Source organism: Cetorhinus maximus, chromosome 24, assembly GCF_964194155.1.
Source record: "Cetorhinus maximus chromosome 24, sCetMax3.hap1.1, whole genome shotgun sequence".
Taxonomy (NCBI): Eukaryota; Metazoa; Chordata; class Chondrichthyes; order Lamniformes; family Cetorhinidae; genus Cetorhinus; species Cetorhinus maximus.
The window spans coordinates 34,123,231-34,411,588 of record NC_135902.1 but is presented as its reverse complement, the minus strand read 5'-3'; the positions used below and the strand labels follow the sequence as shown (position 1 = coordinate 34,411,588).

At 42.4% G+C, this 288,358-nt stretch overlaps 2 protein-coding genes across 3 annotated transcripts in view; both read left to right on the top strand.

The window, feature by feature from the left end:
* The window catches only part of dnai2b (dynein, axonemal, intermediate chain 2b), a 64,626-nt gene extending 18,249 nt beyond the window's left edge, over positions 1-46,377 (top strand). The window contains exons 5-13 of the mRNA XM_078570995.1: positions 2,380-2,493; positions 3,517-3,656; positions 5,422-5,544; positions 7,286-7,509; positions 23,169-23,304; positions 32,779-32,925; positions 37,388-37,612; positions 40,601-40,630; positions 46,162-46,377. Of these exons, the coding sequence (XP_078427121.1) occupies positions 2,380-2,493; positions 3,517-3,656; positions 5,422-5,544; positions 7,286-7,509; positions 23,169-23,304; positions 32,779-32,925; positions 37,388-37,612; positions 40,601-40,630; positions 46,162-46,176 (1,154 nt within the window). The 3' untranslated portion in view covers positions 46,177-46,377. The remainder of the gene's footprint in view (positions 1-2,379; positions 2,494-3,516; positions 3,657-5,421; positions 5,545-7,285; positions 7,510-23,168; positions 23,305-32,778; positions 32,926-37,387; positions 37,613-40,600; positions 40,631-46,161) is intronic.
* A 15,115-nt stretch (positions 46,378-61,492) lies between these two features.
* kif19 (kinesin family member 19) lies at positions 61,493-280,849 on the top strand. Of its 2 annotated transcripts, none has more exons than XM_078570994.1 (21): positions 61,493-61,965; positions 66,827-66,907; positions 178,798-178,908; positions 188,176-188,263; positions 197,951-198,087; positions 211,593-211,718; positions 233,252-233,446; positions 243,502-243,648; positions 243,986-244,108; positions 246,645-246,801; positions 248,249-248,423; positions 249,709-249,907; positions 251,333-251,603; positions 251,943-252,064; positions 257,546-257,709; positions 268,660-268,765; positions 270,073-270,199; positions 271,116-271,522; positions 272,498-272,651; positions 276,699-276,803; positions 280,004-280,849. In XM_078570994.1, the coding sequence occupies exons 1-21, from the start codon at positions 61,927-61,929 to the stop codon at positions 280,153-280,155; spliced, it is 3,186 nt and encodes a 1,061-aa protein (XP_078427120.1). In that variant the 5' UTR covers positions 61,493-61,926; the 3' UTR covers positions 280,156-280,849. The 2 variants fall into 2 exon arrangements, with proteins under 2 accessions (XP_078427120.1, XP_078427119.1); XM_078570993.1 differs by having other exon boundaries at positions 271,116-271,537.
* The last annotated feature ends 7,509 nt before the right edge of the window (positions 280,850-288,358 follow it).

The window sequence follows — 288,358 nt, the reverse complement described above, 5'->3', positions numbered from 1 at the left end:
CATTTTCCCCCCATTTGCCAGATCTTCGCCCACTCACTTAAGCTATCTATATCTTTTTGTAGCTTCCTTATGTACGCTTCATAAATTACTTTCCTACTTATCTTTGTGTCATCAGCAAATGTGGCAACCATTCCATCCATCCCTTGAAATAAGTCATTTATATAAATTGTAAACAGTTGAGGTCTCAGCACTGAACACTGTGGCACACCACTTGTTATATCTTGCCAACCTGAAAAAGACCCATTTATGCCTCTTCTCTGCTACCTGTTATACCTGCCAAAATGTAAGCCCCCCAAACCATGAGCTTTTATTTTCCACAATAACCTTTGATGTGGCACTTTATCAAATGCCTTCTGGAAATCTATGTACAGTGCATCCACTGGTTCCCCTTTATCCACAGCACATGTTACTTCCTCAAAAGAACTCCAATAAGTTGGTTAAACATGATTTCCCTTCCACAAAACCATGTTGACTCTGCCTGATTGCCTTGAACTTATCCAAGTGCCCTGCTATAACTTCTTTAATAATAGCTTCCAACATTTTCCCTATGACATGTTAAGCTAACTGGCCTGTAGTTACCCGCTTTCTGTCTCCTTCCCTTTTTGAATAATGGAGTTACATTTGCTATCTTCCAATCTAATGGGACTTTTCCTGAAGTTAGGGAGTTTTGGAAAATTAAAACCAATGCACCAACTATCTCACTAGCCACTTCTTTTAAGAGCCTAGGATGAAATCCATCAGGGCCCCACAACTTGTCAGCCCGCAGCTCCAACAATTTACTCAGTACCACTTCTGTGGTGATTGTAATTTTCGTGAGTTCCTCCCTCCTTTCCATTTCCTGATTTATAGCTGCTTCTGGGATGTTACTTGTATCCTCTATAGTAAAGACTGGTGCAAATTACCTGTTCAATTCATCTGCCATTTCCTTGTTTTCTATTATCAATTCTCCAGACTCACTTTCTATAGGACCAACACTCGCTTTGTTAACTTGTTTCTTTGTTAAATATTTTAAAAAACTTCTTACTCCCTGTTTTTATATTTCTGGCTAGCTTTCTCTCATACTCTAATTTTCCCCTCATTAATCTTTTAGTCATCTTTTGCTATTCCTTGTATTCTGTCCAATCTTCTGCCTTCCATCTATTTTTCCACAATTATATACTTTTTCTTTAAGTTTGATACTATCTTTAACCTTTCTAGGTAACCTTCCACACCAATAACTCACCCCTTAATTATACAATCTCTTATGGGAGGGGGAGAAAAACCTGTGAACAGTTAGGAAAAACTTCCACCAGTGGAGCAATCTGACGATAAAGTGGGTTGCATTTCCATTCTAAAACTTAGACACCAATGCGGAAGGGCTGGGAACAGAAGGAATTCTTGAAAGGCATTGATTAATGGGCCATGCAAAATGAAGTTTTAGTGACTTGTGTCAGCTGTACTGCCATATAATATTGGAATGCAATAAGCATTTGGTTCCCAAACCTGCAGAAAACCAGCCTCTATTTACCCATGTACTTAGTAGCTTTTCTTCCTTCAGAAATGCATAGGGTAATTTAACTGAAGAACTATTGGTGTATATTTACAGAACTTTCTACTGATTGTTGACAAGAAACCAGACCCCATATTCTGAATAATCTTATTGCTGATAACTTAATTCTTGCCTGTAAAGCCAAATGGTATTAGTTTGCATACTTGCCTTTTGTTACTCACTTTAAGTTATGTTGCTTTCTTTTGTCTTTTGTCTCTTGTCTCAGTTTCTGGGCTGTCCTCTCGATTGATTAACTTCAGACTGAAAATTATATACTTATAACAGTGAGAGGTCACTGCCACAAAACCAGTGTGTAGGTTGCCCTGGTGTAAAAGTCGCATCTACAACTCCTAGAATGAACAGCAAATTATCAAAAATTGGACCATAACTTGTCACCCCAGGAACATAGATCACAAAACCTGTGTGACGGTGACACTCCTGTTATTGGGTTTCAAGTTATTTTAAGCCAGCTGTGGGTGTTTTTGGGATCTTTATTTCTTTTTGCTTTGTTTGTTTTAGTCGCATGTCATCCCCTGATAAACAAGGGACCTTCTCCTAGAATTCTGTCTTTGCCACTCTGTAATTTGCCTCTAGTAGGTACGCAACTATGGCCTGCAATGAGACAGCCTTCTGTTTTTTTCCCTTCCTGGGTGCAAGTACCATGCCATTTATACCCAAAATATAACACTGAATGAAAGTTATCATTCTTAAATAATTCTGTAGCTTATCTAAGAAATGGGTGGCATATGACCTTTTTGTTGCTGCTAAACAGAGATGATTCCAAATTATAATTCTGTGATCCAGTTCTTATGTAAGAAGAATCTATATCTAATCCCATTTTGTTTCTATAGATAATCCAAATAAGCATGAAATGGTGATAAAGCCAGTATCTCCTCTTTTGTGTCTTGAGTACAACCCCAAAGATTCACACATTCTGGCTGGAGGCTGTTACAATGGACAGATGGGTCAGTAAGTGATGCTACAATACAAATGTAGCAAACTTTACAATATTCAACAATGTTAAAATTTTAATTAGCTCATAATGAATAGAAATTATGTCACTCAAAGATTGACACAGAAATTCCGGTTCCCAGCTAGGAAAGTCAGCAAAGTTTTTTCAGCATTTCGTACTTGCTGTGTTTGGAAACTGAATGGGCCAACTGTCATTGAGTATGATGTCATCTGTAATATAATTCTGTGCAGCATTTCAAGCATTCCAAAAACTGACAGTAGCTTGTATTTTAAAAACAAATTCCCTTTCCTTAAATAAAATTGAACAACAAACATGGGAAAGATACCACGAAAAAATATGGTCAAACTAACAACGATAACAATCAAATAGTATGGTTCCTGCAAGTAGTGAAGGATTAGACAAAGTAACCATAAACACAGATGCTGAAAACTTGGCGGAAAAACTAGGCCAAGATATAGTAGGAATCCTTAACGTTTAAGATTATAATCTCTGAAGTTCAGAAAAATGAGAAACGATCAAATTGAAAGGTATAAAATTCTTAGTGGACTTGACAGGGAGAAATGAACAGGAACACATTCATTGCAGAACTTAATAGTAACTCTGTTGGATGGTAACTTCACTTATGGAACAACAATCTGAAGTAAGCATAGTTTTCTTCCTAAATTTTTTATTTTTCTAGAAATACTGTCAATTATCAGAAATGCTGAGCTATGAGTCATTCGGAGCTGTCATATGGAATTGAAATTGTATTAAATGGCTTGCTAAACCTATTTTCAAATTTGGGTTTTAAAATATAAGTTGTGTGTGCATTGCTGTATCAGGAAAGACTCCAAATCATTTTCACTGAGGGCAGAATAGGTTAGAATAAAATATTGAGAACTTTATGATTTAGAAAAAAACACAGCAATAATTGATTACATGGAAAGCTTCTTCATGCTGCCGTTACAAAATGGAGTTCTCCAGCATTAAAAATTAGCAGCATTACTAAAGACCCACATTTTTTTCTGCTATGTAGGATACTGGGATACACGGAAAGGAAGTCAGGCAGTCGAAATGCCAGCGATTGAACTTGGGCATCGGGATCCTGTATATAAGATCATTTGGTTACAATCTAAAACAGGAACAGAATGTTTTTCTGCTTCTACTGATGGACAGGTAACTCCAGAACGTAAAAAAATGTACTTCAAATATTTCATTGTTCGTAATGGCAGCCAATTTCCTGCCACAAAGAGGTACCATTTACGCCCCAATTATGCACTGGAAATATGTAGAAAACTGCAAAGAAATGCACTCTTTTTAATCTCAAGCTTTCCAATGTGTTTCATCCTTGAGATAATTACAAATGGCTTGACATACATTGTGTTCTTATACTACACATAGAACATTTGCTGGGAGAAAAAAAAAGGCCAATATATGCAACAAAATAATTGTGGAGGAAAAGCAGAAGCATTAATAACAAATATAGAACTTTGGGTGTTCTAAATCACAATCTTGAAAGAAGGCATAATGGCAGACTTGTCACTGTACAGTAAAATTCAATAGCTATAAATAATAGATACTATAGAAAGAAATTTGAAAATGATTAACTTTCAAAAACTATTCAGCATAAAGTTTATCTTTCTACATTTTAAGCAGCTTAGAAAACCTTGCCAAAATTAGAATGATGACCACCTGTGAGAGATTTAAAAATATTGTAATTAACACATGTAATTCACTAAAAGCTTCCTACTTAATTCAACATTAACACTCGTTGAAGGGATAAGATTGGTTACAAGGTACAAACTCTGCTTCCTGCACAAGCAATCAGTATAAAAATAGAAAGGTTCCAATGTTTCACAAAGATGAAACCCAATTTTTGAATTTCATTAATGTATTGTTGTTATTATTGCACAAACATGAGCAATATGGGTTAAAAACTATTGTTGATAAAAACAAATGCTTAACACATTTATATTACTTTCTCAGACCATTATATTAACAGAAATAGTAACCTCTTTATTAACACCAACAGTAATTTCTAGCCTTCTATTTAAAATAGCGAGGTTAAGTAGATCAGAATGGAAGGAAGCATGAAGTTTTGTTCTTCTGTCAGTCTGTCAAAATACAACCAAATTGGAATGTCAGGGCAGTTAAAACATTCAAAGAGTTGCAGATCAGCAGGAAAAGAGCACCATCCAGCATGTGAACCAATTTCTGGTTGCTCTGGAGTAGAGAGATTTCTTCAGCATGCGACCTAAACTGTGTCTGACCTGGAAGTGCTTAATGCAGAACGCTGACATGCTTCATGTTGTTGAATGCACACAGGTCTGTAGCATGTTTCTATCACTAAGATATCTTAGGTGCAGCATTGAGCAGCTTCGATGAACTGACAGCCTCGAAACACATTCACAACTAGAATGCACTTTGTCTCATGAGATTGTATTCATTGTAAATATACATTTACCATAAAACTCTCAATTTTCATCTCATGTTAACCACTTCAATAATGAATTCTCTCGGTTAGCTATAAAAGGACCCATGACACTATTTGACAAAGAGCAAGGGAGATCTCCTAGAGTCGTGCCAACATTTAACCAACACCATCAAAAAATAATTATCAAGTCATTATCTCATTGCTGTTTGTGGGGCATTGCTGTGCATAAACTGGCTGCCTGGTTTTCCTTCACTACAACAGTGAGTACCCTCGAATAGTACTTTATTGGCTATGGAGAACTTTGAGATGACCTGAGATGGTGAGAAGTGACACGAGTCCAAGTTCGTTCTTTCATTCCATCAAAATCTTTGTTCTTGATATATTTGTTCTATGAGTACATTTTCTCACTTTAAGTTAATTTTGGGGGCAAAATATTGCTAAAAATCAAAAGCATAGTTTATTCATGATGGCAAGAACAAGGACGTTACAATGTGGTCTAATGTATAGGTGCTGTGGTGGGATATCCGGAAACTTAGTGAACCCGTGGAGAGACTCGTTCTGGACGTTACAAAGAAAGACAATCCGGACATCGCATATGGCGCTGTTTCACTGGAGTTTGAATCCACCATGGTAACTATGATAAGTACTTTGTCTCAAAACCATGTATCAGTGTCACAAATTTCACCAGCAATGAAGGAAATGTGGTTGCTTAAGGTAGCATTTCTCATTTTGGGGGAAAATTGAGATATTGAAGCAGACATGAAAGCTTTGTGAAGAGAGTGGAGGAAGGGGAGCAGTTGGACTACCTGGGCCTTTTTTTTAAAAAAAAAACATGCCTCACATGAAATGCTTTCATGCAGCATTAGCAGAAGCCTGGCAGCAGATTGTTTTGCCTACCTGGGGACTAATGTAGAGCATAGGAGAGCTGAGAAGAGAAGATAGCTGTCAAAAATAAGTTGGGATAACATTAACCCTGTTCCAGTGCATTCCAAATAGACAAATCAAATTTTAATCTTTTTCTTATTTGTTAATATGTTCATTCTTTCCGTGTGTGAGTCACGTAGGAATCTCTAGTTCAATTACCCTGTTTTCATGAATACATGCAGAGGAGTGTCTGCATGGAAGAAATAAACAGAAAATCGGGAAGATCAAAGGCACCAAATTTTTGCACATAGGAGATGGGCAGCAATGGAATGCACACTTAGTTACTGCAAACAGTGACTTATTCATATGCAGAATTTATCAGCTGTGAGAAAGGAATGTCAGAAGTGTATGGATTAATCCATAATGGTAGTGGAATTCTACTACCATTAAGTCATAGGCTTAAACAGGTATGAATTCTTCAAACATGACTTCTAGAATTAGAAAGCTTTCTTTGTATATTTGAAAGCAGTTAGTTTTACTGCCTTATCACATTATTCAGTCTGGTAGTAAGGGCAGAAATTTTAGCTCAGCAGGTGGGCGTGCGCCCGACCTGCTCAAGCATGAAATGATGCGCGTTGACGTCGGGCAAACATGCCGACATCAACGTGCAGTCGTGTGGTAATTCGCTAATTAGCATGCCCACCGACAATTAAAAGGCCTGTTAAGGCCATTAAATAATCAATTAATCTAAAGTTAATTTTCAATTAACCTAAATTTTTTGCTGCCCGCCCAGCCTAATGGTTGGCGGGCGAACAGGGCAAGCGGCCTTTGCATTTCCAAAAGCAAATAAAATATAAGTTTTACAATCTAATTAATTAACGTGTCCCTGCTCATGTGACAGAGCCACATGAGGGGACATGTTTTAGTACATTTTATTTTCTTTATTTTTATTTTTTAAAAAACAATGCGTCAGGTGCCGATCACAGGCGGTGGTCGACTTCCTGACCGCTCCCACCGAGCTCGCACGTCAAGCGTAAAATTCTGCCCTAAGAATGAATTTCCCCCCATCTTCTGGTTTAGAATTGGTTTGATAATTAGGAGTCCTTTTACCCTCTAACTCTAAGTAGAGTTTACATTTGGAAAGCCATTTACATATTTTAGTGCTATAAATTTACAGCATGAACTGCAATAGAGTGCAAAAAGTCAACTAAAGAAGACATCACTAAGCTGTTAATTAAAAGTTGCCTAACTCAGATTATTTGATGACACTAGATTTCCATTTTGCTGTGCTAAGTAAGGTGCTTAACTTTTTTCATACATAAAGGACAGTTTCACATGATCTGGAGAAAGCTGTAAAGAATAATGGCCAATATTCATAAATTCATTCTTCTGTTGTTATTTTATCACCGGATTTTATTGGTTATTTTTGACAATCAGAAAACTTAATTTGAGTTTGATGAAATTGAAGTCTTAATCAATTGCTATTGAGTTTGTTTTGCCTCTATAGCCAACCAAGTTTATGGTAGGGACAGAACAAGGTGCCATAATATTGGGGAATCGAAAAGGAAAATTGCCAGCTGAGAAGATTGTGACCACCTTCACTGGCCATCATGGTCCAGTCTATGCTGTGCAAAGGAACCCTTTTTACCCAAAGAACTTTCTAACAGTTGGAGACTGGACAGTCAGAATTTGGTCTGAGGACATCAGGGACTCATCCATTATATGGACTAAGTGAGTAAAATACACATTATGTAATAAATAGAAAAAAGGAAAATAAAAGTTTTGATAATTGCATTTGTACTTAAAATATTACAAATACACTGATGCATTTGGAATATGATAATAACTCATACTTAGACTGAAATTCCATGAGAGGTTCCACCAATTTCCAATGTAAACTTGGTGGGAGATCAGCAGAGGTATGGTCGCTTCAGGTAACCATTGTCTATAGGTGGAATTTTACTTCCCCTCCCATGGCAGGATTTTCCGGTCCCACCTAAGTCAATGGACTTTCAAACAGCTTGCTGCATTTTACAGTCCCACCTCTGCTGCAACGTAAAATTCTGCCATATGAGTTTATTGATTGATATGTACAGGACAGAACCTCCATTTGTCTCTTAAAAGGCAATTGATGGCCAGGGGACTGAGCTAGGGCCAGGAACTTCATTAGCAAGAAATTCTCACTCTTGAGCCTTCAAGAAAACCTGGCATGTTAGTGTAGATATAAAGCCCTTGGCAAGGGTGTACCACCAGTGTGTTCCAGACCAGGCTGATGGTCTGGGCCAACAAATTGTTTAAATGTAAATTCAAAACATTCCTTGCTGAACGGTAGGATCATGGCCAGGATCGTGAAGGAGTTGGGTACCTGGGTAACTCCATCTCCATGGACAGAAAGTGTGCGCGCTAGACATTATACTAATTACTAATGGCAGTTCCTCGGAACGAGAAGGACACTTGCCATGGAATCCTAGAGTAAAAGGGAGGGAAAGAGAGAGAAAAAGAAAGGGATAATCAAAAGGGAGAGGGGCTGTAGGGGTGAAATCAGTGCAAGGTAAAGGGAAATTAAAAGGCTGAAGGAGAAACAGCATTAAACAAAAAAATCAAAATCCACATCTCACCTTGGCAGCTAGTCATCAGCTAGTCAGTTGTTCAGTCCATGGTCGATGAGGGGCTGCCTGCTTTCTTGAGTTTTCTTCTTGCTCTTGCATTTTCTGCCTTCATCATCCACCCTGCTTCAAAACCAGCTATACATTGGTGAAGCAGGGCTCGCTATTGTAGGTGGTCCAGTGCACTCTCTTCCCAGCTGTTGAGCACAAAGTCAATCTTCAAGTAGGCTTTAAGGATATCTTTAAAACGTTTCAAAGATATTCCAGCAACCGATCACAGACCAAAGTTACACCCAAATTGGTGCTTGCACTCAAGGCCACTAGATGGTGCTAGTGAACCACATAACCACTAGCTGTCTCTTGGAGTAAGAATCTCTGCCTTCAGCATTGTAGTTCTCTACTGCACAGAGGTAGATTGTCAGCATTTATATTCAAACAGGAAGACTTAGAAACCCCAAATAACTTCAATTCAAGTAAACTTCTGCATAAGCTAATTTAATTAAATGGGTTGTATTTTACCTGCCCCTGCTGGGTGTGCTTTGGGCCAGTGGGGGCATGTAAAATAGGGCAGGTGCCCACCCCACCACCTTCCCGCTCACCCCAGAGCTTACCCCGAAAATATGAGGGGTGGGCGGGTGCCAAAATCGGCAACCTGCTCACCATATTTAAATAAATAATCAAGGGTCAATTGGGCTGGTTAACAAGCCAACTGACCTTAATAAAATGCTGCCCATGCCATAAAACAGTTAGCATGGGCAAAACAAAAACAGAAATACCTGGAAAAACTCAGGTCTGGCAGCATCGGCGGAGAAGAGCAAAGTTGATGTTTCGAGTCCTCATGACCCTTCAACAGAACTAAGATAGCATGGGCAGTCGGGCAGGAGTGGGCAGGCCACTTTTTGAAAGGAATTTTCAAAGGGACGGAAGGAAGGGGTTACCATTTTTGCAGATCAAGGACAGCCTCCCTAAGATAGAATCCCCCCTTTCTTTCTACCTGCACCATGAAACACATTACTCCCATCCCTCTCCCTAACCTGCCCAAACCCTCCCTGCCCAAGACCCCGTACTTACCCGGCTCCTGGAGTCATACAGACTCGAAATGTTAACTGTCTTTCTCTCCACAGATGCTGTCAGACCTGCTGAGTTTTTCCAGCATTTTTTTGTTTTTGTTTCAGATTTACAGCCTCCACAGTATTTTACCTTTATCCGGGGTCCATTGGACCTTCTTCTTGTTCCTGTTTACAGTCCCAGCAGTGCCTATGGAATGCCCTGTTAGTGCTGCTGGGACAGATGGAGCTGCCAGCCATTCAGATTGGCCAGCAGCTCCCAAGGGCATGGCTTCCTCCCCAGTGAGGGGCAGAAGTCCCACACTGCCCCTATTTAGCCCACCCGCAGCTCGATATGGCTGCAGGGTGAGCTGGCATGGAGCTGGTCGGCTCCACACTGACTTCGCTTCAAGGGGGTCTAGACATCGACACCTCTCCCCCCCCCCCCCCGGATAATATTTCTCCAATGTCTGAACCTCAACATTAATACACTATTGTATTATTTGGTTTGGATATGGCTGAATTTCATAAACTTGTGACCAAGGGATGTTTTACTTGTTTGCACCAACTGTGTTTTAGTGCTCGACTTATTTTTACTCTTTTAGTATTGCAGATAGATTTTTATTTGCTATATATAATCAAAAGTCACTAAAGCATAAGCCACTGGGAATGTTGTGAATCACAGCGACGCCACTTCATACCAAGGATTGTCGCATCACAATTCTTGATCTGAGATTTATAATTTTGGAGGTGTCAAGCTGGAGCAATGAATTACTGGTGGGCAAGACATCCTAATCTCATCACATTCTCTTTCTCAGAGCTGGCTCAGCATACCATTTGTAGGAAAGATGGAAAAATAAATCAGCAAATACATTACCTGATTTTATCTTGGCTTTATCAGAATTCTGACAGCATATTGATTTTCTACCAGAGATCAGTAATGGCTAAACAATGAAATAAAGTAGTCTTGAAGAGGAGATTGTGAAACAACAAAAATATATTCAGGGGACTACTTGTAAATATTTTACATTTCACCCATCTGTTGACTAATCTATTTTTCATCAAACTAATGTTGTTATTTCTTGTCTAAACATTTTATCGTTTATTTCTTTTAGATTTTCATCTACATTCTGGTCTTTAGACAAATGATAATGTAGATTTTAATGGTGATTGTTTGGAATTTCAATTGTAAGTTTTAGCTGCAATTATTCATCTATCTTAAATGCATTTGGGGGAACTTCACTGCATGTTATACATAGGCAATTGGGCTTAATTACTTGTTCTTCATATTTTCTCGTTTTGTACTTCACATGACTTAAGTCAAAATATTTATCTTGCATGTTAAATAAGATAAATGATGGGCACCCATTATATTTGGGGGTGGGGTGGGGATTCAGTTTTTGCAGGAGCACAAAATCAGATGCCTTTTAAACACCCAACCCAATTGTCCTTTGCATTGGCTTCAGTAGCATAGCTGTGGGTTAGGTGATGTTTACAAGAGGCAGCTGATCTGCTGTTGCCTATTTTGTACCATTACTGAAGTTGAATTTTAGTGCATGATACTTATCTAATGGGTACACCAAACTGCCTGGCTAGTACACCAACACTGGGGTATATTTTTCTCCATTTATCAATTTTAGCAAGAAGAATCTCTCTAACTTTCACTATCATTAGCCTATAAGGGGACAATATATTCTATGGTTTCTACATGCTATTTTGGTACTCCTATGGACAGAATATTGCGCTCGTTGGGCGGGCACGCGCCCGACCTGAATGAACGTAACATGACGTGCGATGATGTTGGGTGAGCGTCCCGAAGTTATTGCACGCTTGCGCGATATTTCGGTCGGCGGGCGCACGCAGGAGCCGGAGCCACACCCATCATTGATTAAGCAGCTTATAAGAACCCAATTGACTCGAATTTTTTGCTGCCCGTCCAACCGTTCGGTTGGCAGGTGGGCAAAGAGGCCAAACGCCCTTTACATTTTTGGCAAAACCTCATCCCGCCTGTGAATTAAAAAAATTTTAAAAACTTTTAACACTCCTATTTAACATGTCCCTGCTCATGTGACAAAGTCATATGAGGGGATATGCCATCATTATTTTTAAAATCTTTGTTTTTATTGTTAAAAATCTTCAGCTCCATGAAGCAGTTCCTCCCACCCCACCCTGGTAGCACTGAGCGCTGCAGCGTGTGTTTCATGCTAGCTGGCCGTTAATTGGCCAGCCAGCGTGAAATCCACGTCGGGGCCCGATCACGGGCGGCAGTCGGCTTCCTGACCGCTCCCGGGCCCGCCCACCAAGCTAGCCCAACCACCGGAAAATCCTGGCCTATCAGAGGACAGCCAAGTGACCTGTTTCAAGGACATCACGTACCACTGCAAATCATTAGCATTCTTGGGATCCTTGTACATTCTTCCTCACTCTGGGGAAAATGTCTGGCCTCCACTAGGTCCTTCCTCATGACTACACTTAACCTTGACAACCAGCTGATTGAGTAATTATAGGCAGCAATCCATACCCCAACACTTTGACATAGCCTGTAGGACCTGATGATATTTAACTTTCATCCAGTAGCCTCGGAGCAAAAACAGGTAAATCGAATGGGAAGTCAGCTGTCCAATTTACCTTCTTTAAAGTTAAATAATGGAAAATTGGCCTGGGTCCAATATGGATTTGCAGCACCAGGAAAGTCTACCCAATAGTATTAACTTACTTAACAGGCAAGTGCAGGTGATATCAAATTCAATGGGTTTTTAGCGCATTTTTTTCTTTCCATCCAGGTAGAAACATTTTTTTTTTTAAAAACACAAAATAGAAAGTTAGCAAAGAAACAGAAAGAAGAGATTTTTGGCTAAATTTTATGTCAGTGCCAATTGTTATCTTCACTGGATTGGGGAAGTGATATCTTTAAAATTTGTTTTGGGGGAATGATTCCATGATCACCACACTTTCTTCAAGTGGCAATATCATTAAAATTCAACAGAATTCAGCATTGCCTTTAAGTACATAAACATGATAGTTCTCATTGGAAACATTTGTGCAGTAGTGTGTATGTTCTCTGCAGCTCAAAGTGAATTATAAATAGTTTTAAATTCTAACAATTAAAGTTTGCTAAAGTGTCCTTTCCTCTAATGGAGCAGCTGCATCACATCTGATGGGCACTGTAATGTCACAAAATTCACATCACTTCATATTATAGAAGAGAGAAGGTAGACATTTAGAAGGTTACAGAATGCATTCATTTCTCGAAGGGTTAATAAATTGCTACCATTCCCATGGTTCAAACCCTACCATTTGTAGAACAATGTAGCTGGTCTCTCCAAATAAAAGTTACCATAGTTTTGAATTGCATGTTCAGGTTACTCACTGTGCTGTAAATACAGAGATTGTGGAATTATGTAATATATTCCAGGAGTAAAGAGAAACTACCACTTTGAACAATGAAAATAAATCTGGAGGACAATTTTGAATCCAGCAGGTAGAAATAGGGTACATAGGGAGCAGCTGATTCGCAATGGCCAGTTTTCTGCCTGCACTTAAACGGAAAATGACCCCCCCCCCCCACCACCACCTAAGCAACCCCAATGAAACTCATGAACAACATTCTCCATGACTGAGACCAAGGGGCATTGTGCCTCCTCATCCACCTTTCTCCCACCTTCAGTGTTGTTGACCATATCATCCTTCTCCATTTCCTCCGCTACATTATCCAACTCTGAAACACCGCTTGCTTGGTTACACGCTTACCGATCAAATTGTCTTCAACATCAGTTTCTCTTTTCACTCTTGCACTATTAGCTGGAGACTGTGTGAAGGATGTATCTTTGCTCCCTTTTTCTAATCTACATAGGCAATATCACCTGCAGTCAATAAGGAATGAAACCAGACAGACCACCTGACATCAACCTGGGCACCAGAAACAACCTCAGCCCTGCTGACCCTGCAAAAGTCCTCCTTCCTAGTATCTGGGGGCTTGTGCCAGAATTAGAAGAGCTGTCTCACAGATTAGTCAAGCAACAGCCTGACATAGTCATACTCACGGAATCATACCTAACAGACAATGTCCCAGACACCACCATCACCATTCCCGAGTATGTCCTGTCCCACCGGCACAGTGGTATTCAGTCGGGAGGGAGTTGCCCTGGGAGTCCTCAACATCGACTGTGGACCCCATGGAGTCTCATGGCATCAGGTCCAACATGGGCAAGGAAATCGCCTGCTGATTACCGCGTACTGTCCCCCTCAGCTGATGAAGCAGTACTCCTCCATGTTGAACACCACTTGGGGGAAGCACTGGGGGTGGCAAGGGCACAGAATATACTCTGGGTGGGGGACTTCAATGTCCACCACCAAGAATGGCTTGGTAGCACCACTCCAGACCAAGATGACCAAGTCCTAAAGGACATAGCTGCTAGACTGGGTCTGCGGCAGGTGGTGAGGGGACAACATACTTGACTTCATCCTCACCAGCCTGCCGCAGATGCATCTGTCTATGACAGTATCAGCAGGAGTGAACACCATGCAATCCTTGTGGAGACGAAGTCCTGTCTTCACATTGAGGTTACTACCATTGTGTTGTGTAGCACTACCACTGTGCTAAGTGGGATAGATTTTGAACAGATCTAGCAACTCAAAACTGGGCAACCATGAGGCTCTGTGGGCCATCAGCAGCAGAAGTGTATTTAACCAAAATCTGTAATCTCATGGCCTGGCATATCCCCCACTCTACCATTACCACCAAGCTAGGGGATCAACCCTGGTTCAATCAAGAGTGCAGGAGGGCATGCAGGAGCAGCACCAGGCATACCTAAAAAATGAGGTGTCAACCTGGTGAAGCTACAACACAGGACTACTTGCATGCCAAACAGCATAAGCAGCAAGCGTTAAACAGAGCTCAGCGATTCCACAACCAACGGATCAGATCTAAGCTCTGCAGCCCTGCCACATCCAGTCGTGAGTGGTGGATGACAATTAAACAACTCACTGGAGGAGGGGGCTCCACAAATATCCCCATTCTCAGTGATGGAGGAGCCCAGCACATCAGTGCAGGAGATAAGGCTAAACCATTTGCCAGAAGTGCCAAGTGGATGATCCATCTCAGCCTCCTCCAGAAGGCCCTAGCATCACAGATACCAGCCTTCAGCCAATTCTATTCACTCCACGTGATATCAAGAAACGGCAGAAGGCTCTGGATACTGCTAAGCCTTTGGTCCCTGACAATATTCCAGCAATAGTACTGAAGACTTGTGCTCCAGGGCTTGCCGCATCCCAGCCAAGCTGTTCCAGTACAACTACAGCACTGGCAAATACCTGGCAGTGTGGAAAATTGCCCAGGTATGTCCTGTACACAAAAAGCAGGACAAATCCAACCCAGTCAATTACCACCCCATCAATCCACTCTCAATCATCAGTAAAGTAATGGAAGGGGTCATCAACAATGCTATCAAGTGGCATTTGCTTAGCAATAACCTGCTCATGGACGCTCAGTTTGGGTTCCCCCAGGGTCACTCAGCTCCTGACTTTATTTACAACCTTGGTTCAAACATGGACAAAAGAACTGAACTTCCAGAGGTAAGGTGGGAGTGGCTGGCCTTGACCTCAAGACAACATTTGTTCGAGTGTGGCATCAAGGAGCTCTAGCAAAACGAGTCCATGGGAACAGGGGGAAAACTCTCCGCTGGTTGCAGTCATACCTAGCACAAAGGAAGATGGTTGTGGCTGCTGGAGGTCAATCATCTCAATTCCGCTGCAGAAATTCCTCAGGGTAGTGTCCTAGGCCCAAACATTTTCAGCTGTTTCATCAAGGAACTTCCTTCCATTATAAAAGGTCCAAAGTGGAGATGTTCGCTGACAATTGCACAATGTTCAGCACCATTCACGACTCCTCAGATACTGAAGCAGTCCATATCCAAATGTAGCAAGACCTGGACAATATCCAGGCTTGGGCTGACAAGTGCCAGGCAATGACCATCTCCAACAAAAGAGAATCTAACCATTGCCCTTTAACATTCAATGGCATTACCATCACTGAATCCCCCACTATCAATATCCTGGGGATTACCATTGACCAGAAACTGAACTGGAATGGCTATATAAATACTATGGCTACAAGAGCAGGTCAGAGGCTCGGAACCCTGTGGCGAGTAACTCACCTCCTGACTCCCCAAAGCCTGTCCACCATCTACAAGGCACATGTCAGGAGTGTGATGGAATACTCTCCACCTGCCTGAATGAGTACAGCTCCAACAACACAAGAAGCTTGACACCATCCAGAAAAAAGCAGCCTGCTTGATTGACACCCCATCCACAACCATTCACTCCCTCCACTAGCAACACACAGTGGCAGCAGTGCGTACCATATATAAGATGCACTGCAGGAACTCACCAAGGCTCCTTAAACAGCATCTTCCAAACCCACAACACCTACCATCTAGAAGGACAAGGGTAGCAGTCACATGGGAACACCACCACCTGGAAGTTTCCCTCCAAGCCACTCACCACCCCGACTTGGAAACATAATCACCATTCCTTCACTGTCGCTGGGTCAAAATTCTGGAACGCCCTCCCTAACAGCACTGTGGGTATACCTATACCACATGGACTGCAGCAGCTCAAGAAGGCAGCTCATCACCACCACCACAAGGACAATTAGGGATTGGCAATAAATGCTGGCCTAGCCAGCAATGCCCGCATTCCACAAATGAATAAAAAATACATATCCACTTGTATGCCAATATCAGTTAGCTCTACCTTTCCATTTCTATTGATTTCACCACTGTCATTGTGCTATCTGAATGCTTGTCCATCATTAGTTTTGAATAACCCACCGTTTCTACTTGCTAAACATTGGGAAGAGCAAAGTCACCCCCTTTGGCTCCTACTGCAAACTTTTCAGTAACACCAGCCTCCTTGCTGGCCACTGTCACAAGTTGAACTGGCTGTTCACATTCACAGCATCCTGCTTGACCTGGAGCTGAGTTTCTGATCCCTGTATCTTCTTCATCAAAAACAAACTGCTTACTTCCATCTCTGTAACATTGTTATCCTCTTCTCCACTTCAACCCAATTCCCATTAAAACCCTTTCCCATGACTTTGTCACTTCTAGATTTGATTACTCCATTAATCTCCCAGCCCAGTTTCTGATTCCTCCCCCTCCAATGTTAATTGTATCTATTGAAGCTAAGCACATACAGGTGGAGGACATTGATTGGATGAGCACACATAAGGGGACATTTACTGACACAAGAATTGAGAGGAGTCAGGAGACTAATGTTTCACTTTGAATAAATCTATCCAAGTAAAGACTGGTTTTGGATTCGTCCTTCACCAAGTGGCTATCAGGGAAATAATATCTGTTAGCTTCAGCACATCCAAAGCTCTATTGCCTGTATTCTATACCATACCTAATCCCATTCACCCAATATGCCTGTCCTTGCTGACTTACATTGACTCAGATCGCACTGTCTCAAATTTAAAATTCTCATTATTGCGTTTAAATCCCTCCACAGCCTTGTTCCTCTCTTTCTCTGTAACCCTCTGCTGTCCTACAACCCTATCCCAATGTCCCAAGCCCTATGACACACCACTCTCCAATCCCATTCCCACCTAGTAAAACTGCCCCCTCACCTTATGCAACCACCTAAATCTGTACAAGAAGTTCACCCCCACCCCCACATACACTTTTGGGGGAGTCTAAAACTTGTGGTCGTAAATATAAGATAGTCACTAATAAATCCAATAATAAATTCAGACGAAACTTCTATCCTCGGAGAGTGGTTAGAATGTGGAACGTGATACCACATGGAAGAGTTGAGGTGAAAAGCATTTAAATGGAAGCAAGATATATACATGAGGGCCGATAGTGTTAGATGAAGGGGAGTGGAAGGGACTCATGTGGAACATAAATACTGGCATTGACCATTTGGAAGAAATGGCCTGTGTCTGTGCAGTAAATTTTATATAATTCTATGTTATTGCTTTTCCCAGTTTGCATAGCAGATTTATAATATTACCTGGGTTTACAAAAAATACCTTTCAGATGCCCCAACTGTCCATTTACACTGAAATTGGCAGACCTTTGCCCACTTCAGGGGTCCCTCTGAAAGGAGTCGAATTATTATGGAATCTTAAAACCATGTAGTGAAGGTTAGGGAAAATTCAATTCAAATTAAAGATCAAAATGTGAGTCATTTAATTTGTATCTAATAAGTGCATATTTTGAATGAATCCCACATTAGCTGTTAATTAAACACTAGTAATCAACCTTCAGTTCAATTATTTCTGCTGAGCAGAGGAGCTATGTGAAATGGCAGTATGTGCACATTATAATTGAACTGCAATGATACATAGGACTGAAGTTTAAAATCCACATGGAAAAGTAGATACTGGCTGGGATTTTCTGTGCCTGCCGGCATCGGGCGTGTTCGGTGGCATAAGTGGACAATATGACGTGATCAGTTTCACAACAGTGTGAAACCAGTTTGCGATCTTCCGCTTAGCCCGCCAATGGCGGGTCGCGTTTCCCGCTATTGGATGTCGGGAACCTCATTGTAATACATCAACCTATCATTATAAGGCCAGCCCACCAGACTCATTCCTCCCCACTGGATTGCCCGCCCTTCCCGCCGACATGTTTCACAACAGCACATAAGCAACATGCACCCGGCAGGCTGCACTTCACTCAAGACTTCAAGGTTTGTTTGCCTACCTTGCTTCGGTCAGCACTTGCAGTCATCAGTGCCAGGCTTCACCAACAGCACCACATCACTTTTAGGCGGTCTCATGGGTAGGTCTCTACCTACCAGATCAGCCATATGTGGGTGGCTTTTCAATGGCTGCAGGGCAAGGTCTTGCTTGGGTAAGGGGGAGAAGTGGCCTCAGGCAACGGAAGAGGCTGCAGGATGTACTGTACTGTACTGGGGAAGGAGGGTATCGCAGGGTGTGTGTGGGGCACATATTGATGTGTGCAGGCGACCTCAAGATGATAAGGGCTGAGGAGGCAGTCTTCAGAGGAGGTGAAGCCAGATGGAGATGTGACGGTATGTGTGTGAGAATGGGTGGTGATGTCCCTTGAGTTGGCAGTGAGTGATATGCCAGTGAATGTATGATGGGCTTGAGTGTGTGAGTTTAGAGCAATGAGATAGTTGCCATACCCTGGCTGCATGGATTAGGTGATTCATCCTCTATCTGCATTGGATGGCGAACCTCTTCTGTGCGGCATTGGCTCTGACCACCGCTGCCACCACCTGCCATGCTGGATTGGCGATACCGCTGCCCATCCTGCAGCCAGAGCAGGGGTAGAGGACAACACGACGGGCCTCCATGGCGTCCAAATGGCATTCCAGTGACACGTTATTAAACCTGGGGCCTGCAGTCTTTTCACCTTTCGTGGACATCTTCCCTGCAGTAGTCATGGGCTGGAAGTGCTGAAATGTGTGCGCATGGCTGGACTTTAAATATAACGCCCGGCATGATGAAGTGGCCAGGTGATGTTGTGGCGGGCGAATGAGAGCCCACCCATCATGGAAATGGCGTGTTTCCCAGGAATGCATAAGTAATGCGGGTTTGGGATGATACGGAGTGAAACCCATCATTGCGGCCAGCGGGTAAAACATCATTTTACCCACCCGCTACCGCACTTTGTTCAATTCTGGGATGATTCCGCCAACTGGATCTGAACCTGTGATTACCTGCATAATACCTAGATGGCTGTCATATGAGGCTTTGTGAATCATTGCATTTTACAGTATAATCTTTCATTTCATTAATTTTTCTTTGCCAATTTCCATCTGTCTGCACTTGAAATCTTTGATTTGTTGGCCTTAGCAGTAGTGGTGCAGCCAAATAACCTGCTAACAGACACTGTCTAAGACTCAGATTTTATAAAATGGAAAGAGTCGGTCTATTCTTGATGATAGTAACTCTAGAAAGAACTTGAAGTTATAGTATCATAGAATGGTTATAGCATGAAAAGAGGCCATTCGGCCATCATGACTGTGCTGGCTTTCTGCAAGGGGAATTCAGCTAACCCCACTGCCCCCCCAACTCCCCCTTATGTCCAGTAGCCCTGCAATTTTTTTCTCTTCAGGTGCTTATACAATTCTCTTTTGAAAGCCGTGATTGTATGTGCCTTCACCACACTCTCAGGCAGTGCATTCCAGATCCTAACCACTTGCTGCATATAAAAGTTTTGCCACATATTACTATTGGTTCTTTTGCTAATCACCATAAAACAGTGTCCTCTGATTCTCGACTCTTCCATCCCCCTCTGTACTGTAACCATTCTATGATTCTATGGTAACAGTAACTACACTTCAAAATGCTTTGAGACATCATGAGGTTGTGAAAAGCACTATATAAATACAAGTTTTCTCTTTCTTTACTGTTGTCGCTGAGTCACCTCCTGCTGTGTTTTGTGATCTAAAACTGCTGCTCAGATTTTGCTATGAACTATCATTTTGCATAAGATTCCCCTGATGTTACTTGCTTAAATTCCATTCAAGAATCATTACAAATGGTGCTGCACTGAATTCCAAATGGCATTACTATGTTTCTTCCAATTATTATCAAATATGGCCTAACCATCTATGTTCAAATGGACTTTGGGAGCACAATTTGCACAATTACTATCAGATAACTGGAGTCACCTTTAAGTATCCTTTAGCCAAACCTCAGTTAAACGCTCAGGACAGAATTGTCCCAGAATTGCACTAACTGCGGTAGTGGGCGTGAAAACTGACGGTTTACCCATCGGCCACAATGGTAGGTTTTCGCACCATATTGTCCACTTCCTGTCTCATTAATTATGCAGCCACAGGAAATACATCGTCTCGCTGGCGGGCAGCCTCTGAATCGCCTGCCACACCGCTACCTCACTGTTGCATCACTCCAGGTGCCATATCTAAACTGCAGCCACGCACACAATTCTCAATGCTTGCAGCCCAGAACTGTTCCATTGAAGACATGGCCCTGAAAGCCAAGAAGAGTTCAGTGACCCTTCACTGGAATGCCTTGGGAGGTCCGCTGTGATGTCCTCTACCCCTGCTCTGGCCGCAGGAGGTCCAGCAATCTCACCACTCCAGTTTGGGAGGAGGTGGCAGTGCTGGTCAGTGCCAATGCTGCACAGAAGAAGTTGGCCATCCAGTGCAGAAAAAGGATGAATGATCTCCTCTGTGCCGCAGGGTAAGGCAACCATCTCATCACTCTAAACTCACACACTCACAAGGCCATCACACATTCACTGGCATCTCACTCACTGCCAGCTCAAGGGGCATCATCACTTCTCTCTCACACATACCCTCACATGTCCATCTGGCCTCATCTCCTCAAGAGACTGCCTCCTCAGCCCTCATCATCTTGAGGCCACTTGCGCAGATCAACATGTGCCCCCTCACACATCCTGGGATACCTCCTTCCCCAGAGCCCTCACCCTGCGGCCTCTTCCCTTGCCTGAGGCCACTTCTCTCCCTTTCCCAAGCAAGCCCTAGCCCTGCAGCCATTGAAAAGCCACCCCCGCCTTACGGCTGGTCTGGTAGTTAGAGACCTGCCCGTGAGCCCCCCTAAAAGTGATGTGGTGTTGCCTGCAAAGCCTGGCTCTGAGTGCTGCCTGAAGCAAGATAGGCAAACAAACCTTGAAGTCTGAGTGAAGTACAGCTCACCAGGTGCACGCCGCTTATATACAGTTGTGAAACACGTCGGTGTGCTGCCCGGATGATCCAGTGTGGGGGATGATTCCGGTGAGCAGGTCTTATAATGAGATGCTAAAGTATTGAAATTAGGTTCCCGACCTGTGGCAGCGGGTGACATGGCCCGCCATTGATGGATGGAGCAATCGCAAACTGGTTTTACGACGACGTGAAATCGATTTTTCGCCTTCTTGCCAGATTGTCCACTCACGCAGCCAAACAAACCTGCTGCCAACAGGAGCAGAAAATTCAGTCTCAGCCCTGCATGAAATTTGGAATAAATGTTCTCTGTGGCACCCTGAAAATAACATGCATGTGAAATGGCAACCCAACAAACTTAAAGTTGTGAGAAACTCATGCAACACTAAGGGTTTTATGACAACTCATGGCATGGCAGTAAAGGGATTGAATCAGGCTTCAGTAATTGTACATTCAAATTTGTCGTTGCTTTGATTACATTTAACTTTCTCCGCATTGAAAAAATATGTTGACAATTGTTTTGTGGCACAGTGAATGTCTCTCTCCATTGAATGAAAATTAGTTGGCCCTGTCAGGTCTAAATTACGCTTTTTTTTTGTACAGCTGGCATCATTATGTTCTGTATAAATTTTCAGAAAATGAGAGCACAGATAATAAGAAGAAAAGGACTTGGTAATGTTACATGGAGCTACTATTGATGCGTGTTTGGTCATTTTGAACTGTATCCCACTGATACTTTGTTACAGCAACAGCGGAGACTATCATGTTGCTTTTACACAACAGATAGAATAGCTTTGAGGGTACTTTTTGGCTGTTTGAGGTGAGAACAGGATTAAAGTATAGAGAGGATAATTAACAGTTGTTACTGTAAATTATGGTTTAACTATAGTCATTTTTTTTCTAACAATAACCGCATATAGATTTTGTGTTGATTGAGTGAGTGTGGTCAAGTTGGGGAGTGGAACAGTTTATTTTTTACAATCATTGATAGCACAAAAGCTCAGAAGGAGCTGGACGTAATTTTAAAATATTTCTATGCTGAATCAGCAGCCTCAGGAGAGAAGTCAGTACTTGTCTGGTGTGATGTTTATTTCCCGTATTAGTTTGCTAAGCAAGAAATTGATTGAAACAGCCCAGCTTAATTTAGCTGAGCACAGAAAAATATCCTATCTGTTAGAGATGGGATAACAATGTTATAACTCATTGAACTAGTGTGTTTTATTTATCCCCACCTTAATTTTAAATAGATTATTTCAGTCTTGTAGGAATTTTGTTATAACAGTAATATTTTTATTTCAATCTTGTAAAGTTCAATTTATGTGCAGATGGTATCGAAGAGTTGCAAACTGTTCATTCCCTCTCTTGAAAGGAGAATCAGTATAAGGTGTTACTCAGCAACTTTGTACAGTATCAGAAGTTATTCTGTAATCTCATCCGAAGTTATTTGAACCTGGTTGTCAGTGATCTGCTTCTACAGGGGAGCCTTAGTTTTTAGCTGTCAGCAACCCTGCTACATGATGCTCTTTCCTATACTAAATCAGTACCTTCTAAACTTTACTGAAGTTAACAGTGTTTTGTTTTAAAGATTCTTTGTGCAGCTATGCCACTGAAGGATATGTAAAGAACAGCAAAAGTTTGAAGTTGAAAACCAAGATTGTTCTGCTGTGAAGAAGATATTATCACCCCTTACTACCAATCCTTCTTCCAATCATGACTTGAGCCTAGACCCAGAAAAGGGGCCCCACTTTTACTGAATGACAGGCCAGTACACCTCACCGTCCTTACCATACCAACATGCTGCTCTTCCGCCAGGCTGGAAATGAGAAAACTATAATTCCCAATTGCATCACTTCTTAGGTGGGCAGAAGGTCCATCTCAGACAAGGCCATGTAGAAGCTATCAGAGCAGGCCAAGACTCAAGAGTATTTGGATCCTGGTCTAATTTTCAGCTATTCAGGAAGAGCTATGGCGGTAGTTCAGGAGAAGGGTTACACATATTTTGCTTCAATGAAGAAAAGAATATTCTTTAAAATTAATCAGTCAAACTTCCTCTGATGTTTTTTTGTTGTAGATACCACATGTCCAAACTGACAGATGGTTGTTGGAGCCCTATAAGGCCATCTGTTTTCTTCACAACCAAATTAGATGGAACTGTGGATACATGGGACTTGTTATTTAAACATAGTGAACCAGCGCTCAGCATTAAGGTACTGTGATTGATTGTTGTAATAGTTTGCATATCTGCAAATTAAAATAAAAATTGGGAAAGATATGAAATGGGCTGCTGACTTGCTTATCACCTTTTTTATACAATTGCACAAAATCAAGATCTATCCCATATAGGTTCCAGCAGGGAACTCTGGATACCAATTAAGATCGAGAACCTTGGTTAATATTTCTCTTTGGCTTCCCTTCCTAGCCTGGAAATATTGAGGCAATCATGTTGGTGATTTTCACATTTTCCTTTTTCACAAAACCTACCCCATACCTTTTAATTTTCTCTAAGATAAAAGCAAAAAACTGCGGATGCTGGAAATCCAAAACAAAAATAAGAATACCTGGAAAAACTCAGCAGGTCTGACAGCATCTGCGGAGAGGAACACCGTTAACGTTTTGGAAGAGTCATATGGACTCGAAACGTTAACTGTGTTCCTCTCCACAGATGCTGTCAGACCTGCTGAGTTTTTCCAGGCATTTTTATTTTTGCTTTTAATTTTCTCCTCTTCTCTTCTGAAACGCACTCTTATATAGTTTCATAGGCAGTCTTCTGGTACCTCCATTACTCATTTGTGACCATTGATCTTGAGGTTTTTCCAGTCAGGACTTGATCAGGAGCAGGGACTATGGCCAATAATAAGGTTATTATTATTACTTTAATAATAATATTAAGGTATTATTAATACCTTAATAAGGAAGGTATTAACCTTCCTTAGTTAATACTCCCATTTGTAGTATCCCGACAGCTACTTAAGCTAAGATTTAAGACTATGATATGAATTACTGGGACCTCAAACTGGTGTTTGGGAAGGTTTCCTCAGCAATGATGTGACTGTTACAGCATAAGTGACTCAGAAGAAATGTTGTTACCAAAACAATAAAATAATTTTTACGCTTTAGAACTTTTGAGATAGGTTTAAAAACATTCTGAGAAGCCACCTGGCCATTTAAACAGTGGAGTTCTCATCTTGTAGCTACATTGTGGATTTGAGTGCTATGTCTGCTTAACTCAAATTGAGTTGAAGCATTCTAAATTAGACCGGAGAACGGTTTTGTTCTGAGATACAGTGCTCCCTCTCGGAACTTAATCATTCATATATATTCACATTCACTTGCTGTCAAACCTGCCTACCTGTCTATGCAGGCATTACTCGTAGTTTAGTTGTTACTGCAGTATGATTCATTACAATGTTTTATGTAATCAGTCAACTGTTAAATATTTGGAAACCCTAACAATGCATTCATAGCTGTTTTCAACAGAAAGATTGAAAACACCAACTACTCAGACAACTTCTGTACACTCATAGTTTGTTGGGTTTTGCAATCAGATTTAAAACATGAGGTACTTGTAGGGACTATGGCCTTAATTTTCAGTCCCAAGTTGGAAGCACGAAGTCAGGGACAATTCACGGCTCCACAAACCAAATCCAGGAAAAAGTGCCCAGATGTTCAAATTTTCATTCTAGGGTGAGAGGGTTGGGGGGTGAAATTGGAGTCCTGCCTGCCAACCCTGGAAACAGCTCAGAGGCATCAAACAGCCGGGTGCAGAAGTGGGTTGGGCAAAAAGGCCCGCCTTGGTGCTCTGGCACTGTGAAAAAAGTAATAAAACCAAAAACAGCATTCCAGCCCTCACACCTCTCACGCACTCTCCATCCCACCTCATGCCTCACCCAATTCATGCCACCTCATGCCTCCAGCTGCCCCCATGGTCTCTCATACCCTCCATGCCAAGCTGCGCCCCTCCACTCAGCCCATAGCCCGTTATAGCCCCTATGCCAAACCTATGCCCCTCTGCCCTTTCCCATCACCCCTCATACCCCATGCCAACTTATACATCTCTACCCACCCCCATAGCCCCTCATACCACCCATGCCAATCTATGCCACTCCATTCATCCCCATTGCCCTTTATAATCCCTATGCCAATTTAGCGCCAGCTCATGCCAACCCCTGCCCTCCATCCACCACACTCTCCTTGCCAACTCACTCACATGGGCAGACCTCAGGACCCATGCTGAGAATAAATAAATCCTTAAGTGTCTATTGATGAATTCGCTATTTAAAAAAAAATTATCATTGATAGCAAAACCCATTCACTACATTTAATTTCCTTTAATCCCTTAAAAGAAGAAGAATTTGTATTCATAGTTCCATTCCAAAGACTTCATAAGCATTGGAGCTGTCAAACAAACTGTGAAACCACAGGCAGCCAACATGATAATGATAAATTGTGAAATCATTCCTGCTGCACTAGTCCTGTAATGGTAGAAGCTCATACGTACAAATAAATATATGAGCAATTAACAGCAGGAGTATGCCATTCGACCCCTCAAGCCTGCTGCACCATTTGATAAAATCATGGCTAATCTGATTGTGGCCTCAACTGTCCTTTCCTGGATACCCACTATACCCTTTGACTCCCTTGTCAATCAAGAATCTATCTAATTCAGCCTTAAAAATCTTCAATGACCCTGCCTCCACTGCTGTCTGGGAAAGAGAACTCCACAGCCTAAGAATCCTCTGGCCAGAATCTTCTGTTCGGCGTATGGGGGCGGGCCCTGCACGCCGACGCGTAAAATGACGCGCAGTGACATCGGGCGTGTATCACAGGAGTCAGCTACTTTTTCTTTCAATTTGATATTATCTTTAATTCCTTAGTTAGCCATGCATAGTGCGTTGTTTCCCTAGAGTTTTTCTTTCTCACTGGAATGTATCTTTGATGAGTGTTATGAAATATCTCCTTTTATCTCCTTTTATGTCTGTCACTGCATCTCTAGTGACCTATCCTTCAACCTAATTTTCCAGTTCACTTTCATACCTGCCTTCATACCCTTATAATTACTTTTATTTGAGTTTAAAACACTAGTCTTAGAAACACGCTACTCTCCCTCATATCGAATGTGAAATTCAATCATTTTATGATCACTGCTTTCTAAGGGCATCTTTACTATGAGGTCGTTAATTAATCCAGTGTCGTTGCACATTACCAGGGCAAAAATATCCTGTTCTCTCAATGTCTCTAGAATGTAGGATGGGGTATGTCCATGCCCACGCAGAAGATGCAACACCTGCCCCTTCACTTCCTCTCTCCTCACCGTCCAAGGGCCCAAACACTCCTTTCAAGTGAAGCAGCATTTCACTTGCATTTCCCCTAACTTAGTCTACTGCATTCGTTGCTCCCAATGCGGTCTCCTCTACATTGGAGAGACCAAACGCAAACTGGGCGACCGTTTTGCGGAACACCTGCGGTCTGTCCGCAAGAAAGACCCAAACCTCCCTGTCGCTTGCCATTTTAACACTCCACCCTGTTCTCTTGCCCACATGTCTGTCCTTGGCTTGCTGCATTGTTCCAGTGAAGCCCAACGCAAACTGGAGAAACAGCACCTCATCTTCCGACTAGGCACTTTACAGCCTTCCGGGCTGAATATTGAATTCAACAACTTTAGATCTTAAACTCCCCCTCCCCCCATCCCCACCCCGTTTCTCCTCCCCCCCCCCTTTTTTTCAATAATTTATATAGATTCTTCTTTCCCCACCTATTTCCATTATTTTTAAATCTAAAACTAAAACCTTGTTAGTCTGTCCACCCCACCCCCACTAGAGCTGTACTTTGAGTATCCTGTCTTCCATTCTTAATTAGCACTTTTCTTAGACAAATATCACCACCTTCAACACCTCTTTGACCCTTTTGTCTGCGACATCTTTTGATTATCTGCTCCTATCACTGCTTATCTCCACAATCACCACACCCTCAACGTCTCTCTTCACCCCCCCCCTCCCCACCTTAAACCAGTTTATATTTCTCCCTTCTCCTAACTATGCTTCAGTTCTGCCGAAGGGCCATGAAGGCTCGAAATGTTAACTGATTTCTTCTCCACCGATGCTGCCAGACCTGCTGAGTTTTTCCAGGTAATTCTGTTTTTGTTTTGGATTTCCAGCATCCGCAGTAGCTTTTAGCTTTTTGTTTTTGTCTCTAGAATATGTTGCTCTATGAAACTGTCCTGAAAGCACTCTATGAACTCATCTTCCAGGCTACCTTTGCCAATCTGATTCGTCCAGTCTGTTTGCAGATTAAAATCACCCATGATTATCAATGTACTTTTCTCACAAGTCCCTATTATTTCTTCCTGTATACCCCATCCTACAGTGCTTATAACCTATAACACAAATTACTTCCTACCGTTACTATTTCTTATCTCTACCCAAATTGATTGTATATCTTGATTCTTAAAACTAAACTTATCTCTCACTGTTGTAATAATGTCATAATTAATTAACATAACTACCCCACCTCTTTTTCAAGCATCCTGTCCTTTCAATATGTCACGTACCCTTGAATATTCAGGTCCCAGCCTTTGTCATCTTGCAGCCAAGTCTCTGTAATAGCTATAAGACAATACAGATTTATTTCTATTTGAGCTGACAATTCATCCATTTTTTACAAATGGTACATGCATTCAGATACAGAGCCTTTAGTTTGTCTTTTTACTATTTTTGCAACCTCTAGCCTTATCTGCTGGCTTAATGTATTGGTTTGTATCCTGTGACCCTTCCTGCCACGCTCTGATTATTATTACCCTTATTGCTACCTTGCTCTCATGCCTTGTCCTCCTCCTTTAATTTATCACCTCTTCCATCACTTGATCCCTTGCACCCACTATTTAGTTTTAAGCCCTGTCTACCACCCTAGTTATACAATTTGCCAGAACACTGGTCCCAGCACGGTTCAGGTGGTGACCGTCCCAATGGTACAGTTCCCACTTTCCCCAGAAATGGTGCCAGTGCCCCATGAATCAGAACCCATTTCTCCCACACCAATCTTTGAGTCAGACATTCAACTCTCTAATCTTACTTTCCCTACACCAAATTTCTCGTAGCTCAGATAATAATCCAGAGATTATTACCCTTGAGTAATAATCTTGAGTACCTGCTTTGTAAATTAGCCCGTAGCTGCTCATACTCCTTAAGCAGAACTTCTTTTCTAGCATTGCCTATGTTGTTAGTACTTACATGGACCACGATGACTGGATCTTTTCCCTTCCACTGCATGTTCTTCTCGCTCCCAAGGTAGATGCCCTGAACCTTGGCACTGGGCAGGCAATGCAGCCTTCTGGACTCTCACTCTGGGCTGCATTGAACTGTGTCTCATCCCTGACTATATTGTCCCTTACTATCACTAATTCTTGTTAACTCCCCCTGCTAGAATGGTTTCCTGTACTATGATGCCATGGTCAGTTTCCTCATCCACCCTGCAGCCCCTGTTTTTGTCCATACAAGCAGCAAGAACCTTGAACCTGTTGGAGAACTGCAAAAGCTGAGGCTCCTCCACTTCTCCCTCCTGGGTCCTCATTCCTACCTCACTCATAATCACACCCTCCTGTCGCTGAACCAGGGACCAAATAAGAAGACCCTATAAAATCCCAAAACGATAACATACAAGTTCGACAGGTAATAGGGAAGGCAAATGGGATGTTTGCCTTTATTTCAAGGGGAATGGAGTATAAAAATAGGGAAGTATTGGTAAAATTATACAAAGCACTAATTAGACCACACCTAGAATACTGTGAACAATTTTGATCCCTTTATCTAAGGAAAGATACACTGGCATTGGAGGCAGACCAGAGAAGGTTCACTAGGTTGATCTCAGGAATGGAGCGATTTTCTTATGAGGAGAGGTTAAGTAGGTTGGGCCAGTACTCATTGGAGTTTAGAAGAATGAGAGACAACCTTCTTGAAACATATAAGATTCTTAGGGGGCTTGACAGGGTAGATGCTGAGAAGTTGTTTCCCCTTGTGGGAGAGTCTAGGACCAGAGGGCATAATTTCAGAGTAAAGGGTTACCCATTTAAGACAGAGATGAGGAGGAATTTCTTTTCTCAGAGGGTAATCAATTTGTGGAATTCTTTACCACAGAGGGCTGTAGAGGCTGGGTCGTTAAGTATATTCAAGGCTGAGATAGACAGCTTTTTAATCAGTAATGTAATCAAGGGTTATGGGGAAAAGGCAGGAAAGTGGGGTTGAGGATTATCAGATCAGCCATGATCTCATTGAGTGGCAGAGCAGACTTGATGAGCCGAATGGCCTACTTCTGCTCCTATGCCTAATGGTCTTTTGGTTATCCCAAGGGGTTTGACTGCCTCCTGGAACAAAGTGCTAGTAACTTTCCCCTTCCCTGATGTATCACAGTGTCTGTAGCTTGGCCTCCAGCTCAGTTACTCTGAGCCAAAGTGCTCAGTCAAGCTGCAGACGTGTTTGCCTTGGATCATACTTGTGTCCATCAACCCCCACATTCTGCAGCTGCAACATATCACCTGCCCTGCCATCTTTATAGTGTTTTAATTAATTAATTATTTTACTAATTAAATTTTAATTAAAGCCTCTAGTCCTGCCTGTGCTTAGATTCTTATGATTTCATTAAATTTCTACTTGCCCTGATTGAAAATTCCCTAGTTTCAATCGGGTAAATAGAAAATACTCACCAATCACCAATCTGCTTCCCTGAGATGTCACACCTTGATTATTTTTCTTTTAGAACATGTGTTCTGACTGGCACTTGTTTACAGGTGGTGGCAGATAGCCCTACTGCTTTATCTGCAGGCCTCACTCTTTCAGTCCTTATAAGCACTGCTGCTCTCACTGTTTTCCAAAATCAAATCTCACTCTCTCTGCCTTTTTCTAAGCCCCACTGCTCTTGCTGTTTCCAGAAGTGCAAGTCTCACTCTCTCTATCTTTTTTTAAGCCCTGCTGCTCTCGCTGTTTCCCAAAGTGTAAGTCTCACTCTCTCTGCCTTTTTTAAAAACCCTGCTGCTCTTGCTGTTTCTGGAGGTGTAAGTCTCACTCTCCCTTCCATTTTTTAAGCCCTGCTGCTCTCGCTGTTCCCCGGAGTGCAAGTCTCACTTTCCCGGCCTTTTTTTATGTCAACAGACTGAGTGAAATATCAAGCACTAATTCTTTTCAATGCTGCAGACAGTTTAAAAAATATTTGAAGATTTAAATGCCTTGGCGGCTTGACAAGTCTCTTTGACACCTCCCTTTGACAGTTCCCTCGACAACTCACCATCACCTCCTCAAGGGCAATTAGGGATGGGCAATAAATGCTGACCTTGCCAGCAACGCCCACACCCCATGAAAAGAACACATTAAAATAAAGAAATAAAACTTTGAAAGCCAACAAACGTGAAAAAGACACAGAAATCGGTGCATATCCTCAAAGGGGGAGGATATTTTTAGACTTGTCCCATAACTCTGTAAGACATGAAGGGAAATATCTTCACACCCACCAATGTCTATGCCAGTCTCCCTGGCTGCCATCTTCAATGCTACAGAACCACTTGACTTAGCCAAGATTTGTTTGTGAATCCTAAAAACGCATGTTTAGCATACATTTCTGATGAAAGGTCATCAACATGAAACGTTAACTCTGTTTTTCTCTCCACAGGTGCTGCCTGACCTGCTGAGTATTTCCAGCATTTTCTGTTTTAAATTCAGATTTCCAGCATCCACAGTATTTTGCTTTTGTTTGGCATAATCTCGTTTAGATTATCACCCTGATAACCTGTTTATCAGTTTGAAATTCCTAATAATTGTTGAGCATCAGAGTTAATATAATTTTCTTTCAATTAACCACAGCAAGAGTCATTGTGATGGGTTTGTGCAAAATACAGTTTTATAACTCATTGTAAGGATGATCTCATGATGTGTGTATCAATAGTGCAAGTGCATTGTCTTGATTATCACTAGATAATCACAACAACTCTTTTCTAACACTTCCATTACATATTTAGCTTACACATTTTAGGTACTTTTTATTTTTTTTAAATGGTAGTTTTGTTCCCTAAATTTGGTTACAAGAACGCTCTGATTTTTTTTACCGTCTAGTCTAAGTAAAATCCCATGCCAATCTATTGTTACAATGAACTCACAAGGGTTGTTTTGTTTTGGAGTTTGCAACTAATGGTGCAGCAATTCTGGGCCCCAAGTACAAGTTATCATCTTTTAATGAGATTTTAATGAGGATTCTTTCCATAAGCAAAGCATTAGGTGACATCACTGGTTTTTTTTAAGGTGTTTTCTTTTAGACTGTATGTCACTCTGCATTTTGACCATTTTCTTGTTGGGAAGGTGAGATAATAGCCTGCTCTCATAGATTCTGCAAATGCCTCTTAATAATGCAGTTCTTCAAGCTACAAAATATGACCCGGTATGGCTCACTCTTACATTTTTCCCCCTGTTCCTGTAGGAAAGTGGCTTGTCACAGTTCTGCACCCTCTTGATACACGGTCTAGCCAAGAGTTTTCATTATATGGGGCATAGCACACGCAGACTGGTTCCTGTCACTGTGTATACAGTGAGATGGAGCACCTGTACATTATTTCGCTGAACCATCTCTCACTCACCACCTATGTCACAGTTAAGAAATTTTGCCAACAAATTTAACAGGAAGTTTGCTCCTCAGTTAAATATAACAATTTTTGTTTGCTAACAATGGGATTTTTATATATATATTTTCTGCATCTCAAGACATAAGACTCCTATAAACCATTTTCTGGAACTGCATATTTGGAGTGTCAGAGCATCCTGACTTGTCATCTGTTATTTTGTTCCCTGTGGGGAAGCACCTGGCATCAACTTCGTGCTCATCATAGTGATAGAATTAAGATCAGGATCTCAGCATGTGGAAAATAGAAACATGAACCTGAGTCCTACCCCACAATTACCTTTGCAGGATTAAAGGATCAGATCTAAATTTTCTTATTAGAATTACAATCTACGAAAATGTCAATATGAGGGAGGGACCTTCAGCTGTTTGTGTATGTCTTTCTAGTACTTCAGCTTTCTAACCTTATTATCTAACATTTATAGTTCCCCTCATATCTTTGATTCCACATCCTTACCGGCAGATTGTTGAAAGAATAATAAACCTATTGAGTGAAGACGTTATCTTCAATTGATATTTTCTTGTTCTAATGCCATGAAGCAATATTCTGATTGACGTTACCTAATAATTTCTCAACCTAAACGATCATTTTTCATGAAACTCTTAGTGTATTAACATTTTAACAACTCTGTTGCTGACCACTAGTTAGCTGTTTATTCGATTTAATTGTTTTAGTTGAACATATTTACTATGAGAATGCATTCGGCTGTCATGATGGCAATCTTGAAAGTTGTGACTCAAGGCTCTTGTTTCCTTTGGTGTTAGGCAGCGGAACTTTTTTATTTCTAAAGTGACATGATGGGAATGAAAAATTCTGAATAAAGCACTCTTATCTTTCTGCACTGCATAGATTGGAATGTCATACTGATATTGAAGGGTAGTTGGGTTTAGACACATTGTTAGGTTAAAAAGGTAGAAATCAATTCCCCCCCATTTTATTGTCATATGTTTCATTGTCAAATTGCTAAATCCTGACTGTTTTCCTAAATACATTCTCTTTCCTTCCTCTCCCCATCCTACCCAACTAGGTGTGTGACGAACCTCTGTACAGTTTGCGTATCCAAGACAATGGACGATTACTTGCCTGTGGTTCCTTCCTGGGCACAACAACCCTGCTCGAGTTCTCATCAGGTTTATGTACTTACCAGAAAAATGAAAAATCACTTGCGAATGCCGTAAGTATTCTGAATTAGAGAGTTTAATCACTATAATTGCAGTAAACTTGTTTCTACTGAGCTACAGGTTTATGTGTAAAATTGACAGAATCCATTGCATTAAAAATGATTTTAAGTAAAACTACAACTCTAAGGAGTGCACTTCAGATCTAAAAATGAGTGTAATTGCAGGTAATATTGCCAAATAATTTTGACAAAATCTACAGTATACTTGATGATGAAATAATCCTGATTAGATAAATATGAGATACCCCCATGGCAAAATTCTCATATGGCCTACTTTGGAAGTTTGCTGCTTAGGCAGTCCCTAGGGATCGAGAATGACTTGCTTCCACTCCAGTTCAATGGGTTCTAAGATGGCTAAGTTAAGACCAATGCACAATCTGCAGATTTTCCCACATGCGGGGCAGGTGGTGCTCAAAGGATCAGGCAGATGAGGTGTTTGGAGATTTGTATACTCTTTCCAATGCCTCAGTTTCATCTCTGCACGTTTCTGACAAAGTATTTTGATATGTTCGGCGCCTTCCCAAATAAACCTTCTTCATTTTGGTCAGTCACAAGCCAGGAATTCCCATAAGTCGGCAGGGATGTTTGATCTCTTCAGGTATGCTTTGAGGACATTTCTAAAGCTTTTCCACAGCCCTCCTCAGAGTCTCCTGCTGTGACCAAGCTCCGACCAAGCTAGAACAGTTGCTTTGGGAGTCTGGTGTCAGGCATACAAATAACATGTCCTGTCTGTGGAGCTGATTTTGAGTGATTAGTGCCTCCATGTTTGGCATGTTGGTTTGGGAGAGTATGCTGCTGTTGGACCATCTTTCTTGCCACCGGATTTGGAGGATCTTGTGAAGGTATTGCTGATGGTACTTCTCCAGTGCTTTGAGGTGCCTGGTGATTATTCAAGCCTTCGAAGTATATAGGAGTGCAGGGATCGCTGCTGCAGGGTAAACCATGACCTTTAGTCTCGGGTATGAGATCCTGGTCCTCAAATACTCAGATAGGGCAAATTCAAAGAAAATGGAAGGAACAGCACCAGCTGCTATACATGGCCCTTTTTGACCTCACGAAAGTCTTTGACTCTGTCAACCGTGAAGCCTCGAATTGGTCTGCCCTCAGAAATTTGTCACCATCCTCCACCTATTCCATAATGTCCCGAAAGCCATGATCCTCACCAATGGAACTATCGCAGACCCTGTCTCAGTGAAGATGGGTCAAACAAGCTTATATCATTGCACCAACCTTCTTCATTTTCCACACTGCAATACTGCACCTCAACTGCAGCAAATTACGCTGCTTTCAATCCAAAACCAAAACCACTCCAACCTCAACCATTAAGCTTCAGTATGGAGATGATGCTTGTATGCCTGCTTACTCAGAAACTGAGCTTCAGGTCATTGTTGACTCCTTCTCCAAAGTATATGAGAAAATAGGCCTTTCACTAAACACCCTAAAAACTAAGGTCCTCTTCCAACCAGCTCCCACAGCAAAACAACTTCCCACATCGACTAAGATCAATGGTGAGATCCTGGAAAAAGTGGCCCATTTTCTGTATCTTCGGAGCTTCCTCTCAACAAAGGCAGACATAGACAACAAAATTCAGCATTGCCTCCTTAGTACCAGTTCAGCTTTCGGCCGACTGAGGATAAAAATATTTGAGGACTTGGCAAGTGACTTATTATTGGAATCTACTATTTCTTTGTAGCTTTTCACGATCTGTTTTGGCTTGTCTGAATGTTCTAATTGAACTGAAATTAAGCAGTTCATAGTCATTTGAATATGGTAATTCATATTGATGGCTGATTCCATATTACCATCTGTCTTTACTTCCAGCAATATTCTTACTACAGTAAGAATTTTGTGAGAGTGAGGTTTGTCCCAACCTACCTCAGAAGTTCACAATATGTTCATTTCAGTGAACAAAAATGTAAGTTCCTCGTGTATTTGTCATAAACAATAGGATATTACATCATGCAGAGGGAAAACATTGAATCCCGTTCTCAAGGATTCACATCTTTCAAGATCCACATGGTTTCTTTTCAGTCCTGTAGAAATTGCATTGTTGGGAAACATTTAATAGCCTCAAGGTTCCTGCAAAGCATGTGAAAACTTAGACCAGTCATCCACCCCCTTTTGCCGTACCAATTATATATGCCACGTGAGGATTCCCCCTCTGTCCACATCCAATATCACCAAGTACTACTCAGTGGGCTTTACTGGTGCATCTTTTGAAGGCAGTTTACTGCTGGAAGGTACATTGACCAGGACTCTGTGGTCAAAATAATGGTAAGGCTATCAGCACCTACTGTTAGTAAAATGAAAATCAAGCCGCAACTTCCAAAGATAGCAGAGGCAAGGTTAAACACAGAAATCAGGAAGTTACTGACAAGTTGTCCTGTTCTTCTGGAAGCTTTGTTACACTGGTAATCTAGCTGAGAAATTCAGCATTGAAACACATAGAGCAGCATTAAGTTGTGGTACTTAAATGATAGATACCCACTAAACTCATCAAAAAAAGTTTGGGTTTGCCCATTCTTGTGTTAGTAGACTCTTATCGGTGTGATAAGTTCTAATTACTACCAAAAAACCTCTCTAGCACTGAAATTTAACTTTTACCAGTCATATGGAGTCACATTCCTTCAGATTTTAATTATTGGTGAGGATTTTAATTTTTTTTTAACATTTCCAATTATCTCTCTTAACTCCATCTTTCTTTCCCCCTCAATCTAATTTTCTGTAACTGATCTGGCATTGATTTAACTATTCTAACTTATCATTCCTGGTTGTGGAGATACACAGGTCCATCTCAGACCTATAAAGTTACAGTACAAAACCACATTAAAAAACCTGTGGGCACATGTAAATACAATGAATGGCCCTCACTGACTGCAAAATCCAGCCCAAATTTGTCTTTAAAGCTAACATATATGAGTTATATACCTCTCTCGTTCATGTAGCTTTTTTGTTAGTGCAGTTAGTGACTATAAGCATGCAAGAGGCTGGCTCCACCATGACACAGGTCATCACGAAGTGCTTAGAGCCTATCCTTTACACCCTTGAAGTGGTGGGCACCTCCATGGCAGTGCTGCCAGATGGACCCATGATGGAGCAGCTACTGGCTGCAGTATTTGCTTCCACTGCTGCAAAGGCAGAGGCCTGCCTATGTATCAGTGTTGGGAGGACTTCTTGCCCACACTGGAAACATGGCCTCCTTTCTGCTTTCAACCTCTTGGCAGAGTGAGAACAGGTCAGCATCACTAAATCTGATAGCTCTTTTCTTCCCTTGCAGTGATGTGGCTTCTTTGCCAGAGGATAGTGAGCATTGCAATGACTTTCCTTTTATAAAGGGAAGGATGTCTGGAGCATGTGGTTTTTAAAGAATGCTACTCAGCCCCCTGGAGAGTGTAGAGGATGCCTACACTGAAGTGAGCACTGACACTGTGTGAGGATCACACATTGCCAGGCCACAACCATGGAAAGAAGGTGTTAGATGAATTTTGCGTCTTACCCACCCTGTTTCCAGTGGGCATGGACACACTGTCAACTGCAGCCCTAAGCCCAACAATTGGGGCAAATGAATTTCATGCCCTTTGAATAAAAATTCATTCTAACCCAAAGTTGCAAACTGCTTTGGGATGTGATAAATGATTTTGGATTATCTCAAAATTATTGTGACACATTAAGTACGCGGTTTTAATGGGAATCTCACTTCCCCACAGGATAACAGGTTACTATTTCCATGGACCCTATTTCCAAAAGCTACAGGTTTTTAATGTTAAATAAAAAAGAATGGATGCTGTAATTCTGTTATTTTATCCTTTGTAAACTGAGTGTAATCTTGTATCAATAACTGATTTCTCTTTTCATGAGGTGTTATTTTATCAGTCTCATTTTGACATTGCATGAATGCAGCTTCATATACAAATTTATATCTTTTGATTGGAATTTTACAAAAACTCCAAATTTTACATAAGAGATTTTTTGGTTTGTTGTAGGTTATGTGAAAATTAAGTTAGTCCATGACAGTGTTAGCCAGTAAATTAAACATTCACTCCCCCCATCACTGTGCACAGTGGCAGCAATGTGTACCATCTACAAGATGCACTGCAGCAACTCACCAAGGCTCCTTTGTCAGCTCCTTCCCGCAACCTCTACCACCTAGAAGGGCAAGCGCAGCAGACGCATGGGAACACCTTCACCTGGAAGTTCCCCTCCAAGCCACACCATCCCGATTTGGAACTGTATCGTTGTTCCTTCACTGTCATTGGGTTAAAATCCTGGAACTCCCTTCCTAACAGCACTGTGGGCATATCTACACCACGTGGACTGCAGCGGTTCAAGAATGTGGTTCAGCACCACCTTCTCAAAGGCAATTAGGGATAGGCAACAAATATTGGCCTAGCCAGCGACGCCCACTGAATTTTTAAAAAATCATATATAAATATGGAATTATTTTGTTTCTTTTTAGATGTTTGAGAGGGAGACAAAACGAGAGAGGATTCTGGAAGCACGGCAACGTGAAATGCGGGTAAAAGAGCGTGTTAAATCTGAACAAGAAAAAGTGGTGGAACGCAAAGAAGATGAGGAGGAAACAATTGAATACAAAATTGAGCAAGCTGAGAAAACGTTCTTTGAAACTATTGAACAAGAAAGAGAGAGATTTGAGATAGAGGCAGAAAAAGTGGATGACAGGGTAAGTAGAAGGAGTTTATGGGGTTTTTTAACTTTTGTAAATGATAGTGCTAATCTGTTTTTAATCTTAATGCCATTAAATTAAACTTTGAATGCTGCTGAGATCCATTTTCTGCCTCCTGTACAATTTTGTGATTCCGAGAATTAAAAAGCTGGCTAATGAGGGTCACCTATAATAGTTCTCTTTTTGCACCTCTTAAGTGGCCAAACAGTACTTAATTTGCCAAGTAGTGGACAACTGTGGAGATACGGAATTAGAGGAATCAGGGTTTGTTTGAACAGTTGTTGGTGCATCTACATTTGAACTTTCATCAGCTAACAGATGAGCATAGCTAGATCTTCTCATCCCAGGCTTATGTCCATAGAATGTACCTGTTTCATGCATTACTGTTATCTACACTTTAAGCTCACTGTTAAGTCTGAAAGGCATTATTATATGGAGCATTTCTTCAATGATAATGAAAAACTTGAAATTTCTGTCCCAACATTAGTCATCGGTATTAAATTTCTGCATTTGGTTAAGCTGCAGTTAGAAAAGAATCAAACTTGAGAAGCAGGCTTTCTATTTAAATATCACGTGCAGGAGGAACAGAGCACTTTCCTACCAGTTGTTGCTCTGCTTCATTCCTCCAATTCTGTAAGTAAAGTGGATAATAAAAAGTTAGCATTCATGGGCTCATCTCTAGTAGAAGGAATTTTGTGAGTTAAGACTCAGTAAGTCAATTAAAAATTTTAGGCTTCACTCCCACCACATTTCACGAATCTTGTTGGTATATTTTAAATTTGATTCCCAGCTTCACATTCAGTTTGAGTTTGCAAATGTTAAGGAATCTCAGTTATGTGTCTTAAATCTATACCAATATCTCAACTGTAGACCAATAGAGCACACATGTAATGTTGTACCTTGGAGTTATGTCCTCTAGACACCCCCTATGTTCTCCAGACACCCTCTAATCAGACAGGCTGTGACCAGGAAGCAACTGAGGACAAGACTTTACTACTACAACAATAATTTGCATTTATATAGCATCTTCAATATAAAAATGCCACAAGGCAGATAGGTGTAATGATATAGGCACAGAGCCAGAAGTGAAAAAATGAGGAGAGGTGACTGAAATCTCAATGGCCGAGATGTATTTTAAGTATGTCTTTAAAGATGGACCCAGAGGTGGGAATTTTAACGCCCAAAAATGGGTGGGTTTGGGCTGGGTTAAAATGTTAAAACTCTCAAACCTGACCCCAACCCCAACCCTAAGTTCAACACACCAACCTCCAGGTTCAGCAGAGACAGAATGGGAAGTGCGTGACCAAACCTCCCAGGAGGCTGGTTGACTCTTTAAATATTATAATGAGGCTAAGTGCCTCAGATTTAATTTCCCCTTTAAACTTCAACCTTGAGGACGATGTTTCTCCAGTGCCCCCACCTCACCCCCCCCCAAATCAGCCACCTGATTGGTGCATTGCCCCTGACCTGGATTTCTCCTCCCTCCTCTCCATTCCCAGCTGCGGTCTGGTTCTGCAGACTTTCCTACTTTACAGCCAGACACCCTCTAATCAGACAGGCTGTGGCCAGGAAACAAAGGCAAAACACGTTAATCAGACTCTTTAGCTAAATCTGACAGTGCCTGAAGGAAACCCTTTCTTCTGGGTTACCTGACCGTAAAACAGTGCCTCTCCCAGACTCCAAGATAATATCAGGATCTAATTTTCGAGAGATTTAGGAAAAGGGTTCCAAAGGGTAGGATTATAGTGGCTGAAGGCATTGATGGTGTGTTAAAAGAGGATGCTCATAAAGATGGAGCATGGAGAATGGTAAGTTATGTTAGATTGTACAATATTGCAAAACCAGGATGAGCAAGGCCATCAAGGGATTTATAGACAAAAGCAAAAATTTTGAATGGAATGCACTGAGAAATTAAGAAAACAACTCGGATCTCCAAGAATGGCACTAATGGGTGAGCAGGATATAGTAATGGGCAAGATATGTGTAGCACAGTTTTGGATACTTTGGGTTTTATGGAGGGTGAAGGATGGGACACCACCATAAGTCAAGACTGAAAATGACAGTGGAACATTGAAAGAATCAGCATCACAGGAGTTGAGGCAGGTGCAGAAACTGATAATGTTAAAGAGATGAAAGCGAGTGTTCTAGGTGATGAAGAAGATGTAGGGTTTAAAGCTCAATTCTGGGTCAAACATGACAGCATAGTTACAAATGATCTGATCTGCTTGACAGAGTGGCCAGAGAGGTGAAGTTATTGGTAAGGAAGAAAGTTTGTGTTGGGGGCCCTATAGAATAGCTTTGATCTTCCTGATATGAGCTTGTTATTGATACAGTCCGACATATGACAGGGAGGAGATACACACACAGTTATTCAGGATCTGATGTTGGAGAGTCTGATAACACACTGGCAGTTGAGAAGTAGAAAGCTTTCAAGCAGGGCATAATCATTAACCACTTATGGCTGGTAAGGCAGGGAAAATTTGTTGTAAGTTGTTTGAAGAAAATGCTGGACCAGTCTTGCAAACATTTATGATTTAATATTGCTCCTTGTTCTAGTTCACAGAATGGTGTGGCAGGCTTTTTCAGTCTGATCTATTCAAAATGCCTGTAGGAACAGTGAGCTATTATGGTATCTGTGGGCACATGTCTGAAAATTGTTTACTCTGACTAGGCCAGATGATAGATATCTATAATTAGAATAGTAAGAAATTGCTCAAGCAAAAATAACCCCTCCATCCCTTTATACTCCACAACAAATAATTTGTATTTTGATGTACTTTTTGCAGAAACCTTAGGCGGGGATTTTCTGGTCCTGCCCAAAGTCAATGGACGTCTGGCTGCCTCTCCGCCTGTTCCATCCCACCTTTGACAGGTCCCACCATTTTGGCCTTAGAATTAAATTAGACTGTCTGTGCACAGGAAAGACCATCAAGTATATTTGTTTTTAAATCAAATTGTTTACAAAATTGTATTTTTTTTCTCTAGGAAAAGACACTATCAGAGGAGGAAGAGGAGGTGAGTAAAGCTTTTTGATTTGATGAGTATCCTAAGGATTTGGTTACATTCTAAGTTGGTTCAGTTACTTAATGTCAAAATTGAACAATTTCTCAAGATGCTGAATTCTTTCTAGCATAGTTAGAATCCAATTGCTCAACTCAAAGTTTAAATTCCGTTTCAGACCAACTGTGAGACTAAAACTAAATTCTCAACTCCTTCCACACCTCTACCTGTACTCCCAATCATTATTCTTTGTTTTTTAACTATTAGAAGAATAAGGCCAGAATTTTCCGGCTGACGTGCGGATGGCGTAGCCTACACGTCAGCACATAAAATGGCGCGCGCTGAAGTCAACGCGCGCCATCGTGATATTTCAGTGGGCGGGCGCGATCAGTTTGCCCGCCATTAATTGAAGGCCTCGTTAAGCCCCTTAACTTGCCAATTGTGTATGATTTTGAGGGGCCCGTGTGAACTACGGGTCGGCGCATGGGCCCAACGGGAAGGTGGGTAGGAGATTATTTAAGAAAATTTTTGCAATGTTGGGATATGTGGACTCAGAGGGGTTGTTCATGTTTTTTCACGAAGTTAGAATTGATGAAAGTGTTTAAAACATAACTGTGTGATTGTTAGTAGTTCTCATCGATGTCCAAGAGGCTTTTGTGTAAAGTGAAAACATTCTGCAGACAGCATTCTTTTTCGGCCTTGCAGCTTTCCGGAGGCCTCCATTTAGCCTGGGGCTATGGGTTCTGACCTCTCCAGTGGAGGCAGCTCCCCTGAGGAGGAAGGGATGGATAGAATCAGGAGGAGGCCAGGACTGGACAATCAGCCTCCAATGGAGGCACCTTTGGGTGTCCAGGTGCAGCACAAGGGGCGCAGGGCCAAGAGGTTGTCCAAGGCGCAAGGGGCCGCAGAAGACGCCACTATCCTGCTGCCAGGGTATACAGGCGGTGAAGCACTGAGGTGCAGTGCCGAAGGAGGCTCCGACTCTCAAGGGAAACAGTCAACTATATCTGTCAGATGATTGGCCCTGAGATCTCCCCTAACTGTGTGGGTGGACACCCCATGCCAGTGGCTCTGAAGCTCACAGTTGCCCTCCACTTCTATGCCTCTGGCTCCTTCGAGGGCTCGGTGGGTGATCTTTGCAGTGTCTCCCAATCAGCTGTCCACACTTGTGCCAAGCAGGTTATAGACGCTCTGTTCAGACGGGTATCCACCTTTATCCACTTCCGCTGCGACCAGGCAAGTCAGGCACAGCGAACCAGAGGCTTTGCAGCCATTGCTGGATTCCCCCGCATCCAGGGTGCTATAGACTGTACACATGTGGCCATCAAGGCGCCTGCAGGTGAGCCCGGTGCCTTTGTCAATAGGAAGGGCTTCCACTCCATGAACGCACAGATAGTGTGCGATCACAGGATGCAGATTTTACAAGTCTGTGCAAGGTTCCCAGGCAGCTCCCATGTCACCTTCATCCTCAGACACTCTCAGGTGCCGGGGCTCTTCAGTGCTTCGGCTCAGCTAGATGGTTGGCTGCTGGGTGACAAGGGCTATCCCCTGTGAAGTTGGCTCATGACGCCTCTCCGCCATCCAAGAACAGAAGCTGAGCATCGGTACAAACGGAGCCAGGGCACCACAAGGGCTGTGGTGGAGAGAGCCATCGGTCTTCTCAAGATGCACTTCTGTTGCCTGGACCGCTCAGGGGGCGCACTGCAGTACCCCCCAGATCGCGTCTCTCTGATTGTGGTAGTCTGCTGCGCCCTGCACAATCCTGCGCTGGAAAGGGGGGATAGAATTGACGATGAAGACCTTGATGCCCTGGTTGAGGCTGTACATAATGAATCCAGCAGTGCCTCAGAGGATGAGGAAGCACAGGGCGATGATGAGGGGCAGAACGATGACCCGCGTTTACACCAAGGAGGCAGGGACACCCGGGACAATTTAATCCAAAAAACCTTCAGCTCGCTTCACACACATGGATCAGCAGGAACAGCATTGCCTGGAACTTCCACACGTGGCACTTAGGTGCTACCTCTTCCACTTGTTCAGCTGCAAATAAGGCCTTGGTACAGAAACATCAATCTCCACTCTACCACTCATGATAATTATGTGAAAATGAAAAAAGCATCACAATGAAAAAACGCTCAGCCATGGTAACAAAGGTGGACTTTATTCTGTCCACAATTAAAGCCCACATGATTATTCGACAATGTTACAAAAAGGGGTCCCTATTCTAAGGCCAACACAAAATCACCAGTGACATACCCGGAGAGTGCTTAAGGTGCCTTATGTTTTCGTTTCCAGGTGCTACGTCTAGGTGACGCCCCATTGCTCGGAGTGGCTTGAGAGACAGCCTGCTGACTCTGCTGTCCTGTTGGCCTAGATGACCTTGGCAGGCGTCCTCTGGCCCGTGGAGCCTGTGATGGCCCCGCCTGGGAGGGAGTGGCCATCTCCTGAACTGGCACCTCCCCAGTTGTCTTAGCCTCAACGGAAGCAATGTTGACTGGCAGAGGGGCAGAGGAGCTGCTGCCCTCATCTGGAGCGCCCTGAGAGGAGCTCGCAGCGATGGCAGGCAGCTGCTGCGCCGATGTGAGGTTCAAATCTACCTCCCTACTTACTGCAGATGCATGGGCACCGAGTGCCGTGCTTGGTGTCCACATCTCCCACAATGGAAAACACCACCTGTGGCCAGAACCGCTGTGAGGGCTTGCAGGTCAAAGCGTAACCCAATCATATTTTGATCCATTTGGTGGAAGCCCCTCTCTATGAGAGTCGCCAATCTCTCATTGAAGGAATCCTGATGCTCTGCTCTTAGGGCGGATTCTTCACATGCACTCTGCCTAGACTCCTCCGTTGCAGAGAGCAACTGAACCATTCCCTCATGCAACCCTGCCAGATGCAAACGCACTTCCTGCCGCCTCTCCTCCAGCTGCTGCAACGGGGACAATTCCAGAGGCAAGTCATCGGTGCCGGACTCAGCATGTGCCTCATCCCCTGCAGCCCTCCGGCTGCTGGAGCCATCAGCACTCTCTGCCCCTACCATCTCCTCCAGCGATCGTGATGTGCCCTCTCCACTATGACCCAGGACACTAGCCGACGGTTAAGTCCTCACCGAGGTGTGTGTGTCTGCGCTGGTGCCTGGCTGGCCAAAATGATGTGCCGCAAGTTACACATGTTGCCCCTCAGGTGTGGAGGGGGGGGCTGCGGGGTTGACGTGTGGGTCGCTCTGGTGGTGATGCTGAAATTAACAACAATGACAGTGCATCAGTTAGCGTACATTCATTTCAACCTTTCATCCCTTTCCCCCCCAGCCTCATAAGTGGCTCACCCTTAAAGACCCTTAAAAAAAGAATATTGGTGAGGTCCAAATGAGTCAAGACGGGCCCCAAGCATTAAACCCACGTGCAAACAGGCTGGTTAGATGGCCTCATGAATGACACATGGCTTGAAGAACCAGAGGAGTGGGGAGAGTGCAGAGGTATCTGATGTGGATACATTGTTGCCTGGATAGATGTGCGGCTGAGGAAATATTTCAATTAGTTGTGTCATTTTCCGCCGAACTCAGGAGATTGAGAGGTCACATTATTGCCCTTCATTCTGTAAGGAGGGGCATAGACCGGGTGGCCAGAAGGCAACATTTCCCCTTGGCACAGGGATGAGTAATATGGTGGCATTCATCTAAGTTGAGTGCCATGAGGTTCACAGCTGAGGTGCTGAGGACCTTCTGGACAAAGTAATGTGGGGCGCACTGGCTGAAAGGGTGCAGGAGGTCCCAAACCCCCGAAAATAGAATAAGTCTTTGGATGTGCAGCGGCAATCCAATGGCATGTGAGACCATGGTGATAGTGGTCACAAATGCGATAAGGTGACTTTGGAAGATGGTGGAGAGGCTATTCCTCAAGGGGACGAGGGTTCCCTCCTGTATGACGCAGACGTCAGAATGCCTCAGTCAGTGAAAGAGCTGTGTTGCAGCATTAACGATTGCAGCAACCATCAGTGGTTTGGATGGTGGGCACACAGAGTGGATGGGACTGTGGACCTCAAATACCTGCCCGCTGGACCCCAGCCTCGCCGCCCCCAGCCGCCTTGGCCTCCTGCCTCCTGCCCAGCTCCATGGCCTGCTCCTCGAATGGGCTGAGGTGCCGGAGGAGGGCGTGCCCACCTCCAGTCCTCAGGCGCTCCCAAAATTGTGGTTACTTTTTGCCTGCAAAACACATAAGAGGATTTATTGGGGCAGGTCGCTCATGTACTCTGCATGCACATGCTGCACCCCAACCACAGTGGCCCATCTGAGGCCTCCAGCGGCTCCTGTCCGCACTACTGGTGATCAGTCCCCAGAAGATAGTACGGCTGGTCCCAAACCCCTCCCCCAACAGTCCCCTTGGACACATTCAGTGTCCATCACTTTGAATAGCACACGGGTCCTAGCGCCCATGGAAAGGAGGATCAAATAGGTGCAGCGCTGATGACTGCAGATGGGACTTGCCCAAAAGACCTTGAGGCACCCCTTGGACCATGTCATTACCATCAATATGACATGTGTTGGAGTTCTGAGTATGTGTCTACTGGCCTCCCCTGCAGCTTGCCCCCAAACTACTCAAATGCCACAGAAACCAACATATGCTGCGCAGAAAGCCCTTCTCCTCCTCAACCATTAAGGCTGATGTAAGCATTGTCAGTGCCCATTTTCCCACCCAGTGTGTGACAGATGCCCTATGCAGTAACAGCAGCCATACATGGTGGGGGGGCAAAGGCTAAGGCTGCCTTCTGCCTCAAATAGCCCAGACAGACATGGCACTCACCTGTCCGGAGCGCAGCAAATCATTGAACCGTTTCCTGCACTGTGTGCCAGTGCGTCTAACATCATCATGGGTACTTACAGCCTCGCCCACCTCCTCCCACGCCTGCCTGGTAACATGGGGGGGCCCTCCTCCTCCCATCCTCAGGATACAGAACATCACGTCACTGGCCCACCTCTTCCAGGAGGACAGCAAGGCATGCATCCAAGAATCTGGGTGCACAGTGGCCCCCCGCTGGCCTCTCCTGCAGCCTGCCCCCCTCCTCCTCCTCCACCTCCTCCTCTGCCGCCCTCCTTGGAGCATTTCTACCTCTCCCCGAGTAGCCATGGTGCACTGCTTCAAGCAGGCTGCCTGGCCAGACTGCTGGCTCCCCATTGGAACCAGCAGTCTGAGGCCGCCCGCCCTCGCGACTATTTTCCCGTTCTCCACGGGAGTCGCAAAGCCGCGGTGTGGGCCTTAATTGGCCCGCCCGCGGAAAATGGCGGCACAGCCCGTTTTGCCAGCGGCAATCGGCCACCCGCCCGCCACCAAGTCGGTCGGGCCCGCCCGACTGACAAATGTAAAATTCTGCCCTAAGTGTTTACAACAGACAAATGCTGAATATAAAAAATTAATTCCAAAAATGAGGCAAATTTATAAAGCACTTCTTCAGCCGGTATTTCTAAATATAATTTTATTTCAGTCCAGAGATGACACTGCAGATCTTGTTCTCAGATTACTGTATATTTCTAATGAAAGCCTTTGTCTTTTTTTTAGATGGATGACTATTAATCAAAAAATGCAACTGCAGTGTCAGCTGAGTGAATTAATTCAATTTGCTTCATTACTGAAAGAACAGCCAGCATCCAGAAGATTAATATCTTGAAACTGGGTATTGACATCTGGACATTAAATGCACCTATTTTCATACTACATTGAATTTATTCAAAACATGGTTTTCTTTGAATTTTTAAATAAAAGTTCTACATTGTCCTTGTAGTGACTTTCTTCTATATATGTTGCATTGTAAAGATTTATTGAACAGCAACAAAGTCAATTTGTTGCAAAAACAAGCTTCCCTGAGTTGAAGAAGAAGAAACTGTCAAGACAAGAGAAGCTACTACGATTTTTTTTTTCTGCGCTTTTGCCCCCAGATGAACCATTCGCAGTCAACGTGGACAGTTGTTTCATGACTATAAACCTCAGCTGAGAGAACAACTTTTCAAGGCCACATTTAAGCAAGGCTGGCAGCTGATAGCAGTCGTAATGGTCTTGAATTTTCATCGCATTTAACCTGGTCAGCTCTACAACTAGCGCTAACAGCATAGTGAGACTAAGAGCGGGATTTTCTAGCACTGCCCGCCGCCGTAGTGGTCCAGTCCTGCCGAAAGTCGATGGACTTTTGGCTGGGACGACGAATCTCCTACTGTGGGTCCCGCCACGTCAGGGCCGGAAAATCCCAGCCTAAGACTGGGTGATGCGGCGGCCCAGCCAGAAGTCCATTGACTTTTGGTGGGACTGGACAGTCCGTGTGGCGGGTGGGGCTGGAAAGGCCGACCCTAAGTTTCTAATTCAATTAACTAAATAGTTGGTGGTTCCAGATCATGCTTCCAAAGTTACAGTGGAGGGAGCAGTTCTGGACCTAATATTCGGAAATGAGCCCGGGCAGGTGGAAGGCGTATCAGTAGGGGAGCATTTTGGAGATAGTGACCATGACTCATTCAGATTTAGGATAATTATGGAAAAGGATAAGGTTGGGCTGGGAATAAAAGTTCTAAACTGGGGAAAGGCTAATTTTACTAAGATGAGATACAATTTGGCCCAAGTGGACTGAGAGCAGCTACTTACAGATAAAACTGTGTCAAAGCAGTGGGAGGCATTCAAGGAGGTAATAGCGTGAGTACATGGCAAGTATGTTCCGTAAAGACAAAGGGGGGGACCAAGTCCGGAGAACCCTGGATGTCAAGGGACATAAAGGTTAGGATTAAGAAAAAAGCAAAGTTTATGGCAGATACCGAGGGCTTAATTCGGCAGAGTCCCTAGAGGAGTATAAAAAGTGCAGAGGGGAATTAAAAAAGGAAATTAGGAAAGGTAAGAGAGCGCATGAGAAAGAATTGGTGGGTAAAATAAAGGAAAACCCAAAGGGGTTTTTTAAATATATGAAGTGCAAGAGAATAACTAGGGAAAGAGTAGGGCCAATTAGGGACCACAGAGGTAATCTGTGAGTGGACCTGGAAGATGTGGGCACAGTCCTCAATGAATACTTTGCATCAGTCTTCACAATGGAAAAGGACGACGCAGGTATAGGCATCAGGGTGGAGGACTGTGAAATATTAGAGGAAATTAACAATGAGAGAGAGGATTTTCTAGCATGTTTAGTGGCCTTAAAAGTGGATAAATCTGCAGGTCCGGATGAGATGTATCTCAGGCTGTTGAGAGGGGCAAGGGGAGAGATATCAGGGGCCCTGGCAGTAATTTTCAAATCCTCCCTGGCCACAGGTGAAGTACCAGAGGACTGGAGGACTGTTAACGCTGTCCCATTAAGGGTTAGACCAGGAAATTACAGGCCAGTCAGCCTAACCTCGGTGGTGGGGAAGTTACTAGAAAGAATTCAGAGGGACAGACACAGACACATATCTGCACTTGGAGAGACACAGATTAATCAGGGACAGTCAGCATGGATTTGTTAAGGGAAGGTCGTGTTTGACAAATTTGATCGAATTTTTTGAGGAGGTAACCAGGAGTAATACATTTGATGTGGTCTACATGGACTTTAGCAAGGCTTTTGATAAGGTCCCTCATGGCAGACTGGTCAAGAAAGTAACAGCCCATGGGATCCAAGGCAAAGTGGCACGTTGGATCCAAAATTGGCTGAGAGGCAGGAAACAGAGGGTGATGGTAGGGGGATGTTTCTGTGACTGGAAATCTGTTTCCAGTGGGGTTCCGCAGGGCTCGGTGCTGGTGCCCTTGCTGTTTGCGGTGTACATAAATGATTTGGACTTAAATATAGGGGGTATGATCAAGAAGTTCGCAGATGACACGAAAATTGGTAGGGTGGTAAATAGTGAGGAGGATAGCCGTAAACTGCAGGAGGATATCAATGGATTGGTCAGGTGGGCAGAGCAGTGGCAAATGGAATTCAACCCGGAAAGGTGTGAGGTAATGCACTTGGGGAGGGCTAACAAGACAAGGGATTACACTATGAATGGCAGGACCCTGGAAAGTACTGAAGATCAGAGGGACCTTGGTGTGCATATCCACAGATCCCTGAGGGTAGCAGGGCAGGTAGATAAGGTGGTTAAGAAGGCATATGGGATACTTGCCTTTATTAGCCAAGGCATAGAATACAAGAGCAGGGAGGTTATGCTGGAAATGTATAAAACGCTGGTTAGGCCACAACTGGAGTACTGCGTGCAGCTCTGGTCACCGCATTATAGGAAGGATGTGATTGCGCTGGAGAGGGTGGAGAGGAGATTTACCAGGATGCTGCCTGGGCTGGAGGGCTTGAGCTATGAGGAAAGATGGATAGGCTGGGGTTGATTTCCTTGGAGCAGCGAAGGTTGAGAGGGGATCTGATGGAGGTGTATAAGATTATGAGGGGCATAGATAGGGTGGATTGGAAGGCACTTTTTCCCATTAGTAGAGGGGTCAATAACCAGGGGACATGGATTTAGGGTAACAGGTAGAAGGCTAAGAGGGGAGTTGAGGAACCGTTTTTTCACCCAGAGCATGGTGGGAGTCCGGAACTCACTGCCTGAAAGGGTGGTTGAGTCAGAAACTCTCGTAACATTTAAGAAGTATTTAGATATTCACTTGCATTGCCAAAGCCTCCAGGGCTATGGGCCAAGCGCTGGAAAATGGGATTAGTGTAATCAGATCTTTGTTGACCGGCATGGACACGATGGGCCACATGGTCTCCTTCTGTACTGTAAACATCTATGAGTCTAGATGGTCAGCATTCTGTGTCCCAGTGCAATCCATCCTGTAAGTCTGCCTAGCATGTTACATTACTTCTTTGCCAGATGCTTCACCTTTAGAAAGTGTTATAAATACACTATGAAGTTTGTAAGATAGTTTATTTTGGACTGTCTCTTTAACTTAGGGTAAAATGGAGGAATTAAGGGGGGTCATATGAACCTGTGCTGAATTCTGCCTGACAACAAGCTTGGGTGGCTTGGCTGTTAAAGGTTAAAGGGGAGGCCCCCTTTGTCTTGCTGGGAAGAAGGTGTGAGTTATTCACACCTATAAACAATGACTAGAGCAGTTGGGCTGACAGTGGATAGACTGTTAGTCTCCAAGTCACAGGGAGATGTTAGCAATGTCAGGTTTTGTACATGGTTATACTTTAAACTGTCTATTTAATTCCAAGATAGAATGGAGTTGGGGGTTTAGAAGATAATGAATCAGCATTTCTGCCGGTTGTTACAATTGTACAGTTAATAACATTATTATGTTTTAGGATTGCATCTTTGGTTTATAAGATTACTATACTTTGGGACTGTCGCTTTAAAGATAGGGTAGAGGAAAGGGGGGTCATATGACCTATACTGGAATCTGCCTGACAGTAAGCCCGAGTGGTTTAATTGTTAGAGATCATAAGAGACTCAGATTGTTTTATTGCAAGGGAGGTACAAGTTACTTACACTTGGGAACAAATGACAGCCATTCCTAAATCCACAATGGGTAGACCCTTTGTCTCCCAAAGTCCCATAAAGGTGGTATCAAGATCAAGTTGTAAACAGTTGTGCTGTAAATTACCCATTCACCTCTAAGATGAAAGGAGAGTGGGGATCAGAGATAACTGATTAGCATTTCTACTTAGATACAAAGCCAATGTTTTTCCTATTGCCATGGCGAAAAGGATAAAGGAAGCCATTTTGAGATGAGGTTACAGGCTTCCTTATAAACCCAGGGATATCACAGACAGACAGGTGTTGCAATTTGGTCTTGTATGGTTTGCAGCCAACTGAGAGATAGAGAGCAAAAGGTAGGATTAGTCAGGCCTGCACCTTAAGCAGAGAAATGCTGACTATTGTTCACCATGCAGAAGATGGGTGGGGGCTCATACATGTGACTTCTTTATTGGGCAGGAAGATATTGAAAAGATATATGTTATAGCTACCATAATGTTGAGTAGTCTAATACTGATTAGTTATTGACCATGTTCTATGTCCACAATTCAATAGTTCTTTTGTAACAACATTAAGCAATCTTCATCACTATTCTACATTTATAACTTAGGTGAGTACATTCAAACAAAATGAATTATGATCTACTGATCTTGCGTATTTCCAATTTTAATCACTCCATCATTGGCAGCATTGCGATTAGTCCTAAGCTCTGGAATTCCCTCCTCAATTTTATCTGCATCTCTACCTTTAAGACACCCCTTAAAATCACCTCTTTCCTGTCCAGATATCCCTTCCTGTGGCTCAGTGTCAAATTTTGCTCAGTAAAGTGCTTGTGAAGTGTGTCAGGACTTTTGTTGTGCATAAAGGAGAATAAAGCAGAGAGAACAGACCCAGGAGTGTAAAATGAAGAGCGCCATGCTGGTCAGCTTTGCTTTCCCCTCTGTCTAATTCCTGCTTTTTCTGATCTATTATTTATTCTGTTGCTGTGAGTCCCTCCCAGTTTGCAATTCAAGTTTTCTAACATGTCCGTTCAGCCCCTTTCCCTGGATTGCTCTTACTGAGACTACTGAACTAATCCTAAATTTGTCTGTGTTCAGCCCTACTCTCAGGATTGCTTGTACTGGGAGTACAAATGAAATAAGCATACAGAAATGGACGGAGAACATTTTACTTGTTAAGGCCCAGGTATCAGCTAATATTGAAAATGTCCTGCAGAATCATTCAGGCTGGCTCAAAGTCAGAGTATTTATCTCCTGGGTGTAAATAAAGGCAGGTTATTGGCTGTTTCTACAGTTGGTGATCATAATGAACAGAAACACAGGAAACATTTTATATCAATAGCAATCAGGCATATAAAGCGACATCAGGGAAGAGGAAGCCTTAAACTTGCTTCCAAGGGATATTCAAATGCTCCTCCTAAACACCCTGGGCATGTAAAGCCCAACACAACTGGCTTTCGGTTTGTAAATGTGATAACACATGTCATTTCAGGGAAAATTACTTATAAAAGAACACAACATTTTTCATTTATTTCACTGAATTCTTCGAAATTTTGTGCTTTGATTAATGAATAACTCCATTAATTGTCATATTGTTGGTGCTGTCTTCCACAAAAGACAACTTATACTAGTTCAATTAATTAATTGAGCAGCAAGCAGAGTCGAGGGACTAAATGGCCTACTCCTATTCCTATGTTCCTATATAAATGCAAATTGTTGTTATTGATAATCTAAAGTCACATAACTTGAATGTACAATTTTTTAAAAATTGAGTTTCTGTTTTATTCAAACTGCTTGATTGGAAATTTCAAAACAGTTTAATGCAAAAAAAACCTCAACTACCAACAGTTGACACTTAAGACACTTCTTGAAGCCTACCTCTTTGACCAAGCTTTTGGACAACTGACCTAATATCGCCTTATGTGGTTCAGTGTAATACTTTTTCTTAATTCATTCATGGGATGTGGGGGTCACTGGCTAAGCCAGCATTTATTGTTCATCCCTAATTGCTCTTGAAAAGGTGGCAGTGATCTGCCTTCGTGAACTGGTGCAGTCCATGTGGTGTAGGTACACCCGCAGTGCTGTTAGGGAGGGAGTCCAATTTTCTGTAGCAGTTCTGATACAACTGAGTGGCTTGCTAGGCCATTTCAGAAGGCATTTAAGAGTCAACCACATTGCTGTGGATCTAGAGTCATATGTAGGTCAAACCAGGTAAGGATGACAGATTTCCATGGTCATCATTAAACTTTCAATTCCAGATTTTTATTGAATTCAAGTTCCACCATGTGCTGTGGTGGTATTTGGACCTGGGTCCCCAGAGCATTACCCTGGGCTTCTAGATAACTAGTCCAGTGACCATACCACTACACCACCACCTCCTCTTTGTTTAATAATGCTGCTGTGAAACGCCTTGAGACATTTCATTACATTAAAGGTGCTATATAAATATAAGCTGTTGTTGTTCATGAACTCACCTAACAGGCACTCATCTGAAGATCTATGTTTCTCTAGATGCTCCATTATTCTGTTCACTCTGTAGGTTTTAATATTTTTCTGTCAGCAAAATTGCCATTTCCCCAAGGAGTGATAATTCAACAAAAGGGAAATTGAAATACTCGCTCGTGCAAATTGTCACTTTATAGTGAACTGCCTACAGCATTCTTAAATTCATTGAAAGGTCATTGTGACATTTGATATGCTCATGCCAACTGAATAAACAATATCTGGGAAAGTGAGGTGCAGACATTACATCAGTATTATTAAAGGACTCTAGTGATTACCAGTTTATACCCATGAACTTCATTCTTTTCTCTAGTAGTTTTCAATGGACTTTGTTCAAGGCAACTTGGTGCAAAGTTGTCTTTTTAGTATCAGCAGCTAAGTTACTCAGATTCAAATCAGCTTTATTTTTTGTGAATCAAACACGTTGAATGCAAATTAATCTGCTAAATTCTGAATGATATAAAACTCAGAATACAAATGATTTACATCACTGAAAAACAATAAGAATCTCAGAAATAAATAAAATCAGATAGAAGATCAATACAAACTTGATTAGATTCCTGCTGCAGTATTCAAAGGATTCACTCTTAAGTTTGATTTTGTTACAATCCCCATGGGGGAACCATAAACCAAAATAACCAAAGTTACTGAATGGCCCCCAAATGAAGAAATTATTAACAAGATTCCATTTTTTGTAGCTTTTATTTTAACATGAATCAAAACCAATGCAAATTACACATGAATATACGGGCAAGTAATATTGCAAGTAATAAGGTAAATTTCACTTAGGTGACACAACAAAGAAACATCTTACTCAACCACAAGTATTCACATCACTCCCCGCACAAATGTGGCACTACGTAATTATACAGTTCCAAAATATGCTGTTCTTTATTCAAGCAGGGTAGATCAGGGGTCCTATCTGACAATAGCTTTCACTTTCGAGTTTCAGGGGTGTGATTATCACCTGCAAGGCAGGTCAGTGACCAGGGGCACAGATTTAAGGTGATTGGTAGAAGGATTAGATGAGACATGAGGAAAAACATCTTCAACCAGAGGGTGGTGGGTGTTTGGAATTCACTGCCTGGTTTGATGGTGGAGGCAGAAACCCTCAACTCATTTAAAAGGCAGCTGGATATGCACCCAATATGCTGTAGCCTGTAAGGCTACGGACCAGGTGCCGGAAGGTGGGATTAAAATGGTCAGCTAGTTTTTTTTATTTTATTTTTCAGCTGGCGCAGTGATATATGAGCGAAAAGAGCAGAAATTCAATAAATAATGGAATCTTTGGTAAATCATTACCACTCAATGAGCACTCTAGAATAGTGTTTGCACAGAAGTAGCTGCAGGTTACCTGCCCACCTTCCTAGTGAGTGAGTAGTATCTGTCATTGAGAAATCTGTATAAATGGAACCTTCATCTGCACAAGTTAATGATGAAACTAACTGTGATACATGTTTTATGCAGATTCTATTTATTATAGAAACTTAATGGTAATACCACAGTGTTGAACAATATTCTTATTCGCAGGACAACTATTAAAGGAAACCATACATCTTGCATTTAGGAACTTGTTTTAGAACTTGTACTCCCATTTGCCAATGAATACCTGGACTAATTTCTGGTCCCCTTCAAAATTAGCATTTGTTAGTTCTGGGAACTGAGTTGGCTGTTATTCATCTCTTTAATTGAATATGCTTTGCATATTGAATTCAATTAGCTGTCCATCAAGATTTTGTTTTAATATCAGGTGATACTCAAATGTTATCACCAGCACATTGTAGTAACAGTGGTACTGCTACTGGGTCTCAGTACGGCAATGGTGACAGATTTCAGGAATGATGAGGATGAGACACCATCAGTTTATATGCAAAGTAGCAATGCTGATATGTTGTCATAAGATTATTTTTAATTATCAAAATTTATGTATTTTAATTTGTCTGGTAATCTTAACAATGGTGATTTAATCACCAACAATTCAAAATTATGACTGTTAACTTCTTTAATATTTCCAATGATTGCAATAAACAAAACCTCTAATTTATTACAACATGTTATAATGCAAGTAAACTTATAATTGGCTTCATATGTAGTACTGTACCATACGACCTGCAATGTCTCAGATAGAAGCATAGAAACATAGAAAATAGGAGCAGGAGTAGGTTATTCGGCCTTTCGTGCCTGTTCCACCATTCAGTATGATCATGGTTAGTCCTGTATCTCAACATCATACTCCCGCTCTCTCCCCAGACCCCTTTTGAGTCTAGAAATCTTCTATTTCCTTCTTAAATATGTTCAGTGACTTGGCCTCCACAGCCTACTGTGGTAGAGAGTTCCACAGGTTCACCACCCTCTGAGTGAAGAAATTTCTCCTCATCTCAGTCCTAAATGGCCTACCCCATATCCTGAGACTGTGACCCCTTGTTCCAGAACCCCCAGCCAGTGGAAACATCATCTCTGCATCCAGTCTGCCCAGCCCTGTCAGAAATTTATACATCTCAATGAGAACCCTTCTCAATCTAAACTCCAGTGAATACAGGCCTAGTCGACCCAATCTCTCCTAATGTGACAATCCTGCCATCACAGGAATCAGTTTGGTGAACCTTCACTGCACTCCCTCTATAGCAAGTATATCCTTTCTTAGGTAAGGAGACCAAAACTGCACGCAACACCCCAGGTGTAGTCTCACCAAGGCCCTGTACTGCCACAATAAGACATCCTCGCTCCTATACTGAAATCCTCTTTACAATGAAAGCCATCCATTTGCCTTCCTAACTGCTTGCTGCACCTACATGCTTGCTTTCAGTGATTGGTATACAAGGACACCAGGTCCCTTTGTACATCAACGTTTCCCAATCTATCACAATTTAAATAATACTCTGCCATTCTGCTTTTCCTACCATTCACTCAACTTGTCTAAATCGTCTTGAAGCCTCTTAACATTCTCCTCGCCACTCACATTCCCACCTAGCTTTGTGTCATCAGCAAACTTGAAAATATTCCATTTGGTTCCCTCATCCAAATCATTGACACATGTTGTGAATAGCTGGGGCCCAAGCACTGATCCTTGCAGTACCCCACTAGTCATCACCTGCCACTCCGAAAAAGACCCATTTATTCCTACTCTCTGTTTCCGTACCGTTAACCAATTCTCAATCCATGCCAATATATTACCCCCAATCCCATGTGCTTTAACTTTGCACACTAGCCATAACAATTCACTGCTACATCTTCAGTATAACTTCAAAATTTCACAAATAAACAAATGATATCTCGAAGCAGATTCATAGTTTTGTTTTAGTTCCTGCAGCTCCCACAAGATGTAGAGTTGATCATTTTCTCAAACATGACTTTATATGTTAAAATAATTGATTTCCACTCACTTTTGTTTTTCACCCATATAACACATGCAGTTAGAGTGGGTTCTACCACTAACCTTATTCCAAACACTAGAAGTTGTGCAAAATAATCTAAAGTGACTCGCATGTTGTTTTTTTTTCTCATCCATCTGGTGGGAAAGAACAAGTCTCTATCTTCTCCAAGCAGAATAGATTAGAACTTTAAGCATAAATCCACATTTTACCACATCAGAGGCATGATATATTGATAAAGCCACACATGAGTCTGTGCCATTTCTAAAACGTTTCTAAAAGTATAACCTAATATAACATATGTTGCACCAAGTCCGGAGGGGTGAACAAATTCCTCTCTTTTCCACCCCTGAGGCTGGCTACAACAGAGTTTGAATTTTTTAAGAAGTTGGTGATTTTTTAATTCAGTGTCTAATTGACTGTATGTAGAGCTATATGAAGAAAAAGCCAATTAACAAGTATTGTTATTGTTAAAAACTCACTCAGATAAAAATATAAGACTTATTAAAAAGGTAAAAAAGGCATCCCGAACCCTGCGACATACACACACACACTAGCGTGCAAAACAGAACAGGTTGCAAGGTGAAGGAGGTGGAATTGATAAGAGTTAAATTCCATAAGAAAGAAAAAATATATGTTCCGATGTTCCTTTGGGTGATCATGAAATTCCAGACATTGTGGCTGATGTAAGTTCGTTATTTTTCTGGGGACAGTCTTTTTTTTGAAACTGTAATTGATCTTTTCCATAATGGATGTTATGGCACTTGAAGTTCCTATCAGTTGAAATTCCCTATCTGTGTGATGTATTCCAAAATGTCACAGAGATAGGGCACCAAATTTGAAAATAGCTAGAAGAGAGATGATGTTACGGGTCCACATTGTAGACTCCTCCTTTAGACCATAAGATGTAGAAGCAGAAGTAGGCCATTCAGCCCATCGAATCTGCTCTGCCATTCTATGAGATCATGGCTGATCTAATAATCCTCTACTGCAGAATGTGGGGGTTGATGGACACAAGTATGATCCAAGGCAAACATGTCTGCAGCTTGACTGAACACTTCGGCTCAGAGTAACTGAGCTGGAGGCCAAGCTACAGACACTGTGATACATCAGGGAAGGGGAAAGTTACTAGCACTTTATTCCAGGAGGCAGTCAAACCCCTTAGGTTAACCAAAAGACCATAAAATGTAGGAGCAGAAGTAGGCCATTCGGCCCATCAAGTCTGCTCTGCCATTCAATGAGATCATGGCGATCTGATAATCCTCAACTCCACTTTCCTGCCTTTTCCCCATAACTCTTGATTCCCTTACTGATTAAAAATCTGTCTATCTCAGCCTTGAATATGCTTAACGACCCAGCCTCTACAGCCCTCTGCAGTAAAGAATTCCACAGATTGACTACCCTCTGAGAGAAGAAATTCCTCCTCATCTCTGTTTTAAATGGGTGCCTCCTTACTCTGAGATTATGCTCCCTGGTCCTAGACTCTCCCACAAGGGGAAACGACTTCTCAGCATCTACCCTGACAAGCCCCCTAAGAATCTTATATGTTTCAATAAGGTCTCCTCTCACTCTTCTGAGCTCCAATGAGTACAGGCCCAACCTACTCAACCTCTCCGCTCACCCCCGCCAAGCCCGCCCGACGAGGGTAAAATTCTGCCCAGTGTCTTTGCTTGGCAAAAGTTCTTTTAAAGAAGTTGAATGTATATCTGACCAGCTGATGAAATTAAAGATTAATATTCCACATTGCACATGACGCATCGTTGTGACACATCTTAGCAATTCTGTCCTTACCAACTTCCAATGACTCACTGACCCACAATGTACTGAATTTAAAAACCTTTATGACCTCGCATCCCTTATTTCAGCAACTTCCTCAGACCCTGATGTGTCAGTGCACCCTTTTGACTGTAAGATACCCTCTTCCTCCAATAATGACAGAATCTTTAGCTAACTGGGCCCGATAGCCTCTCTTCTGATACTCTTTCCGTCTTGTTACTTGTCTCTTCCATTTCAACATCCTTCTTGAACCATACTGTCAGCCACCTCCCCTAATTATTTTTCTCATATTTCAGGCTGATGCTTCATTGCGGTATTGAGTGAGTAATGGACTTGTCAGAGGTGGCAAGCTTCTGATGAGAGATTAAATTAACATCCTGTTTGCCCTCTCAGCTGGACATAAAAGAAGGGAGAGTTTCAAGGTAATGGTCTATCTGTGAATAAGGTCTATGCAAAGAAAAATAGTTAAAAAAATTAGAGGCTCTTTATCTGAATGCGAGAAACATTAATAATATGATAGATGAACTAGAGTTACAGATCGACATAAACGATTTAGATCTAATCACCGTTACAGAGACATGGGCCGGAATTTTCCAGCCCCTCATGCGAGTGGGATCTTCCAGTCCTGCGGATCTGAATGGAGATTTCAATGGCTCGCCGGGCCTGCCACAGGGGCGGGGCTGGAGTGGGGGAGGGTGGGTGGGGGGCCTGGAAAATTCCAACCATGGTTACAAGGCGACCAAGGCCAGGGAAATAACTATTCCAGGGTACAGCACGTCTTGAAAAGACAAACGGAGTGAAAAAGGGGGAACAGTAACCCTGATAATAAAGGATGACATAAGCACAGTAGTGACAAAGGATCCTGGCTCAAAAGATCAGGAAGTAAAATCAGTGTGGGTGGAGATTAGAAATAACGAGCAGAATTAAAAGCTGGCGGGAGCAGTTTATTAGCCCCCTAACAATAACTATGCCGCCGGACAGAGAATAAAATGAGAAATAACTGGAAATAAAAACAGAAAAAAACTGAAAATTCTTCGGAGGTCAGGCAACATCTGTGGAGACTGAAACAGAGATAACATTTCAGCTTGATAGTGTTTTATTAGGATTGGAAGAGGTTGGAGATGTCACAGATTTTAAGCCAGGGAAAGAGGGGAGTGGAAAAAGAACAAAAGGAAGGTCTGTGATAAGGTGGAAGACAAGAGAAGTTAAATGGCAAAAGTTGGTAGTGCAGGGACAAAGGGAGTGGTAATGGGACAAATAAAGAAACAAAAAATGTGCCTAGAGGAGGTGTGAATAGCAGAATAATGAATAGCTGTTAACTGAAAGCAACAGAAAAGGAAAGACAAAACTCAAACCCAAAACCTCCAAACATAAAGGAGACAAGATGGGGGCAGAGATTGCAGACTGAAATTGTTGAACTCAGCATTGAATTCAGAAGTCTATAGGGTGTCTTATTGAAAGACAAGGTGCTGTTCCTTGAGCTTACATTGAGTTTCATTGGAATACTGCAGGAGGCCAAGGACAGAAAGGCCAGCATGAGAGCAAGGTGGAGAATTAAAATGACAGGCGACCGGAAGTTTGTGGACATGCCTGCAGACTGAATGGAGGTTTTCCGCAAAGCAGTCACCCAATCTGTGTTTGCTCTCCCCAATATAAAGCAGACCACATTGTCAGCAGTGAATACAGGAGACTAAATTAAAAGAAGAACAGTAAATCACTGTTTCACCTGGAAGGAGTGTTTGGGACCTTGAACAGAGAAGAGGGAGGAGGCAAAACAGCAGATGATGCATCTCCTGCGCTTGCCATGGGAAGGTGAGGGGTTATCGGGGTGACTGAAGAGTGGACAAAGGTGTCTTGGAAGGAACAGTCCCTTCAGAATACTGAACCAGGAGATGAAAATGTGTTTGGTGGTGACATCACACTGGAGTTGGAGGAAATGGTTGAGGATGAATAGTTGAATGCAGAGACTGCTGGGGTGTAAGGTGGTGAGAAGGGGAATCCTATTATCATGCTGGGATGGATGGAAGGGTTGAGAGCAGATGTGCAGGAAATGAGACAGTCATGGTCAAGGGTCCTGTCAACCATGGCAGGGGGAGGGGAGGGTGATGAGAAATCCTTTATTTAGGGAAAAAGGAAGACATATCAGAAGTGTTGGTTTGGAAGGTTGCATCATCAGAACAGATGCGACAAAGACAAAAACTAGTGTCCTTACAGGAATCAAGGTGTGAGCAAGTTAGTCAAGGTAGCTGTGGGAATGAGTGAGCTTGTAGTGAATATTTTATTGATAGCCTATCCCCAGAACTTAAGATGGAGGAGTCAAGAAAGGGAAGAGTCAGAGATAGACCATGTGAAGGTGAGAGAAGGATGAAAATTGGAAGTAAAATTGATGAAATTTCCAGTTCAGGCCGGGAGCAGGAAATGACACTGATACAGTCATCAATGTACCAGAAAAAGAGGTGACAAAGTGGGGCTTGAGTAGGACAGGAAGAAACATTTCACATGCCCCACAAAAAATCAGGCATCGCTCAGCCCCATGTGGCAACCCATAAGTAGTAAGTAATTAGCCATAGTCCACAAAGGACCAGAGGCATCTCTCTCCTTTAGAGAGAGATAATTGGTTATATATAGAGAGGCACCACTCGTTTTTATAAATAAGAATAAATAAGTGGACTTGCATCCATTAGCAAAATGAAGACTGTCCAGAATCTTTTCACTTATTATCTTAACAGACATCAGAGGAAGGAAACATTCTCAGGACTCGGAGTTAGAATTGGTCATAAGTACAAAATCAATTTCTATTATAGCTAAAATTAGTTTGTTCCAGCCTTCAATATGTTTAACTGCATGATGCAAGAGATAAGGTATATTCTGACGAAACTGATGACTACTAAAGCTTTCATCTTGATGCATATGGCATTCTTAGAGCAACTTAATTGAATTACAGCCTTGCAACAGCCTCCTGGGTATTTATTGTTGCAAACATCAGCTAATTGGGTGAATACTGTACTTGAAAACACAGCTTTCTATTTATAAGAGGCTTCCTATTAAGTAAGCATGAATTATGTATTGTCTACGTTCACTAATCCCAATCGGTTTTGTCTGACCCAAACCTAAAGTACAAGCCCACCCCTAGCAACAGGTTGTTACAGGTGGAGGAAGATTCAATGCTGGCTTTCAAAAGGGAATTCGATAATTATCTGAAGAGAACAACATTTCAGGCCTGTGGGGAAAAGAGTGGGATTAGCTGAGTTGCTCTCGCAGAGAGCTGGTGCGACTACAAAGGGCCAAATTATTGTTAATTTAGTTAATTGTTTTACAAGAGTTACAAAGGGCCAAATGGCCTCCTGTGTTGTAACCATTCTATGACTCTAGATTGGAAGGCGCAGAATCGTTCCAGGTGCTTTAGTGGGACTGTTAACAAAACCTAAATACAAAATTGACCAAAACGACCGTGCTTAATTCATGATTTGCAAATCCAGATAATCGGTGGCAGCTTTGCAGTTTTTAACAACCTCAATCTTAAAATGTTCCTGGGAAGCAGACTGCCAGTCTGAATGTACAGCGGAGCCTGGGGCTGAAGTTTCTTGATCATGTTTTCTTTAATTGAGAATTTTCACGAGCCAAAGACTTGACTGAATCTCGCTCATTTTTATTCTAAAATTCAGTACAAAAAAAAAACCAATGACCTTGTGTTGACAACTGAGGGGATGAAGCTCAGGACTGTGCTTGGGATCTGGGTGCTCAGGCTGTGTGTGACCGACAGGCGGCCTCTGTGAGCTCGGACCCAGCCGATTGTGTGTCAGCTCGGATTTCCTGAGCACAGACTCCAGGCGTGAAAGTCTTTCGGGCTGCAGGATAGCGATCAGATTCACACACAGCCAAAGGGTCGACAGAATAGAACGCACCTTGCCGGTCCAGCGACTGGGATTAGGATCGCTTCCATTTAGGAAGCTTAAAAATCAAAACAGGGCAAAATAACACAGTCTCCAAAGGAAGATAAACAATTATTTTCATTGTTTAAAAAAAAAGCTGCAAGATTGCGCACTGGTCCGAATCAGAAAAATCTGCATTTGGGTAGTTTGTGATAAAAGTTGTGGATCTGTATTCTCTGGTGTGTTGAGGGGCTGGGAGAGAGGAAGGTGAAAGCATTGAGCCCACCCGAGGATGTGAGGTGTTTTAAAAGGACAGCTTGTGATCTTGACTCTTTCTGGGACCTAGCGCCATGCAGCAGGTACTGTACAATCCGACCCACTGCCAAGAATCATGAAGGACGGAGGAGAATCCAAAGACCAACAACTGACTGTAAGTTCCTTTCTAACCCCCCGCCCCCCAAAATGACATATTTTTGGAAAGTGAATAGCCTCCTTGAACATAAACCCTAATTCCTCAATAGAATTGACGTTTAAACATACGTGCTAGAAGGAAATAAATTGTAAACTGTGTACATCTCCTTATTGCACAATTTAATGAATTTTACTGCATTTACGTTAAAAAACATTGACCATGCACAACAGTTCTACAGGGTAGAAAGCAGAAAGTGACTGGAACCTGGGAAGTACAATTGGATATCTGCCTGCATCTTGTCCTCCAGTTTGCTGAATGCTGTATAAACACTTTAGTTTAATGGGATTTAGGTGCAGGTACTTTTGAAAATGCTAGCTGGTTGATTTAATTTTGATTCTGCTCATGTTAACACCACAAAAAGGCAAATCTGTCAAACCTGTTTATCTAGAGTTGTGAATTAGGCTTCCTGTTGGTATCAGGTTATATAAAATATTCAAATACTTTAGTTTATATTCCGAAGCCATCCGAAGGTCAAGTTAGAAAAACTGCAGCTGCTCCTGTGTACCTGATATAATTTCAAATATATTTAGCCCATACTGACATTGGGAGTCTTTGGATTGCAAACTAGAAATTCTTGCATCTAAATTCAGGGCCATTGAAAATAGAGCCAAATCTGGTGTATTTTCCTAATGGCAATTAACTTGCACATCTCAAGTGTAATCATGGTCTGAACCATTGCTTAAAGTTCAGCAAAACAATAACCCTTAACTTACTCTCATTTTTCTCTTTTTGCTCGATTTCTGTTCTAAAGATGCTGATCTTGATCCATGGTTCATTCTTCTTGCATGAGCCCAGCCGAATCCAATTGCAGCCTTATCCAATCTTGTCCTCACCGAACATACACATTTGTCACTGGACAGTAAACAAGAACACTGGGAAACATTTTACCCTTCACTTAAAGGGTTCAATTATAAGGGCATGTTGCTTGGCGCGTACTTCATTTAAGTTTAGAAGATTGAGGGCTGATCTAATTGATTTTGTTTAAAATGATTAAAGGGATTTGACAGGATATTTTCATTGATGGGGCCAGTGCAGAACAGAAGGGCAGAATCCTAAAATTAGGGCTAGGTCATTTGGCAGTGAAATCAGGAACATTTTTTCACTCAAATTGTAATGGAAATCTGGAACTCTCTCCCAGAAAAGGTTGTGGATGTTGGGTCAATTACAATTTTCACGATGTAGATTGATATGCTTTTATTGGGTAAGAGTATCAAGGAATATGGAATAAAGGTGGGTAAATGGAATTAATCTATGATCAAATGAAATGGGATAACAGGCTCGAGGGGATGAATATCATTTTCCTGTACCTATGTAACCCTTGAGTGCTGAAACCATAATACTGCTTGACTGATGCCCTGGCTGAATTAAACTGAGAGAGAGCCTTTGTTTACCTAACATCTTATCATGTCCACAAGATGTCTAAAAGCACTTCATATGCAATCAATTACTTTTTGGAATATAGTCACTATTATGTAGGCAAGCCTAGTAGCCAGTTTGCACACAGTTAAGTCCCTCAAGCAGAAACTGAAATAAACAACCAATTAATATGTTTGTGATGCATTAGTTGAGAGATAAATCATGGAGTGGAAGATATTCCTGTTCTTCTCAAGTCATACCATGGGATTTTTTATATCCATCTGAACAAGTGAATTCATCCAAAAGAAGTTCTATTTTGCAACTCCTCAGATATGAAAGTAGTCTGTGCCAACATATGGAATAACATTCAGGCTTGAGTTAATAAGTAGCAAGTAACATTTCCTGACACTTGTGTGGCAAAAATGACCATCTCCAACAAGAGAGAATCTAACCATCTCCACTTGACATTCAATGGCATTACCATCGCTGAATCCTCCACCATCAACATCCTGGGGGTTACCATTGACCAGAAACTGAACTGGACTAGTCATATAAATACTGTGGCTACAAGAACAGGTCAGAGGTGGGGAATTCTACAATTCACCTCCTAACTCCTCAAAGCCTGTCCAGCATCTACAAGTCAGGATGTGATGGAATACTCTCCACTTGCCTGGATGAGTGCAGCTCGAACAACACTCAAGCTCCACACAAACCCAGGACAAAGTAGCCCACTTTACTGGCATCCCATCTGCCAGCTTAAACATTTACTCCCACCACCACCAGCACACCATATGGCAGCAATGTGTACTATCTACAAGATGCAGTGCAGCAACTAGCCAAGGCTCCTTCCATAGTACTTTCCGAGCCACAACCTAGAATAACAAAGGCAGCAGACACATGGGAACACCACCACTGGCGCATTCCCCTCCAAGTCACACACCATCATTATTTGGAAACATATCAACGTTACTTCACTGTCGCTGGGTCAAAATCCTGGAACTCCCTTTCTAATAGCACTGTGGGTGTACCTACACCAAAACAACTGCAGCAGCTGTAGAAGTTCAAGTGGGATTTTTGCTTACGCCACCTGTCCCTGGTCCAGTCTGGCACCTATGTCATTCAGGACTTGACCAGCTCGGTTGGCGCTACCAAGCCACTCTTGGACTCTTGGCCATGGACATTGAAGTTTCCCACCCAGAGTGCATTCTGTGTCCTTGCTACACAAAATACTTCTTCCAAATGCTGTTCCCCATGGAGAAGTACTGATTTATCAGTACCAAGGTAGGTTGGTAGTCAACAGGAGGTTTTCTTGCTCATGCTTGACCTGATGTCATGAGACTTCATGGAGTCCGGAGTTAATGTTGAAGACTCTTAGGGCCATTCCCTTCCGACTGTATGCCACTGTGCCACCATCTCTGGTGGGTTTGTCCTGCCAACGGCATAGGACATACCTAGGGATAGTAATTGCGGAGTCTGGGATATTTGCTAAAGTGTATGACTTATGAGCCTGACTTCTGTTGCTGTTGCTTGACTCGTCTATGGGTCAATTCTTCCAATTTTGGCACAAGCCTGCGGATGGATTTTGCATCGCTGACTGAACTATCATGTCCAAATCTGATGCCTCAGTTGATGCTGGGTGGTCCATCTGGTTTTATTCTTGTTATACATTTTGTAGCAATTTGAATGGTTTGCTGGGCTAGTTCACATGGCAGTTAAGAGTTAACCACATTGTTGTGGGTCTAGAATGCACAGAGGCCAGACCAGGTAAGGACTGCAGGCTTTCTTTTCTAAAGGACATTAGTGAACCATCCGGTATTTTCGTGATCGGCATTATCGATACTAGCTTTTTTTATTCCAGATTTACGTCATTGACTGCATTTAAATTCCCCAACTGCCAGTGGTTGGATTTGAACTCGTGTGTGAATAATTTCCAAAATTATTTTTGTAATTAGCACTGTGGGAGCTTTAGACCCATGGACCCACTCCAGTTATTGCACTCAACCTGACAGGCAAATCAGAGACTGAGCATCTTGAGGAACTGCTGGACTAACATTGTGAGGCTCTGCTACTGGTAGGGAGCCTTGCTGGCAGCAAGCGTAGTTCAAAGAACCAGAACTGTAATGCTATCGTGCCATCTCCGGCCTGTACTGGCATCCTACAAACCTCTGCACCAGCAGCAGATCCTGCCAGAATTATCCCTATGATGTTGGCGTTCTATGAAGTGGAGTTTTTTTTATGCTGTTGGCTTTCTGTGAGGTGGGGACAGGCTTCTTTTGAAGAACAATCAGGTTCTTTCTCAACAGACTGGTAATCACAGCATTAATTATTTTTACTTTTCATCTAGATAAGTCAAGAACAGCAGTCCCTTGATGGACTGAGTCATTTATCTAGCCAGTGCTTGAAAAGAAACCTATTAGAATTTTTTGGCTTGAAACTCATTTGATGGTTCCAATAATCATAATTATATTATCATTTCAAAAACTAAAGGTAATACCTAAGCAAACTTAATCTGACTGTCTCGCTAACAAAGATGGGTCATCTCCCCTTCAAGCTATAGCTATTCATTTATTTGTTCCATTTAAAAATATATAATACGGAAAGTTTATATAATATATAACGTTGGAGTACTGTTGTACTGACATTTGTGTTTCTCTGGTAGTGTAGCTGTACAAGGGACCTATTTTAAATTCACACAGTTTGGTCAAATACACAAGAAATTCTTGACTCTCGATCTAGCCTGAGAGATGTAAAGTGCTACCTGAGTCAAGGAGTTGGTACAGAGCTAGGTTTATGTTTGGTTTCCCATGTAAAAGCATTGGGATACCTTCCAAAAAGAAATGGGTTGCCATGATAGCATTCATTCATTGAGGGGAAAATGTCACACTGTGAGTTCTGTGGGAGCTAGCATGCAATCTTGTTGGAGAGGATTATGGATGCTATTCACCTGCAGCGGAAGCTATTTCAGAACATATTAGAGTCACTCCTGTGTTGTCCGGAGAGTGGCACAAACTGGGGTTAAGGAACGGATGGGGCTGGCAAGACTCCAGCCAAAAATATTAGGACTGATCTATCTACTCATTAATATACACAATTCCTGTTCTTGGTAGGACCCAAAGAAAATGCCCATTTTAGTGGGTACAGTAGATTTAAAAAGAATTGTTACGATAAAACCTAGACTGGTGGTAAAGGGGTGATAAAAATACAGCAGCAGACTAATTGCTAGGATGACTGTTGGTTAAATGCACTACTACTGATCCTGGGGAATAAATTGAGCAGAGTTACTTATACTACTGACAAATTGGACAGTTCTAGTTGCAGCCAATGTGCCTTCATCAGAAGCTCCATAATAATACTCTCTGGCTATTAGTCAGTCTCTTCCTCATCAAATTATACTCCATGTAGAGAGTAGTGGAGCCTCTTTGTTCTGCACCTTCACAATGGTCTTCACTTTTACTTTGCACAGGTGGCCCTAAGGATTCGGCCCATCAATGAGACAGAGGTGGAGGAAGGAGCCACAATCATTGCTCACAAAGTCGATGAGCAGGTCAGATGTTCCTGAATATTTTTATATCAACCTGATTTGAATGGACTTTATACAGCAAATTACAACTGGTGTCAAGAGGTAGATTCCGTTATTCTGCAATGCCCTCAAAGCAGATCAAACCACAGAGTGCTTTTTCAAAGTTTCAGAATAACTGTACAGAACTTTCACAATCTAGAAGATGCTCATCCACGATTTATGATCACAAGGAGATCTTTAGATTGCAAACCAGTTAAATAATAGGGCTGTGTTTATTTTTCCAGCATGTAATGAATCAAATTATAGAAAGAGAAAGTTACATGCTCAGATGGGTTTGAATGAACTGGGATCAAATGAGAAACTTGGAAATATAAATTGTCGCTGGTGTTAAAGGAAATAAAACGTTTTGTGGGTATATTTGAAGCAGATAAAATAGTAAAGAGGAAGTGGGATTTTTAAAATTCAGAGGTGAGATAGAGGGATGGGAGGCAGGAGGAATTTCAGTAATATTATCACTGTACACAACGTTGGTATATTTTTGGAGCTGAGTGTGGGAAATGGGAACAACTGAAATACTGGAGAAAAAAGGAGATTTAAAAATAATGATTGAACTTCACACCCCACAAGATGACTGGATGAAATGCACGAAAAATACCTAGGAGAATACAGATTGAGATGGAGAGAATCTGGCTGAAATTATGGAGAAAATCACAAGCAGCATAAATAACTGAGCATGAAAAACCCTTACCTCATGTGCAATTAATAATAGTCTCATTAATCTCTAAGTCACACAAAGCAAAAGGACTCTGGGTACAATTAATTATAGGAAAGCAGTTCTGCAATCATTCTTCATTGAACATTTCTCTATTAGATTTTCCCCATGTACCATATGATTTATTTTAACTACAATAAGGAGCATAATATAACTTTCTGAATAAACCACAGGAGGTTATTTCTGTTTTTACAAGGATCAATGCTGGGGCCTTAGCTATTTACAATCTATATTAATAACTTCAATGAAGGGATTGAGAGTAATATATGTCCATTTGCTGATGATACAAATCTAGGGGGGAATGTAAGCTGTAAAGAGGACACAAAGATCTAGACAGGTTAAGCGAGTAGGCATCAAGGTAGCGGATGGAATATAATGTGGGGATTTGTGAGATCATTCATTTTGGAATAGAAAAGCAGAATATTTTTTTAAAAGGTGTGAAACTTGTAAATGTCGATGTTCAGAGAGACTTAGATGGACACGTCCAAAGAACACTGAAAGTTGACATGCAGGTACAGCAAAAAATTAGGAAGGCAGATGGCATGGGTACAGGACACCATTTTGAAGTTTGCAGATGATACAAAACTTGAAAGCATAGTAAACAAGAAGATGGTAATAGACTTGGCAGAGGAGAGTTACCAGGATGTTGCCTGGGCTGGAGAGTTTTAGTTATGAGGAGAGATTGGATGGGGTTATTTTTCCTGGAGCAGAGGAGATTGAGGGGGGGCATGATTGAGGTGTATAAAGTTATGAGGGGCATAGATAGGGTAGACAGGAAGGAACTTTCCCCCTTGGTGGAGGGATCAATAACCAGGGGGCATAGATTTAAGGTAAGGGGCAGGAGGTTTAGAGAGGATGTGAGGAAGAATTTTTTCACCCAGAGGGTGGTGGGAATCTGGAACTCACTGCCTGAACGGGTGGTAGAGGCAGAAACCCTCATAACATTTAAGAAGTACTTGGATGTGTACTTCCCATGCAAGGCTATGGGCCTAGTGCTGGAAAATGGGATTAGAATAGTTAGGTACTTGTTTGACCGGTGCAGACTCGATGGGCTGAAGGGCCTTTTTCTGTGCTGTAGACCTCTATGACTCTATGACTTCAAGAGGACATAAAGATACTGATGGAATGGATGGATACATGGCAGATGAAAGTCAACACAGAAAAGTGAGGTAATTTTGCTGGGAAGAATGAGGAGAGACAATAGAGGCTAAATGGTACAATTCTAAAATGGGTGCAAGAAGGGCGAGACCTGGGAGTGTTTGTGCATAAAGTTTTGAAGGTGACAGAGCAGATTAACAAAACAAGTTAATAAAGCATATGGGATCTTGGGTTTTGTAGAGACATAGAATACAAAAGCCAGGAAGTTATTCTAAACCTATATAAAATATTAGTTCTGAAGTATTGGGCAGAATTTTGCCCTTGACGGGCGGGCGGGCCCCACCGGCTCGGCAGCGGGCGGGCAGCCAATCACTGCCGCCGAAATGGGCCCCACCATTATTTTAAGGCCCCTCAGCGAGCCGCCCAATGGGAAGCCTGTCGAAAGAGCGCACATCTCCCTGAGACTAAGTGCTGTCTCAGGGGGAGCGCTGACAGTGTTTGAAACTTTAAAAATAGAAAAATAAAAAAATTATTAGCATGTCCCCCTCATGTGACAATGTCACACGAGATGGGACATGTTAATAAATATAACAAAAACTTTATTAAAGTTTTTAAAAACAGACATGAAACCTCATCCCGCTGGTGGATGAGGCTTCATGTTTTTTCAGAAGCCCGCTGGGGCTCTTGGCCTGCCCGCCAGTCTTAAGGTTGGATGGGCAGGGCCTTTAATTGGTTTAACTACCCAGTCAATGGCCTCAATTGGCCATTGACAGGTTGGCGGGTGGACAGCTGATCACGCTGTCCGCCCGCCTTCCTGAATATTTAAATGGGGCGGGATGATGTCGGGGGTTCCCCCGACGTTATCCCGCATCATTTTCACGTCGGCGAGTGGGCCCCATCCCCAACTCGCCGACGGAATAATTCTGCCCATTGTGTCCAATTCTCGGCACCACACTATAGGAAGGAAGTTGAAGGCTTTGGAGAGGTCACGGAAGAGATTTATTAGAATGTAATCCTTCTTCCTTTGAACCAAAAACATGGATAGACTGGAAAAACTGGAATTATTTTCCTTAGAGCAGAGGAGGCTATGATTTGATAGGAGTGTTTAAAGTCATGAAAGATTTAGATACAGTAGATGAAGAGAAACTGTTTCCAAAGGCTAAAAGGTCAATAAACAAAGAGCACATATTTAAGATGATTTTCAGAAGGACGAGAGGCAACATGAGGGGAAACTTTTTCATGCAGTGAGCTGTTAGGATTTGGAATGCACTGTTTGATAGGTTGGTGAATACAGATTCAATGGTAGCCTTCAAAAAGGAATTGGATAAATACTTGAAGGAGAAAAATTACACTGATATGAGGAAAGAGTGGGGGAGTGTGACTAACTGGATTGCTGTCCGAAAGGGCTGACGGAGTTTCAATAGATTGAATGGCCTCCTGTATTGGACTAGTCTATGATTTGCTATGTTTAAACATTGTTATCATTATACTGAAGTTCCTGTCTGAAGATGACACCTTTTGAACATTTAGAGTGAAAGCTTTATGAAGAATTCTATAGCCATAGTCACTGTGGGCCAGGCTTTGGCTATAAACCCTTTCTGCATTTGCTCAGCTTCACAATCTATTCAGATAGAAATAACAATCCCCTATTCAAAAGGTTTCTCTAATCATTATGTAATGTAGTTGTATGCAAGTGAATTACCGAAGCACATCTAGTTAAGAGGGTCAAACTCACAAAGACAAATCTCAAAAGTCTTGGGTGAGATTTTAACTCATTCAAAACCCATCTACATACACAGAGTTTAAAATTGATCCCCAGCTTGTGTTCACCGCCTGAACCAGAAGAAAAATTGTTTTCAATTTCAAGTTGTTGCTGAGAGTGGCCTCCTCCCTCTCTTCTAGATTTTGGTATTGTATTTTAACAGTGTGAGAGGAGACTTACTCCAAGGCGTCTTCAGTTAATACTTTGAGATGTAAGAAACTATAACGTGAAGAATCATCAGAATAAACTCACTTCCCACTGTATTGTAGCAAAATTTGTTTGAGCACTAACTCACCACACTGCTCGATCAGTTAGCAGCTGGCATACATTAGATAGTATTCAGTCAGGTTTTTACCATTGCTTTAGTCCCTTTACGTGCTGTGGAGATTCTATTTTGAATTTTGAATTTTTCTGTGGTGCTGTGCGATTCAGAGCAAAGGATATTACTGTGCTGGTTTTAAAATGCAGTGCCTGAAGATGTATTGGATTGCATGGCAGGACCAGGGATTTATTTCAGCAAATGTTAGAATTGCAAATGGTCCAATACATGTTTTGCTATGTTATTTATCATGGCTGTTAGATCAGAACACCTGAGCACAGAGCCGCAAGTGGGATTAGTCTGATGCACTCCATAGATGGAAGAGGTGAGATAAATCTCTCGAAGCACAGATGGCAAAAATCCATCATCTATGGGTTATGATTGTGTTCACTGATCAGATTATGTTGCACAAGGGAACAATTCCAACAATAAATGTTTGCTGCTTGCAGTGTCAGCAATGTTTTAATCAGATTGTTAATAAGGAAGTAAAAGATCAGCAATTTATTGTATTTGCCTGTGTATGTACTTAACCGGTTTTATTTTTTTTCTCGGCAAATATCTCTCCTCCCATCTGGAAAATGTGCTTGGCTATGGTTTTACAAGTGACAGGCACACTCTGATACTTCACTCAAACAGCCGTTAAGTGCAATAAAAACAGTAAACACTCATCAAGTCAGGCAGCATTGGTGGAGAGGGAAACAGTTAATGTTTTAGGCTGATGACCTTACACCAGAACTGGGAAAAGTGAGAGATGTAAATAGGTTTTGAGCAAGGGGTGGGTCAGATGTTAACTCTGTTTCCTGCTCCACAGATGCTGCCAGACCTACTGAGTTTTTCCAGCATTTTCTGCTTTTTAATAAGGACAAAAGGAAGGTCTGTAATAGGGTGGAAAACAGGAGAGATTGAATGACAGAAGAGTTGGTCCTACGGGGCCAAAGGGAATGGTGATGGGGCAAAAAGAAACAAAAGATGTGCCCGGAACATTTGTGCTGCTGTCTGAAAGTAAAAATATGAGAAAAACCGAAACACGACGAAAAAAAATCCAACAAATAGGGGTACAGAGCTTATGTTCTGAAATTGTTGAACTCAGTGTTGGGTCCAGAAGGTTGGAAAGTGCCAGATTGAAAGATGAAGTGCTATTCCTCAAGCTTATGTTGAGCTTCACTGAAACAGTGCTGCAGACTAAGGACATTGTTATGTACTGCACTAAGACTAACACATGCTCAACTTAGGCAGCCATTATTGAACTAACAGCATCCCTCCAACAGAGAGGGCAATATAACAAAATGCTCAGACCTTGCAATACACTACACTCCCCCCTACTTAAAAAACAACTGATTCATTAAAATGTGAAATGGTACATATACATTTCCCAGAATACAATATTACTTATAAAGACTAATCAATGACAGGACCAATAATACCTGAAAATTTAAGAGGTTCAGTTGCTTATTTATTTCTAATGTAATCGCAACCAAAACATGGGTCGGCAAGGCGTTGTCAACTAAGCCTTGGTGAGTTGCTGCAATGCATCTTGTGGATAGTACACACTGCAGCCACAGTGTGTTGGTGGTGGAGGGAGTGAGCGTTGAAGGTGGTGGATGGGGTGCCACTCAAGAGGACTGCTTTATTTTGGATGGTGTTGAACTTCTTGAATGTTGTTGGATCTGCAATCATCCAGGTAAATGGTGAGTATTCCATCACACTCCTGACTTGTGCCATGTAGATGGTGGACAGGCTTTGGGGAGTCAGGAGGTGAGTTACTCTCTGCAGAATACCCAACCTCTGATCTACTCTTGTAGCCACAGTATTTATATGGCTGTCCAGTTACGTTCCTTAATCCCAGGATATTGATGCATCCTTATTTATATCACTATATCACAACACTGATAATTATTAAAAGCAAAAGTTCTGGTGGTATTTTCCCCCTCCCCAACCAGATTGGAACCTTCTTGCCCACCACACTACTGGGGACTATAGTTCTAGGTAAAATGGTTGGATGGTACAATGCTCTGATCCAAGCTGAATCTGAGATCTCACATGAAAATATCTTCTGCCTGGGGTTTGTGGAAATGTGGAGTTCTTTCTGATCTATTTGCTTTGATATATCTTCAAATAATTTTTGTGCTCCCGAAGGGAAGGAATGTTAATGTTGGGGAAATGATATTTAAACTTGTTCCATTTCAGGCACCCATTTATAGCATCATGCATTTCTGATTCCGGTATTTAGCAGCATGAAGTACAGAATAAAGATCCTTCAACTTTGCACTGAAAGTGTTCCTCAAAATAGGACTCCCTAATACATGGGTAGCATTGTTTCTATTCTCACAACAGGTGCCCTGGGGTCTGTCTGTGGATTCTCAGTCGATGACTATATTCAAGACTCTGGGTTGATCTTTGGGCAGTAAGGGGTATGGGGGTAAGGTGGGAAAATGGCCCTGCTGCCGCTCTTTGTTATGTTCTTGCATTAAATTGGCTACTTTGTGCAATTTTTATTTTTTGGCTTTTTTTGTTTATCATTCTTATCATCACTCTTTTGTCTCTATTGTTTTCCCATTATGCAATTAAAATTTTTAAAGGATGGAAGTGCCATAATGTTGCATATTAAGAGAACACAGAACTAGTTTAAAACTTAAGCAAAATGGCATCTTCAAAAGACACAAAAATCAAATGAGATGACTTGATTTTTAAAGGCACAGGTCAAACATAGACTTTTTAAAAATTCTATTGAAATCACTTGCAAATGTAATTGCTAAATGAGGCTTTAGAGACACGTTAGGGCTAAATCATGGTTATGAAGACTATCCATAAACAATAAGCTGGCTGAGCCTAGCACCAGTGACCTGCGTGGTTTTCAGGTTCTGCTCGTATGGTTAATGTAATCTAAATGAACTTGGTCTCAACTCCATGGCATTTTGTATTGTTGTACCAATGTAAGCTGAGACAGGGCAACAGATGTGATTGGCACCTGCATTCAACATCCAATGCATCTTATTGACTCATACATTACTAAAGCAGTGCAATCAAATGTAGGTCTACAAGGGACACTCAATGCTATTGAATAAATTTGAAAAGCTCTGGCTCATACAGGGCACTATATGAAGTAAGGTCTTCATTCAACAAAACTAAATACTACAAGCCAGCCATCAGTAATTCACACTAACGTCAGTCTCCCCGAGGTAGTGTCTACTTATACAATTGCTGATAGAAATCAGTATAGGATTTGAATTTTCTGCTTTTCTCAAGGGTATTGTAGGATAAGTTTGTCCTATGCATGCGCGAACCTTGTGCACATGTGTGGCCATGCAATAAGGTGGTTCCTCTTCTTGTGAATAAATGGTATGTGATGGGGAGGCAGGTGCATCTATTCATCAGAGAGGGGGCTTGCAGTGACCAAAGTGTTATCTTTATTTTAAGTCCTTTTAATTTCTTAGCTGTCAAGTCATAAACCCAATTGAAGATTCTTAAGGTAGGATAAAATACTAAAGCTTTAACTGTTCAGCTAATGACTAACTGTATGTGCCACATGAGTAAACAGATCAACTATTCAATCTTGTGTATGTGTAACCTTTCCCTGTAGTGTGTTTGTAACATTAAACATTGAATTAGCATGCAATATGCATAGGCTAAGAAAAACCAAAAATCTTTCTTCAAAATCCTGTGCCATTTTAGAAAAAAATTCTTCAATGGAATAAGGATAAATTCAGTGAGTATATATCTTAGTAAACAAAAGAATTTCCGTGCCAGTGTGACGCCAGCTATGTTACCTGTACACCTCAATGACTGGCGGGTCGTACCAAACAGCATGTCCCTTAGGCTGTTCGCAACAGGCAAACTACTGACTGTACCTAACCAGCCTATGCTTGCAAAACTCAAAATATAATGCCTAGCATTAGATGTAATTTTGCAATTGGACAACACTTGTTAAACAATCTTGGTTATACTAAGAAGTACACTTACAACCAACTTAATATTATCAGTCAGCCTCGCAGTGGGGCTCACATATGTACCTTAGAAGCTACGTAAATTCACACACATGGCCTGTCCTTTGCAGACAGAAGGTGCACGTCCATGCATTGTGCATTTTTCAACTAAACAAAAGCTTGGGGTACAGCCATTCCCTGGGTTCATTCTCCATGGTAATACCTTGACTAAACAGAGTTGACCTGCCTGATTTGAATTTAAACAAAAGCTTGGCGGTTAACTGCTCCCTGGTGCATTCTCCATGGCAATGCCTTTACCAATCAGAGTCCACTTTCCAATCAATCAGCACGCTCTTCCCATGAAGTATAAATTGTTGTTCCCTTTACAATTGGTATTCTTGCTAATTCTGTCCTGATGAGTGCAAGACAAAAAGCTTCAACAGGATGCTTTTTTTCTCAGCAATACTCAAGTTCTGCACTACCAAATGACGAAAAGTAACCTACTTACACAGAATTAATGCCTTTGCCTATCATCTTAACTTTCTAGTTGACAGACAGGGACCACTTGGTGGCTTGCATGCATTCCCCCCTGAGGTTATTACTTTTTAGTGGCACATAGAGGCCATTTTATAAGGATATCTTTTACTCTAGTTTTGTCAAAATACCTGCAGTTTCTTCAAAATTTGGGTAACTCTATAAATAAAGGGCTTTAAAAAAGTCTCTAGTTCAATAATGTGGGTGCTTTCTTTTTCTTTGGTAATTAATGTTAATTAATGTAAATCAAATGCAGTTGGAACAGACACAATGAAATGTGAATGCCCAATGATGAATTCAGTTCTTTATATTTATAAAAAAAATCTTTGAGCAAATTATAAGAACTTGAAGATTAGTTAGTGTCAGCTTCAAAGTTTTTTAATGAATGGAACATGGATCTAAACTTTACCTGTAGCAACTGGACTGCTGTGACCCATGAAGACACAAGTTTCAATATCTCTGGCTTTCAACATAGCAACTAAGGGCCACTTTTAGGGGAAACATTGTAGTTGTAGTGTTAATGTGGGACTGAGTACAGTACCATCCACACAGTGATGTAAGAAGGCACGTCACCCAGAGTCAGGGTCAGTCTAGAGATGGACAGAGATGTGTAAAGACCTAGGATGGAGTCAGCTCCATACCTGTACCTCTACTGAATACAGTTATGAGTTGTTAATAAAGACTTTCTGTTAATATACTCAAGGCTACGAAGCCTGCTTCATGGTGTCCGAAGCAGAATTCTTCAAATATGAATCAGTTAAACTTGCTCATGTTGCCAGTGTTTGTTTGAATTGAGCTGTCTCCTTTTGGATAGGTTTCAGGCAGTGAAGGACTCTCACCTGCCATGCAGGAACCTCTAATGGCTTGGTGACTTTTTCTGGGTCTTGTTGCCAGTTTAAAAATTCTGCTACCTCTTGAGATTTGATCAGCTTCTGGAGTCCTGCCTTTAAACAGTGAAAAAAACAAGCACTGACTATAATTTTATTGTAAACGTGCTGTTGAACAGACCCTTTTATAGAGTTTTGTCAGGATTTTATTTTTGACGTCCTTCAATGTGCATTGTAAAATTTGAGGCAGTCGTATTCCTTTTCTTATTCTTCGTAACATTTTGAAACTGGAGTTTAAGATGAAAGCTGATTTGAATCGTCATTGAATCTGAAGAGTTAGTTGCAAAGGTTGTAACTGCCAACAGTGCCCAGCTGGCAGAAGCTAAATCATGTAATAAAATGTAAATCACATTCTGGCATGAATGTTATGTTGGCTGCAACCTATGGCTGCATACGTTTCACCGTGTAGCCTAAGACCAAAGGAAGAGGTAAGACAGGGTTAAATGAAAATAAGATCAGTTTTTCCCTATATTTAATACTTTAGTAATAGCACAGAAAATAATGTGTCGTTTGCCCATTATTTGCATAATCTTACCTGCTGATCATCTTGTGGTGAGACAGAGTAAGGCGATTAGTTCAGTATCCTGGTCTGATTGTTTGCCTTGAGTAGGAGAAGATCCTTTTCTGGTCATTATGTCTTTACTGGCTCAGGTCCAATCAAGAAATAATCTTAAAATGTACAGTGTTGCATCTACTGTAGCATGAAATCCACTCAGTTTTGAAGAAATACAGACTAGAATATATTCACCAAGCACTGGCACAGGTCACACCAATGCAGAATGCGTGTATTTTAGGCTGGCCTGAAATGCTTTTGAACAAAATGTGCAAGAGCTTAATTTTCAAAAATGCTAAAACGTATTAAGATGCTTTTTAAGTTAAGCAGAGTGTGAATTCCAATCCATTCAGCTTGGGACTGTGCAATGTGCTCAGTTTGTACATCTGGAGTGGGTGTAAGCAAAGTTCAACATGTAATGAAGTTCTTAAAGAAACACTTGATTTTGAAAAAAAAATTCCAGTACCTTTTTAGTCCTAGTTTACTTTTATGATATTTTTTCTGGCAATTTTGGTATTTTTTTTTTAACAGGTGTAGATTTTTTTGTTCTGTGTCAGAATAATAGGGAATGCTTATTTTGAAACAAAGGGAGTTGTTTATTTATTCCCGGGAGGTGAGCATCGCTGGCAAGGTTAGTTTTTATTGCTCATCTCCAGTTGTCCTGTGAAGGTGGTGGTGAGATGCCCCCTTCAATTGCTGTAGTTTGTGTGGTGAAGGTGCTCCCACAGTGCTATTAGATAGGGACTTACAGGATCTTTGAGCCAGTGACAATAAAGGAATGATGATTATATTTCCAAGTCGGGATGGTCGGTGACTTGGAGGGGAATTGGAGGTGCTGCTGTTCCACTGCTCTGCTGCTTGTGTCCTTTTGCTGGTGGAGGTTGCATGTTGGGAAGGTTCTGCTGAAGAAGCCTTGGTGAGTTGCTACAGTGCATCCTGTGTATAGTACACACTAAAGCTATAGTATGCTGGTGATGGGTATTTAGGCTAGTAAATGAGGCGCCTCTGAAGTGGGTTATTTTGTTGCGAATTGTATCAAGCTTCTTGAGTATTGTTGCCATCGCAACCAGTTAAAGCAGTGCAATGCCTTCTACTTGCCTGGAAATGATGCAGAGGCTTTGGGTAGGAAGTGAGCCACAAGCTACAAAATACCCGATCTGGTAGCCACAGCATTGATGTGACTAGTTCAATTGAATTTCTGTATGTCTGCAGCATCACTGGAACATTAATTATAATTGAAGCACTTTGAAAACTTCAGCAGAGGAAAAGCTTAAAGAAGCGACCCCGACCCAGAGTACATTCTGTGCCTTGCAGCCCTCAGTGCTTCTTCCAATTGATGTTCAACGTGGAGGAGTACTGATTCATCAGCTTAAGGTGGGGAGTTGGGGCCGGTGGGCAGCGATTGGGGTTGGGATTGGGTGCTTTCCTTTCCCATGCTTGACCTGATGTCATGAGACTTCATAGGGTCTGGAATTGATATTGAGGACTCCCAGGGCAACTCTCTCCCAACTACATACCACTCTGCAACCACCTCAGGATGTCACAAAAGGAGCACACATGAATGTTCTCTCTCTTTGATAACATCTTTAATCAGACTTTGTCTTATAATGTATGATGTTTGTCTGGTCGTTCAGTATGGGAGTGAGTGAGAGGACGAACAAGATGTAAGTACTGAATGGTGTGAGCCCTGAACTTGGGGAATGCCTGAGCCTTCAACATCCACACTCGAGAGCAATGCTTTTATATGTAGGATGGCTGCCTCCTGAGGATTTAATTTCTGAACCCTCTTCCCATTCAGATCTGCTTTTTTTTTAGGATGTTCCAAATTTGTTGTACAATATGTCAGGTCTCCTTCTGTTTGCAAGTTGTAAAAAGCACATACATAACAGCAGGTAAATGCCCAGCCTGAAGCCCCTCCTGGATAGCAATAAGTGACTACACAGCTAGGCTGTATTATAATGACTTTGTATAAATCCTTCCTGTGATAACGTTTTCAAGTTGTGGACTTGAGCCATGTTACAAGTATGGGCATGCATGATAAGCAATGAGAGATTGATGGACTTGGTTGAGCCAACAGTAAATGCAGCTCACTTGACAATCCAGCTAGATGGTCTTCCCATATCAGCATTGTTGAGGTGCGACAGCTTCTTCAGCAACTGTTCCCTGGCCCTGATGGTATTGCACACAGCATTGACGCTGTCCACTACCTCCTACCAGGCATCCTGCTGTCCTCTAGTGAAGGTGTCCCTCTCCTGATACCCGTCTCATTCAACAACACCTATATTTCACCAGATATTAAGCCAGTGGGTGAGTGGGGTGGGTCTGGGGGGTGTTGCTGGGTACAGTTTATTGCTATGCCTCTCCATATCACTTACCCATAGACACACTTACTGTTTCCACATTTGGTGTTTGCCAACTGCTTCTTTCCCTTACAGCCTTTCATGAAGCTAAAGATTTTGAAACAGATGTCATATGTTTTTCCCTTGTGGCCATTTAGCTTATAATTGTGCCCCTCGTTGCTGACTCAAACTAGGCTGGGAGCTTATCTTACAGAGTAATGTGATTCACCCTAGAAAATCCAGCAATGTCGGCATTCATTACATTGTGTGAGTATAAAGCTGGCAGCCTTTAGGTCCCCAACATCAGCATTGAGACTAGAAACTGTCCCCAGCTTCAGCATCTGGACTAGAAACTGTCTCCAACTTCAGCATCGAGACTAGAAACTGTCCACAACTTCAGCATCGAGACTAGAAACTGTCCCCAACTTCAGCATCGAGACTAGAAACTGTCCCCAACTTCAGCATCGAGATTAGAAACTGTCCCCAACTTCAGCATCGAGACTAGAAACTGTCCCCAACTTCAGCATCGAGACTAGAAACTGTCCCCAACTTCAGCATCGAGACTAGAAACTGTCCCCAACTTCAGCATCGAGACTAGAAATTGTCTCCAACTTCAGCATCGAGACTAGAAATTGTCTCCAACTTCAGCATCGAGACTAGAAACTGTCCCCAACTTCAGCATCGAGACTAGAAACTGTCCCCAACTTCAGCATCGAGACTTGAAACTGTCCCCAACTTCAGCATCGAGACTAGAAACTGTCCACAACTTCAGCATCGAGACTAGAAACTGTCCCCAACTTCAGCATCGAGACTAGAAACTGTCCCCAACTTCAGCATCGAGACTAGAAACTGTCCCCAACTTCAGCATCGAGACTAGAAACTGTCCCCAACTTCAGCATCGAGATTAGAAACTGTCCCCAACTTCAGCATCGAGACTAGAAACTGTCCCCAACTTCAGCATCGAGACTAGAAACTGTCCCCAACTTCAGCATCGAGACTAGAAACTGTCCCCAACTTCAGCATCGAGACTAGAAACTGTCCCCAACTTCAGCATCGAGACTAGAAATTGTCCCCAACTTCAGCATCGAGACTAGAAACTGTCCCCAACTTCAGCATCGAGACTAGAAACTGTCCCCAACTTCAGCATCGAGACTAGAAACTGTCCCCAACTTCAGCATCGAGACTAGAAACTGTCCCCAACTTCAGCATCTGGACTAGAAATTGTCCCCAACTTCAGCATCGAGACTAGAAACTGTCCCCAACTTCAGCATCGAGACTAGAAACTGTCCCCAACTTCAGCATCGAGACTAGAAATTGTCTCCAACTTCAGCATCGAGACTAGAAACTGTCCTCAATAGTGTGAATTTCATTTAATTACTATTGCATAATCTGGTCCACAAGTTGTAGTTCGATAATTATTTAGGCTGATTGGTTATTGGTGAGAAAATTAATTTTGACATATAATTAGAGGTAATGACTGTAAATGCAGGGAATCGAGTCCATGTGAAAAGTCATTTCAAAGACCTTAAGTTGTTTTTTTGAAAATAAATCATATACGTTACAAGGTATAGCGTGCCTATTATCAGAATCACAATATGGTAAAATATGGCTATCAACATCTTAATATGGCTACTGGGGTAATTTAAACAAAAACAATGTTTTGTGATTTTTTTTGGTGGGAGAGGCAAAACTCTAATTCTTGGAATAGTTTTCATTCACAGAATTTGAGTTCCATATTTTCATGTTGACTCTTAAAATTCAAATGTTTGAAGCGTGGTGTAAAACTGCAGGAAGCATTAAAAAATACAAACAGAACTATCAGCTTAGATGCTGTTTTTGAGGAGATGCCAATTGAAGTCTTTTATTCAGCCCACACATCAGGTTTTCACGCCTATTCAGGCATTTCACATCTTCAGCTAGTAAAAAAAAAGCAATGGACCCATTATTGGGAATGTCACGCCTTGTTAACTAACAATAAAAACAGCGTCTCGTAAGCTAAGGGCTGTCTTTATGTGCTGTATCCATGAACTTCACTCAAGACAATTCACTCAGTAACTGGTGTGCAGATGTTTTATTCCCGCTCGCTGTAACCATAGAAGCAGGGCTCAAAGGTCAGGGGCTGTGCTTTTAGGAACAGTGAACCTCTGGCAGGGAGTGTGCAGTGTAACTTCTTTCACCAGTGGCTGAGATTGTTTGGAGGACGTGCCCACATAAGTCGCAGATGGAAGAGGAGGCCAATCTGTGGAGTGCTGCGTTTGTAATCTGCCCACCTTGTCGCCTTTGAAATGTCCAGCAATCACGAGACGGCCATACATGCGTTATGATAAGCTGGTCTAATATGTATTTTATGTGTGCTTTTGTGTTCAGGGAAATTGGACACACGCTCTTCTCTCTGGGATATCAGAGAAGTTGATTTACAGTCCTCAGGAAAGTTGGCTACAAACCACCATTGGTCCATTCGTGCAGGATTTGAAGCTTGTTGACACTCACAGAGTTTCAACTTCCTAAATTATAGTTAGTCTTGATTAGATGGCATTTTAAAATTTACTCACTCTACTGGTTATCCCCATTAACAGTAAATGGAAACACAAATAGACTACCTGACCTGTATTTTCAGAAAATGAGCTGTAATTGGAACCTTGCTCAGTGATGTCGGCCATTATCTCCTTGCATTAAACAGCAGGACCAGTGAGGTACACATTTCACTGATACGTTTTACAGTAAAATAAAAGAACTGGCACAAAAACAACAGCGTCATTGATTTTGAAAAAAAAAACCTGCCTCTCCACTTTTGTTCCGAAGTATTGACACAATGTATAATCTGTTTATATGTCACAGGTAAAACTATAATTGAAAACTGTACCTCTCTTCAGTCAGCTCCTATCATTAAAAATTTAATATCAAGGAGTCATCTTAGTGAGAGCTGAGCTCTTCCAGTGATCATTATGAAACTTCCACGGAGACAATAAAATCATTGTTTTAATGAGAAGTGGGTAATGAGCATCCACTGTGCATGGATCCATATTATGCAATGCTGTCAGTTACAGAATACGTCCAGATATAATTTACCATGTTCCCACGTGGATCATTGTACTTGATTTTACAAAGGTGTTCGGAAGGATTATACTCTACCACTGCTGTTCATGCTGTAGCGTCAATCTATACCCTAAATTGTTGGCGAGCAGTTCAGTGCTTTGTTTTCTTTCATCCGCTCCCCCACCCTGAACTGAAAAATGTTCCATTGAAAACTGCCATTCCTCATCGTTATAGAATGGAAAGAAAATGGAAATTTAGTACCCAAAGTAAATCTCAAACTAAATACTCAGATTTTGTGATCTGATTTTTGTGAATGAAGTTATCCTTAACATTGCCTTGGTTATTCATTAGTAATAGTTTTCAATATATTTTCACAGAATCACTGAATTTTAACGGCACAGAAAGAGGCTGTTCAGCCCATCTTGTCTGCACTGGTTCTCTAACTGAGCATTATGACCTAGTGCCATTGCCCTGCCTTTTCCCCCTACCCCGTACATCGTTTCTATTCAAATAATCATCTAATGCCCTCTTGAACACTTCGATTGAATCTGCCTCCACCACACTTCCAGGCAGTGCATTCCAGACCTGAACCACTTGTTGTGTGAAAATGTTTTTTCTCACGTTACATTTGCTTCTTTTGCAAATCACTTTAAATATGTGCCCCATTGTTCTTGATCCTTTTACGAGCGGGAACAGCTTCTCCCTATCTACTCTGTCCAGCCCCCTCATGATTTTGAACATCTCTATCAAACCTCCTCTTCTTCTCTCCAATGAGAATAGTTCCAACCTCTCCAAACCATCTTCAAAACTGAAGTTTCTCATCCCTGGAACCATTGTAAACCTCTTTTGCACTCTCTCCAATGTGTTCACATCCTTCCTATGATGTAGCACCCAGAACTGTACACAATACTCCAGCCGAGGTCTAACGAGTGTTTTATATAAATTCAGCATAACCTCCTTGCTCTTGTACTCTATACCACTATTAATGAAGCCCAGAATACCATATGCTTTATTAACTGCTCTTTCCACTGTCCTGCCACCTTCAATGATCTATACACATATAGACCCAAGTCTTTCTGTTCCTGCACCCCCTTCAAAATTTCACCCCTGTTATGACACAGCATTTGGTAAAGGCTGAGTTGTTTAAATCCCAGAGGGAAACTTGAACAACTGTCATAACTTATATTTTCAATTAGTATGTTTGAGATGCAGCTCCGAATTTAGGAATAAAATCACCAAGCCTCAAGAGGTTTTTTATATATAACTAAATTAAACATTTATTAGTTTAACAACAAATTAAACAGATACACATGTCTACAAATTACTACCATAATAACTCTTAAACAAGTCCCCAAATTAATCACTCCCAGGTAAATCTTCACCAAGGCAACAATAACCCATGGACTTTAAATAGACACCAGGCAAAGTACAATTTGACCTTATGAATTCAAAATGAGGTTTCTTTCAATTTGGTTCCTTTTCAGACACAATTGTAGGCTTACAGGCTGTTAGATCTTAAATACCTCTGACTCACACACACAAACTCCTTTCTGTTTATAAAGGCAAAACACTCCTTTCAGGTGAAGCAGTGCTTCGCTTGCAGTTCCCTCAATTTAGTCTACTGCATTCGCTGCTCCCAATGCAGTCTCCTTTACATTGCAGAAGCCAAACGTAGACTGGGTGACCACTTTGTGGAGCACCTTCGGTCTCTCCGCAAACATGACCCAGACCTTCCTGTCGTTTGCCATTTCAACACACCACCCTGTTCTCATGTCCACATGTCCATCCTTGGCCTGCTGCAATGTTCCAGTGAAGCTCAACGCAAACTGGAGGAACAGCACCTCATCTTCCAACTAGACACTTTACAGCCTTCCGGACTGAATATTGAGTGCAACAACTTCAGACCATGACCTCTCTCTTCTTGATCCCCTTTTTTCAATATTCATTTTTATTTAAAAAATTTTTTTTCCCACTTAGTTTTATTATTTTATTTTTAAAATTTATTTCCATTTTTATTCATTGTTTTATCACCAGATTTTAGCCTATTTTCGATCTTTTTTCCCACCACCGTCTCCTCTCCCCAACCCACCCCCACTATGGCCATCTGTCACTTGCTCATTCTGCTTTCTACTCTTAATGTCACCATTAGCACCTCCTTTAGCCAGGATCACCACCATCAACACCCCTTCAACCTATTGTTTATGACATCTTTTGCAATCTCTCCTTTGCTTCCACCTATCACTGGCCTTCTATCCAGCTTCACCTGTCCCACCCCCCCCCTTAAATAGTATATGTTTCACCATATTTTTACTTCTCTTTAGTTCTGAAGAAGAGTCATGCGGACTCAAAACGTTAACTCTGTTTCTCTCTCCACAGATGCTGTCAGACCTGCTGAGCTTTTCCAGCAATTTTTGTACTTCCTTTCTGCTTATACCTAGCTTCTTATATTCCTACCTAAGATATTGCCGTGTAAAATTAAAGTGCATGGGACTGGGGGTAGTGTATTGAGATGGATAGAAAACTGGTTGGCAGACAGGAAACAAAGAGTAGGAATAACTGGGTCTTTTTCCGAATGGCAGGCAGTGACTAGTGGGGTACCACAGGGATCGGTGCTGGGACCCCAGCTATTCACAATATATAAATGATTTAGATGAGGGTATTAAATGTAATATCTCCAAATTCGCAGATGACACAAAGCTGGGTGGGAGGGTGAGCTGTGAGGAGGATGCAGAAATGCTTCAGTGTGATTTGGATAAGCTGAGTGAGTGGGCAAATGCATGGCAGATGCAGTATAATGTGGATAAATGTGAGGTTATCAATTTTGGTAGCAAAAACAGGAAGGCAGATTATTATCTGAATGGCTATAAATTGAGAGAGGGGAATGTGCAATGAGACCTGGGTGTCCTTGTACACCAGTCGCTGAAGTTAACCATGCAGGTGCAGCAGGCGGTAAAGCAGGCAAATGGTATGTTGGCCTTCATAGCCAGAGGATTCGAGTACAGGAACAGGGATGTCTTGCTGCAATTGTACAGGGCCTTGGTGAGACCACACCTGGAATATTGTGTGCAGTTTTGGTCTCCTTATCTGAGGAAGGATGTTCTTGCAATAGAGGGAGTGCAGTGAAGGTTTACCTGACTGATTCCTGGGATGGCGGGACTGACATATGAGGAGAGATTGAGTCGATTAGGATTATATTCGCTGGCATTCAGAAGAATGAGGGGGGATCTCATAGAAACCTATAAAATTCTAACAGGACTAGACAGGGTAGATGCAGGAAGGATGTTCCCGATGGTGAGGGAGTCCAGAACCAGGGGTCACAGTCTGAGGATATGTGGTAGACAATTTAGGACTGAGATGAGGAGAAATTTCTTCACCCAGGGAGTGGTGAGCCTGTCGAATTTGTTACCACAGAAAGTAGTTGAGACCAAAACATTGTATGTTTTCAAGGAGTTAGATATAACTCTTGGGGCGAAAGGGATCAAAGGATATGGGGAGAAAGCGTGAGCAGGCTATTGCGTTGGATGATCAGCCATGATCATAATGAATGGCGGAGCAGGCTCAAAGGGTCGAATGGCCTACTCCTGCTCCTAGTTTCTATGTTTCTATGTTCCCCTTTGAATGTAAATTTTCCATTGTATTACAAGGTTTTTTAATTTTACCTCTCCTAACAAACCCTATCATTCCACCAATTTTATTAGTAAGCTGAAAAACAATAAACGCATTGCTTGGCATCTTCTAGCTAAGTGCAAGATTTCGCCCATTCTTTTGAATGGTTTATTCAACAAATGCAAATGTACTCTTTATCTTCCAACTGTGCTTACTGTTTACCCAATTAACATCTCAAACTACTATACAGCAAAGCACCCAGACTAGCTAGCTTTAATTCAGTTAAGACACACACAGACACACACATAGATACAGACCCTACTACAAGTCCAATTTAAAAATTAAATTCCAATAACATTCTAGACATTAATACCTCTTCATGACAACCACTTATTTTGTACTGTCTCTCCATGTTCTTCCTACCAAAATGCATCACCTCACACTTCTCCGCATCGAACTTCATCTGCCACCTATCTGCCCACTCCAACTTATCTATGTCCTTTTGAAGTTCTGCACTGTCCACCTCACAGTTTACAATGCTTCCAAGCTTTGTATCATCCGCAAACTTTGAAATTGTCCCCTGTACACCAAGATCTAGATCATTAATCTATATCAGGAGAAGTAAGGGTCCCAATACTGACCCCTGGGTAAGTCCACTACAAACCTTCCTCCAGCCCAAAAAATATCCACTGACTGTTACTCTCTGCTTTTTATTTTTCAGCCAATTTTGTCTCCACATTGCTGCTGTCCTTTTTATCCCATGAGCAATAACCTTTCTTACAAGTCTGTTGTGTGGCACTGTATCAAATGCCTTTTGAAAGTCCATGTACGCCAGATCAACAGCATTACCCTCATTGACCTGTTCTGTTACCTCTTCAAAAAACTCCAGCAAGTTAGTTAAACATGATTTCCCCTTTAGAACTCCATGCTGGCTCTTCCTTATCAACCCATATTTTTCCACCTGACTACTAATTCTATCCCAAATAATTGTTTCTAGGTCAGGATTTTACAGTTGTCGGGCAGGCTCAGCAGGGGCAAGCGGGAGCGGCCACGAAACGAACGCCCACCCACGATTGGACCCCGACCACGATTTCAATCTGGCTGGCCAATTAACGGCCAGCCAGCGTGAATCTCGCACTGCTGGGGGGAGGAAGGTGAGTGCGGAAGTTCATGCATGTGCACAGTAAAAGCTTCCTGAGGCACAGAGCTAACTCAGGGAGCAGAAGATTTTTAAAATAAAAAGTAAAGAAGATAAAAATTTTAAAAACATGTCCCCTCATGTCACTCTGTCACATGAGCAGGGATATGTTAGGAATGAGCCTGAAAATGTTTTTTTTTAATTCACTGGTCGAAGTCTCATCCCGCCCACTGAGGAAGTTTCGCAAAAATTCCAAAGGCCGGGCAGCAAAAAATTTCTTTTAATCAGCTCATTGAGGACCTTAATAGGCCGCTTAAATGTCGGCAGATGCGCCGCCGACTCCCACGCGTGCCCGCTGACCGAAACATCGCACAAATGCGTGATGATGTCGGGACGCTTGGCCGATGTCATCATGCATCATTTTACACTCATTCGGGTCAGGTGCACAACTGTCCAACGAGCGCAATATTCTGCCCCTAGAATCTTGCCCACTACTGAAGTTAAACTGACTGGTCTGTAATTCCTGGTCTTATCCTTACAACCTTTTTTGAACAAGGATGTAATGTTTGCAATTCTCCAGTCTTTTGGCACCTCCCCTGAGTCTAGGGAAGACTGAAAAATTATGACCAGTGCCCCTGCAATTTCTACTCTCACTTCCTTCAATATTCACGGATGCATCTTGTCCAGTCCCGGTGCCTTGTCAACTTTAAGTACCGACAATCTATTCCTCCTTATCAATTTTGAACCCTTCTAGTGACAGAGTTTCTTTGTCTCACCATGGCCTGGGTAGCGTCTACCTCCTTGGTAAAGACGGATGCAAGGTATTCATTTAATAACTCAGCCATAGCCCCTTCGTCCATATGTAAATTCCCTTTTAGGTCCATAATCAGCAGTACTCCTCCTTTTACCACCCTTTTACTATTTATATGCCTACAGAAGACTTTGGGATTCTCTTTTCTCATAATCCCTCTTCGCTTCTGTAATATGCTTTTTCACCTTGCCCCTGAATCAATTGTATTTTGAAGCTGATACCTGTCATAAGCACACTTTTTCTTCTTTATCTTAATTTCTGTCTCCTTTTTCTGGAGCTCTAGATTTATTTGCCCTACCTTTCCCTTTTGATGGAATATACCTTGAGTGTGCCCGAACCAATTCTTTTTTGAAGGTAGCCCATTGTTCAGCTACAGTTTTTTTCCCGCCAATCTTTCATTCCAGACCAACTGGCCCAGCTCCTTCGTGCCCCATCGAAGTCGATGCTTGTCCAGTTAATTATTTTTATTCTGGATTGCTTTTCGTTCTTTTCTACCGTCATCCTAAAACATACAATACAATGATCACTGTCTCCTAAATGTTCCCCCACTGACACTTGATCTACTTGGCCCACCTCATTTCCAATGACCAGGTTCAGCGGTGCATCTTTTCTTGTTGGATTGGACACATACTACTGTAGAAAATTTTCCTGAACACAATCTAGGAACTTATGCCCCTCTCCGTCCTTTACATTACCACTGTCCCAGTCAACATTCGAGTAACTGACCTCAACCATTATAACTACTCTATAATGCTTGCATCTCTCTGCAATTTCCCTGCAGATTTGTTCTTCTAGGTCCTTCTCACTAGTTGGCAGTTTATAGACTACACTGAGCTCTAGCCAAATTGGTTCTGTCCTTGAACCCTCTGGGACATCCTCTTTCTCCAGCACTGCAATGCTCTCCTTAAGCAATACCACCACCCTCCTCCTTTTCTATCTTTTCTGAACACCATGTACCCAGGAATATTTAACACCCAGATCTGGCCTTCCTTCAGCCAGATCTCTGTTATCGCCACAACATCATGGGCAGGATCTTCCCCCCATCTGGGAGGTTGTTCAGGAGCGGGCGTGAGTGGGTGGGTTCCTGATTGGCACCCCTGCTTGGGGGCTGTGCGCTCCCTGTGCGGGCTGGGAGGGGATTCCCTGAGCCGGGAGTGCGCTCTTTCATGCATGCGCGCAAAAGAGCACACAGATCTCCCTGAGGCAAAGTGCTGCCTCAGGGAGATCGGCTCAGGTTCGAAACATTGAATAAAGATTAGAAAAAAATTACTGACATGTCCCCTCATGTGCCACTGTCACATGAACTGGGACATGTCAATTTCTTTTATTTAGACATTTAATACAAATTTTATTATCCTCATGAAACCTCATCCCACCTGTGGATGAGGTTTCATGTTTTCTCGGAAACCCGCCTGGGCTCCCAGCTTGTCCACCAACCAATGGACAGGCAGGTCCATTGATCAATTCAATTACTTAATTAATGGCCTTAAGTGGCCACTGACAGATCAGCGGGCATTCAGCCGACCTGGAAATGTAATTGACGCGGGGTGACGTCGGGACTCCCACCTGACATCACCCCGCGTCGTTTTACACATCGGCGAGCGGACCCCAACCCCCCCGCTCACCAACTGGAAGATGCAGCCCCATATTTCCACATGGCAATCTGTGCCTGTAACTCCCCAATCTTATTTACTATCCCCCATGCATTCACATACATACATAGTAACCCTGATTTAGATTTTGTTACTTTCTCCCTCACCCCGACTTCACCGATTAACTTCACCTATTCTTTATGCTAGTGCTATCTGTCCCTCCCAGTATTTTGTGCACCCTGGTATTCCTCTCTAATATTTTCTCTGGGTTCCCACACCCCTGCCGAGTTAGTTTAAAGCCTTCCCAACTGCACTAGAAACACGCCCCGCAAGGAACTCAGTCCCAGTTCTGCTCAGCTGCAACTCATCCAACTTGTACAGGTGCCATCTCCCCCAGAGCAAGTCGCAGTGTCCCATGAATCTAAGGCCCTCCATCCTGCACCATATTTCCAGCCACACACTCATATGCCTTATCTTCCTATGTCTGTATTCACTGGCAGGTGGCACTGAGAGTAATCCGGAGATTACTACATTTGAGGTCCTGCTTGCTAATTTTCTACCTAGCTCCCTAAATTCTGATTGCAGGACCACATCCCCTTTCCTACCTAAATCATTGGTACCAATGTGGACCACAACCTCTGGCTATTCACCCTCCCTAGAAGAATGTCTTGCAGCCGCTCTGTGACATCCTTGACCCTGGCACCAGGAAGGCAACATATCATCCTAGAGTCACGTCTACGGCCACAGAAACGCCGGTCTGTTCCCCTAACCAATGAATCCTCTATCACTATTGCTCTTCCTTTCTTCTTCCTCCCCTCCTGTAAAGCTGAGCCGTTCGTGGTGCCACGTGCTTGGCTCTGACTGCACTCCCCTGAGGAACCAGTGCCCTCACCAGCTTCCAAAACAGAAAACCGATTTTTCAGCGGGACCACAGGGGACTCCTGCACTACCTGCCTACTTCTCTTGGACTGCCTTGGGGGGGGTCACACATTCCCTCTCTGTCTCCAGGCCCTTAAGCTGCAGTGTGACCACCTCTCTGAATGTGTTATCCATGTAGCTCTAAGCCTTGTGGATGTGCCACTGTGACTCCAGCCGTCACGCAAGCTCTGAAACCCAGAGCTCAAGTTTCTACAGCTGGCAGCACTTCCTGCACATGTGATCGTCTAGGACACCGGCAGCGTCCATGACTTTTCACATATTACAGGTCACACGTTCCACTTGGCTGAGCTGCCCTGCCATGGCTTAACTCTACTTCACTTATGTTGACTTTATTCTACTTTGGATTATTTATATTACTTTTTTATATTGGCCCTAAATATTCCTCGTACCTGACGCTTCTCAGTTAAATCCAAGTATGGCTACACGTTTAAAAATATTACACTTTTCTAATTTACTCACCAGGTCCTACTCACCAAGGCCGCCGCTCTTCTTTCTGAGGGAAGGTAGAAAAGGAAAGGAGCACCTCCTCCCTCCTCCCCGAACTCCCTCCGTCACTTCTGCTCTCGAACTCTCGCTGCTTCTTGCGCTGTTTTTATAGCTCCTCTGCTCTCCTCTCCTTTCAAAATAATTTCTCGTTAAATTTGATCAACTGCATTTGTATTATGCATCCTGTTAATATTTTTCAACACAAACATAATGGTGGAAACTCAAGTCTGGAGCACACTTTGGTATCAGGGTGGTATTGCTGAAGCAATTTTGAGTAAAACCCTTGGAGCTTATCTTGCCTTGTACCATTCATGAACACAAAAGGAAAAGGGAAACTTGAAACAAAATACTTGGAACATAAGTTACTAAGGCAGCACCTTAGACAAGCAGAATAATGTTTAACATTTTTTTTGCAATTACAATTGTAACAATTAGTATTTTCAGAGTATTTCACAATACTGGAAACTTTTTCTGCATTACCTTTGTTTCTTGAGGGGTTTGGGATTGAGAGTGAGTTGAGGTTGTGAGTTGTGACCAGTTGTCTTCTCTTCAAAGACTGAAGCTGCATATTCTCACAAATGGACTGTGGAAAGCCCTGCAACATGGCATATCTAGACTTTGAGAAAGCATTTGGCAAAGTCCCTCATGAAAATCTATTAATCAAACTTAAAGCCCTGGAGGTTCCAGGTAAATCCTGGAAATCAAAATGAAGCTGGTTGAGGGATAGAAGGCAATGTGTACTCATTGGAGTACACATTGCTCTCTAGCACCTTCCCAAGGGCAACTAGGGATGGGTAATAAGTGTTGGCCTTGTCAGCAATGCCCACATCCCATGAATGAATAAAAAAAATTAGGGGGAAATAGGTCAGAATGGGAAAAGCACTAAGTGGGGTGCTTGGGGCTTAGTGCCCATAAATGGCTTATTCTCAGAAACTAGACAAATTTGTTGCTACCAAACCTGGAGGGACAGTAGAATTGGAAGAAGGAGCTCAGAATTACAGAGTGAATCGGACAAAGTGAATATGTGGTGGATGAATTTGAATGTTGGCAAGTGCAAACTGTAGAATAAAGGGTTAACAGTATGCATATGCTAATCTATGAGGTCCAAGATGATGTAGCACTGACATCAGGCAGTCATGTGCTAGGTACTCTAGGCAGCAAGCAAGCAACCCTGAGGGTAGATGTGCCTTCCCTGTAACCCACTATGTACGTACTGTAAATAGTGTAAATAAACCAGTTTTTAAATAAATACCTTGATATGCCTACAGCTCTTGTTAGAATCCAGACTTAGCATATTCTACAAAACAAAGTATTGCATTTATGATGAGAATATAAGCAAGGCACATACTCCATGAATGTTATTAAAATAGCTAAGGATGAAGTGGAAAGGCATCTACAAGTCACACACAAAACATGCTAAACCAATGCAGCATAATAATCAACAAGCCAAGAAAATGCTGAACCACACAGTTAAAACAATTAAATATAAGTCAGAAGAAGCTGTAATCAATGCTGTAGTGAGAGCACAATTACATGCAGTTCTGGGTGCCAAGACACATGAGAGACATTCAACCAGATACTCAGATGAGCAACAAGGCAATGCTTAATGTCAGGTCTAAGATGTGAAGAAAGATTGAAGAGATTTAGGCTTTTTAAGCTAGAAAGAAAATGTCAGATGGTCTTGTAGCAAATACAAGATAGTAGATAGTATGGAAAAGGTAAATCTGGAATATCACCTTTAATTACATTGTGGGGTTAAGACCAGGGGACATAGATTCAAGGTAATAAAAAGTAACATTAGGACTAGTATCAAGAGATTCTTCTTCATGGAGAGAGTGATTGACACTTGGAATGAAAGCTGAGCAGTGGATGCAAAAAAAACCTGGATGCAACTTAAAGCAAAAATGGGAGATCTGCATAACACATATGGATGGATGAACTAAAACTTTCTCGTCTTTAATTTTCTTGTGAATGATCTGCTATTGGGGCTTCCAACTACAGCCCATGGGCCATAGAGAGTTCACATGCCTGGCAATCCAGCCCTCAAAGCATAGGTATCTGGGCTTTATTTACATCTATTTTCCTTATTTGCTAGACTAACCACTGAACTTGGAAACCTGGTTTGCAGAAGGCTGCTCTGAGCAATGTTGCCATATTGGTGACCAAATTCTAAATGAGAACACCAGGATCAGTCCATGTTCACAGCTGCTGATATACGCAAATGCATAGAAATGTTGATATAAACCTTATTTGTGGCCCATTTAGACAAACTCAGAGCCTTGGTTGTTCATTTTGCTTCAGTTTAATCAAACAACATATAAATTTTATGTACTTTGAGTTCTGTTCCTTAAAAAATTACAGGAAGCATTCTTGGAAATACGTGAGCAGTGAAGGAATCACTTACATGCTCCATGTGACCTGATGAAATACACTTGGTCGATTATGAAGTTGACCTTTTTGTTGCACTGTAAATGTAATAACGTATGAATCCTGGAGATAAGAAATTAATCTTCTGATGATAGGGATGTGTTAACAAAGCCGGCATTTAGACCAAAAGATCCTTTAATTGTGCATGTTATGAAAGACACGTACTGAATGACTTTGCAAAAACCGCATTCACTGCAGTGTTCCAGCAGTAATGTATTTCACAGTAATGCCCTTCCCAAGTTTGAAAAAGTATTCAAGGAGTTTGTTTGTGAATAGCACCTAAATATATTGCATTTAATAGCACTTGCATCATATAGTGTGCATTATCTGAACTGGAACTGTTATGTACAGTTAATGATTTAAGTATATTCCTATACTCTTAACGTAAGATATAGAACTGGAACGTGTTTGCTTTCTCATACTTTACTTCTTTAAAAGAAAAAAGATATCAGTCAATTTTAACCCCAAATAAGCTTTTAAAAGGGTGTGGGGGTGAGTAGGGAGGGGCAGTAGTTTTGTTTTTGTTCAGTGCCAAAGTTTTGTTTCTGAGCTTCTCAGAGTGGCTCCTTTAAGGACCGCTGGTTTGGCCGTTCAATGAATCACCCAGCGGAACTCCAAAATTAGTGGGGTGGGGGGGGGGCTCCTATCAGATGGTGTTGAACCACGATTTAAATATTTTAATGAAGCTCCCGTCTGTTTTGAGTGGGAGCCCTGGCCGCCCGTCTAATGCCCTGTTTGAAATCAAGACCAAGTAAGCGAAGGCAGTGAGCGTTTTTTTTTAATGTTTTTTCAGTGAATTACCTACTGAGGTACAGCCACTTTATATGTGGGTAAACACAGTAGCCATTTTATGCACTGCAAGGTCCCATAGACAGCAAATGAGATGAATGTTATTTATTTGCCAGTTTGCTGTATATCTTATATATCTGATTTATTTCAGAGCAATGCAGAGATGATACTAGTTCTAAATCTACAACAGGTTTATTTACAGTACTTTAAAATCTTGACACTTCCAAGGATGGTCTCAGCCAGAACCCAGGTCAGCCTTCCAGAACCTTCTGTATGATGTTAGTTCACTTATGTTCTTTAGCTCCACTCAAGGCTTAGGCAATCAAGTACAGTGAACATAGATTAGTGAACAGACCAGCATGATCAAGCACAGGTCAATTAAACCATGACCACTACATCTTTTCCCGCTTTTAACTAAAGACATTGTTTTAAATTCAGTAATTCTAAACAACAAACAAATATACATCAAGTCATTTCTTAGAGCTCAGCTGCTCTGTTTTCTCTAAGCACAGAAATAGTCCTTGAGATATGAACCCCTCTTAGGTCTGCGATTAAATCTATGACTTTGAGATTGTGGTCTGTGAGATCAACCTGATGAGGAAGATGATCGACATCATTCATAGGAAAAGGAAATGTATCCTCATAATCACTTTCCTCCCAATATCCTCATCTGCCCACTATCAAGCATCTTGTATTCCACTTTGTGATGTCATCCAACAGATAAGCCTTGGTACCGAGCAACCACTTGATCTGTTTTGGACCTGATAGAGATGATACAAGTTTGTGGTGACGATTTGGCTGTTTGATTCAAACCCAATCTGCAACTCGTGGTTACCTTGTGCCTTTCCGTTTCTCAAAGTATGCTTTTGCTTTATGTTGTTGCTTTGTAATTTCATCTTACAGTTTCGTTAACTGGTGATGACATCTTATGAATGGCCAGTGGCATGCAAAGGTTATGACCCATCATAAGTTCGACTGGTGTCTTACTGGTTAGAAATTGTGGGGTGGATCAATATGAGAGAAGTAGGAAGTGATTGGTCTGCTCAAACGTTTTTCCCTCCGACATACTAGCTCTCAGACTGTCCTTTATCACCCTGTTGAATTATTCACCATTCGATTGTGGGTGGTAGCATGATGTTAGAGGGTGATGAATTCAATAACTTACTAGGAACTCCATGAACTGACTGGAAACAAACTGTGGTCCATTGTCTGTAGTGATAGTCCTCAGCAAACCTCATTTTATAAACAACTTGTCTAGAATGTCAATGACTGAAGTGGTGATTATGGAATTTATTGTAGTGATTTCTGGCCATTTGCTATTTCGATTATGGACAACAAGCAAAAAAACCTCATTCCTAGGAGCTGCTTGCACTTCTCTAAAAACATCTACTTGGAGTTGTTGCCATGGTTTTTTTGGCCATGAGGTTGGTTGTAGAGGTGTAGGATGCGCTTTAACAGATTTCTCACTGAGTGTACAAGCTACACAATTTCCAATGAACTCTATGTGGCGACCTATTGTTGGCTACCAGACTGCTTCCAGGGATTGCTGTTTCATCTTAACAACACCCGGATGGCCTTCATGGGCAAGATGAAATACACATTACTATAGCGCTTTTGGGATAACTGCTCGGGTTCCATGTGCAATACAGTTGTCACCAAACAATGTGAGTTCATTGCGTCCTCTGTAGAATGGTACCAGCTCTTTCTCTATATCACAAGGCCACTCAGCTTTTAGGTACTGGCTTACTTTCTGCAGTATGCTGTCTATTGCCGATTCTGCCTTCAACTCCTCTCATGTAACAAGATTCGTGGTTGTGTGTGAAATCACCATGATCAATGTCGCAAGTTGCTTGCTATTATTGATGCTGTCTGCCATAGTAGTATGACTAAGCATATCAGCTACCAGTTGCGTGAACCTGCAAGATACTGTACCTCAGAATTATACTGATGAAAACGATCTGACCATCTGTAAATGTGTAGATGGTGATGATCTGATCCTGACATAGCTAATAATGTAGTCAACGGTGTGGAGAGTGAACGCTCTATTGTAGAGGTACATGTGCCAATGTTCACAAGCGTAGATGTAGGCTAGTGTTATCCGCTCCACAGTTCAGTTTCTGACAGTGTGCATGACGCATTAACAACTGATTGTTCACTTCCTTCACTGAACTGTGAGAATAGCTCCAATATTGCAGTTCCCGATGCATTTGTTGTGACATAAGTTTCCACATGTGAGCTGAAATGCAGGAGGATTGGTGGAGATGCTATCTTTAACATTTCAAACGCTGGTTTCAGTGTGATTGTCCATTCCCATTGTGCATCTCTGCACAGTAGCTCCCAAAGAGGCTCCATGATCTCTGCGTACATAGGAATGAATTTGTGATAAAAGTTTACCAATGCCAACTCTTCCACATTAGACCTTCTCGGAAGCGCATGAATAACTCTGATGTAGTCGTGTGTAGGCTTTACTGCACTTGGACAATCAATCTTGGATGCTGCGAATGTGCATTTGTCCTTGCTGAGCATCAAATTGTGTTTTACAAGTCAAGCGCGTACACTGGGTTGAGATAATTGTTGATCATGTCCTGCTTTGTCCATTCCATGGATAATGACTCATCAAGTAGGTTAAGCTTTCTCTCAACATCTGACAAGACTGAAGAAATAATCTTCTGGAACGTGTTAGGTGCTGAACTTAGTCCATACGGCATTCTGCAGTACTGAAACACACCTTCACGAGTAACAAAAGCTGTAAGATATCGGTTTTGCTCTTCTAGAGGTATCTGACAGTGACAGAGCATGTGTTGATAAGGTTTCTGAGGTCTCCTTGTCCGTGACCCTTGCACTTGAGCTGGTTGAAGAAGCCGTATCTACTTCTATGTAATCTCTTTGAATCTAACAGGGCAAATTCGATTTGGACTGCCAAGGTCGTGACTTTTTCAAGGTTAAAGCATCATCCTCCATGAGGAGCTGTTACCTAATTCATGGGATTGAAATCTTTTCAATTGGTCACTAATTAGTTTGTTGCTTGGCGTGCCAAATTTATGTGTAGAAGCCAATTGCCACAATGGTGCCATGTGCCGTTTAATGGGCTCACCATTGCCCTGAGATCTCTGATGGAATGCATATCATTCAATTGTCACACTTTTCATTGGCCTGACATATTTTTGAAAGCATTTACTGCCATATCAAACATAACTGCATCTTCTGTGAGCTGCTTGAGTATTCGCTAGCCTGCTGCTTTGAGATAGATGTACATGTATCACTTTCTTGTAGATGGCTGCTACATCTGGGCTGCCCCCTCCTATAACAAGCAAATAGGTCTTGAACCCCAAAATCCATCGCTCCCAGGATATGGGAGGATCCCCCAGCAATGAAAGAAATCGTCCTGAAACTGGTAAAGTTAAACCTGTCTCAACTATCCTTGTCATTAATTTTGTTATGTGTTCACCAGTTTGCTGTATAACTTGTATATTTGATTTATCTCAGAGTTATGCGGAGATGATGCTGGTTCTAAATCTATAACAGGTTTATTTACAATACTTTAAAATATCTAACACTTAGAGGGAATTCTACCATTTGGTCTCAGCTAGCACCCAGGTCAGTTTTCTGGAACTTTCTGTATGATGTCAATTACTTTAGCTCTCTCGTTCTACCCGCAGGCTTAAGCAATCAAGCACCATGCAGTGAACATAGATCAGTGAACAGACTAACATAATCAAACACCAGATTAATTGAACCATTGAAAACTACAATGAAAGCTCAATTATATTTTTAATGGGGTTAATTGAGGGATGAATCTGGAAAAGGGCACTGAAACAACTCGCTATTTTGCTTTGAATTGTGCTATGGATCTTATATGAACCACCAGAACAGGCAGATGGGTCTTCAGTTTAACATCCCATCTGGAAAAATAGTGTTACAATTAAAATGGCATTCTTAGAAGTTCACTTTATAGAGCCACTGATTTCATTTGTAGGGAGGTAGAAATTGTATTGTGTCCAATGCTAGGTGCCACACTTTAGGAGGGATGGCAAAGCCTTACCAAGGGTGCAGAAGAGATTTACTAGTATAATACCAGGGATGAAAGATTTCAGCTACATGAAGAGACTAGAGAAACTGTGGTTGGTCTCCTTAAAGCAGTGAAGGTTAAGAGGAGATTTGACAGAGATTCAAAATCTTGAGTTTTGATAGAGTAAATGAGGAGCTGATTCCAGTGGCTGAAGGATCAGTAACCAGAGGACACAAAGTTTAGCTAATTGGCAAAAGAACCAGAGGCAACATGAGGATTTTTAAAAAAACACTAAGTTGTTTTGGTCCAGAATACACTGTCTGAAAGGGTGCTAGAAGCAGATTCAATAGTAACATCCAAAAAGAAATTGGTTAAATACTTAAAAAGGAAACATTTGCAGGACTATGAGTAAAGAGCAGAGGAGTGGAAATAACTGGATAGCTGCTTCAGAACTGGCAGAGGCTCATTGGGCTGAATTACCTCCTTCTGTGCTGTATTATTTTAGGATTCTATGTTCGGGTGAATTTCAACGTTTAATTATTTTAATTTTGATAAAATACAGACTTGAACTTCACTGCTGAGAATGGCTTCATAATTTGATAGATTTTAACACAATATGTGCCTGCTATGATGTTCTGCAACTATTATGTGCTTTAGCTGTGCCTTTCAAATGTTTGACTTGAGATATCTACTTATGGCAGCTAAGATTATTACATGTACTGCTATATTTTCTCCATAGTTACCAAGTTAATTCAGTGCAAAAGATAAGGCTGAAGCATTTGCAGCCATCTTCAGCCAGAAGTGCTGAGTGGATGATCCATCTTGGCCACCTTCTGAAGTCCCCAGCATCACAGGTCTTCAGCCAATTCGAGTCAGTCCACGTGATATCAAGGAACTGCTGAAGGCACTGGGTACTGCAAAGGCTAAGGGTCCTGACAACATTCCGGCAATTGTACTGAAGGCTTGTCCTCCAGAACTAGCTGCTCCCCTAGCCAAGCTGTTCCAGTACAGCCAGAACACTGGCATCTACCCAGCAATGTGGAAAATTGCCCAGGTATGTCCTGCCCACAAAAAACAGGACAGATCCAATCCGGCCAATTGCTGGCCCATCAGTCTGCTCTCAAATATCAGCAAAGTGATGGAAGGGGGTCGTCAACAGTGCTATCAAGTGGCATTTGTTCAGCAATAACCTGCTCACTGACGCTCAGTTTGGGTTGTGCCAGGGCCACTCAGTACCTGACCTCATTACAGCCTTGGTACAAACATGGACAAAAGAACTGAACTCCAGAGGCGAAGTGAGAGTGACTGCCCTTAACATCAAGACAGCATTTGACTGAGTGCGGCATCAAGGAGCCCTAGCAAAACTGGAGCCAATGGGAATGGGGGGGCAGTTTCCACTGGTTGGAGCCATACCTAGTACAAAGGAAGATGGTTGTGGTTATTTGAGGCCAATCATCTCAGTCCCTAAACATCACTGCAGGAGTTCCTCAGCGTAGTGCCCTAGGCCCAACCATCTTCAGCTACTTCATCAATAACCTTCCCTCCCTTCCATCATAAGGTCAGAAGTGGGGATGTTCGCTGATGATTGCACAATGTTTATCACCAATTGTGAGTCCTCAGATACTGAAGCAATCCATGTCGATGGCCAGCAAGACCTGGACAACATTCAGGCTTGGGCTGATAAGTGGCAAGTAAAGTTCGCACCACACAAGTGCCAGGCAATGACCAACTTCAACAGGCGAGAACCTAACCATTTCCCCTTGACATTCAATGGCGTTACCATCACTGAATCCCCCACTATCAACATCCTGGGGGTTACCTTTGACCAGAAATTGAATCAGACGAGCCATATAAATACCGTGACCACAAGAGCAGGTCAGAGGCTGGGAAGTCTTTATTGAGTAACTCAGCACCTGACAGCACCCCCCCCAAAGCTTGTCCACCATTGACAAGGCACAAGTCAGGAGTGTGATGTAATACTCTCCACTTGCCTGGATGAGTGCAGCTCCAACAACACTCAAGAAGCTTAGAGATGGGCAACAAATGCTGGCCTTGCCAGTGGCGCCCACACCCTGTGAAAGAATTTTTTAAAAGATGGTACCGATGCATTCTAGACACTGTGGCTGTAGTGTAATATCGTGTTCATTGGGACCACTGATGCACCATCCAGTTATTTGTTCAGAATCCATTTTAGAAACACTGCATCACTGAGATAGCTACAATTTTGTATGCTGTAGGGTGGAAGGAGCAATACATTTTAGTTTCATTCAGAGAAATAAATATTTGTCATTGAAAATCCAAGTTCAAAGCTTCAGAAATGGCAATTATATCCCATTGTTCATGATGCGGCGCAGCATTAAATTTATTTTGATATCGGTACACTGGTATAAATGAAATAACTGCATCACACATTGGATGTAAAGGGCACAATCACCTTGGATTTTATCTTTTAATTAAAATGGTGTTTCATGTTTTTGCTCCCCTTGTTTCTGCTTTGCTTGCTTTTTTATCTCCCTCTTCTGTGTATTTTTCTGCCCTATAAAATAATATTTAATTGCTTTTCCCTTCTCAATGTTGTTTCTCTCTTTTGGCTTCTCTGCATCATCTGTCCTTTTTATTTACTTTTTCATGATTATTTGTCCCAAAGCATTTTTGCCCTTTTCTCTGTTTATTCAGTTTATATTATTTAGATTGGAAGTATCTTTCCGTCAGATTCATCTGTATTTCTACCTGCTTGTTCCTTCTTATCTTTTTGTCTGTACATTGTTAGATCCTGGCTGATCTGTTCCAGTGCAGATGCAACCCTGGCATCTACCCAGAAATGTGGAAAATTGCCCGGGTATATCTTAGCCGCAAAAGGCAGGACAAATCCAATTTGGCCAATTATCACTCCATCAGTCTATTCTCAATCATTAGCAAAGTGATGCAAGATGACAGTGCTATCAAACAGCACTTAGTCAGCAATAATGTGCTCAACAATGCTTAGTTTGGGTTGCGCCAGGGCATTTGGTTTCAGACTTCATAAAGCCTTGGTGCAGACATTAGGTGAGAGTGACTGCCCTTGACATCAAGAGAGCATTTGATTGAGTATGGCATAGGGTGGCATCATGAAGTCAGTGGGATTCAGGGGGAAAACTCTCCATTGGTTGGAGTCATACCTAGCACAGAAGGAGAAGATTGTGGTTGTTAGAGGCCAGCTGTCTCAGCCCCATGACATCACTGTAGGAGTTCTTCAGGGTAGTGTCTTAGGTCCAACCATCTTCAGCTGCTTTATCAATGACCTTCCCTCCATCATAAGGTGAGGTGGAGATGTTTGCTGACGATTGTACAGTGTTCAGTACCATTCGCGACTCCTTACATACTGAAGCAGTCCGTGTCCATATTCAGTAAGACTTGGACAACATTCAGGCTTGGTTTGATGTGGTAAGTAATGTTTGCGCCACACAAGTGCTGAATCCCCCACTATCAACATTCTGGGGGTTACCATTGACAGAAACTGAACTGGGACTAACTATATAAATACTGTGGCTACCAAAGTAGGTCAGAGGCTAGGAATCCTACGATGAGTAACTCACCTCCTGATCCCCCAAAACCTGCCCACCATCTAAAGGCAAAAGTTAGGAGTGTGATGGAATACTCTCCACTCGCCTGATGAGTGTAGAGTCAACAATATTCAAGAAACCCAACCCAGTTGATTGGCACCCCATCCACAACCTTAAACATTCACTCTCTCCACCACAGATGCACAGTGCCAGCAGAGTGTACCATCTAGAAGGTGCACTGCAGCAACTCACCAAGGCTTCTTTGACAGCACCTTTCAAAGCTGCAACCTCTACCACCTAAGAGGACAAGGGCAACAAACGTATGAGAACACTGCCACCTGCAAGTTCCCTTCCATGACACACGCCATCCTGACTTTGAACTATATCACTGTTCCTTCACTGTCGCTGGGTCAAAATCCTGGAACTCCCTTCCTAACAGCATTGTGGGTGTACTTAGACCAGATGGACTGGAGCAGTTCAAGAAGGTGGCTCACCACCACCTTCTCAAGGACAATTAGAGATGGGAAACAAATGCTGGCCTTGCCAGTGGCATTTGTATCTCATGACTGAAGAAAAATAAATCCATTTAACCACCATTGATCTATATCCCTTGACAACCTTAACTGAATGAAAATCTATCAATGTTCAGTCCGGATAATTTCAGTTGACCCACAGTCAGATTTTGCGTGAAGACCTACTTCCTGATTTTACTCCCGTATGCCCTGGGTACAGTTTTAAGATTGTACCCTCTTTTTCTGGATTCCTCCACCAGAAGAAATAACTTCTCCTTCAGCTACCCATTCAGGATTGCCCTGGGGTCTTCAGGAATTGGATCCAATCTCCAGGAGCAGGATATTGCGCTCGTCGGGTGGGCGCGCGTGATATTTTGGTTGGCAGGTACATGCGGGAGTCGGCAGTGCATCTGGCGAGAATTAAGTGGCTTATTAAGGCACTTAATCAACCAATTTTTTGGAATTTTTCACTGCCCGTCCAACCGTTTGGTTGGCGGGCGGGCAAAAAAGCCAAGCGGCCTTTGCATTTTTGGCAAAACCTCATTCACGGGCAAAATGGGGTTTCATCCAGTGATTTAAAAAAAACTTTTTGCACTCATATTTAACATGCCTCTGCTCATGTGACAGAGCCACATGGGGAGACATGTTTTCATTATGTTAAAATTATTTATTTATATTGATAAAAGTTTTCGGCTCCCTGAGGCAGCTCTGTGCCTCAGGGAGCTTTTACCACACACACCCGCCCGCATGCGTGAACATCAGCGCTCGTGCTCCTGCCGCCCCCACCCCGGCAGCGCTGAGCACTGCAGCCCACGATTCACGCTGGCTTGCCGTTAATTGGCCAACTAGCGTGAAATCCATGCCAGGGCCCGATTGCGAGCGGCAGTCAACTTTGCGACCGCTCCCAGGCCCGTCTGCCGTGCCCACCCGACGAAGGCAAAATCCTGCCGCAGAACTCTGCAACATTGAACCCAGGAGAAAAATCATAGGAACATGACTTCTTAAAAATCTTTAGCTTTGGTTTACTGCTCTTTGATAATGTAGAATCATGAAGAATCTAATCACTGTCGAAGTGAAGTCAGAAAGCTGTGCACCAGGGATGGATGTATCAGATGATCAATAGTGGCAGTGTTGGGGGAGGGGAAGTTGGAGACAGGAAGTCATATAATGAAACCTCCAGGGATATATCCAATTAGCGCTAGCAACCTTAATCAAATCCCTTAGCCATTTTACACACCTTGATTAGATCACCCCTCAACAACTCAAAGGAATATAAGCCAAAATTATGTAACCTGGCCTCATAATTTAACACTTTAAGCCCTGGTATCCTCTGTTGAATCTGCACTGTACACCCTCCAAGGTCAATGCATCTTTCCTGAGGTGTGGGGTCAAAAAGTGAATGCAGCCCTCCAAATAAAGTTTCACCAAGGCTCTGTACAACTGCAGCATGAATGCATTCCAACTCTCTTGAGATAAAGGCAAACATCAAAACCTTTTATGATTTTTCTGGGGCTTGACAACCTGTTCCTAATCCCTCATCATGTGGAATGTATGCTGAATTGTCTACCTTGGATCCAAAGTGGATGACCTCACTTTCCCATGTTGAACTTCATCTACCACAGTTTTGTCCAATTACTCCATTTGCCTGTGCTCCTTTCCTACTTCCTGCTCCAATCTAAACAACCTATTTTGCCTCCTACCTAGTGTCATCGACAAATTTGTACATACACTCCCTTCTTTTGTCCAAGTCATTCATGTGTATGGCGAAAAGCTGAGGCCCAGACCTGATCCCTTTGAAATTCTACTTGTCACATTCCACCAGTCAGAGTATATTCTGCCTCGTGCCTTCCAACAATTTCCAACTCCTGTCATAAGATTACCTCCAATTCTGAGAGTTTTTATTTTTGCCAACAGTCTCTTGTGTGGAACCTTACCAAATGTCTTCTGGAAGTCCTTTTAGAAACATCTGTAGACACTCACCTGCCCGCTGTTTTAGCGGTTGCCTAAAAATATTCAGCTAGATTATTCAGCCATGAGCTATCCTTCACAAATCCCTGCTGACACTCTTTGAACAGCTTGTATTCGTTCAAGTGCTCAATATTCTATCTTTGATACAGATTCCAATAATTTCTCCTTTTGGTGCTGTCCTCATTTCTCCCTAGCCCCCTTAATTTCTTAAATATGGAAAAACATTTGGAGTTTTACAATACAAAGGCACAATTCACAAATCTAGAGAGCGTTGGAAAATTGTGACATAAATATACAATTTTCCCATTTGTTTCTTCAAACTAAGATTCAGAAGCTTGTTTAGCTTAAATCCTATTATTTTTCTCTCTCACTAGCAAGTTCCTCCCTCATAGGATTCTCTGGTAAATACCAAATAAGAGCCTTGGGATGTTTTACTACATTCAAGGTGCCATGTAAATGCAAGTTGTTGCTGTATTTTGAGCTGGGATTTTGCTGTTGCTAGGAGCAGGCAAAGCTACAATTACAATTATTTACACTTCAAGGTAGCAATCCAAACAAAGTTTCTGATTATTTTTCATGATAGTTGAAAGTTTCTCGACCATTTTAAACAACTGTTTTTAAGAGAGCTGGGGAATCTTTTACAATGAATAAATATTGGGAAGGCAACAGGTGGGAGACACAGTCGTCTTAACCTTGTCAAACGGGAATTTATAATGTACCTATTATAGTGCAGCAGATTAAGATATTGTGCTGCCTCCATACCTGGCATCTTTCTTGGGGTTCCTCCTGCATTTCTTGACTCCACTTGCTATGGGGAAGGGATTTGTTAAACAAGGACATGCCTACAGCAGGTGGTGAAAATGAAACTATATTTTTTCTTTGTGAACGTAGATCTACCCTGCTCATTACCAGTGTAATGGGATCTTTCAATTGAACTGTCTGAGCCACTGATGGATGCTGACAGTTTTACAGCTAATCGTGGGACCAAATGTGTTTCAGCTGTCTTATCAGCCATTAATAGTACTTGGGCCTGTGCTGCTTCTTGTTAATAAGCAACTATCTTTATTTTGTTTGGTATTTTCTAAATACAAAACTACACAAAATCTAAATTAACTGCAGTGGAGGGCTTCTTTGACAATCCTCTGGAAGTATTTATGTGGGTTGGTTCACGTCTTTTGTTCAGATCAATCTTCTTCACCCCTCCTCTGTGTCACACAATTATCCTGTTGTGAGGATAGGCAAAACAAACTATGGGTGTAACTATGCGAGATACGTGAGAGTTGTGTTCACCCATCACTCATAGAGATTTTCCTATTGCATACAAGTAAGCTAACTATGTACCTTGATTGATGATGACGATTGGGTATTAAACTACTTTCAAGATTTCACTTTAGCGTGTGAAAGGAGTATCAGAGCAGACCTCATTCTAAAAATATAAAGGAAATCGTTGAATGATACAGCACCGAAGGAGGCCATTCGATCCATTGTGCAGATGCTAGATGAGCAAGTGAATAGACCAACAATGATATAACGCTGTTATATACATAAAGAATTTGCACTGTATCTAATTCTTGAGTAGAATAAATAAAAAGTAACTTGTTAGTAAAACTAACAAGTAACATAATTTTCAAATGATTTTAGAGTGACAGGCGCCTTGATGGCCACACGCAATGTGTGTCCACCTGGTCTTGTCCCAGCGTGGATGTCTCACTTGGTAGTTAGCCAGATGAGCTGAGGTGAGATTAAAGATGACAAGACTGTCTTTATTCGTTTTTCCTACGTAGCCAGTAAAATTCGTTTCGTAGTTTGAACAAAACAATCTTCTCATTGTGGGGAATAGCAATCTGTGCTCCGAGGCCCACCCTTCAATGAATCACAATGACCTAAGCGATGAGACTTATGAGGGAAAGAATGCACTCCACCTGGAGTTGAACCAGTTTCTATGAATCAATAGGCCATTCACATGTTCAATCTGAAGAAGTACAATCACTCAGTCATTTCAATTTAAAGAACTGCAGTTTATTAAACTATTAGCCTTGGAAGAAACATACAGAGTTTTATGTCTGCTTTCATTGCAATCCTGTTCCCCGTGAGTGGGTGAGATCTTGCATTCAACCACATAAATTAGGAATGGATAATTCATTAAGAGAACTGGGCTGAATAGATCTTGTTCCAGGTTTCCTACGCATTCACAATGTCGTGCCATTGTTGCAATCAAGAACAGCATAGCAACACGGTGCAGCAAGAATAGCACAGCACCACGATCCACTATGTTGTTTACGACTCTTCAACCAGACATTTGAGCACAAACTGTTTCTTGTGTAAAGAACCATAAGCAATAAATGATTTATGCTGCTCGTGGTTAAAGTAATCTGATAGTTTAGAAGTTTGACTTTCGAACCATATGTCTACATGTTCTAACCCAGGGTGCAAATGATTTAATTTTGAAGATCTTCTGGAGAAGCAATGGAAATTGACCTTTGCCTACTTACATTTGCCCATCCTACTGGCTGATCACAAAATTACTGCACCTTGTCTTGTACTTTTGGACAAGTGTCTATGATGGAAGAAGTGAAATCTAGGTAAAAGTTCCTGGAAATGTATTCACATACAGTCAACTCAGCTATATAAAGAAGTGTAGTTGACAGCTGCTGTAAAGGTGATTTTGTTTCAGCATATTTTATATTTACTGCCAGGAATGATTTTCACTGAAATCTGTAAACACGTGTTCCATTTTTGGTCTTTCTGAACCTTTTATCCTAGATTATTTCAGTTTAGGTAACTCTCCTGTGCTAGCCCCAGCTTCTCTAAACCTGAATAGAAATTTTTCTAAGGTTTAATAATGCATACAAATAAGCTAACCATGTAACTTGATTGATGATGACGATTGGGTATTAAATTTACCTTCAAAATTTCACTTTAGCGTGTGAAAGCAGTATTACAACAGACCTCATTTTAAAAATACAAAAGAATGGTACAGCACAGAAGAATTCGATCCATTGTGCCGATGCTGGATGAGCAAGTAAATAGCCCAACAATGATATAACGCTGTTATATACTTAAAGAATTTGTACTGTATCTAAATTCTTGAGTAGAATAAATAAAAAGATTGCCATTCTAACATGTAACATAATCTTCAAATGATTTTAGAGTGACAGGCACCTTGATGGCCACTCGCAATGTGTTCCACCTGGTCCACTGGGAAGGGGGTCTTGTCCCAGGAGGCTGCAGATGTCAGCAGTGACCTGCTGTAGGAGGCTGAGCCTCCTGAAGCACTGGTTCTTAGACCTGTTGAGAGAGTTTGTCCTCTGCCTGTCGACCCAGTGCTAGCGATCTCGCCCCCTTGGAGCTGCATCTCTGTGTCTGTTGTAACTGAGGGTATAGCCTCTCCTGTTGTCTTTCAGGGCTCACATGATTTTCTGGGAGGCTCCAACCAATGGACCCTAAGCACGGGCAATCCGGGGGGTGGGGGGCTTCCTGACAAGAGCCGTGATCAAGCATGTAGCACCTGAAAAGCTCTCTGTAATAAAGTTTATCTGTTTCTTGTTGAAACCTGTCCTCTCCGTCGAGTCATTACAGTGTCCATCCCTTTCGCCCTGTAACATAGCCTGTGACTGAGGAAAAGGCTGCTGGTGTTGCTTCTGCTGTTTTTAGTGTTGCTGCCCTTCTTGTTCCTCATGAGAGGTGTAAGCTAGAGCTGTATAAGCTGTTCCCACACTGTGGTGCTGAGCAGGAAAGAGCAGCTGAGGATGAATGAGATGCAAGGCAGGTGAACTGACAAGAAGTTTAACCACCTGTCGAGCAGTAAAAGTACACTTCTAGGAGAAGTGCTGTGAGCAGCAGCCTCTCTCCCGGGCAGGGCTGGAGCTCTTAAGTTTCACTGTTCCAAAGGTTTCCCAGCCTCACTGAAGGAGCACTCTCCACTCTGCATTACCTTGGCGACTTTGAGTTGCTGACTGCTCGGGAAATAGGTTCGCTGGCTGTTAAAGGTGGAGTGTTTGATTGAAAAGTACTCGATTAACTATTAGAATATTTAATAGACTTGCCCGACAGCTGTAAGCGCTTCCCCGCTTGCCTGCAAACCTGCACAAGGGCGGAATTTTATGGCCCCGTTGCGGCAGTGGTGTGGGGGCTGCGAGCCATTCAAAAGTCCATTGACTTTGGTGGGACCGTAAAACCCCTTCGGCATAAAATTCCATCCCAATTGAAATCCGGAAGTGGGTGGGGTGATGGCGGGTTCCTGACCCTATGTAACTTTTAGGAGATTTACCTCATTGTATGCACCAGAACCGACTCCCCTTGCCCATAAAATTTCCCCCAATGTTTCGCTTTCCTTCCAGAAATTTCAACCTGTCAGCTCTCCTCTAACTTTCTCTTCATTGCCTTGAGATTTTCAAGCAAATTCGTGGCATCTGAGATTTGCCAATCGCCAGTGGCCTAAAAATTGGATCAGGGCATGGTCATACCATATTAGTGTGGGATGGGCAATCTGCAGGCGCCAGTCTTGGCCACAGAGGCAGCTTGACTGTCACGGGGTTGGACTGGGTTTTCACTCAAGCGACAGCTGAGGTCTTTGGAATAATTTGGCAGGGGTGGGGCAGTGCAATCAGAAAGGGGGTGTGCAGTGTTAATGTAGAGCAGATAGGAGCTATTCTGCTCCACAATAAGGCAAGTTAAAAAAACTTTAAACTTACCTGTGGGTTGACAACCTCCAGCAATCCCTGAAGAAACTGACCACAGCATGCATGGCACGTTTTGTGTCTGCAATATTGAAACGTGCAATGAATGTCAAGGAACCTATATAGACCTAATTCTGAATCAAGAGAAATCCTCTATTCTAAGCCATTTTTATTCGCTGCAATGTGTTTTTCATTCCCAGGAACTACAATTGCACTTTCTATTGCTTACTGTTCTGTCATTTCCCCGAGTGATGAGAAGAACGGATTTTCTTGTTACACTATTTCTGAGAATTGGTTTGGCTCTCGCTGAAAGGAAACATGACTTATGTTCACAGTTTGATTTAAATTCTACAAGTTTGAGAGAAATTTGTGAAAACTTACTTTCTCATTTTGGCTTTAAATTACAAAATATGTTACCTCATTAGAAGTTCTTGGGCCATTTTTCTCTATGCTGCGGATCAATACCTGAATTGAGCCAATTGATTGAAAGATTTGTTTGGCTCAATCTTGACTGAAGTTGGTGGCTCAGCTGTGCCTAAGAGCAATATGGATTTCGCCCTGTTTTCTCTTTATGACACGGACAAAATACTTAGATCTGGGATGTCGAACATTGACTCAGGGTGAGCAGGATACAGATAGAGCACTGGGGAGAGTATTGGGCCAATGGGAATGGAGCCAAGCTAGCAAAAACAAAGGAAGAACAGCAAAGCCAACATTGAGAAGAGGTAGTACCAGCACGAGCAACCCACAGCCACATGCGATTCACCGAATATTGAAAGGGCTTCACATTGCATCTATATTAATTCCACAGGTGGTTGACCTCCACACTGAATATTTTTCATTTGTAACAAATATAGGGTGAATCAGCAGCTATCTAGTAGAATCAGTCATTCACAGGAAAGTAATCACATCTTCAGAATCAGTAGCTTCTCGCTGCCATTTGTCCCAGTGGTAGTATGTCACATTTCAATCTTTTTGTTTATCGGTACACCGTGAAACATGTGCAGATGGAAAATAGGGAGGATGAAATGTGATGAGGATGAGGATAATGATTGTGCATCTTATTGCAACAAGATTACCATGCATTTTTTCTTATTCCCAAGTTTTTGCTGACACTGTCACTGGCCAAGAGGACATTCCAAACACCCTGACCTTGTCCTTGTTCAGTGGCATTTCAAAACTAAGAGCAAACGCTCACTATGAATTAAATTTTCCCTCCCAGCTTTCCGTCAATCCTGGAATTCAAACTGCCAAACCAGGAGATGTGAACATGCCCATTTTGGGAGTGGGTGGTGGAGGCTAAATCCCCTGCCCTTGAATGGTGAGACCTGAGGCGCCCTTGGTATTGGGCTTCAGACCTTGTTATAATGAAGTGAATGATCAGCCAGTGAAGAGGAAACCAAGATTGAGCAGCTACTACTTCCCTCAGGTAATTGAAGCCACAGAAAGTGGATGGGGGTGTGGGGAGGGATGACCATTGGGGTGGGAGCTGATGGTGTGGTGGATAGGAGGCTTGGGGCTGCGATGGGCAGTGATTTTTTGTTTGTTGGGTGTGGGTGGAAGTGGGATCGGGTGTAGTGGCAAGCTTTCTTTAAATGTGGAGGCGGGAGGAGTACTCTTGCTCCTCTAGGCTCTATGTTCAGGTTAGTAACTTTGAAAAATGTTACCATTGTAGGTTGCAAGCAGTCCCAAGGTCTGCTTCTATTGCGTGCAGCTACTGTTAGGTCTAACCAGTCTTGAATTGGGGGCTTCAAACAAACATTAGGCTCCTTATTTTCATGTGCAAAGGACTTATTACCTATCTTGGTGTGGACCATGGGTGCCTATTTCTTTCCTTTGCCAATATGGCAGGGGGCGCACTTCTGGCTGGAATTGTTTGCAGATTTCCTGCCCCCCATGATGGAAGCACAGTAGGCTAGTTAGCGCCTGAAAAATGGCTGAAGTGGGAGGCCCAATTGTTTTGTGTAAGTGTCAATGTGCGTCCCTGTGATTAAAACCTCACAGTCTTCTGAGTGAGATAGTGTTTGGCAGTCTGGAATTGGTGCCTTTTCATAAGGGTTTGCATAAGATTCAATGTGACTCCAAGATTGGATTTTCCACACTTCTGGGCTAAGGCCAAATAGCTAAACTAAGTTCTGTAATAGAAACTGGATTGATACAATAAAGTTATATTGAAGAAAATTACCAAATTTCAAGTTGGAAATTCAGAAAGTGAAGGTTAAGTTGGACTTTCCAACCTTGTGATTCCAGGGTTTAAGCTGCCGGTCTTTTCATTACAAGTTGGTGTATGGAATTTGGCCTCCCAGCTAAAAGAGTGGGAGCTTTTCTATCACTTGAGCATTCGACATGCCACTCATTTTTCAGATTGAGCATGTTGGGCAAACAACAAGATCTATATGGATGATTGTTTACATGTTGTTATGGAAACATGTCTTCCCAGTGCAATATCTGTCAGTTCTCCTTCATGTAGAAGTTAAATATTAACCAGATTTCAATAATGCTCCCAGCAAACCACAGACCAGATTTTTACAAAGAAATAGGTGTCGAACTGCACTGTGATATTTGCTGACAAAACATAGAGTCCTAGAACCATTTATGGTGCAGAAGGAGGCTATTCGGCCTGTCGAGTCCAAGATGGCTCTCTGCAGAGCAATCCAGTTAGTCACACTCCCCCCACTTGATCCCGATAACCCTGCAAGTTTATTTCTTTCAAGTATCCATCCATTTTCCTTTTGAAATCATTGATTCTGCTTCCACCACCCTTGTGGGCAGTAAGTTCAAGGTCATTACCACACGCAGTGCAAAAAGGTTCTTCTTCATATTCCCCTTGCATCTCTTACCCAAAATCTTAAATCTTTGTCCCCTAATCCTTCTACCATTAGGTAATGGAAAGGGTTTTTCCCTATCTCCCTTATCTATCTAAGCCTGCCATAATCTTGTGCACCTTTCCAAATCTCCCCTCAATCTCCTTTGTTCCAAGGAGAACAGCTCCAGCCTTTCCAATCAAACTTTGGCCAGAATTTTCCCATCCCGCCCGCGATGGGTTTCATGACAGGCCCAGAGCGGAGAATCCAGCAGGAGGCAAAAAGTCACAAATCCGCCATCATAAAAACAAGTGGCAGTTCTCCCGATGGTGTGTTCATGGCGGGCTGATTATCTCACTGACGAGTGGTGCGAACCCCGTTCGCATTCATTAACATGTCGTGAATGCTCATTAAACCAGCTGCTCGCCGGAATCTTGCCATGTCTTCCAATCTTCCGTCACGTCAGCAGGAAATTACGTCGGCCTCAAATCCGTTTGACAAAGGGTGGCGTGCACAAGTCGGACCTCAGCTCGCTGGAAACTTCGAGGTGAGTGGAACATACCTGCCATAGCGTTGTGCTTGTTGCGATGAACGCCACTCTGTTGGGGCTGTAGGGTTGGACTGCTCCTTCTCTTTGCTTTCTTTGTCCTGAGGAACACCACTGTCCTGTGGTACTCATGCAGGCCTCCACTTTCAGAGACTAGCACTTCAACCGGTTGTGGGCTGTGGGGCGAGGGTCAGGTTGATGAAAATGATGGGGGCAACAGGGAGGGAAGGCTGTGGAATGGCAGTGAGGAGGAACTGGGGTCACCCTCTAACCTCTTGTTGCCACAGGAGAGAACATGAGTCTGTTAGAAAGAAAGAAGGAATACCTCCTTGCGCTGAAAGCCACTTAAAGCCAATGGCTTCATTAACACTGTTAAAGGGCTACTCAGAACTCAGTGGCTTCATCACAGTCGCTGCATCACAAGAGTAACACTTTCGAATGTAGAATTTGGGAATGCAGGCAATGGTGAAGGAGGCACAGCTGTATCATATATGGCATTCCATTAATGAAGGCCTGTCACGTGCTCACCAGATGTGAGACTTCTAATGGCCCAAAGGGCATCCGCTCATTGACCATGAGCAACTGATTGGTCATTAATGTGCCACATCAGAGATTGGAACACAGAGCTAGGTTGGGTCACTCACCTTAATTAAACTTTAGCGTCCCACGCAGGGCTCAAGATGTTACATATCTGCGATGCCACCTTGGTCACCTCGATGTGTGTACTTGTCTCTCAGGGACAAGGCAGCTTCAGCCACCATGCAAGTAGGGCAGGAAAAACTATGGGCCCTTATAGTTTCCAAATGTGTCATCCTCTGAGCTTCACTTTCTTGCCCCTTGAATCATTAATGTCTTCAATGTTTCCTTTCAAAGACAAGGCTAAAGCAGAAAGGGATCCACGGCTCAATGCTGCCTTTGTCAGGATCCTAATGCAATGGAGGGGGTGAAGGAGGGAGAGGCGATTCTTCGCGCAGCTCCAGCAGGAGGAACATGGTCAAGCGGAGCCAGAACATGAACAGGAGGGTAAGGAGTAGAGATCCAGACAACTGTGGTGACTTGCCAGACCTAGGTTTTATCGTAGAAGAGTCTCCTATTTACAAATGACTGACATGCAACACCGTGCACGTCTGGTTCTTTCCAAGGATTAACAGGCAAACAGTGCGGCTTCTGTCAGTCCGCAACACATCGATGAATAAAGGAGGTCACAGATGCCCTTTACAGGAATGTCCATCATTATGTCAGGTTTGCTGTGGACAAAGACAGCCGAGCTGTGAGATTCACCGGCTTCGCCGCCACGTCAGGCATCCCAAGGGTGCAGGGTGCAATAGACTGCACCCATGTGGCTATACAGGCTCCATGGCAGCAGGCCCTAATGTTTATAAACCACAAGGGCTATCATTCCATTAACGTACAACTGGTGTGTGATCACCGGAAGCATATACTGCACATTTTGCTCGGTACCCTGGGAGTTGCCATGACTCCTACATCTTGAGCTACTCCCAGGTGCCTGAGATTTTCAAGGGGCCATTATATCTACAGGGATGGCTGCCTGGGGATAAGGGGTACCCAGTGAAAAGCTGGCTGATGACACCAGTGCGTCACCCTCAGAGTCGTTCCAAGGAGAGGTACAATGCTGCTCACAGCTCCACACACTCCCTTATAAAGCAGACCATAGGGCTTCTGAAGATGCGTTTCAGATGCTTGGACCGCTCTGGAGGCTGACTCCAATACACTCCCGACAGGGTTTCCCACATCATCGCAGTGTGTTGCACTCTTCACAATCTGGCAATGCAAAGAGGTGCATTCTGCCAGAGGATGAACTGGAAAAGGATGACAGCTCATCAGAGGATGAGGACCCAGAGGCCCAAGAACCTCAGGAGGCTGCTGAGGGTCAGTATGAGCGTGATCACACCATGGAGGAAGGAAGACGTGCCCGTGATATGTTAATCGCTGACAGGTTCCAGGAAGAGTAAAGTCAAGTGAGGGAACATGGCCACATCTCTCCTAGCTCTCAGTGCCATTTTCTTTTAACTCAAGGAATGTCCACAAACTTGCAACGAGAACGAGTCCCACATTCACACTTTCCCCATAATCGTCAGGGCATGATCTTTGCTTTGGTCCATGGAGCCCTGTGAGTGAGTGAGCTCTGGGAGCTGAGAGCCCACTTATGGACAAGATTGATGCGAGAGAAGACCTGAAGCCTTCACCACTATCTAATGATGCAAACACTGCCGCCACTGAGATGTGGACATGCCTAGGGACCCCGTCTTCCCGTGCATGTCTTCTCTTCTGCCGCTACCACTGAGGAGACACAAATGCCACTAGAATATCAACACTGATGAGTTGCCCTCGCTCAATGGTCTTCTTTGAGGAAGAAGGGTTAGAAACACTTACATCACACACTTCCAATAAAGATTTAAACACATTTCCCTGACATCACACAAGGGTGCAGATACTAGTTCAACTGAGGTTGACATCACAGGAATGTGAATCTCACAGTGGGACACTATCACTCAGTGGGAGGAAGGCTAAACCTTGAAATAAGAGGATTCCAAAGTACGAAATCGCAACGCCTTCAATTGACAGGAACATTCACACAACCTTCAAAGGTATTAACTAAAGTGCAACGTATTTACATGTCTAGCACACCTGTGACCCAAAGTGACATCAATATTTCTTAAGATAAAAGCAAAATACTGCGGATGCTGGAAATCTGAGACAAAAACAGAAAATGCTGGAAAAGCTCAGCAGGTCTAACAGCATCTGTGGAGAGGAAAAGAACAGAGTGAACATTTCGAGTATATATGACTCTTTTTTCTTTTTTTTAACTTTGCCAGCTCTACCGCTACACCTGGGTGCAGCCCCGACACCCGCAGCAGAGGTGGAAGGAGTGTCCTGACTGCTACGTCCTGATGTCTGTGATGACCTTGGCGGACGTCCTCTGGTGGCTGGAGGCCTGGAGGGCTCAGCATGATAAGGGTCACCTGCTCAGGGGCAGCTGCCCTTGGCAACTTGAGAAGCTGGAGTGGATGGGGTCACAGGCAGAGGAGGCTGTGAGCGGCTGCATACCCTTGGAGTGTCCTGAGAGGGGGCCCCCAGGGTGTCTAGGCTGACGCTCATCCTCCCCGTGGTGCCCGGGGAACCCGCCCTGACTCCTGCAGGAGATGGTGCACCTGGAGGGGGATCAAGGTGCCCCGCCCCCATGTCGCCTACATTCTGATGGTGCCCACCAGGGTGTGTGGCCATGGAGTGCAGGGCTGAGCGCAAATCCGGCAAGACCTGCTTGACCAAAGTCTCCATGGTAGTTCCCATCCTTCCCACGGTGACCTTAAGGTGCTCGCATGTCAGAGCTACGACATCGGACGGACTCCTCCACCGTTCCCTCTAGTGAGTCCGGTGAGCGATTGCCAAATCTTTATCTGATGTTTTGCTGCCTGTCGTCGCATCTCCAGCATAGATTTGGCGGCAGTTCCCAGAGGCTCATCATCTGACTCGGACCGAGCGGGTGGCTAGTCTCCAGCAGCCCTCCGAGTGCCAGAGACCTGGGCTGTCCCTGCCTCTGACTATTGCGTCAGTGAGGTGTTCCCCAGAAAACATGCCCAAACCTAATCTACAGCTGTGCCCCACCGATGTGTGTGTCTCTGAGCTGGTGAGTGCCGTGACGGTTCTTCCGTAGCGAACTCCTCAGATGAAGTCTATGGGCTCGCACTGGTGGTGCTGGACTGGCTTGGGGGCCTCAATCTGCTGGTGCCTAGAAAATAGAAAATAGTGTTTCAGCTAATCAGCATGATCTAGATAAGACTGCATGTGACTCACTGTGAATGTCAGGATTTGGTGAAGTGATGGAGTTGTGATCCATACTAGGTTGGTGGGAGAGGCCGATCTCCCCCTCCCCACAGGAGCGATCCCTGTCCTCCACAACCAGCTTGGCTGCATCCTCCTCAAACTCAGTGAAGGCAATGATGTTGACCGTCCCTCCCCCGGTCTGCAATCTCTCGTGCTTGTTATGTACCAGCTTGGCCTGTATGAAGACGAAAGAAAGGCATGTGATGAGAAGGGATGGAGTAGAGGTTGTGTGAAATGCATGTCCCCTGTGTGTGATGAGCCCTCCCCAGAAGGGCCAGAGGATGGAGTGTGAGCAACATGACAGATGGGATGGTAGCGATGTGAACATCTCAGTGTCGATATGTGGCGCCCATTAATGGATGCGTGGCACCCCTGAAGAGAGTAGCTGTTTGAGTGCATGATGACATGATGAGAGTTTGATATTGGAGGGTGTTGAAGGATGATTTACCCTGGCTGAGCAGATGAGATCATTCATCCTCCCTGCACTGGGTGGCACTTTGGGCGTGGTTGCTAGCCGCGTGGACCTGCTTGGCGATGTTCTCCCAGGCCAGAGGGGTGAAGCTGCTGTCCTTCCTGTGGCCATCCCTGGGATAGAGCACGTGCCTTTGCACCTGCACCCCTCTGATCAAAGCCTGGAGGGCCTGGTGCGTGAAGCGGGATGCTGCCTTCCTGTTCAGGCTCTCGGCCTCCCTCTTCCAGCTGCCAGACATCTCTGGTGAGATGGAGAGAGTGGGACTGTGTGTTGGACTGGCTTTTAAATATGGTGCCTGGACTTTCGAACCCGCCAGCTGACAGCAGGCAAACAAATCAGCTCCCGACCCATCAGGTCATTCAGACCGACACGTGCCTCTGCATAATTAATGAGGCTCCAAGCGCAGAATCATGCACGAGTTTCCGCCACTACGGACAGCAGGCTGGGCGCTGCCAAAACCGCCTGCCACTGAACTTAGTTTCATTATGGGAAAATTCCACCCTTTGTAACTAAAACCCCCATCCCTGGAACCACTCCCGTAAATCTCCTCCACTTATCTAATTGAATACTGACCTGCCTTTTCCATAAGCTTAAATTTTGTCAACCAGCCTTTTATGTGGTACTTTGTCAAAGGCCTTCTTAAAATCCATATAACTTCCTGATTTGCGGTCTGTGACAATGCTTCAACGTGATTGGTTGCTCACCCTGCTTGATGACATCACTGTTTCTGGATGCCTGGAACTTCCCTTGAATTGGTGCCAGATTCAAAATGACATTGGGAAAGGTTAAATCCATGCCACAGAGATTTCTACATATTTTGTGGGCAGCTTTCTTTGAGGCCAGTGACAAGTGCCATTTCTCCACCACTGACCATAAAATCCAAGGCGCCAATGAGATTCATGTGTCTGTGCATGTGCGTGCATGTGTGCGTAAGCTGAGCTGCTGTATAATTTACCACTTTTGTGTAACAGTCAAAATAAAATTAATCTAGCTACTAGCTAAGATACATTCCTTTCCAGATCATTTAGATTGTATAGCTTGATGAGTGAGCTCATTCTAATGCTTTGTGGGCCCGTCAAAACTGCACAACTTAGCGATTGTTCTTGCTTGTTTGTTTTCTTGTTTACATTATTAAACAGATTATTTCACCATCTATAAAATAATTAATCTTGTCCCAATTTGAAAATTGTTTTTTTCATCTTCATTCAGTATTAGCAATTTTTCACACCACACAATGAGGGGATGGTGGGGAAGAGAGGGGATGCTCCAGGGAGCATCCATCATGAATGCTTCTGAATAGATGTGATGTGAAGAGATTCTTCCTGGCCAACTGAAGTACTGAAACCAGGTCTCCATGAGCAGGAGTACTAGCTATGTCAGAAATGGGAAGCTTGGGACAAAAATGAGTGTGTAGCGTGATATGGTTGCACCTGTCCTTGTCTTGTTAAGAACTTCTCTCCCTCCTCCAAATCTAGGAACCCAAAATGAATTCCTGCCCACTTTGCGTGAAAAATCAGCTGGAAGAAGACTGCTGCAGGAAAAGGAGATGTAATTAATCATTTGCAAAGTAGAAGAATCGGAACTAAACAGGAACAAATTGTAATGCAACAATAAAATTACAGATAAAAAAATATGATGAGAAGAAAAGTGCTACATATTTTAAGAAGCCAACATTTAAAGGTCAAACAATCCTGCCTATTTTAAAGGGCATAGCAGCACTGAGTTTTGAATTTGCATTTCTGTGGAAGTTCGCGCTGGACAGTAGTTCTGCTAAAAGTTAATAAAACAATTTGAAATTTAAGTCTTGGGCAGAGTGAACTGGATTTGCAGACTATACTGCACCTGATCTTCCAACCCACATTTATATAAGGCTCAGTACTGTCAGCAGACCCTGACCATATTAACTATATTGTGTATATTAACTGCAAAACTAAGTACAGGGTACATATTAAAAAGCACTAGCCTAGACCATCGTTGTCTAAACAATTTGGACACACATTGTTCTAAAGGTGAGCCATTTGGGAAATGGATTATTTGCAATGCTTCAAACAATGTTAATTCAGCACAGAAAGTTATGCGTAGTATGATTATGGTATTTACACAAATGAACATGTTGCTGTTCAGCCAATTCGGTTAAGCATTCGGGTCACAGGAGTAGATAAAACAGTTTCCATTAAGTTACAATTATGCACCAACCAGGACTAGACCGTGGATATAAATAAAGGTCAAACCTGTCTCTTGTGAGGCTATCTATTTCAGGGGGTTTACAATTACTGTAACAGGTGGAATTGTATACACAGAGTCAATACTACAGCAGTTTGCACACAGCTGCTCAATAAATGTCATTTGGAAAGATTCGCTAACTTCAGAAACTTTCACTGCAAAGCATTAGAAAGCATAACAAGCTAAAGTGACTATTTTGTGTCAGGTGATTTTCAGATACCGCTCTATAATCAAATTATTTCACAAAATTAACAATGCTGATTGCTTACTGATTGGTATTAAACAGTTAACTCCTATTTTGCTGTTTAAAACAATATGTACTTAACTGCTCTGTACACTGACAGGTTGATGCACGGAACATTAAATTGGCCCATCCATCATTGTTTCCCCATGTTTGTGGCTCATTCCAGGCAATCCAGGAACACTTACAGGACATAGAAAAGTAGAGGGATAGAGTTCCCACTTTGCATGTAATTGGCAATTTGCATTGTAGATTACGTTAGTTTTCCAACTTTTAAGATATAGCTCTAGTTACCACTCAAGCTCATTTGCGTAATCACAAATGTAAAATATTCCATGCATCAGCAGAATTGGACAGCGTGCTGAGAACAAAAACATTGAAACATGTTCCTTGATTATATTTGGTAGCCTGGTGCAGTTTGTTAATAGAGCAGAAAAATAGGTTTAATCACAAAAAATAGACATTTTTATTAATTTTCCAGTCCATTACCTGTCAGTAACCTGATTTTAAGTAACTCAAAGTGACTTTTAGAAAATTACACTACATAGGGTTATATAGTATATACGGGCACAGAAACAGGCCATTTGGCCCAACCAGTCTGTGCCAGTGTTTAACTCAATCCCCCTCCCATCTTTTCTCCACTAAATCTACCATTGCAACCCTCTATTCCCTTCTCCCTCAAATACTATCCAGCTTCCCTTTAAATGCATCAATACTATTCGCTTGAACCACTCCCAGTGGTAGTGAATTCCATTTTCTCTCCACTCTGTGAAAAGAGCTTTGTTCTGAATTTCCTTTGGGATTTCTTGATGCCTCTCTTACATTGATGGCCTCTGTTTAAGCTCTTTCCCATAAAATAATGCATTCTCTCTGTACCCACTCTATCAAAACATTTCATAATTTCAAAGACCTCTATTAGATCACTCCTCAGCCTTCTGTTTTCAAGGGAAAAGTAACCCAGCCTGTTCATCCTTTCCTGATATGTATACCCACACATTTCTGGTATCATTCTTGTAAATCTTCTCTGCACACTCTCCAGTGCATCCTATATCCTTTTATAATATGGTGATCAGAATTGGATGCAGTACTCTAAGTGTGGTCTAATCAAGGTTTGATACAGGCTGAGCAGAACTATAAAGCCAAGTGTTTAGTTTGCTTTCTTTATGGCCAGAGACTTACCTGTGTCGGGCGGGCTGGGTGGGAGTGGGCGTGGTGGGCGCAGAGCTGATCGCTGCCCACGATCGGCTGTGCACTGCCATTTAACATGGGCAGGCCAATTAAGGCCCACCCAGCATGACGGACGGCCGGTAAGCACTACCTGTGGGGGCGGGAGGAGGAGGGAGAGTCGGGGCATGTGCGCGAAAGAGCGCAGGAATCCCCCTGAGGCACGGAGCTGCCTCAGGGAGATTAAGTTGGTTAAAAAATGTAGTTATAAATAAAGTACAAAATTATTCAAACATGTCCCCTCATGTGACAGCGTCACATGAGCTGGGACATGTTTCTATATTTGGGAAAATTTTATCATTTAATTAATAAAAGCTTTAGGAAACTTCATCCTGCTCGTTGCTGAGGTTTCCTAAAAATTGCAACGGCAGCTTGGGTTCTTCGCCACATTAAGGTTGGGTGGGCAGCATTGCAAACAATTTTAATTGGTTTTTTAATGGCCTTAATAGGCCTTTGACAGTTTGGCGGGCGTGCAGCCACCTCTGACACGTGTCATTTTGTGCGTCAGTGTGTCGGGCCCGCCCCCGCTCACCAATATTCAGGCCTGTGGCTTTGCTAACCTGTGGTGAAACCTTTAGTGATCGATGTATTTGTATTCTGAGATCCCTTTGTTCCTCTACACCATCTGGATTTGCACCTCCCAGGTAATAAGTGATCTCCCTATTCTTCTTACCAAAATGTACGACCTCATATTTGTCTATTTTGAACTTCATTTGACAGTTATTTTCCCATTCTACAAGTTTATTAACATAGAACAATTTATTAGCTTAATTGGTGCAAACTAGTCAGCTTCCTAGTACATTAAATAATCTTTTAAGATTTAAAAGCTTTTGAAAGGTGTCTATTAGAATCCTTGCACCAATGCAAGATGGCCACTGACACCCACCAGGCATGCACACTTATTTGTGCATGCGCAGAAAACTAACAACGTCATTGGCCAGGGACACAGCGCCAGTAAAACCCATCTTTTAAAAAAAGCTTCTGTGGAGATGGCTGGAGCAGGAGTTTTCCCAATAAATTTCTGTGTTATATTAGGTTCTTTTCTACATTCATTTACATTTTCGACCCTATTGCAATGAACCCAAAAGTATAATTGATATGAATTCTGATCTCCCAGACTTGTGATTTTCTTGCCACAAGAACAATAATATGAAGGCAATAATTTTGATCAGCAGCTGTCATGCATTAGCTGCCTGTCCAGCTGTGACTGCAGTAAATTGATGCATTTTCAAATTCATGAAACTTGATCTAAGGAGCAGGGAAGGGAATGGCTTTAATAACTGTTTGATAAGCATCTCTGCTCCTGGCCACTGCCTACTCCATCGCTTGCAATGCCATCATGGAGTAAAACCATACACTGCGTTGCGCATGGACTGTGTTGGTAGCAAACGCAGCCTAAAAAAAACTTAATTTTAAGTGCCCCCTTGAAGGGCTGCCAAAAGGTGCAATTAGCAGAAACTCTACATATTGATTAATTCAATCTGGGGGTGTGGACTTATCTTTAGATTCTCTTTGACTTAGACTTAAAAGACTTCCTGCATCATGAGGCAGATAAAGCACATGCTTGCATCTGAAACAGAAACAGAAAATGCTGGAAAAACTCAGCAGGTCTAACAGCATCTGTGGCAAGAGAAACAGAGTTAACTCTTCAGAGTTGAAGAAGAGCCATACAGACTTGAAATGTTAACTCTGTCTTTCTCTCCACAGATGCTGTTAGACCTGCCGCATTTTTCCAGCATTTTCTGTTTTTGTTTCAGATTTCCAGCATCTGCGGTATTTTGCTTTTATCACATGCTTGCATCTGTTTTCCGTAGCTTGTTTTTCCTGGAACATCTCACTAGCCTGAAACCAAAAGTTATATCTTGAGGGGCTCCACTCCGCATCAAGCATGGTTGACCAGGAATCTCTCCCACTCTTATCGCCTGATATAGGCATGTTGGAAAGATTTGCAGGCTGACAATCAACTTGCTTAGCCACATTACAAACTCACCTTCCATATCCATCAAGTCCTGGAGTGGGTCAAAAGTAGGGATGTTACCCATTGTGCCACAATACCACCCCATGAGATACTCCAACCAGTGGAAATAGTTTCTCCCTATCAGTTTGCCTTAATATCTTGAAGACTTTGGTCAAATCACCCCATTTAATCTTCTAAATTGCAGGGAATTATGACCCTAGTTTAACCCTTGGAGTCGAGGTATTATTCCAATAATTCAATGCTGCACTTCAAGGCCAATACATCATTCCCAGAGCTAAATACTGCACTCTGTGTGCTCTAGGGCTTTGTATAGCCATAGTATGATTACAATTAGAATTTAGCTTAACTGTTACTTTTATTTGAGTTGCAGATAAGTAGTAGTGTTGTGAGAAATTATGGGGATTAGTAATGTTCAGAGGGTTGTTGGTAGGTTTGGGAGAAGAAGTTATGGAATGTGGGAGCACTGGGAAGAGATGCAAGGGTCTAGGAGGAGTGGGAAGGAGTTCCTGGATATAGGAGCACTGAGAAGAGGAAATATCAATGTTCCTGTACAAGCAGAAAAGAGATAGTGAGTAGAGTGACACTGAGTCGGAGGGTCAGGAGAATGCTGTAATGTGTGAGGAATGCAAGAAATATTCTGAATTTAGATGTTCTGGGTGCAGCAGGACTACAAGGAAACATTGGGGAAAGAGGTGATGTGCGTGGAATTAATGGGATGGGTCTATTTGGCAAGAACTTAGCAAACAATTGGCAGAGAGGTAGATAGACGAGACTATAATTGTTAGTTGCATATGTTTCACGAGATAATTTGTGGTGAGTTGGAGGATGTGCTGAATCTAGTATTCTGCAGCCAAGCCATAACTGTGTTTTGTTAGGTTAAAAAGCTAATTTGTCAGTAAGTAAACACAACCCCAGGTCAGTTGGAGTTTACGTGATGGAACCTTGCAAATAGAAACTGCTAGTATATTTGGCTCCAGGGAACAGAACCTATTTTTTGAGTCGCCCCTTAGTGGCACCTTTGAAGTAAGCAACAAAACCACTTCCTGTAGGAAGTTCACCAACTAGAAGGTGAGAAATTGGATGTGACTCCAGTTTTTTTAGGGATCTGGGGTAACTTAGAGGGCAAGCTATTTTGTGGTAGGAAAAGAGGCTACACTTTGGAAATTCAGTGAGATTTAAGATACAGCCGTGGAAATACAGGAACAGCAAGTAAATAACACAAAACAGCTCTGGTAAATGGATACCGGGAAATTGTTGAATGGGCATGATGAGTGTTAGCACCAAAACATTAACTGCCATCGACATTATCACCAGAATCTGGCAGCACTGTTGTAACAAATGTAACTATCTCAAAAGAAGGTCCAAGTTAACTTGCCTTCACCATCTCACATACTCCTGTTCACTTTTACCTCAGGCCCATCAATACCCTAGTGCTTCCTGCTTGACCGGAGACATAATTGGACCAGTCACACAAATATTGTGGCTCCAAGAGCAGGTGAGAGGCTGGGTAGAGTGACTCAGCTCCAGTGTTCCCTCTAAACTTTCTTTCCACTGGGTGGGCTATAGACTCCTCTGAACACTACTTTCTGCCCAAAGCCAGTTTACATTTTAGAAGTTATAAGTTATGCTGGAAATTTCTCCTGACAAATTGATAAAGTTGTAAGTGGCTGTTTACATCAATGCTTGATCCATTGCAGATTGCTGCGCGGCCACACAAGTGCACAGCTTAGCGGTAATATTGCTCGCCTCCTCACACTCCTAAGCCTGCCACCATTTACAAGGCACAAGTCAAGATTGTGACAGAATAAGCTGCACTTGCCTGGATATGTACAGCTTGACACCATCCAGGACAAAGCAGCCTATTTGATCAGGACCCCATCCACCACCTTAAACGATTACTCCCTCCACCACCAACAGACAGTGGCAGCATTCTGTACCACCTATAAGATGCACTGCAGTGACTTGCCAAGCCTCTTTCGACAGCATCTTCCAAACCTACAACCTCTACTACCTAGGCAAACAAGGAAAGCATATGTATGAAAACATCACCACCTTCAAATTTCCCTCCAAGTCACACATTATCCTGACTTGGAATTATGGAACTCCCTCTCTAACAGAATCATGGGTGTATCTACACCACAAGGACTACAGTGGTACAAAAGAGTGGGCCACCACCACCTTCTTGAGGGCAATTAGGGGCGGGTCACAAATGCTGGCCTAGTTAGTGAAACCCACAACCTGTAAATGCATATAAAAATAAAGTCATGGCTATCCAACAAAAACTTCAATGCATCATATGCCAGGCATTTTCCCCCAGCTAACTTCATATGGGACCTATATGACCATTATGCAGAGGGGGTTTTCATTCCACCTCTCTGGACTGGACTTGATGCTGGTGTCGAAAACCCTGAGGACTACCTATTTGGTAATAAGACCATAAGATGTAGGAGCAGAAGTAGGCCATTCAGCCCATCGAGTCTGCTCCGCCATTCAATGAGATCATGGCTGACCCTGATAATCTTCAACTCCACTTCCTGCCTTTTCCCCATAACCCTTGATTTCCTTACTGATTAAAAAGCTGTCTATCTCCGCCTTGAATATACTTAACGACCCAGCCTCTACAGCCCTCTGTGGTAAAGAATTCCACAGATTCACTACCCTCTGAGAGAAGAAATTCCTCCTCATCTCTGATTTGAATGGGTGCCCCCTTGCTCTGAGATTATGCCCACTGGCCCTAGATTCTCCCACAACCTAAGAAGAAACAACCTCTCAGCATCTATCCTGTCAAACCCCCTAAGAATCTTATATGGCCTGAATTTTTCAGTTGGTGGGCGGGCTCGGCGGGAGTGAGCAGGGGTGGTCACAGAGCCGATAACCGCCCGCGACCGGCTCCACGCCGTCATTTTATGCGGGTGGGCCAATTAAGGCCCACCCAGTGTAAGACGCAAGCCATCGTGCTCAGCGCTACCTGTGTGGGGGGGGGGAAGGGACAGAGTCGGAGCCAACGCTCTTTCGCTAATGCACGTGAAAGAGCGCTTCAACCTCCCTGAGGCACAGAGCTGCCTCAAGGAGATTGAAGTGGTTTTCAAATAAATAAATAAGCGGGTTGAAAGCTTATTTAAATATGTCCTCTCATGTGACTGTATCACATGAGAAGGGACATATTTTTATAGTTCATTAAAATTTTTTATTTATTTAATAAAAACTTTAGGAAACCTCATTCCACTCGTGGATGAGGTTTCCTAAAAAACATGAAGGTTGCTTGGCCTTTTTGCCTGCCCACCAACCTTAAGATTGGACGGGCAGTGTCAACAATGACCTTAATTACTTCCTTAATGGCCTTAATAGGCCGTATAAATATCAGTGGGCGTGCAGCCAACTCTGGCGCGCACCCACCGAACGAAACATCGCGATGACGTTGGGACACACGGCCGAAGTCATCGCACGTCATTTGACGCTTCGGCGTGTCGGGCCTGCGCCCACACGCCAACTGGAAAATTCTGCCCATATGTTTCAATAAGGTCACCTCTCATTCTTCTGAACTCCGATGAGTACAGGCCCAACCTACTCAACCTCTCCTTATAAGAAAATCCCTCCATCCCCGGCATCAACCTAGTGAACCTTCTCTGGACTGCCTATCCAATGCCAGTATATCTTTCCATAGATAAGGGGACTAAAACTGTTCACTGTATTCTAGGTGTGGTTTAACTAGTGCCTTGTATAGTTTTAGCAACTTCCCTATTTTGGTATTCCATTCCCTTTGAAATAAAGGCCAACATCCCATTTGCCTTACCTATTACCTGCTGAACTTGTATGCTAGCTTTTTGGGATTCATGCACGAGGACCCCCAAATCCCTCTGCTCTGCAGCTTTCTTTAGTCTTTCTCCATTTAAATCATATTAGCTCCTCCATTCCTCCTGCCAAAGTGCATAACCTCACATTTTCCCACATTATATTCCATCTGACAGATTTTTGCCCACTCACTTAACCTGTCTGTATCCCTCTCCACTTGCCTTCCCACCTATTTCTGTATCATCCATAAACTTGGTACATTCATTTCCCTCATCCAAAACAAAAATATATATTGTAAATAATAGTGGTCCCAATACTGACCCCTGTGGCACTCCACTAGTTACAGGTTGCCATCCTGAAAATGCTCCCGTATCCCAACTCTCTGTCATCTATTAGTTAGCCAGCCCTCTATCCATGCTAATATACTACCCCCAACACCATGGGCTTTTATCTTATTAAGCAGCCTTATGTATGGTACCTTAACAAATACCCTTTGGAAATCCAAATATATTACATCTACTGGTTCCCCTTTATCTATCCTGCTTGTTACCGCCTCAAAGAATTCTAATAAATTTGTCAGGCATGAATCCCCCTTCATGAAGCCACACTGACTCTGCATGATCAGATTATGCATTTCTAAATGCTCTGCCATTACATCCTCTATAATAGACTCCAACATTTTCCCAATGACAGATGTTAAGCTAACTGGCCTTTAGTTACCTGTTTTTTGTCTTCTTCCCTTTTTGAATAAGGGTGTTACATTAGCAGTTTTCCAATCCTCTGAGCCTTTTCCAGAATCTAAGGATTCTTGGAAGATTACAACCAGTGCATCCACTATCTCTGCAGCTATTTCCTTTAATATCCTAGGATGCAATCCATCAGGTCCAGGTGACTTATCGGCCTTTAGCCCCATCAGTTTTCCTAGTGCTTTTCCTCTAGTGATAGTTGTTGTATTTATTTCTTCCCACCCTTTTGCCCCTTGATTATTTAGTATTTATGGAATGCTATTAGTATCTTCTACTGTGAAGACTGAAGCAAAGTATTTATTCAACTCCTCTGCCATTTCCTGGTTCCCCATTATTATTTCCTTAGCCTCATTCTCTAAGGGGCCTATATTAACTTTGGCCTCTCTCTTCCTTTTAATATATTTAAAGAAGGTCTTACGGTCCATTTTTATATGACTTGCTAGTTTACCCTTAAAGTTTATTTTCTCCTTTTTTTTTGGTCATCTTCTGTTGGTTTTTAAAACTTTTCCAATCCTCTGGCTTACCACTAATCTTTGCCACGTTGTATGTTTTTTCTTTCACTTTGATACTATCCTTAACTTCCTTAGTTAACCATGGTTGGTTATCCCCTTCCTACAATCATTCTTTCTCACTGGAATAAATCTTTGTTGTGAGTCATGAACTATTTTCTTAAACATCTGCCCTTGTTCATTAACCGTCTTTTCTGCTAAACTCCTTTCCCAGTCCACTCCAGCCAACTCTGCCCTCGTTTCTTTGTACTTACCCTTATTTAAGTTTAGCACAGATGTTTCTGAACTAAGTTTCTCACTCTCAAACTGAATGCTAAATTCCATCATGTTATGGTCACTGTTTCCTAGGGGATCTTTTAGTCTGAGATCATTTATTAAACCTGCCTCATTACACATTACCAGATCCAAAATAGCCTGATTCCTGGTTGGATCCACAACATATAGTTCGAGGAAACCGTCCGGAATACACTATGTGAATTCTCGCTTGTGGCTACCTCTGCCAATTTGATTTTCCCAATCTACATGCAGATTAAAGTCACCCATGATTAATATACTGCCTTTTTTACATATCCTCATTACTTCCTGATTTATTCTCTGTCCGACAGCATAGCTACTACTATAGCCTATAGAATACTCCCACCAGTGTCTTCTTCCCCTTGTTATTTCTTACCACCACCCATATGGATTCCACACCTTCTGATCCAAGATCATGTCTTGCTATCGCACTTATTCCATCTCATGCTAACAAAGCTACCCCACCACCCTTTCCTTCCTGCCTGTCCTTTTGAAAAGTCACATACCTCTGAATATTTAGTTCCTGGCTTTGAACTCCTTGTAACCATGTCTCTGTAATGGCTATAAGATCGTACCCATTAATCTCTGTTTGTGCTGCTAATTCATTTATTTTGTTCTGAACACTATGTGCATTTAAGTAAAGAGCCATTAATTTTGCCTTTTTACCATTTTTTCCCCCTTTGACCCAATTTGCTGTGGTTTTTGATGTTTGTACACTCCCTTCCTGTCACTCTCTGGGTATCATTATCTAAGTAGGTACCCTGCAATGCCACCATACCCTTTTGTTTTGTAAACCTATTTATCCCCTCTCCAGAACCTGGTACTGTAAAGCAGAGTCTTGCAGCCACAAACGCATTGAATTTGAGGTATGCATTGTTGTGCTGTAATCATGTTCCACATACGTGTACTAATCTGCTGCTGCCATGATTTAATTAGTGAACTCAGTTGACCCATGTTCGGATGAACCTGCCAGTCCAACAAAGTTGCTGGTTAGAAGGGGTAGCTGGATTCCTATCCTGCACTGATGCCAATTAATAAACAAACCTCTGGCCATTTAAAAATATATGTTCTCCTACTTTTATCTCTTACCTTGGTTTCCTGCCCTCATTCACTGGAGATGTAGGAGGCCTAATCTGTAGCATTTTTATAAGGACTTCTGTGGACTTGTTCATTGTGTGTTATATGTTCTAGTATCCTGTATTTAACCAGATAAAAATCCATCTGCTGTTAACTGACGTAGACTTCTTGAATATTGTCCATACCCCTTAATTCTTTTTTTCCTAGCCGCACATAAATAAATGTCAGAATATAATTATAGTTCCCTATAAATTAGCCAGGAATGGGGTGAACAATAGTCATAATAGACCTTTACAGAACTCCACAGTTCTTGCTCCTCAAGGCACACTTATCATCATCTGCTTTGATTGCCTAGCTAGCTTTCTATCCAACTCGTTAATTTGCCATCCATATCGTAAGCCTCAATGTCTTCAAAAGTTTTGCATGTAGAATTTTATAAACTGCCTTCCAAGAAACATTGTCCATGAAGCTTAAATATCTGCTTCAAAATGTGCAAGGGTTCCATATGTATTGTTGATATCTTGTTAGTCACATTATGATAGTTTGTTATGTTTCAGTGTGCTTGCATTATTGACATTGACCATCACCCTGTCATGGCTAGTTAAATAAAAATGTGATTTACGCGAATGGAGCAGCTTTAATTAAGACATTTCCACAAGGTTAAAGGTTGTGTCCCATTTGTATACCTTCTGACTCCAGATGAAAAAATCCTGTTGATCTATTGAATATTTACCTACGTTTTCTCCTTTATTGATTTAGCGTGCAGTCAGCTGCAAAAGTTTTATTCAAGGACTAGTACAGGCTTGTTTGATTCTTTGGAAGCTGATAATTACTTGTTAAAGGTTCAGATGATTCTTATAAGTGAACTCTTGTGGATCAAATCTGTAAGTCACAAATTGCAATAAGTCGCAATGTTCCTAGCAATAGTGACCTCTTTCTGACAGATCATCCACCACATCGGTGCTTCTGTGTGACATGCAGTACGTTTGGCAGTAATAGAGAAAGAAAATGTTGAGAACAACTAATTTGAGACATGAGTTTCACATATTCACTGAATGTCCATTTGTTCTCTGTTGTCCAGTGAAATAAATGCAACCACCCAGTTTGTCTCCCATTTGTAGCCAAGTACATTTAAATGAGACATTCTGTACAAATGGAAGGACTATGTATCTTGAAATGAGATCCTGTTGTGTCTGAGATGAAGTAATTTGTTTGACAGAAGGAGGTCATTTAGTCTATTGTGTCTCTACACCACTAGCTTTTCAAATGGAGCTATCTGCTCTAATTCCTTCCTCTTTTATATGTTTCTTTTCAGTTTTTTTATTCTTTCTTGGGATGTGAGTGTCGCTGGCAAGGCCAGCATTTATTACTTACATTCTTTACTTTCAAATACATAATATAACTCCCAATTAAATTATAGTGTGTGCCACAATGGTGTTAAAACATTCCATGTTCCAGTAACATTGCGATTTCCCTCACTCACTTCCCACCTTTGTTCTTACAATAATAGCCCTAAGTCTACATTATTTGGCAACCAATGGAAAGAATCAATTACTCCCTAAAAGCTTTTCTTAATTTTGAAAATATCTATTAGGTTCCCCATTAATTTTCTCAGTTCAGTGAAGAGAGGCATTTTTTTCAAATCTTCCTTTATAACCATAATCTCCCATTTCCAATATTATTCGAGTGAATCTTACTGCATCCTTTCCATAGGTCTGAGAGCTATCTTGTGCCCCAGAACGCCACAGAATATTACAATGATGGCCTAATCAATGCCTTGTATGACTTCTTCATCATCTGTTTTCTTTTACATTCATTGCCACTCACAGAAAACTCACTTCTAGATTTTAAGTTTTATGTATCTGCTCCCCAGATCTCTTCCCTTTAAGTTATAAGTTATACCACAATCCTTTTACTTCACAAGTGCTTATAAAAGGATTCCCTGTTTCCCTATGTTGACTGACAGACTTTTTCATATTTCCTCATAACTCTCTTAATCTCCCTGTTGTTTCCTTTCTATTTATTTTATAATTACCATTTTACTATATATTCCCCATTTGCCTCCTTTAAGACTAATTTTTGTCTTAATACTTTCTTCCACCATGGAACCATTCATTATCTTTTGATAATATTCCCTTTGTTTCCATTCAAAATGTATTTAGCCCCTAAATGTGGCCTGCTGTTTGATCTGATGCTTTGCTGAACCGATAAATCTGAGGCAGCCTTTCATGCCAGTCATTTTGGACACTTTGGGCCTGATTTTAACTCTTTGTAAGTGAATGGGTTTTGAATGAGTTGGATCAAACATGGATCTAATTTAGGTTTAGTCATTATTTCCCAAGTGTTTGTCTACTTCAGGTCACCTACTTGTTCTGTTTTGTTGCCCTGAACCAAATCCAGTATTGCATCCATCATTGTTGTTTCTCAACTTAGTGAATAAGGATTCCTTCCAAGAATCCCCCTTAACTTTGGCAGTAATCTTGTTTTATCTAAATCTACTTTAGAATAAAGCACCCTATAATTCCAGCTCTATTATCATTACAAATCCCTCTAAATTTCTTAGAAATCTTATCCTTTGTGTCTTTCTGAATATTTTGTAATATTCTCAATATTGTAATTGACCTCTTTACTATTTCTTAGCCCAGGCAGACTTCGAACATCACCATTAATAACAGTTTCTCTTTCCGTAATTGTGTTATTAAATAACAAAGCCATCCATTCCAGTTTATTTTTCCTTTTCAAGCTCTCTTGAAAGCTTTATTGTCAGGAATGTTATGTCCACATTTTGACCCTACTGAAGTCAAGTTTGTGTCAAGGCTACAATATTATGTTTCTCTATTTTAATTAGTGCCTGTAGGTCCCCAACATTATTTCCACTGTTTTGCACATTCACATTTCAATACTCTAATCCTGAGACATTGATGCTCCTTAGTGGCCCCTTTCCCTTCCTTTTTTACCTTATTCTTTTGCATCACCATTTCCCTATTTAACGTCTCTCAGATCTGACATAAGATACATCTTTCCACACTCCCTTAAACTAGCTATTTTGACTGTTGGTTCTACTGTTTATCAACCACCCAACTTACATTGTTTAAATCCTCTACCAATACTCTATTTGCCCATTTACAAAAAAGGATGTTATAACCATAACTGTTAATTGTAACAATTGACATATATAGGTGGAGGACATTGATTGGATGGTTACTTGAGTACATATAAAGACACACTTACTGACACAGGGTGTGAATCAAGCTAGGAGCTTATTGTTGTAATGATTTCCTCTGTGAATAAATAAAGATTGGCTCTGATTTCTTCCTTCACTGGCTGGCTATCAGGAGTATAACAACAACAAAAGCAAATACGACTGAGGTTGGAAACCTGAAATGAAAACAGAGAATGCTGGGAGCACTCAGCAGGTTGAGCAACATCTGCAGAGAGACAAGTAGGTCATCGATGTGAAATTCAATTCATCAGAACAGACATTATTATGTATTCATTTTAGATTAAGCTCATCTTGTCTGCAGAACATCCTTCACCCTACAATGTTTTCCGATATTAAGAAGAGTCACGATTCTTCCTTCTGCATCATCTGTTAAACTCTGTAATGATGTGTCTGGTCTGCTTTTCCCTAATTGATCTAGCACATGCTACAGGATGTACACTAATGAACACCACCCTGGAGGTCTTGCTTTTTAATCTAACTTCTAATTGCTCAAACCTCCTTTGCAAGGCTGCCATCTTGTTCTTCCCTCCATGGTTTCAGCCTGAACCATAGGTTTAGGATGCTTACCTTTTCTATCAAGAATCTTTGCCATCTACTTTTTTATGTCATTTTTTCCTTGGTACCTGGGAGACATTAATCCATTCGGGACTTCCTCAGATTTCTACACAATAACTATTGCTTAACTCTTCTCACTATTACCATTTCTTCTGCCCCTCTCCCCCTTTCCTGATAACCATTTGCTCCAATATTATGGCATTGCTCAAGATTTCCCACCTTTTGAGTCATTGTCTTCAGCACTGTATTAGACAACTTTAGACCACAAGAGTCTCCCTCAATGCCTCTACCACAATTACCTTCCTCAATGTTGAATCCCAGGGGAGATCAAATTGTGCTCCGTCATCTACTTTCTTACTCTGCTGGTCTTCTGTCACACAAGTGCCTCCGTACTATGTGCTGAAATCCAGTCAAAATAGCAGCCTGCACAAACCAGCAGTCAATTCAAACACAGGGCCCAATTTCAAAGCAGGTGATCAATGAAGTAATACCCATTTATCAGCGCTTTTACATTCACCTTATAACTAGTTTGTCCGTCAAACCAGCCCAGTCAGTACTTGTGAAAACGCTACTATCTACTACTACTACTACTACTGGCTACTAACCACAGTCCTATTCAGGCCAAATTGTATTCTGTTAGTTTCTTATTCCACTGGCCACTTGCAAATCAAAAACTTTTAGTGTAAAATTCATGTGCTAGAAAATTGAAACTAGACTTTTCTTCAAATTGGCTTCATATAAGATGAAAATTTGCAAATAGCTGATATATGGCTAATATAGTGAGCTATGGATGCCAATTGAATGGTCTGCAGAAAATGTTTCCTAACTGGAAACGTGGTGTCCTTCACAACCTAGGGACATCGTAAAGCACTTCACAGCCAATGAAATAATTTTGGAGTCTCCACGCTGTTGTAACATAGAGGAATACGCCATGCCACTTTGCAAACAGCAGGCGGATCCTTTCCACTCCCAAGGAGGCGGGTTTGAAACTGGGATTGAGGGCAGATTTGCAGATTAGGGCATTGGGTTGGTGAGCTGACACATTCCCACCTCCAGGTGATCTTGCTAAAGGCAGGTGAATAGCAGAAGCAGCCACCTGCCCAGCAATGGCAGGGAGCCAATAATTAGCAATTAAGAGCTAATTGAGGGGGTCAGGAAAGATTTCACCAGGTCCTTCCCAAAGTGCTGTCCTGACAGCTTTGTGGAGGCTGCCTCCCAGGTCAGGAGAGAGGGTTGCTATTGGACCCAAAGGTTCAGTGTCCCAATGACAGAGCTGCAGGCAGAGAAAGAACATGCCCGCTGCCCGAACAGCTCCTATTAAGAGGTTTACCCTCCATTCTGAGCAGCCCATCAGTTTCGGCCCTTAACATTTTGAATTTGATGCATTCATCCTAGAGCCTTCCATCCTGAGGTGCCCTTGAGCTCTCCTTGCTACCTTAGCAGCGCGCACCTGTCCTGATGGAGCTCCTGGCCTTTCAAACCTGCAGACCCTCTAACAGGGCCTGCGGCCTCAGGAACCTGCCGCCATCCTTAATTGAATGGCATTTTAGGAAGCAGCCTCTTAATTGGCCATATCTGGGAAGATTACTAAGACACACAGCCCCTCAGACCATCGGAGTTGGGACCTGCGTTTTTCCCCGATGGAAGAATGTTTTCAAAGACGGTAAGATTCTGCACAGCAAGTTCTCACAAATGGCAACAAAATAAGTGATCAGACCTGCTTCAGATCTGTTTGAATGATGCTTGTTGAAGGATAAATGTTGAACTGCATGCCAGGTGAACTATGTTGCTCCTCTTCAGATATTCCATCCTCATGAGGGGGAAGGTAGGGCTTTAGTTTTTACATTGAATTATGTAGAAATGGGTCATTCAGCCTGATCAGTCTGTGTCAGCGTTTATGTTTCTTTGAGCCTCCTCCCATCTTTCCTTATCTGACTCTATCAGCATAGCCCTCTATCCCCGTCTCCCTCGTATCCTTATCTAGAATCCCCTTAAATGCATCTATTCGCCTCAACCACATTCTCACCACCCTATGGGTAAAGAAATTTCTTCTGAATTGCCTATTTTATTCTGGGTGACTACCTTTAAATATTGATGGCCTCTAGTTTTGCTTTTCCTTATAAATGTGTCAACTCTATCAAATCCTTTCATAATTTTAAGGGCTTCTATCTCCCCTTAGCTTCTCTTTTCATGAGAAAAGACACCCAGGTTGTTCAATCTTTCCTGATGCGTATTGCTTTGTATTTCTGATACCATTCTTGTTTTTTGCGCCCTCTCCAGTGCCCCTTATCCTTTCTGCAATATGACAGCAATAATTGTACACCGCAGTCCAAGTCTGATCTGACCAAGGCTCAATACAGGTTTAGCATAATTTCTCTACTTTTCATTCTATCCCCCTGGAAATAAACCCGAGGGTCTGCTTTGCTTTTTTCCCATGTCTTTATTAACCTGTGTCACTACTTTTAGTGATTTGTGTGTTTGTACTCTGAGATACCTTTGTTCCTCTACCCCATTTATGTTCTTATTTTCCAAATAATATATAACCACCTTATTTTTCTATAAGACACCATGCTTACCTGTGTTAAAATTAATTTGCAAATGTTTAATGTATTAGCTGAAAGAAGACACTCCCAATAGTGGCACTGTTGCCAGGTCCTTGGGTCGAGATGCTGGGAATTAACTTTCCTTGTCACCTGCTCCCACTCCTTTCTGAGGGTGGTCCTTGAGGGCCTCCCGGTCCCCCATGGAACTTTGGTGTCTCTCCTCCTGTCCACCTCTACCAGTAAGGCCTCCACTGCCATACCTATGATCCTGGACCTCCTCTCTTCCCTAGTGTTCCACTTTCCTTGTGTAGAATTGTAGCAATGGCATTCAACAGCAGCCTGCAGTAATTCAGTGCAACTTTCCTTTAAGAAGGACAGACTGCCTTTAAGAACAGACGGCTGGCTGCACCACGTGTTATTAGCATGCCGCTCTGCTCCCTGCCGGGTGCAGAGACAGCCAGCAGTGCAGGACCCACTTGATCCTACACTACAACCAGTAAACTATCTCCACCAGAATTGGCTCAGGTAGGTTGCAAATCATGACGCTGTGCCTGCAAAAGGGCGCATGTCAATTTTAAGGCCATGTGTCTCATCATTTTTTGGCTGAGTCTTTGCACCTGATATCTTAAGATGTAAAGGTGTGTATGTGATTTTGCTGTATGTGTCAGGGGTATATGTTGTGTATATTTTTGCTAGTATTATAAAGCTAGATGTTAAAGTCATCAATGAAACTGTACAAGTGGTTAATGCAGTTGTATTAAATAATTTTGTTTTTTAATAGGAACATTAACCAGTAATGCTCCCATGAAAATAACAAAGGACAATGTGCTGAGTATCTTATGTTTTCATCCAGTAACTACCCTGTAGCCAAAAGCAAAATACTACGTTTGCTTAGAGCAAAAAATGCTGGAAATGCTCAGCAGGTCAGGCAACATCTGTGGAGAGAAGCAAAGTTAGAGTTTCAGGCTGAGTGACCTTTCATCAGAACAGAAGGAAGATAGAAATGTAAGTGTTTTGAGTCAATAGAAGGGGGGAGGAAAGAACAAAAAGAAAGGTCTGTGACGGGCTGGAGGGCAGGAGAGATTAACTAACAGAAGATTTCAGATTTCCAGAAGTGGTAATGGGTATAGTAAAGAAACAAAGGTTGTTTCTAGATGACACTACCCCATAATGTTAGGGTGAAAATATATTTATGTACCTTGTGGTTGAGGAAAGCTTTTTACCCAGTCAGCAAGCCAATATCAATCTTTGAACTGAATAACCTTTAAATCCCCATTTTCACCAAATGCCTTTATTCATGAAATTGAGAATTCTGTGTTCGTTTTTGGACTGGATTGATCCCCAACATGAAGAGCTGTTTTTATGTACTGCCTTCTTCCTGAATACAAGTTATTCTTACTTATCCAATATAGATTAGTGACATGAGTAAAATTAATTAGAAAAATTTACTCCTCATCACACATAGCAGTAATTGTCTTTTCATTTGGGACAGTACAGGTACAAACATGACCAGTTGCTTATTTTGATCTATTGTAAATTAAAAGGTGGCAGTAGCATAGTTGCCCTGTGTTAATTTAGAATTTAGTTTTCAGTGAAGTGTTTATGTGGAGATTCGTTTGTGAGAAATGTGGCTGCCATCTTCTAATTAGTTACAATATCAAAGGGAGAGACTGTGTTAGATTGATGGAAGGAAATCTTAATTGGTTCCTGTTGTAATATGCCTTTAAGGGGTAGCAGCATGCCATCACTAGAAGGGAAGTGTGTCATGTGATCCAGCCTTAGTTTCACTTTGGCTTGTGAGCAGAACACAGCACACACAGCCCTGCTGCTGATGTCTTCAAGCTTTCTATCCATGCATATATTTTCTTATATGCCTAGTCTAAATAAATGAATCCACAATGTGTTTACCTAATCCCTTACGAGTGATTGGTGCCTTCATATCATTATAAAAATATGACATGGTATTCAGCAGTGGTCAAACAGCATGGCAGTAAGATTAAGCACAGGTACAACATGATGAACAGTCTTAGATTGCGCTACATGACATGAGACAACCCTTGACGTTCTGGTCAGACTGCAACAAGTTTGCAGTGTCGGAGAGCGTTGAAATCGCAGTTGTTGACTGTGCAGGAAAGCTTTGAAGACACAGTGCCAGGAGAGTGCTCAAATAAAGACTCCTTCTGGTGAGATTGCAGTGCTACGAATGGGACAGGCAGTCAAGAGAACCAGCACTGGGTTAGCTCAGTCAGGAAAGGGAAATGACCAGGGAGTGGGCAGGATTGATGGTGAGCAAGAGAGAGTTAAACACACAAAACCATCATAAAAATCAGGCCAGAGAAGGTTGCGATTATAACAGGCAGAGCTTCAGAAAAGCGCACTAAAGTGGCTACAGCAACAATCATCCCAGATACTATAGGAGAAGAAAGGTCAAAGGGATATTATCAAAATTTCCACAAAATCCCCCAGTTTGAATTGGGATGCAGATGACGTACTATCCAAATTCAAAATATTTAAACAGTGTACCGTTCTATGGTTTCTAGATTCAGGAGTGACTGAACCAGACAAGTAATCCATAAAAATTCGCCTAGCAATTGGGAATGAGGGTCTACACAGGCTGAACATGTCAGGATTAACAGTAGAAGAGCTAAACAATCCCCGAAAGATATGGACTACATTGGAAGACTGGTTCAGAATTGGGTTAAACTTCCATATTCAATTACTAAAGTTCATGTCATTTCAATAACAACCTACAGAATCTATAGGTCACTTCATCAGCAGATGCAGAGAAAGAGTACATACTGTAATTTTTTAAATGCAGAGTTAGCAGACAGAATTGTTGAGTTGGTGATTGCATCCACTCCCATGGAGGCATTCCAGAAAGACATGCTAGATGAGCCCAAAACATATAGTATCAATGAACTTCTTGGGATGGATATAAGTACGAAGCAATCCTCCCAGGTCAACGAAGCTTACAGGTCCTAAGTACAACCCCAATTGTTTACGCACTCACTAGAACACCTAAACCCAGCAAGACATGTGGAAGGTGTGGCCTTCTGCATGCACCAAGGAATAGCCTAGCTTTCCAGCAATTCTGCAAGGCATGTGGCAGAAAGGGCCTGGACAGTAGCAGTGCACTACAGCAAAGGCTGATGCAGCTACAAAGAGCTGTTCACTGATCCAAACAGACTGTACACAATGGATACCTTCAAGCAATAGGAATGACTGTCCAGTGTCCTTAAGAAACATTTTTTTTTCTATTCGCTCCATGGGATGTGGGTGTCGCTGGCTAGGCCAGCATTTATTGCCCATCCCTAATTGCCGTAGTTTGAAGGGCATTTAAGAGTCAACCATATTGCTGTGGGTCTCGAATCACATGTCGGCCAGACAAGGTAAGAACAGCAGATTTCCTTCCCTAAAGAAAACCAGAAAATCACGGTGATGTGCACAACAAGTCAAAGAGTGATGAACACATGTTTCACACTGTCAGTCTCATGGAAAGCATAGACACTGTCACACTACCCAAAGATTCCAATTATCTCCCCTAAGAAAGTTGGTAACTACTCGTTATTTGCCAAGATTGACACAGGGGCAAGTGCCAACATCCTACCTCTGCAGATTCTAAAAGGCATGTATTCAAAGACACGGAAGGTCATGGCGAAACCTACTATTTTGCAACTTTCAACGTATAACAGTTCATTAATTCCATGTGCAGGATCTATAGTTCTGGAGTGCAAGTACAGTCAATCCTCCTGGGTGTCACAGATGTTCAACATTGTGGAGACTAAAGGCCCAGTGACAGGCCGTGACCTCGTATTAGTGATAATCCATGGAATCAGTCAGATCTCATGTGGCAGATCAACCTCAGAAACTACTCCTAACACTCTCTTCATGACCTAACCTCAAAATATCCAGAATGTTTCGACAAATTTGGCAGTTCCAAGGGAGCTGCAACATTACAATTGTAGGAGAATTCGAGTCCGTCAATTGATCCATCACATAGGTACTCATCACATCCATTTACAAGACAAATTAAAGGTTGAACTAGACAAAATAGAGAAAGACAGAATCATCAGAAGAGTGCAAGAGCACACCAGTTGGTGCAGTTCAATTATGTGTGTCATAAAGAAAAACGGATCATTGAGAGTATGCCTCGATCCATGATGTTTAAATGCAGTTTTGAAACATTGGGCAGAAATTTCCCCCCGTCGGTGAGGAAGTTGAAGAGCGGGTGCGCAGAGGCGCACCTTCGATTGGCGCCTCTGATTGGGGGCGCACTGCCATTTTACGTGGGCGGGCCAATTAAGGCTCGCCCAGCGTGACGTCCGCATGGAAGCGCTATACGCTCCCTGTGCGGGCTGGGGGGGAATCCCTCAGCTGAGAGTGCACTCTTTCGCGCATGTGCATGAAAGAGCGCACTCATCTCCCTGAGGCAAAGTACTGCCTCAGGGAGATCGGCTGTACAATAAAAAATATTAAAAAAAGAAAAAAAAATTCCCTGACATGTCCCCTCATGTGACACTGTCATATGAGCTGGGACATGTCCATAACTTTTAAAAACACTTTGATTAAATTTTTAAAAACCTACATGAAACCTCATCCCGCCCGTGGATGAGATTTCATGCTTTTTCCAATGCCCGCCAGGGCTCCTGGCCTGCCCGCCAACCTTAAGGTTGGACCGGTAGGTCCACTGATGACTTTAATTGATCTGTCAATGGCCTCACCTGGCCATTGACAGGTTGGCGGGCGCGCAGCCGATTTTGCTGAGCCCCCGCCTACCTGGAAACTTAAATGGGGCATGGTGATGTTCCCCGCTCGCCAACGGGTAAATCCTGGCCATTGTCCTTACAAAGTACTCACATTAGAAGAGTTAAATCTGAGATTTTCAGGTGCAAAATTCTTCTCGAAGCTTGATGCCAAGCATGGTTACTGGTCCATACATCTTGCAGAGAAGTCCCAAGAGCTTGTTAATTTCATACCTCGCTCGGACAATATTGTTTTCAATAACTTCCTTTTGGGCTGTTAGCCAGGATCTCTTTCAAGCTCACATGGACCACATAACATGCACTGTGCCAGGATGCATTTGTATCGCTGATGACATTGCTGTTGTGGGTAGAACAAAGCAAGAACATGACCATAATCTGCACTTACTGATGCAAGCGAGACATAATGAAGGATTGGTATTCAACAGTCTGAAAAGTTTTATCATTGATAGCACTCTATTTACTCAAGTGCTGGTATATGTCCCGATCCAAGTAAGATAGATGATATTGAAGTCTTGCCAACTCCTCAAGATAAGTAAGATCTTTGAAGATGTATAGGTCTTTTTAATTTCCTGTCTCCATACAGTCCCAATTTCGCTCAAAACTTGTCCTCACTAAGGGAATTGTTGAGAAAAGATGTGCCTTTCCTATGGCACAATGGTTACCAATACTCTTTCAAAACACTGAAACAGTCATTATCGATTTGTTTGGAACCAAGATCTTATGAAATCATTACACACAAATGTGCAACGGTTAGGAGTAACCGAGGACAAATCAGATCCATTCCAGCTCCTCAACCACCATACAGTTCTGTTGCATCGAGGACAAAATCCCAAATGCAACCAGGAACAACATGCAAGATTGACACAGATCACTGTGAGCAATTAAAGAAACCTCCAGACAAGGTTACCATCACAAGATCTGGGCAGATTACCTCAACGCTTTAGAAACTTATAGATTCATCAGTTCTATACACTTCTGTAATAGTAACTAAACATGAACGTGTATTGCAAATAGTTATACTTCTTTGGAAGGGGGAAGTATCTTTAAAAAGAAAAGGGATGTTGTGATATGCCTTTAAGGGATAGTAGTAGGCCATTACAAGAGGGGAAATGTATCATGTGATCCAGCCTCAGTTTCACTTTGGCTTGTGAACAGAACACAGCACACACAACTCTTCAAGCTTTCTATCTATGTATCTATATTTCTTACATGCCGAGTCTAAATAAGTAAACCCACAGCATGTTTACCCAATCCCTTGTGAGTGATTGGCATCTTTATATCATTATAAAAACATAACAGCTCCTAATTTGCTCATTACACAGGAACTGTCTTAAAAAGAAATCTGGAGTGTGTTCTTTTTTTAAATCTGGTTGTGCATTTCTTTCTATATATTCCCAAACATTTTATTTCAGATTTTGTAACCATAGGTCTGTATACTTGGTACCTGTTTGATGAACAGGCATTTTCCATGACACCTGTTGGCCATCTCCAATAGCTGCCCATGAATATGTTGTCTGAGCCAACAGGAATGTGATTATTTATGCGACAAACTAGGACAAATGGTGTTAAATCCCAAATATGTTTACAGGATTCGTGCAGACTTTCCCTTTCTGGGTGTCAATGTTTGAGAGATGGACCTTATTAACATGCATGCAGTGTATTGCAGACCCTGAATAGATATCTCCATGGAGTTTATTGGCTGCAAGGCTAACCTGGCCAGGAAAAAGATAGGTCCAAGAGTGGTGGTGGAGGGAAGTGGGGTGGGGGTGGAGAAGAAGTGGGAAGGAAGGGGGTTACTAGGGAGCGGGGAGGAAGGGGTTAATAGGGAGTGAGGAGGGAGGGGTAGTAGGCAGTGGGAAGAGAAAGGTGGGGAAGTGGGGAGGGAGAGGTAGGGAAGTGGGGAGGGGGAGGTAGGGAAGTGGGGAGGGGGAGGTAGGGAAGTGAGGAGGGAGGAGGTAGTAGTGAGTAGGAAGGGAGGAACGGGACAGTAGCGGGGACAGAGGAGGGGAGCAGTGGGGGTAGAAGGAAAGGGGGTTATCGGGAGGGGGTACCAAATGGGATTGCAGAGAGGTGATTCAAGGCAGCAGCAGCAACCTACATTGTGCTTTTGAAGCCCAGAGCACCCAGAGCTCCTCCTGTCTCCACAAAAATGATTCCAACACTTACCATTTTGGACTCCTTCTGATAAATTGCCTGGTTTCACTAAACTTAATAGGCTGTAATAATAGCATTGAGGTCCCATGTATGTCATAGGAACTGCAATTTTCATGAAGTTAAGAGGCTTCCACTTGATTCAGACAGGCACCTCATGTGCCCATGAAAATATTGGAAGGAATAATGTGGCAGATGAGAAGTGAGGTGTAATATCCACCTCTTGGACTTTATTTCTGCTACTTTATTTTTTATTTGTTCATAGGATGTGGGCATTGCTGGCTAGGCCAGCATTTATTGCCCATCCCTAATTGCCCTTGAGAAGGTGGTGGTGTTCCCCCTTTTTGAACTGCTGCAGTCCATGTGGTGTAGATACACCCTCTGTGCCGTTAGGGAGGGAGTTCCAGGATTTTGACCCAGCGACTGTGAAGAAACGGCAATATATTTCCTAGCCAGGATGGTGTGTGGCTTGGATGGGAAACTACAGGTGGCGATGTTTCCATCCATCTGCTGCCCTTGTCCTTCTAGGTGGTAGAGGTCATGGGTTTGGAAGGTGCTGTCGAAGGAGCCTTGGTGAGTCGCTGCAGTGCATCTTGTAGACGGTACACACTGCTGCCACTGTGCATTGGTGGTGGAGGGAGTGAATGTTTAAGATGGTGGATGGGGTGCCAATTAAGCGGGCTGCTTTGTTCTGGATGGTGTCCAGTTTCTTGTGAGTTGTTGAAGGTGCACTCATCCAGGCAAGTGGAGAATATTCCATCACACTCCTGACTTGTGCCTTGTAGATGGTGGACAGACTTTGAGGAGTCAGGAGGTGAGTTACTCTCCACAGAATTCCCAGCCTCTGACCTTCTCTTGTAGCCACAGTATTTATATGGCTGGTCCAGTTCAGTTTCTGGTCAATGGTAACCCCCAGGATGTTGATAGTGGGGGGATTCAGCGATGGTAATGCCATTGAATGTCAAGGGAAGATGGTTAGATTCTCTCTTGTTGGAGATGGTCATTGCCTGGCACTTGTGTGGCTCAAATGTTGTTTGCCATTTATCAGCCCAAGCCTGAATATTGTCCAGGCCTTGTTGCATATGGGGATATGGATTGCTCCGGTATCTGAGGAGTCATGAATAGTAATAAACGTTGTGCAATTATCTACAAACATTCCCACTTTCGACCTTATGATGGAAGGAAGGTCATTGATGAAGCAGCTGAAGATGGTTGGGCCTAGGACACTACCCTGAGGAACTGCTGCAGCAATGACCCAGGACTGAGATGAATGACCTCCAACAACTACAATCACCTTCATACTAGGTATGACTCCAACCGGCGGAGAGTTTCCCCTGATTCCCATTTACTTCAGTTGTGCTAGGGCTCCTTGGTGCCACGCTCGGTCAAATGCTGCCGTGATGTTAAGGGCAGTAACTCTCACTTCACCTCTGAAATTCAGCTCTTCTGTCCATATTTGGATCAAGGCTGTAATGAGGTCAGGAGCTTGCCGAACCCAAACTGAGTGTCAGTGAGCAGGTCATTGCTGCTAATGCCCTTTAGTGTATAAATGTGGTATTTCTCTAACTGCTTGCTGATCAGAGTCAAAGAGTCATTGACCTGTGAACAGGTTAATGCCTTCATTAAAATAAGAGAGAGAAGAATGTTGTATGGATATTAATCATTGTTTGTTACAAGTCATTTCTAAATGTCTGCTGTTTAGATTACTGGTGCAAACCACTCATTATGTTTGTGATTGCAAAAAATTGAATAAAAACAAAATTTAGCTATTCATGAATAAAATTAAAATAATATATTGTCATTTCTAGCAAAGAGTGCAGCATGTTACTGGTTCAACATGGCATACTCTAGAATGACATGCCGCACAGGACACTCCCCATGACAGAATCCATCTTCAGTGCTTACTTTATGGTGGAGAGGATAGAGGGAGCAAGATGGATTTCTTAAATTCAGATCTTGCCATGTGATGTTCCAAAAAACAAAAGAACAAGCTGTATAGGAGGTCAGAGTCCTTTCCCATCATCATGATTGTCTGTTGACGATGTACTCACATCTGCACTCTGATTAAAACAAAAAACTGCGGATGCTGGAAATCCAAAACAAAAACAGAATTACCTGGGAAAACTCAGCAGGTCTGGCAGCATCGGCGGAGAAGAAAAGTTCTGTTGAAGGGTCATGAGGACTTGAAACGTCAACTCTTTTCTTCTCCGCCGATCTGCCAGACCTGCTGAGTTTTTCCAGGTAATTCTGTTTTTGTAGTCTGATTGTTGACCTAATTTATTGCCACAGAACTCTCTAGTCAGTCACTTGTTTATTTGATTAATCACACCCCAATTCCAATTTTGATGCCCTTGTTTCTTTTATTCTCCCATCCTGGTTCTTTCTATTGGTATGCCAACTACCTTTGCTCCCTAAAGTTCAAGAGGCATGAAGTTGAATATCTCCTGGCCATAACTGGTTTACTCATCGATCATCTCATCTGGCTAAACAATGTCAAGCACAATCAGGTCACTCTTTATTCACCAAAACCACTCACTACTCCAGGATCATCCAGGAGAACAAAGATAAGCCCAAGATTCTTTTCACCACGATCAACAGTTTCCTTAAATCTGCCTTCACCTCTGACAACAAGTGCATGCAACTCATGGACCTCTTTGCCACAAAGACTGAGACCATTGATTCAGCTGCCTCTACACCCTCCCCACCTTGTCCTTTTTTCACCAAACCAAAGCTCCCGATAACATTCAGCTCCATCTCTCTCAATCCTTCCATTGCCTCGATGATGTCAGTCCACTTGTCCAAGAACCAGCCTATGATGACTTGTAATTTCCTCCAATTTTGTCCAATTGTCTATTCTTGTCTGATTATGCCCTTGTGATGTGCCTTGGGATGTTTATCTATGTTAAATGTAGAAAGTGCAATCAGTTAACTTTATTGTTATTATTGCTAATTCATCTCAATTTTGTGCTTGATATAAATACACTGCAGTTGCGTAAATGAAGATTTAATTTGCTTAGAGCTTGCTAATAAATCTAGCTTGGCGGGGGATGGGAAATTGTTTATTGCATTGCAACATGTCCCTGAATAATCTGGAAACTAGCAGCAGTCACTTTAATGGAATTGCTTTTTACAGATTAGTGAGTTTTAAACTGTGGACTGCTTGCCTGCTACAGCTGATAGCTATTCTTTCAGATAAGGCTAATGTGTTGTATTTAAATGCAGGGCCATATGGCATACTCAAGTTGTTGCTCAGGACAATAGAAGTGGTTGCATGGTGAGAGCAGCTTTTGTTTCTGGTTCCAGGTGGCAGGTGGAACTCCTGTGAACTCTTGAGCTCTTTGTGTACTGAATTTCCTCTATTAGCAGATTAACCTCTTCTGTTTTACAGTATCTTTGGTCATCGCATTCTTTTCTCAATCTAATTATAAATGAATCCATGCATGTAGACTGAGCACTGCTAATTTATTCCTGGTGGATTATACCTGTAGCAGTTTCTTTGCCAAAAATACACGTTTGATGCACATATTGTAAGACCCAGTATTTAATGCTGCTTATTTAACTGATGCTACGTCATCCGTCTCTTGAAAGCTTTGTTCTGAAAAAAAATTGAAAAATTTGTTTGATGCTTTATACTGCTGCTTCCCCAGACTGGACAAGGGGATAGGACTGGAGAGTGGAGTTGAGGAAGAAGTTCAGTCATGATCTTACTGAATAGTGGAGCAGGCTTGAGGGCCATTAGGGCCTATTTCTGCCTCTATCTCTTATGTTCTTATGCTGAGCATTGATGCATTCTGGAGGTACTAGGGTGAAATTTCCAGGCCTTTAGCTTTAATTTTGCCAAAGGATTGGCACAAACCCCATAAAACAGCATTAAGGGCTATTTCTGTCACCTCAGGGTTTCTTCTGATGTTCTATGATGTCTTCTGGATGAAATATTAAACCAAGGTACTATCTGCCTTTTTGGATGTGAACTACACTCCATGGCTGCGACATTAATGTTCTTTCTCTTGGACTTTTGGGTCCTGCAGTGTCAAATCATAGACTTAATTGAAAGGTGATGAATATCCACCTCGCATCATGATTTGTCCAGCAGGCATCAGTCCCCCGCTTAGATCAAGTGATATAGACATCACTTAGATCTTTGACCCTTTTGGCGGAAGAGGGTGTTTGTTCTAATGAGGCCAATACAAGCTCTTGGGCAGAATTTTATGGCCCTGTCACGGTGGAGGTGGTGTTGGAAAATGCAGCGAGCCATTCAACAGCCCATTGGCTTCAGTGGAACCAGAAAATCCCACCGGCGGGAGGGGCCATATAATTCCGCTCCTTTTGCTTCTGTAGCCTGCTTGCCTCCACACTAAGCTCACCAAATGCCATATAAGCACATGACAACGTAGTGCTCCATGTTAGGGAGTGGCATTCTGAAATAGTTAGCTTTGACAGAATACAGGGGTAAATTTGGGGATCCTTTAACTCCAAGTGGAACTTGCAGTTGAAAACGCCATGGTTCAGAGTTACAATATTGTGGCCACAATAATGTGACTCTGCGCTTTCATTAATTACAGCTCCCCAGTGGCAGAATGGATAAGATAAATTTACCCTATAGCTAATTCTTTATTCATTCATTCATTCATTCTTTGACTTAATTCCTTTCTGTTTTCAAATTTTAAAAAAAATTGTCAAAATTATTCAACACCTTTTAGATCTCCCCATTGTGGTGTTAATTGAAGTGCAGTTTCTGATATTTTTCCACGATTCTCATGGCTATTCACTGTAATATGATTAATTGGAATTGGCAGAAGGAATGGATCAAATGGCCAACAGAAGGTCAAAATATAACTTATTGATACTGAAAGATATGGGCTCCACTGATAGTTTTGTAATATTTGCCTACTCTTTTAAAAGATTTGCTTAAGATACAAATAACTTTGTTTCATTCACTCTCGTGAACACCTTATTAATTGCTTGACCTACAAAATCTCTTTTTTTTTTGCTATTGTTCCCATAATGGATTTCTGGATATTGCTGAAGTTTGTCATTCACATGGCAATTCCCATGGCTCTTTATATTTATGATACAGTTTCTGTAATTTATGCATCACTAAGTTTTCTATCCAGCTGTCAATGGGCAGAATTTTATGGCTGACGTGCAGGTGGCGGAGCCCCGCACATCAGCGCTAAAAATGTCGCACGCTGACATTGGGCGAGCATCCTGACGTCAGCACGCGGCATCGCGATATTTAGCTGGGCGGGCGCGTTATGAAACGCGACGCGTGCCCGGCATTAATTAAAGGCCTTGTTAAGGCCCTGAACTCGGCAATTGAAACTGATTTTGAGGGGCCCGTGCGATCTTCGGCTCAGCGCACGGGCCCAATGGGCAGGCGGGTAAGTGATTTCTTAACAAACCTCATCTGCGGGTGGGATATGTGGGCTCAGAGGGGTTGTTCATGTTTTATCTGAAGTATTTAATGCAGAAAGTGTTTTAAACTTGCCCGTGTGATTGTTAGCAGTTCAGATTGATTTCCAACAGCTTTCTCTGTACTTTGAAGCTTCAGCTCACTAGTCTGCAGTCAGTAATCTTTATCGGGCCTGCAGCTTTCCGGAGGCCTCCATTTAGCCTGGGTATGGGTTCTGACATCTCCACTGAAGGCAGCTCCTCTGAGGAGGAAGGGAGGGATAGAATAAGGAGGAGGCCAGGAGTGGACAATCAGCCTCCAGGGGAGCCACCTTTGGGAGGCCAGGCGCAGGCACAAGGGACGCTGGGCCAAGAGGTTGTCCAAGGCGGAAGGGGCCGCAGAAGACGCCACTATCCTGCTGCCAGGGTACACAGGCAGCGAAGCAGCTACCTCAATATGACTGAGGTGCAGTGCCGAAGGAGGCTCCGACTGTCAAGGGAGACAGTCAACTATATCTGTCAGATGATTGGCCCTGAGATCTCCCCTAACTGTGTGGGTGGACATCCCATGCCAGCGGCTCTGAAGCTCACAGCTGCCCTCCACTTCTATGCCTCTGGCTCCTTCCAGGGCTCAGTGGGTGATCTTTGCAGTGTCTCCCGATCAGCTGTACACACTTGTGTCAAGCAGATTACAGATCCACTGCGACCAGGCAAGTCAGGCACAGTGAGCCAGAGGCATCACGGCCATTGCTGGCTTCCCCCGCGTCCAGGGTGCAATAGACTGTACACATGTAGCCATCAAGGCGCCAGCAGGTGAGCCCGGTGCCTTCGTCAACAGGAAGGGCTCCCACACCATGAACGTGCAGATAGTGTGTGATCACAGGATGCAGATTCTGCAAGTCTGTACAAGGTACCCAGGCAGCTCCCAGATGCCTACATCCTCAGACACTCCCAGGAGCCGGGGCTCTTCAGTGCTCCGGCTCGGCTGGATGGTTGGCTGGTGGGTGACAAGGGCTATCCCCTCAGAAGGTGGCTCATGAAGCCGCTCCGCCATCCAAGAACAGAAGCTGAGCAGCGGTACAATAGGAGCCACGCCTCCACAAGGGCTGTGGTGGAGAGAGCCATCGGTCTTCTCAAGATGCGCTTCCATTGCCTGGACCACTCAGGGGGCGCACTCCAGTAACCCCCAGGTCGTGCCTCTGTGATAGTGGTAGCATGCTGCGCTCTCCACAATCTTGTGCTGGAAATGGGGGATAGAATTGACGATGAAGACCTTGATGTAGTGGATGAGGCTGCACATGGTGAATCCAGCTGTGTCTCAGAGGATGAAGAAGCACAGGGCAATGATGAGGGGCAGCACGCCGACCCGCTACTACACCAAGGAGGCAGGGACATCCAATGAACCTTCAGCTAGCTCCACACACATGGATCTGCAGGACCAGCATTGCCTGGCGCTTCCACACATGGCACTTAGGTGCTACATCTTCCACCTCATCAGCTGCAACTAAGGGCTTAGTACAGAAACATCAATGTCCACTCAAACACTTATGATATGTCTGTGAAACATACAAATGCAGCAAAGGAAACACCCTCAGCCATGGTCAGAAAAGTGGACTATATTGCCACCAAAATAAAGCACAAACATCGCTCTGACGCACATAATGATATATTCCCTAATCTAGGGCCAACACAAATCACCAGTGACAAACCCGTTGAGTGCCTAACGTGCCTTATGCTTTCGTTTGCGGGAATTACGTCTAGGTGCCGCCCCATTGCTCGGAGTGGCTTGTGAGACAGCCTGCTGACTCTGCTGTCCTGTTGGCGTCGATGACCTTGGCGGGCGTCCTCTGGCCCGTGGAGCCTGTGATGGCCCCGCCTGGGAGGGAGTGGCCAGTTCCAGAACTGGCACCTCCCCAGTTGTTGCAGCCTCAACGGATGCAATGGTCACTGGCAGAGGTGCGGAGGAGCTGCTGCCCTCATCTGGAGCGCCCTGAGAGGAGCTCGCAGCGACGACAGGCAGCTGCTGCGCCAACGTGAGGTCACATTGGACCTCCTTGCTCACCGTAGATGCATGGACACCGAGCGGCAACACTTGGTGCCCAGAACATCTCCCACATTGGGAATGACCACCTGTGGCCATTAGCGCTGTGAGGGCTTGCGGGTCAGAGCATAACCCAATCAGAAGACTCTCAACCCGACTGAACCCCCTCTCCATGAGAGTCGCCAATCTCTCAGTGGAGGAAGCCTGAAGCTCTGTCCTGAGTTTCATGCCTTCACTGACACTCTGCCTGAACTCCTCCACCACAGAGACCAAGTGAAGCACACCCTCATGCAACCCTGCCAGATGCTCCCACGCACCCTGCCGCTTGTCCTGCAGCTGCTGCATTGGTGACATCTCCAGAAGCACATCATCACTGCCGGACTCAGCATGCGCCTGGTCCCCTGCAGTCCTCCGGCTGCTGGTGCCATTGGCACTCTCCTCAAGTGCCATCTCCTCCAGCGATTGTGAAGTGCCCTCTCCACCGTGTCCCGGGACACTAGCTGACGTCATAATCCCCACCGATGTGTTTGTCGCTGTGCTGGTGCCTGGCTGGCTGAAAGGATGTGCTGCAAGTTACAAGTCTTGGCCCTCAGGTGTGGAGGGGGGGCTCCAGACGTGTTGGGGGCGGCCATGTGGTGGTGATGCTGAAATTAACAACAAGGACAATGCATCAGTTAGGGTTCAGTCAGTAACACCATTCATCCCTTTCCCCCCCAGACTCACAAGTTGCTCACCCTTCAAGAACTTAAGGAAACGAACATTGGTGGGGTGGTAAATAGTCAAGAGAAGGCCCAAACATTACACGCGCATACAGACAGGCTGGTCAGATGGCCTAAGGAATGCCACATGGAATGTTACGTGGATAAGTGTTCGGTTAAGCACTTGGGCAAGACAAGCAAGGTACGGGAATATATGAGTAATGGGAGGGCCGTGGGAAGTCACGGCGATTACAGGGACCTTGCTGGGCAGACCCGTTAAGGTAGCAGAACAGGAACATAAGGCGTTTAACAAGGTCGAAGCCAGACGTGCCTTTATTAGCCGAGGAATAGAATGTAGGAAAAGGGAGGTCATGTTGCAAGTGCAGAAAACACTGTCGAGGCCACATCTACACTTCTGCGTCCAGTTGTGACCTGCGCTTCATGGGAGGGATGGCATTGGAGTGGGGAGAATGCAGAGGTACCTGACCTGGATGCATGCTGGCCTGGAGAGTTGGAGTGATGAGGAAACATTGCAAACGTTTGCGACATTTGCCGCGGAGCACAGGAGATTGACAGGTCACATTATTGACCTTCATACTGTTATGAGAGGCATAGAATGCGTGGACAGAAGGCAACATTTCCCCTTGGCGCAGGGATGACTAACGTGGTGGCATTTATTTAAGTTGAGTGCCATGAGGTTGACAGGTGAGGTGCTGAGCACCTTTTGGACAGAGTTATGTGGGATGCACTGGCTGAAAGGGTGGTGGAGGTACAAACCCTCCTAAGATGACATAAGTCTTTGGATGTGCAGCAGCGACGCCATGGCATGTTAGGCCATGGGGATAGTGGTCACAAATGGGATAAGGCAACTTTGGAAGGTGCTAGAGACGCTCATCCTCAAGGGGCCGAGGAACTTTGTGTATGACCCACCCGTCTGACTGTATCAGTCTGTGAATGAGCAGTGTTGCTGCATTAACGATTGCAGCAACCATCAGTGCTTTGGATGGTGGGGAGACAGAGTGGAAGAGACTGTGGCCCTCAAATACCTGGCCGCTGGACCCCAGCCTCACCAACACCTGCCGACCTGGCCGCCTGCCTCCTCCCCAGCTCCATGGCCTGCTCCTCATACGTGGTGAGGCGCTGCAGCACAGCGTGCCCACCACCAGTCCACTGCCGCTCCCTCAGATTGTGCTCTGTTTTTGCCTGCAGAACAGAGAAGAGGGTTTATTGGGGCTGCTCGCTCATGTACTCTGCATGCGCACTCCGCACCCCAACCACAGTGACCCATCTGAGGCCTCTAGCGGCTCCTGTCCACACTACTGGTGATCAGTCCCCAGAAGATAGTACGGCTGGTCCCAAACCCCTCCCCCAACGGACACCTTGGACACATTCGGCGTCCATCACTTTGAATAACACACGGGTCTTAGCGCCCATGGCAATGAGGCGCAACTAGGTGTGGCGCCAAGGCCAGCAGGTGGCTCTTGGCCACGACACCTTGAGGCTCCCCTTCCACCATCTCATCACCATCAATATGACATGTGTTGGAGTTCTGAGTATGTGTCTAGCTGCCTCCCCTGCAGGTTGCTCCCAGACTACTCAAATGAGACAAACACCAACATATGCTGTGGGGAGAACCCATCTTCTCCTCAACCACTAAGGCTGATGTAAGCATGGTCACTATCTGTTTGCCCACCCAGCGTGCGCCAAATGCCCAATGCAGTAACAACTGTAAGACGTGGGGGTGGGGGCTCAAAGGCTAAGGCTACCTGCTGGGTAAAATGGCCAAGGCTGACATGGTACTCACCCTTCCAGAATGCAACAAATCATTGAAGCGCTTGTGGCACTGTGTTCCTGTGCGCCGCACAGCATCTTGAGAGCTTACAGCCTCCGCCACCTCCTGCCACGCCTGCCTGGTCACATGGGGCGCCCTCCTCCTCCCATCCTCCGGAAGCAACACCTCCTGATGGTTGGACACCTCTTCCAGGAGGACAGCAAGGCAGGCACCTGAGAACCGAGGGGCACAGTGGCCCCCCCCAGCTGGCTTCTCCTGCAGCCTGCCCCCCTCCTCCTCCTCCTCTGCCCTCACCTCTTGTGCTGCCCGGTGACTGGCCATGGTGAACAGCCTAAAGGAGGCTGCCTGGCCGCTCTTTATACAGACTGCTGGTTCCCCATTTGAACTGGTCGTCTGAACACGCCCGCTGCCGATTTAATTTTCCTGCTAAACACGGGAGTCTGAAACGCGCTGGGTGGGCCTTAATTGGCCCGCCTGCACAAAATGGCGGCGCGGCCCATTTCGGCAGCGGGGATTGGCTCCCTGCCCGCCACCGAGTCAGTCAGGCCCGCCCGCCCGACAAACGCAAAATTCAGCCCAATGTGTTTCTGGGTATTGTAATTCCACAGGAACATGCAGTATTTCTCCATAGCAGCTTATTTCTTTATTTTGTTCAGGGGATATGGTTCACTGCACTGTCAACAATACCTTCCATCACTTTATTGATGATTGAGAAAAGATTGATTGGGGAGGATGGGGCCGGGGGTTGGGGGGGGATGGTGGGCATTGGGTGGGGGTGGTGTGGGTGGTTAGTTGGCCCGATTGGATTTGTCCTGTTTTCTGTGGACAGGACATACTTGGACAATTTCCCATTTTGTCAGCAAGATACCAGCATAGTAACTGTACAGGAAGAGCTTGGCTAAGGGTGTGGCCAGTTCTTGAAGCAGGAATCTTAAGCACTGCAGTCGGAGTTTTGTCAGAGCCTATACCTTTGCTGTGTGCAGTTCACTCAACAATTTTTTTAATACCATATGAAGTGAATCAAATCGGCTGAAAAATGGTATCTGTGATGCTGGGGATCTCAGAGGGAGGCTGAGTTGAATAATCCACTCGGCATTTCTGTTTGAAGATGGTTGCAAATGTTTTTGCCTGGCCTTTTGCATTCGTGCTGTGCACCACCTTCATTGAGGTTAGGAGAGAAGGGTGAGAAATGTGGGTCTAAGACTAGTTTTTACCCTTGTGCTTGCTTTTACTTAAGTTTAGGAGGACAGAGTTGGCTAAAGTGAACTGGCAAAATAGGTTAAAAGGTGGGATAGTAGAGAAACAGTGGCAGACATTTAAGGAGATACTCCATAACTCTCAACAAAGATATATTCCACTGAAGACTCTAGGAGAAAGGTGTACCATCAATGGCTAACTAAGGAAAGTAAAGATAGTTTCAAATTGAAAGAATAAGTGTAGAGAGGACAGTTAAGAGTCAATCAAAAATTGTTGAGGGTCTGGAGTCACATGTGGGCCAGATCAGGTAAGGATCAGCAGACATTTGCGAACCAGATGGGTTTTTATGACAATCTGATAGTTTATTGGTTACCATTACTTATATTCATTTTTTAAAATTAACTGATTTAAATTTCCCAGTTTTTGTTTTATTCTTTCATGGGATGTGGGTGTCACTGGCAAGGTCAGCATTTGCTGTCCATCTCTAATTGTCCTTGAACTGAACACTTCAGGTGGCAGTTAAGAGTCAATTCACATGTAGGCCAGACCAGGTAAGGATGGCAGATTTCCTTCCCTAAAGGACATTAGTGAACCAGTTTATGGCAATCAATCATAGTTTTCATGGTCACCATTACTGATACTAGCTTTTAATTCCAGATTTATTAACTGAATTTAAATTCCACCAGCTACCATGGTGGGATTTGAACCCATATCCCCAGAGGATTAACCTGGGTTATAAGTATAGCAACATTACCACTACACCACCATCTCCCCAATTGCTGTGATGGGAATTGAATTTGTGTCTGCAGATTCTTAGGCCAGCCTCTGGATTACCAGTCCCCTAACATAATAACCATGATAACCATTCTGTTGAAGAGTCATATGGACGCGAAACGTTAACTGTGTTCCTCTCCGCAGATGCTGCCAGACCTGCTGAGTTTTTCCAGGTATTTTTGTTTTGGATTTCCAGCATCCGCAGTTTTTTGCTGTTATAATAACCATGCTACCATCCCTGAGATTAAGAGTAGCCAGGCATGAGTAAAATTTCCACCTCCAGTTCATGCTTCACTTGGGGAAAATTTTCTGTAAGTATTTCTAATATGCGGATTTTAGTAATTTTTATCTGTTAGATTATTTCCAGATTTGTTTCCTCCTTTCCCGAGGGAAGGAAATATCAGCTGAAAATTATGCAAAGAAATAGTTGAAAACCAATTTTATTGTTTTTGTGTACTTGATAAGTTTTTTGGATTCTACCTTTGAAAAAAGTTAAAAGATTCGGCTGGTGTTCTGCTGGTTACTCATTACTGTGGGTACATTTTTCTCCTCGTATACTCATTTGCATTTACTCAATTGACTACTTGATGTTTGAGTCAGCGGAAACTCTTTTGAGTTACCAACAGTCACAGATTGCAACTCTTTTCGAGTACAATCACAGTTCTTGGTTTCCAGGAGTGGGACATGAACCCACAACCCTCTGATTCAAAGGCGAGGGTGCTATGAACTGAGCCACTTTGACTACTTGATTCTTAAGTTAATGGCCAAGTGCTTATTTCGGCTAGTTGTCACATTGCCCTGTGGATGTGGAGAAACTTTGAGGAGTGCCACTGTAAAGTGAGACCAACGCATACCAAAGCTACTCTCACACAGTCAAAAAACGGAATGTGTGTTCCTTGCTGAAAGGTGGAAAAAGCTCTGTCTGGACTTCACTAGAAAACTCTCGAATCCTCCTCCCATTGCCACTATCTCTTGCCACGAACCATGCAAAAATAAACGTGCGATAGAATTAAGGAGAAAATAGACCATTCCGCAAGTAAGATATAGAACGAATAGACTATGGGCAGAATTTGGCCTGTGTCGGGCAGGCTCGGTGGGGGCAGTCAGGAAGGCGACCGCTGCCCGTGATCGGGGCCGGACTGCGATTTCATGCTGGCGGGTCAATTAAGGCCTGCCCAGTGCTCAGCGCTGCCTGTGTGGAGGGGGGCGGTGGTGGAGGGTGAGTGCGAACTTCGCGCATGCGCGTGGGTGCATGCTTGAAAATCTCCGAGGCATAGAGCTGCCTCAGGGAGATGAACAGCTTTCAGACCAAAAAATTAAGATCTTAACAATATTATAAAACATGTCCCCTCATGTGACTCTAGATTTCCCGCATCCGCAGTATTTTGCTTTTATCTGAGGTAGACTTGGGGCCTGCCCTTAGTGAAACAACCCTCGATTGATCGAGGATGTTACCAGAAGAGGACTTAAAACAATATCTTGTGATACAATAGCTGGACACTTGGCTTACAGCTATAATCTTTACAGTAATTCTGAGGCTAAGACATTGAAACAGGGCATTTTTTTCACTTGGCTCCTCACTCCCAGTATTCCCTACTGGACATTTTTTTGATATGTGAAGGATGCTGGCAATAAGAGGAAAAAATTAACTTAATGTTTCAGAATCCAAATTAAAAGCACTGTGAGGACATAAGCCGCCATCTGGCTGGTGGTGAGTTCATTTTTATTAAATGACTAGAGTCGTTTCGTATAATTTTAATGGCATTTATAATGGGTACATTTACTCAGGCATGTTGGGCTGTAAATGAGCCTGTCAAATGTTCCATTTTTTTTCTTGAATAATATTTTTTCCCCGTTTGCTTTCTCATTATCCTTGTAACAAACTGCACAGAGGGCTTGCAGGCTGCTGTCGGTCCTCTCTTATTATCACTGCTGGAATCTGTGTATTTATCTCATTGATTCCGTGTGATGCAAGGTGCACAATAGATGAGGAGTCAGATGCAATTTTTTTCCTTTGCAAATTCAGATGCTATTTTTTTTATTAGGTAAGTTTTTATTGCATTCAGTGAAGTTTGCATGTTCTCTGGAGTTTTGCTGGGGGCTTAACTCAGTTCTGTTCATTTCCTCTGCGCCCAATATTAAGGATTGACGAGGTCAGGCTTTTTTCTTGACAGAGATGGGGTTAGTTCAGGTGAAGAGAGTGAGTCATCTCCCATAGAAGGACTGAACCAGCCAAGTTAAGGTGTAAGTGAGAAACTTAGCAACAATTCATGGGAACTTATTTTCTTAGGAATGAGCCAATGATTTTATGTGGTGAATTCAATTCTGCAAAAAAAAGGGCCTGAATTGAGCCATTTCTTACACGTTCAAAAACCACGTAGGCATGAGTTGACATATTTGTTGGCACACATGATGGCTGATGCAGTGGTGCTGGCACGTCACTGAGCACACCTTCAGTTTAAACAGTAATACTAAAGCCGAAACAGCCATGCAAAAATTGCATCCAAGAATCTCACCATTCTGCAGACATATCCGTTTTACTGCACCATCCATTATTCCCTGCTGGAATAACACTGGAGAGTGTTTGGAGAAGGTTAAGAATGTAAGGACTGAGAGTAGGAGTAAGTTATATGGCCCCTTAAGCCTGCTCTGCCATTCAGTAAGATCATGGCTAACCTTTGACCTCGCTCCATTTTCACATTTGATCCCCAGATGTCCCCTAATTCCCTTATAGAGTCCAAAAATCCATTGATCTCAGCCTTGAATATACTTAATGGCTGAGCATCCATAATCCTCTGGGGTGAAGAATCTAAAAATTCACAACTATCTCAATGAAGAAATTTCCCCTCATCTCCATTCTAAATGCTGACACCTAACTCTGAGATTATTCCTCCTCGTTCTCAACTCTCCAGGCAGGGGAAAGTACCACTCAGCATTTATCTTGTCAAGTTTTCTCAGAATCTTTCATGTTTCTATATCACCTCTAATTCCTCTAAATGCCAGAATATATAAGCCAATTCTACTCAATCTATCACCATAGGACAACCCACTCATCCTATTAATTAATCAAGTGAACCTTTGTTGCACCCCCTCCAAAGTAATTATATCCTTCCTCTGTCATAGGGCAGAATTTTGCCGCCCCGGCCCACTTGCCGACGCATAAAATGACGCGGGATGACATCGGGCGGAACCCCCAATGTCACCCCGCCCATTTAAATTTTCAGGAAGGCGGGGGCGCAGCAAAATCAGCTGCGGGCCCACCAGCCTGTCAATGGCCACTTGGATGACTGGATCATTTAACCAATTAAAGGACCTGCCCATCCAACCTTAAGGTTGGCGGGTCGGTCAGGAGCTACGGCGGCAAATGGAGAAAACATGAAACCTCATCCAGCAGCGGGATGAGGTTTCATGTCGGGTTTTATAAATTGTAATTAAGTTGTTCTGTAAATTATGAAAATGTCCCAACTCGTGATATTTACTTTTTGTCTCTGATTTTTCTTTTCTCTATTTTTAATAGTTTTAAAAGTCGAAGCAATCTCCCTGAGGCTGCACTTAGCCTCAGGGAGATTTGCGCTCTTTTGTGCGCATGCATGAAAGAGCGCACTCAATTTTAGGGATTCCACCCCCCCACGCTGCCGGCACAGGGAGCGCATAGCGCTTCCCGGCGGACATCACGCTGGGGCAGGCCTTAATTGGCCCACCCACGTAAAATGGCAGTGCGGTCCGCTTCGCTGGCGGGGATTGGCTCCGTGTCCGCCGGCGATTGGGTCAGGCCCGCCCGCCCGACAGGCAGAAAATTCTGCCCATAAAGACCAAAACTGTATGTAGTATTCTAGGTATGGTCTCATCAAAGCTCTATACAATTGTAGTGAGACTTCCTTATTCTTGTATTCCAACCCACTTGCAATAAAGGCCAGCGACCCATTTGCCCTTCTAATTGGTTGCTTTACCTGCATGCTAACTTTTAGTGTCTTGTGCACAATTACACACGTATCCCTCCGAGCACCATCACTTACTAGTTTCTCACCATTTAGAAAAATAGTCTGTTTTTCCTGCCCAAGTTAATAATCTCACACTTCCCAATTATATACTCCGTCTTCCACCTTCTTGCCCACTCACTTAACCTGTCTATATCACTTTGCAGACCTTGTGCATCCTCCTCAGCTTACGTTTCCACCTAGTTTTGTATCATCAGCAAACTTGGATAGATTACGCATGGTGCCTTCGCCTAAGTCGTTAATACAGATTTGTCAGTAGCTGAAGCCCCAATACTGATCCTTGAAGTACCTCACGAATAACATGATGCCAATTTGAAAATGCCCTCTTTATCCCTACTCTTTCTTTTCTGTCCGTTAACAAATCCTCTGTCCCTACTCATGGGAAGAGTTTTCTCCCCATTTGGGGGGGTGAGGGTTGTGCTGGGGCGGCGTGGGCAGGCACGCAGCCGGTCAGCGCCCCCAATCGGCTGGGTGCCGCCATTTTACATGGGCGGGCCAATTAAGGCCCGCCCAGCTTGATGTGGGCCCGGAAGTGCTGTGCATTCCCTGTGCGGGCCGGGGGGTGGGGGTTGCCTAAGTCGGGAGTGCGCTCTTTCGCGCATGCAGAAATCTTCCTGGGAGATTAGTTTTAAGTTTAAACAGTTGAATAAAGTGTTGAAAAATTTTTTATGACATGTCCCCCTCACGCGAAACTGTCACATGAACTGGGACATGTGCATTAATTTTAATAAAAATTTTTCTGAAAATGTTAAATCATTCATGAAACCTCATCCCGCCCGTGGATGCGGTTCCATGAAAAATGCGAAGGCCGCCTGGGCTCTTCGCCTGCCCCGCCAACCTTAAGGTTGGACGGGCAGCTCAGCTGATTGTCTTAATGGCTTTTTAACAGGCCTGAATAGGCCTTTGACAGTTCGGTGGGCGCGCTGTCATCAGGCGTCATTTTACGCCTCGGCGAGCAGGCCCTGCCCCTCTCACCGAGCCAAAGATTCTGCCCCATGCCTTAACCCAACCCCAGGAGCCCATATCTTAAGTAACAACCTTTCATACAGCAGCTTATCAGATGCCTTTTGAAAATCCAAATATACTGCATGCACTTGTTCCCCTTTATCGCATCAGCAACAGACTCTAATAGATCTGTCAAACATGATTTTCCTTTCATAAAACCAGGCTGTCTCTGCCTAAGTGCATTAGGATTTTCCCCTAAAACTGCTGTCAGGTTAACTATCCCGAGGGCAGCATTTTTCCCCTGTTGGGGAGGGGGAAGGTTATTCGGGAACGGGCGCAAGTGGACGGGTTCCTGATCGGGGGCACGTGAGTGGGCCAATTAAGGCTCGCTCAGCGTGACGTCCACCCGGAAGCGCTATGCACTTCCTGTGCTGGCGGGGGGGGAGATTCCCTGAGCTGGGAGTGCACTCTTTCGCGCATGTGCGAGAAAGTGCACTCAGATCTCCCTGAGGCAATGTGCTGCCTCAGGGAGATCGGCTCAAGATTCAAACTTTCATATAAGGTAGAAAAAAATATTCCTGACATGTCCCCTCATGTCACCCTGACATATGAGCTGGGACATGTCAATTTCTTTCATTTAAACATTTTATACAAAATTCAATACCCTCATGAAACCTCATCCCACCCGTGGATAAGGTTTCATGTTTTTTCTGAAGGCCGCCTGGGTTCTTTGCCTGCCCAGTAACCTTAAGGTTGGACGGGCAGGTCCGTTAATGATTTAAATTGCTTTTTTAATGACCTTAATAGGCCTTTGACAGTTCGGCAGCTGTGCGCCCGCCGAACTGAAAATCTAAATGACGTGGGGTGGCGTCGGGACGCACGCCCGATGTCACCCCGCGTCATTTTATGCGTCGGCAAGCGGGCCCTGCCCCCCCGTCCCCCGTTCGCTGACCGGAAGATGCAATCCTGAATTTTTCTGTTTTCTCTCTTCCTCCTTTCTTGAATAGCAATGCTATATTGTCTAACTTCCAATCCACTGAGGCCATTCCAGAATCTAGAGAACTTTGAAAGATCACAACCAATGCTTCCACTATCCCTGCCAACATTTCATTTAGAACATAGGCCATTGAGTCCAGGGAATTTGTCAGCCTTTAATTTAATTTATTTCTCCATTCCATACTAATACTAATTACATTAAGCTTTTCATTCTCCTTTGACCCTTGATTTCCACCATTTCTGGTATGTTTTGTATCTTCTAATGTGAAGACAGATACAAAATATTTGTTCAACGCCTTCCACTTCCTTATTTCCCATTATAATTTCTCCTGTCTCGGTCTCTAAAGGACCCATGTTTACTTTTGCGACTGTCTTTTTTACGAGCTTGTGGAGGCTCGAATAATATTTTGATATTTTTTGCTGGTTTACTTTCTTATTCTGTTTTCCCTGTCTATCAATTTTTGATCATTCTTTGATGGTTTCTAAAGCTCTGTCAGTCCTCATGCTTACTACTTTGAAAACATTATAAGCCTCTTCTCTTTAATCCAGTACCAGCCTTAGCTCTGTAGTTAGACAATTTTTCCAAGGCATTTTTGTTTTACTGTGGAATATTTATTTGTTGAGAATTAGGAAATGTTTCCATAAATATTTTCCATTGCATATTTACTATCATACTTTAAATTTAATTTCTCAAGCTACCTTTGCTAGCTCATCCCCTTATTCCTATGTAAATGACTTAATTTAACATTAAGGCTCCCATTTCAGATTTAAATGTGATTCTCTCAAATTCAATTTGAAATTCTAACATGTTATGATCACTCTTTCCCAGAGAATCCCTTACTATGAAATAGTTAGCCCTGCCTCATTATGCAAGACAAGATCTAAAATAGCTTGTTGCCTGCTAAGCATTTCCAGCATTTTCTGTTTTTATTTCAGATTTCCAGCATGCACAGTATTTTGTTTTGTGTTGTAGCCTGTTTACTGTTTGGTCCCATGACATAATCCATGGGCTTATCTTCCAGGTTATGTTTGCCAATCTGATTTGTCTAGTCTGATATCCCCTGGGATTATGGCATTACCTTCACCACAGGTTCCTCTTACTTCTTAATTAATACTGTATCCAACAGTACAGCTACTGTTAGGGGATCTACAAACTACTCCCACCAGTGTTTTCTGCCTTTTGTCTTTCCTTCTCTCTACCTATATGGTTTCAATTTCCTAATCTTCTGAGTCAAGATTGTTCCTCACTACTGTACTTATGCCATCCTTTATTATCAGTGCTTCTTCCCCCCGTTCATTCTGCCTGTCTTTTTGAAACATCAAGGGCCAATTTTCATGGAGGAGGCGGGAAGGTTGAGTTGGGAAACTGCCTCCAGAGATAGGCCCAAAGTGGCAAAGCAGGTGGGTAGATGGCGAGTTAAGGAGGCTAGAATGGCTGCCTCTGTTTGCTTAGAAATTGAGCTAGTTTTGATGATGAGTGTCAGGCTCTCAAACCCTCACCCTTCACCACTCGCCCACTCCATATGCCTCTCATGCCCTCTCCATGTCCTCTCATATTCCCCATATCACCTCCATGCCCCATGCCGACTCCAGACTACCTCCATGCCCCCATAACTCCATGCCTCCTCCATGCTCCCTCATATGTCCCATGCCCACTCAAGCATCCCATGTCCCCTCTATATCCTGTCCATACATACCATGTATCCTCCATAGCCACTCATTCAGTATCCACTATGGATAAACATCAAGAGCCATGTCTTTGAAAAGAGATGAAAAATTTAAACGTCAAACAATCTACTAGAGCTGTCATTCAAACACACATCATACTGAAAAAAACTTACATTCATAAAAGCCATTCAAAAAATTGAAATCCGTTCAAGTGGTCAAACTGTCATTAAAAACAAACAAACATCTATTTCACTAACCACATCCAAGACAGACAACCCTTTAATAGCCTCTTAAAACTGTCAATCATACTGTTAACATGGCCCACTTGCTGAGATAAGTGGGGCTGGAGCTTTTGAAACTCAACCAAACATTCATAATAACCCCAGCTATCAAAACAAACCATAACAACCCCGGACAATGAAGCCTATTGAAATTGCGAAAATAGATGGCTATGCTTTTTTCTATGCCACAATAGCAGGCCTGTCAACCAATACAATCTAGAAGCAGGTGCTTTTTTTTTCTCTAAGTAAAAGCTGCAGACTGCTTTCATTTTTGCAATGTTAAAGGGCTGGGAAGACTTAAATCACTTTAGATCATGACACCTAGAGTTCCCAAGCACTGTATTTGTCAGTTTTGAATGCACAATAGCACTGTTACAAATGGGAAAAGTACTCTAATGCATCTCAACACTTACACAATGCTGGAAAATGTAATGGTCAGCTTACCTTTGCAGGCAAGGCCCTATAATCAATCACTACAGTAAGAACACATGTACCTTACAATATAACTTCTAACTATTGAAATGGAAAGAACAGTTTTTTTTTGTATTTCAAAGCTTATCAATGAAAGAATTCCAGGAGCAGGTTGCTGTTATTTTTGGTTCCCGACTTGGAACTGTGGTTCCCTTGTGGTTCATGATTCCTCTGAATTGCTATGGAAGGGGCACGACTGTACAAAAGCTGCAGTGGGCAGGGTATGTTGGACTGCAATGAAAACAGCAAGGGTGCAAGTTCTGCATGTGTACAAGCTATCTGCACCCTTATCTTGCGATGGCAAAAATTGCCAGAAATGTGTATGTGGGTGAATCCTGGAATCGAGTTCAGCTGCTATTTTTAAAGGGCTCCCAACTTGGTGAAAATCTGGACCCAAGTATTCTGGAATATCTACTTTCCCAGCCTTGGTCACCTTGCTATCACATCTATGCATTGGCTTTTAGGTCAAAACTATTCATCTCTGTTTGTGCCATTAATTCATCTATCATGCATTTGGACAAAGTGCCTTTAATTTTTACTTTTTGCTATTTTTTCCTGATTTGAACCTCTTCAGTATTGCACTATTTTCTTTAAATTCTCTGTAACGTCCTGCTTATCTTTACCCAAATTGCTACACTATGACCTTGTTTTTTTTTATTTTAGCTTTGTAAATTTCTTCTCAACTGAATCTTCCTGGAAATGAAAACAGAAAATGCTGGAAATACCCTGCAGCTCAGGCAGCATCTGTGGAGAGAAACAGAGTTAGCATTTCAGGTCCTGATGCCTGATCCAATGATGGCCAAATAAGACAACACCGACCCTTTTAAGGTCCAGTGTTTCCTTTGGTGAAAATTATTGCTAATATGAAAGGCAGAGTAATTGTACAGCCTGATATTCATCAATCCACGGTTTCCACGTTTCATCACTATGGTAACAATACAAGTCTTTCCAGCATTTATACCTCCCACAACAGCCCTTAGCTTCCAATCCATGATAGCATCAGGAAACCTGATTTGAATCCAGCAGACACTGCCCAACAACCCCAATATTTCATTGTTCAAAGGATAAAAGTCGGTAGTACAAAATAAATGTCCTGTAGCCTTTAGAAGATTAATTTGATTTTTGATTCACAGCACTTCACATTGAGACCTCCATGGCCATTAATTTACCAGATGACAATTCTTCCTGATTAGTTTTAGTATATTGTATTGCAGTATTCATGGCAGTATAAATCTCCTAGCCCCTCAACCATGACTTTTTCATTATTTTACCTAATGAAATGATATCTGCAGGAAAACCAGTCTGTAGAGAAATTGCATTTTCCATGTACGTGAGATTGAACTATCTTAAACTCTCAAATATTGTAGTCTTCCACTTAAAAGCTGATTTAAAAATATCAAATCATATATTGTTAACAGAATAGATTTATGTCTTATCAGTTCTTTATCAAATGCCTAGTACTGTTATTCTGGTGCAAAAACTCATCACACCAAAGTTTCAGTTTCTGTAGCATTTTAAACCGACACTCTATAAAGTGGGAAACCTATTGCATACCCCTGCAATCCTGCCATCATGTTGACTGGATGCAGATTGAAATGCAACTATACTGTATTTTCTCACTCATTTGTATGCTAACTTTGTCTCTCCAGCATCAGTTGGTACAGAGACAAACATTTTAAGTCCATTATTAACACAGGGTCCCTATTCTGCCTGATGATTGAGAAAGTAGATGGGACATACAAACCAAGCTATAAAACTTTTAAACAACTGTCCTAAAAAAACTGACGCTTCAAACAAAAATTGTAAAAACAGTCCTGGATAAAGGCCCATGGCCTTATGGTCACTACTTCAAGGTAACAGAATAAGTTACATTCCTTGTTACTGCATTGAATTTCATTGTTTTATCACATTCTGCAATCCAGTTTGTTTCACTGAGCACTGGATAGGTCCTATCCTTCCTCATCAAATACTTCTTACATTAATGCTTCTTACATTTCCCTCTCTGTATTCTGAAGATGGGAACTAAGTCTGTTGAAAATTTGACTAGCGTCCTGCATTGGGAAGGAAGCTTAATGACAACCAGACTTCTGGTTCCTGCTGTTCGTGTGCGCAGTGCCATATATTTCCATATATCTCTCAATATAATTTGATGCCCAGCAGCATGCTTGGCTGGTTGACTCTGAAAGGGTATGAGTGCCAGACTGCTCACTCATTGCTCACCACTGCGCCTAAAAACATTCCCACACCACTGCCTTCAAGCTAACCACTAAATTACAAGTTTGAAGCATATCTGTACATGATGTCACAAACAGCTTCTATAAAAGGTAGATCTGTAACGAATGAAGTGCAAGAAATCCATAGGCAGTGCATGATTGAGATAAACCAGGCCGCACATACTGTTACAAATATCTTGTGATCAGAAGAGATAACATTTTCCATGTTTTTGGCACTGTTGGTGTATCCATATTCTTTTAGAAATCCATCTCTTTGTGCATTAATCGCGTGGCAGTACAAGAAGTACCCTTCTCCATTGGTTTGCAAATGATGTCAACAACATGAGACCCAGAATTCGTACTTGCAAAGTTCATGTTGGCATGTTCAACAACAGCAAACTTTTTCCTGCTCGTCTCACACCTGTAAAAACACTCATACTCGTCCTCAGCTTTCCTCAGCTTGGAAACTTTTAGGATCAACACTGAGAATTAAAGTTCGCATTGGACCTACGGCAATTCTCTTTCCGGATATGTAATGAGCATCATGAAAAAAGACTCTTGAGAAAATCGCCATTGGTTTGAGGAGAGTTCAGTGATGGAACAGCTTACAGATTTATTTCATATTGTTTGCGTAATTCTGACTCAGTCACTTATGACACACCTCTTGAGAAGTCAGACATTTGCATTGTTGAAAAAGTCAAATGTATTGTAATTATACATAATGGACGTCATTCATGTCAATTGTAGGAAAAATGAAACCACTAAACAGGTTATCAAGACTTTTTGGGAAATCAGATTTGAATTATGCCAATGACATGAAATAATCGCTCTATGCCATATCGTAATTCACATTATCAGTACTTTCTAATACTGTGACGGACATCGAAAATGTAATTTCACACAAACTGTTGATCTTTATTGTGGAAGTGGAATTGTTCGAAATGGGAAAAATGCCATGTTTACAATAATAAAATTGGTGCAGTAACTGAGCTCTGGGGGAGCTCGATACTAGAAATTTTGTTTACATCTAATATTGGAAGCAGAGCTAATCTTGGGAAATGTTGAAATATTCTATGGGAAGCAATTTCCCCCAGTCTGCGGGGGGGTTGCGCAGGAGCAGGCACGGGTGGGCAGGTTCCTGATCTGCGCCCCCAGTCGGGGGCGCGCTGCCATTTTACATGGGCGGGCCAATTAAGGTCCACCTAGCGTGACATCCGCTCGGAAGCGCTCCCTGTGCGGGTTGGGGGGGGGGGGGGGGTGATTCCTTGAGCCAGGAGTGCGCTCCTTCGCGCATGAATGAGTGCACAGATCTAGTTCATTGTAAGTTATAAAAACTTTTAAAAGGGTACCAAAAAATTTTCCTGACATGCCCCCTCATGTGACACTGTCACATGAGCTGGGACATGTCCATTACTTTTATTTAACATTATTCTGAAATTTTTAAAACCCTCACGAAACCTCATCCCGCCCGTGGATGAAGTTTCATGCTTTTTCTGAAGGCCGCTTGGGCTCTTCGCCTGCCCGCCGACCTAAAGATTGGACGGGCAGGTCCATTAATGATTCCAATTACTTTTTTAATGGCCTTAATAGGCTGTTGACAGATCAGCGGGCGCGCCCAACCTGAAAATCTAAATGATGCGGGGAGACGTCGGGACGCACGCCTGATGTCACCCCGTGTAATCTTACGCATCGGCGAGAGGGCCCTGGAAAAAACTGCCCTATGTTTAAAAATAGTTAGGCAATAGGCTGAAAAAGTTTTAAAAATGAATCTAATCCATCCACAACCCCAAAGTTCCAGCCTCTGAACATTGGTAAACTGTCACAATGGGCACAAATACGGGGGATCTTGCCAATCCTGCAGTGCCCAATCTGTCACCACAGTAATTTGTGGACCGATTTGAAACAATTCTAAAAAAATGAATTAAGTTCCACAGGTTATTCATGGAGGTTTCAATATTTTTCACGCTGCTGTCTTGAGGTGTGTAGGCCATTTCAGGGATTAACTCTCAAACTTTGCATGGTGGGTAAACTATGGAGAGACCTGGAACACGATTGAGCTTTATCCATGCAAACATTGTGCATAAGAGCTGAAAAATAAATCAGTCCCCTCCATGGTCGGCAACTGTTAGATAAGCAAGATTGAGAAGCAATTTGAAATGTGAAATTGAAAACAGCAAAAGGTAATTTTTACTGAATCTATAAAATTTACAATATCCTAAGATACTCTGCCAACTGGTGCAGACAAAAAGCTAAGAGAATTCATTTCCAGCTGGTGAAGTCAACAATAAAGCAATGATAGGTACTGAAAGTGAAATAATGCCATTATGAAGCAAATATCTTAACATCTACAGTCACCAGAAATCAGTTTAATTATCTGTTACTTAAAGTGTATAATGAGCCAGCTGCCTTCTAGATTCTAATTAATTCTCCATACTTGTCTTCTTGTTGGATTTGGGGTTGTAATGAGGAATGAAATTGTTCACAAATTTTGCAGTCTGTGCCCTTCTTAGCCAGTTTTGGTATGGGCCAGATTCAAAGATAAAGGTCCCCTAGGTTTAGGTGCATAGGAGCAGGAGTAGACTATTCAGCCCTTCGAGCCTGCTCCACCATTCAGTAAGATCATGGCTGATCTTGATGTAGTTTCAACTCCACTTTGCCGCCTGCTCCCCATAACCCTTGACTCCCTTGTCTATCAAAAATCTGTCAAACTCTGCCTTGAATAAATGACCCAGCCTCCACTGCTTTCTGGGGAAAAGAATTCCACATACTAATGATCATTTGAAAGAAAAAAATGTCTCTTCATCTCCATCTTAAATAATAGACCTTTAAGAATGTGCTCCCTGCTTCGAGTCTCTCCCATACGTGGAAACATCTTCCCAGTATCTACCCTTTCAAATCCCCTCAGGATCTTATGTTTCATAAGATCACCTCTCATTCTTTTAAACTCCAATGGTTCTAGGCCCAACCTGTTCAACCTTTATTCATAAGGCATATTCATAAGGCCTTATCCCAGGAATGAGTCAAGAGTGTCAATGTATCAGTAATTACATTCTCAAGGAGGCTTCACAAATATCCCCATCCTCAATGATGGGGGAGCCCAGCACATCAGTGCAAAAGACAAGGCTGAAGCATTTGCTGAAGCATCTTAAGCCAGAAGTGCCAAGTGAATGATCCATCTCGGCCTCTTCTGGAGGCCCCCAGCATCACAGGTGCCAGTCTTCAGTCAATTCAATTCACTCCATGTAATATCAAGAAATGGATGAAGGCACTGGATATTGCAAAGGCCCTGACAACATTCTAGCAATAGTACTGAATACTTGTACTCCAGAACTTGCCGCGCCCCTAGCCAAACTGTTCCAGTACAGCTCCAAAACTGGCATCTAGCTGGCTATGTGGAAAATTGCCTAGGTATGTCCTGTACACAAAAAGCAGGAAAAAACCAACCTGGCCAATTACCACCCCATCAGTCTACTCTCGATCATCAGTAAAGTAATGGAAGGGGTCATCAACAGTGCTACCAAGCAGCACTTGCTTAGCAATAACTTGCTCACTAACGCCCAGTTTGGGTTCCACCAGGGCCACTCAGCTCCTGACCTCATTACAGCCTTGGTTCACACATGGACAAAAGAGCTGAGCTCCCGAGGTGAGGTGATAGTAACTGCCCTTGACATTAAGGCCGCATTTGACCAAGTGTGGCACCAAAGAGCCCTAGCAAAACTGGAGTCAATAGCAATTGGGGGAAAACTCTCCACTCATTGGAGTCATACCTAGAACAGAGGAAGATGGTTGTTGTTTTTGGAGGTCAGTCATCTCAGCTCCAGGACATCACTGCAGGCGTTCCTCAGGGTGGTGTCTTTGGCCCAACCATCTTCAGCTCCTTCCTTCCATCAAAAGGTCAGATGTGGGGATGTTCGCTGATGATTACACAATGTTCACCATTCGTGACTCCTCAGATACTGAAGCAGTCCACGTCCAAATGCAGCAAGACCTGGACAATATCCAGGCTTGGGCTGGCAAGTAACATTCATGCCATACAAGTGCAGGCAATGACCATCTCCAACAAGAGGTAATCTAACCATCACCCCTTGACATCCAATGGCATTACCATCACTGAATCTCCCACTATCAATATCTTGGGGGTTACCATTGACCAGAAACTGAACTGGACTAGCCATATAAATACTGTGGCTACAAGAGTAGGTCAGTGGCTAGGAATCCTGCGACGAGTAACTCATCTCCTGACTCCCCAAAACCTGTCGACCTTCTACGAGGTACAAGTCAGGAGTGTGATGGAATACTCCCCAGTTGCCTGGATGAGTACAGCTCCAACAACACTCAAGAAGCTTGACACCATCCAGAACAAAGCAGCCCGATTGATTGGCACCACATACACAAACATTCACTTCTTCTCCCACTGAAGGACAGTAGCAGCAGTGTGTACCATCTACAAGATGCACTGCAGGAATTCACCATGGCCCCCAGACAGCACCTTCCAAACCCACGACCACTACCATCTAGAAGGACAACTGCAGCAGATTTATGGAAACACCACCACCTGGAAGTTCCCCTTCAAGTCACACACCATCCTGACTTAGAAATATGTTCCCTGTTCCTTCATTGCTGCTGGGTAAAAATCCTGGAACTCCCTAACTGTGGGTGTACCTACACTACATTAACTACAGCAGCTCAAGAAGGCAGCTCACCACCACCTTCTGATGGGCAACAAATGCTGGCCTAGCCAGTGAAGCCCACATCCCCCGAATGAATTTTAAAAAAGGTCTAATAACAATCATCCTGTTGGCTGGCAATTACATTGTTAAGACAATTGCAGGTGATGGGCCTTGGCTCACCTATAAATGGGTACAGCTGCAACACTCCAATGGGAAGGGAGTTAGTTATGTTGCTGTGTTAAGAATAAATGTGTTTGAGGTAAAAGACTAGCTTCAGAATCATTCTTCCATTATTTACACTTATTGGAATTAACAAAGTAAACCATCTCTGAATTGTTTCTAATGCAATTATATCTTCTTCTCAAATAAGGAGACCCAAAACTGTACACAGTGCTCCAGATTTGAGCTCACCAATGCCCTCTACAGCTGCAGTAAAACTTCCCTACTTTTATAAAAGCAAAAGAAGAGTCATATGTTGAATGTTAACTCTGTTTCTCTCTCCACGGATGCTGCCAGACCTGCTGAGATTTTCCAGCAATTTGTTTTTATTTCAGATTTCCTACTTGTGTATTCTATTTCCCCTTGCAATAAATGCCAACATCCTAATTGCCTTCCCAATGCTATATGTGCATATGAACGTTGTTACATTGAAAATGTGCAACACCCACTGTGTCCTTGTGCTGGTCTGAGAGAAGTTGCCTGGCCACAGCTCATGATATAATTAAGAACCCGTTTGCACTCAGAACTGCTGGCCCAATTTTATTTGATTTCAGTAGATTTGTTCTAGCATGACCTCCCATAACCAATTCCATCAATCCTGCCTTTTCTTTCCTTGCTTTTCATCCAGCTTTTTGGCATGTGTTTGGAGCTGCAGAGAGTACTTTTCATTAAACTGATTGGATTTTAATGACTGTCATCTGTCAAGCTGTGGGAGATGGAACTTGTGTTAAATCACAGATGAATACATTATCTACTGGGTAATTTGGATGAATGTAGGTGGTGTATGAACTTTTATGGGGGGGAGCGGTTGAAGCAATAAAGTACTTTACATTCTAATGTGTTAATATAAAATGAATCCTGTAGTGAACTTGTGCATTGTAAACATGTTATGCTTCCTTTAAATACATTGTTCATTTCCCTCTCTTTTTGTTATTGAAAATGTAAATTAAATCAACTAAATTATAAATATTTATATTTTCATATGTTACACATTCTCATATTTTAACATTATGAAACCGGGTTAGAGCAGCAATCCAACTACTCATCTTTATTCTGATGCCCTGCTGAGAAAATGAATACCGTAAAGATTTATGGGCTAGGATGCTGAGATTATCCTGCTGCTCTTTACAATTGCTATCACAGTTGCACAAGGACAGGAAGCAACATCTATTTCAGAAGGATCCTTTGAACTAGCCTTAAATAACCCAATTTAGATCAATTCTGCTGCTCTGCTGTCCTTTTACTCAGGTGAATAAACAAAATTTTCTGTTGACAACCCGCTGTTTATCATGCATGTGACGCATTGAACAAACAGCAGCTGTGACTGACTCCAAAAGATGGGAGTGTTTTGCTTTTTCCTAGTTTCTTTTCTCAGGTGCTTTAGTTGTTGCTGTCCTTTTTTTTGTTGCCAGTTTTGCATTCATATGATGGTTTCTCCTTGTGTTCCATGATTTGGGGGTTGGGGGGGGTGTGGTGCGGTGAGGAGGAGGACAGCAGAATATATCTGTCTGTCTAAGATTCTGGTAACCTAATTGGAGGAGACACAATTGTTGTTTGTTTGCTGACGGTTAGCAAGATAGGAATAGGCCATTCAACCCTCCAACCTATTCCGCCATTCAGTTAGAGCACAGCCCATCTGTATTTTAACTCAGTCTTCCTGCCTTTTCTGTAATCCTTTATACCTTTGCCGAATAAAAAATAAATCAATCCCAGTTTTGAGATTTTTTACTGACATCCCATTCAAAATCGCTGTCAGTCTGGTTTGGAAGGACAAGTATTTGAATACTCAGCAACATCACACCCTTGATCTGTAAGCATTGGGTAGGAGTAGGAGTCCCCAGTGCAGGGCAGAACCTTTGTTATGAATAAAACTAACTAAACAAAGTGAATGTATTTTCGAAGCTCGTAAAAACAAAAGTGACAGATTTCATAAAAGACAACTTTTGTATTTCAAATAAAATGTCTTTTAAAAATGTGTAGAGTCAGATATAAGATGATGCTTCTCTCAATTTATTGTACAGTACATTAATATACAGCATGAATTGATGTCTTCTGCCTCAGGAGATTCACAGTAGTCAAACCTGTTTTTCAAATACTGGCTAGTGTTCAATAAACAGTGTGACGTGTTTTTGTCCCTGATATCTCCATACTATTTGAAGTGATTTCAGCTAAAACAGAATGTGTCAATCGATGTATTACAGAACCTGCTAATTCTTCTGGTCAGTTGCTTTTCTTCCCACATGTCCATGATAATTCCAAATGTCCACATAGACAGGCTTCTTTGTCTTAACTTCCCTATGTTTCCTGCATGATTTTCCCAAAAGGCAGTGGTATTGAAACATAGCAGGAATAAAATGTTGGGGAGTTTTGTTACTTACCAAAAGGAATATGCGGCCGGTATCCCATTCTGCTGACAACATTGTAATATGGGAATGCTCACTGAGGCTCAGTAAACATACAGCAGACATCACTTGGTCTTATCTCAGACTTTGTCCACATCTCCATCTGTAGAGGAAATACGAGGTGGTGGACGGTAGTATTAGCAAGCAGTGGCCACTTTAGACAATCCTTCAATTTCCTTGCACTGTGGCAATAGTTTATTTTTACTGAGGGGAGGAAATTCAGAAACTGCTAGTTGACCATAAACACCATAATGTTTTTAAAATCCTGATTGTAACTCTGCTCCCAGTTAACAGTGAAACATAGATCATTGCCTTATTTTTATCACTTCTCAGTATGCCATATAGGCCCAATCATCTCTGTGGGGTCAAGTGGGGGGGTGGGGAGTAAATTATCGTTTGACACTACTGCTGATTTATTATTTCCCGTTTGTTTAATACATCAAAAAAACAATTTGGAAGTTTTTTGGAAACAAACTTGATCATTTAAATTGAATGGCCCATGAGTTCATTCATATGTTCCCCTATATCAGACACTGCTCAGGTTATTAAGGCCGCATTATGGTGGATAAGAAGCGAGCACACATTTCCAACCAGAGGTGTGCCATCTGCCTTATTAGGTGAGGACAAATGAGGCATCCTTCACCCAAGCCTATGCATAGCTTAGGGGCCCAATGGCTGTTTGAGGCTCCATTCTGTGGGATTGGTTTACCCTGAAGCAGCCCACTACTGTTAATTCTTCATAAACTTTAGGAAGTAGCAGTTTATAACAAATTGACGTTTTTCGAGAATCACAGTTGCAGATGTTTCTATTTAGTGTTTGTCCCTGGAGAAGTTGTATAAGATAATCAATTTGCTAAAGTGCTGTTTTTCTTTTTTCATGAAGAAATATTTCTGGGACATACCCAGCTATCATCTTTATTTTCTTCAAGACTAGCTGTAGCTGCTTTTTTGAGATCAAGTGGTGGGGGAGGTGATGATGTAGTGGTATTATCACTGGACTGGTAATCCAGAGACCCAGGGTAATGTTTTGGGGACTGGTGTTCAAATCCCACCAAAGCAGATAGTTGAATTGAATAAAAATCTGAAATTAAAAGTCTAATGATGGCCATGAAACCATTGTTGATTATTGTAAAAACCCATCTGGTTCACTGCTGTCCTTACCTGGTCTGGCCTACATGTGACTCCAGATCCATAATGTGGTTGACTCTTAAATGCCCTCTGAACAAGGGCAATTAGGGGATGGGCAATAAATGCTGATCTAGCCAGTGACACCCACATCCTGTGAACAAATAAAATAAAAGGCTTTTGTGAGCATTGCTGCCACAGCCTGGGTTTGGAAATGTGGAGTGCAGAATACATTTCACTTAAACTGAACAAATTACACTGAGATTAAATTGGGCGTGCGGTGATTTTGTCTGCTAGTCGCAGTGTAATTTAGCTGTTTTTACTTTATTCACAAGATCCCTTATTTTCATACTGTGCAGTAACTGGGAAGAAAGCTATATTAGGATGGTCAACATAGTGGGAAATATGAGGAGACACATCAATTATCAATAAGAGTATTATACATTGCAAAGCCCAATGGAGGACCTCAGTCAGGGACACTTTGAGAGCACAACTTTCAGCTCCCAGAAAGTGATCCTGCAGGCCACATTTTTGTGCATTTTTAACAATGATCTCACTGTGTAATAGTTTGTATTTCCTATATAAGTAAATAAACTTTTTTGACAAGGTCAGAAGAACAATGTGGATTACAGCTATCATTGAAAGCAGATGATAAATGTTTAACATTCCTCCATACATTTTTATAACAGGATGTTAACCCTACTTTTTCATCATTGTCCTATACAATTCGATTACATTATCTTAAAGGAACTTACTCCCAACTTAGAGTGACAAAGTTGCTGCTCCTCACATGAATAATGAGCTTTGCAGGGACTGACAGTAGCTATTTTAGAGAATAGTACTGATAGTGGAGCAGTTTAGTCCTGAAACATAATTCTGGGGTAAAGACCTTTTCCCCCTGAAGTTGCATGTTAGAATGGGATTGTGGGAAATTACTGGAATCTATTAACAGATAGAGTGACTGAGCACTTGGAAAACTATAACAATTGTTAGGAGAATGGGAAGGTGATCTTATTGAAACATATAAGAAGATTCTGAGGGGGATTGACAGGGTAGATGCTGAGAGGATGTTTCCTCTCCTGGGGGATCCTAGAACTGGAGGAGGGGATTTTATGAAGCCCACAAGGGTTGGAAACATGGCCAGAGCGGTGACTTAATTAGCCGGGATGGGAAATTTTGATTTGCCGATGACAGATTGAGATGCAGATAGTCAGCAGCGTGTTGAGCATTAGGCCAGTTTGTGCTGGGTTCCTACCTTGCTTCCATGAATATTCATTAGTGTAAAACTGTTTTTCATTACATCTTACCTTCAAGGTAAAGTCAGCGGTGCACAAGAATCTCGTGGCACCCGATTCATCATTGTTTAAAGGTGACGTGCACCAGCCGGCTTTGTGCAGTTGTGTGTAAAGTCAGCGTTTTTCCTTGTTTAACTCTACGGCACAAGGGAGGGGAACAGGAGAATGGACTCTTGCATGGAGGCTAGGGACCAGTAAGGGTGAGTCAGTGATGAGTGGGGACAGTCAGTCAAGGTAAGAAATTGAGGAGCCTAAAGGGCAGTGTCATTATTGTCCAAATGTGTGCCCATCTCAGTGTGTTGGCAGAGTCCTTACAGGGCTTTGAGTTCACCGACAACATTTCAATTACCTCCGCTGAGAGTGCTGTCAGACAATGCCCTTCACAATGCATAAAAGGGAGGGCCAGCTGAGCCTGCCAGTTCAGCCATGTCCCACAGAGTGTCGAGTGCAACACTGGACACTAACGTTAACATTCAATGAAGAGTGAACAAAAAAAAAACCACAACATTGCCTCATCCACAATAAAGGAAATGTACCTAACTCCCCTGAAAGTATCAGTGTGTATCAGCCATGAGGGGCGCCAGTACATTTAACTCTCTGACTAAGCTAGTCTCAACAAATAGCGATGATGCACTCGTGAATAAAAGTGAAACCAATGTAATGCGAAATATTTACAAGTGAAATTTAATTTTGAAAACACACATGCCACCTTTGTACATTCAAGTCTTATGTTAATGGTAATGGAGTTGGGTAAGAAAGTTGTGGCCATGATGCAGAGCCCCACTGTTTGACCAGGAAGCTCTTTAATAGGCTGCCCTTGGATGCAGCATTGTCAGCTGATGGTAGTATTCACCAATGAAAAGCTTTCCCTGCCATTAAATCTAATGTGTCTTCCATGCTCGCCGCTGGGACTTAGAATTTTAATTATTACCGCATGGGAAACTGCAAAGAAGAGAGAAAGGGGGGGCGGTGGGTGGAGCACAGTTCCAGATACAATGCTGGGAACGGCATGCTGTTGCCAAAATCATGGTCGAGGACACAGTCTAAAAATTGGGGGTCTCCCATTCTAGACGGAGATGAGGAGGAATTTCTTCTCTCAAATTATCATTAATCTTTAGAACCCCCTTCCACAGAGAGCAGTGGAGGCTGCACCATTGAATATATTCAAGGCTGAGTTAGATAGATTTTTAAATGACAAGGGAGTCAAGGATTATGGGGGACAGGCAAGAAAGTGCGGTTCAGGCCACAATCAGATCAGCCATGATCTTACTGAATGGCGGAGCAAGTTTGATGGGCCGAATGGCCTACCCCTGTTCCTATTTCTTATGATCTTATGAACCTGATCAAAGAGAGTCAACGGGGATTGGAAGGGTAGATCTTGTCTGTCTAAACCAGTAGCTCTCAAAATGTTTTGGTTGAAGGATCCCTTTTCAAATGGGTTAATAATCCTGGAACCCATTATCTCAATTGGGGAAAACGACATCCTTGGAAATCTGTATTTTGGTGCCTTTCTTTGAATTTAAGTGGGCACCGCTGACAAGGCCAGCACTTATTGCGCATCCCTAACTGTCCTTGAGAAGGTGGTGGTAAGCCACCTTCATAAACTGCAGTCCATATGGTGTAGGTACACCCACAGTGCTGTTAGGAAGGGAGTTCTAGGTTTTTAACCCAGTGACAGTGAAGAAATGGCGATGTATTTCCAAGTCAGGATGGTGTGCGGCTTGGAGGGGAACTTGCAGCTGGTGGTGTTCCCATGCATCTGCTGCCCTTGCCCTTCTAGGTGGTAGAGGTCGTGGGTTTGGAAGGTGCTGTCAAGGAGCCTTGGCAACTTGCTGCAGTGCATAGTATTTGTATATGTGCAGTGTCCATATTTATATGACTGGTCCAATTAAACATGTGGTCAATGGTGAACGCCTCCCCCAGAATGTTGATGGCGGGAGATTCAGCAATGGTAATGCTGTTAAATGTCAAAGGTTTAGGGTCTCTCTTGTCGGAGGCGGGTCATTGCCTGGCACCTGTGTGGTGTGAATATTCCATATGTAGTAATGAAATTTTTTTTTAAAACTCCCCTCTCTCGAATAAGGCTGATCTCACACTGAAGCCCATCACCAGGCTAGAGAACTTTGATAACTAGAAGTCTATTTAGAGGTCTTCATGCTGCTCTCAGTGCTCCTCCATGTTTGTTCCTCTCCAGAAGGAGCTAGCCAGCCCACTTGCAGTGCACATCTAATGGTCACACTCCGGTCTCACCTCCCACCTCAAACCAAGTTCACCTCTGGCTGCCGCTCACTCACTCAGTCTTGACCATGGCACCTGCTGACTGTGGCACCCTGGGTGGTCGCCCACATCTCCTATCCATAAGACCAGTCCTGCTCGGTAAACACTTTCGGATTATTTTGCAGACGTCCTGGAAGGTTTCTAGGGACACCCAGGGGTCTGCAGACCCCAGTGTGAGAACTATTCATCTAAACTAGTTCAACCTTTTTGAGGATTGCGCTAGTATAGCAGATAGCAGAGTGGCCGACAATTTTTTTGCATGGACTTTCGAAGACATTTGATCAGCAAAAGCACTCAAAATTGGAGGTAATCTTGTGACATGGGTTGCAAATTTATTGGGAGAGAGGAGACAGATAGCAGGAAAAAAAGGAATGTCTGATTGGAGGAATGTAAAATTTAGTTTCCCCAAAGGGATTTGTACTAAGCTCTTAGTTATTCAGCATATATATCACTGACTTGGAATGGCGAATTGTATATTCAAACATGCAGATTACACTGAATTAGGAGGCACAGCGGATTGTGTAGATGGGAACAGGAAGTTACAAAAGGACGTAGACACATTGGGCTGAATTTTCCCCCCCATCGGGAGTGAAGTTGAAAGGCGGATGGGTGCTGCCATGCTTCCGATCAACTCCCTAGATCGGGGGCATGGCGCCATTTTAATTGGGCGGTTCAATTAAGGCCCGCCCAGCATAACGTCCGCACAGAAGCGTTATGCGCTCCCTGTGCGGGCGGGGGGAATCCCAAAATCGAGAGTGCGCTCTTCCGCGCATGCGCATGAAAGAGCGCACTCATCTTCCTGAGGCTAAGTGCAGCCTTAGGGAGATCGGTTCTAAATGTTAAAAACCTCAAAATAGAAAAATAAAATTTCCCTAACATGTCCCCTCATGTGACAATGCCACATGAGCTGGGACATGTCCATAATTTTTACAAAATCTTTATTAAAATTTTTAAAAACCTACTTGAAACCTCATTCCGCCCGTGGATGAGGTTACATGCTTTTTCTAATTCCCGCCAGGGCTCCTGGCCTGCCCGCCAACCTTAAGGTTGGACGGGCAGGTCCTTTAATTACTTAATTGACTCTGTCAATGGCCTCAATTGGCCATTGACAGGTTGGCGGGCGCACAGCTGATTTCGCTGCACCCCTGCCTACCTGAAAATTTAAATGGGGCGCGGTGACATCGGGAGTTCCGCCCAATGGCACCGCGTGTCATTTTACGTGTTGGTGAGTGGGCCCCACCCCCGCTCGCCGACAGGAAAGTCCTGCCCATTAAGTGAGTGGGCAAAGCTGTGGCGAAAGGAGTTCAATGTGTAAAAATGTAGAGTCATCTACTTTATATCTGAGTGAAGCCAAATCAGAATATTATTTAAAAGTGAGAAACTAGGACCTGTGGAGGAGCAAAGGCATTTAAGTATCCATGCACACAAATCACTAAAAGCTGCTGCAGAAGCAAATAATAATGAAAAAGACAAATGAGATGTCGGCCTTTATCCGAGGGTTGAAATTCAAAAATAAATTACAGATGTTTAGTTTTACAGAAGCTTAATCCGACCCTATCTAGAATGCTGTGTTCTGTTTTGAGCACTGTATCTCAGGAAAGACATAGACCTTGGATTAGGTACAGTGCAGATTCACCCTAGAATGATGCCAGGACTTAAAGTGCTAAATTATGATGACAGGTTGCATTAACTTGGTTTGTATTCCCTTGATAATAGAAGATTAAGGAAAGATTGAATTCAGGTGCTTAAAATGATAAAGATTCTTAGAAAAAAAACTTCATCCTTTGGTGGAGCAATCCAGAGCAAGAGGATATAATCTTAAAATTAAAGCTGGTCCATTTAGGAGTGAAATCAGGAAGCACATTCTCCACACACAGGATATTGGAAATTTGGGACTCACTTCCCGAAGGACAGTAGACATTGAAGTTTTCAAAACTGATATTGATAGATTTTTTTTTAAGTAGTGCACTAAGGGATGTGGATCAAAAGCAGATAAATGAGTTGCGGTACAGATCAGCCATGATGTAATTGAATGGCAGAACAGGCTCGGGTGATTAGTTGGTATGGCCCTGTGAATCTCTAACAAGATGGATTTGTAATAATATGCAAATATATGTGTTATGTGACAATGTGCAAGCTCTGACAGTGTTGTTCAGAAGTTGTAAGCTCGCTCTGATTTAATGATGGAGGGGAGAAACAGATGGGTTTATTGGTGTGCACAGATATGACAACTAGATAGCACTATACATTCAGGGAGAAAATAAAAGCATCAATGAGAATAGTGGGTGACATTTGAGCTCAACTGCACCATTAAAATGCAACATATCATTGAGTTTGCAAAGTTAAAGTTGGCTCCACAGGTGAAAGTAATGGCTGTAGATTTAGGAGAATGTTAAAAGACTTATAGTGTAGGCAAATGCAAAACATGACATGATGTGAAATTATTCACTGTTTATTGGTTGGCCTGCACTCTGCTGGTGGAAATCCTTAATTATAGGATAATGTTTTGTCACACAAATTCTTTACTGATCAAGTCTAAAATCTTTGGATTCAAAGGTTATAGGGAACATTTCTCTCAACAAAGTGATGCTGCAATTGAAAGGTTTATCATTTATCTTGATATCACAGTAATATCCTCCACTTACTGGGGCAGGAATTTGGCGTGTAGCATGCTTTTAAAGTGTATTTAACACTGTTGACAGGAATTTCCTTTTGTTCACTTCTAATAATATGTATTATGCCTCCTTTATAGATGGTGGTGCTAATGGATCCAATGGAGGACCCTGATGACATTCTACGAGCCAACCGCTCTCGAGAGAAGTCGTACATGTTTGACGTGACCTTCAATTACACTGCATCTCAGGTGAGATATTTAATATTGTACAAGATCTCAGTTCGAATGGTGTGTCCAGTTTTGGTCTCCTCACCTGGTGGGTGGTAGTGAAGATCTGGAAAGAGTATCAATTATGCCCAAGGAATAACTAAAAGAACACTTTAAAAAAAGATACTATTAAATTAATGATTTTGAAAGGAAGAGAGTAACGCATGCATTTCAAAACCATAACAATGTGATGTTGAGGCCACAGCCTGGGTATGGAAATTACATTATGCCAGGTCCATGCGTTAGAAATTAATTAATACAAGCTAAACAAAGACACATAATCAAATTAACCATTTCAATAGTACAAGCCTAGAGATGGACAGTACTGAGCAGAATTCTGACACTAAAAACCCAAAACAATTACAATTCTTAAACTTACATTACAATATTTGTGTTTGGTGACTATGTAGATTTAGACTGATAATGATGTAGGTTAAGATTTGAACAGATGACCCTCTGATAAGGAGTCCAGTATTTATTAGTTTTCACAGCCTCTCTTGAGGAACTCTGCTCAGCAATTTCTGGCAGCAAAGTTGAAAGAATTAATTTGCCTTATTTGTTTCAACTCAGTTTGAATTGAGCACCACTTTGACATCACAAAAACAGAAACAGAAATACCTGGAAAAACTCAGCAGGTCTGGCAGCATCGGGGGAGAAGATCACAGTTGACGTTTCGAGTCCTCATGACCCTTCAACAGAACTAAGTAAAAATAGGACAGTGGGTGAAATATAAGCTGGTTTAAGTGTGTGTGTGTGTGTGTGTGTGGTGTGGGGCCGGGGGGTGGGGCGGGGGGGGATGTTGTTGGGACAAGCAGCCAGTAATAGGTGGAGATAACCAAAAGATGTCACAGACAAAAGGACAAAGAGGTGTTGAAGGTGGTGATATTATCTAAAGGAATGTGCTAATTAAGAGTAGAAAGTGGGACAGACAAGGTACAGATAGCTCTAGTGGGGGTGGGGTGAAGGAATACTAAGAGGGCTAAAAGGTAGAGATAAACAATGGGTGGAAATACATTTAAAAATAATGGAAATATGTGGGAAAAGATAAATCTATATAAATTATTGGAAAAAACAAAAAGGAGGGGGAAGAAATGGAAAGGGGGTGGGGATGGAGGAGAGAGTTCAAGATCTAAAATTGTTAAACTCAATATTCAGTCCAGAAGGCTGTAAAGTGCCTAGTCGGAAGATGAGGTGCTGTTCCTCCAGTTTGCGTTGAGCTTCACTGGAACAATGCAGCAAGCCAAGGACAGACATGTGGGCATGAGAGCAGGGTGGAGTGTTGAAGTGGCAAGCGACAGGGAGGTCTGGGTAATGCTTGCGGACAGACCGAAGGTGTTCTGCAAAGCAGTCACCCAGTCTGCGTTTGGTCTCTCCAATGTAGAGGAAACCGCATTGGGAGCAACGAATGCAGTAGACTAAGTTGAGGGAAGTGCAAGTGAAATGCTGCTTCACTTGAAAGGAGTGTTTGGGCCCTTGGACGGTGAGGAGAGAGGAAGTGAAGGGGCAGGTGTTGCATCTTCTGCAGTTGCTTTGACATTTCTGGCTACGATCTTCCAGGTACAGACCCTTAACTAAGATGCTTTACTTCCCCCTTTTTAAAACTACAAAATTAAATTCCTATTGTGAAATTGAATAAATTTGTGTGGGTGTAGATCTTCAATTAGGCAGGGCTCAAATTAGACCAAACCTTGGACATAGTGAACCAACTTGAACTCGAGGGATTATCAATTTCTACTTTGCATACAATGCTTATCCCCTCTCTATGTACTGTTTACTCACCTAGGTACTTATTCCTCCTGTATTTATCACCTATTCCTCTTCTACAAGATGGGTTATGTACAAGGTAGTTCCACACACAAACTGAACAGATCTCATGGCCTTCAGCTTGAACCATAGTCTTCCTTGACACCACCTCCTGCACCAGTAGTCCAAATACCATTTTGTGCCTCCTCAATTGTGATACGAGAAAGTCCCACAATTTACGCATTAGCTTTACAGCAACTCAATCCATGCAAATCACACTGCAATGGTCACGGCACTGGGTCACTTTGCTCTGAAATTGTTTATATAATTAAATGCAGAATCTAGCGATATTGTTCTACGCATCGTCACTTCCACTAATTTCAACCAGTATCTTATTAGTGCTTGCTTTTGTCAGGCAGCTATATATTGTGCAACTTTGACATGGTATTTCTCTCCCATAGTTTAGTAATTGCTTCAGAAGTACAATTTTTTTTCTTACTTTATAAATTCTTATCTTCCTCATCCATGTGTATGACAGGGCACTATACTGTGTTAGAAAATGTGCATTGTAGTTGATTAGGCTGCAGAAACGAGCGCAAACTACTTTTCTTGGGAATGTTAAAGGATGAAGCAGGAAATTGGATTCTCAGCATTTCTTATTGATAAAATCTCACTGAGGATAAAGCTCGATGCCATTTCATTAGTGCAAGCTCTGGAGGTTTTGAGAGCAATTTCAGTGGTGCCTGACTGGATAATGCCTTTGTGATTGGAGCTTCCATTGTAGCATAGGCAGGGTTTTTTGTATTTCATTCTCTATTCTCCCTTGAGATTCGACATAGATTGGAAAATTGCAGCTGTGAATTCTCTGGTCAATAACGTGCAGAAAGAATGAGCATGTGGCGGTAAAAATGAGCAGAATTTTAGAAAAGCAAAAGTCAACTGCAACAACATCATCTACTTAGCACCTTCAGTGAAGCAACATGTCCCAGCGCACTTCACAGGAGCCTTATGCAACAAGATTTTACCCCAGGCTACATAAGGGGATATTGCAGCAGATGACCAAAAGCTTGGACACAGAGGTAAGTTTTAAGGAGCGTCTTAAAGGAGGGAAAAGAGAGGCTGAGAAGTTTAAGGAAGGAATTTGAGAGCTTGGAAGACTTAGCAGCTTAAGGCACAGCCAGCAATGGCGAGGGAAACTAGAACGGAAAGAATTTTTAACAAATTCATGGCGCTGATTTAATATATGACAAACAAGACAGGATTTCCTAAAATGTATGTTGGATCATGGGTGGTGGAACACCAGTTAATTGGATGGTTTTGAGCTGGAGCCTACAGCTTCCTGGCATTTGCTGGAGGGTGTATTTTGTCAATATTCAGTTGAGCTACTAGAGATAATGCTATTCTATGACTGAATGTTTCACCTGGGTATATGAAAAGCAGACTTGGCTGCTTCGTACTGCCACAGACTGATAGAGAGCAGAATTGACAGCAGTAGTAAATCTGCAGCTCAGAGTTCCCTCCTCCTGCTGAGATGCTAAATTGCACTGAATGATTCATGTGAGTATCTAAATGGGTAAGAGGAAAATCTAGGACAAATAAACAAGTAAGAGTTTGTTTAAAGATACAGTCATCTTAGTTGGAGATCCAGTATTATTCCGTATCAGATGGATTGTGTAATAATGGCCTGCATTGTACTATAATACCTATTGGTTAAGGATGCCCAGAACAGTATATTATTGACTATTTAATGATATAGAACCATAGAACCATATAAAAGTTACAGCACAGAAGGAGGCCATTCGGCCCATCTTGTCCATGCCAGCCCGAGGACATCCAGGTGCCCTTTCTAATCCCACCTTCCTGCACCCGGCCCATAGCCCTGCAGCTTACAGCACTTAAGGTGCAGATCCATGTACTCTTTAAAAGAGTTTAGAGTTTCTGCCACTACCACCAACTTGGGCAGCGAATTCCAGATGTCCACTACCCTCTGCATAAAAAAGTTCTTCCTCATGTCCCCCCTACACCTTCTGCCACTTATCTTGAATCTATGTCCCCTGGTTCTAGAATTCTCCACCAAGGGAAACAATTTTATCCTGTCCACTCTATCAATTCCCCTCATAATTTTGTACACCTCAATCAAGTCACCTCTCAGCCTTCTTTGTTCTAAGGAAAATAACCCCAACCTATCCAATCTCTCCTCATAGCTGCACCTTTCTAACCCTGGCAACATTCTTGTAAACCTCCTCTGCACTCTCTCCAGAGCTATTACGTCCTTCCAGTAATCCTTCAAGAGATTTGTTACAGTAAAAGCCCAACAATTTTTGATTAAACAGAAACACATTATGTACCCTGTCTTTCCAATTTTTCTTCCTTGAGGGGAAGGGAAATGGGATAACCATCAAGTTAGGATTTTCTGACACCACCACAATACAGATCGAGAACTCAGGGGAAAGTGGGGAAAGGCAGGACAGGACAAGACAGGTCACCATTTGAGCTTTTTCCTCTCTCTTTAACCGCGGCAAGAAAACGAGGTCTTCACAGTAAGGGTTGTGAGGGGGGGAGGGGGTGGAAATGAGAACTTCACCTTCCTCAACCTTTTCCTGGTCCTTGGTTCTGCTCTGAGTTTCTGGTCCATTGGTCAGTGACCCAGTGAGCGATGAGTTGCTGTCTCCACAGGCTAGGCGTAAAGACCCTCTTCTGTTCTGGCTCTGTCTTTGATCACCAGTGGGCTGCTTCTGGCCTCCACAAATTGATACTATACTGTAACATAGTCATTTATTGACGACATCTGGTACAGTGCTGTAGCATAGTAACTTGTTAGTGATAGTTGTAACCACAGGCAATGTGGTTGGCTGTTAAAAATGCCCTCTGAACACAGGTAATTAGGGATGGACAATAAATGCTGGCCTAGCCAGCGACTCCCACACCCCATTCATGAATTTTAAAATATATCAACCAGTTAGTGGAAAGCAGTGTAGTCCTGTGGTTATATAGACTGATAAAATGATCTGCCATTACTACTCTTCCAAATGCAAATATCTGAAGATATGAAACATGTAAAACATGGTGAAATACTTTATATATAGAAATATTTAAAATCATAGTAGATGTTATAAAGGCCTGGCATTTATGAGATTAGTCAGTTGGAATTGTGACGAGAAAAGTAGGTTTGACTAGGACACAGGAGAGAATATGGAGTATGGATTTAATGGATGTGGATCTGCTACACAGAATGACACTGGTTAGTATATATTGAGAAGGATGTGTGATGAGAATGAAGTGCAAACAATCACAAAACTTTTAAAGAATGCATCACAAAAGGACAGTGATTTTTTTTATTCTTTCATGGGAATTGAGCATCGCTGGCTAGGCCAGTATTTATTGTCCATCCCTAACTGCCCTTGAAAAGGTGATGGTAAGCCGCCTTCTTGAACTGCTGCAATCCCTGTGGTGTAGGTACACCAACAGTGCTGTTAGGAAGGGAGTTCCAGAATTTCGGCCCAGCGACAATGAAAGACCGGGTTTCAAGAAAGATCAAAAGGTGGAAAAAAATAAAGAAACCTATAACATCATGTTAGAGAGAAATGTCTAATGGAAGATGCAAGGCAGCAGCATGTAGTTGCTGTGACAAATATGTCTTGGTTTGGTAACTGTTCTTTTAAATCAGGCACAGGATCAGAGTTTAGGAAGACATCTGCACAACATCAGGCTGTATAGTAACATATGTTTTGAAGTTTGTCATTGTTGTCCCCCTGGTACAAGGTATCAAGCTTCAGATAAAATCTAAAACCCACGTTGTAAATATGTACAGACTATGATAGGTTTAATGAATTGGGAATTTCCAACAAGCCTTCACAATAGATACAAAAAGAATGACATGAACCTGTCGTCTGAGCAGAGTTAAATTGATCAAACCAGAATCTTCACAAAAAGGCGGCTAGCTACCTCTCATAAATCATAAAGAGAAAAAAATAAGATGAGCTGTCTATATGTATTTATAGAGAAACTGATTAGCATATAGAATTGCAGATGCTTGTTGCTTTCCTTAAATGAGGTGAATAAAATTTCTACCATAAGAGAATATATAATCATATATACTTTATCTTTTACATTCACTTGTCCAATGTTCATGTAACAAATTTGCTTTTTAGTTTAAAACTATTGTGATATTTTGTAGTTTATTGAGGACTGGGGGTTAATTCTATGGAGATGTAAAAATAGTTTCAGTAAAAGTGGTGCTGACCAGTTTATGCTGCTGGATTAAGCTTCTTGTCTGCTGGATTGGGGTTTGAGTCCCAAATGTGACACAATAGGAAAAAAAAGCATCTGAGGGACCAGAGCTTTCTGTTCATTGCTCTGGGCGTATCACCAAATGTTTTAGCTAAAGAGTAAGGGTAATGAAAACACTCCAAAATACATAAGGAAATGGGACTCGCCTAAGAGTGTAAGCTGAATTACAAGTGTCAAGAAGAGTAGGAACGATCCAAAAATGTAACCGTGACACTGGACAGAATATTCTGCCTGTCGGTCGGTGGGCCAGTCGGCGGCCAAGCCTTAACACATCTCCACCCTGACCCACGCCAACACGGTACTCGCACTGCCTGAGCGCAGCATGTCATTGAAGCACTTCCAACACTGCACCCAAGAGCGCCACACCACATCACAGCTACTGACCAGTAGTGCCACGTCCTCCCATGCCCTCTTGGTGAGGTGCAGTGGCTTCCTCCTCCCATTCCTGGGGACAAGGGTATCCCTCCTGGCAGCCACCTCCCCCAGGAGGACGGCGAGGCACTCATCGGAGAAGCGGTGGGGCCTAGTCCCGACCCGCCTGCCGTGTTCAGCTGCACTCGGATCCATAGTTTCGGTTCAGGGGACGTCCTCTGTGGCAGCCTTCCAGGGGCAGCCTGGGCTACTTTTAAACTGGCCGCCGGGTTGCCATTGGACCCAGCGGCTGACAGGCCTCTGCCCGGCACTTTCCATCCATTGCGGAGCTAGATTTCAAGCTGGGCGAGCTTTAATTGGCCCACCAGCGTGTCGGGGCCCAATTGCGGGCGACAGTCCATTTCACAGCCACTCTCAGGCCCGCCCGACAACCGGAAAATCCTGCCCAGAACTTTTGCAAAGAGACGACAATATAATCACCTAATATGGCATATCATTCCAGCCCAGGAAAGGCAAGATCAGAACTATACCATTTTAAACTATGATATCAAACTTTAAAAAGAAGACCATTAGGCTTTCCGTGCTCCCTCGTTAATTTAGGCACGTTTCGAGGGGAAGGGAACCACTGTCTGCTCCAGAGACTCCCTGTTGACCCAAACCATATGACCAACATCTGGTGATTTGCATATGGGAGGTGGCCTTCCTGGTCTCCAATCAGAGGTTGAACCAGTTTGGGAGATGCTGAAGAGGCCCCAGGAGGGCCTTCTGCAACTGGTGAAATGGGTGATTAATGAGCTGCCTTTTTTAACAACATTTCCTTTCACTTATATGGAATCAGAGAAGTTGTAGTTGGTGATATTAGCAGGTGGATGCTTCAAAACAAGTGGGATAATGACTTTTGGAAGTAGTAAAGTAATGTCATACAAACCACTAACCATCGTTTGCTAATTGCCAACAGCAATTTTAGCTGGAAGTAAAAGTTTTCTCCTTTGGTTGTTCAACCGCACAAAATATGTTAATACCATTGGCATTCTCCGCATAAACAGATAGTTCTTTTAATTGAAAAAGGGAAGAAAGTCTGCAAACATTCATCATCATTTTAGTAACTTAATGATTGATAACATTTTGATAGTGGAAGTTAGGTACTGTTAGTCAATCCCTTGGTGGATATGTTTATACTCAGCAGGTACATTGTACATGTAATGCTGTGTTATTGAATCTGTGTCCTTTGGATTGCTACTGGCTGGAGAAAGGTGACCAGATATGGAAAACATGATGATGATCGTGTTTCACATTCACTGCACTGCAGCTCGTGTTACAATCTCAGATCAATGATGTGTAATCAGACTCAGAGCCTGGCTGAGCATTGATTTCAACTCGTACTTACAGACATGACTAGGAGAAAGTGGATAGTTAATCTATTGCCTCTGATGGAGAAAGTAGTGTTTGTTGAAATAAACAGCACAATTTGATGTTTCTCCTCAAATGCTGAGAGATTAAACTCCCGGAATTAACATCCACTTCTTCTTTAAAGCTGTTTTGCCCCGTGCTCGTTTCTTTCAGTTACGCTTAAAGGTGTATAAATGAAAAGAGACAGTTTTTCTGGTGATGTTGTAATTTTTTTTGACCAGCCTTTAAATACCCATTTTGCTCATGAATAGCATGGGCCTTTATGTCAAGCTGGTAGTTTCTCCGCTGAATGTACACTTTTTGGAAACTAGCCTTTGGATGGAAATGTTCAGAGACTACACCTTACCATTCCTGAAAAAAAGAGTCATGTTCATTGCATCATGCTGTTTACCTCCCCCACGGAGACTTGATGTTGCCACAAAATACAAAGTCCTAAACTTTGCCACTTTGCCAACATTTTTATTCCGCAAGCGACCCATCATGAAAACTTACCGCAGTGTAAAATTTATGTTTTTGAACTCTTTAAGAAATGCCTGGACCATTGTACAGAATAATTGTAAAAACCCTGATGACTTTAGATACTGTGGAGCTCAGGAGAAGTAATTCTGTGTTGAGCCACTATTCATGTGTACCGTTTACTGCCAACAAACATTTGTAATAGCTCAACTGAATGGTAAAGCTTAAGCCAAACATTTCTGCTGACCTCTGATCTGTAATTCATAACTCCTCTGGGTTCCCTAGGAAATTGAAGCCATCCAGTTGTGTGCTTCAGCAGATATGAATAAATAGTTTGTGCAAGTTCAATCAGTAAGCCAATGTTTTTAGCTGTAATCATATATCACAGTTCATAGAACCCAGGGACGTGATATGCATTGGTTCTTCCCCCAGACCCTTTGAGCACAGACAGTCCATTGTATTTGTCAAGCTTTGTTTTAATTATTGTCCAAATATCTTCCTGGAAAATTTCTATACCAAAACCTGTGTTCCAAAGTTCAAGACATGAAAAGTAAAGATCACTTGAAAGTTTCTACATTCAATTGTCTGAAACATATTCTTTTCTGTTTTGGCTCAAGACAGCTTTAATACGAACAGCACACTTCATTCTAAATAATATCCCTATACCACCCAAAACACAAAAATACAGATATGGACCCAGTTCCCAATTTGGATTTTGTTGACATATTTAAAAGTGTTGAACAGAAATTACTAGTCACAAAATAATTAATCTATCTTTCCCAAAGCATGAAAGCTATCTCTGGCAAATAGCTGGTAAAGTAAACTTTAAGTAAAGTAAAAAATATTTCAGTGCTTTTTATGAGAATAAAATGAGGTGTATTAAAAGCTATTTTATTTGCTGCGGATGATGAGATTCATTAAAGACAGAAGGGCCTTGTGGTGTGCTTTTTAATTAGCTCATATTTTTATCTGTTCAAGGATGATGTATACCGTGCTACCACCAAAGGCCTGATTGAGGGCATTATTTCAGGTTACAACGCCACAGTTTTTGCCTATGGACCAACAGGTGAGTAGCAAGTTCATCTCAGAGGCATGATTTGCTGAATGCAGAACTGTTTACAGTAAAAATAAATAAATATTGGGTCTGATTATTCCTGATTTGAAATAGAATTTGATAAATTCTGCTTGAAAAGTTTAATTTATTCTGCTCGTGTGTGAAGATGCAATTTATTTTACCATCTAATATGATCCTGCATGGTCCAGTAGCCCAGTTAAGTTTGTCTAATGGCAATGACCTTATCTTCCAAAGCAAAGGCTTTCAATTATTCAGCTGATGAAACAGAAATGCTTTATTAATGGCAGTTGTGATATTACCACAAAATTAAACTGTTAACTTGAAAAATTTCATCCTAATGTTTACCTCACTTCTAATTTGATATTGCACAAGCACAATAAATGTTAAGAGGTGACACCAGTCTAAACAAAAACGTATTGCACTATTTTTGGGTCAGTTGGCATCTGACATACAGAAACCATACACCACATTGATCCTCAGCAAACCAAGCTACTGATAAATCTGCACTGGTGCAGTTCCTGCTCATCTGACATAATGTACAGGCCCCGCTTACACACATCTAGGTGGTGGTGGCGTACTGGCATTATCACTGGACTAGTAATCCAGACACCCAGGGTAATGCTTTGGGGGCCTGGGTTCCAATCCCACCATGGCAGATGGTGGAATTTGAACTCAATAAAAAAAAATTCTGGAATTAAAAGTCTGATGAAGACCATGAAACCATTGCCATTTGTTGTAAAAACCCATCTGGTTCACCAATGGCCTTTAAGGAAGGAAATCTGCTGTCCTTGCCTGGTATGGCCTACATGTGACCCCAAATGTCCTCTGAAATAGCACTCAGTTCTCAAGGACAATTAAGGATGGGCAATAAATGCTGGCCCTGCCAGCGATGTCCACATCCCATGAATAAAAAAAAAGATTGGCCCATGGAATGCCCAAGTGTACAGAGAGGAACTGCTGGAGTTTAATCAATTGACCCACTTTCTACTGCTTACCTCATCTGCTTTAGAGCATTGCAATCTCTGCTTGATAATTCTCCCCAGGTTGGCTGGTTTTTGATTATCATAGAGCATGGTGAACCTACCTGGCTCAGGTAATTGGTAGCTGTATCTGCCACATTGGGTTGACCTGTGTTGTTAATTTCCATTGTCAGGCATGTCACCTTGGAGCCAACTCAATCTAAAAGAGCTCACAATTTCCTCATCCCCGCCTCCCTAAAGGAAATTAGTGAGCAGTCAAACAGTAGATAACTTATAACTGTTAGTTTATGCCATTGGTAGGCAGATAGCAGCTACACAAATGATACAACGAGTGCACAACTCCAGACTACGGAGCACATTCCACACTTATCAATTGCCAAACTTTCTTGAGTTAGGGACAGCACAGAGAGAAACTGAACTTCGTTGCCCTCTCCCCATCTGTCCATAAGCAGAGATGTTTTTGAATTATTTTTAAAGTAGGCTGTGTTTCCCCAAAGCCTTGGTTTGTGTGATCCGATTTAAAAACAACTCGCAGCAAATTCGCATTATGATTAACTCAGAAGGTTAATTTATTCACATTCAAACCCGGTGGTGAGGTCAAGGGTAGTGCTCGCAACCTCACACTTGCCCGCATGCACATGACTGCGTGCGCACATGTGCACACACGCACGCACACGCATGCACATATACAATAACAGGGATACAAAAGAAGAGGGTTTACAACTATGGGCAACAACATTAAAAGGATCACAGAAATGAATATTATTTCACATGATTTCCAAAGTCTGTGAAATCAAAGTCCAGAGGGTGTTGCCTTTGTGGTGGAGCTCAGTCCAGATGAGTTCCTGGTTGGAAGTAGCAACACAAAAATCCTTGAAACAAATGATGATGCAGCATGATGAGAGATCTGTGCTTAGACCACTTGGCAGGTGATAATCCAAGACTCTTATAATCAAATAAGCTTCGAGGAGGTGAGAGATGGTGGCTGGCTGCTTGTTTAGCCAGGAACTGCTGGAGTTCTTTCCAGTTAAAACAGCAGTCTGAGCTGTGAGGCTAGAAATGTAATATTAAAATGATCCATAAGGCTAGCAGCATGGGATCATGTGACATGGCCCATTAATAATTTAATTCCAGCCTCGCAAGCAGCTTCTGTGCTTCTGGCCAAAATCCATTGTTTTCCCTTAGGAGCGAAAGGGTGGCTGTTAACACGTCTTCAGCTACAATGAATTTCGATGTCTCAGTCCTTGTTATCATCCTGGCCGGTGGAGTCAGTTCTTCTGTTAGTCATCTAGTTTTGTGATTATAATGGGCCTTGCAATGGTATGTGAGATTGCACAAGGATGAGAGTGGAGCTCTTTTGTTCTTGTAATTTCTGATGGTAGCTCTCAGAACAGACAGCCAATCTTGAGTCATATGACCTGTAGCAGCCATTTTGTGGTTCAACAGAAGTCCAATTAAAGTAACAAAAAATAATTAAAGTTTGGATACACACAGTTTTGATTTCTTTTCATGTCTTATTGGCATAACACTTGTAATTGTTGTCCAAGGCACACAGAAGCCCATTCATGTTCAGAAATGTTGAAAACGCTATTTTCCAGCTTAGAAGCAATTGTGCTAATTCAGCTCATTGGACAGGCCAAGAAGGCTAGACTAGTCTTAGATAAGGATCAGCTATTGAATAGGACTGCTGTATCTCACCTGATCTATGCTATATCTGGGGGGATGGAATCGAATACTCGTCACATTGTACTTGTAGAAACATTGGGAGCACACTCTAGAGCTACAAGGGAGACTTTTTGGTTCTGAAATGTTGTGCATATTATTGTAGATATTGTAAAGATATCCTGATTTTTACAAGTAGTGCACTTCATTTGTTGGAATGTAAATCAATATTTGTGACTTCCAGTCTTGAGTTCTCAGTATGTTACTAATTCATTACTGATAATGTATCAATTAGATCAAAACACTGTAATCTGTGTTTTATAACTGTTAACTTTAGTATTAAGCTGTCTCTGTAACAACCTCCAGTCATACAACTCTTGAGATATCTGTGCTCCTCCAATTCTGGCCTCTTGTGCATCCCTGATTATATTCGCTCCATCATTGGTGGCCCTTTCTTTGGCTGCCTTGGCCCAAAACTCTGGAATTACCTCCATAAGCCTTTCCAACTCCCTACGTTATCTTCCTCCTCATTTAAGACACGCCTTTAAAGTGACCATTTTGACCACGCTTTCGGTCACCTGTCCTAATATCTCCTTTATGTGGTCGATTGACAGATTTGGTTCAATAATGCTCCTCTGAAGCAGCTTGGGACATTTTGCTGCTGTAAGGAATAATTGAAGCTTGTCAATGTCGTTGCCTCAAGATTTAATGTATACAGATAAGGTCAAACCTTCCCTTAGAATTCGACAGAATTTTTAACTGATCATCTGAATAAATGAAAGTATTTGCATATTCCCCATAAATCACTGTTTATCTCATCTGACAGATAGAGTATCTAACGGTGCTGGATAAGTGCCAGGGCTTTTCTCAGGTGAGCTCGTTCACATTTTGTGTTGATTAACATGCAAAATAGAACGATTTTCCAATTGGACATAACAATTTAATGTACTTTTTAACCTCTTGGTGCCATTCCAATACCATAGTTTGCTAGAAAAAAAAAAATTGCTGGACTTGAATTATTGGTTCACACTGTTTGAGAGAATCACATCGACTAATCCTGCTTGATATTGCATCATTTAGAATTGAATATTTTCAACTGTAATAGATTCTTTGTGTCACAGTCAACAGTGATGATTAGTTTATTCTTATTGAGCAAAGATGAGCAAACACTTTGGATTTGAATTGCTCTTTTAAAAGATAAATCCTTTGAAGTCGTCTCTTTTGATGCTGATTATTTTAAAAATTATGTTTGTTTGGCGGTAACAAGCAGTACATTCAGCCATTTCAAATTTCATTAGCTTACACTAGTCATGTCACAAACAACTGAATGGTTGACTAAAGAACAAGTTAAATGTCTCTATGTTTATTGTCCAACAGCCCTAACCTAGGCAAAATGGTATGAGAGTCCCCCATTGTCCCAGGGTAATCAAACAGGCCGATAGGGCAGATAGAAACAATTTCCTCCCATGGGGTAGTCAAAAACAAGAGGGCACAACATTAAAATTACAGATAGGCCGATCACGGGTGATGTCAGGAAACACTCCAGACAAAGGGTAATGGAAATCTGGAACTCTCTTCCCCCAGAAAGCTGTTGTGGCGAGTTGACTGAAAATTTCAACAGTGAGATTGATATGTTTTTCTTAGGCACAAGTATTAAGGGTTATGGAATCAAACCAAATTCTACTCCTGCTCCTAAGTCCTATGTTCCTATTTCCTGTGGAGTTAAGACACAAATCAGTCACAATGTAATTGAATGGCAGAACAGGCTCAACGTGCTGCATGGCCTACTTCATTTCCTAGGTTCTTATTTCAGACCCTGGTATGGAACCAGAACTTGAAGAAAGATGAGTAGTTTCCCTGGGAAAACCCCAAAAAATGGACTTGAATGTAGGCGTAGGGTGTGTGTTTGTGCGCGTCTGTGCGTGCATGTGTGTGTGTGTGTGTGCCGCGCGTGTGCACAAAATTTGGTTCTTCAAACGAAGCAACCTGCGGTGATGGGAAGGGGTGGCTTTTCTAAGTGGGTTAGCATAACATCAATGCTCTATGGAGTTCAATTCAAGTACTTCTGTGCATGAACTCTGGTCAGAAATGGCAGCAGTTAGGATCATCCTGCTGAATGATGAGACACAACAAGAGATACTGCACATGGATTGCACCTTGGATAGCATTTTGCTTTTGTTTTGAGCTTTCTGTTTTGGAGGCGGGCGACTGCAACATATACAACCTAGCTTATCATCAAGATTGGAAGAAATGAACAGATTTTAGTTGAATTCCTGCATGCTGTAGTTCATGAATCCCTGTGCACGAGCCCTAACTGCCTGTTTTTAGTGCACAGTTTTAAATTTGGCTCAGTTTGATTAGCTTCAAAGCTGGGATTTGTTTTCTGAATGACGAGTGGCTAAAGGGGATGTCTGTGGACTATAAAAGAATAATGCATTTATATATCATCCTATCTCAGATATCTCAATTAGTTAGCATACAACAAATTACTGTAGATCGTGGCATATAAATTGACCTTTTGAAGCTTTAAAAAATCTTTCCAAAAACAGAGGTCGATTGATACGCCAAGTATAAAATGTGAACCGTCGGTTTTGGTGTAGGTGGTCGCCATTTTGGAATGTGAGAAAATTTCTGTTCGTCAGTCACCCTGCAGAGTCTGCTCCGTGTGGGCGTGTCTTAAACTTCTGCACATCTTCTTGGCAACACCTGCCTGATCCCATGTGCCAAATTGTAAGATAAGTATAACCCTAAACATGTATTCCTGAGCTGAAAAATTGAGGCAGACTTCTAATGGAAGTATAGCCCTAAACGAGCTTTTATTAGCTGATCTATATGCCGAGTATAGGCCTAAACATCCATTTGGCGTCCAAAAACGAGTCGTCTTATACGCTGGGTTGACTTATATGTCACGATCTACAGTACTTTGAGCTGCAGTCTCTCTGTTGTTAAGTAGGTAAATGCAGCAATTGTTCAGCACACAGCGACATACCACAAACAACAATGAGATGAATGAACAGTGGTTTGGCATAGTAGGTTGAGGGATAGATGTTAGCCAGGAGAACTTCTTCAAACAACGTAGTGCAATCTTTAAAATCCAACTGAGGCTTAGAAACATATGGGTCTCAATTTGAAACCTTAGTCAAAAGACTGCACCTCTGATAATGCAGTATTTCCCCAGCTCTCACTGGACTATCAGCCTAGTTTAATGTGGTTAAGATTCTACGATGGAGCTTGAACTCAACCTTCTCACCCCAAGGAAAGATGTGATAAGCTGACCCAGTAATAACATAAATGCTGCTAATGAAAGCATTACAGTTACAGGTTACCCGACAGTGACATGTATAACAACTCATTACTTTGATTTAAATCACTACCAGGTTTTGGCTAATTTCCAATTTAGAAGATAATTCTGATGATGTGCTAAATACTGCATCTCATGTGGGCTGTGCAATAAAACTGACCTTATCAGGGTTTTTGGCTGCATTGTGAGGCTTTTCAAACTGCCAAAAAGCACACTGGAAAAAGGTGCATTTGATGTTCTGACTAAGTGTGCTTAAAGCATTTCATTAAGTTTGTTGAAGTGGTAATAATGTTAGACCAGAACACATTACGTTAAGAGGGATCTTCTCATAAAGCTGTAGCAGGATGTTGCTAATGATTAGGTCCACTCGAATGAGCTGAACTGAACTTGAACTGGAATATGGCAATTTTGCTATGATTTAATTAAATGCTGCGTTAATGAGAATGTTGTGGGTCCTTGCAGTTCATCCTCCACACACCCTGACGGCCACCATTTTCCTCATTCTAAGTGGGGCCTTTGAACATTATTTAATTTTGATAAAAAGGACTAGATTTTTTGCCATACAGGGATGAGAGTTTGACTCTCAGTAACAATTTGTGTTTATAGGGGCACTTAAGAGAATTGGATGCCAAGTAGGTGGAGTTGGCAGAGGTGATCGAAAGTGTATTCATGGTGAGAGCTTTTGGGAGGTATGCAGAAATGTAGCAAGGTGAAGGGCTTAAGAGTTCAGAAGGCTAAAACTGCGAGATAGAATGAAGGTAGTTCACCTCCTCATGATATGACTTTTCTTGACGTGGAATATATGTTATTACAAAGGCACAAAGAGCAATGAATTACAGCATAGGAGCACAAGCATCAAATTAACTGAATAGTCAATTAATCTGTTTGCTTGTAGGTGCAGAGAAATGAATGTGGGGCATGCAATTTCTTTTTTGCCTTGCCTGAATCGACATAGCATTTCTTGGTTTAACATCTCATTGAAAAGATGGTAAGATTAACAATGCAGCTATCTCATGGTGTGGTGGATAAGCTGGGACTGGTAGGAGCAGAACCTGGAAAAAGAACTGCCACAGAAAACAGGTATTGGAAGGGAATAGAGTGGTTGACTATACTGAAGGCCGTAGAGACGTTGAGGACAAGGAGGAGGGATAACATGTCACAGATGCAGTCACACATGATTTTGACGTGGAGATCCTTTGTACTGTGCATGGATTGAAAACTAGACTGAGAGGATTGGAACAGAGCTGCATGAGAGAGGGTTGTCCTATGATGACAGATTGAGTAGAATGGGCTTGTACTCTCTGGAATTTAGAACAATGAAAGGTGATTTCATTGAAACATATGAATTTTTAAGAGAACTTGACCAGGTAGATGCTGAGAGGCTATTTCCTCTGGCTGGAGAGTCTAGGCTGGAGGGCCTAGCTTCAGATTAAAAGGTTGGACTGAGGTGAGGAAAAATTTCTTCACTCAGAGTTGTGAATGTTCAGAATTTTCTATCCCAGAGGGCTGTGGATTCTCAGTTGGTGGATATATTCAAGGCTGTGATCAATAGATTTTTGGACTTTGAGAGATTTGAGGGATATGGGGATCAAGCAGGAAAGTGGAGTTGAGGTAAAAAAAATCAGCCATGATCTTATTGAATGGCAGAGCAGGCTCGATGGGCCATATGGCCAACTCCTTGTCCTATTTCTTCTGGGTGTGGAGAACGATGGCAATGGCACATTTAATTACTCGAGAGGAAGGCAAGGTTAGATATTAGGCAACAATTGAAGAGGGAAGATAAATCAAAGGCAGATGTTTAAGGAAAGCGATGACAATAGATTTGAAATTAGAAAGTTAAAAACTAAATGAAAAAAGGGAGTGATTGGCTATGTCAACAAGCATTGGGCTGATGAGAGGTAGTTTAGTGACTAGCTGCTTGGTTGGGGGTAGTTAATGGAGCAAGTGGTAGCTCTCATGGACTGGTTAAATCTGTTGAGAGCTTGGGAGGGGCGATGGGAAGGTACCTCACTGAAGCCACCCCAGTTTCCCTGGCCAGAATTTTATGTTCCCCCACCGGTGGGTTTTTAGGTGCGGGGGAACGTGAAATTGAAGGGGCAGGATTCCCACCTTCCCGACCACACAGCGATTTTAAGCTGGGCAGGCAAGGCCTCAGACAGGAAACCTGCCCTTGCCTCAATTGGCCACTTAAGGGCTGTTTCCCGCCCAGCCTCAATTTTTAGGCTGGCGGAAGGATTGACCTTGCATGGAGGAAGCCTGAAAAGTGGGACTTAGATCTCAGGCGGGGATGAGTGGAGTGGGCCTCCATCAGAAGGCCTCTTCTGTAGTTGGGCACTGCCCCCCCCCCCCCCCCCCCCCCCCCCCCCAACCCCCTGCCCTTAAGGTCTTGGGGGGGAACGTCCATTTCCCCCCACCTCCGGCCTCACCCCTGGGACTCTAATCGCTCCTTCACATCCCCCCAGGCCTTCCCTACCCTCCCTGCCCCAGGGCTCCTCGAACGTACCTTGGCCTCTGGTGCCCGGACTGAGTCTCAGGTGTCGTCATGCAAATGCTGTTCAATCCGTTGCAGCTCATTGGCCGGCAGCTCTCTAAGGTGGGACCTCCTCCCGAGTGAGGTGTGAAAGTCCCGCCTGCAGCTACTGAACGCTCATTTGAGCGAGGTGTGGCTGCGGGGGCACCCGGAAGTGGCGTGGATGTGTTCCCCACCAACTCTCGGATAACAGGAATCAAGGCCCCGCCATCCGAAAAATTCCGGGTAATGTCTTTGTAGATCACTGAAAGTTTTCCTGAAATCCTGACCTCTGAACTTCCTGTTTCCTCGCACAAGTGTTATGCTGTTTGTCCCAGCAGTTCTCTTACATCAGTCTTTCTTTTCCTATTTAACTTTTTTCTCCTCTATTCTCTCTGTACCTCACCTTAAATCAATAGAATCTGCCTAAAGCCACTTTCTATTAAAAAAGTAAAAAAAAAACACACTGAAGCTGCAGAATATGGTTTGCACAAAATAATTTTACAGGTTGCAAACTTAACTCAAATGCTATCAAGGGGATAAAGAACAATTTTATTGTGCATGATTGTTTAAAATCCAACAATAGGAAAGATTGCATTCTTGCTTACTTTTCTATGAAGACAGACGTTTGTGGTCGATAACATAGGGCCATAATTTCCTGTCAAAATAATAGTGAGGCTAATGCGCTCTTCATTATTCACGCACAAATGGTACAGATGCACAGGGACTCTCAAATACCCGGAAATTCATGTCCAATTTGTACCACTCCACCATTAGCATTGCAAAATCGGTATCCCACTGTCTACCTCACCATTGGATGGCATGAAATATGAACTAAACTTGCTACAAGAAGTTTTAAGCTTTCAGCATTTCTGTCAAATTACCTTTTTATTGATGTGATACGTGATAAGTGACATTCCGAGAGTGGAATCTTATTCCTTCAGGTTTCAGTTATCGTTGGAGAGTTTAAAAATCCTTGCACTGCTCATTTCAAACTCCTTCAATCTCACCATGTACTCAGGCCCCAGATGCCCTGTTCCCTTCGCTATGATGTGATCAGTTCACACTTCCAGAAACTTGCCATGCAAAAAACTTAACAATCTAAATGTGCACGGGCAAGTGCATTGGCAGCCTCCTGCCAAAGAAAATCATGCCCAAATTTATAGCTTGGTCTACCAATTTTTGAAAACATTTAATGGATTACCTTATTTATTTTTGTTTTCTAGGTGCTGGGAAAACGTACACCATGTTGGGAACAGATTATGAACCTGGTATTTACGTACGAACACTTAATGACTTGTTCAAATGCATTGAAGAAACTAGTGATGATATGGAGTACACTGTTTCCATGTCATACTTAGAGGTAGGTACATAGTAATAACTTGCAGGGGCAACCTTTCCATTGCTGTTTACAAGGCACAAAGGAAGCTTCATAACCACAGAAACTCTGTTGCACTAAACAGTTGTATTTCAGGTGTGATCTCCATTTGTTTAACAGCTAGGATCAACTTTGGTAACTGCATAATTTTTATCCAGGTGGTCCTCACTTCCATCTCTAGCAGAAAGTTCTTGGGGCAATAGGATGCATGTATGATGCAGAAGACCCAACCAATATACTTGGTTCCTAATATCTGTGTGAAGTTGGTTCAAGATGATGTACCTTCGATTATTCTCTCCTGTTTTGTTGGTAAATGCATGTGATGGAAGTAGAACTCCAACAAGCTTCTAACTTGAACATTTCTGTATAATTTTTCTTGAACATTTTTGAGCTCACACAAGCTCATCCTGCTACCCATACCCTAACCAGCGACAGGTCCCAGTCAGCCAACACTCCCATGTTTACTCAATTTACCAATTCCACTATGGCCTTCCCCTATTCTGTACCTGTAACCTCCTCCAGTCCTACATCCCTCCAGGAACTCTGCACTCCACCAAATCTGGCTTCTTGTGTATTCACCATTGATGGTCTCGCCTTCAATGATTTTACTCCAAAACTCTAAATTCCTTTCTAAATCTCTCCACCAATCCTCTACTTTATGATGTTCTTTAAAACCTACCTCTTGAATATCTTTAGTCACTTATCCTAACACCTGGTGTCAAATTTTGTCTGATTATGCTCCAGTAATAAGGTGAAAATTTCAATTTGTAGGAGATATAGTTTTGTTGATAATTCTGAACACTAGTTTAAGATATTGTGAGAAAGCTCAAATAATTATGGTGCATGTCTTCAACTCAGCATTTCCCCAGAGGCTCAAATAAAATCATAAAATAATATTTTAGGATTTGTAGATGTGAACCTGCATTCATAGTGCAGTGCACACAATAGCTTACAATGGCACCTCTTCTCTTTTTGTTAACGTATTGTTATTTAGTAACAATATATTTATACACTAAATGTATTACATGATCTGCAACTGCGGAAGGCACATTGACAGTTTGAGATGGCATTCTCCTTTGTTTACATGTACGTCCTGAAAGGAAAAGGCCAGTGGACCTGCACGTTTTCCTCCAAGTCAACACACCATCCTGACTTGGAACCCCATCGCAGTCCTTTCACTGTCCCTGGGTTAAAATCCTGGAACTCCCTCCTAATACCACATGGACTGCAGCGGTTCAAGGTGGCAGCTGACCACCACATTTTCAAGGGCAATTAGGGATGGGCAACAAATGCTGACCTTGCTGGTCATGCCCACATCCCATGAACAAATAAAACAAAAACACAGCAGCTGCTAACTGCATACGTTTTTTTTTAAAGGAAACCTGTTGCTTTTCTTTGAATCAGGCTTTTTATGGATGCTGACCATGTATTTATTCAATACCCATTTGTTACTATAAATGGGCTATTAGTGCTAAAATAATGAATGCCATTTATTTGTGAGCGTAGGTTAAATTCGTTAGACATGCAACTCAATGGCGTAGCCTATTTTTAAGCTTAATTAAACAGTAACGGAAAGAAAAATCAGAAGTATTTTAGAGGTTTATAATTTCACTTCTGCTGCAAACATTGATATAAGCTCCTCTCACACCCAGTTGAACCTTCTTGCTATTGGTTTCATGATGGGTTGCTAAACTGCAGCTTGTTGTCTTTGAGATTATTGCCATGGTGACATGATCCATTGGATGCAGCATAATAGCACTCCCAGCTGATTGAGTATGCTAACACACTAATAGCATTTGTAGCAGGAAGCTAGGAAGCACTAAGAAACCTATTACTTAAATATAAGTGACAGAGCATTACAAACGTAAAGGTGCATGATTTCTCGAATGCTCTGATAGAAGTTTTTATGAGTACATGAAAGCTATGACTGCAAAGTCACATTCGGTTTTAAACATAGGGGGAGGCAATGGCGTAGTAGTATTGTCACTGGACTAGTAATCCAGAGACCCAGGGAAATGCTCTGGGGACCTGTGTTCAAATCCTGTTACAGCAGATGGTGGAATTTGAATTCAATAAAAATCTGGAGTTAAAAGTCTAATGATGACCATGAAACCATTGTCAATTGTTGTAAAAACCCATCTGGTTCACTAATGTCCCTTAGGGAAGGAAATCTGCCATCCTCACCTGGTCTGACCTACATGTGACACCAGACCCACAGCAATGTGGTTGGCTCTTAAATGGCCCCTGAACAATAAATGCTGCAGTGATGCCCACATCCCATGAATGAATAATAAAAAAACACGAAAGATGATTAATTTCCTAAAGAGTGGGGGTGGTTCCTGATTTTCCACTTTGGCAGAGTTTTGGCAAAAAAGCCATGGAAATCCTAGAAAAACAGTGTAAACTGTAGAGTAAAGGGTTAACATCAGAAGCACGTGATGCTGATGTAGCTATGATGTAATGACACATGAAGTAACAGAGAAATGGAGGGAGAAGTCCAGCCTCATGCAGAGTTCCTACATAGAGCTATAAATAAATAATAATGGTTTTAACAAACTACAGTCTTGAGTAGCTTACTTAGGTAAAATAGACAAACACTGGAGAACCCCATCTAGATCCTGAACACACGGCAAAGCATAACCAGCATGGAAATTTAAACCCTAACCACCCAGGTTAGATGTAAATGTAGGTAGAGCCCCCACTGTTCAAACTGCCCACGTTTAAATCAGCCGAATGGCGCAAGCCATTTGCTGTCACCATTGTAGTGAATGCCAAAGTCGCCAGTGTGTTAAGCGCGTTGTCCATTCTGTGCCAAAACGGGTGCTCAGTGTCTGAGAAATACGAGCAGGTCAGAATTATAGAGCACTGAGTTCCAGCAGCATCTCCCAGGTACCTGATTAATACAGGAGAGCTCAGGTACAGTTAGCGGCCGGAGAGATTAACAGATTATAAAGGAACCACTGAAGTAAAGAAAACAATGTTCTGGTCAGGGTTGTAAACAAAAACAATATATTTGTATAAACCGTCCAGCGGGCAAATGGCAGCGTTGTGTCCGGTGTATGTATTAGGGGTGCTAAAAAGGCAAAATTTAACAAGAGAGAGTATAAGCACAGTGGGATAGCATTTCCACTTGCTTGCACTGGCTTAATCAGTAGAAATGATCGTGGAATTTTAAACGCAAATTGTGTTCAGTACAAATCAGGTTTCAGTGATCTTTTGTGCCAGTTTCGAAAAATTTGTGCCAGAAGTCAACTCCGTCCACAAAATTGGCCACAATCCCATGATGAATTAATCACTAATGGGAGTTAATGCTAATTGTGCCCACTTATAGACCATCTAGGTGGCTCTAAAGGTTAAACTCGTTCATTAAAGCGAGAGGATGCTAATAAGAACATTTTACAAATTTTTGCATGTAATTTTTTAAAAAATTCACTAAGAAACCACTGTCCCCCAAGATAACAAGAGGTTCGGTATATTTTTTAAAAGTCATTTTCAGTCATTTAAAACGGGTTAGTCACAAGTGGCAGATTGACACTGTGATTAAAAATGTTTTTTTTTTGCGACAAACCCATTTTCAGCTGCATTAATCCAACTGCATCTAGTTGTCAATCTTAAATATATCAAGGAGTATGTTTAAAACAATTTTTAAAATATGTTTTAAAATTTTGCCTGATTGCTTTAGTTCATGGCAGATTTTATATTCGGTGATTTGATATACGATGAGTATGAGCAGAAACTCCAAAGAGAAAAGAATGCTTCTCAAAATGAGTGTAATTTTGGGTACAGTTTGCATCCAGATCGCTGAGTGCACTCTAAGTGGAATTCTACTCCATTATTCAATGCTAACCTAATCAGTATTTCTTCTCTGTGCTCTATACAACAATGTGGTGGAACATTTGCTCACCACGGGAACCTGAGTTCAATTCCAACTCAGGCAGAAAGACTAAAGCCTACTTCCCCAAATAGAGTTTGTATTTTAGTGCAGTCTATTGTTACTACACTTCTTATCTTCATTCAAAAACATTCAAAAAAAAAAGCTGCTTTTAGTGACATTAGTGAAACTTTCAGAACTGAATTCATTGTTTGAAGATGGACCCTTGCTTTGAAGGTAATGCTGTTCCTGCCTGGCACTCTCCTGTCTGGATTGGGCCTAGCTTATTGAGAAGGAAAAGCAGTGTTCTGAAACGTGCCTAGCATGCTCTGCTTTAGAGTGAGCTTCATCTTTCCTGCCTAGGTTAATGGCAGGCTCCAGTGATGAAAGGATAGTCCTTTACCACATTGCTCCATGTCTTCCATCAGAGACAGCACTTTAGTCTTCTTATCTCATTTGGAAATTGCCCCAGGTTCTAGGGTGAATGTAATGTCACCCAAGCCCTGGAAGCTTCAGATCTGAAGGCTTTTTAAATTCCTGTTATACTCCCCTCTGATTGAGATCTTTAAGCAGCTAAACCATTAAATTTAGATATATTTCACAATGGTTGCATCAATTGCTGTTGAGGAAAATTAATCAAATGTTTATGCTTATGGTATAATTTAATCCATTCCCTTCCAAATTATTTGCAAATAGTTGTCAATTAATACTACAAATTAGAAACTATTTAAATCTTCTGAGTTACAAATGATTATTCTGGCTCCCCCTAATAATGAGTAATTATTAATTTCAAACAGAGCAAAATGAACTATACTTAACATGCTAGGTTACAAATGTAAAGATTTGTAATATAATGAAGGCTATTTAACTTTGGAACAGCTCTAGCAGTATCTGGTGGCTCAGACAAGTTAATACTGCTTTGCAGCTGCCTTTAGGCTGCAAAGATTGAATTTATACTCCTTTATCTTGGCATTGATGTGAATCTTCAGCCTCCTTTCGAGAAATTGCAGAGCCCAAGCAACTATCTAAACCTTTGCAATTTTCATAGCAGATTTTCTTTGTGCAGTATAATTGCTGTGCACTCTTGATGCGCTCAATGCTATACCTTTTTATATGGCATTGTCTTGGCTTGGATTGCTGCTTGGCGGCAGAGGAGTTTCTTTGGTAATGCCAGTGGCTACGTTTGACTTCTGCTTCTGCTGGGATGTCTTATACTGTATCTATATTTCTGGCAGCCCAAACAGAAACATTTTGAAGATTTTATTTTAAAACAAATTCTCCTACTAAGATAATGCAAAAGAGATAGATAGGTAAAAGATGAAAATTGCTTATAAGTGCAGCTTTGATGTAATAAATATTGGCCAGGGTTTTACGACCCCTCCCACTCGGTGGGATATTACGGTCCTGCCGAACTGAATGGAGATCTACATGGCGTTCCCCATCCACCAGGGGGAGACATGCTGGACAGGGCTGTAAAATCCTGGTCTTCATTAAAGAAAAATAGCTCTGTTGTATTCCAGAAGCACCTGAATTAGATTGTTGTCTTCTGAATGAGTGTTTATGGATTCAGAGTTCAAGGCTGCCTGCATATCAACTTCAACTGCCGCTGTTGAGAAATGTTTTATTGGTTCTAGACCTGACCATTTAGAATGGCCATTTTATCTTATTGCTTGCCAGTGTGCTCCACAGTTGATGCAGGAGTACATAAACAAAATCTTGGAGATCCCCGATGCTTAAAGCATCATTTAGACTCTGTGAGGTCACTATGGAGACTTTATGGTAGAAGAAGGGGTGTGAAATTTGAGGAAAAATTACATTTGAAAGCATGCAATAACTTGTATTAAACTCTTCCCATTCTCAAATAAGACTGCGATGATCCCCAAAATATCCCTGGGTGGTTTTTAATAATTTACTTTTATAATACATAATACATCACCAAGTGTAGCCTGTAGAAGTTACTAATACAATGTGGGTATTTGCATTTCTCTGATGTTGAAAAGAGTTGAGAAGAGAAGAAATGAACTCCTGTTATATTCAAAGAGAAACCCTATTGTAAAATTACTGGCTGGCAAAGGGTTAAGAGGGAATTAAGCTCCAATGGTACATATTCTGTTTTCTTCTATTACTCTCCTTTCTTTCATTTTTATTCTTGAAAATGCTTCTCAATTATTTCTCCCCTCTCTGATCAGACAACTCCTCACTCATTTGTTTACACCAATTGGGGGATCATGAATGCTTTTGTGTGAAGAATTATGGACAGCTAATTATAACGGATGACTCACAAACGTTGTATAAATCAGAATCACTAGGATGTCAAAACTCACTCAGATATGTTTGCTGTATAAATAATTCCTCTTCTTACACCTGGTCGTTATGTATTGAGAATGGCTATTTTAAACAAACTCACATGTTACAGGCTGCAATGTATCGATAACCCGCACCCGATTGCAGTTATAAAGATTCTTCCTTACGTGATAAGTCAGATATTAGTGATAACCATGACACACCCTGCCTCTATGCTGGACAGCAGCAGCTGCACAGCAAGTGCTGAAAATAGATGACGAGTCAAGTTCTCACTGTCTATGTTTAATTAAATGTTTGAGCCAGTAAAAAATTCTCTGTGAAATATTCAGATGTTGTGCGCACTAGAATTTAATGTGCTTGGAGTGGGTTGGGAGGCAAGGGGAAGCCGGAGAATCAGGAGGGAAGCTGAGGGATAGAGTGCCCATGGCCTTCCTGACACCTTGGAATTCTCTCAGCAGCAGGGAGGTCAAAGTTGCCAAGAGGCCAACTGAGACCCTAAAGTGGGTGGTCCCTCCATGGCGTGGGGAGACCACCTAATAAAACCTGGGGGGCCGTCCCTGTGAGCTTGGGGTGAGGGGAGGGTGTTGGGGGAAGGACCCTAAACTCAGCAGAAACATCCAGCAACACCCTCACCTCCCCAACTTCACAAGACGTGCCTCAATGGCCCCGGCAGCCCGAACCTCACTTACTTTTGCCCCAGGGCAGCATCCGTGATGCAGCTTGGGAGCAGGTGTAGTCCCAGTAGTGGCCACTACTCCCAGTGGCGTTGTTGGAACTGAAAAGCCGCTGGCCCTCCGGTTGACCGGCAGCTCTTAGAGGCAGGATTTCTTCCCTTAAAGGGTTGGGAGCCCTGACGCCAGGCAGCTAAATGCCTGATGGCCAAAGGATGGGTTTGGGACTCCGGGGAATGGCCAATGCAGAGTTGCCATGACTTTCCGGCCAGTGGTCAGGACCACTGCTGCCCTGACAAAATTCAGCCTACACGAACGGCCTAACCTGGAGCAGGCCACATGTGCAGGCATTGGAGGAAGCTGTCAGGAGGGCCTGCATGTGCTATTTATTATTATACATGCCCAGTGCTGCCAAGGCATTCGTACTTGGCACTACCTCCAGCGGGCTACTGATCTGGGGTGAAGAAGGCAAAATGATACCCAGGAAATTAGTGAAGTCCCGAATAACGCTATTCTGCAATATCACCTCAGTCTTTCAACGCTTGAAGAGACAGTCCCTTCCAGACAAGGTCTCCATGGCAGCAGTTTCAGCAACCATGGAAGAAAAGCAAACAGCCCAGTATCATGGGAGTATCTGCCACTATTGTCAAATTCTCCAAGGTAGACAGCAATTCTGCAAATCCAGCAACATGGTACTGCACATGAGGGCAGTGGACTCGTGCACATCCACCATAAGCAACATCCTGTGTGTTATAGCTCTATGCCTGCACGTGCATCTGCTACTCTATCAATCCCAACTCTCCAATTAGCAATGCTGTCATCTTCATGCTCCACCACCCTCCTACTTCTGCTCATCCATGATCTGTATGTCATTCAGTGCCTTGCCCTCTGGCTCACGTTTGAATTCCACAGGAGCTGTTGGCTCCAGGTTGTTGAATGTGAGGGAAAGACTGAGAGAGAGTTCATTCAAGGAAGAGAAATGGAATATCACCACCAACCTGCAGGTTGCATATGCCCTCCTATTTGCTCAACTCTAACAGCCTCTGTTTCCCCTTTCTTATTGAGAAAACTTTCTCATCAACGGAGTGAGAGAGCAAAGATTTGGGAGCTCATCACCAGTCACAATTCTCTCTGGACTTTTCTCCTTGAACGAGAATGGAAAAATTGAGAATTACCTTTGGTTACCATGAAAGCAATACACCCAGGAGTTTGTATACATCCATCAATGGTGCGAAGACAGATGCATGCACCAGTTAATTAAATTATATGTGAGGCTTTTATAGGATGTAAGGCTGGGAATGAAAGAGCGGTAGGAGATGGGGAAGCAAAAAGGGGTGGGGTGGCCACCTTAGTTAAGGTTTCAATTACAATGCTAGAATTTAATGGGTTTGCATGAGGTTAGCATCATATAGGTTTATTTATATAATTCTTGAAATACATTACAACTAGGCCACTGAAGAGTGAAGGTGAGAAGTAGATGCAGATAGTTCTGAGGGACATGCAAGAATAATAGGGCGATAATATTGGGTAATTTTAACTATTCCAAGAGGGACTGGAATAGAACTAGTGCACGTGGGAATTTTTTTTAGAATTCATTCAGGACTGCTTCCTAAATCAGTACATTTCTAATCCAACAAGGAAAGAAACATTTTGATATAGTTCTGGAAATGAAGTGAAGCAAATGACTGATGTCAGAGTGGGACATGGAAAAAAAAACTTCATAGGAAGGCCATGACTGAAAAAGTCAGAAGTGGAATATAAATATCTAATTCATAGAAGAATGTATTCCTTATCCCAGGGTTTCATTGTTCATTGTATTTATACAATCAGTGACAAGAAAAGCATAACAGATTTGAATGTGGTGTAATCCAACACATACAGTGTTATTCATATTTCTGTCACCAGCTTGTTATAAATTCCTGTCTCTGTGTCCCATATTTGCTTTGGCTGCCATTGTTTAAGTATCTATAGATGAATAGGAGGATTGTTATCTAAATGCCGTGAACTAATTAATAATATTACAATTTTTTCATATAGATTTACAAAAGAAAGGAAATCCAATAACTATGTTTACTTCAACATAATGAATATGAATAATTAAATGAATATAATAAAACTATTTTACAAGATAATTTTCTTTCCTCCCTGTATTTAATATCCTCATTTCTGTTTATGGTAAAAAGATCAGCCTTGGGCAGGGGAAAGCATGTTACCTAGTGGCTCATATTATGCTTTAATATTATAATATTATTCATGATCATTCTCACCCTGTACATAATCTTAGTTAAATAAAAATAACTTCCTGATACTTTTAGATTAACAGAGGGTTGGGTTAATTTTCTGAGTGACAATGTAGGTTGTCAAGACCGGAAAGAGGTTGAGTGACATTTGTGATTGAGGCACATGGAGCTGCTGTTATTCTGAAGCTTGGCGTACTGATCAATGTTCCCTCTAAGTTTGCGTAGGTGCACAGCTGTGTAGCAATCCAGAACATACTGCATAAGGAATGAGCAGGCCACACACAATTGACATTCCCTTAAGATGCATGGCAAACAGGCTGTGCACAGCAAAGAGAAATTAGAGGGAACATTGGTGCTGAAAATTTGTTGGGGATTTTCATTCTCTAGTTCCATTTGCACGTAGAAGCATGGTGGTAGTTGGACCAAAATAGGGCATGAAATGAAGGCATCAACTTACTACTGAATTCATGCCCATCCCAATATTTAGGTGCACCTCAATCCAGGCAGTCAAAGTTCCTGCCGGAAACAGGGAAGAGTTTAATGAATGTATGTTAATAGGAGTCTGATGATGTAACTTAGATTACCAATATCATTTCCTCTGCCAGTTTCTACTCCTGTGAAACGTGGGCAATACATATTCGGAGGAAGCCATCATCAACAAAGTTGAAAAATGCTGGATGGGAGCTGGAAACACATTTTTATAGCGGTCGCTTATGAGTTTTGAGCATTAAAGGCTTCCAAAGTTAATGAACTTGTTGCTGGGTTTTGCTTTAAAAAGCTTCCAATGCTTCCACTCGTTTTCTTTTAAAGTACTTCAGGAGGTCATTCACAGTTGGCCAGCTGTGCATCTGCCTCCAGATCAGCAGGTTACTTACTGGGGAGAAGCTCTGACATAAAGATCATTGATCTGAAATGTTAACTCAGTTTCTCTATCCATAGATGCTGCCTGACCTGCCGAGTATTTCCAGCATCCTCTGTTTTTATTCCCTACTGTGAGTGCTTCACTCTGCGAGCGTGGCATTGACATGATAATGAGGACCCTGAACCAAACTGGATTAGGCCCCTGCTGACTCCTCATGCACTGCTTGCCTGACTAGCGCTCTAAATCAAGATCACCCCCTTGGGTTCTAAAACGAAATGACTTTCAGGAGGCAGGTTTAAAATGTTAATGGAGTTTTCTTGACGTTTTTAAATCCCATTCCAGTTGCTTGTTCAAGTTAATTCTAAATATACATTGAAAGCTTGTGTATTTTAATCACTGTTATTTTGTGATTCATTCGCTGTTCCAAGCTTTTATGATGACACTCAGGGTGCCACTTTTAGTCACTTGAAATAGGGAGTGAATTTAGCAGCCCCCGCTGGTGTATTTGAAGGTGGGGGGGCACATAAAATAAAACAGGTGGCCAGCCCACTGCCTTCCCGCCCACCTGTCCTCCATGTTATGAGGAATGGGTAAGGTGGCAGGCAGCCCACCCATCCTTAGGCCTATTGAGGCCCTTAAGCCTATTAAGTGGACTGTAAATTGCCAATTTTAGGGCCTCATTCCACCTCCGCTGCATTTTTTTTCATCTGCAGGGGAAGGCGGAAGCAAGGCAAGCAGCCAAGCAGCTTTGACAGCACGGGCTGTTGTCAGGCAGGAAGCAGGGGTGCCTCCTTTCAGGGGTCCTCCGTGCCCATTGGGGGCATCCCCCACAACCCCCCCCCCCACCCCCCCAAGGCCTCCTTTGTCCATCCCTGGAACCACTCCCTTCACCCCCCAGCCTCTTTAACCCCACCTCCCAGCCATGCCCACTGAAAATCCCCAGACCTACTTGAAGTCTGGGAGACATCTTCACTTCTTTGTGAGAATTGGTTGTAGTCCCAGGAATGGTCACTACTCTCTTCTGGTGCTGCTGGGACTACAGAGCTACCAGCCAATCAGATTGGCCAATAGCGCCAATAGCTCTCTACAGGGGGGGGGTGGCAAAGGAGCTTCCTGTCCCTGAGGGGCAGAACCCCACTGTGCACTAATTAAGGCCTGCCCCAGTGTATTTTCGCTGCTGGGCAGCCAGGTTTCACGTCAGCAAAGTACTGATGGACAATTAGGTCAGGGACACTGCCCCACCCTGTAAAATCCACACCAAGGGATAATTTTATAAATTCATGATCTTGCATGGAGCCCCACCAGGGAAAGATGTCAGGTGTTCAAGAGTGCATGCCCCACAACTTTCTGGTCATTCATTTTAATTGATTTAAGACTGTGAGGAGTACACTCCCAAATTCCCAGTGTGACTCTCAATAGCAGAGCTCTCTGCCAGGAACATGAGTTCAGAAATTTATCCCTATAACACTGAGTTGCACAAATCTTGTCTAACCGAGATTATAGTGCATCTTAACTTTCACTTAACTTTTCCTCCCAGTTTCAGATTTGCCTAGCAGCAGTGATTTTCAAAATTATTTCTGTGACCTTTGCAACTGCAGCCGTGCCTTTAAACAGAGTATAGTCAAGGACAATCAAAGTTTTCAAAGTGTTAAGGGCTGGAAAAGCTGGATACTGTACATAAAAAGCATGTGTACAGTAGTGTAACCATTCATTCCCCCCACCACCTCCAGCCAAAATCCCAGCACCCATATTATGGGGAAAATGGGAATTAGTGGGGTGAAGTATATTTGATACATGGTTCGGTACTGCCTCTTTAGCTGCATGTGATAAGAATTTGAGAACCCTTTCCAATATAGATAATTTGATGTAAATCTTCCAACCAACATTTTCATCATGGTATAAACAGAAAAGGTGCATTGGCGAGACTCCATCTGGGGTATTGTGTACAGTATTGGTCTCCTTATTTAAGGAAGGATGTAAAAGCATTGGAAGGAGTTCTGAAAAGGTTCACCAGACTAATAACTGGAATGGGTGGGTTGTCTTATGAGGAAATGTTGAACAGGCTAGGCTTGCATCCGCTGGAGTTTAGAAGAGTAAGAGGCAACTTGATTGAAACATTTAACGTCCTGAGGGGTCTTGACAGTGTGGATGTGGAAAGAATGTTTCCTTTTGTAGGAGAATCTAGAACTAGGGGTCACTCTTTAAAAATAAGGGGTCACTCATTTAACACAGAGATGAGGAGAAATTTTTTTCTCTCAGAGGGTAGTGAGTCTTTGGAACTCTTTTCCTCAAAAGGTGGAGGAAGCAGAGTCTTTGAATGTTTTTAAGGTAGAGGTAGATAGATTCTTGATAAGAAAGGGAGTGAAAGGTTATCAGGGGTTGGTGGGAATGTGGAGTTGAGGTTACAATCAGATCAGTCATGATCTTATTGAATGGCGGAGTAGGCTTGAGGGGCCGAGTGGCCTACTCCTGCTCCTCATTCGTATGTTCATATGTGCAGTGCATAAATTAGTAATGAAATATGTTTATTTTGTTACATTGTCTTAGAATCTGTTCACCACTTGTTAGTGTTAGCATTGTACTTGTTGAAGCTTATTGCACCGTTTATGCTTTCCACAACTTAGAAATAATTCAAAGAGGATGATATGCATCTCTAACCAGACCTGACAATCTTTTCCCAGGGGTGAAACTTTACTGTCCAAAGTTTAATTGAACTACAGTCAATCAAAATTTAGCTAAACAGTTTTCTTTGTTTATACAAAAGAAAATGTTCCTCCAGATCTCCACAGGCTACTATCTGGAGCAAAGCTCCTACTTCCATAGCGATGCAGGCTATCATCCAGCAGCCAGACATGTACAAACCTGCATTTTCAGCCTGGTACAGTGCATATAGGAGCTCATTTATTGTATATCAGCCTGACAGCCACCGTTGCCTTGTTCTCTTCTGTAACATGTTGTACAAAAGCACAGGCACCCAAAGTTAGACACTTTAACAAGTAACATGGCTTCATGCAATCACTCATTATGCCATCAGCTGTGCGTTAACATTTCTACAGACCCTTTCAACTTGACTGCACTCAGAGGAAATGCACCAAGCTGCTCTATGTGCTAAATAAACCTTGGCTGCCCAAATGAAAACTAAATCTAAAGCTGTGCACGCAAATGAATAAAGCGCCATTGTGTGTAGCGTGCTTCTGCCACGCAAATCCTTACACCAGCTTTGGATGTCACCATCACCCTTTATTTCTTTAGCATTTGGAGCGGCTTAGGCAATGTCCAATTGTAAGGAGTAATATTTACCAGCTGAGGATTTTGTGCATTATGCAGACTGTCATTTCCTTTGCTTACTCGCTGGCAGTAGAATGGGTGCAGGATCACCCTGGGATCTGATGCAGTGGACGAGCAGATGGTGGAGATGCAGAAAGGGAGCCAAGCTTTGCTAATTTGCTACCACAAAACTTCCCTTAGTTTTCCCTTAAAGCCAAGTGTGAAGAAATTCTGAACGGCTTGTGATTTTCTTATCCTCTTGATTCTTTTCACAGATATATAATGAGATGATACGGGATCTACTTAATCCGTCTTCTGGCTTCCTAGATCTCCGCGAGGACTCCAAGGGTGGAATCCAAATTGCAGGAATTACTGAAGTGTCAACTATTAATGCCAAAGAGGTAAAATACAAAGGTTTACCATTACACTTTTGCTGTTAACAAAAAAACATTCCTTGCACAATATCTGGTAGGAATGAAAAACTGTTGTAAATTATTCACTATTTCGATACTACCACTTAAATTAACGTTTCATTCATCCAAAAGAAACTAGAAAAATGAATCCTTAAAGTAGCAATGAAACGTGCACAAGGTTGAAACAAGTAGTATGTTTCTGAGGTGGGGAACAGCTGATAAGGCCAGAGCAGGAAAATACTGAAGGATGGTAAAGGGTTAGAGATGGAGGGCGAATCATCTAAAGGTTTTGGAGAGCATTTGCCTTGCTCAAGATGTTTCATTTCAGTTGCCACAATTTGGAGTGTCAAATGTATAAACAACAGAAAGTCAAGAAGGATTTTTCTGATCTGGAACTGGAAACTTACAAACACCTGACAATTAACAAACAGCAACTAAACTCCAGCAGAGCTCAGGACCGAGTTAGACACAAGGAGTTTTTTCTAATTCTTTCATGGGATATGTGCATCATTGGCTTGGCCGCATTTATTGCCCATCCCTAATTGCATTTGAGAAGGTAGTGGTGAGCTGCCCTCTTGAACTGCTGTAGTCCATGTGGTGTAGGTGTTAATGCTATGTTAATTATATTGTTAGGATAAACAGGTGAGGGCATTATTTAATTAAATACTTTGAGTACATTTAAATAGGGGACAGCTAGGACACTGGGTGTGTGAGGAGAACTATGAGACTGAACACAGTCAATAAACTCTCAGGGCAGAATTTTACTGCCCCGTTTTGGCGGGGACGGGGCCGTAAAATGTGGCGGGCCGTTATAAATCCCATTGACGACAGCGGGAATGTAAAATCCTGCTGTTGTAAAATTGTGCCCTCAGTAAAGAACAGCACTGTGTCTTGGTTTTGACTTCACCAACCAACTTAGAATCTATTAACCATAGGTGCACCCACAGTGCTTTGAAGAAAGGAGTTCCAGAACTTTGACGCAGCAACAGTGAAGGAACAGCGATATTGTTCCAAGTCAGGATGGTGTGTGACTTAGAGGGGAACTTGCAGGTGGTGGTGTTCCCATGCATTGCTACCCTTGTCCTTCTAGGTGGTAGAGGTCACAGGTTTGGAAGGTGCTTTTGAAGGAGCCTTGGTGAGTTGCTGCAGTGCATCTAGTAGATGGTACACACTGCTGCCACTGTGCATGGGTGGTGGAGGGAGCAAATTTGAAGATGGTGGTTAGGGTGGCACTTTGTTCTGAATGGTATTGAACTTCTTGAGTGTTATTGGAGCTGTACTCATCCAGGCAAGTGGAGAGTATTCCACCACACTCCGGACTTGTGCCTTGTAGATGGTGGACAGGATTTGGGGAGTCAGGAGGTGAGTTACTCTCCACAAAATTCCCATCTCTGACCTGCTCTTGTAGCCACAGTATTTATATGGTTGGTCTAGTTCAGTTTCTGGTCAGTGGTAACCCCCAGAATATTGATAGTGGGGGATTCAGCGATGGTATTGCCATTGAATGTCAAGGGAATACGGTTGGATTCTCTCTTGTTGGAGATGGTCATTGCCCAGCACTAGCGTGGCTCAAATGTTACTTGCGACCTATCAGCCCAAGCCTGAATATTGTCCAAGTTTTGCTGTAAATAAGCACAGACTGCTTCAGTATCTGAGGAATCGCAAATGGTGCTGAACATTGTGCAATCATCACAAACATCCCCACTTCTGACCTTATGATAAAAGGAAGGTCATTGATGAATCAACTGAAGATAGTTGAGCCTAGGACACTACCCTGAGGAATGCCTGCAGTTATGTCCTAGGACTAAGATGATTGTCCCCCAACAACCATAACCATTTTCTTTTGAGCTAGATATGATTCCAACCAATGGAGAGTTTTCCATCCGATTCACATTGACTCCAGTTTTGTTGGGCTACTTGATGCCATACTTGGTCACATGCTGCAGTCAAGGGTCAAGGGCAGTCACTCTCACCTCACCTCTGGAGTTCAGTCCTTTTGTCCCATGTTTGGACAAAGGCTGTAATGAGCTGAGTGGCCTTGGCAGAGCCCAAACTGGGCATCAGTGAGCAGGTTATTGCTAAGTAAGTGCCAACTGATAGCACTGTCAATGACACCTTCCATCATTTTGCTGATGATCAAGAGTAGACCAATAGAGTGATAATTGGCTGGGTTGGATTTATCCTGCTTTTTCTGGACAGTACATACCTGGGCAATCTTTCATATTGCAGGGCTGATGCCACTGTTGTAGTTGTACTGGAACAGCCTAGTTAGGGGTGTGGCAAGTTCTGGAACACAGGTCTTCAGTACTATTGCCGGAATGTTGTCAGGGCCCATAGCCTTTGCAGTATCCAGAGCCTTCAGCTATTTCTTGATATCATGTGGAGTGAGTCGACTTGACTGAAGGCTGGCTGGGCACCTCAGGAGGAGGCTGAGAGGATCATCCACTTGGCACTTCTGGCTGGAGATGATTGCAAATGCTTCACCTTTGTCTTTTGCACTGATGTTCTGGGCTCCCCCATCATTGAGGATGGGGCTATTTGTGGAGCCTCCTCCTCCGGTGTAATTGTCCGCTATTATTCACGACTGGATGTGGCAGGACTGCGGAGCTTTGATCTGATCTGTTGATTGTGGGATCGCTTAGCTCTGTCTATCGCATGCTGCTTCTGCTATTTGGCATGAAATGTATTATAGCTTCACCAGGTTAACACCTCAATTTTAGGTATGCCTGGTGCTGCTCCTGGCATGCCCTCCTGCACTCCTTATTGAACCAGGGTTGATCCCCTGCCTTGGTGGTAATGGTAAAGTGGGGGATATACTGGGCCATGAGGTTACAGATTGTGGTTGTATACAATGCTGCTGCTGATGGCCCATTGTGCCTCATGGATACCCAGTTTTGAGTTGTTAGATCTGTTCGAAATCTATCTCATTTAGCATGATGGCAGTGCCACACAACACGATAGATGGTATACTCAGTGTGAAGACGGGGCTCTGTCTCCACAATGACTGTGTGATGGTCACTCCTACCAACACTGTCATGGACAGATGCATCTGAGACAGGTAGATTAGTGAGGACAAGGTCAAGTATGTTCTTTCCTCTTTTTGGTTCCCTCACCACTTGCTGCAGACCCAGTCTAGCAGCTATGTCCTTTAGGGTCTGGTCAGTAGTGGCGCCACTGAACCACTCTTGTTGATAAACATTGAAGTCCCACACCCAGAGTACGTTTTGTGCCCTTGCCACCCTCAGTGCTTCTTCCAATTGGTGTTAAACATGGAGGAGTACTGATTCAACAGCTTGGGAGAGGCAGTAGGTGGTAACTAGCAGGAGGTTTCCTTGCCCATGTTTGACCTGACGCTGTGGGGTCCTGTGCCAATGTTGAGGAATCCCAGGGCAATTTCCTCCCGCCTATATACCACAGTACCACCACCTCTGGTGGGCCTGTCCTGTCGGACAGGACATACCCAGGGATCATGATGGTAGTGTCTGGAACATAGTCATGCTCACAGAATCACATGTTACAGACAATATTAGGCTGTTGCTTGACTATTCTGTGGGACAACTCTCCAAATTTTGGCACAGGTCCCCAGATGTTAATAAGCAGGACTTTGCAGGGTCATTAGGGCTGTATTTTCCATTGTCGTTTCTGGTGCCTAGGTTGTTGCTAGCTGGTCCACCTGTTTTCATTCCTTTTTTTAAGACTTCGTAGCAGTTTGATACAACTGAGTGGCTTGCTAGGCCATTTTAGAGGGTACTTAAGAGTCAACCACATTGCTGTGGGTCAGGTAGGCCAGACCCAGGTAAGGATGGCAGATTTGCTTCCCTAAAGGGCATTAGTGAACCAGATGGGTTCAATATGACAATCAACAATGGTTTAATGGTCACTATTACTGAGAATAGCTTTTTAATTCCAGATTTATTAATTGAATTTAAATTTTACCAGTTGTGTTAGTGGGATTTCAGTCTGTGTCCTCAGAGCATGTGCCTGAGCCCTCTGGATTGCTGGTCCAGTGACATTATCACTATGTCACCACCTCCCCCACAAAAAGCAGAATATTTTGGATGCTGGAAATCTGAAATAAAAACAGGAAACGCTGGAAACACTCAGCAGGTCAGGCAGCATCTATGGAGAGAGAAACAGAATTAATGTTTCAGGTTGATGACTTTTCATCAGAACTGAATCATTGACCCTGTTTCCCTCTCCACAGATGCTGCCTGACCTGTTGAGTATTTCCAGCATTTTCTGTTTTTATTACAGCGCTTAGCTCAGTGGCCCTCAAGAGCAGGTCATTGAAACAGCTAAATAACACAACTGTGTCATCGGAGATCAGCTAGCATTCAAAAAAATCTCCCCTCCAGCTGGTTAGTGTTGATTGTTTTGCTGTGACATTAATGACACTGTGTAAATTAATTTTATTCAGTGTTTGGTGACATTTTTACTGCATTCGATCTGATAATTTACTGCAGTGAGTTATCATTTGGCATATCTATTGTGCACCACATTCCAAAAGGGCTTCAAACCTGATGATGTTTGATGTTTGCATTGAAGATTGTGGTAGGAATAGAATTTTACAGTGGAGTTGGACTATGTGATACTGCACTTGGTTATGTCTAGCAAGAATGCAATAGCTCATTTGTAAATGCGATGCTCATCTGTTATTGTTCTTTCTGGTGTGTGAACTAAATCGGTGGCACTGAACCCTTTGTGTTATATATACAGTGCATATAAGATTCAGTTTTGTTTTTAATTAAATGTGGCATAAAGTATATCCAAAGTAAGCTTTGTATTTGAGCTTTGGAATAAATATATCCTGTAAATATTTTAAAATTATGCAAAAATAATTAATGCTAGATTTCTTGCAGTATTGATGAATTTTGACATGTAGCGCCTTGGCTCTCAGTTTTATTCCTTAACAATTTGCTGCTCTTCAGTGACTCATGGATTATTGGTTGGGTTAAGTCTCATTGTTTAGAGTGATTTGTTTCTGCTTTAATACACAATTTTCTCCAGCGTATAATTTGTTTAGAAATATTTTATAATTAAATAATGTCTAATCTAGAATAGACATTACTGTCTATTTTATTGTATGATTCAGATCTATGATGCATTTATGTGATGATTACTTAATGCCCTGTGCCACATGGAAATGGGATGTTTGACATATTTAGTTGGATGAGTGGATGCAATGCTGTTGGAAGACCAATCATGCAATAAAAATATTAATTAAACACCTGTGATAGTACATTTTAACATTTTATATAAAGATTGTTGACTGTGTTATATAATGTTTAATATCAGGAAAGCTATAGATTATGCAAAGTAAACTATAAAGTTTTAAGATCATGAACAGCAAGTACAACTCAATTATGACAGTTGCATCAAAAGTTGTTAAGGAACTATATCCTGATACCTATGTTATGATCCTGGACCAGACCCCAAAGTTTTTGCCAATAACTTTTTGTTTAAAGTAGACAAAGTTTGAGAATCAAGACACTTGCTGAAAGAGTAAAGCCACAAGATTCCATGGATTTTGAATAAGCAAAAATAAACTTTACTATACAAGATCAGAAAGATGAAACAAGTTACAATATCTATCTTATACTCGAATAATCAAGGTTAACATGAGGTACATGTGAATTAACAGGCAAACTGTGATCAAACACACCGTACTGCACAATAAATGGCAGATGCAACCCAGAAAGATTCCATGGATTTCTCAACAACCCACCCAGACATCAGTAACGCTTGTTGTAACAATCTTGTTGAAACTCTGTCTCTCACACGAGGGATTCCAGTCTTCACCTTTGAAGATCTCGCCTTGAATTCTGTCCAAAACTTGCTCCAATTCAGATGGTCTCAACGATGGCACACCTCCCAGGGTTTCAGTCTCGTCTCCCGAGACCCTATTCCCCGGATTCCCGAGTCTGCACTCCAGCACCAGCTCACAAGCACAACTTCAGCTCTTCAGCTGCACCGAGCTACATAGGGTTACCTTCACCTCAGCTGCCCACAGCATGGAGTCACCAACCTTCTGCTGCCTCCTTCAATTACCAGGCACCTCCTCAGCCCTCACCACTTAAAGTCTGCCAACCGCAGCCCTTTTTCTGTTTGGAGCCTCTTTCTCTGCTCCCCTCGCTGTCCCCTGTCTCTGTCCCTTGTCTTGGACTTCCTTTGGGACTGCTCCCTGTCCCCTGCCTGGGACTCTTCTCCACTATGGCATTCTGCTCCCGGTTAAGTGACTGGGGTTTTTGCGTTGTTTCTGTTCTCTTTTTAGGCAGGTGCACCACTGTCAGGATGGCCCTTTAACTGCCAGATTGCGCATGCGCCACCTGCTCCTGGCCTGCGCATGTGTGAAGCTCCCAAGGCCTGCTGGGACTTGGAGTTCCTGGCCCCCAATCCACAAGGAGGTAAGTTGGATCTCATCACACTTTTATTATTAATAAACCAACAACAATTTCCATTTATATAGCACCTGTAAGGTACTGAAATGTCCCAAGGTGCTTTACAAGATCAATATCAGACATAATTTTGCACCAAACCACATAGAGATATTAGGACAGGTGACAAAAGCTTGGTTGGGGTTGGACTTTAAGTAGAGACTTAGAGGAGAGAGAGAGAGAAAGTGTGTCAGAGAGAGTAAAAGAGGGAATACCGGAGTTTGGGGCCTAGACAGCTAAAGCCATGCTTTGTTTTGTTGTTGTACCCAATAATATCGTTGTTTTATGCAAATGTAACATTTATTTAATGTCCTGTGTCATTTGAAGTTGAGATGCTTGGCAGCTTGACGCAGTTGGTGATGGTGGATGTCAGTGTTGTTGGAAGCCCAGTCTGTAGTAATGGATCCCATTAAAAGAAAACTCAAGATTGGTAAATGTAGGAAACTGGCAAGGATAGGAAACTGAACTTGGATAAGTCAACAAAGGATGGAAGATTTTCTGTGGTCAATGTGATAATATTGTAAACCTATTCATTAGAAACAGCTTTGGCACATATCATAGAGTAGAAACCTCCCCTACAGACCAAATGATAAGACTCAGTGCCCCAAAGAAAGATCAAAACAGTGAAAAACAGATTGTGATCCATAGGATAATCAGTGCCTATAGGTGAATGGGCAGGAAGGAAGGAAAGGTTGGAATATGTTGGATAACATTGAAAAATTGTGTTCGCAGTGGCATATAAGGGTCCAAAGCAATAATCACGAGCTGAAGTATCAGAGAGCGTTGATGAGGGTAATGTGATTGATGTGATGTACATGGACTTCCCAAAGCTGTTTGATAAAGTGTCACATAAAAGGCTTGTTAGCACAGTTAAAGCCCATGGAATAAAATTACAGTGGCAGCATGGATTTGAAGTTGACTGAGTGAGAGGGAACAGAGCAGTGGTGAATGGTTGTTTTTGGGCTGGAGGAAGATGCACAGTGGGGTCGTTATTAAGATCACCACTTTTCTAGATATATATTAATAAAAGTCACCACTTTTCTAGATATATATTAATAAAAGTCACCACTTTTCTAGATATATATTAATGACCTAGACTTGGGTGTGTGGGGCACAATTTCAAAATTTGCAGATGACACAAAACTTGTAAGTATAGTGAACTCTGAGAAGGATAGTGATAGACTTCAAATTCACATAAACAGGCGGACACGTGGCAGATTAAATTTAAGGCAGGGATACATTTTGTTGGGAAGAACAGGAAGAGGCTATATGAAATAAAGGTAAAATTCTAAATGGGGTGCAGGAACAAAGAGACCTGGGAGTATATGTGCACAGATCATTGAAGGTGGCATGGCTGGTTGTGAAAGTGATTATGAAGGCACACAGATCCTAGCCTTCATAAACAGAGGTACTGAGTACAAAAGCAAGAAAGTTATGGTGAAACTTTATAAAACGCTGCTTTGGCCTTAACTGGAGTGTTTTATCCAATTCTGAGCACCTGAGCACTTGAGCAAGGATGTGAAGGCATTAGAGAGGGAGCGGAAAAGATTTACGAGAATGGTTCCAGGGATGAAGGACTTCAGTTACATTGATAGATGGGAGAAGATGTTGTTCTTAGAGAAGAGAAGATTGAGAGGAGATCTGATAGAGGTGTTCAAAAATCATGAGGGTTCTATGCAAAGTAAATAGGGAGAAACTGTTCCCATTGGCAGAAGGGTCAAGAACCAGAGGACACAGATTTAAGATGAAGGGCAAAAGAACCAAAAGCGACATGAAGAAAGTTTTTTTTTAATGCAGCGAGTGATTAGGATCTGGAATGCACTGCCTGAGAGTATAGTGAAGGAAACTCTTTCAAGTTACCAACAGTCACAGATTGCAACTCTTTTCGAGTACAATCACAGTTCTTGGTTTCCGGGAGTGGGACATGAACCCACAACCTTCTGATTCAAAGGCGAGGGTGCTATGAACTGAGCCACAGCTGGCTTTCAGAAGTTAATTGGATAATTATCTGAAGAGAAAAATTTGCAGAGCTACAGGGAAAGAGTGGGGGAATGGGACTAGCTGAATTGCTCCAGCAGAGAGCCAGCATGAACATGAAAGGTTGAATGGCTTCCGTCTATGCTGTAGCCATTCTATTATTCCATTATTGTTGACAAACATATTTAATGTGTGACCCAGGCTACCATCCACCCCAGATTTTGTTTCTGTGGTTAGGTTTAATTCGGCAGTGTATATTATGCACCACAGCTGACAGGCCTGTGTTCTGTATTTAACAGGCATTAAGTGCAAATCATTTGTTGCAAAACAAATGCTGTGGCTGCAATGACAGAGCAACAATTGCCATTTGAAACTGGTTCAGATTAGATCATTATGAGATCAGCGGCTAAATCAATGAGCACCCATTTAAAGGGTCAAGCTGTCTTGTGTGCCATTTTACTCGTTTCACAAACAAATGTTCAGTGATGTAATTGTTAATGCGCTTGTTTTTGGATCATCAATTGTATGTGGTACTAAACTATGATAATTGGAAATTTTTGTAAAATTATAGCCCAGTACAAGCATATCACAATGATCTGTGGTGTAGTAGATATGTTATGTGCTGCAGATTATGGTATTAATGAGGTCTGAAGCAGATTATTAGGTGAAGATCAGTGCAGGGACTAAGTATGCTTGAAAATTCCATGACTGTGTTCCTTTAACTAGAAACAACTAATAGCAATTAATAATTCTATCCTTCCCCTATTCCCCACACAACTATTTTACATCCATAAAACAGCTGTTAACTTTCAAATATTTTCTATCAAGCTGTGAATATGCTTTTTCCTCCAATACTTTGCCTTTTAACTAGATTGAAGAAACTGATGGGGAAACATCAGGTCATGCTTGGTTGTATCAAGCAGATGTGTATCAAAATCACTTCAATCAGATAGAAAACCCTCCATATAATTCTAAGAGCTCATTACTTCCACTCAAGCATCTCTTGTCATATAAATGCTTGTCATGATAATGCTTACCTGTGAAGGAAGTACTTGCTATCATTTTGCATATTGAAGGTGAACCGTGTAATACAGAAGGGACAAACAGACGGATTAACCAGCACAGGCAATGGAACTCATCTTCCGAAGTCTAAATAATGCTTTGTTTAGATTGAGTTTGCCTTAATCTGGGCTCAACAATTAATTACATTACAAAGGCAAGATATGGCAGATGCTGGAAATCTGAGATCTAACAGGAAATGCTGCAAATTCTCAGCAGGAGAGGCAGCATCTGTGGAGAGAGGAACAGAGTTAATGCTTCGGGGCAGTGATCCCTCAGCAGGATTAGAAAATGTTACAGATTGAGCAGGTTTTAAACCCCATAGCAGCTGTGAAAAAGAGGATGGGAGGTAAGAGAGAAGGCCTTTAACCGGGAGAAGGCAGGAATGATTAAGTGACCAAAAGGGGCATTACAAAAAGGGGGTGATAATGGGACAAGTAAAGAAACAAAAGATGGATTTAGATGAGAAAAAAATGGAGGCAGAGATTATGATCTGAAATTGTTGAAATCATTGTTGAGTCTGGAAGGATGTAAAGTGTCGAATCAAAAGGTGAATCACTGTTGTTCCTCAAGTTTCATTGGAACAGTGTACAAGACCAAGGGCAGTGAAGTCAGAGTGAGACTGAGAATTAAAATGGCAAGCGTCCAGAAACTCAAGGTCATGCTGGCAGACTGAATGGGGGTGTTCAGCAAAGCAATCAACCGACCTATGTTTGGTCTTCTGGGTGTAGAGGAGACCACATCTTGAGCAGTACGAAATATTATATTGAATTAAAAGAGTGAATTAGTTACATTATGTTGACCTGAGAAGAGCTGCCCAGTTAACTCTTAGTGAACCACATTATTGCTATGAAATCATTGCCAATAAAGTACATAAATCTGAACCCCAGCTTTGAACAATAAAACCCGAAACTTGCACTAAGGCAGATTTACTTCATATAGAGATCCTCTTGTATACAATTTACATTGGAAGTTGGAGGTCACATTTAAGCATATGTCACCATCATTCTCTTATATTTATGTCGTGCCTTAAACAGGCTCGTGACCCAAAGCACTTCATAGGAACCAGAGGAGGCCATTCTACTCCTCAAGCCTGCTCCATCATTCAATTAAGCCATGGTCTGGATTTAGTGGAGGCAATGGGAGTCTCACCCGGTGGCTGGAGAGCCGTCGGGAGACCTCTTTTAGGGAAGACCCTCTGAATTAAGTACCACTCAGGCGCTTAACTGGGCAATGTTGGGCCTTTCCCAGGTTCAAGGACCAGTAAATTGGAGGTTGGCAGCTCTATTGAATGGCAGCGCCACCGAGGAGGTGGTGGCTGCTGCCAGTATGACACCCACCCGAGGCCAAGTACTGGCTGGTTCCCAGGCCACCAGTGAGAGATGATGGGAAGGGGATCGCAGTGGGTGGGTCAGGGAGGCAGGGAGCCGGCCGCCCCCACCCTTCCCAATGCCGGGTCCCTCGATCAGGCACTGCCTTTGAACAAGGGACTCCCCCGGGAGTCTGCAAGGTTTGCTTGTTGCGTTTCCCGTATTGTGGGCCCCAGCCCACCACTGGGTTGATACCAGCTGGAGCAGGCCTCATGCCCCTAAGTGAGCCTTTCTGTCATGGACTTAATCGAGGTGGAGGCAGAGAGCTGGCGGGGTCTCTACCTGCCACTCTCCCACCCGATTAAATGCCCCTGCCATCCAACTCGCCATGGGAGAGGGCATTAAATTCTGTCCTGTGGCTCATCTGTACCTCATCTCTATTTACCTGCTTTGATTTCATTTCCCAACAGCAAGCACTGTACTTATATAGTGCATTTAACAACGTAAAATGTCACAAGACACTTCACAGCAATGTTATCGTACAGAATTTGACACCAAACAACATCATGAGATATTAGGGCAGATAACCAAAAGTGTGGTCAAAGCGGCGAGTTATAAGGAGCATCGTAAAAGTGGAAAGAGAAGTAGGGAGAGACGGAGAGGTTTAAGGAGGGAGCTTAAAGCCTTGGGAGCTGATGAAAGGGGTGTAAAATAGGCGGGAGGCGAGATCATCTAGGAATTTGAAAACAAGGGTGAGAGTTTTGAAATTGATGTGTTCAGGTCAGCAAGCACAAAGGTGATGAGTGAGTGGCACTTGGTGTGAGTTAGGACATCGGCAGCAGAGTTTTGGATGATCTTAGGTTTATGGAGGGTAGAATATGGGAGCTCATCAAGAATGGATTGGAATAATCAATTCTAGGAGTAACAAAGGCACCAGTAAGGGCCTTAGCAGCTGCTGAATTGAGGCAGAGGCGGAGTCGGGCTATGTTATGGAGCTGGAAGTAAGCTGTCTTAGTGATGGAGAGGATATGTGGTCAATAGGCACCAAAGTTACAAACAGTTTTATTCAGCCTCAGACAGTTGCCAGGGAGAGGGATGGAGTTGAAGGAACAGAGTTCATGATGAGGTCCAAAACGATCTTCACAATATTTAGTTGGAGGAATCTTCTGCTTATCCAGTCCTGGATGTTGGACAAGCAGTCTGACAATTTCGAGATGGTGGAAGAGTTGAGAGAGGTGGTAGTGAGATAGAGCTGGCTGTCATCAGGGTACATGTGGAAACTAATGTGGTGTTTTTAGATGATGTGACCAAAGATTAGCATGTAGATGAGAAATAGGAGAGGGCCAAGGAGAGGTCCTTGGGGGATGCCAGAAGTAATGATGTGGGATGGAGAAGAGAACCATTGTGAGGTAATTCTTTGGTTATGAATGAATCGATAAGAATCGATAAGGATCGATAAGAAGCTGTGGTCCCACCAATCTAGACAATAGTAATGCCCTTACCTAATCTCAGTTCTGAAATTTTCAATCAACATAACCTCAACAACCGACAATTAAGAGGGCAATTAAGCCCATTAACAGTGCAATAGGGCCTGTCATTTTACATAGCCCGTCCGTCCAGAGGTGTCAGCTGTGGCTCAGTTCATAGCACCCTCACCTTTGAGTCAGAAGGTTGTGGGTTCATGTCCCACTCCAGGACTTTGAACAAAAAAAAAGCCAAGAACTGTGAATGTACTCGAAAGAGTTACATAGCCCGTCCAACCTTATGGTTGGCAGATGGGCAAATCAGCCAGGCGACCATTGCATTTTTCAACAAACCTCATCCACGGGCAGGATGAGATTTCTTTGATGAAATAAAATATAAATAAATTTCTGTGGACAGCATTTTCATGAACTAAATTTTCAGGTGACTGATTATGATGCATGGACACTTTTATTTACAGCTTTTGAAACCTTTATTTATGGTGATTCAGGTCTTCAGCTCCCTGAGGCAGCTCTCTGCCTTCAGGGAGCTTTCTGTCAGCGCTGGCCTGCACCTGTGTTGGCATCATTGCTTGGTCTCTTCCTGCCCCCCCTCACCCCAGCAGCGTTGAGCTTTTCAGCGCATGTTTCACGCTGGCTGTTAATTAGCCGGCCAACGTGAAATTGTGGTCAGGGGCCAATCGCAGTTGGCGGTCCGTTTCCCGGCTGATCCCGGACCCACTGATCACGCCCACCTGCCAAGCTGAAAATTCAGGCGTAGAATTCGAAAAAAGAGTCTGAGATATCTTGGTTAAAACATTTTTGAATGGAGCTGTGCACACACCTCAGGCTTTCACATACTCTGGTGAATTTGAATCCTTTGTGGCAGATTAGTATTTTGAGGGTTTCTTAATGGCACAAATAATTTTAGTGACGCCTTCAAGGCATTTCCTGTTACAGTTGCAAATGTAAATTAAAGATGGGTCAGACTGAGCAATTTCAGATTTCCTCATGAATGTTTTTTTATTCATTTGTGGGATATGGATATTGCTGGCAAAGCCAGCATTTATTGCCCATCCCAAATTGCCCGTTCAGTTCTTGTGGCGTATGTACATCCATAGTGCTGTCAGGGAGGAAGTTCCAGGATTTCAAACCAGCAGCAGTGATATATTTCCAAGTCAGGATGGTGTGAACATCTAGAATTTGCCCAATTGTGAGTTCAGGGTGGTTGGTTGGGAAAAAAGTTGCACATCCAAAGATGTAGAAAATATTCCAATGTTCACTTCATTCTGTTTCATGCTTCCTTGATGTAATGGTGTGTAATGTGAGTGACAGATACTGCTACTCCAAATGTTGATTCAGAAAGGAAATTTAACAGAGAAAAAGCACTGAGAGGTTGCCTGTTTTCTGATGGAGCAAACTAATTGGGCTGGACTTTGCGGTCAGCAACTATAAGCAATGGTGCTCACTGCAAACCACAAAGTAAGTTGTACTGTGAGATATAGCGATCCCTCTTAAGCTCTCTCATTGTGCAGTGGTACAGGAGCTGATTACAGTGCTCTTTACTGGGCATTCACAGCATGGTATTGGAGTGATGTCATCAAGCTATCCAAGCAATCAGTCACATTAAAGTATTTTCGCAGATGAGCACAGAGGAAACAGAAAGCATTAAATTAAAAACGCTTTTGAAAATTTGTACATGGAGCAAAGTAAAGATTGGGATATTTACATGGGGTGAAGGTAGAATCTAAAATATTTGGAATATTTAAAAAGTATATATTGTTTAAAAAATTAGCTTAAATCTACTAATTAATCATTTAACTGCAATCCACGATTACATAAAATTATTTTTTCAGGGCCAGTTCATTAAATGTTATTGCCCTCATCACTGTTAAAACCCAGTTATGCCTAATTGAACAAGGTGTATCTTTTTAAGGGGTTTCAAATTGTGGCAGGTAAGTTGAAATTCCCGTTAATTTCATGATTGCTGGGGAGGGTGTAGGGGTCCACAGCACAGCCGATCTTAGAATGACAGACTGCAACTTCAGGATTCCCGTGCTAATTTGTGCATGCTTGACATCCTGAAATTGCAGTCATTTCCGGAGGGGTAATGACAGCGAAAACTGTCAACACACACACACCCCCTTCCACCACCACAAAACCCCAGGCCATGTTCTGGAGGTCTAGGTGAAACAGACAGGCTGTTATGAATAGCACTTGCATCTGTCTAATTCCTGGTAGTCTAAGGGAGTGTTTAGATAGCTTCCAAATAGCATATGTTCAAACCATGATGCGCAACTCAAAATGTTCATGCCTATGATCTTCAGTATTTGTAAAAATTACTATCATTTTATATACTGATACAATTTAAATATTTAGTTATTGGAATCATCTTCATGAATACAAAAAATTTGGATCATTGAAGGCAGAGCTGTGATCGCACCTACCTGAAATAGATATAGAACATAAGAGCAGGAGTAGGCCATTCAGCCCCTTAAGCCTGCTCCGCCATTTAATTAAATCACGGTTGACCATCTACCTCAATGCTACTTTCCAGCGCTATCCCCATATCCCTTGATGTCATTAGTATCTAGAAATCTATCGATCTCTTGAACATACTCAATGACAGCTTCTACAGCTTCTGGGGTAGAGAATTCCAAAGATTCATCACCTTCTGAGTGAAGAAATTCCCCATCTCAGCCTTAAATGGCTTGCCCCATATTCTGAGACTGTGTCCCCGGTCCTAGATTCCCCCAGCCAAGGGAACCATTCTTTCTGCATCTACCCTGTTTAGCCCTTTAAGAATTTATAAGTTTCAAAGAGATCAGCTCTCATTCTTCTAAACTGTAGAGAATACAGGCCCAGTCTCCTCAAACTCTGCTTATAGTAAAGTCCCATCACAAGAATTAGTCTGGTGAACCTCCGCTGCAGTCCTTCTGTGGCAAGTTATCTTTCCTTAGGTATAGGGAACCAAAGCTGTACACAATACTCCAGGTGAGATCTAAGCAAGGTTCTATACAATTGAAGCAAGATATCTTTACTCCTGTGCTCAAATCCTCTTATGATAAAGGCCAATGTAGCGTTGGCCTTCCTAATTGCTTGCTGCACTGCATGTTAGCTTTCAGTGACCAATGAATAAGGACACTCAGGTCCCTTTGGACATCAACACTTTTAAATCTCTCATCATTTAAGAAATACTCTGCACCTCCATTCCTCCTACCAAAGTGGATAACCTCATACCTTTCCACAATTATATTCCATCTACCATGTTCTTGTCCACTCACTAAACTGTCCAAATCCGCTTGAAGCCTCTTTGCATCCTCCCCTCAACTCACATTCCCATCTAGTTTTATGTCATCTGCAAACTTGGAAATATTACATTTGGTCACCACATCCAAATCATTGATATAGATTGTAAACTGCTAGGGCCCAACTATTGATCCTTGCAGTAACCTACTAGTCACAGCCTCCTGACCTGAGAATGACCTGTTTATTCGTACTCTCTGTTTTCTGTCCATTAACCAATCCTCAGTCCATGCCATTATATTACCCCCTATGCCATGTGCTTTAATTTTGTTCCCTAACCTCCTGTGTGGGACCTTATTGAAAGCTTTCTGAAAATCCAAATACACCGCATCCACCATTATCTATTATACTAGTAACATCCTCAGAAAAAACTCCAACAGGTTTGTCAAACGTGATTTCCCATTCATAAATCCATGTTGGCCCTGCCGAATCAGATCATTATTTTCTAAGTATCCGGTTATCACATCCTTTATAACAGATTCTAGTATTTTCCCTACTCTTGATGTCAGGCTGACAGGTCTGTATTTCCCCATTTTCTATCTCCCTCCTTTCTTAAATAGTGTGGTTACATTTTCTATCTTCCAATCTGCAGAAACCATTCCAGAATCCATAGTATTTTGGAAGATGACCAACAATGCATTCACTATCTCTACAGCCACCTCTTTCAACATTCTGGGATGTAGATCATCGGGTCCTGAAGATTTATCTACTTTCAGTCCCATTATTTTCTCCAGCATTACTTTTGTACTTCATTTCTCATTCCTGCTAGTCCTTTGGTTCTCTATTATTTCCAGGAGTTTTATTGTATCTTCCTCCGTGAAGACAGACACAAAGGGCAGAATTTTCTGCCTGTCGGGCAGGTGGGCCCGACCCAATCTCCGGCGGGTGGGGAGCCGATCCCCGCTGGAGAAGCGGGCCCCGCCGCCATTTTACGTGGGCGGCCAATTAAGGCCCGCTCAGCGTGACATCCGGTGGGAAGTGCTATGCGCTTCCTGTGAGGGCGGGGGGGGAGGATTCCCCAAAAGCGAGAGTGCGCTCTTTCACGCATGCGCACGAAAGAGCGCACATCTCCCAGAGGCTAAATGCTGCCTCAGGAAGATCGCTTACACTTTTAAAAAATATTAAAAATAGAAAAAAAAAATTCCCTAACATGTCCCCCTCATGTGACAATTTCACGTGAAATGGGACATGTTCATAATTTACATAATAACTTTATTAAAATGTTTAAAACACTGCATGAAATCTCACCCCGCCGCTGGATGAGGTTTCATGTTTTTTCTATTTGCCGCCGGGGCTCCTGGCCGGCCCGCCAACCTTAAGGTTGTACGGGCAGGTCCTTTAATTGTTTAAATGACCCTGTCGATGGCCTCAATTGGCCATTGACAGGTCGGCGGGCGCACAGCTGATTTTGCTGCGGGCCCGGCTTCCTGAAAATTGTAATGGACCTGGATGACGTCCGGGGTTCCGCCCGATGTCATCCCGCGTCATTTTACGTGTTGACGAGTGGGCCCCGCCCCCTGCTCGCCAGCGGCAAAATTCTGCCCAAAGTAATTATTTAGCTTCTCTGCCATTCCCCCGTTCCCCATTATTAATTCTCCTGTCTCTGTCTGCAGTGGACCCACATTTATTACCTTTGCTAATCTTTCCCTTTTTACATACATATAGAAGCTTTTGTAGTCCATTTTTATCTTTCTTGCTCATTTACATTCATATTCTATCCTCCCTTTCTTTATTAGTTTCTTGATCCTCCGTTGCTGAATTCTAAAATGCTCCCAATCCTCAGGCTTACAACTCTATTTTGGCAACTTTATGAATTTTGATCTAATACAATCTTTAACCTCCTTCATTAACCACAGTTGACTCACTTTTCCTGTTGAGCTTTTGTGCCTTAAAGGAATATATATTTGTGTAAACCATGTGTTAATTCTTTATTTTCTGTCTAATGTCATACCTTTTAATGTATTTTCCCAATCCACCGCAGCCAACTTGTCCCCCATACCTTCATAGTTTTCTTTGTTTGGAATTAAGATGCTAGCTTCGGATTGAGCTACATCTTTTTCTAACTTCTATCACATTATGGTCACTCTTCCCTAAAGGTTCTTTTACAACCGATTATTAATTAGCCCTTTCTCATTGCATAATACTAGATCTAAAATAGCCTAGTTGTTCCCTAGTTGCTTCCTCAACATACTGCTCTGGAAAACCATCTTTACACGTTCCAAGAATTCGTCCTCCACAGTATTAGTACTGATTAGATTTACTAAGTCCATATGTAGATTAAAGTCACCCATGATTACTGTATTGTTACATGCACCTCTAATTTCCTGATGTATACCATGCCCTGCATCACCATCACTATTTGGTGGCCTATAAACAACTTCTACCACTGTTTGCTTCCCCTTGCTGTTTCTTAGCTCCACACAAACAGTTCTTCTGATCTAAGGGCCAGGGTTTTCCGGCCCCGTCGCGGGTGGGACACGCCGTGGGCGAGGCGGTGCCCCAGCCAGAAGGTGGGACCCGCCGTGGGCGAGGCGGTGCCCCAGCCAGAAGCCCATTGACCTGCGGCGGGACCGGAAGATTGCGGGGGTGGGCAGGTGCGGAAAGTGCCGCCGAAGATCTTCTCTCGCTAACATACTGACCTCATCCTTTATTGCCAGTGCTACTCCACCTCCTTTTTGTCTGTCCTTCCTAAATGGTGAACATTCTTGAATGTTCAGTTCACAGCCTTGGTCATCCTGCAGCCACATCTCCAATTAGATCATACCCATCTACTTTCATTTGTGCCTTCAATTCACCTACCTTGTTGCAAATGTGGCATGCATTCAGGTAGAATGCCATTAATTCTGCCCTTTTAGCATTATTCTGTATTTTGCCTCTATTTGGTGCTGGCATTTGTTTCTGCTGCCTTCCACTTTTGTATCCGCTTTTCCTACCTGAATTCTGTCTCAGGTTCCCACCCCATACCCCCGCCATGCTAGTTTAAACCCTCCCCAACAGCACTTGCAAATCGCCCCACAAGGATATTAGTCCCAGTCCTTCTAAGCTGTCCTTGTACGGATCCCACCTGCTCCAGAACCAGCCCCAATGCCCCAGAAATCTAAAGCCCTCCCTCCTAATTAATTTCTCCAGCCATGTGTTCATTCATTCAATCCCCCTATTTCTATACTCACAAACACGTGACACTGGGAGTAATCCTGAGATTGCTGCCTTAGATGTTCTGATTTTCAATATCTTTCCTAGCTCCCTAAAATCTGCTTTCAGGACCTCATCCCTCTTTCTATCTATGTCACTGGTACCAATGTGAACCACAATTTCTGGCTGTTAACACAGCACACCACAGACACGCCCCCCTCCACCCCCCACCCCCCACCACCGAAAAGAATGTCCTGCAGCTGTTCAGTTACATCCTTGACCCTGGCACCAGGGAGGCAACATACCATCCTGGAGTCATGTATATAGCCTGTCTGTTCCTCTAAATACTGAATCTCCTACCCCTATTGTTCTTCCACTATTCTTTCTGCCATGGTGCCACAACCTTACTCTTGCTTCAGTCCACTGAGGAACCATCGCCCTCACCTGTATCCAAATGGAAAATGAGTTAGAGAGCACTACCTGCCTGGTATTTTTAGACTTTCTGGAGTCACCCATTCCCTCCCTACCCTCATTCTCCTAACTGCAGTGTGACCACCTCCTTAAACATGCGATCCACATAGTTCTCAGCATCATGAATGCACCGTAGTGATTACATACATCATTCAAGTTCTGAAACCACGGAGGTCAGGTTTCTGCAGCTGGTGACACTTCCTGCATATGTGTTCGTCTAGGCCGCATGGAGCATCCACAACTCCCCACATACCACAGGATGCACATTCCACATGGCCAAGCTACCCTGCCATACCTTAACCCTATTTTAAGACTATTTACTATAAATTTAAAAGTAGAATCACTTGCCCTTAACTCACCAATCAGCTCCTTCTCCTGTGCCTATAAGGTAGGTACCTAAGGGTATGTAAACTTTTATGTTTTTCTATAATCTAGCTATTTACACACCTTTCCTAAAAGTGATGAATTAACCTAGCTACTTGCACACAGGCCTTTACAGTAGACACTCACCGACCAATCAACTTAGGACTCTCTTGTGGTGTCAGTGTTTGTTTGTTTTTTCACCCTCCCTTCAAATTCAGCACGTGCCAATCCAAGCAGGATATGTGTAGTATTTACATTCTCAGTTAATTCAGTTCAACGAGCCAAAGAAATCATAATATACCCAACTGGGATTTAGGGTTTTTTTTTTAGCCAGGTTTTTCTTAGACTCTACTCAGTGAGTTAAACGGGGAGAAATACTCGCCAAAGTTGGGATTCCAGCTCGGGCCTTCCATCTCATTTAGTTTGGTGTTGATGTAAATTATGCTTCTTGATGAAATAAACAGTTCGCACTTTGAAGCAGTAAAATATTATGAGCGAAAGTAGTCCCCAGAGTATATCTAGAAAACCTTATTCTGGACGACAGAGAAATTCTAGTTGTGAACAGTGCATATAAAATTTTTCCAGTTGTCTTGTAGCTAGAATTTTCTTACAAGATTGAGTATGAATTGTTCTGAATGTGTCGATATATTTATTGAACTTCCACTGTCATGTACTGCAGCTGGGTGTTAAAAAGCAGGATACAGTTGTGCATGAGTTATATATTTTTAATTCTAATTGATGCTACATTTACAGTTTTAAAGTTAGGAATTTAATTTTGTTAAATTTTTTGTATAATTCTGAAAATGCACTGTTAGGATTAATATCACACTTGGGCACTGTACACTGCTCTGGTCTCCATACTATTAAAAGGATATAGAAGCCCTGCAAGGAAAGCAGGAAAACTTTGCAAGGATAATACCAAAGCTGAGAGGTTATAACAATCAGTAAAGACTGAATTGACTATGAGTTCTTTTCTCTAGAAAAGAGAAAACTTGAAGGGTGACCTGATAGAGATTTTTAAGGTTATGAAATGGTTTGATAGGATAAATGTAGAGGAAACGTGTCTGTGTCTGGGGGAGAGCAAAATTTGGGACCATAATTATAAGACCAATAAATCCAATGGGGAATTCAGGAGGAATATACCCAGAGAATAGCTGGAATGTGTAACTTGCTGCCATAAGGAGCGGTTGAGGTGAATAATTTAAGGGAAAGCTAGATAAGCACATGAGGGAGAAAGGAATACAGGTACTGTGTCTTAAAACTGAAAACTTCAGGACTGAGTCCGTGCTGGATTTCAGATCTTGCTGGTTTTCGGAGAAAAAAACTTGGAAGCTTAATTCAATTAATAGGGGACACGTGAAATCAAATGAATAAGTTTTTTAAATTAAAGTTTGCAAAAAGAATACATAATAGCGAAGAAATAACATTTGAAAAATAAATTAAATAATAAGGTATGTGAGGCTGACTCGCAGGCTGTGCTAGATTCAACATATGGTGAAGCTACCAGAGAATTGCAGCATCCTGTATGTGTGGAAACACGACCTATCACGTATGTCAAAGAACTTCAAGCGCAGTGCACGGAGTGGATCTCGCCAACTAATAGGCAAACGGAGAACCCTTGACCTGGTTCACCTTCATTGTGTGTCCACTAAAATGTCTTTTTTTAAAAGCTATTTTACTCATTTAATAACAATTGAAATTGCTGCCTGGCAGCTTATAAAAATGTCCAGTTTCCGGACAATTCCGGTTTTCGGATAGTCAGCTTTGAGACACTGGCCGGAATTTTACCTCCCCATCGGGGCTGGGACGGGGCTGTATAAAGCAGTGAGCCATTGTGAACTCCATTGACTTTGGCCGGAAGGTAAATTATGCTGATTGGTTTAAATGAAGAAGGATGGGAGGAGGCTGAGGTGGAGCATAAACACCTGGAAGGACCTGTTGGGCCAAATAGCCTGTTTCTGTGCTGTAAATTCGACATAATCCGAACTCAACCTCTTCTTCCTGATTAGATAATGCAGCTGTTGGTGAAAGGCAACAAGCAGAGAACGCAGGAACCCACTGCAGCCAACAAAACCTCCTCTCGATCTCATGCTGTCCTGCAAGTCACCGTTAGGCAGAAGAGTCGCATCAAGAACATTTTGCAGGAAGTACGAATTGGACGGCTATTCATGATCGACCTCGCGGGATCCGAGAGAGCTTCACAGGTACGTCACATGGCCTTTCTTATAAACATGACGCGGTGTCACAAATCCACGTGAAGGTTATTGGAACAAATCAGAGATTTATGTAAATAGAAAACTTTAAAAAAATAGAAATCTGATGTTCTTATGGCAGATATTCTTGAAAGTGTTCTCTGATCCCCACACCCCTTATTAATGTCAATGCTGAGTACCCTCTAAGTGGACACGTAATATGACATTAAGCGTCAAGTGGATGATCCACCTCGGCCTCCATTGGAGATCTCCAGCATCACAGATGCCGGTCTTCGGCCAATTCGATATCAAGATATGAATGCTCTGGGTACTGCAAAGACTATGGGCCCTGGCAGTATTCCGGCAATAGTACAGAAGACTTGTGCTCCAGAACTTGCCGCACCCCTAGCCAAGTGTTCCAGTACAGCTACAACACTGGCATTTAACCAGCTATGGGGAAAATAGATAGAGTGAACAGGATAAAATTGTTTCCGTTGATGGAGAATTCTAGAACCAGGGGACATAGATTCAAGATAAGTTGCAGAAGGTGTAGGGGGGACAAGAGGAAGAACTTTTTTAAACAGAGGGTAGTGGGTGTCTGGAATTCGCTGCCCAAGTTGGTGGTAGAGGCAGAAACTTTAAACTTGTTTAAAAAGTACCTGGATCTGCACCTAAAGTGCTGTAAGCTGCAGGGCCATGGGCCGGATGCAGGAAGGTGGGATTAGAAATGGCACCTGGGTGTCTTCGGGCTGGCATGGACAAGATGGGCCGAATGGCCTCCTTCTGTGCTGTAACTTTTCTATGGTTCTATGGTTCTATGTCCAGTACACAAAAAGCAGAACAAATTCAACTTGGCCAATTACCGCCCCATCAGTCTACTCTCCACCATTAGTAAAGTAATGGAAGGTGTCATCAACAGTGCTATCAAGTGGCACTTGCTTAGCAATAACCTGTTCACTGATGCCCAATTTGGGTTCAGCCAGGGTCACTCAGCTCCTACCTTGGTTTACAGCCTTGGTTCAAACATAGACAAAAGGGCTGAACTCCAGAGGTGGGGTGAGAGTGATGGCCCTTTATATCAAGGCAGCATTTGACCGAGTGTGCCACCAATGGGCCCTAGCAAAACTGGAGTCAATGGGAATCGGGGGAAACTTCTCCGCTGGTTGGAGTCATACTTAGCACAAAGGAAGATAGTTGTGGTTGTTGGAGGTCAATCATCTCAGTTCCAGGACATCATTGCAGGAGTTCCTCAGGGTAGTGTCCTAGACCGAACCATCTTCAGCTGCTTTGTCAATGACCTTCTTTCCATCACAAGGTCAGAAGTGGGGATGTTCGCTGATGATTGCACAATGTTCAGCACCATTCATGACTCCTCAGATACTGAAGCAGTCCATGTCCAAATGCAGCAAGACCTGGATAATATCCAGGCTTGGGCTGACAAGTGGCAAGTAATATTCACACCACACAAGTGCCAGGCAATGGCCATCTCCAACAAGAGAGAATCTAACCATCGCCCCTTGACATTCAATGGCATTGCTATCACTGAATCTCCCACTATTAACATCCTGGGAGTTATCATTGATCAGAAACTGAACTGGACGAGCCATATAAATACTGTGGCTACAAGAGCAGGTCAGAGGCTAGGAATCCTGCGAAGAGTAACTCACCTCCTGACTCCCCAAAGCCTGATCACCGTTTACAAGGCACAAGTCAGGAGTGTGATGGAATACTCTCCACACTCAAGAAGCTTGACACCATCCAAGACAAAGCAGCCCGCTTGACTGGCATCCCTTCCACAAACATTCACTCCCTCCATCACCGACGAACAGTAGCAGCAGTGTGTACCATCTGCAAGATGCACTGCAGAAACTCGCCAAGGCTCCTTATGAGCATCCTGCAAATCCACGACCGCTACCATCTGGAAGGGTAAGGGCAGCAGAAACATGGGAACACCACCAAGTGGGAACACCACCACCTCCAAGCCACTCAACATCTTGACTTGGAAATATATCGTTGTTCCTTCACTGTCGCTGGGCCAAAATCCTGGAACGCTCTCCCCAAGAGCATTGTGGGTGCGCCTGTACCACAGGGACTGTAGCGGTTCAAGAAGGAAGCTCACCGCCACCTTCTTAAAGGCAATTAGGGGTGGGCAATAAATGTAGGCCTGGCCAGCGAAGCCCACATCCCATAAATGAATAAAACAATGGTGGTGTACTGGGCTCAACATAAGAAATTAGATTTTTTTATGAACTAGCTTTGGTTTTTATTTTGGCATGAAAATGGTACAAAGGTTCTCAGTGGATTCCTGGGGTTGATGTTCACAGGGCAGTGCTTCCCAAACTTTTTCCTGGTGTGACCCCTTTTTAATGCCTCAGGCTTTGTGTTACCCCTGGAGTGGGGAGCGTGGCAGGGGTGTTTTAGCTCCTGAGTGGGGGTGGTGGGGCTCAGCTCCTGAGTGTGGGAGGAGGGAGAGGTTCAGTTTGGTGGGAATTGTTTAAACTGCAGTGCTTTTTTTTTAAAAAAAAAAGAAACACCTACTTTTACACAGGCTTTTTTTGCAGCAGCAATCAGGCCTCAAAGATCTGTCCATTAGGCCACGCCCACCATTCAAATAAAAACATGCGGATTTGAAGGGGGTTTGCAGTTGTTAGCACTCAGTCCGAGGTCCATGACAGCCATTGCTGCCATGGAGCTCGCAATCCCAAAATCCCGTCACACGACCCCACTGGGGCTTGCGATCCACAGTTTGGGAAGCCTTGCTATGTTGCTTAACAGAATGCTTTGCGTATTCTGGAATTCTAACAAACTATCCAGAATCGTTAGCATACAGGACTCAACAGAGCAGACTCCATAAACTTTAAATTATGCTGAAATGGAAAAAAAAAGTATTTATCTCACTTTAAGTTGTATCAATGCAAGATTTTTGAGATCAGTTAAAAGGTTGAGGTGCAAATTTTTAAACCTGGGAAGGGAAAAAAATCTAAATGCATGTAGCATCTGTAACATTTGAAGTGCATTAGTCACTTTATTGTGATGTGACTGCTTTCAAAATGGTGAATCAGGACACAAGTTTAGTAAGAGATATTTTCTCAAAACTCGTGGGTCAATTGTTGGTGAATCTGAATCAGTTAGTTGAAGTGTTTTAACACTTTAGGATAGCTAATTTACCTATATCTGAAGAAGCTGTTGTGGAGAAATCAAACAAATAATGTGGAAATTGTGGGGGGGGATGTTTTTAATTTCAGGTATTCAGAATCAGCTGTATTTTGCTATTGCTCTGCCCAAATAAAATAGTAGGAATTTTAGAAATTACTATTTTAAGATGATTTGAAAATGTCAAATCTTTTAAGATCAATTCTCGAACATGAGGAGTGCTGAGTTAGCATCTCAATGGGGCTGTGGTAGGCACATGATAATTAGCCTCGGTGTTATGGAGGGAGAAATTTGGCCCAGGTTCCCGTTCCTGATCTAACTACTGGAAATGTGAATGCGTAAATGTGTGGCTAGCCTGTGATGCTCCTTGTGACTGAATATCCTGCTCACGCTCCCTTTCAAGACACATTTGCTCACAGCTGAGCAAGGTACCAATGGGCGCCATGGAGCCCATGAAACTGCACACCCATGAGGAGAGAAGGGAAGAAAGTATTTGGGGAAAATATACACCTTTTCAACCAAAAGAAAAATCTATATCCTGAGGTAATTTTAGATCAAACTTGTTTTCCTGTTTTTTCTTGCTGCAGCGACTTGTTAAACAAGTTACCGTGCAACCAGGTTCATCTCCGCTACAAGCCATGGCTTTGACACTTCCAATTAACTAATGTCACCAAAAGAAAATAGATTTATTTCAGTAGGTGTATTAGATTTAATATTTGCCCATTAGCACCCTGCTCACATCATCGTTGGTTAGGAAAATTGGTGAGGAAACCATTCACTGTGACGTGATGTCCAGGGGCCTTCATATTTTAATTACTGTAATTTGCTGAAATTACCTCCTTGCGCTGGAGTGCAGAGTTGGCATTTTATGTCATTTTCTGTTGTGCTTTGTGCAATTCCATTTAAACGTTTAAAAGACGATATAATGCACCTTTAGCTCAGTGTAGCACAAAAGCAACAATTATAGCTGCGCTTGGTGAAAATAAGGAATGGCTGCCTACTGTGCCAGTAGGTTAAGAACTCATTGCCTCCTGTATTTAAAATATATGTAGTACATAAATATGTATCTGCAGATTGTGGCACTGTTTCAAACAATTTTCAAAACACAATTCTAGAAATAGTAATGCTTCTAAGTGCTGTTATGAAAAGAAATCTTGAGTGCAGGTGCAGCATCTAAGATCCGTTGCTTTACTCTGGCACAAATGTGGCAGAACGACAGAATGAAATTGGGTACAGGCTGCTCAGGCTGGTTCACACCACCACCTAGTGGCCATAAGAAGGACTATGGCTTTATTTTAAAGCTTATATAAAAAATAAAAGTTTTACAAAAATGAAAAACAAAAAAAAATCTGTGGAGAGAGAAACAGACGCTAACGTTTCAGGTCACTGGCCTTTCATCAGAACTGATGACCCATCTGAGAAGATTTGTATTTTATTATTTTCCCTTGTAAGACTGCTATTCTGCAGGGCAGGACTGACTGGTTTTACCAGTTTTGCTCCCAGAGATCAATTACACTTAGAAAGCTTTCTTTCATCAGCTTGTGGCCCTGCTAAAAACGAGTGCACTCATGTAGTGAGGACAGGCAAGTTTGCCCCCAGATTGAAGACCATGATGGGTAGCCTGTAAAATGGCTATGTTTTATTTGTAGCTAACAATTAACAGTTCAGATGAGAATCACTTTAAAACTGTTGGCCTGATGTGATGCAACTTTTTAAAAAATAACCTTTGCAGATGTTTTTTATTTATTTATAGCAAAACATTATTGAAAACAAACATCAGAATATATGGGTCCAAACATTTGAGAATGTAAGACTTTTACCTATTATTTTCCATGGGGGGGTTACATTAAAATTAGGTCAGTGATCTATTGTGAAATTTGCCTTTTCAAACCATCTTGTGCATTTTTCCTTCATAATACGAATTATCAACAGATAACTTTGTCCTCCAGTGATGTGGTTCCATTGATATTTCTCCAACAATTTTCAAATGACAATATAGTTTTGTTATCACTGGTGAAGGGATAGTATCTTATTCATCTAGTGAAGACTATGAATGATAAAGGACACATTTATTGAGTATATCCATGTGGCGTTACAATGTGTAATTTCAATGGGTGCTGTTAAAGGAATACAAAGCGTATGATGCATATTCACTTTTGGCTGAAAGAATATGCTTACTGTGGGCTGCTGTAAATGCTGGCACATCTTCCCAATGTGAAGAACAGAAGTCACGGCAAAATAACACGGCTGCTGGAGAGGTAGCAAGAGCTGAAGAAACAGAAAAATTAGGAACCTGCGAGTTGTGTGAGGTACCGTCAGCTTTTATTTCTTTCAGACTGCAATGTCAATTCAAAACAGAACAATAAAAGCTGACTGTATCTCATGTACCAGTGTAAAGGGCCAAGAGTAGTGAGGGAGAGGAAATTACTGAAATATGCACAAGAGAACTTTCTTGATCAATGTGTTTCTAGCCCAATGTGAAAAAAAGAACAGTGCTGGATCTGGTTCTAGGGAATGAAGTGGGGCAAGTAGTGTGTGTTTCAGTGGGGAGCAGTTGGGGAATAGTGATCATAATATCATCAGGTTTAGAATAGTTATGGAAAAGGACAAGGAACAATCAAATGTAAAAATACTTAACTGGAAGAGGATAATTTCGGTGTTGAAAAGGAACAGGTGGATTGGAGTCAAAACTTGGTAAACATAACTGTAATTGAACAATGGGATACCTCCAAGGGGGAGATAGCTCAGTTATGAAGTAGTTACATTCCCATGAGGGGAAAGCTTGGACATCCAAAGCTAGAGCTCCTAGAGGATTAAACATATGAAGATTAAAATGAAACCAAATAAGGAGGATTTTGACAAAAAAGGTTCGTAATACAGTTAAAAAGCAAGCTGAATACATTAAGTACAGAGGAGACCTGAAATACAGAATAGGTGATACAAAGGAGGTCTGAAAAACAGAATAAGTCATGCAGAGAATGTCAGAATAGATTAACAGCTAACATAAAAGGGAACTCAAAAAGGAAACAAAACAGAGAACTAAAATGGTACCAGGGATGAGGGACTTTAGTTATTTGGAGAGAAGCTGAGTTTGCTCTCCTTACAACAGAGAAGATTATGGAGAGATTTGACAGGGGTGTTCAAATTCATGGATGGTTTTGATAGGGTAAATAAGAAGAAGCTGTTTCCAGTGGCAGAGGGGTTGATCAGTAACCAGAGGACAAATTTGAGGTAAGTGGCAAAAGAGCTAGGCGGTATGCAGAGCAAAAATGTATGCTGTAATCTGGAATGCATTGCCGGAAAGGATGATCGATGCATATTCAATAATAATTTCAAGAATGAATTTAATAATTCCCTTTACTTGAAGGGAAAATAATTGGAGATCCAAGGGAAAAGAGCAGGGAGTGAGACTAAGTGGGTAGCTCCATCAAAGAGTTGACAACGCCACAATGGGCCAAACAGCCTCCTTCTTTGCGGTATTCTGTGGTTATTTGCCTTTCCTAATTTCCATCTTTCTCCTGCCACTAGTCAAACTAGAGTCAATGGGAATCAGAGGGAAAACTCTCCACTGGTTGGATTCATACCTAACACACAGGAAGATGGTTGTGATTATTGGAGGTCAGTCAACTTAGTCTCATGACATCACTGCAGGAGTTCATCAGGGTAGTGTCCTAGGCCCAACCATCTTCAGTTGCTTCATCAACGACCTTCCCTCCATCATAAGGTCAGAAGCGGGGGTGTTCACTGATGATTGCATAATGTTCAGCACCAGTCGCAACTCCTCAGATATTGAAGCAGTCCATATCCATATGCAGCAAGACCTGGACAATATTCAGGCTTGAGCTGATAAGTAGCAAGTAACATTTGTGCCACACATGCCAGGCAATGAACATCTCCACAAGAGGGAGGTTAACCATCTCTCCTTGGCATTCAGTGGCATTACCATCACTGAATCAACCACTATCAATGCTAACCTGGAGGTTACCAGAAACTGAACTGGACTAGCTATATAAACACCGTGGCTACAAGAGCAGGTCAGAGGCTGGGAATTCTGTGGTGAGTAACTCACCTCCTGACTCTCCAAAGCCTGCCCACGATATATAAGGCACAAGTCGGGAGTGTGATGGAATACTCTCCACTTGCCTGGATGAGTGCATCTCCAACAACACTGAAGAAACTCAACACCATCCAGGACAAAGCAACCAGCATGATTGACACCCCATCCACCACCTTAAACATTCACTGCCTCCACCACTGACGTACAGTGGCAGCAGCGTGTACAATTGACAAGGTGCACTGCAGCAACTCACCAAGACTCCTTTGACAGCACCTTCCAAACCTGCAACCTCTACCACCTAGAAGATCAAGGGCAGCAGGCATATGGGAACACCACCACCTGCAAATTCCCTTCCAAGCCACACACCATCCTGACTTGGAAATAAGGCCGTTCCTTCATTGTCACTGGGTCAAAATACTGGAACTCCCTTCCTAACATCACTGTGGGTGTACCTACACCACACGGACTGCAGCGATTCAAGAAGGTAGCTCACCACTACCTTCTCAAGGGCAATTAGTGATGAGCAATAAGTACTGGCCCAGCCAACAAAGCCCACACCCCATGAACAAATAAATAAAATCTCCCTCTGTTGCTGGAACTACCCAGACTGACGTGAGCTCTCCCTCCACTCTTGGCCTGTGAGCTCTCTGTTTGTTCCCAGTCTAAGAGCTTTGTTCCTCAGCAGTATGCTGTTTTTCCCTCATGCTTGCTTGTAACTTAACTGGACAAGCTATAGCATAAGGGTCTGGCACATGAAGGGTTAATGTGGGACTGAGTAAAGTACCATCTACACAGTGATGTAAGAGAAGACATGATCTGCACCTAGGAGTCTGCGTAGTGTTGGACAGAGCTATGTGTAGAAGTAGGTATGGAGACAGCTCCTATCCTAGACCTTTACTGTAGCTATGTATATAGTTTCTAGTAATTAATAAGTGCGTACTGTTGGATAACTAAGGCTATAAATACCTTAATAAGACCTACCGAACTTTGCCCAACACCTTACAACATAAGCCACATAGCTATGTGATGACAAGGGCAGGTCAGGAGCTAGGTATTTAGTGGCAGCTAGCTCATCTCCTGACTTCCTAAAATCTTTCTACCATCTGACAAGGCACAGGTCAGCAATGCGATGGAATACCCTTCACCTGCCTGGATCATTGCAGCTGGACAATGCAGACCTTTTGATTGACATCCGGCTACCACCTTAAACATTCATTCCATCTACACCAACGCACATTGACAGTAGTGTGTACAAGGTGCACTGCAATAGCGTGCCAAGACCTTTTCAACAGCACCTTCCAAACCGGTAGACTGTACCACTGAGAAGGACAAGAGCAGCTGATGCATGGGAAAACCACCACCTGCAAGTTACCCCTCCAAGTCCAACACCATTCTGACTTTGAAATACACCATGCTACTTTCATTGTCGCTGGGTCAAAATCCTAGAAATCCCTCCCTACCAGCACTGTGGGTGTACCTAAACCACATGGACTGCAGCGATTCAAGAAGGCAGCTCACCACCACCTTCTCAAGGGACGGTAAATGCTGGCCTTGTCAACAATGCCCACATTCCATAAACAAATAAAAAAAGGGGAAAAAAACTGAAACTTGTTCTACTGTGACTCCTACTCTTGCCATTTTCCCCATCAATTATTATTCCTGCAGGATCCACTGTTCCTGTTCCCATAGTGTTGGGAACCAATCACCCAGACCCACCCCTGTTTATAGTGGCGATGGCTGCAATCTGGCTGTCTCCCAGCAGTGACATGCTGGTCTCTAGTGGCTGGCTTCTACTTATGAATGATGGTTTCTCATGGTAGCTGGCTTCTCGTCACTGTTTTATCATAATGGCTGCCTAATTGCAAGCTCAGTAGTTGGTTGTTTTCTAATGGTTGGCTGCTGGTTATTTCTGGGTAGGCTGCTAGGAGTGGGCTATTAATAGGGGCTGGCTGGTTGGTGATACCAATATGATACCAAGCAGATATCCTCAATAAATGTGTCTTCAATCATTCAGTTGCCTTTGGTTCCATAATGAAATCCAATCACTCTCAAGGATGAGGCTTTCCTTTTGAAAGCATTTCAGCAAATCTCAGTCAGTCAGCACTGGAACTAATGCTTAGCCCTTTAATATAATGAGCAATTTAATAACTGATCCTGGACTGCAACTGAATGTCCCACCACTGCTACGTATATACATCATGAGACTGTCCATTACATTATAAAGATAATTAGGAACAGGAGAAGAACATTATGCATGCCAAGTATTTCCTTTTCTGCTTCTCAGTCCCGTCTCTCTTTAGTAAACCATCGAACTGCCTCCTTGACTCATTTCCACTGTCAATCTCAATGGTCTTCTCTGAAATTTATTCCAAAATTATTGTGTCCTTTGGTTGAAAAGTTCTTCATGACGTCCATTCTCACTCCTAACTTCTTCACTTTTAGTTTCTGGAAATTTAAATATAAATTCTTCATGATAATAAATAAATCACCTGGCTCACTTTTTGTCAATTCCTTGCGTTATTTTGAAAACTTCAATCTGATCAACTTGGTCTCTTACAAAGAAACAATGCCACATTGCTCGCTTAACCTATCTGCACAGTTTAAACCCTGGACACCCAAAAATAAATTGAATTTCTTATTTTTCCACACTACATCTGCTGGATATGTAACTTATAGATTTCTGTAAAGATTTTAAAGTATGGAAAATTACATTTATGAACTATTGAAGACATTTTTAATTCATGGCTTGTTGCTGAAAGGGCAGATCTCCTGTGATGCCTTTGGAGGCCTCACTATTGAAGGCTTCATCTGCTTTCAAGTAAATTCACTGTACTTAATTTCATGGTCGTTTTTCCAGACACAGAACCGTGGAAAACGAATGAAGGAGGGAGCACACATCAACCGATCACTATTGGCGCTTGGAAACTGTATCAATGCTCTGAGTGAGAGGGGAGGAAATAAATACGTCAATTACCGAGACAGCAAGCTGACACGATTGCTGAAGGTATGAGGGTGTGTGTATGTATCAGGATCAGGATCACCATGTTTGGTGATCTAACCCTTTCCATTATTGCTCAAGGATTTCATTAAGCTTTCCCTGGATAGACCTGACGCTGATGTAGGATTACTATACGTAATTAAACTGTGACTATTGCTTTTGTTAAAAATGGATACATTCCTTCATCAAACAACATAAGTTTTGTACAAAACTGCAATTTTATTGTTAATGTGCACATAATCAGAGTTAATCAGGCTTTGAGCACCTCTTCCCTTCAGTCAGTTGCCATTAGCAGGAAAGCACAGATTTCAGTTTGAGTTTGCTTCCTTCTTTCCCATGGCAGGATTCGTTGGGTGGAAACAGCAGGACTGTGATGATCGCCCACATCAGCCCAGCCAGCCTCTCCTTTGAGGAATCACGGAATACTCTCACTTATGCAGACCGTGCCAAAAACATTAAAACCAGGGTAAGCGCCAGGCAATTTTCTTCAATATATGGATTTAAATTATTTGTTAGCTTTAAATCTACAATACATTTTTTTTTAGGAAGAATAGCTGAGGAAGGAAATTTGTGCTTTTGAGTTGTTTCAATTCTCTTAACTCGATCACAACACAAATTCACAAGAACATAAGAAATAGGAACGGGAGTAGACCATTCGGCCCCTCGAGCCTGCTCCGCCATTCAATAAGATCATGGCTGATCTTCCTGAGTTTCGATTTTCACATTCCCATCTAACCCCGATACCCTTTGATTCCCTTGCCTAACGAGAATCTATCTACCTCTGCCTTAAAAATATTCAATGACTCCGCTTCCACCACCTTCTGAGGCAGAGTTCCAAAGTCGCACAACCCTCTGAGAGAAAATATTTCTCCTCATCTCTGTCCTAAAAGGGTAACTCCTAATGTTAAAACAATGCGCCCTAGTTCTGGACTCATCCACAAAAGGAAACATCCTTTCAATGTCCACCTTGTCAAGGCCAATCAGGATCTTGTAGACTTCAATTAAATCACCCCTCACTCTTCTAAACTCCACTGGAAACAAGCCCAGTTGTAGGATTTGTTTGTCCAACCTTTCCTCATAAAACAACCCACTCATTCCAGGTAGCAATCTAGTAAACCTCTTTTGAACCACCTCCAATGTGTTTACATCCTTCCTTAAATAAGGAGACCAAAACTGCACATAGTATTCAAGGTGCAGTCTCACCAATGCCCTATATAACTGAAGAATAACATCCTTAGTTTTATGCTCAATCCCTCTCGTAATAAAGGATAGCATTCCATTAGCCTTCTTAATTACTTACTGTACCTGCATATTAACTTTTTGTGACTCATGTACTAGAGTACCTAGATCCCTCCGCTCCTCAGAATTATGCAGCCGTTCTTCAATCAGTGAATCAACAATCACAAATGTATCTGAATCTTTAATAACAGTGACTTTGATGTCATGGTGATTGTGATAGCGTCACCAAATTCAAAAGGGAGACATATTTGTGGCAGACCCAACACAAATAGCTTGTGAAATGAGCCTTTCTATTGAGGAATTAAATTCTCAGCTAGCAAGAGGTGTAAAATTGAGAAAACAATGTTCATGGTAATATTCATGATGAGGTGTCAGCCTTTGCTCCATTGGTAGTATTTTTATTTCTGGACCATGAGGTCGTGAGTTCAAGCCCCTGCAGAGTCCTGAGCACATGGTCTAGGCTTTACACTTCAGTGGAGGATTGAGGGAGGACTGCCTTGTCAGCAGTGGCATCTTTAGGATAAGACATCAAGGCCTCATCTGTACTCTTTGTAGATATATGAGATCCCATGGTTAAGTGTCAAGAAGGGCAGGGGAGATGTTCTGGTGTCCTGACCAACATTTATTCCTCAACCAACATCACTGAGACAAATGATCTCATTGATCTTCATATTGTGGGACCTTGTTGTGCATAAATTACCTACTGTATTTCTGTACATTACAATGGTAACTACCCTTCAAATATAATTAGTTGGCTATGAATCATCTTTGGGTTTCCTGAGGTTGTGAAAGGGGCTAGATCAATTCAATTCCTTCTCTCCTTCATTCTTTCCTTTTTCATTTTCTCCCTCTCTTTAAATTCTTCCAATACTTAGGAACTGATTTTCTAGAAGGCCCAAGTCACATCCAGTTTCTCTATTCCTCCAATTCTTTTTACCGTACAGTAAATATTCACAGTGATCGAGTGCAGTATCGTATATCAGATTTTAAGTGTGCGAGATGAAAGTGGGTCACAAATTCAAAATTAGGACCTCTTTTATTGGTTCATTTTGTAATCCAGCTGCATGAAAAAGCAACTTTCAGAATACTTCACTGCGTCTGAGGCAAAGATAATGCTTTCTTTTCTCCAGCTGAAGTGCATGCCTGGTGATTGTTTATGTACACCACGTAGGCTGGTTTTGTAGTTTGAGATCACAGGCACTGCCAGCAGGAGAGCGTACAGACTGCAGAGTAGGCTCTAACAAATTGTAAGAGACTGGACATTTAAGAGATTAAAAAAATGTAAGAGACTGGACATTTAAGAGATTTAAAATCAATCTATTTCCAGGGTTCTAGCCTTGACTATACAGAAAAGGAATTGAATGATCTCTGAAAGGTTCAATAATTTTTGAGGATACATGTAGATTCTAGAATGTTAACTGGATGCCTCTTTGACATAGCTTTGCTGCAATCTTTTTGTGGTTTCGCCAAACATAAAGAAACAGCCATTTCACAAAAACAGCGACTCATCATATTCTTTTCGCTACATTCTTTCTTCACACAGGACAACCTTGTGCAAAGAAATGAAAATTCAGAATAAAATGCAGAATAAGATGTGTTAATTTACCACAAAGAGCAGCAATTTGACTTTGGGTGCAACATTGGAAAAGAGAGAATTTGCTGTACAAGCTATAGTTGGAATTACAGTCTAGTTTGTCATTCCCCATTTTTAAGAATAGTCTTAGCACATCCTGGTCTAATTTGATTCTTATTTCATGCACCAGGTAAAACGCAATTTGATGAATGTGTCCTATCACATTGCTCAGTACACCAATATCATCTCCGATCTACGCAGTGAAATCCATCGTCTAAAGAAGAAGATAGACGCACAACGAATACAACAAACGAAAAATGATAAAGCTGACATACGCAACGTGCAAGGTGAGTGACAGGCCTGAAGAATGGATAGCATCATCTGTGGCACAGAAGTGGACAGTATGCCCAATCTCCTGCAATCTGTCAACTCACTGTCTGCGCTCACTTGAGAATTCTGTGGTGTGGAATATCGTCTAATTTGTAATCCTTTAATTTTAAATGCAAACTTGTGAAATATATCTGTAGCAACAGCCTGCCTGTTTCAAGCTTAAAAATAACTTGTTTGGTTAACATCAAACCATTTGGTCTTAAAATCCCAAGTGCTCCAAAGGGGAGTTGGGTGCATTGTGCAACTGTGAGAAAGTAAATTAAAGCCTAATGCTACCTTAATGTTCTTTTATCGAAAACACTTTGTAGATTTAGGCCAATTAAGGGATTAAATATTGATGCTTTCCATTATGATTTCCATCAGTTCTCAGCAGTCATGAGCAGTAATTCCAAATGCCGTATTAAACATGATGGGTTAAAACATGAGCCCTAATTTTAACTGGGTGACAGTTTTTGACAGGTTATGTTTGAATCCTGGGTATGAAGCCTGGGGTATTTAAATTCCCTGGCCTCATCAGATGACACTTTCAACTCTTTGTGCAGCCCAGAGGCCACCCACCAACAGCAGGTGGAACAGGCTGCTGGACCAGCCCGTGGGATCTCCACGATTGTGAGGGACAAAACAGAGGCCTAAGTTTGCCTTGCGGGATCTAGGGGGAGATGCCTGCCTGGCTGCACAAGGATTTTTTAAAAAATTCATCTTACCTTATTAGGTCTCTTCTGGCCTAACTCTGGTTCCTCGTTTGGACAGTCTGACAGAAATCTCGTTCCAATTTTCTGCTTAGATCTACAAACATAAAATTGCGTTTGTGTTCCAATATATTCATTGGGACACGGTGTGTACCTAAAATGAACCCAATAGGCTGTTGGTAGGTGCTTTTGTGCCTCCAGTGAAAATCTCAGGAGGTCAACTCCAGCATGAGTATCTAACCTGGGGGTTTTTAACTGTATCTAGCCAGTTCCCTGCTAATGGTTTGTGTTGAAATCATCCCCATGGAAATAAACTGAATGGACTGAATGAGGTTCAAAGCACTGGCAAGTCTCCAAAGATCTGATAAAGTTTGTGAGCCTAATTGCAACATATTATTCAGATGTTCGAAAATCCTTTATTGTCCCTGTACCTTTTTCTGCCGCATATGTTATTTTTCTTGTGTAAATTAAATTGTTCCATTCTGAGAAGGTGTGGCTCATATTGATCTTAGTCAGTGGGACTGTGCATTAGGAGCTGGGAAGCCGAAATAGATCGGATGATGCAAACTTCTATGGTGCAGTTTTTTAAGAGTTTGGTTAAACCGGAAACCTTTTAGTCATGTATTTTGGTGTATATGTTTTTGCTTTTAGCCATTCGCTCCTCTAAATCTTGTGAAGAACCGGCTTTAACATATTTTTATTTTTGCTCGTTTAGCTGAGGTACAGCTACATTCCTCCCGTTACGATAGACGGGAGATGGAAAGGCTTCGTGAGCACCTGATCACCGCCTTTCGAGAACAGATGGATATCCGACGCAATTTGCTGGAACTGGACAGCAACAACATGCAAATTCAAGTTGACACATCCAGGCACTTACTAACTATCGCAGAGTAAGTACACTTCGTATTTCCCTGGGTGCTCACTGGAAACATTGATTCCTGCCAACCTGCACAGGGGTGAATAACTGAAAAGGGACAAATTACCAAAATCAGCAGAGAAGATGATAATTCTCTAAAGAATTTTGTTTGGTGCAACTGGTCATAGAAACGAGAAACAACTGTAATACATTAAGGTCCTCAAAGAAATCAATAGCAGTAACTGCAACATTAATTATTTCCAAAACCTTTGATGTCAATAGTAGCTCATTTTCACTTGATGACTGAACATGTATGACATTAATAACTTGTATAGCTAATGGAACTGGAGTAAATCTTGTGCTGCAGTCAATTACATTGTAGTTTCATGACTAATGAAATAATCACACACTGCATCTTTCAAATTGTGATGGTTGTTCGTGGATTCAGTGCATCAGCAAGCAAATTACACCAAACAATTTGCAATTTACATTGAAAATACATCCTCTCTCCACTGAGTGTTTACTTTCCAGTGGCTCCTGCTGGAAGCTGAACATATGTGAATATTGGGTGACTGTTTTGATGTTTGCATTGTTGAATAGTCTGTTGACAGTCACTATCTCAACTCATACACGAAGAATGAGTCGTCAGCCGAAGTAGCAGAGGGCAACTTGCACCTGTGGAATCCAAACCCTGCAAGGAGAGAGAGAAAGCAAAAAATATGTTGCCTGCTAGTCATACTTACAAGTGACTGGTATGTGGAACCTAAAGGGGTGGCAGGTGGTGAATAATATCACTGGACTAGTAATCCAGAGACCCAGGCTAATGCTCTGGGGCATGGGTTCAAATCCTACCATGGCAGTTGGTGGAATTTAAATTCAATTAATAAATCTGGAACTAAAAGCTAGTTTCAGTAATAGTGACCATGAAACCATGTCAATTGTTGTAAAATCCCATCTGATTTACTAATGCCCTTTAGGGAAGGAAATTTGCTGCCCTTACCTGGTCTGGCCTACATGTGACTCCAGACCCACAGCAATGTGGTTGACTCCTAAATGGCTTAGTAAGCCATTCATATCAAGTGCAATTAGGGATGGGCAATAAATGTTGGCCTTGTCAGTGATGTCCACATCCTATGAAAGAACAAATATTTTTCAAAAAGCAGAAATCCAATTATAGCTTAAAAATAATCTTTGCTGCATTCATCAGTGAAGCCAATGAAACTTAAGCTAACGTTGCTTGAACTATGCTGTCCAAAGTTGGTTATTTGATGGTGAACTGACTCAAGTGTGATGTAAATGTCATCTGATTGTTCCTGTAGCTGGGTGCAGGAAAAGGCTCGGCGAGCAAAGAAATGGAGGGAAGAATACCGAAAGGAGGTCTACAGCAAGGAAGATAGTGAGAAGGATTCAGACACTGGAGATGACCAATCCGATGTTATGGAACCAACAGAGGTAGCTGTGGCCCGGGAAAATATCGCTGCACTTGTGGCTGAGCAAAAGAAATTAAAATGGCAGAAGGTAACTACATAACCCAACAGCTTCAATATAAATCATTGGGTGAAATCGTCCCAGGTTTGCACAAAGTGTGGTAGCGGACAGGTAAAACAATGCTTTACTTGCCGGCTGCAGTGACGGCTTTACATGCCGCATTGTCCCAAACCTGCCACATTAATTATCCATTCCCCGGAAACACGCTTTTTCCAAGGCGGGCGGGCTCTCATTTGCCTGCCATGCCATCACCTCGCTGCTTCATCATACCAGGCACCACATTTAAAGTACAGCTGCGCTCAGTGCTTCTAGCCTAGGACTGCAGCAAAGAAGACATGGCCCTAAAAGGCAAGAAGACTGCAGTTCTCAAACGCCTTTTGGATGCCATGGAGGCCCGTTGTGATGTCCTCTACCCCAGGTCTGGCCGCAGGTGGGGCAGCTAACTTACCACTCCTTGGCTTGGTAGGCGATGGCAATGGTGATCAGTGCCAATGTTGCACAGAAGAGATTGCCCATCTGTGTTGAACCCAAATCTAGATCAGTGACTTTCCTTGGGAACTTATTTCACAAGTCTGTTATGCTTTAGTTGAAGAAGTTCTGTTTTTTTTTTGCTTTAATTTTTACAATTTCTGTTACCATTTTCTTCCCTCTCCTTCTCAGAAGGCATTGGCTTATTTCCACAATACCTTTCACAAAGCCAATTGTACTTAAAACACTTACAAAACATTTTATAAATGAACACATTCTCTGGTTGCGGTGACCACGTCGGAGAGTAGGGCTTTTTACATTTGCTATCATTATTTTATCTTGTACAAAAGAAACTTCATTTCTCAGGTCATGGTGAAGAATAAAATGTAATATGTAGTCTTTGACCAATCCAAGTTCCAATCACATTTTAACGTGCACAAACACAAAGAAATATTACAGAAACTGTCTTCGTTTTTCTCTACTCTGACTGAACATCCTTCAACAACTCCAATTTCCTTTAACTTCCCCTATTATGCTCACCTGGTCGTCTTCCAGTCCAGGTCCAATTATTTTTTAAAGGTGCCATCTTTACTCAGGGACCAGAGCCCTCATTCACCCTGCTACAGTATGTGTTATGTTACACGCCACACAACACAATGCAGGTACATATTTTAAGGGCGTTTTACAATTAGAGATTGTAAACCATCTTTCATTCCTTATATTGGTCTCCTTAAAGCTTCATTGCCCTTAATTTGTTTTGTTTGTGCAGGTATCCAGCTTGCCAGTGGAAGGCATGCCCTCTTGTAGCACCCACTTTAGATTCATTGCAACATGATAACCCAGCATAAAATGCATATATTATGATCCAACTACAAGTTGGCTAATTCCAAGAAGAAGTGATTACTGCATTTTATGTGTTTGAATACTGGTTCACTTAACCTATTGTAACTTCCAACCTCTAACCAGTTTCCCCTTCCCCATTTTTAGGTTGAGTTGGAGAAACAGTTTACCGACATTCGTTCCCGTGCTCATAGATTAGAAGAGCTCCTTCCCAAGAGGATCAGCAGTGAGCAACAACGGGAGGTTTTGAGCCTGCTCTGTAAGGTGCATGAACTGGAAATTGAGAACACGGAAATGCAGTCCAATGCATTACTCAAGGACAACGTCATACGGCAGACAGACTATGTTGTTCAGCGCTTTGAGCAGCATAGGCAACTGTGTGCTGAAATTATTCAGCAGCAGCGGCAGATCATAGATGGTATATTATCACTTAATTCCTACAATTTATGCATCTTGTTCCTTTGGTTAATTACAGGTGATCTGCTTCATAATCTGCTTTTACAAGTCTGCATTTGTGTGTGTGTGTGTGTGTGTGTGTATGTATATGTATGAATGTTGAAGTTCCTGATGAAGTTGCATTGATTTTAAAACCTACACTCACTGTATTATGCTAACAATACACTTCCTATTTATACGGTTGGGATCGACCTGTCGGAATGATAACAAGCATCTTTTGTTTCAGGTTGCAATTGCAGCACAGGTAGTGATGTTGCCTCTTTGAAATGAGAACCGTGAAATATATTGTGTCTCTTGACAGATCACAACCTGCTGGTTCCTTCACAGTTGGATGAGTTGTATGAAATTTACCTGAGAGAGCTGGAAGAAGGCAACTTGGACCGGATTGTAGCCATCCATACAGTCACAACAAGAACCCTAAAGGTACAGCATAACTAATGGCATAGAGATCTATTTATTTAAATACGTGAGAAAAATCTTTTCAGAGATATACTGTATTAGAGTTATTGAACTTCAGAAGTTTATTTATTTCCCACTTCATGTAGATTTTTAAAAGTTAGAAATGTTCTTTGTTTATGTTGACGCTGGCTCTATTAAGTATACAACATTTAAGCTAATTTTCACTTAAGTGTAGTGTTTTGAGAGTTTTTTTACCTCACTTTAGATTCAGAATTTTAAATTCCACAAAATTGCTCACAGTGATTAAGATATCATGATAATCAGTGAAAATTTCAGTCCAAGGAACAAGTCTGTCGGAAGGCAACACTAAAATTAACTTGGGATGGGGGTTCATCTCCTCATGTTATGTAGAAACTAGGACTGTCTGTAACACCAGGGTGGACAGCTCATTTGTCATTCTGAAATGGGCCAGAGTGTCTTTTATACAGGACAATGGATGTAATAGCTGAATGCAACACTATACCTGAAATAGCTGATAAATAAAACTGAAGCTCTGATGCAATGCAGTAGTTCATGGAAAGTTGCCCAGAAACATAGCCAAGCAGCACCTGTTTTAGGGTACAAAACAACACCTAAGCCTAGCAGGTAGGAAGCATGCATTAATTATGACCCCAAAGTGTTTCATCCATCAGATTGGTAAAGGTAAATAAATTGACATGCAGTGTCTATGCCCAAAGCTATTTGCATATGCCTGTTTGAGATCCCTCAGCAAAGCTGGTTTGCTTTGAGGTAGCTGCACTTGGAAAAATCTGGTCTACATGCGGCCTAACAGTGTTAAAGTGTTAAAGTGATCATCTGCTAAGCGACAACCAACAAGATAAGCTTTTAAAAGATAATTCCTGAATGTGGAGCCAGTTATAGCAAGTACCAACCCCAGATTCACAAGAATGCAGGCCATTGCTGGCCATACCTCTCCCCCCACCCCCACCCTGTTTTCTGTCCCACCCCTTAATTGCTGTTCCCCCCCATCAGTCACACTGCCTTCAGATTTGATCACCTACCCACACCACATCCCCTTCTTCCGTTCCACTTTAATGGTGAGCTTGCAGTTAGTATCTGTACCTTGCGCGCTTGATTTTAATGAGGCCCGAGGCCCAATATCGGGTGTGTCTCAGGCCTAGACATTCAAGTGCAAGGATTATTCCCTGCAACCCGCTCAAAAATGAGGGCACTTGAATTTCTAGGCCAGAAAGTACAAATACAGTTTACATTAACTCAACAATATTTTTAACATTATTGAAGATGATACACATCCTGCTAAATCACTGGGGTGACTACAGACACACACATGTGTGCACAAACCATGCTGGAAACATTAAATGCATAAACACCTACCCTGATCCCTATGAAGATTAAATTTATGCATCTCACTGGATGGTCAAAGTGTCTGGACTGGATGAAAATGCAAAAACAGAAAAAGTAGGAAGATTGATTGTCCTTTCAACCACCAACAAAGAAGCTCTCAGCACTTATTTGCCATCCAATAAACGCAAACGTTGTGCACTTGCTCAACCAACCTACTGCTGCTTGAACAAATTTAGATTTCAGTCCCTTGTACTTACAATTATTTTCAATAGGTTGCTTCATTATACATGTGCTAGATTATTTGGAGAGGGAAGGTGTTCCACTCTTGCAAAATACCCAACCCAATGTCAAAGCAAAGAGCTGATAACATGCATCACCTGGGACTATAAGGCCTGGATTTTCGCTCCCAGGTCAGGAGTGCAGAGTCAGGACATTTTCCGGTTCCACAAACCCAACCCAGGAGAAAATGCCTTGGATAGGTGGACTTTCATTCTGAGGTGATGGGAGTCAGGCCGGGTGACCCCAGAAGGAGTGCAAAGAATGACAGGTGCTGATGTGGGCTGGGTGGAAGGCCTGTCTCGGTGCACCGGCACTGAATCAAAGTATTTTTAAAAACCAGAAAAAACATAAAAAAGCCCTCCAGCCCTCATCCCTCACACCGTCTCAACCCCCCACACCCCTCACCCCTTCACATATACTCCACATGCCCATCCATGCCAACCCATGCAAACTCATGCTCCCCACCCACCACCCTGTAGCCCTTTATAGCCCCTATGCCAACTTCGCACCAACACATGCCAGCCCATGCTCCCTCACCCATCACTCTTTGTCCTTACATGCCAACTCACCCAATATCTACCATGGGCAGACCTCAGGACTCATGCTGAGATTAAATAAAATAAAGTTCCAAGCATCTATTGCAGACTTTATTAAAAAAAAATCTTTTCATTCATAAGAACCCATTTACTACATTTGCATTCCTTCAACTACATTATCCCTTATAACAACAAACATTTCATTCAATTGCATAATCACTTATAAAAACAAGCATTGGAATTCATAGTTCCAAAGAGTCCATAACCACTTGGAGCTGTCAATCAAACAGTACAATGGCAGGCACCATACTGTGATAATGAATGATTGTGAAATCAGTCATGCAACACTAATCCAGTAATGGTAGCCCAAGGTTCAAGTTAACAGGCAGAATGAAATAACATTCAATTATTCTTCTTCACACTCCAGATAGTTTTTTTTTTCAAAAAGTTAAAGGGCAGGAGCTTTTAATTCCTTGACAGCTCCCTTTGACAGTTCATCTTGATCTTCATCACTTTTGACAGTTGTTTTTGACAGTTCCAATGACCTTGACAGTTCCAAAGAGTTCATGCACTTTTTACATACATTATGCCTACTTTTAATAATCCCAAAGGGCACCTGACCTCCCCCAAAAGGTGTCCCGGGACCCTGCCTAAAGGAGTACCTTACCTCTCCAAAAGGCTTCCTTAGCTATCCAAACAAATCCACAGAGTTCAGACTTGCTCCTACCAGGTCTCACCTGCACACATTGGGTTTCAGGCACCCCTCACACCAAAATCACACATGAATGGAGGAAGCTGCTGATTCTTATGGGCAGCTGCCTCTGCAAAATGCGCATGTGTGAGTCCCAGCCCAGGCCCATTCCCATCCCCGTGAAAACGGTAGGCGTTGTGTTCAGGAGCAGGGCTTCCAAATTCGGGCCTCTTTGTCATTGTTCAACTTTTAAGGAACCCTAGGAGGTGTTATGATTTTAAGTCCACATGTTTATTCCTACCCTGTGTGTCATAAAGGATCTAGGGATCATTTCTGCAGCAGACAGAAACCATTTGTACCAGATATATGACATTAATGCTGCTTCTTTACTAGTATGCTGAAGAAAAGGAAAACTGGCTCTTTTGATGTCAGCACTGTCTTGTCAAACTTGTTCTCTGATGGCAGTCTGCAACATAAAGTAAAAACAAAACATGTTACAAAATTCAGGTCTGCCCTAGATATTCTCTAGGGTTGAATGTCCATCCTGTAAGCTGATTCTGAGTTCCTAATGAGCAGGTGTTTTCCTTTATTGGCCAATATCTAGCCATTTAAAAAAATGTATTCATTCACGAGATGGGGGTGTTATTTATTGCTAATCCCTATTTGCCCCTGAGAAGGTGGTGGTGAAACCCCTTCTTGAACTGTTGCAGTCCATGTGGTGAAAGTGCTGTAAGGAAGAGAGTTTCACCCACCAATGGCAAAGTAATGGCAATATATTTCCAAGTCTGGATGGTGTCTAACTTGGAGGGGAACTTACAGGTGATTGCTGTTCCCATGTGCCTGCGGCATTTGTCTGTCTAAGTGATAGAGGTTGCGGGGTTTGCAAGATACTGTCGAAGGAACCCTTATGAGTTGCTGCAGTGCATCTTGTACATGATACATCGTGCTGCCATTGTGCACCAGTGGAGGAGGGAGCAAATGTTTGAGCTGGTAGATGGGTTGCCGCAAGCGGGTTGCTTTGTCCTGGATGATGTCAAGCTTCTTGAGTGTTGTTGGACTCATTCAGGCAAGTGGGCAATATTCCATCACACTCCTGACTTGTGTCTTGTAGATGTTGGAAGGGCTATGGGGAGTGAGAAAGTGAGTCACTTGCTGCAGAATACCAAACTCTGACCTGCTCTTGTAGTCACAATCTTTATGTGGTCAGTCCAGTTCAGTTTTTGGCCAATGGTGACCCTCAGGATGTTGATGGTGTGATGTTAATGCCATTAAATGCCCAAGGGTTAGAAAATTGCTGCTAATGTTATGGGCATCCCTCTCACCTATGATAGTGTGTCGCAGGCCCATAACAGTGAAAATCACTTGCGATGTGATACCATTTTGTACCTGCCACCACATGCAGTTCTCCAATCTTTCTAAAGGCGGACTGATGTAGACTTTAGGGAAACAAAGCACAGAATTTAATGGGGCCTGCTGGAGTGAGTATGATGGCGGGTGGGCCAGAGAAACTCCTGGCAGCAGAAAACTGTCCCACACTCAGGAAATGCCGACACAGGAAACCCACCTGTAAATGGTAAGAAGCCACTTGAGACTAATTATCCATGAGCCCCCCCTCCCCACCCCCCCTCACCCTGGGGTTTAATGGTGGCTCAGGGATTTAACTGGACACACGCAGGTCTCCTGTGTCTCCAGAAAGCTGCCCAGCAAACTGTGTCAGATTTGCCTGTGGCCTTGTTTCCCAGAAGGAAAAAACAGTTCGGACCAGTACTTTAATTTCCCAGTTTTTACTGGTGTTCCACTTTAAGATATACAAAACCAGTTCGGACCAGTATATTTATTTCCCAGTTTTTACTGTTTTTCATTCTTGGTGGGGGCTGGGGGTACCCAAACAAAGGGCACAACATCAGGAAGGGGAGGAGCACTTAAAGTCACCCCCCTGCCCTTGCATCCAATCTCTAAACTTCCTCACTGGCGGCCCCCTCCGCACGGCAACTATTATCCCCACTTTCCTCTCTCCCTGGATTGAGTGACGATCTCTGGTGAAGGCCTTTGCGCAGTACCAGCAGTGGCCACCACTCCCTGCGGTGCTGTGGGTACTGGAGAGCTGCTGGCCTCTGACTGCCCGGCAGCTCTTGAGGGCAGGATTTTCACCCCATAGGAGACCAGTAGGGTGGGAGATCCAATGCTGTCCAAGTGAGTGCTTGATTTGCACTGAAATAGTGTCAGGCCTCTCATGGAAAGGCAATGCGGTTATCCCACCAGTACTCCAACTGGTGGGCAGGTGCCTGATCAACGCGACTAAATACCAGCCCAAGTCATACGTAAATCAGCAGACTTTACAATTATTGATGGAGTATTCAAATACTTAATTTAAAAGAAATGAATTTAACACCAGAATGAAACATTTCAAGATATAAATATTTTATCTGTATATAATAGAGCAGTTGTTTCCACATAAAGTAAAATAAACCAATGGTCACAGCTTTGTGAAGTGTCTCAACCATAAGTTTGTGGAGCAAAAATCAATCATATGTCCAAAATCCATCTTCTTATTACTTTGGTCATTCTGCTGTTTGTGAATAGTGTAGAGGCACAAGTTGGTAATTTCTCACATTTGTCGGTTTGACCCTCCAGGATGGTTCAGTTACTAATGTGGCCCAGAGGCTAAAAGTGGGAGAGCTGGTCCAGGACGTGGACTCTGATCAGGAAAGTGTGAGAACAATTGGATCTGAAAAGCCTTATCCTTGGCGAAAGAATTACAAAGATGTGCTACCACCGCTTGTACCAGAGCCAGAGAGGTAACATTAAGAATATAAGGACTCAGAGTACAGACCCCCCAATAAGCTGGATGTCTTTAACTCTAAATATTACCTTTAATTTAAGGGTTTGTTGCCAGATTGGCAAACCAGAATTTTTTCCCCTTAATGGGCACACAGAGTAAAGATGATGAGGCCTGAGTACAAACTTGGGAATTTGGTGCAGGTGGGAATTCAGTGCAGAGAGGAAAGAATTTGCTGCTTTTTATACCTTTCTTTCAGCCTCCAGTAGCTGGTGAGTGTTCAAAGGAATTAATTAGCTGAGCAGGTATGTGATTGGTTGGTGAGTTTTAAGATTTTATTCCTCTAAATGGAGGCAGTAGTTTAAACCAGTACTGGGGAGATATAAGTCTTGCAGCCAATTTATAGCTTAACTAACTAAATTACTTAATATAACTATAGATAACAGTTGAGTGATATTTCCAAATTTGAAACCTAATTAGTTAAATGAAACACAATAAAGATAGCAAGGCAGGTGATGTGTTGCAGCTGTAGCATGTGAGGACTGGTGGAAGCTGATGTGATCCACAGCAACCACACCTGTAATAAGTGTCGGCAGCTTGAGGAACTTCAGCTCAGAGTTGATGAGCTGGAGTCCGAGCTTCAAACACTGTGATCTATTGGGGAAAGGGGAAGACTTACCTGGACACTTTGTTCCAGGAGGCAGTCATACCCCTTAGGCTAGGTAATTCAGATTTCATCTGTGGTCAGGGACAGGAGGATGTGACCAGGAGGAGTGAGGCAGGTTTAGGGACCCAGAAGGTAAAAATGGAGGCGCCTCAGCTCCTGAGATTATCCAGCAGGTTCGAGGTTCTTGCAGTTTGTGTAGACGAGAGCATGGATGCAGGGTGGATGAGCAAACTGACCATGTCATTGTGGTGCAGGGGATTCAAGTGGGGAGAAAGGAAAGGAATGTGGTTGTAGTAGGGGACAGTATAGTCAGGGGGATAGATACTGTTCCCCGCAGCTGAGAACGTGAGTTCTGCCTGCCCTGTCTGGTCCCAGGGTTAAGGACATCTCCTCTGGGCTGAAGAGGAACTTGGAGTAGGAGGGGGAGAATTCAGTTGTCATGGTCCATATGGATGCTGAGTGGGACAGGAAGTGACAGAGAGTTTAATTGTAATAGTACAATAGAGAGTAAGGTCCAGTAGTAAAAAAAATTGAGGTCACTTTATCTGAATGCACAGAGCATCAACAATAAGATGGATGAACTAGTGACACAAACAGAGATAAATTGTTTAGGTATAATGGCCATTGCAAAGACATGGTTGCAAGGTGACCAAGGTTGGGAAATAAATATTCCAGAGTACACAACATTTCCAAAAGACCGACAGAAAAGAAAAGGGGTAGCCCTATTAACAAATGATGACATAAGGACATCAGCGAGAAAGGATCTTGGCTCAGAAAATCAGGAAGTAGAATCAGTATGGATGGAGATTAGGCATAGCTAGGGTTAGAAAATACTGAAGGGAGTAGTTTATAGACCCCCTACTGGTTGTTATGCCATTGGACAGAGAATTAAACAAGGAATTATTGGAGCTTGTAACAAAGCAATGTAATAGTTGTGGAGGACCTTAATATTCATATCGATTGGATCAATCAAATTAGCAAAAGTAGTCTGGAAAATGAGTTTATAGAGTGCTTTAGTGACAGGTGCCTGGAGCAATATGTTGTCGAGCCAACTAGGGATAAAGCTATTTTCGATCTTGTATTATGCAATGAGGCAGGGTTTATTAGTAACGTAACAGTAAAAGATCCACTGGAAAATAGTGATCATAAAACAATTAAATTCCACATTAAGTTTGAAAATGACACACTCCAATCACAAACAAGAATCTTAAACTTAAACAAAACCAACCTTGTAGATATGAGGGAAGATCTGGCTAAGATTGATTGGCTAAATAGACTAAATATATGGTTGTAAATAAACAGTGGGAAACATTTAAAGAAACAATTCAAAATGTTCAACAAAAATAAATTTCATTGAAAAACAGTGAGAAAGATCCATCCGTAGCTTATGAAGGAGGTGAAGGATAGTGTTAGATTAAAAGAAGAGGCTTATAATGTTGCAAAGAATAGTAAGTCTGAGAATTGGGACTGTTTTAGAAACCAGCCAAGGGACATCAAAAAGTTGATAAAAAGGGAAAAAAATTGAATATGAGAATAAACTAGCCAGGAATATTCAAACAGATTGTAAGAGTTTTTACGAGTATATAAAAAGGAAGAGAGTAGCTAAAGTAAACATCAGTTCCTTAGAAGCAGAAACAAGAGAAATTATCATGGGGAATGAGGAAATGGCAGAGACATTGAACAAATATTTTGTCAGTCTTCACAGTAGAAGATATAAGTTCCATACCAGAAATGAAGGATAACTAGGGGCTAATAAGAGTGAGGAAATTAAGGTAATTTTAGGTGATTTAAGGTAAGAAAAATTACTGCAGAAAAACACAAGGGAATAAAATCTGACAAATCACCGGGGTGTGATGGCTTACATCCTAAGGTTCTAAACGAGACAGCTGCAGAGATAGTCATAGTACTGGTTATGATTTTCCAAAATTCCCTAGATTCTGGAACAGTCCCAGCAGGTTGGAAGTTAGCAAATGTAATACCACTATTCAAGAAAGGAGGAAGAGAGAAAACAGGGAACTGCAGGCAGTTAGCCTGACATCAGTCACTGAGAAAATGCTAGAATATTGTCAAGGGATTCTTAACCATGGACTTAGAAAAGTATAGCATGTTTAGAACAAGTCAACATGTTTATGAAAAGGAAAATTTTGTTTGACAAATTTGTTAGAATTTTTTGAGAATGTAACTAGTATGGTAGATAAAGGGGAATAAATAGATGTAGTATACTTGGATTTCCAAAAGGCTGCCACATAAGATTTCCAATAAGCTGCCACACAAAAAGTTAATAGGCAAGATAAGGGGTCATTGAGTTGGGGGTAACATTATTAACATGGATAGAGAATTGGCTAATGGACTGGAAACACAGATTAGGAATAAATAGAGCATTTTTAAGTTGGCTGGCTTTAACTAGTAGATTGCTGCAAGGATCAGTGCTCAGGTGCTGGGGCTTAGCTATTTACAATCTATATTAATGACTTAGATGAAGAGGCAGAGAGTAATGTATCTAAGTTTGCTGATGATACAAAACAAGTTGGGAATGCAAGCTATGAGGAGAACACAAAGAGGCTGCAAAGAGATATGGACAGGTTAAGTAAGTGGGCAACAAGATGGCAGATTGAGTATAATGTGGGGAAGTGTGAGGCTGTTCATTTTGGTTGTAAGAATAGAAAAGCAGAATGTATTTTAAAAGGCATAAAACTTGTAAATGTTGATGTTCAGAGAGACTTGGGTGTACTCGTACAAGGAACAACAAAAGGTAAACAATATAAAGCAAGCATTTAGGAAAGCAAGTGGCATGTAGGCCTTTATTGCAAGGGGATTGGAGTACCAGAATAAAAAACACATCCTGATACGATTGTATGGGGTTTGGTGAAACCACATCTGGAATACTGTGTACAATTTTGGTTTCCATATTTACATTAGGATATACTTACATTGGAGGCAGTGCAGCGCAGGTTCACTAAATTGGTCCTTGGGTTGAGAAAATTGTCCTATGATGAAAGGCAGAGTAAATTGGGTCTATATTCTCTGGAGTTGAGAGGAATGAGAGGTGATCTCGTTGGAACATTCAGGTTTATAAAGGGGCTTGACACTGAGAAGTGGTTTCCCCTGACAAGGGAATCTAGGACTGAGATGAGAAGAAATTTCTTCACTCAAAGGGTTGTGAATCTTTGGAATTCTCTACCTCAAAGGGTTGTTGATGCTCCATCATTGAATATATTTAAGGCTGGGATTGGCAGATTTCATTCTCTCAAGGAATCAAGGGATATGAGAATCGGGCAGGCAAGTGGAGTTGAAGCATAAGGTCAGCCATGATCATATTGAATGGTAGAGAGGGCTCAATGGTTGTATGGTCTTCACCTGCTCCTGTTCCTTATGTTTTTATGTTCATGCAAGTTGTTTAAAATGAGTCATTTATTGGTGAAGTAATTATTTGGGTTTCTTAACTGGCCACTTATTCCATTACACGACTTTGTATCTCAAAGCAGAAATTCGCTTTGATTAGTTGGCACCTTGCATCATGTTGTCTTGAGCAATAATAATAAAGGTGAAGGAGACAAAGGTTGATTAAAAAGCCTACAGAGAAGTTCAAAGTTAATAGTTTAAAGAAATAGTGTAAAAACAGTTTAAATTGTAAAAATGTGAGAGGCAGAAATAATTAGGAGGGGACAAGTTCCTTTTGGTGCTAAACTGAGTGATGAGACAGTATTCAGTATTTATAGAGCAAAACCCAAATATAATATATATATATATATATATATATATATATATATATATATATATATATAATATATATATATATATATACACACTTACTTAGACTTAGTTCCCCCGGTGCCCCAGTCCATTGCAATCTCTTTCAGTATCACACTCTTGGAGGTCCTCTTAAATGTTCCTTTGCCAGGTCTTCTTTGGCTGGCTCTGTCTTCTTCTGGCTGGTAGTGTCTATTCTACTGCCACTCTGGCATATGTCCGGGAGGCAAAATACGTGTCCTGCCGGCCTCACTTGTGTCTCTATCACAGTGTCCCACAGGTGCCTCTGACCGATTCTCTGTAGCATTTCTTTGTTGGTGATGCTATCTCTCCATGTGATGTCAAGGATCTTAAGTAGGCAGTGCTGGTGAAAGATGTCCAACTTACATGACACCTTTGCCGTTCACTTTCATGTCTTGCTGGCATAGATCGCAGTTGATACAACTACGGACAATTAGAGTCGCAGCTTCATGTCCATGTTGATCGTGTTGGGTGCTCAGACCTTGTGGAGTTGCTGGAAGACTGATGTTGCTTTGCTGATTCTTGTGTGGATGTCAATCTCTACATCACTGTCCCTGGTGATGTTGCTTCCTAGGTAGGGGAAGTGGTCGACGTCCTCAATGTTCTGTTACCTGATGGTGATGGGAGAACCTAGTTGGTGTCCAGTTATCATTGTCTTGGTCTTCCCTCAGCTGATATGTAGACCCACCTTGGCGCTGCTACTCTCAATACTGGTGGTCATGTCTTGGAGCACTTCAGCCAGCAAGGCAATGTCGCCTGCGAAATCCAGGTCCGTCAACCAGTGGTGTTGCCACGGAATGCCAAAGTCTGCTCCCAACATCGCCTTCCTCATGATGAAATCAATAACCAAGAGGAAAAGGAATGGGCAGAGTATGCAGCCTTGCCGTGCCCCTGTGATAATGTTGAAGGAGCCTGTGGCACCTGTGCTGGTCTTGACACAACAGCTGAAGTCATAGTATAAAGCTTTGAAATGTTAATATACCGCAACAGGATGCCGTACAGTCTTGCGATGTACCAGAGTGACTGCCAATGGATGCTATCAGAAGCCGCCTTGAAATCAATGAAGGTGATAACAAGTGGCTTCTAATGTTCTAGGCTCTGCTCTGTGATGTTCCTGAGTGTAAAGTTCTGCTCGCAAAATGAGCTGCGACCCTGGAAACCAGACTGTTCCCCGTGAGGGGTACCATCTACTTCTGCTTTCAATCTGTTGAGGAGCATTGTGCTGAAGACGTTGCCAGGTATTGACAGCAGTATTATGCCCCTGCAGTCATTGCAGTCATTGAGGTTCCCTTTCTTTGGCAGCTTGATGATTACTCCTCGCCTCCAGACATCCGGGATGTCCTCCGCAGTCCAGATCTTGTTGTACAGGTCTGTGGGCTCTGTTGTGATGGGGTTCTTGCCATGTTTCAGTAGCTCTGCTGGCTTCTCGTTGAGACCTTTTTGTTCCTCAGGCTCTTGATGAGTCTTTGGATCTCCGACCCGGCAATTTCTCCCGGGTTGACATTCAGCTGCTGAGCTGTGGTCCCATCATTGAACTTGAATGTGGAGCTGGAATTGGCTAGTTGAGGATCTCCCAAAAATGTTCCACCCGCCTCGCCTCCTGCTTCTTGCCAGTCAATATTGTCCTGTGGTGCTAGCCCTCGATTGGTACAGTGATCTGAAAATATTGAACTGAATGTTGAGCATATATATATATTGAGCTATATTATATATTTAATCACATGAAATGCGTGGGGAATCGAACCTGTCGTGTTCCTTTTTTTGTGCAGATTGGAGTTTTGCCTTCAATATTCAAAAATAGATGTAAAGGTCCTTGTGATTTTAAAATAAAAATAGGCAAGTAAGAAATAAAAACAGAAATTGTTGGAAATACTCAGCAGGTCTGGCAGCATCTGTAGAGAGAGAAACAGAGTTAATCTTTCAGGTCGATGACCTTTCCTCAGACCTGGAGGAAGTCACAGATGTAACAGGTTTGAAGCAAATACAGAGGCGGGGAAAGGGTGAGCCAAGTGGAAGATCTTTCATAGGATGGAAGACGAGAGATTAAATGACAACAGAGATGATGGTGTAAGGCAAAAATGGAGTGGTAATGGGACAAGGGCAGAAACAGAAGTTGGGCCTGAAGTAGATGTAAATAGGAAAAGGAGGATTATTACCAACAGCTTCTGTCCAAAAACAACAAAAAAAGCACAAAAATAATGGGAGCAGAGGTTATGATCTGAAAATGTTGAACTCGATGTTGAGTCCAAAAAGCTGTAAAGTGCCTAATCAAAAGCTGAGGTACTGCTTCTCTAGCTAATGTTGAGCATGTTTATATTTTGTGGTTTTATTTGTCTGTGGTTGGCAGCTGTTGGTAATGATTCAGCTTTTCTCATTTACACCTCCTCCAGACAGATCTTTTGGGAAAAATAAGAACAGAACTACTCAATCCTTCAAACCTCTTCTGGTGTTCAATGAGATCATGGCTGATCTGTTATTTGTTCCTTTAGCTGTCCCATTATCGTCCTTTGCCTTGCTCCATCATTCGTTTTGTTGTTTAATCTCTTCTTGCCTTCCACCCTAAAACAGAGCTTTCCTTTTCTTCTCCCCCCAAACCCTTTCCCTGCCTCTTTCCTCGCTATAAACCTGTTAGATCGCTAACTTTTTCCAGTTCTGTATCAACCTGAATTGTTAACTTTGTTTCTTTCTCCACAAATGTTGCTGGATCTGCTGAGTATTTCCAGCATTTTCCATTTTTAATTTCAGATTTCTTTTGTGTGCTTTTGTATGAATCTAAAATGGGCCTTGTTAATAGCTAATTAGGGGGCAAGATCCAGAATTCAACCTTGAATGAAGAAATAGTTCTACCTACATCTCAGACCAGCTATCTAAATGGATCTTTACTCTTTTCAATCAGCACAAGTGTGACCTCAGTGTCAGTAAAAATAAGTTGAATGAAAGGTTGTGCAAAGCTCTGCAGAGAGAGAGATTAATGTTTTGCTGGCCAAAATTAAAACATCCCCAGCCATAACCACAGTTGAGTATTTAGTGCAGAGGCCGCCCCAATGTTATGGGCATTATCATTATATTTATTTGCTCCCTACTGCTAAGTGCAATCCTTCATCGTCCTTGTTAGTGTTAGGGGTCCTCGACCATGCATTCCAAACCATATAGAAGAGGTCTGTCCAATTGTGGCCCCGGGAGCCATTGTTCAAAATGCCAGTAATACGGGTCAGCGTAGTTGAAGATTTCTCCTCTAATCACAGGCCGTTCCTTTCCCGTTTGCTGCTGATGGTCTCACTAGTGAGCCAATCAGTAGCAAATATGGGAGAGAATCAGGCTGTGATTGGAGGGGCAGTGAGCACCAGCTGCTGTGAGTATGCAGAGAGTGGGTGAGAGAGGCGCGCAGGGCCTCCCCACCCCATGCTCTCCCCTGGCTGCTGGCGCATTCCCCTGACTCCCAGCACACCCCTCAGTGTGCACCCACTTGGCCTCAGGCCTCGTTCTTGGTCTCTCTTCCCCTCTCATTGTACACCTGCGCCCCCCCACCCCCGTCAATTTAGTGGGTGGGTGGGTGTGTGAGATAGTGGGTGAGTGAGATGGGGTGGATGAGGGAGGGAGGGGAGGGTGAAGCAAGGTAGGTGGGTGAGGGAGGGAGAGTAAGAGGGAGGGAGGGTGAGTGAGTGAGTAGGTGAGTAGGTGGGTGGGTGGATGGGTGGGTGATTTATACACAGACAATGTCCCTGAACCATGCAGTAATGGATTTTCAACTAGGATTGTCTGTTATAGCACGATCCAATTTGTCTCAGCAAAACTGGGGTGTTGAACACCCATATGGATTATTGACATCACTTGTACTGTAAATATCCAATCCTGATACCTGACTGTTAATACTCATCCAAATACAGGTCTGACCATTCTTATAATGTTAATTATGAGTGTGTATGTGTGCATGAGAGAAGGGCGAGTGTGTGTATGTGAAAGAGGGGCAAGTGTGCGAGGGGGCAAGTGTGCGTGTGTGAGAGTGAGGGGGGGGGTGAGTGTGTGAATGTGAGAGAGGGGCGAGTGTGCATGTGTGTAGGGGGGGAAAGTGTGCATATGTGAGGGGGGAAGAGTGTGCATGTGTGTGAGTGCGGGGGCAGGTGTGTGTGTGTATGTGAGAGGGCCAAATGTGCATTTGTGTGAGGGGATGTGTGCTTGTGTGTGAGTGAGGGGGCGGGTGTGTGAGTGAGGGGGCGAGTGTGCGTGTGTGTGAGTGAGGGGTCAGGTGTGCATTTGAGTGAGGGAGGGGGTGGGTGTGTATGAGGGTGCGAGTGTGTATATGTGTGAGGGAGGGGGGAAAGTGTGCATCTATGTGAGGGAGGGAGACAAGTGTGCGTGTGTGTGGGGGGGTGAGTGTGTGTTTGCGGGGGGGGGTGGCGAGTATGCATGTGTGAGTAAGGGGGACGAGTATACCTGTGAGTGAGGGTGTGTGTGTGTGAGTGTGTGAGGGAGGGGGGCAAGTGTGTGTGGGGTTGGGGGTGGCAAAACTATACGTGTGTGTTGGGAGTGAGTGTGCATTTATTGGGAGGGCAAGTGTGCGTGTTTGTGTGTGGGTGGCGGTGAATGTGAGTGAGAGGAGGCAAGTGAGCATGTGTGTGAGTGTGGGGGTGGGTGTGCATGTGAGTGAGGGGGTGAGTGTGCATGTGTGTGAGGGGGTGGGTGTGAGTGAGTGAGGGGTGGGTGTGTGTGTGCATGATTGAGAGGGGTGGGTGTGTGAGTGTGTGTGAGGGGACAGATGTGCGAGTGTGTGAGTGAGGGGGCGGGTGTGCAAGTGAGGGGGCAGGTATGCGTGTGTGTGAGGGGGGCAGGTGTGCGCATGCATATGTGAGGTGGGCGAGTGTGCATGTGTGTGAGTGTGGGGGGAGGTGAGTGTGCGTATGTGAGGGGGAAAGTTTGCATGCGTGTGAGTGCGGGGGAAGGGTGTGTGTGTGTGAGAGGGGCCAAGTGTGCATTTGTGTGAGGGGATGTGTGCTTGTGTGTGAGTGAGGGGGCGGGTGTGTGTGTGAGGGAGGGGGGCAGGTGTGCACATGTGTGAGTGAAGGGTCAGGTGTGCATGTGAGTGAGGGAGAGGGTGGATGTGTATGAGGGATGGGGGTGCAAGTGTGTATGTGCATGAGGGACTGGGGAAAGTGTGCATTTATGTGAGGGAGGGAGGCAAGTGTGCATGTGTGCGAGGGAGGGGGGCAAGTGTGTGTGAATGAGGGGTGGGTGTGTGTGAGGGGGTGAGTGTGCATGTGTGTGAGGGAGAGGGGCGAGTGCGTGTGTGTTTGTGAGGGAGGAAGGTTGCGAGTGTGCAGGTGTGAGAGGGGGGTGTGAGAGGGAGTGGAGGGTGCGTGTCTGGCTCATTGCAAGTCTCATCCACCTTTCCCCCCATACACCGACATGTACTTCCACCCACTCTCACGGTGGGTGAGGGTGAGTAAATGAGCACCCGAGGCTGGGAGTGAACGGGACACACACACTCTCACCTTTTCACACTCGAATGGTCATCTTTGCTAATTACTCATTTTTAAAAAAATTATCAATTTATTGTTTTGACATTTTTTTTGCACAGTGAGTTGTTTCTTTTCATACATCAACTTTTTTTTTGAAATTGATGTTTAATGTTGTGCCAAACCTTAACCTTTTTGAAATTTGAGTGAAAAACAATTTGAAATGTGCCTCCCCTCCCCCTCCCCCACGTGAGAAGGTTGGACAAATATATGATATGGAATGTTAAAAACATGCACGAATGCAGATCTTAATCGTCGATAATGTCTGCAGGTGCTATTAATTTGTACAGGTTGTACAGATTTTATAGTCATATTTTCATTCATTTTGTTTCTTGTTTTTTTATAGGGCCCAGTGCACCTGTCTTTTGAGGTCACCTGCATTACCGTATATACCCATGTAAAAGTCAAATTTTTAAGACAATTTTTTTTGGCAAAAATTTAAGGGTCGACTTTTACACGATGATTATTTTCAAGGTGTTGCCACGCATGCTCGATTCGGGCCCACACAGCCTGAAACAAAGGCCAAAACAAAGCCTAGAGCAAAATCCAAAAAAGGCTCCGTCAACTACAAAGTACAAAATCATAGTACTTACTTTCAACTGTCAGCAGTCATACATTTACAATGAAGGCTAATCATTAACTAATAAAAGGGCATTTAAAAAGAGGTGCAGCCATCTAATTAGCACGTTTGAAGAATCTCATCATCCAGGAAAGTGATGAAATATACTTTGACAATTTTTGTGATTTTAGCATCTTAAACAATCCTAAACCACTCCAGGATTACACTTTGGTTCTGAAATTTTTGGGCTCTGATTCCCTGAAAAACTAAGTTTGAATTTTACATGAGATATATGAAAAATTGGAAACCCTTAAGCCAAGAATCATGTGTTGAATTTTGCATGAGATCGCCTTTTACACAGGTATATACGTTATCTGTTGGACATGTAAATACTACAGTGACAAATTCTCCTCGGTATTGCCCTTTAACCATTTTAATGTTGTTCCTTTGACACACCAGTGATAATAACCGAGTGTTTAAAACCAGCCCACATGGTCAACAGAGAAAGAGTTCAACCGTGATGACACCTCCTCCAATCCATGTGAATGGGATGCTTAACCAAGAGGTGAGTTGGTGCATGAGTGAGCTTCAGAATCTGGAATTCTGCCCACTCAAAACAAGTCCATTTCTAAACCACATTCCCAGAAACCTATACAAGCACTCAACAGCACTTTAGGTTTATGTTCCCAGAAGTTATATGGGCATGGCAGGAATTAATATGTATGTTTTCCGAAAATGCAAGACCATGTCTTTTACTCGTCAGGGGTTATATTTTCTCGTGTCCGCTAATTTAGTGTTGAAATAGAAATGAGTGTGAAGTGGTTGCCATGACAGAAGTATTGTTACCATGGCATTCTCCAGTTCATACTCGTGTCTACTTTCTCAGTAAAATTAGCAGGCAGTAAAATACATTTGTGTGTTACAAAGAAACATAAGGCTGCATTTTGAGGTTGTCGGGCGGGCGCAGCGGGCAGGCCCGGGAGCAGCCGGGAGAAGGTCCTCCGCCCGCAATCGGCCCCCGACTGCGAAATCACGCTGGCTGGCCAATTAACAGCCAGCCAACAAGAAAGGCACGCTGAAGCGCTGAGCACTGCCGGGTTGGGGGTGGGAGGAGGGTAAGCACTCCTGGGAGTCTGCGTGTGCATGGGGGAGCGTGTGCTGAAAGCTCTCTGAGGGCACAGAGACGCCTCAGGGAGCTGAAGAATTAGAGAAACAAAAATAAAGATTCTAAAGATGATATAAACATGCCGCCACATGTGACTCAGTCACATGAAGAGGGACATGTTTAAAATGAAGTTGAAAGTTTTTTTTCATTTTTTAAATTTACAGTTGGAACCCTCATCCCACCCATGGATGAGGTTTCGTAAAAATGCAAAGGCCGCCTGGCCAATTCGCCCACCTGCCAACTGAACGGTTGAACAGGCAGCGAAAAGTACAAGTCAATTAATTGCTTAAGGGCCTTAATAGGCCTCTTAATTGTCACCGGGCACGCTACTGACTCTCGCATGCGCCCACCGACCGAAAGATTGCGAGAGTGCGCGATGACGTCGGGAAACTCGCCCAACGTCATCGCGCGTGATTTTACACCTGAACAAGTCCGGTGCGCGCCCGCCTGACGAACATAAAATTCAGCCCATAGTGTCCCGTGGAGACCAATTGGCTCATAGATCCTGCTCCACTATTTTGTTACCCTTGCTACCTTTTTTTTTAAATCCCACTTTCATTCCTTTCTCCCTTTGTGAGCACCTAGCTGAGCAAACTTCTCTAAATTGCTACTTTTATTATGGATCCTACAATGTAATGAAGTGACACAAACAAGAGGCTACTCAGAGGTTGAATGCTTTAACTGTTCCATAACACATCTTCCTTCAGACAAATCAACAGGAGAGTCTGGTGAGCTTTAGTGGGATGAGCAGCGCCAGCAGCCATTTAAACTCATCACCTGACAGCAGTGAGAATTTTGCAGACAATCGGCACACCCAAACAGAATTCCTCAAAGGTATGGAGACTTGATGTAGAATTTTGTAGCCGTGATGTATTCGAACTATTCTTCCATGGTTGGTGTTGAACCAGATTGATGGTTCTCTTGCTGGGACAGTGTTGCAAGATGGTTAAACGCAGAGGAGAGGGCCGGCATCTGGCAACCTCTCCCTCTCCTCGGGGGTTCCTGATGCCTTGACTCAGTACTCAGTTTAAATGATGATACCAGTTTTCCTCCATTCTACCACAAGATATCAGCAGGGAGCAGCAAAAAGAGGTCGGGAGGATTATTGTGAGATACCCGCCTCTGATAATGCTATTGGACATTTATGTCCAACCGCCCCCCCCCCCCTCCCCCAGCAGCAGGAATCTCAATCACCTGCCCCGTGACTGTCCCCTTCAATTAAACAATGACAGGTTGCAACGCTTGGAAAACTGACAGATTTCCCTGCCTTCCTACTGCTATGCCACTGACCTTAGTTCAGATCTGAAGAGGGGTGGCGGCAGTACTTGTTGAGATAGTATTAGCAGAGAAGGAGGGGGTTGCCATCTGGCTCCCTCTCTTACATGGTCCTTATGGTGGGTCACTCAATGTTATACTTCTCACTTGATGCAATTATTTAATATTCAGAAGACTTCTGCCCCCTTTCATTTTGGCTGCATTTCCTTTCTGGTGCTGCAGTGCCATCTGGTTAATTTTACAAGATGGCAGATGCTGGCTCCCTCCATAGAGTAAGATACTGCCTGGAACCCACCCTACCTGAATAAGGATTCCTGCCCTTAACCATCCCCAGCTGGAAGCCCCCTGAAGGAAAGCCCAAAGCATTACCTCTGCAAATATTGCCACCCCTTGCATTACGAATGCCGTGTACTTTAAGAGTAAATTGGAAGTTCTGCCTTGACAGCTGTAATGAAATGAGTTCCATTTTCAATAGAACGCAAGCAGATGTTGACAGGCACCAAGAACATCGCAGTCAAAGCAGCGAGGAGACGTTCAAAAGTTCTGGAAAGCGACAACAGGCTACACATTCTGGAACCCATGAAGGAGAAAACTAGCATTTCCCTGCATTCAATGAAGGAAAATGAAGAATCATTTTATAGAGGCATTCCTGGGCCATCACTGACACTGTACAGACACCAGCAATGTCAAGTTATAAAGCATGCAGCTAGCGAGGACAATCTATCCACCAGTACCGGTGAGATGATCAACCATGTACAGCATAATGAGGAAGAATCCCCCAGCGGGTGGTCTCAATCTTATAAAAAGGAAAACAAAAAGACAAGTAGAAAAGAGGAGACATTAGAAGCCAAACGGAAGAAAAGAAGATCAAGATCTTTTGAGGTCAATGGTCAAGGGGTTAGTATTTTGTTTGTACAGGAGTGAATTAAAATTTATCCTTTACTCTTGCCTTGTGACTATAAGTTTGTAGGTTCAAAAATTCTGGTTGAAATGAAATACCATCAATAATAATTGAAACAGATCAGTGTCTGGGACAGACATATGCCCTTTTAATGGGAATAATTTATTCTTTTCAATCATCTTAAATATTACCAACCTATTAGAGAACTTAAACAAAAACAGAATTACCTGGAAAAACTCAATCTATTAATTATTCTGTAATTCTGTTTTTGTTTTGGATTTCCAGCATCCGCAGTTTTTTGTTTTTATCTATTAGAGAACTTGCTGTGGAACAAACCGCATCAAAATCTCTGTTTGGCATGTTTCCATGTTGATTCCTTAGGCAAGTTTGCATTTTTTTTCGTGAGGTTGGAGTTTTATTTTAAGTATGTTGTAAACTGAATAAACTCTGCGCAATCAACATTTCAAAATCGTCATTCAACATTCTGAATGTAGACATGCTAAATGACACTGTTAGATGCATTTCCATAGCAACAATGCCAATTAACATTTGTGATTGGTGTTAAAATATTAAAAGAATGGATTTTACACAGATCGGTGCTTTTAAAATATCTTCCAATTGAGGCTATTTCCAGAATACTCTGTGTGGAATAATACCAGATGCTTTTCAGTCTCTCAGTAAAACCCAGAGATGTCAGTGAATTCACTCATTTCCTGTTCATTGCTGCTAATAAAAACAGTAATTTGATTTTTAAGATAACCTTGCGATGTTGAAGATTTTTAGTAATTCCAAGGACTGTAAATGTACTTAGCCATTGTGCTTCCAAATGATTAAATCTCACAGCCAGAATCATATTGTCCTACCATTGTCTTTTTATGTATTTTATATTCCGCATTAATGCAATTTTTCATTGTTTTTCCATTGGAAAAAATCTTATTTTCTTACTATCTTCCCAGTTACCCCATCCTAAGAATATTTCATCCCGATTCCAACCATTGGAGAGTATTTCGGATAATAGATTTAATGTGAATGGCCAATCTCAGTTACGGACACATGGAAAACCAACACATGCACCTGGGAAAGTAAAATTCCCAATCAGCCACTATGCAGGTGAGTCGGACATTCACTGTTAGGGTAGAAATAAAATCAGCTTCACATGACAGTTCAATAATACTGACACAAAACAATACTGTTCCATTGCATACATTATGTTCAAACATATTCTCAAAGTTGCTTCATTCAAATGATTGGGGAACTCAAAAAAATATAGTGAAGAAATGGCTGAAATAATAGATTGTAGTTTTATGTTATTGCATGTATTATTGGATTGGATGAAGTAAAAGTGGGAGGAGACACACGTGGTACATAAAAACCAACATAGACCAGTTCAGTTGAATGGCCTATTTGTGAGTTGTAAATTCTATGTAATTTGACACAAGTATGCAATTGCAAATACATAAGGCTTTCAATATAATTAGACTCCCCAATAGCTAAAAGCTAAAGCAAAATCAAGAATTATTTGAGGAAGCTATGTAAAAGGTTTTCTATACGTGTGTACTTTGTTTTGCAATTCATTGTTATATCAATGCACACCTATTTCTGTACGTTTTTTAAACATAGTCTTGTAACCTACGTCTTGTTCCTCCTGCATTGCTCACCCTCATGAAGTTGCATCCCTATTGCAGTTTTCTTATCCTCCGTTATTGACAGCAAGGTTCTGACTTTTTTATTTATCTTTTGCCTATCCGACAGAAATTAATGAACCACTAGGATTAAATTATAAATTTGTGAAGCTTTATTGATCTTAAGTTCACAATTCATAAATATCCTGGCCAAAATCAATTCAGAAAACCTGCTTGTTACTCACTCTGAATCTTTGTGCTGTGCTGAACCCCTATAACAATAGCTATCTTGAAAGTGCCATTGTATTTAAAAAAGTTAGTTGTAATATTGCAGGCATATGTATAATTTAATGACTATAAGTAAATGTTTATCTAGGTTTTCTAAAACACTGCTAAAAACCCTTAAATTAATTACATTTCAATGTCTCTTGTACCTCAACATTAATCACAGAGTGCGATCACACATACTTCCGCTATCTGAAGTATGTGATGGTTCTCCTCAACCAGCTTTCCAACTCTGAGAATTGCAAATCTGAAGGTATTTAAATTTAATGATTCTTTATAGCTCAGGTAAATACTACATCTTTTCAGATCCATTCCTGTGCTCGCCTCACTCCAGCCTGCCTATATTCCCCACTACAATCCTCAAAGAACACCCAAAAAAAGTAATCCCGCAACAGCTCCTCCACTTAGTTTACTTCATAATTTTCCTAAATTAGTTCTTGGCAACTAAAGACAATGGGAGCTACATGAACAGTAGTATAAAATTAAGGCATCAAGATATTCAACCTTGTTTACATTAAGACTTGGCTTCCATTTTGCAAAGTATAAGGTGTTTTCCAATAACGATTAACGCCTATGCAACTTTCACTCTCCCCCAAATACCCTCTTCCACAATATTCAATGATGACGCTTCTCAACTACTCAATACATCTATTCCTACTGTCCTTGCCTTAAGTAGTAACTACTCCCTTAACAATTACTTCCCTCCAACTGAATTCTTTCTAACCGATACAGTTTGACACAATTACATCAAACCTACAGGTGCACATTACCTTTTCTTGTCTGTTCACTATTTACTATACATTGGTTTTATGTCTATGTAAGTGGTGATGAAGCAATGACCTTCCCAAACAGCATGGACTGGATTTTTAGCACCTGCTGGGGTTGGAAACTGAGGTGGGTGGGTGCAGGATTTCGCAACATTGGCCAGCGTACCTGTTCCCTGGCTCTATCCTGCACCGGGACCATTTTCTCAGAGGTGGGAATGCGGTGGGGGAAGGCAGGCAGGGTTACCCGCCTGCAAGCAGTGGGTAGCTAATTGAACGAATTGAAAGCCTATTGAGGCATATTGCTCGAGGTCAAATAGGATGGCTGCAGTCAGCCTCTAGATCCCTGTAGACAGATACATCTGCCTACCCTGCAACAGGTCAGGGTGGGGGTGTTGGTGCTTGGCAGCACTCCAAACAGGCTTAGAGATCCTCCCTGTCTGCCTGGGTTAGCGAGAGAGGGCATCTTCATTTTGGGGTTCACTCTCCCTCACTTACATCGAATGGCATCCTGTTGCTGGTTTCAAGCAATACGGCCTCTTATTGGCCCTCCAGCTCCGAATGCCCATCCAAGGCTGCAAACTCACCCTCTGGCCACAAATTGGTCTAATTTGTGGCAGGTTATGTGAGTGGCAGTTCCCTGGACAGCGTGGGCTTCTGACACCCTCTTTGGAGCCTGATGGCAGGGTCCTAAAGCCCACAGGGAAAATCCTGCCCCATATCTTATCACTTTCTGTTATAAACACAACAGGCCGAATTTTCGTCTTCGATTTGAGAAATATTAGTCGGGCCATTTCCAGACCTCTTATTCCTGACCGCAGAAAGTCAGTCCATTCACACGGAATTTTGGTCTGCGAGCGTCTGGTGTGGGCTGGAGTTGGGGCTGCCACCACCTGGTGCAGGATGGAGGTGGGAACAGAAGTGGGCGTGGCGGCAGTTGGATGGGCACTACTTCTATCCACTGGGACATCAGCCTAGCTCTTCGCATGGTTATTAGGCCCTCGAGCCCTTACCCCCTCACCTCCCCACCCCACCCCCATGCCTCTTCCGTACCCCTTCATATCTCCCATGCCCCGTCTTTGTCCCATGCCCTCTACATACCCTGCCGTATCTCCCATGCCCCTCCATACCATCTCATATCTCCCATGCTCCCTCCATGCCCGCATGCTCACTCACCCAATATCCATCATGCATAGAACTCATGAGCCATATGATAACGGGAGGTCTTTGAAATACTCAGGAAATTTTTAAAAATGCAACCATTCAAGCTCCTCTTCAAAAAATGCCCATCTTAGAAACTCATAAAACTCTCAGACAAACACAGCCATTGAAACTTCACTTGAGGAAACACACTCTTATCTCTAGTGTTCATTAATCTGTCAAAATAAATAAACAGCCATTCAAAAACTTCTTAAAAACATTTCATCCTATTATATGTTCATTAAACTGTCAATCAAACAAAGCACACAATTCTGTCTCAGCTGTGTAAACAACTCCCGCTGAGCTAAATGGGATTTGGAGCTCAGCCATGCATTCATAATGTGATTACATTACACAGCTCAATTATGTGGATTCTTTGAAGTTGCCTGACCAGATATCCAGCCATCTGCTCATTTTCTTCAAAGGCTCGATTAAGTTTCAATCTGAGAGGTCTGGCAACTGTTCAGTTTTTTTCAAAGTCTTAAAAGATATGTGGACTTTAAATCATTGTACTACTCAAACCACAGCTTCCAACTGACCCACTTAAATCAAATTTTCAATACTGTTAATGCAAAAGAGGACTTTATTAATTAGCTAAAAAACTCTAATGTATGTGAACCCATACACAATGCAGGCCAATTTAATAACCACTTACCTTTTAAGGATAGAGCCCTGTGATCAGTCACTGCATTGAAAACATACTTAAATAATCATACATCATTACATGATGCCTTTTAAAGTTGGTAGCAGCTTTCAAGCCTACCGAAAGGTTGGTAAGGTTGTCAAAAGGTTCCCCACTCCACAGCAGACTTCCCTCAAGGTTCATGAATTGACTTATCCGGCATGATTCCCAAAGTCTTCAGGAACCCACTCAGCTCCATAAAAATATTGATGTCAGGGAAAATTGGATTTGAAGCAGGCATTTAAATGGTGACCCTGCATCACTTTACATGAGCATCGAGTCATGATCTGCCATGTTTCCCATTCTGGGGAAAATAATGTCCATCAGGAATCGGCAGCTATGTTTAAAATTGCGGCCTCACAAGCCTCCACTTTGGATCTCCCAATGCAGGTTCAGTCAGCATTAGAAGGGGAAAATTTCCATATAAAATGCTACCTTCTGCAATATGTTAATGGAAATGAAAAAAGTTGACTTAAACCAAACTATATTTTAGTAGTTCTTCCAGTAGCTATCATAGTATGATAATACTTTTTGTTCATGGTTATTTCACATTTGTGCGTACAACTGAGACAAATAAGTTGTCTGTCTGTATTGCTTTGTGTAGGTGAGAGTGACCTACAGATGTTGGAGGTAGTCAGTACACCCCCCAGCACCATCTATCAGAGAAATGCCAATGGGAGAGGGTTGGCTGTACAGAAGAAAGTCAGAGGTGAGAATATAAAGCTTTGTGGGATTACTAAATTTAGTGACCAATACAATATACATATGTTACATAGAAATGCAGCAACATATTTGCACCCCTTTAAAGAAATCATTACCATTTTGTTAGCTTAATCAAGTAGAAATGAGCCCTCAGGTCATGTACTGAATGTTGCATACTGAAAGCAAAGGTTTGAGCATCACTTGATAGTAAGAGGTTCTACTTTGGAAGTTTGATTTGGTTATCAACTATCTAGATGTTTTGTAAGCGTTATTGTGATAATGGATAAGAAACTGGCTATTGAATGAAAAGCAGCAGGTTCTGGTTAGGGGAGCAACAGTGGGTCCTAGTTCAGAGAGTAAGGGGAGTAACAGCAGGTAGTTGTTCAGGGAATAACAATGGCTCCTATTTAAGAGAACAACAACAGGGCCAGGATTTTTCATTGGTCGGGCGGGCTTGGTGGGAGTGGGTGGGGCAGTCGCAGAGCTGATCGCCACCCGCGATCGGTTCGGCACTGTGATTTCACACGGGTGGGCCAATTAAAGCTCGCCCAGAGTGGATCGCGAGCGATAGTGCTGAGTGCTACCTGTGCGGGCTGGGGGAGGAGGGAGAGTCGGGCCCAGTGCTCTTTTGCTTGGCCTTTTTGCCTGCCCGCCAACTGTTAGGTTGGATGGGCAGCATAAATTTGAAATTAATTAATTCACTAATAGACCTTTCAATTATTGGCGGGCGCGCAGCCAACTCTGGCGCGTGCCCGCCAAACGAAATATCGCGAGACAGCGCGATGACGTCGGGATGCACGCCCGACATTATCGCGCGTCATTTTACGTTCCGGCATGTCGGGCCCGCCCCCGGACGCCGAATGTAAAATTCTGCCCCAGGTAATTGTTCAGAGAGCAACAGCAGTTCCTAGTTAGGAGAGTGACAGCAGGTGGTTGGTCGTGGAGTAACATTTGGTCCTAACTAGGGGAGTAAAAGCAGGTCCTAGTCGAAAAACTGGAAAGGAGAGTACAAGTCCTAGTTGTGGCCAGGTGCCTTAGAATTGAAATCCCCATCAGCTCCAATTTATATTGTTGACTTCACTCCGAAGCTTGTTGAAAACTAGGCAAATTGCAGACAGTATAAAACTGGAGTTTGAAATCTGAGGAACAGCCATAGAGCGACAGAATTAGTCAGATAAAATAAGTGTTTGGGTAGAACAATTATGTTGGAATAGTTATGGGTGAAAATTGACAGACTTAAGAATTTAAATATGACACTGAATATTAAAATTTAATTTATGAAGAAACATTAAAGAAGTATGTTTGCTTCGTTTGGAAGCGAGGGAATTTCAAGGTGACTTAATTGAAGGTTTTAGATTAGAAAATTAACCGACAAAATAAATTTTAGGAAATTGTTCATCATGGTGAAGCATTCAAAATAACAGGGGCAGGATTTTGAATTTGGCGTGTGGGCGCGGTCAGCGGGCCTGGGAGCGGCCAGGAAACGGGCCACCGCCCGCGATCGGGCCCTCACCACGATTTCACGCTGGCTGACCAATTAACGGCCAGCCAGTGTGAAAGGTACGCTGAAATGCTCAGCGCTGCTGGGGTGGGGGCGGGAGGAGGGCGAGCGCTGAACTCAGCGCAGGCGCAGGGGAGCACTCACAGGAAGCTCCCTGAAGATGGGAGCTGCCTCACGGAGCTGAAGAATTCAAATGCAATAAAAGCAGATTTTAACATCCGGAAAAAATGCCCACACATCAGAAACAGTCACCTGAACATATACAAGATGAAAATTCTGTGCAAAGATGTTTTTTTAAGCAATATCAGAAACTTCATCCCGCCCTTGGATGAGGTTTCCTCAAAAAGACAAAGGCCGCCTGGCTGATTCGCCCGCCCGCCAACCATAATGTTGGACGGGCAACGAAAAATCGCGGTTGAGTATTACGTTAATGGCCTTAGTAGGCCTCTTAATTGTCGGCGGATGCGCTGTCGACTCTCGCGTGCACCGGCCAGCCGAAATATCGCGCGTGTGTGTGTGATAACCTCAGGACCCTCTCCCGATGTCATCATGTGCTATTTTCACACTCGAGCATGTCAGGCGCCCGCCCGCACGCCAAGTGAAAAATTCTGCCGCAGGGAATACAAATTAACAATTAAGAAGCTGGGGTCAAGAACGGAAATTAACTGAAACCTTCTCACCCAAGTGGGAATAGAGTGAAATAAGGGTGTTGAAGTGAACAATATAAATGAGTTCTAGAGATAAATTACCTGGCTTCTGAGAGGAACAAGGGTTAGGATATGACAAAAAGGGAGATAGGCGACGCTGGTCTCTAAAGGGATAATCTTGCGTACCTTAAAAACTTTCATCTACTAAAAATTCATATATAATTATCTAACCACAACACACTTATATGAAGCTATATTTCAGTACAGATAATAGAGCACTGCTGTCCCAATTTAATAATTACTAATGCAAGCCTTGAAGCTGCCTCCTGTTCAACAAAAAAATTAGACCTTAAGCGAGTTACTTTCAGTTGTCAGCAAAACACCCGAAAATAAATAAAAGCATTGCATTCTGCCTAGGGGTAAGAAAAACAGATGTGTATCCCTGCTTGCAATCATGGTGACGGAAGAACATTCAATCAGAGCTGCACTGTCAGTAAAAATGAAAGAATTGCATTCTCAGAATGGCCCAAAGCACTTCACAGCTGATAAATTACATTTTAAAATTGCACTCTCTGTTATATAGGCAAACATTGCAGCCAATGCACACACAGCAAATTCCCACAACCAGCAATGAGACGGGTAACCAGTTACTCTGTCTTGGTGGTGGGTGCTGCTTGATCAGGTGACCAGATAATTTCCTGCTTTCCTTCAAATATTGCAGTAGGATCTGAACTGACAGAAAGGGCTTTTAGTTAACTTCCCATCAAAAGGTACCACCTCTAAAACTATTACACTCTTTCAATATTGCACTAAACTGTCAGCCTGAATTAAGTCCTCAAGTCCTGAAGTGGGGTTTGAGTTTGCAATCTTCTAACTCAGACAGGAGTGTTAGCAGCTGGGCAAGCTGACAGTCAAAAAAAATGTGACTATAGCTTGAAGTTTGTTCTCTTCCTGGTGTCGGGAGGATATTTGCTGGAAAGTGGAAGGGGGCTGTAATAATAGTTTTGAAATTATCTGTAATTGAAATACATACTTACAGAACATTTTTTTTGAACGCAGGTCTGACAATTGCAGCATCAGAGGTGGCTATCTCAACTTCTATGCTCAATCAGCCAGGAAACTTCAAGAAGCCTCTGAATCGTAACCCTCCGCCACATTTTAATTACACAGTGACAAATGGAAAGAATGATGTCAGAGCTAGGAAACATTAATTCAGTGACACATAACACTTATTACGTTGCCTGTATTGAAAACCCACAGGACATTTTTGGTTTCATCTGGACGAAAGGGGAATAAATGAAGTCTTCACTGGTTCGATAAGATAGACTATCTACAAGGCAGAACAGAAAACAATGCAAAACCATAGGTGGTGTTGCAAATATGAGATCACATTTTCTGTTCATGTATCTTAATTATCTGAATCAGTGGATCAACATGCTTTTGTTATATATGTATGTTAAGGAAAGGGACTGTTCTGTGTTTTGTTTTTATTCAAAATAAGTAAAGGAACCCCAAGCTTTGCAATGTTTATCCTTTACGTTGATTTAAAAAAATCTTGCTGCCAATTGTTACAATTAATGGCCTCAAATATTTCTCCATGAGCATTAGTGCAACATTGTCCACAATTTTGGACTGCACCCTCAACCTAAAGGAATTAAAATACAAAAACATTCTTTATTCTTTGAAATAATCAGTGTAGTCAAGAAATACATTGACATTATAAGGCTTAATGTACAGAAGTGAACCAAATGTTTCATTTTTTTGTAACCAGACTCTGTGAATTTAAGAATGTTCTTTTTTTAAAACAAGTGCAGAGTTGATACCGAATCCTTGTTCCATTTAGGTAGAGAACAAGCATTCAGATCAGACAGCAAGTAGATTCAAGAAGTTATTGTGTTTTAGACCAAAACATAAATAAATAAAAACAGAAAATGTCAGAAATACTCGGCAGGTTAGACAGCATCTGTGGAGAGAGAAGCAGAGTTAACCTTTCAGGTCGATGACCTTTCGTCATCTGTTCTGATGAAAGGTCATCAATGTGAAACATTGACCTGGATTTTCACCCTTGAGGCGGGTAGCGGGAGTCGTGAAAATTCCCGGCTCAGCCCACCCGTCTCGAGAGAAAGTGCTCACGAATGTGGGATCTTCATTGCCGGGGGGCGGGTGTGGCTGGAGTTGGGCCAGTCGACCTGGGAAGAAGTTTGGAGGCAGCCATGCTGGGCGGGGAGGCAGGCTGTTTAAAAGGCCCACCTGTGTGATGTGGGACTTTGTTCCAGTTGAAATAAAAATACAAAGGCCCTCCAGTTCCTCACCCCTCACATCCCCCACACTCTAATCACTGTCCACGCCCCATCCATACCACTTCATGCCACCCACCCATGCCCATGGTCCCTCATGCCCCCATGCCAAACTGTGCCCTTCCACTCACCCCCCCCTTAGCCCATCATACCCCCATGCCAAGCAATGGCACTTCCGTGCCCATCATACACTCTCTAGAACTAATGACTCCTATAGTGACAGTAGAGTGTGTTTAAAAAAAACTTTTCAAAAATGTAATTAATTCATAACTTTCCCCTATGTTGAAAAAAAAAATCATTTCACTACAGGCTAATAAAACTGTCAATCATCCAGACCCCTTAAAAGTATCAATAATAAAAACCACAAACGCTTGAAACCACTTAACATTGTGTAAATAAACATTGTGAAATTGACAGCAGAGAGGAGAGAGCCTGAGCTGTCAATCAAATAATGTTTTCCCTGGGGCTCAAGTGTTTTAGTACTCTAATGATTGTCTGGACTCTCAGCCAAGCCTCATTATATATGCATCCAATAAGCTTGTTGAAACAGGAACCACCCTGCACCTTTTAAAGGCACTCCTCAAAATCAGACAGCCCGTGAATGGGGTTTGAAATCCTGGAATCTGGACCCACTGACCATTTTTAAAGGGCTGCTGAGGCATCCGGACTGGGTGAAAAGCCAGGCCATTAACTCAGTTTCTCTCTCCACAGATGCTGCTGGACCTGAGTTTTTCCAGCACTTTTTGTGTTTATTTCAGGTTTCCAGCATCCGCAGTATTCTGCTTTTACATAAATAAATTAGTTGTTCTGCTCAGCGACAGGTACATGTCACTTGTGCACCAGATACAGTAATGTTGATTGACAGTAGGTAAGTATTTATCTTATGGACACCCTTTTTGGCCAAGTGTAGCAATCCATTTCAAACCATCATGTTGTGAAAGGATGGAATTTGACGCACCTTTTAAGTGGCATTTATTATAATTTAGAATTCTGATTGCCCACGCATTATTGTCCCCTTGTAGGCTATTGTCATGAAGAATTAATTGGTTGAGGTGGCAGGGGTGGGATGGTCTTTAATCACAAAATTACATAAGGTACTGGAAATATTACTCTCTAATAGCCGCACAGGAAAGTACAGTCTTTGCCCTGTATCATTGGACTATGTCATTTTTATATATCTGTTTTCTGCCTTAACAGCCTGTGAGGACAATTGAACTACCCAGTCAGGGTTTGAAAGTGGGCATAAAAGACTCAAACTCATAACTTTTATATTGGGACTAAGTTGTTGATCTACTGCTGCAACCTGGATCCTTGCACTTGTATTTTCCTTTGTTTTCACTAAGCAGTGGAACCAAAGTAACTTTCAAGCCGAATGAGTAGAAGCAAGCGTTAAAAATGTGAACAGCAAAATCATTCCACATTGAAACAGTAATATTTTAAAAATGTAAAATCTTACATTCATAGAATGAACTTTAATGTACTGATATCAACCTGACAATTAATAGCTATAGTTTTCCATTTTGGAAATCCAACCAACCTAGGCCCACATAGAGATATTACATTTGGATTTAAAGCTCTAAGTGCTCCATGTACTCAGATTTCTATTCATTTTACCATTTTGATTATATATCAGTGCAATGACCAGCAATTGGAGGGCTCCTTTGCCTTACTAAAGTAAACCATATGATTTTAAGCCACATGTAAATAAAACCAATAAAAAAAATGTTCCTCCTCTTGATGAGTTTCTCTAAAATTTGCTGTCAATAAATAAAGCTGTTCAGGACAAAGGCTGTGTTTTAAACACTAATGGGATGTAACCCAGCATGACAGGGTTGGAAATTGAAGTTCTGTTTTAAAAATACATGATCATTCTTACAAGGCATCGATTTCTTAGGAGGTGGGACACTCTGGGTCACAGAATTAGGCAAGACCTTGTTAACATTGTTCAGTGATAGGGTGATGGGAAGAACTGTCAAGGGGAGTGAAATAGCATGTCATTTTTGTTTTTCTGCATTCTATCCAATCAGTGGCCTGGCAGATGTTCAATTTACCCAATGAAGCAAGGAATTGAGTGTGAAAACCCCACCACTGAAATTTCTAAGTTTGGACTAGGTTGTTAATCCAATTGAGCCACCTGGACACTGCATTTGCTCTACTTTTCATTGTTTCCCACTAAGCAATGGAACCAAAGTACCACAGCAAAACACCCAGGGAACATTTTCTCTGTAACCAAGTCAATCTCAAGAAAAATATTTTTATAATGCATCATTCTTTTTATATTTAGTAAAAAAGATCATCTCCACAATTTGACATGTCAAAAAATCTTATGAAACTATTACATGCTTTTGCTGCATTTCTGCACGAGCTCATAAGTCGAAGCTTCATCCTTAGTTCCATAAGAACATGTTTCAATGTGGTCCTCTAGGCCTCCTGAGGCTGTTTTCAAGTAGTCAAAATTCAATTATTCTGAATAGTTGTAACATTAGCATGAAGCAATGTGAAAAACACTCCTGGAACCAAAGCCACTGTTCCCCTATATGTACTAAATTTTCAGGTTTGGATATTGCATAATAGTGAATGTTATATAATTTATTATCAAATCACTCTCTGCAGTGGTGTTGTTCAATAGACTTTTTGGACTAGCCACTGGTATGGCTGCAGCAAGATCATTTTAGTCACATCCCAATTTTTGCAGAAAATGCTCTGCATACACACACAATAAATGTACTTCACGGGTGTATATTTACTTAACAAGTATCCATTACCATTTAGTAACCAAGGAAGTAAAGCACTCAGATAAATCAAAAAACACATACTCTGCTTTTTGCTTTGTTATTTTAATCAAGTAACGGACAAAAAGGTTAAAGTACCTATGCATACACCATGTGAGTACAGTATCCAACTATTTTAATTAGTAATCAGAAACGAAGTTTGCTACATTTAGATTTCCTATTCTTCACATGTAACTAGTTGTTGACATATTGGGCAACAATGTTCTTTGGCAGTTTTGGACACCACCAGAAGGTAGGTTTCAGAGCTGAATTACTCACTGAGTTTGCAGACTACAGTGCAAACTGTTCCTAACCCGACATGTTCCTCATTTTTTTGTTTCTCGAGATACTTGCCATGATGGTCTTTTTACAATTAGAAACAAAAGTTTTCCACTATAACTCATTATTATTTTTATTAGGAACAAAATGGGTGCAAGAGAGCAGGGAACATTCTCCTGGAAAAACCTCTGGGCGAGTTAAGGAGTTACTTTTGGAATTATTAGATGGAATGCATAATCCTGGAATACTTAGCTTATTGAATGGGTGTGCGTTTCAAGGTGATTTACAGACCTCTATTTCATAAATATGACTATTACATTAATTATACTTTTTAATCATTCATAACTGATAGTTTGTTTTTTCTGATATGACTTGAGTAATGCCTACCAGCTTTAATATTCCTTATTTATTGATTCCTGATGACAAATCTCCAGCACTCTGAAGGAACTATCCAATCAATCCATCATGGTTGAGTTAATAGTGCATGAGCTGGAGTGATTTTCTGACAATTAATCCTCCATCATTGGAGCAATTAAATATATTTATTATCTACAATTCATAACATTTATGTATTTTGTAATATCTAATCCTCACCATGAGATAGCATTGTTGGCAATTTAAGAAGATATGTTAAGATGTCCTGGGATGGACTGAGTGCCCGTGGACATTTCATTTCTTGCAGTGTGTATGGCAAAGAACTACTTCTGTTTATTACTCCTTCAACTGCACCATATATTTGCCTTAGAGAATTGTCCTCAATGAATATAAAGTGCTTAAAAATTACTTGATGTGGTACAATTATAAAAATTATGGTAGTGAATTTTGTTATTTAAGTAATGGATGAAGTTCTTTTTTGTAAGGTTATCTTTTGAAAATTTTGTCCAATGAAATTCATATTTTCTGATGTAGAACTACCTGTACTTTTATGATGGATGAGTTTCCTGTAGAATCACTGTTGGATCATGGGTATTTGATGCTGAAAATACTGGAAATACACAGATCTGTCCACAGCTGTGAAGACAAATGATGAGCAAACTTTTCAGGTGTAAACACTTCACCAACTGAACTGGAAATTCTATGATAAGTTAGCTTACTTACAGCTTTGGATAAAACATAAAAAGGGGCAGGTGCAGAAAGTCAAACACAAATATACTAATTCCTATTATAAGGAAGCAAAATGCAGGTTTCTAGCCTTTAAATGGTAAACCTCTTCCACAAACAAATCTGCCATGTATTTTCCAGTATTTTCTATTTTTGATTTCTAGCATTTACAGTTCTTTTCAAACTTCAGTTTCACAACATAATATCTGACTAATTAATTTAAAGTTTTCTCAATTTTTTTTTCTGGAGTATGGGGAATTCTATCAAAATTGGAATCCATAGGCACTTTAATTATTTATTTTTGGGTTTAAGTAGCCCTTTATTTCCTCTTACCACCATGAAATAATATTTTTGATGAGTATTAAAAAGCTCACTATTATCCAAAAATGATTGCATGCAATTAAATATAGTCTCCCACGTTCTGTAATCATTGAAAGCTTTGTTTCACTATGAGCACAAGTCAAAAGTCTTTACTAATCAGGCTCAGTTTAAAATTGCATTTCAGTTAGATAGTTGATTGAAAAAGAGGAATATTAAAGGATATGGGGAGTGAGCAGGGGAGTGGGATACGTACTTTGTGAGGGGGGAAAACACTGGTTTGATTGTTCAAAATGTTCACTACTGTGCTGCAACATTCTAAGACAAATAAAATGATGCTGGTTAGGAAAGATTAATCATAGAGAGTACTTTTTAAAACATCCTTTTTAATCTATTTCTGCAATTCCCCATGAATGATTGACAATTGCTTGGCAGTTCAGTTCTTGAATTGTAATAAGAGCTGTCTGAATATCAAGCAGTGTTCTGAAATCAGTAAAGTTATGCAGTGGAATTAGTAAACGGGATAAAGATTGAAGCATTTGCACCAAGAGTCTTTCACACTAAGCTGATATTCATCCTATCTTTTTCCTATCTGATGTGACAGAGATTAACACATATCCCTGAAAATTCATCTGAAAAATAATCTTACAAAAGACAAAGAAGTGAAATACCGCTAATATAGTAAAATAATTTGTTCTGGATATATGAAAGTACAGTAACAGTAATTATTCAAGGAGCAGATATGATACAACCTTCAGGAATACAATCTCTTGCTTCCATTTAATATTTTATAGATTTTTTTCTAAATAGTCCCTGGAGTGGTCCCTTCTAATGATCTCTAGGTTAAAAGGAAAGGAACAATAACACATTTAGGAGTCTAAAACTTTACTAATATGTCTCATCTCCAGCATAACTTTAAAACTAATGATAATTATACATTTTTCATCCTTATGTTTTGGATTGTATGCCATCAATTTTAGTTTTCCAGCCATTTTGATTTGTATTTTTGTCAGATCACTTACTAAGAGCATTTTTGTCATCCCCTGATCTCATGCCTGTATTGCACACCAGATTTCTTGATAGGATACTCATTCTAAATTCAGATCTTATATCTACAGTCTACAGTTCTGTATACTACAAGTTGCTTGCTCAGATATTATCTTGAGTAGATAGATCCCTTGAGTAGATAGATCCCTTTACAATGTCTAAGCTAATATATTCATACTAGTTAAACCATCTCTGACCAACCAATTACATAACAATAGACTTGCGTCAGGTCTATGATCTGAGAGAAATATATATATTTAGCCCTAATCACTATGAATACACAGGAAAAACACTTTCCAATGATTAACCAAGTGTACATTGAAGCGTTGATGTTTTTTGACCTTAGCGTATTTATTTTCTGTATCTGATACAGCATAGAATTTACACAATTTTATTTGTACTTTTTGAAAATGATTCAAAATGAATAAAGTGTCGTCAATTTTGAAAGTCTGATTGCTAAGCGTACTAAACTACTTTCCCATATTGTGGAGAAATGCAACTGTGACCAACTAATCCGGAGAGAAGGAGACCAAGGACTGTGCTTCATTCAATACTATTTTAACTCTATGGAACATGAGCGTGAAATTCATCTATTAATTAAAAGTGAAGCATACAATTATTTCTCTACAATTAATGGCTGGTTAATAAAATTACAATCTAAAATCTCACGTTTTTAAGCCTGCAATTCAATTCCCCACTACAATCACATTTTATTTTGTGCAATTTATTTAGTTCTCACGGGCTGTGCTGCAACATGGCTTGAGATGGTGCAGATGTTCAGTGAGGGTGCAGGGGGAAGAGTTAATGGTTTGTTCTAGTGGTCGGGGCTGGGGTGACAGACAGAGGGATTCAGGTGCCACTAGGGGACGCCGTGGGCTGCCGGCGGCGGCAGTAGAGGAGGAGGCATCTCTTGTGCAGAGCGGCTGCTACCCAGACACCGAATCAGGGGAAGATATCGGAGGGGCTCAGGCTGCGGGAGATGAGGCCGACTTCCTCTCACCTCTTGTTTTTCAGTCTTTCTGTCCTGTTTTAACCGATTACAGCTGGAGGTCGCGGATCAGCCGGCGCTTTGCTGCAGACCGGGGAGCGGACGGGTTTTTGCTGGAGCTCCTGAGGGAAAGGGGATGGGGGCCTGACAGTGACCTGATCCCCCCCCCTCGCTACCCGGGCTGTCAGAGTGTGAGGGCTCCTCACCTCAACACCCTCTCTCCCCCGGGCTGTCAGAGTGTGAGGGCTCCTCACCTCAACACCCTCTCCCCCGGGCTGTCAGAGTGTGAGGGCTCCTCACCTCAACACCCTCTCTCCCCCGGGCTGTCAGAGTGTGAGGGCTCCTCATCTCAATACCCTCTCCCCCGGGCTGTCAGAGTGTGAGGGCTCCTCACCTCAACACCCTCTCCCCTGGTCTGTCAGAGTGAGTGTGAGGGCTCCTCACCTCAACACCCTCTCCCCTGGTCTGTCAGAGTGAGTGTGAGGGCTCCTCACCTCAACACCCTCTCCCCCGAGCTGTCAGAGTGTGAGGGCTCCTCACCTCAACACCCTCTCCCCCGGACTGTCAGAGTGTGAGGGCTCCTCACCTCAACACCCTCTCTCCCCCGGGCTGT

What these genes read in the sequence shown, in the direction of transcription:
- kif19 (XM_078570993.1), top strand. Translation starts at nt 61,927, where the DNA reads ATGAAGGACGGAGGAGAATCCAAAGACCAACAACTGACT. An exon ending in TTTCCATGTCATACTTAGAG is followed by an intron (nt 198,088 to 211,592) that starts GTAGGTACATAG and finishes TTCTTTTCACAG; the next exon opens with ATATATAATGAGATGATACG. An exon ending in CTTGTACCAGAGCCAGAGAG is followed by an intron (nt 257,710 to 268,659) that starts GTAACATTAAGA and finishes TTGACACACCAG; the next exon opens with TGATAATAACCGAGTGTTTA.